At 39.6% G+C, this 248,827-nt stretch overlaps 3 protein-coding genes and 1 long non-coding RNA gene across 14 annotated transcripts; 1 reads left to right on the top strand and 3 right to left on the bottom strand.

Moving 5' to 3' along the window:
- Positions 1-13,149: 13,149 nt before the first annotated feature.
- On the bottom strand, positions 13,150-34,804 carry C31H9orf153 (chromosome 31 C9orf153 homolog). Of its 2 annotated transcripts, XM_020889378.2 has the most exons (5): positions 34,661-34,804; positions 33,481-33,630; positions 18,731-18,822; positions 17,021-17,513; positions 13,150-13,411 (listed from the first exon to the last, which is right to left on the bottom strand). In XM_020889378.2, exons 3-5 carry the CDS (start codon positions 18,794-18,796, stop codon positions 13,188-13,190), a joined length of 783 nt encoding a protein of 260 aa, XP_020745037.2. In that variant the 5' UTR covers positions 18,797-18,822; positions 33,481-33,630; positions 34,661-34,804; the 3' UTR covers positions 13,150-13,187. The 2 variants fall into 2 exon arrangements, with proteins under 2 accessions (XP_020745037.2, XP_070315630.1); XM_070459529.1 differs by lacking the exons at positions 33,481-33,630; positions 34,661-34,804 and adding an exon at positions 21,812-32,232.
- A 9,460-nt stretch (positions 34,805-44,264) lies between these two features.
- ISCA1 (iron-sulfur cluster assembly 1) lies at positions 44,265-57,631 on the bottom strand. Of its 3 annotated transcripts, XM_020915462.2 has the most exons (5): positions 57,431-57,519; positions 53,348-53,453; positions 50,305-50,358; positions 47,222-47,327; positions 44,265-46,117 (listed from the first exon to the last, which is right to left on the bottom strand). In XM_020915462.2, exons 2-5 carry the CDS (start codon positions 53,366-53,368, stop codon positions 45,969-45,971), a joined length of 330 nt encoding a protein of 109 aa, XP_020771121.1. In that variant the 5' UTR covers positions 53,369-53,453; positions 57,431-57,519; the 3' UTR covers positions 44,265-45,968. The 3 variants fall into 3 exon arrangements, with proteins under 3 accessions (XP_020771121.1, XP_020771120.1, XP_070315629.1); XM_020915461.2 differs by lacking the exon at positions 53,348-53,453 and having other exon boundaries at positions 57,431-57,629; XM_070459528.1 differs by lacking the exons at positions 50,305-50,358; positions 53,348-53,453 and having other exon boundaries at positions 57,431-57,631.
- A 112-nt stretch (positions 57,632-57,743) lies between these two features.
- Positions 57,744-60,677, top strand: LOC139032444 (uncharacterized). Its single transcript, XR_011484986.1, has 2 exons — positions 57,744-58,387; positions 58,988-60,677. It is a non-coding gene; the product is annotated as an uncharacterized lncRNA (long non-coding RNA).
- A 2,556-nt stretch (positions 60,678-63,233) lies between these two features.
- On the bottom strand, positions 63,234-121,375 carry TUT7 (terminal uridylyl transferase 7). 8 transcript variants are annotated; one of them, XR_011484985.1, is made up of 30 exons: positions 121,291-121,375; positions 119,289-119,839; positions 115,166-115,347; positions 114,683-114,799; positions 114,010-114,187; positions 112,230-112,318; positions 110,421-110,472; positions 109,366-109,435; positions 108,468-108,594; positions 106,959-107,078; positions 99,770-99,922; positions 96,852-97,032; positions 94,347-95,443; positions 93,845-93,995; positions 92,512-92,598; positions 91,819-91,919; positions 90,009-90,066; positions 85,746-85,849; positions 85,025-85,114; positions 84,119-84,232; positions 83,867-83,944; positions 83,078-83,255; positions 80,490-80,537; positions 80,313-80,404; positions 78,996-79,111; positions 77,359-77,684; positions 74,583-74,659; positions 74,177-74,240; positions 67,145-71,433; positions 63,234-64,232 (listed from the first exon to the last, which is right to left on the bottom strand). XR_011484985.1 is itself a non-coding variant. In XM_020915467.2 (29 exons), the coding sequence occupies exons 2-29, from the start codon at positions 119,806-119,808 to the stop codon at positions 64,165-64,167; spliced, it is 4,638 nt and encodes a 1,545-aa protein (XP_020771126.2). In that variant the 5' UTR covers positions 119,809-119,839; positions 120,883-120,975; the 3' UTR covers positions 63,234-64,164. The 8 variants fall into 8 exon arrangements, 4 of the variants coding, with proteins under 4 accessions (XP_020771126.2, XP_020771129.2, XP_020771128.2 ...); XR_011484983.1 differs by lacking the exon at positions 121,291-121,375 and adding an exon at positions 120,994-121,073; XR_011484982.1 differs by lacking the exon at positions 121,291-121,375 and adding an exon at positions 120,883-120,975.
- Between the last annotated feature and the right edge of the window lie 127,452 nt (positions 121,376-248,827).

The following is a 248,827-nucleotide window of genomic DNA, read 5'->3' as shown; positions in this document are numbered from 1 at the left end:
ATATGTATATATAATAGCTTCAGAATTGTTTCTAACATACCACTGCAAAAACAGATCTACTCAGAAGAACCACTCTGCCAAATCTGTCTTTCTATGTCGGGTTACTTCTTTCTCTTTCTCCCCTTCAGGAGTTATGTCCATTTGATAAACTATTGGGTTTATTTTTTCCCCCCATTTTCCTTTAGTTTATACATTTTCCTCTCTCATCTTTGTTAATTTTGTTTCATGAACACAAGGAACATTAATATGTTTCGGAGAGTCAGAACTATACAAAGAAGGAAAGAGTGCTGTTACTCCCCTTCATATCCCTCAGCTCTTACCACTTAAAGCCAATCAACTTTATTATTAGTGACTGAACAGCAGCAGCAGAATGCCTGGGCGCTATGTTTTTGGCAGGGTGGTAGGAGGCAGCGTCTAAATAAGGTCACCACATCTTAAGTCTAAAGCCTCCTGAAAGACGTTGTTCTAATAGCCCTGAGGCTGTTTAGCACAATAGGTTTTGTTGTCTTCCTTTTCTTCCTTTCTGCTTTCTATTCACGTGTGTTCCAAATGCTTTAATTAATGTCACCAGAAGGCCTGGTTCATTACCATTCTATGCCTCTATGACATGATGAATAGTTCGCTTTTCCAAGATCACAATGTCTATTTCTATTTTCAGAGACAGTAACTTGATTATTTGTTTTGTTTTTTGGACCTGATAAGAGACCCCACTTCCTTTTAAAGTGACCTTTTTTTTCCTTAGTAATTATTTCTTAATAGAAGGCACATGAATTCAAAACTATTATGCTTACTTTCATCATCAGATTGTATCATTTGACAATAATTTTCCCTTGATAGATTTACAGATTATTACATTTTGATTATCTCACAATCCTTATTGTGTTACATATTCTTTTAATGAAACTCCATGTGTATCTGCAGCCCCTAATCTTATTTTGTTATATGATGCAGGCTGATTTTATTACCATTCTAGAAGCAGATACAAATTAGAGGGAAATTAGGAACAAAATTGGTACAACAGGTTCTCAGTTTCATGATGCATTAAATTCAGAGGCAATTGATCGCTAGTGGGAGAAGATCAAGGGAGGGCAATTATAAGTGAGGGCCCTGGAAGAGATAGGATTTTATCATTAATGTCCAGAATAAAGGAAAGCATTTGTTCACTACTCTAAATAAGGATTGACTTCATGGGCCTCATTTTCACTAGTGAAGTTTATTGACTATTTGTGAATTGATTTTAAAGAGTTTACTTTTAAAGTAGTCTGGCACATAGGACCTAGTATTTGACACTACAGAGTTAGTGGTCACATTTGAAACTTCCTAGGGGAGGTCCAGTTCCATACAGATGCTTTCATTTATTCAACAAAATAGCTAGGATTATTTTATTCATCCCACAAATACTGAGTATTTATCATGTGTCAACAAGTGTTCTAGGCACTGGGGACATGAGAGTAAACGGAATGACAAGATTCCTGCTGGGAAATACAGACTAATAAGTATCAAAACGTGAAAAAACATTATATAAAGTTGTAGTAATAATATAATTGCATGGTTATACATTATATACTAAGCAGAGATGGTGTGTGAGAGAGGAATGGGGTGGAGAGTCCTAAGCTGGGGCTTTGGAAACGAAGAGGAAGCAGCCAAGTAAAATTCAGGGGGATGCATTCTGGGTGGATAGGGCTCAGTATCAACATTCGAAGGCAGGAAGGGGCTTAGTGAGTTGAAAGGACTAAAAGAAGGCAGTGTGGCTAGACGGCAGTGGCTGAGGGATGCTGGGCTTGAAATGAGGTCACAGGCTATGGAGGCATCAGAAAACTAGAGCTCTGTGGGCTCTTAGCTGTACCCTCTCACCAACTTGATGGACATGTGTTTGAGTAAATTCGGGAGTTTGTGATGGACAGGAAGGCCTAGCGTGCTGCGATTCATGGGGTCGCAAAGAGTCGGACACAACTGAGTGACTGAACTGAACTGAACTGAACTGAGCTATACCCCTCACTGTTGACGCTGCTGAGCACTTGCCCTGTAACCATCCATCCCCACTTCTTCCTTTTCTAACAGAACCACAATTCTGTTTGGGGCTGCATTGTATTCAGTTAAAAACATTTCATTTCCAAGAATCTCTTGCAGCTAGAGGTGGTCACATTACATGGTTCTGATTAATAGTCTGTATCTAGGATTCTGATAGAAACAGCTTCCCTTCCTGTGCAAAGAAGGAAACTTCTAGAAGATAGCTTTTAATTTTTTCCTGTTCTTCTGCTTGAAACATCGATGCAATGCCCATGGGTATAGCAGCCCTCTTGAAACCACCAGAATGAAAACCACAGTTAAAGACTGAGATAAGGGAAGCACAGGAGTCTAAGAGACTGATGATATCTTAGTTCTTCTGACCTCTGTACATCTTATCAGATGCAATGAACAAAATTTTATTATTTTAGGGTGCTGGCATGTAAGCATTCTCTTACTTGTAGCCAAACACAATCCTCAATCAAACAATACAGCATAGGAAAAAACAATAGTCTAGGGAAATAGAAATTTTGGCAAAAATAAATCCAGTGATGATGGTAACCCCAAAAAGAAGGCAAGCTAGTCTTGCACAATTGCTACATGCCATCCTGAAATTTGCTCCCAAATATGACATAAGCCAAAACCAAGAGGAAATTTCTCAATACGACTGCTATTATTAATACTACTGTTAACACTATTCACAACACAGAGCAAAGGTACACACTCACGGCATAGCTAGCTCACGTTTCCTAAGTGTTGACTGTATTCCAGGCCCTCTTGTAAGCACTTTACGTTGAACTGAACATTTAAGCTTCAGAATGGCCTTTATGATTATTATCTGTATTTCACAAATGAAGACATTAATATCTAGAGATCTTACATGGCTCACCGAAGTTCAAAGAGCCAGTATTTCAACCTGAGCAGTCTTAGCACAGAACTGTGTATTAATTATATTTTACAGAAATCTTACAAGTCTGATTTATTACCTTTTTTTTTTAACTTTGGTAAAGGGTCTGCTAGAATCTTTTCTTATTTCTAAAAATTGGGTTGCTCATCTACTTAATTATTGCCTATGTGCTCTTCAAAGTTAAAGCACTGACAGTTGAATACCCCAGAGAGACAGAGTCAAAGGTAACAATGGATTGGCATCTTCAAAGACCAGAAAGAGAATCACTTCTAACCTAGAAGTCTACATTCAGGGAAAATATCCTTTAAATGTGAAAGGAAAGTAGAGATATTTTTGGACAAACAAAAAAAAAAAAAAAAGAGAGAGAGAGAAAATGCATAGCTAGCATACCCACTTTAAAGAAAATATTAGATTGTCCTCAAGGCACAAGGAAAAAAACAAGATGGAAGGCTGGAGATGCAGAAAGAAATGAAGAACAATATGAAAGGTGAATATGTAGGTAAATCTATATGCATATTAGCTGTATAAAACTTTGTAAAATAATATCTTGTAGAGATGGACACACACACGTGTGTGTGTGTGTTTGTGTTTGTGTGTGTGTGTGTGTGTTTGTGTGTGTGTGTGTGTGTGTGTGTGTATGGTCACTAAGATCTGGGCCAGAGGCACTCTTCCATGGGCCTTGCACTCTGGCCTTCTTCCTGCCATGCCTTAAGGTAAGGAATCCATAGGGTACATGCCCAGAGCTTATGTCTCTCTACTTAGAGCACAGTTTGGGTGCCCGGGACCTCAAAATTGGATCTGATCCTCCTTCCAGGTCTGTGTGGTGTGGGCCCTATTCTCCCTGGCTCCATCCTCCCAGGAACAGACCACATTTTCAGTGCACACCTGAGGACCTAGGAGTGAATACGCAGAGGCTGTTTGTAGCAGGAAGTCACAGAGCTTATAGTCCATACACACACGTGTGAGGCCTCCCAGCGTTGGCGGTAGAAGTGGGAAGAGGAACTGGCGGTGGGAGGAGGAGGAGTGTAACTGAGGACCAGGAATCAGAAGCTAGCTCCTCTGTGCCATAATATTCTAGCAGGGAACGCTGAGGAGTCCTGAATTCAAATTCAGAATTATGAATTCCATTTGGCTTTCTAAATTGGTATTACTGATAAGTGTAGGAAAATAGCATATATTTTGCTCAACAATTTGTTGGCATGATTTATTCTTTAAACAATCTAGATACATAGTGTATGGGTTTCCATGTGTACTCATCCAAATCTTAAAAATGTTATGGAGTGGCATTTCCCTATAGAATTAAAATACATGAAAACAAAAGCACATAAGTTGGGGTGGAGGTAAATGGATTTAGAGGGTCCTAAAGTAATAACACGTGTGAGACATGAAAGAAGTAACGTTCATTAGTTCTAAGTTAAAGATGTTTGCTGTCATATCTAGGATATCCACTGAAAAAAATAGGAAGATACTATACCATAAAAGGAAATAGAGGAAGAGAAACGAGTAATAAAAAATATTTACCCAACCCAAAAGTAGACAAGAAAGTCAAGAAAAAGTCATATAGTTTAGGTGGGAAAAGTGGAGGGCAAATAATAAGATGTAAAACTGTGTATGTTGTTTAGTCGCTAAGTCGTGTCCGACTCCTTGTGACACCATGGACTGCAGCATGCCAGGCTCCTCTGTTATATTGTTCATGGGGTTCTCATGGCAAGAATACTGGAGTGGATTGCATTTTCTCCTCCAGTGGACCACATTTTGTCAGAACTCTTCACTATGATCCGTCTCCTTGGGTGGCCCTGCATAGCATGGCTCATGGCTTGAGTTACTCAAGTTCCTACACCACGACAAAGCTGGAATCCATGAAGCGAAAACTGTGTATATCAACGCTTAAATCGATTTGAATTGAATAACTACCTCAATTAAAAGCCAGAGATTGTCAGTCTGGATAAAAAAACTCCACTGACCTGCTGCTTACAAGAGACATAATCTAATTATGAGAATACACAAAGGTTAACTGTAAAAGGATGGGAAAAGATATACCATTGAAACATTTAGTAATAGAAAGTTGTTATCGCTATCAAAATATAAGACAAAGTCAATTTTATTTATTTTATCATTTCATTTTTTATTTTTAAATTTAAAATTTATTTTTATTGGAGTATAGTTGATATACAGTGTTTTGTTACTTTCAGACAACATAAATTTTAAGGTAAGAAGCATCATTAAAGATAAAGAGTATTATTTATCATTAAAGTTTGGTTTATCAAGAAGATAAAACATTTATAAATTGTATGCCCTGAGTAGCGGAGTCTTACATATGAAGAAAAAATTTAATAGAACTAAAAATAAAAGCAAAATCTTATTTAATCAAAATGGAAAACTTAAATGTATCCCTCCTCTCAGTAACTGATAAACAAAATCAGTAGACCTACTGAATGACATGATTAACACATTTGGCATAACTGATATAGATAAAAACCTATACCCAACAATTATGGGATATACATTCTGCTCAAGTACATATGAAACTTTATCAAAATTAACTATGTGCTAGCCTATAAAGAAAATTTCATAACAAGCAAATCATACAAATCATGTTCTCTGACCACAGTGGAGTTAAGCTAGAAATCAATAACAAAATGATAATGGAAAATATCCATATATTTAAGGACTAGAATTATAATTCTGAGTAGTTATTTAAAAACAGTACACTTTAAAAAAAATAAATGAAAGCCATACACATGAATAACATTAAATAATTCAAAGATATCATATTGGAAATTAGAAACTATTCTTTTTTTTCTAACATGTTTAGTTGATTTTCAGCTTTTCTTCTTTTCTAATATGTGCATTTAGGTCTATAATTTTCCCTCTAAGCATACCTTTCAGATGCTGTACAACTTTTTTGGATATCTTATCAAATGTAAATAGCAATCCTAATGGATTTTAGACTTAAATATGAAAGATAAAAACATAAAGCTTTGACAAGATAACATAGCTGCATGATCTTTGTATAAGCAAAGAATTCTTCAACAGGATTAGCTGCAGAGGAAAAGATTAATCAACTGAATATATTAGAATTAGGAAATCATTTATCAAAAGGTATCAAGAAAATAAAAAAGCAATCCACCTAATTGGTGAAGATATTTGAAATACGTATACCAAAGAACTCATAATCAGAATATATAAAGATTTCCTACAAATCAATTAGGAATAAAGGACAACACAGTCATGAAACAGACATGAAATTTGAACAGCAACTTACGCAAGAACATATCTAACTGGCCAAAAAACATATGAAAAGGTGTTCACCTCACTTGTAAGCAGAGTATAATAATATAATGAAAATACAATAATAAAAATACAAGGTATCATTGTATCTACTTGAATGACTAAGGTTTAAAGGAACAACAATAAAGTTGTATAGAGCAATGAGAATCCTCATAATCTGCTTGTAGAACAGTAAATTGGTACAACTGGTTTGCAGAAATGTTTGGCATTATCTACTGAACTTGAATGTATTCAAGCCCTGTAATTCAGCAATATGCACATAATACGCACCCAAGAGAAATACATGCACATTCATATCAAAAGGTAGAAATATGACTGTTCATAGCAACAGTTTTACATGACAAATTTCCCACATCACAATGACCTCTGATCAAGGCACGAAATCTGTCAATTTATAGTGTTGCTTTGTAGACCTCTGCCTGCAATGTGGGAGACCTGGGTTCAGTCCCTGGGTTGGGAAGATCCCCTGGAGAAGGGAAAGTCTACCCACTCCAGTATTCTGGCCTGGAGAATTCCATGGACTATGGCCGTTCAGTTCAGTTCAGTCGCTCAGTCGTGTCTGGCTCTTTGCAACCCCATGAACCACAGCATGCCAGGCCTCCCTATACATCACCAACTCCCGGAGTTCACCCAAACACAAGTCCATTGAATCGGTGATGCCATCCAACCATCTCATCCTCTGCTGTCCCCTTCTCCTCCTGCCCTCAATCTTTCCCAGCATCAGGGTCTTTTCAAATAAGTCAGTTCTTCGCATCAGGTGGCCAAAGTATTGGAGTTTCAGCTTCAACATCAGTCCTATCAATGAACAGGACTGATCTTTAGGATGGACTGGTTGAATCTCCGTGCAGTCCAAGGGACTCTCAAGAGTCTTCTCCAACACCACAGTTCAAAAGCATCAGTTCTTCGGTGCTCAGTTTTCTTTATAGTCCAACTCTCACATTGGCTGTTCATGGGGGAGCAAAGAGTTGGACAGTACTAAGTGAATTTCACTTTCACTTTTGTACCCATAGTTTCAAGAACTTTCAGGGTAATTTGTACCAGCTTATCAGCATTGTTTTTTGATAAGAGTGTTATTGATGATTGACACCTGTTTTGATGAGACTACCAGAATCTGCTTACAGAAGAGGGATATGTCTACTTGACCAGCAAAATGCAAACAGGAATGTCTGAGACTCCATTTCGCGCTCACTGATTGTAAAGTGTTCCATGCACACATTGCTTCTAGACAGCAGAGAAACAGTGTGCCCAGTATAGTCCTTATAGAGAGAGGCAAAACAAACAAACAAAAAAAAAAAAAAAAAAAGCAAAAAACAGAGAAGATGGCTAGAGCCTGGGTCTGCTCTCTCTGGACCCCTTGCTGTTGTCTGTGATGCTTTTGCTGTGTTGAATCCCTTTCCTGCAATAAACTCTAGACTGGCAAAAATTCTCATTTTGGGTCCTGTGCATTTTCTCTAACAATCAAAACCTGGTTAAATGCCACTATTATTGCAACCCACTCCAGTATTCTTGCCTGGAGAATCCCATGGACAGAGGAGCCTAGAGGGTTACAGTCCATGGGGTCACAAAAAGTTGGACATGACTGAGCAACTAAGCACATTATTGCAATAGCATTTTTGTCAGAGCCCCAAACTGCAAATGACCCAGCATGGATGAAGAAGTTAGGCTATATTCATCCAACTGAGCACTAAACAACAAAAAATATTAATAAATCCTTACATACAAAACATGTAAGAAGCTGTTCCTTTCTCCAGGGGAACCTCCCAACCCAGGGATTGAACCCAGGTCTCCCACATTGCAGGTGGATTCTTTACCAGCTGAGCCACCAGGGAAACCCAAGAATACTGGAGTGGGTAGCCTACCCCTTCTCCAGTGGATCTTCCCAACCCAGGATTTGAACTGGGGTCTTCTGCAGTGCAGGTGGATTCTTTACCTGTTGAGCTACCAGGGAAGCCCATTACATACAAAACATGGGTGAACCTTACAAGCATGATACTGAAAGAAGCCAGATACAAGAAAATCCATACTGTATGTTTACATTTGTATAAAATAGTGCAAAAACAAGCAAAGCTAATCCATGGTAAATATTGGTTGACTTTGGACGGAAGGAGTGGGATAATGATAAGGAGAGGGCAAGAGAGGGCTTACTGACAGTGTTCTATAACCTAGGTGGTGTTTCCATGGGTGTGTTCAGTTTGTTATTATTCATCAAGGTTTGGATTTTCTGTGTGATAGTACGCTTCAGAAAACACGTTTGTTGAAAAACAGAACAAACAGTGATAAGTCTACATTGCTATTTAAAAAGGGAGAGAAAGACGGGGAATTCTCTTGTGGTCAGTGATTGGGACTCTGCACCTTAACTGCCAAGGATGCAGATTCGAGTCCTGGTTGGGGAACTAATATCTCACAAGCCGCGCAGTGTGGCCAAAAAAGAAAAAGGGAGAGAGAGAAACATTTCTTTGGTCAATTTAGGAGGTAACTAGAACATCATCTCTAATCCGGATATTGGCAGCTAAAGGGGAAATCTTAAGCAATGAATCACCTCTCTTGTGCAATTTTTCGGTATAACTAAATAGCCCTAATTGATGGAGGGAAAGTTTTTCTTTCAAATTATTCCCAATGAATAAATTTAGAATAAATGATAGAATTAGAAAATCACCAAATGAGTACATTGTAATGAAATAATCTAGTCAAAGATTTTTGTATTAGTTATCTCTTGTTGTGTAACACATTACCCCCAAAATGTAGCAACTTAATACAACCATTTTTTATGTCACAGTTTCCATGGGTCCGGAATCTGAGTGTGGTTTAACTGGATGCCCCTGACTCAGGCTTTCCCATGAAGTTGCAGTCAAGCATTCAGCTGGGACTGCAGTAGTCTCAACCCTTGGTAAGCGGAGGATGTGCTTCCAAGCTCACGCTTGCAGCTGTTGACACAGCTCAGGTCCCTGCTGGCGGTTGTCCGGAGATGTCAGTTATTTGCCACAGGGACCTCTTCATAAAGCATCTCAGAATATAACAGCTGGTTTTCCCAGGAGCTAGCAAGTGAGTGACAGCAAGAGAGAGAATGCAAGATAATGCGCACAGTTTCTTGAAACAATGTCAAAGTGACATACCATTACCTCTGCTGGGTTCTGTTAATAGAAACAGTCATTAAGTTCAGCCTACACTCAAGGCGAGGGTGTAAATTTACACAAGGATGTAAATACCAAAGAGGTGGGGATCACTGGGAGCCTCATAGAGGATGCCTACCATTGTCATCAGTGGATGGAAACCACTGGATGAGAGGCTGATGGGGAACTTCATCATCAGAGGCACCAGCACCTGAATTCACTCCTCAATCTATTATAAAGGGGACAACCAGCTATTGTTTGCCTTCTGTTGTGAAGCAATATGAAGTACACAGCATCATCTCATGAAGTATCCTTTGCAAAAAGAGTTGAGTCTAAATCTAATCAAGCCTTTAGCAAACATTCAATTTACAAGAAATATGGCTGACAGAAGAAAAAGTAGATAACATCATGAGGATAAAAATCTAGATTAAGGGACCTTCTATAGGAGAATGGATCTATTTATTCAGTAGGTCAACTGCATGGGGGAAAAAATGAAATCCTCTATATTAAAATAATCTTAAGAGAAGTAACGGAGAAGGCAATGGCAACCCACTCCAGTACTCTCGCCTGGAAAATCCCATGGACGAAGGGGCCTGGTAGGCTGCAGTCCATGGGGTCGCTAAGAGTCAGACACGACTGAGCGACTTCACTTTTACTTTTCACTTTCATGCACTGGAGAAGGAAATGGCAACCCACTCCAGTGTTCTTGCCTGGAGAATCCCAGGGACAGGGGAGCCTGGTGGTCTGCCGTCTATGGGTCGCACAGAGTCAGACACAACTGAAGCGACTTAGCAGCAGCAGCAGCAAAAGAAATAAAAACCGGTCTTCTCTTGTGGCTCAGCTGGTAAAGAGAAGTAAAAACCAAATGCAATATTTAACCTTGCTTGGATACTGATCAAAACAAGTCAACTAGAAAGTATTAAGTTTGTGACAATAAGGGGACATTGAACATAGACAGGATCAAGGAATTTTTGTTCATTTTTTGGGAATGATAATGGCATTGTGACTGTGAAAGAAAATGTCTACATTTTTTCTGAGTTGCAAGCCAAAACATATAAGGATGAGGCCATAAAACATGAGGCCTAAGGTTTGCTTCAAAATAGTTCAGTAGACACAGCAAACACAACAACAGAAGGAATAGATGAGACAAGTGTGATAAAATCTTGATGAATATTGAATCTCAATCTAATAATGGGTTTATACAGGCTCATTATATAATTTTATTTATGTTTATGAATGTTTAAACACTTTCATAATAAATATGGGAAGAAAAGATGTCAGGACTAGATGGTTTTATAGCTGAACTCTAGTTAGATTTTAAAGAATAAATTTCTATTATTATTTAGGTATTTATGACCTCAAAAAAAGGATGAAAATTCCCTAATTCATACTGTGAAGGTAGCATAACTTAAAAAATATCTTTGGAACTGTTAGGGGAAGCACACTGACTGAAACTGCCCACCCTGGTCAGGCACCATAGTAACTATTTGCATGAGTTGTTTTAGGACAGGAGGTTCTGGTAAGGAACACGGAACTAATAAGCCTTCACCAACCGGAAGAGTTCGGGAAAGGTCAAAAGGAGACACCACATGTCCGACCACCTCCCAGAATCCTTCTGTCTGGCATCCATCTTGGCTGAACAAGGCGTGCTCCGCTGAGAAGGACTCTGAGTCAGAATGACTGGCTAAGGACAACCCGGAAACTAATCCCATCACCATAAAACCGAGGCTGCAAGCCACGTGACAGAGCAGTTCTCCTGGGTTCCCTTACCCTCCTGATCTCCACCCGAGAGCCCTTTCCCAATAAAATCTCTTGCTTTGTCAGCATGTGTGTCTCCTGGACAATTCATTTCCGAGTGTTAGACAAGAGCCCAGTTTCGGGCCCTGGAAGGGGTCTCCCTTCCTGCAACAGAACTGTCACATGCATGAAGAGAAGTTTACAGTTTTAAGTGTACAGCTTGAGGAATTTTTGCACACTGAACTTAGTCACAAAGAAAAAAACAAAATATTATGTGTAGCCCAGAAACTAGACAGTACTTCTGATGAAGACCCCCCTCTATTTTTGAACTAAAATATGATTTTAAAAAATAGTGTAAAAATGCACTGCTATATATAAAATAGGTTAACTAATAAGAACCTACCGTATAGCACAGGGAACTTTACTCAGTACTCCATAATGGTGTACATGAGAAAAGGACCTTAAAAAAGAGTGAATATATGTATATGTATAAACTGATTCACTTTGCTCTACACCTGAAACTAACACAACATTGTCAATCAACTAAACTCCAACAAATTTTTTTTAAAATAGTGTGAAAATGAAAACTATAGAATAATTTTGGCTTCCCTGATGACTCAGCGGTGAAGAAAATGCCTGCCAATGCAGGAGGTGCAGGTTCAACCCGAGGGTCAGGAAGATCCCCTGAAGAAGGAAATGGCAATCCAGTCCAGTATTCTTGCCTGGGAAATTCCATGGATGGAGGAGCCTGGTGGGCTACAGTCCATGGGGTCACAAAAAAGAGTTGGATTTAGCGACCAAACAACAATACAGACAAATTTCACCTACATACAGGCAAATTTTCTAAGTAATATAATAGGAAATAGAATCCAAAAGTATATTTTAATATCCATATACACATATACAAATATTATTAAAAATTTAATTGCTCACTATTATTTCTTATACTCTGTCTGAGTTCTTGCTAAAGTACATATTCTACTAATAGTTTTTCAGTAAGAGATTGTGGATAGTAAGTGATTTTAGCTCTCATACGTATTAAAATGTATTTATTTTTATCCCTACTCTTTAAAAAGAGTTTAGCTGGTTAGATAATTCCAGATTTACTGTTTTTCCTCAGGATTCTGAGTATATGGCACCATCACCTTCTGACATCTTCTATTAATGAAAGTTCCACTATTGATTTGTCATTTCTTTGTATGTTATCCATCTTCTCTCTTATGCAGATAATCTTTTCCTTTCTGGCTTAATGCTCTAATTTTGCTACAGTGTTTCTATTATAGATTTATTTTTATTTTCTTGCTAATCACTCAGTGAGATTTTTCAATTCAAGATTTCACATGCTTCTTCATTTCTGGAAAATGATGTCATTTATTTTCAAGCATCATTTCTTTTCCAGTCTCCCTATGTTATTCTGCAACTTACATTGGATATATTTCTGAACTTCTAACTCTACACTCTATTACTTTTAACTTCTTTCATAGCCTTCCCCTTTATCTTACTGTGCTATGAAGCTTCTCTCTAGTGCTATCTTCCAACTCATTAATCCTCTCTCTTTAAGTTATCTAGTATGCCACTAAGATAATTTATTGAGGGTTATCACTATTATTATTTTGTTTTCAAAGACAAATATTTTTTCCCAAGATTTCCAATTTGTTCTTTTTCAAATTTTGTTCTTGCTTCATACATGCTAGGTCCTTCCTCATGTTTTCGAGCAGTTAGCGTGTTATTTTTTAAGTCCTCAGAATGATCTTTATAACTTCAGTTGTCAATTCTTCCATTTGTTGAATTTTCTATTTTTATGATAATGGACTTCTTCATATGCCTAAAATATTTTAAGAGCTATTCTTGCTTGAGAGTTTAGCTTCATATGCACTCTTCTTTTCATATGATTTAAATGACCTCAGCCCTGGTTCAGATGGGTTTCACCAGTCCAAACCAGGCATTATATTAGCAGATCAAGTTCGATCTTTTACTCCATAATAATGGTTTAATATTGAACCTTACATGCATATTTTATAGACTCAGCTCCTATTTTCCATGGGGCCGCTGCTTCTTTGCTTTTCATGTATAAATTCACTGCTCTCAAAAGGAAGATCTCTATCCAAGATGTTTTAATGAACTACATATTTCATTTAAGAAGGCGATAGTGTTTTTGGGTAATCAACTTGAGGATAAATGACCAGAGACTTATGAACTAGAGGTGGGGAAAGAGGATGCTGCAACTGCTGGCTCCCCACAAATCTCTTCTCGCTGTCATTCTTAATGTCCACAAGCTCATTCAAAACGCAGCGCTTCCACTTCACAAGCCCCTTGTAAAATTTCCATTCCAGATCCCTTAGATCCATGAATTGTTTTGCTGAAAAGAATCATATTTTCAAAGAATCACACAATGGCCTTATTTAACCCTCAGTTACTTAGAGATGCTTCATGAACAGAATGAACCTTTGATGAATTCAAGTCCCCGTCTCCCTAGTGTTTCTGAACTTTCTGAAGAAAGCTGTTTCTGAAGTTTTGTAAACTAAGGAGGAACCTATATTGTTCATCTCATCTAAAGCCATCCTCCATGTGGGGAATAGAGTGGGCCTGGCTAGGGCTGGAGTGGACCCTGCGGGGCCATCACAGGTAGAAGTGTCTCCTCTGGTGTGAATTGAGAGACCAGAGTACAGAGGTCTACAGGGCATAGAAAAGGACCCTAATGTGTGGTTGAGGTGAGTGGAAAGACTGATTGCAGTACATTTGTTAGTATCATTTCTCCCAAGACACTAGTGTGAGCCCTGAGTATAAAGGGGCAGTGGTTTAGATAGAATCTGGTTGTTTTCCCTTCACTTTCGGGACCTGCCGGCTTAGGGCATCATTAGTTTCAACCTCTTCATGGAGGCAATGAACCATGGAAAACTCAGGCCAACATCTACTATGCAGTCCCCTCCTCATCAGCCATTGCCCTTTCCCTTCCCTTCAGTTCTTTTCATGGCTAGTAAGGATGTGTTCATGGCTAAAAACAAAAAGAACAATAAAAAAGCAAGATCTTAGGCAGGGACTTGGGTGTAAAACCTGAGGCCAAAGAGCAAATAGGTGTAAGGAATATCAGGAGACCAGGAGAAAATGGGTCAAGCAAACAAGCAGGCAGGCTGGTCTGTTTCTCGGGGCTGACTCTAGCATCTTCTCTGTGTGGTGATATTTGAGCAGGTCACCTATGGCCGAGATACTGCCCCTGCCCCAGTCAGGCCCCCATCCCTGGGAAAGGTTTGAGTTTCTCCAGGTCTGCGAGATAGGAAGTCTGTATAAATATTCTACACATGCCTGAAGTAGGAGACAGGGGCCAGGGGCTGTTCTTTAATTCAGATCTGGCCATAGTGTTCAACAGCCTGTCCTAGGGTCCAGCTGCCAAGGTTGAGGGAATTTGACAAGATCTCAGCAGGCCTGTAATAGCAGGAAGGGCAGGGATATTTGGTGAGGTCATTCAGTTCAGTTCAGTCACTCAGTCGTGTCTGATTCTTTGCAACCCCAAGAACTGCAGCACACCAGGCCTCTCTGTCCATCACCAGCTCCTGGAGTCTACCCAAAACTCAGTCCATTGAGTTGGTGATGCCATCCAACCATCTCATCCTCTGTCGACCCCTTCTCCTCCTGCCCTCAATCTTTCTTAGCATCAGGGTCTTTTCAAATGAGTCAGCTCTTCGTATCAGGTGGCCAAAGTATTGGAGTTTTAGCTTCAACATCAGTCCTTCCAATGAACACCCAGGACTTTAGGATGGACTGGTTGGATCTCCTTGCAGTCCAAGGGACTCTCAAGAGGTGAGGTCATAGAATGCATGATATTTATTAGTGAAGAGCTTTATGTCGTGATCTGTGGTGGACACTATGGGTTGTTTCACTCTATATCGAGTATAATCCTTTTCAGCCTTCCTCTCCTCAGAAAATGGGAAGCTAGGATCTCTATTGACCAGCATTGCTTGCAGTAATGGGTGGCTATTGGACACAATTCTGGCCGAGAATATGTGGGGAGAGGTCACCTGAGAAGGGATGTTCTGAGGAAGCATTGCTTTCCTATTAAAAGAGGAAGAAGTAGCCAGTGTGGCTCTTAGCTCTGCTTCCTCCCTGAAATGTATCCATAGCACCTGGAGGTATATACAATTTTAGCCATGAAGACAAAAACCACACACAAAAAGATGGGGAGCACGGATTCTTGACAACACCAGAAAGCATTGCTCTTGCCCTTGTCTGCCTCCAGATGGAAAAATTTTTAAAAACTCATTTGATTTTTTTGTTATTTTTCATAAAACACATGTCTAGTCTACATAGTCCTATAGGATTTATCCAGAGCTAGAGCAAGAGAATCTCATGTGATAAGAGAAGAAGAAAATGTCAGCACCCACACCCTTTTCCTCCCCCGGTTCTTGAAGCTAGTAAGGATGTGTTCTATAATATTCATTGGTATATCAGGAGCCCTAAAGTTCTCCTGGACTGAGAAAGATTTAGGGACTGGCTGACTGATACAATAATAGCAATAGCAAGCAATATAGAACAGCAAAAGATGAACTGTTACAATTAAACCTAAGTAATTACTGGATATTCCTCATATGGATGCCTACTTGGCTTCATGTGTATTCCTTGAATAGACAGGCCATGTCTCAGAGATTCTGCCTCCAAGATCTCAGGAAATGAATTCATGGAGGCAGAAGAGAGATTTTAACACAGAGTCTGAAAGGGCAGATGAGAGAACTCCAGAGAAAAGGACAATTAGGCCCCTATGGGTGGCAAAGCTGTAAATGTTTCAGACCTATCAAACATTCAAAGCCTTCAGCACTTCTTTAGTAGGCATTTTGCAAATTCTTCTTATTGATTCTCAGTACTTTCTATGCTTTTTAGTCTCTGGGCATACCTCACTTATGTACTTTTGTGGACTATCTACTTTCCTACAGTTTTCCTAATTTCTACTCTGCCTGATCTCCATAGCATACTAAGTGTGACTCTGCAAAGGAATTTGAGACCTGAATTAGGCTCTGTCAAGACATCAATGCAGGGAATTACAGCAAAGATTCTTCCAGCATCTTGGACCAAACATGATCAGAGTACTCAATACATTTCTTTAAATATGTTCCTTCAGACACTACTTTTAATAGAACAATGGAGGCGCCAAAATATTTGCTGGTTTTGAGTCAAGAACTTACTTCAGAGGGTCTCAAATATTTTACCATTGATTTAACATATTTTTATAGCTACAGAGAATAACAAGATATTACTTTCCTTGCTTACATAATGAAAATGGAAATCTTAAGAAGACACCCTATCCTTGCTAAAAGTAACCATTGTATGTTTTATAACATTTTAAACTTTCTCTGTGTGGTCTTTGGCTTTATATGGGTACCTCCCTATTCAAAACTCGGATACGGCTCACTTAGAGTTCATTCACTCAGAGCTCCCTCTACTCTCCATTAAAAAAAAAGGAGGAAAGGAAGGAAGGAAGAAAAAGAAGAAGAAAGAAAGAAATAAGAAAGAAGAAAAAAATCAGATATGAAGTTTCTTTCTGTTGTTTGTGTCCTGTTGATAGCCCTGATAGAGATGCAATAATAACGAAAGGATAAACATTGGTGAAAAAAATATTTTTAAAACCCTCCAACTGCAGTTGAGGTAAAATACTTAAGAAACAGAAGCCATTGCTCCATAGATACTTGACTTATTCATCAACCTGGAAATGATAGAGTCCAAGTTTAAGTGGCTCCCTTTACAAACGTTTAAATGCTGTGCCTCCGGAGCACACCCCGTCACGGGTGAATCTGAGACGTGGCCCTCAGAGTTGGATTCTCTGCCCTCTATTTCCCCCATCCCTGTGGGCAGCGGGTGCATCAGCCCTGAAACTCACAACTGCATGTCTCCCTTGAATCAAGCGCTCTGGGAACCAAGGTGCAATTTGCAGTCAGAGTCCACTCATTTTCTTCCACATGGCCTCATCTGTTTAGATTACCTGGATCGATGAGGAAGTATGTAGGGGCTTTCTCTTCAAAGATAAACTTCTCTGGCGAGACACAGGGAATGGCCAGCCTGCACAGTATCTTGGTGCTCTGAATCTTCTTCCGTATGGTGACCACTGACGCGGATTTGGACTGATTGATGAGAATCTCATAAGGAAAAGTGTGCACGGGAGGAGGGATCCCATACTCAGAGATTCTCTGCTGGGATTTGGAGAGTCTCTCCACGGGGGAGAGGGACCTGGGAAGCAAGCTGCGGTGCAGAAGCTCAGTCATAGACTCTGGTCGCTCTTCTCTTCTCACCACCTTGCACATGAAAACAGGTAAGGAGTCATCTGCTCTCCCGTCAGTCCCCCCGGTTCCATTCAGGAAATGCTTTTGACTGAGCATTCTCTGTGCTTCACCAGGTGAAATAGAGTGCATTTTCAGGAGATTCAATTTCTTGTTCTCCTTATTAAAATTCTCAACAAATGCATATAATTCTGGCAGCTGTAGAAAAAAAAGTGGGGAATCAGGAGATTGATCAAAATGTCATTGTCTGGTAGACTCAAAAATCCTAGAACAAATAGGACAACAATCCTACAAACAGAAACATCTATCTTTGAAAGATAACTTTGCCTAACTAACTAAACAAAATCAATCGTGGGTCGAATTTGTTGAATTCAGAAGTTTGACAGAGGGTCAAATCATAGATTGAGTCCCAAAAGGGTATTATTTTAACACATTGTTAAATCCTGTGAACTCAAAGGAGCCCATTAGACTTGGATTCTAATGTCTTTAATATCTTTCCTACTTTAAAATTCTATGAGTGATTAGGGAGAGAGACTGCTGTGGGCGTTGGTGACCTCTGTTTTGAGTAAGGCTATATTCCTTTCTCGCTTTCCTGCCAGCTCAACAGTAAAGAATCTGCCTGTAATGAAGAAGATGGGGTTTGATCCCTGGGTTGGGAAGATCCCCTGGAGAGGCAAATGGCAACCCATTCCAGTTTTCTTGCCTGAGAAATCCCGTGGACAGAGGAGCTTGGCGGGCTACATTCTATGGATTTGCAAAAGAGTCAGACACGACTGAGCAACTCAAGAACAACATATTTCTTTTGAAGGAAGAAAGGGAGCCGAGCTAATCTAAATATCAAAACCTCACCCTGGTGTCCCAAGGACTCGAATGTTCAGGAATGCCAAGCAAAGGAAGCTGTAATTGTCCTTATTCACTGAATATTTTACCAAAGCACATGGGTTTGTGGAGTGTTTGACAATGGTTGTTGGCAGAAAAGACAGTAAGTGTTCTTTCAGAGTACTCTTCTCCATCTAAAATCCTGTACTGAAAAAATAAAAATAAAGTTCCTAGAGTATCCTGCCTACTAATCCTGTTATTCCTAACAGGCTTCTGAGGCCTTTGGAAGGCCAGCAAGGCTGAAGTGAGAGCCTGCTCTTGGGCAGCCGAGTTTCCCTTCAGTCCTGGTCAACTCTCTTGCAGGAGCAGCAGATGGGAAGGAGGCTAAAGTTGGCACAGGGCTCCTTCACAGGCATTGCCATCACCATGAAGACACATGAGCACCCCTGCAGGCAAGTGCCGCATTTTGCTGTGACAATAAAGGGTGAGTCACTGGAGTGAGATTTTTGTGTTCTCCATGGCCTATCGCTGGTAAACAGGAGTTGGGATTTGAACAATTCTTGAATGTCAAGTGTCCTGTACTCTTAAGTACTTACCGAGCATGTCAGAGATTCATCTTCCTCACCATCTTTACTCAGATCCATGTCTCTATTGAAGGACATTGTGCCTTGACTTGAATCTCTGATTCCTAAAAGATCAAAATAAGGGAAGACCAAAAGAAAGATGAAAAATCAGATAAACTACAAAGAGAGAAAGGTAACACTTTTAAGTCTTCAGAAGTTTATAAGACCTTTAAATTTTATACCATTTAAATATTTCTTTTGTTGTCTCCTTACTCTGTCAGTCAAATTAATGATGTTTCAACCAAATCTTTTTTATGAAACACCTCAAATTTTTATGTGACATGTATTTTTAGGCATTTAATACTAGTTCAAAGAATTCTATATGGACTGTTTGATTTTCTTAGGTCTATATTTTTTGATCAACTTCAGTTCCTCTGAATATTAACTCACCTACCTCCTTATCCAGAAAAATATTTTTTATTCAGGAAAAAAAGGCTAACAATAATGAAAACAATAATTAATGTTTTGAAATAATTTGCTTTGGGCCCCATATAGGGGAGACACTTAACAGATGGGATTTTGTTTAACCCCTTCTTGAGAGACTAAAAATGGCCACAGAACATTTACAATTAGCCTCATGGATAAGAGGTGTGGTGCCTAAGTATGCCCCGGGCTTCTCTAGTGGTTCAGACAGTAAAGAATCTGCCTGCAGTGTGGGAGACCTGGGTTCAATCCCTGAGTTGGGAAGGTCCCCTGGAGGAGGGCATGGCAACCCATTCCAGTATTCTTGCCTGTAGTTTCCCCATGAACAAGGAGCCTGGTGGGCTATAGTCCATGGGGTCATGAAGAGCCAGACGTCACTGAGTGACTAAGGACAGCACAGTCTGCTCAACATTTGACTGTGGGCTGGCCTAATGCTTGGCTCTGACTGGCAACATGAGCCAAGGCACTGAAGAGCTTTGCAGTCTCACTGCACACTCTGGGAGGCCTGAGCCACCCCGTCAGGGGATACAGCTACCCTTCTGGAGAAACCATGTGGAGTCAAGACCCAGCACCAGCCTGTGTAAATGGGGCCATCTTGGATTATGATGGCCCCAGATGACCTCAGCTGCACCAGAAACTTGAGATGAATTCAGATGGAGAAGAACCGTCAGCTGAGTCAGCCAACTCCAGAATCATGGCATGTAATGAATTACAGTTGTTTCTAGATGCTGCATTTTGAGTGGATTGTTGCAAAGCAATAAATACGAGATAGACCCCATGGTAGTTAAATTCTTGGTTTAAATTATTCCAGTGAATTATTCAGTTGGTAGGTAGGGTATGTGAGAAAACATCTTCTTGGGCACACTTGTATGCTAAACGGTGGGTACGGTAACTGGGAGGAGTGTCAGAGACGAGTCCAGAATGCTCATTTGGTATTTGGGGATGAAGCAAAAGCAGTTAGGTGCTTCCTTCTTCCCAAGCAAAGTGGGAAAATTCAGGATGAAGGGTATATACTTTAATATACATTTATTTGAATATATACTCATTTTGGGATATTTATTATTTGAAGATATCTACATATATCTATTGGAAAAGACCCTGATGCTGGGAGGGATTGGGGGCAGGAGGAGAAGGGGATGACAGATGATGAGATGGCTGGATGGCATCACCGACTTGATGGACATGTTTGAGTAAACTCAGGGAGTTTGTGATGGACAGGGAGGTCTGGCGTGCTGCGATTCATGGGGTCACAAAGAGTAGGACATGACTGAGCGACTGAACTGAACTGAACTGAATATATATCTAAGATATAGATTTATATCTTAATATATTATTGTCACTACTAAGTCCACTATATTTATAACTATATCTATACCTAAAGATATATATGAAGTGAAGTGAAGTCGCTCAGTCATGTCTGACTCTTTGCAAACCCATGGACTATAGCCTACCAGGATCCTCAGTCCATGGGATTTTTCAGGCAAGAATACTGGAGTGGGTTGCCATTTCCTTCTCCAGGGGATCTTCCCGACCCAGGGATTGAACCCGGGTCTCCAACATTGTAGGCAGATGCTTTACCATCTGAGCTACCAGAGAAGTCCCAGATACACACACACACACACACACACACACACACACACACACACACATATATATAAAACATACGAATCAACAGGGAATCCAATGGCAGTCCAGCAGTCAGGATTCCTTACCTTCACTGCTGACACCCCAGGTTCAGTCCCTGGTCAGGTAACTAAGATCCTGCAAGCAGTACAGCAGGGCCAGAGAGAATGCCTCCCCGCCCCCAAACAAAAAACAAAGCTGATGTAACACAACATGCCAACCCACTTTCCTACCTTTGGGCAGAGGCTTCACATACTTGTCAAACCCCAACCTGCTGAAATAAGACTTGATTGTGCTTTCCTTTTGATAGGGAAAGCTAAGAAAACTATTTCTGGAAAGAAAATTATTTCTCAAACTTGCTTCACCTGAAACCTCTGGAGTTTCGTGGTCAGCCATGACTTGCCTTTCAGGGCAGTCGTCCACCACGGGAGGGCTGCCTTCTCCCATTACCAATAAGCAAAACATTCTCTCTCTTTTTTAATTTTATTTTTAATTGGAAGATAGTTACTTTACAATATTATGATGGCTTCTGCCATATATCAACATGAATCAGCCATAGGTATACATATGCCCCCCTCCCTCTTAAACCTCCCTCCCATCTCATTCTTCATCCCATCCCTCTGGGTTATCGCAGAGTACCAGCTTTGGATTCCCGGCATCACACAGCAAATTCCCACTGGCTATCTATTTTACATATGGTAATATATATGTCTTAATACCACTCTCTCAAGTCATTCCCATCTCAGCCTCCCCCACTGCGGCTGTGTCTGTTCTTTACATCTGTGTCTCTTTTGCTGCCTGCAGATAGGATCGTCAGTACCATCATTCTAGACTCCATATATACGTGTTAGTATTCGACATTTGTCTTTCTCTTTCTGACTTACTTCACTCTGTATAATAGGCTCTAGGTTCATCTGCCTCATTAGAACGAACTCAAATGCATTCTTTTTTTTATAGCTGAGTAATATTTCACTGTGCATATGTACCACAGCTTCTTTACCCACTCACCTGCAGATGGACATCTACATTGCTGCCATGTCCTTGTTGTTTAGTCATCAGTTGTGTCCAGCTCTTTGTGACCCCACGGACTGCAGCACACCAGGCTTTCCTGTCCTCCACCATCTCCTGGAACTTATTCAAACTCATGTCCATTGAGCTGGTGATGCCATCCCACCATCTCACCCTCTGTCTTCCCCTTCTCCTCCTGCCTTCAATCTTTGGGGGTCTTTGCTATGAGTTGGCTTGTCCCATCACGTGGCCAAACTATTGGTGCTTCAGCTTCAGCATCAGTCCTTCCAATGAACATTCAGGGTTGATTTCCTTTAAGATTGACTGGTTTGACCTCCTTGCTGTCTCAGGGACTCTCAAGAGTCTTCTCCAACACCACAGTTCAAAAGCATCAGTTTTTTGGCACTCAGCCTTTTTTATGGCCCAACTCTCACATCTGTACATAACTACTGGAAAAACCAAAAACCAAAAACTACTGGACCTTTGTCAGCAAAGTAATGTCTCTGTTTTTTAATATGCTAAGTTCATCATTGCTTTTCTTCTTCTTTTCTTTTCTTTTATTTCATGGCTGCAGTCATCATCCACAGTGATTTTGGAGCCCCCCAAAATAAAGTCTGTCGTTGTTTCCATTGTTTCCCCATCTATTCCCCAAGAAGTGATGGGACCAGGATCTCAGTTTTTTGAATGTTGAGTTTCAAGCCAGCTTTTTCACTCTCCTGTTTTACCTTCATCAAGAGGCTCTTTAGTTCTTCACTTTCTGCCATTAGGGTGGTGTCACCTACATATCTGAGGCTATTGATATTTCTCCCGGCAATCTTGATTCCAGCCTGAAATTCATCCAGCCCAACTTTTAGCATGTTGTACTCTGCATGTAAGATAAATAAGCAGGATGACAATATACAGCCTTGATGCACTCCTTTTCTGATTTTGAACCATTTTATTGTTTCATATATGGTTCTAACTATTGCTTCTTGATCTGCATACAGCTTTCTCAGAAGACAGGTAAGGTAGTCTGGTATTCCCATCTCTTTAAGGATTTTCCACAGTTTGTTGTGATCCACAGAGTCAGAGGCTTTAGCATAGTCAATGAAGAAAGTAGATGTTTTTCTGGAACTTTGTTGCTTTTTCTATGATCCAGCGAGTGTTGGCAATTTGATCTCTGGCTTCTCTGCCTTTTCTAAATCTGGCTTGTACCTCTGGAAGTTCTTGGTTCACATACTGTTGAAGCCTAGCTTGGAGAATTTTGAGCATTACTTTGCTAGCATGTGAAATAATTGGAATTGTGCTGCAGTTTGAACATTCTTCGGCATTGCCCTTCTTTGGGATTGAAATGAAAACTGACCTTTTCCAGTCCTGTGGCCACTGCTGAGTTTTCCAAATTTGCTGGCATATTGAGTGCAGCACTTTCACAGCATCATCTTGTAGGGTTTGAAATAGCTCGGCTAGAATTTCATCACCTCCACTAGTTTTGCTTATAGTGATGCTTCCTAAGGCCGACTTGACTTCACATTGCAGGATGTCTGGCTCTCGGTGAGTGATCACACCATCGTGGTTATCTGGGTCATTAAGATCTTTTTCGTATAGTTCTTCTGTGTATTCTTGCCCTCTCTTCTTAATATCTTCTGGTTCTGCTAGATCCATACCATTTCTGTCCTTTATTGAGCCCATCTTTGCATGAAATGTTCCCTTGGTATCTCTAATTTTCTTGAAAAGGTATCTAGTCTTTGCCATTCTATTGTTTTCCTCTATTTCTTTGCATTGATTGCTGAGGAAGGCTTTATCTCTCCTTGCTCTTCTTCGAAACTCTGCATTCAAATGGGTATATCTTTCCTTTTCTCCTTTGCCTTTCACTTCTCTTCTTTTCTCAGCTATTTGTAAGGCCTCCTCAGAAAACCATTTTGCTTTTTTGTATTTCTTTTTCTGGGGTGGTCTGGAACACCTCCTCCTGTACGATGTTACAAACCTCCATCCATAGTTCTTCAGGCACTCTGTCAGAACTAAAGCCTTGAATCTATTTGTCACTTCCACTGTATAATCATTAGGGATTTGATTTAGGTCATACTTGAATGGGCTAGTGGTTTTCCCTATGTTCTTCCATTTAAGTCCTAATTTTGCAACAAGGAGTTCATGATCTGAGCTAGTCAGCTCTCGTTCTTATTTTTTCTGACTGTATAGATCTTCTCCATCTTCAGCTACAAAGAATATAATTAATCTGATTTTGGTATTGACCATCTGGTGATGTCCATGAGCAAAGTTGTCTCTTGTGTTGTTGGAAGAGGGTGTTTGCTATGACCAACACAATGTTCTAGCTATTGTAAATAGCTAGCCATGTCCTAGCTATTTTAAATAGTTCTGTGATGAACACTGGGGTACATGTGTCTTTTTCAATTATGATTTCCTCAGGGTATATGCCCAGTAATGGGATTTCTGGATCATATGGTAGTTTATTCCTAGGTTTTTGAGAAATCTCCATAATGGTCTCCATAGTGGCTGTATCAATTTTCATTCCCACCAACAGTGCAAGAGAATTCCCTTTCAATCATACCCTCTCCAGCATTTATTGCTTGTAGAGTTTTTGATGATGGTCATTCTGATGGATATGAGATGATACCTCATTGTGATTTTTTAAAATTATTTCTTTTTTATTGAAGGATAATTGCTTTACAGAATTTTGCTGTTTTCTGTCAAACCTCAACATGAATCAGCAATAGGTATGCATATATCCCCTCCCCTCATTGTGATTTTGATTTCATTTCTCTAATGATGAGCAATATTGAGCATCTTTTCCTGTGTTTATTAGCCATCTGTATGTCTTCTTTGGAGAAATGTCTATTTAGGTCTTCTGCCCACTTTTTGATTGCGTCGTTTGTTTTTCTGGTATTGAGCTGCATAAGCTGTTTGTGTATTTTGTAGATTCATCCTTTGTCTGTGGTTTCATTTGCTATTATTTTCTCCCATTCTGTGGGTTGTCTTTTCACCTTGCTTATAATTTCCTTCATTGTGCAAAAGTTTTTAAGTTTAATTAGGTTTCATTTGTTTATTTTTGCTTTTATTTCTATTACTCTAGGAGGTGGGTCATAGAGGATCTTGCTGTGATTTATGTCAGAGTGTTCTGCCTATGTTTTCCTTTAAGAGTTTTATAGTTTCTGGTCTTACACTTAGGCCTTTAATCCATTTTGAGTTTTTTTGTGTAAGTTGTTAAGAAGTGTTCTAATATCATTCCTTTACACATAGGTGCCCAATTTTCCCAGCACCACTTACTGAAGACTGTCTTTTCTCCATTGTATATTGTTGCCTCCTTTGTCAAAGATAAGGTGCCCATAGGTCCGTGGATTTATCTCCAGGCTTCTTGGATTGGAAGAATCAATGCTGTGAAAATGACTATTTTACCCAAAGCAATCTATATTCACTACAATTCCTATTAAACTATGAATGGTATTTTTCATGGAATTAGAACAAATAGTTTGACAGCTTGTATGGAAACACAAAAGACCCTAAATAGCTAAAGCAATCTTACGAAGACTGGAGAAGGAAAAACCAACCATCCCGGCTTCAGGATACACTACAAAGCTACAGTCCCCAAGACAGTATGGTACTGACACAAAAACAGAAACATAGACCAGTGGAACAAGAAATTCTCTTGCTGAACCTACTTTTGAGGATCTTGCCCTCTCAGGTCAGGACTCAGAACACTAAAACAGAATATTAGCCAATGATGCTTTTATCTAGTTTAATGCTGACTTCATAACATACTTAGACTATGAGCCAAGTCATGCAACTGGAGGGAGTCCTTGTAAGGATTCTCTAGCACTTTTATTTATCATGTTATTCCCAGAAATTCCTACAGTTGATTCTGATTTTACCAAGATTGAGGGCATCTCACAGGAATTCCTCTCCATCTGCCATCAGACCCAGCTTCTCTCTGTTCATCTAACTGTAACCTTATCCATTCCACATTGGTATATTTTATCCTCCCCATAACTCTTGAGCTCTTTCTCCTTTCTCCCTTCCCTTCAAAGGGGAAATAACTTCTCCTTCTTGTTTCTCTACTGTTCTCTTATCTTCAATCTCATGACTCCCAAGGGCTCCTTTCTTTTTTTTTTACAGACATGTAAAATCTCTTCCATTTGGGAAAAAATACAATTTCTCTTGACTCTGATCCTTCCTCCAACCTTCAAATTTTCTCTCTCCTTTGCCTCTCTGTACTTGCTATTTATAATATTCTCATTATCTAATCTTCAGAATTTAGCTTCCACCCTGACTAATGAAACCAAATTGAATTCTTGAAGGCAGTAGTGGCTTCCTCATCATCAGTGTTAATGTTGTTTTTAATGTCCTCATTTCATACATCTCAACTCTTAACTACCCCTTTGCTTTGAAATTGAGTTTTTAAAACTCTCCTGGGGGTCCAGTGGCTAAGACACTATGCTCCCAATGCAGGGAACCCGGGTTTAATCCCTGATCAGGGAAGTAGATCTCACATGCCACAACTAAATATCCTGCATGTTGCAACTAAGAGCCATTACAGCCAAATTAATTAATTAATTAAAATCTTCCTTATTTTTCCTAAACTCATTTTAATGATCTCATAAATTTCTAATGTAAATGTGTAAAATTTACATTAGAAAATTACACATTAAAATAATGTGTAAAATTTCTAATAAGAAACCTGATTGATTTCAGATTTGGACTATTGCAGTCATCTTCTGGTTTCCTTGCCCTTATTTTTTATTTTTACTTTTTATAAAACCTATCCTAAATTTACTATTTGCATGTAATCTCTTTATAACGACCATGTTAATGTGTGTCTTTAACAATATTACTTCACCATATTCACACAATTAAACATTCCTTTTTGCACAGGGATCCTGACTGTACTATTGTGCCACAAGGTGGCGTTTATTGGAAGTTTGCCTCTAATACTCCTTACAACTTTTTCTTTCAATCTCTCTCTCCTCCCCTCTTTTCTTCCTTCCTTCCCTCCTCTCTTGACTGATTTTTTTTGGCTTTAATTTATGGTATGCCTTAATTCACCAAATACTTTACAATGTGTCAGGTACTTGACTATGCCTTAGGAAAGACAAATGAAGGACTGTGTGTGCAAATAATAAGGAAAGATTTCTAAGACATTTACAAATATCTATTAATTACCTGTTACGCCCCAGGCACTGTTTAAGTCCTTGATATACATTGGCAAACAAACAAACAAAAAGTTTCTGCTTTTGTGAGGTTTACATACAGGGGAGACACACAGAAAATCGTATATATAATAAATGAATTAATAAATGGGAAAGCCATAAGTGCTATAAAGAAAACAAAATAGATCAGGGTCAAGGGGATTGGGAGTGCCATGGGCTGGGTGTAACTTTAATAGCGTCATCAAGGGAGATAATTGGGGTACCATTTGAGCAAAGACTTGTAGGGGGTGTGAACCCTTAGGGTAACTGTGGGGGAAACTTCCAGACAGAGCAACCAGGGCAGAGGCCGTATGCTTCTGCCTGGAGAAAGAGCAGGTTGCAAGACAAACAGGAGAGTGAGGAAGTGAGGGGAAGAAGGCAGAGAGGAGACCATGTGTCCTCATGGTCTTGGAAGCTGGCTTTTCTCAGAGGGAAGCCAGGAGCCGTTGCAGGTTCTGTGACAGCTTCTGACTTATATTTTTTAAAGAACACTCTGGCAGTCATGTGGAGAGACAAACTGTTAAAATGTTTTATCCATATAATGCTAATTGTCCAATGTGATTCCACACATTTAAAAAAGCTGTATGTGTGTTTTATGTAGGAGAGAAAATATATTTGTATATTAAGTGAATATATCAACACACACATAGATGTCAGTTCGTAGCAAATCATCTGGAAGGACAAAATTTCAACAGAAGGAAGTGAGTAGGAATGGGATGAAAAGCAAGCTTTTGCTCTTATTATCATCTTGCATTTTGCTTGAATTTCTTTTTTTAATTGTAAGCATGTGTCTCTCTTGTAATGTCAAAATAATACCGTTAGAGATGTGACTGACTTCCTGTTTGAGGAGAAAGTGATATCAAGATCACCCCATGACTGTCTTCTTGTATATAGTTACTTATGTACCCAGTCATGTGACAGGCCATTGAGAGCAATGAAGCACTGATGCAATATCTAACAATTCCTACTCTAAGAATGTTTTTTGAGGAATTTCCCTGGTGGTCCAGTGGCTAAGAATTGCCTTGCAGTGCAGATGACATGGGTTTGATCCTTGGTCGGGGAACTAAGATCCCATATGCCACAGGACAACCAAGTCTGCCTGTGGCAGCTACTGAGTCTGCACAACGAAGATCTTGCTGACACAGCTAAGATCTGACACAGCTAAGACCTCACACAACTAAGACCAGAGGCAAATAACACCTTATGCAATTAAGATGCAACATGGCCCAGTGGCTGTCAAGACTAGCCTCATGGCCTGTGTTTGCAGGAAACTGGACACGGCTGTTGCGATTGCCATCTATTCTCCTAGGTACATGTATTATGAGTAGTACTGGTGAGTTTAGTTGCTTATGAAGTATTTTCTAACTCTGCACCTCTCCAATAGAGTAGCCGACAGCTCTGGGTGTGAGTGCTTGAAATGTAACTAGTCCAAACTGAGATGTTCTCTTGTATGAACAAAAGAACCAAAAAACCTCACTCATGAGTTGTATGTTGGTCACATGCTGAAAGTACATTATTTTAGATGTATTGGGTTAAACAAAATATGCTAAAATTAATTTTGTTTGTATCTTTAGAAAAAAATTTCCCTGGCCACGCCACATAGCATGTGGGTTCTTAGTTCCCCAACCAGGAATTGAATCCATGCACCCTGCATTGGAAGCCTGAAGTCTTAACCATTGGATCATCAGGGATTTCCAATCTTGGCTGCTTCTTTCACTTTTTCTAATGTGGCTACTAGAAAATTTAAGCTCACAAAAGTGACTGTCATTCTTATTCTACTGGCACTGATCTAAAACATGATGCTGATCTGGCAATGAGCACAGGCGGGTGCTGTTAGGGAAACTAAAATGGAGGTAGTCTTGTTCAGGCTTCAGAAGTAGAATAGCTGGCCTCTGACTGACTTCTGACCTTGCCAGGATCCTGCCTGGACTACATGCCTGGCTGCAAGCACACCAATTGTTACCAGCAAGGTAAGTGGCATTTAAGATAAGAAAGGGAGTGGGTCTTGGAGTTTCTTAAGCCACTGGGTACCTGGCCGGTTCCCCAGGGTCTAAGGAATCTTATGATTCACAAGGTGAAACAAATAGCATTGTAAATTTAAAGAAAAACCAGAGTGGCATGTTTGCAGTCTGGGATTATAAATGGGAGCCCCCAAAGCTGCAATTTGAAGTCTTACTCATGGAGTTGACACACAGCCTGGGACCCTTTCCCAGTTGGGACTCCCAGCTGTCCTTCGGGACTTCCCAGCGCTGTGAAATGCGAACACCTGGGTGTCTATTTTAGTCAACAGCCCACTCACTGAAATGGCTTTTCACGGAGTTTTCAGTGACAAAGAGAACAAAGAATTGCTGTAGCCTTATTCTTGGTGTATACATACAACATATATATCAACAGTTCACAGTTGCAGCTGGAAATGCTTTGTCACATGGTATAGTGTTAATATTTGTATAGTAAGATCTTGGATAAAACATTTGTCGATAGTTCATTTTGTTTCTCTCTGAGCATAACATGGGATTAACTTGTAAGTTTATAAATTCTTAACAGAAATGTAAGAAGGTACTCTGTGTTTACCAATGAAATTAATCAATTTTGTCCTGAAAGCACTGTTTGTACTTGTTCTGGGAAAAACTCCATTGGTTGATTAGAATAGTGTCATTGTGTTTGCTTGTTGAATGACTCACAAACTTCAGTGGTATCCTCCAAGTGGGAATTATAACTGCATGGAGGCCTTGTAGAGTCAATTTTGATCTAATCAAATTCAGATTTCAGGTATTTATTGTGGCACCTCTTATTCAGTTTCAGTTTCAACCACTTTGGTAAAATCATCACACCAGCAGATTTGCTTGACCCAGTAATGACACTCCACATTACCTGTGTGTTTGTAAGATTATTCTGATCTATAGGACAGATGCTACTGTTTCCATCACTATTTTATGCTTCAGTGAACACTTTTGAGGCACTGCTCCTTTTTAAAGAATGAATTGGAGTAGAATATAACCCAATAGCAATAGCAAAGGTTGCAAATTTGCTAAAGATAAACAAGCCAATGGTGTGAAACCAGGATGAATCTTGATAACTGAATGTTATGTGACAAGCTGGTTAATGGAGTCCTTGTGAGAAATGCTTCACATTGAAAGAAGCAATGATTACTGAGAACAAAATGGATTTCTGTGAAATCATGGCAATCTTACTTCTCCAGTTCATGAGGTGTGATGATGACTGTTCCACTGCTTTTTCCTCTGAAGCCCCCAAAGGCCCTGTGGTCTGCGGAGAGATCTCTGTGTTCCCTGCTGTGGGGACACTTCAAGCAAGGAAGTCTCCCTGGAGGCAGGCAGGAGCCCACAGAGACCTGAGGATTCCACAGACACATCGGCTCTGACCTGATCTCTCAACAAAATGCCTAACCGACCTTCCTGTGTGCTTTCTTTGGATTCCTCAGCCCTGGAATCTGTCTGTCCGTCCGTCCCCAGGAACGACTTTCCTGGTGTAGTGACTGGCCCAGGGTCAGTGCTCAATAATCATAGGTCTTCTGCTCAGGTTATCTGGAGACTTCATTGATGAGGTAATCAACACACTTGCTTGATGACGGAACACACTTTGCTACTGTGGGTTATGTAACACAATCAGAGTAGGGAGTGTGGCGCAACCAGATTCAGCAGCTCTAAGGAGGAAATGAGTCTGTGGCATCAGTCAAAAGCAGAGCGTGGAGTGAGGACGGTGACCTCATGGAAGGCATCTAGCAGCCCTGGCTGGTGCTGATGCTCAGAGACAGCGCATCAGTCTTGAGAAGATATTAGACACTTTCTGATGGGTAGACTTTATGACTGTAAAATGACCTTATTATTGAAATTCTAGCACTTCCCTCATAGCTCAGTCAGTAAAGAATCTGTCTGCAATGCAGGAGACCCGGGTTCGATTCCTGGGTCGAGAAGATCCCCTGGAGAAAGAAATGGCAATCCACTCCAGTATTCTTGCCTGGAGAATCCCACAGACAGAGGAGCCTGGCAGGCTACAATCCATGGGGTCGCAAGGGTCTGACACGACTTAGCAACTAAATCACCACCACCATTGAAATTCTTGTAGGAAAAAGAAACGTTATAGCAGAGAATGAAAGTCAGTTCCCCCATTGGAATAACAACTAATTAATTTTTAAAAATGAAATGAAAGATTATTTAGATTCTATAATGCTTTACAATTTTCAAAAGTTTCACATAAATGATTTCATGTAATTCCATAATAACCCTTTTATTTTCCTTCTTACCCCACCTTGTCTGTCCGCTCTTGCCTCTCCCCATTGGTAATTACTAGTTCATTCTCTGAATCTGTGAGTCTGTTTCTTGTTTTGTTTACTTTTTATTTACTGTTTTTTTTTTTTGCCACTTGGCATGCGAGATCTTAGTTTCCAGACCAGGGATTGAACCCGTGCTTGCTGCAGTGAAAAAAGCACAGAATCTTAACCCTTGGATCACCAGGGAATTCTCTGCCTGGTTTGTTGTATTTTTTTTAGCGAAATAACTGCTTTTTAAAAACTTGAATTTTTGGGGGGAATGCAATTATATTGCTAATTTAATACAAAGCTTCTTTTTTCCTTTAAGATTTTTTACGAATTTTTACAATATTAATTCTTTTTACTGTTTTGGTTTCTGGCTGTGAGACATGTGGGATCTTAGCTTCCCGACCAGGGATCAAACCCACACCCCCTGCATTGAAAAGCGAAATCTCAACCACTGGACCACCACGGAAGTCCCAGGTCTTCTTTATCTTGTTTATAATCAATAAGCCTGATGTTTTATGAGCAGTTTTAGTTTACAATGGATTGGAAAGTCCAGAGTATTCTCATATGCCTCTCTCCATCATACACAGTTTCTCCTATCATTGACACCTTGAGTTAGTAGGATGCATTCATTGAAACTGATGAACCAATAGTATACATCATTATTACCTAAGTCCATAGTTTCCATCAGCGTTCATTCTGTGCTGACTGTATCCTACGGGTGTTGACAAATGTATGAAGACACATACCCACTATTGTGTATCATACAGAACAGTTTCCCTGCCCTAAAAGCCCCATGCTTCATCTTTTTAACCTTCTAAAAGCCACGCTGGGTTAGCCTTCCTGAAAGAGAACTGTGATGCAGACTTGCTCTTGCTGCAGTCAGCGCTGTCAGCGGCTTCCCTGTGACCCGCGAAGCACAAGCTTGCAGCACTCGGGCTTCTCACCCTCCAGCCTCACTTGTTTCCGCCACCGCCCCTCTCTCAGGGCCTTCGACTCCTGCCGCTGCTCTTTGACCTTCCCCACACGCGCCCCTCACCTCCCCACTCCCTGCCTGTTTATGTCGTTCTTCTCTCCACACGAAGGCCCGGGCCTTTCCCTCAGAGCTGCCTTCTCTCAAAGCCCAGCGCAGGAGCCCTCCCACGATAGACTCTGTTCCCTTGAGAGTCATCTCCTGCTTCTCAGAGCCTCCCTGACGCCATCCCTCTGTCTCCTAAATGGCGTTTACAGGTTGACCTCACGTTACTGCACTTGCCAGATACTGCATTTTTTTACAAATTGAAGGTCTGTGGCAACCTTGCGTTGTCAGATGATGGTTAGTATTAATATTTTAGCAATAAGCTAGTTTTTAATCAAGGTATGTACATTTGTTTACATATAATGCTACTGCACACTTTAAATAGACTACAGGATATTGAAGGCATAACTTTCATAGGCACTAGGAAACCAAAGACTTCATGTGTCTCTCTTCATTGCGAGATTCGATTTCTTGCTGGAATCCAGAACCCAAAACCAGCACATCTCCGAGGTCTGCCTGCATCATTTTCCATCTTGTTTAGTTGTACTTGTTTTATTTCCCCCAGTGCAGCATGGTGGGTAAGAGAATGTGCTCTGGAACTGAGGCCTTTCTTGCTGGCCTCTGACCTCAGTATTGGGTATACACATACATAATGTGGGGACAGTTTGCATGGTGTGAACCACCTGGAGTTATGTGAGGATAGAATGAGTTAATCCTTGCGGCGTTGACGAGACAGCCTGGCCCCCCAGGAAGAGCTCTCAGATCATTAGCTGTTTGTTACTCCTCCGGTCTTCCTCCCACCACCCTCCGCCTGGAGGGCAAGCTCCTGGGGAGTCCAGGGCCCGTCACGTTCATCTCTGTGTCCTCCACACGTCAAGACTCGGGAAAGCCTGAGAGCAAGGGCTCAGTAGATGCTTAACAGTTACACAGCTGGAGCCCTGCCGTCCCACGCCAAAAGCAAGTGTAAAAAACAAACCGACAAGACAGATCTCTGATGCTTAAAGCAATCTCCAGAAGAACCAGCCCTGCCCTGCCCGAGCCCATTAGGGAGAACGTGGCCATGAACATTTTTGCTGTGATGATTACAGTTGAGTTTGTTGCGGCCCTGGGTCTCAGGGGATGGGGTGGGAGGCAGCTTCAGTGCTTTAGGAAAGGGCGATGGATGATGCCAGTGTTTTCAGAAACGGGAAAGAATCAGTACCTGGTGTAGGCTCCAGGGGAAACCTCTGCCTGCTTCTGGTCCCCTTGGTGAAGGCAGCAGCACTTGACCAAAGGCTGGAATCCCAAAGGCAGGAGCTGGGCTCCCAAAGATGGAAATGCAAAGAAGAGAGACACCGTTCTACTCAGCAACCTAGAGGAGGAGGGACAGTTTCTTTGGAGTATCTTGTAACTGCACCTATCACTGCACCTACAAATATTTCTATTCTGCTTCCTCTGATACCAAAGAACAGCCAGGCAGCAATAGTGGGGCTTCCTGCCCCGCCTCTTCTTCAGGGAACTGGCAAAGAGATTAAACAGGATTTGGGGCCAGTCTGGAAAGACTGCCCCGGGGTCAGCACCCTTAAGCTGTGTGCTATTCACAATAGCACGGTACACTTGTGGGTGTTCCGACACCTGAAACATTAAAGCAGCTCATAGGAAGGAAGGAAGGATGCTGGGGTAGGGGAGAGTGGGGTGGATCAGAGGGGACAATTCCATCCGAGGGAATGGCTGAGGAGAGCTGCCTGTGCTGACTGTTCTGAGCGCTGCGGACGGTCCCCAGGGAACTGGGCCTGCTCAGGCCCTTCACTGGCTGGATGAATAGTTGCCTTGAGGACTGACAGGCCTGTTGGGACAGGGGGAGGAGGTGACATCTGGCAGCTTCGGGTGGGAGCCCGCATGACTGGTTCATTTATTCCCATCGTTCAGTTTGGGCCCAAGAGACAGCTTGTCCCTGTGAGCTGGTTTTGGAAAACGGGAGGGAAATTTCCCTGCCTTTTTTTTTTTTTTTTTTTTGATCTCTTCGGTGTTCAGAGTTTCATCTCTACTGAGGCTGTAACGCTCAAGGCTGCATTTGGGGAGAGGGAGGAGAAGGGATGCCAAGCGTGGTCAGAGCAGAGCAGTCTGAGGGCATGGGTGGGGAAGGCAGGGTGTGCAGAGACGAAGAGAGGGCTCCAAGGGAGGAGGGAGACTGTGTGGGCTCAGGCCTCACCCCTGGGGCCAGCTTCCCACGGCCTCCTGGAGGCCTGAAAGTCCTGACCTGACTCGTAGCCATGGACGCAGCTGCCATCTGTCCCCAGTCCTGCTCTTTTCTGACCCTCTCTCCACCTCCCACCTCACCCCCGCCCCTCCTTGCCAAACCCAGACTGGCTTCATTTTCCTTCCTCTGTGTTTTCACTTACCACTGGCTTTACAGTTCTCTGTTTAGGTGGCCAACTCGATCATGAATCTGTGTGCCTGGGGCCAGGGGCAGGGCCTCATTCACCCCGTGACCCCATGCCCAGCCCTGCACCTGGCACATGCCAGAGCCGAGGAAGTGCTGAGCAGATGAGTGTGGCCACCCATTGTGACATATGGACATCCTCAAGGTCACAGAAACAGCTGTGTGACACTGTCAGGGGATCATCTCCTTGCTTGAGGTTAATGGGTCGAGGATGGAAAGTTTGTTTTTTTAAAGTGAGCTTTAAATAACTGAATTGTGAATATAATTTCTAGTCGGTCGAATTTTTCCTTCTGTAGACATACGCAAAGTTCAAAGGAGGTGTCAAAACAGTTAAATAATAGGAGACAGACCCTTGCTCCCCGCATCTGCCTAGAAGGTTGGGTTGGTTGTACTAACTGAAAATGTGAGCCAAGATGCTGTGCCCTGGACTCTGCTCTCGCCCTGACATGGCTCCTTGCTCAGGAGATGGTTACAGTCATCACCGAAAACTCCCCAAAGACCATTTCCTTAGAAAGGAACCTAAAGGAGTATGATCAGTGTTTTCCAGACACACAGAATCAGTAGACTAAGGACTTCCCTGGTGGTCCATTGGTTAAGCATCTGCCTCGCAATGCAGGGGACTCAGGTTCAATTCCTGGTCCGGGAACTAATAGCCCACATGTTGCCGGGTAACTAAGCCTCTGTGCCACGACTAAAGAGAAGACTGCATACTGCAGCAAAATGCTCATGTGCTGCAATGAAAGGCCCCGTGTGCCGCAACTAAGAGCTGACGCAGCCGAGAAAGAAGAACAGAACCAGTAGGAGACACACACATGCAGGGTTGGCTCTTATTATGCTCGGGCTTTGTGTCCACAGATTCAACCAACAGCGGATCAAAAATATTAGAAAAAAATTCTAGAAAGTTTCAAAATGCAAAACTTGAATATGATCTGTTCTGACATCTATTTACACAGTCTCTACATTGTATGTATAACTATTCACATAACATTTATACTGTGTTAGGTATTACAAGAAATCTCTGGATGAATTAAAATATATGGGAGGGTGCAAGTAGGTTTTCTATACGGAACTTGAACATCTGAGGATTTTTGTATACACCGAGGGTCCTGGAATCAACTCCCCACAGATACAGACAGAGGTGTATAGAAAAGATGATTTATTATGCAGAATTGGCTCACATAGTCATGGAGGCCAAGAATCTTTGATCTGCAAGTTAGAGATTCAGGAAACCTAATGGTGTGATTCAGTCTGAGGCCAAGGGTCTGAGAACTAGAGGAGCTGATGGTGTAAATCCCTGTCCCAGAACAGGAGATGAAGTGAGATATCCCAGCTCAACAGTGAGGCAGGAAAAAAGGTGGACAAAATGGTTCTTCTGGTGTCTTTATTTTATTCGGACCCTCACTGGATTGGGCGATGCCCACCCACATTGGGGAGGCAGATCTATTGATTCTGAAACACCCTCCCAGACATGCCCAGAAAAGATGTTTAATCTCGGCACCTCCTGGCCAGTCAATCTGACACAAAGAACTGTCCATCATCATTGGGTAATTAAGTAGTCTGGCTAATTGGGAGTCATCAGCTTTTAAAAATTGTGGTGAAATAAATATAACATAAAATTTACTATTTTAACCATTTTTTAAGTCTAGTGGCATTTAAGTACATTCATATTGTGCAGCCATCATGATTATCCACCTCCAGAACTTTTTCATCTTCCCAAACTGAAACGGACCCCATTAAACAGTAATTCCCTGTTCTTCGCTCCCCTAGCCTCTACTTTCTGCTCTTATGAGTTTTGATTCCTCTAGGTACTTCATACAAGTAAACCATACAATATTTGTCCTTTTGTGACAGGTTTATTTTGCTTAGCATGGGGTCTTCAAGGTTCATCCATGTTGAAGCGTAAGTCAGAGGTTCCTTACTTTTTAAGGCTGAATAATATTCCATTGTTACTGAATTCGGGTTTGGCTAATTCTAGGCACCAGTCAGGGCAATCAGGCTTCAGGTTCATTTTTACCTGTGGGGATGCAGGGGTAGCGTTGGTGGTGGTGCGAATGGTGACCAGGAACGACAGCAGATGAGTTGCAGTGAGACGGGCGTGGCCTTTACAGCGACCCCAGTGGATTTTATGTGCCTAAGCTTATTGACTTTTTCTAATACAGACTTGATATTGTGGAGGCTGTCTTCCCCTAAGAGGAAAAATATCTGAATTTTTGTGGTATTTTTTAAGATACAGAGAAGTTTGCTATATTGAGAGTAAAACATAACTCCCTAAAATAATCTAGGTTTTATCTCCTATAAATTGGCTTAATGCCAAGTTGTGTTGTTCAGTTGCCAAGTCGAGTCTGACTCTTTGTGACCCTGTGGGCCGCAGCACACCAGGCTAGCCTGTCCCTCACCATCTCCTGGAGTTTGCCCGAGTTCATGTCCATTGAGTCAGTGAGTTGTCCTCCAGTCTTCCTCAGTAGCATATTGGACACCTTCTGACCTGGGGCGCTCATATTGGTGTCATATCTTTTTGCCTTTTTATACATTTCATGGGGTTCTCACGGCTAGTACACTGGAGTGGCTTCCATCCCTTCCTCCAGTGGATCACGTTTTGTCAAAACTCTCCGCTGTGACCATTCTGTCTTGGGTGGCCCCACACGGCATGGCTCATAGCTTCTTTGAGTTACACAAGCCCCTTCATGAAAAGGCACTCATCCATGACGGGGAATGCCAAGTTGCTTTGTTTTAAATAAATGCTTGGACGTGGGCTATCTCCTCTCCGCCGCTCGACACTCCAGCACCACACAGCCACCCCTGGTCGCTTTCAGGGTAATCCAAGTCTATGCCCCACCAGTGCTGGAGAAGCTGAAGTTGAACAGTTCTATGAAGACCTACAAGACCTTTTAGAACTAACACCCAAAAAAGATGTCCTTTTCATTATAGGGGACTAGAATGTAAAAGTAGAAAGTCAAGAAAAACCTGGAGTAACAGGCAAATTTAGCCTTGGAGTACAGAATGAAGCAGGGCAAAGGCTAATAGAGTTTTGTGAAGAGAACACCCTGGTCATAGCAAACACCCTCTTCCAACAACACAAGAGAAGACTCTCCACAAGGACATCACCAGATGGTCAATACTGAAATCAGATTGATTATATTCTTTGCAGCCAAAGATGGAGAAGCTCTATACAGTCAGCAAAAACAAGACAGGAGCTGACTGTGGCTCAGATCATGAACTCCTTAACACCAAATTCAGACTTAAATTGAAGAAAGTAGGGAAAACCACTAGACCATTCAGGTTTGACCTAAATCAAATCCCTTATGATTATACAGTGGAAGTGAGAAATAGATTCAAGGGATTAGATCTGATAGAGTGCCTGATGAACTATGGACAGAGGTTCATGACATTGTACAGGAGACAGGGAGCAATACCATCCCCAAGAAGAAAGAAATGCAAAAAAGCAAAATGGCTGTCTGAGGAGGCCTTACAAATAGCTGTGAAAAGAAGAGAAGCAAAAAGCAAAGGAGAAAAGCAAAGATATACCCATTTGAATGCAGAGTTCCAAAGAATAGCAAGGAGAGATAAGAAAGCCTTCCTCAGCAATCAATGCAAAGAAATAGAGAAAACAATAGAATGGCAAAGACTAGAGATCTCTTCAAGAAAATTAGAGATACCAAGGGAACATTTCATGCAAAGATGGGCACAATAAAGGACAGAAATGGTATGGACCTAGCAGAAGCAGAAGATATTAAGAAGAGGTGGCAAGAATACACAAAAGAACTATACAAAAAAAGATCTTCATGACCCAGATAATCACGATGGTGTGATCACTCACCTAGAGCCAGACTTCCTGGAATGTGAAGTCAAGTGGGCCTTAGGAAGCATCACTACGAACAAAGCTAGTGGAGGTGATGGAATTCCAGTTGAGCTATTTCAGATCCTAATATGATGCTGTGAAAGTGCTGCACTCAATATGCCAGCAAATATGGAAAACTCAGCAGTGGCCACAGGACTGGAAAAGGTCAGTGTTCATTCCAATTCCAAAGAAAGACAATGCCAAAGAATGCTCAAACTGCACTCATCTCACACGCTAACAAAGTAATGCTCAAAATTCTCCAAGCCAGGCTTCAACAGTAGGTGAATTGTGAGCTTCCAGATGTTCAAGCTGAATTTAGAAAAGGCAGAGGAACCAAAGATCAGATTGCCAACATCTGTTGGATCATCAAAAAAGTGAGAGATTTCCAGAAAGACATCTACTTCTGCTTTATTGACTATGTCAAAGCCTTTGACTGTGTGGATCACAATAAACTGTGGAAAATTCTGAAAGAGATGGGAATACCAGACCACCTTACCTGTCTCCTGAGAAGTCTGTATGCAGGTCAAGAAGCAACAATTAGAACTGGACATGAACAATGGACTGGTTCCAAATCGCAAAAGGAGTACGACAAGACTGTATGTTGTCATCCTGCTTATTTCACTTATATGCAGAGTACATTATGAGAAATGCTGGACTGGATGAAGCACTAGTTGGAATCAAGATTGCCGGGAGAAACATCAGTAACCTCAGATATGCAGATGATACCACATTTATGGCAGAAAGTGAAGAACTAAAGAGCCTCTTGATGAAAGTGAAAGAGGAGAGTGAAAAAGTTTACTTAAAGCTCAACATTCAGAAAACTGAGATCATGACACCTGGTCCCATCACTTCATGGCAAATAGATGGGAAGACAGTTGAAACAGTGGCTAACTTTATTTGTTTGGGCTCCAAAATCACTGCGGATGGTGACTGCAGCCATGAAATTAAAAGATGCTGACTCCATGGAAGAAAAGCTATGACCAACCTAGATAGCATATTAAAAAAACAGAGACATTACTTTGCCAACAAATATCTGTCTAGTCAAGGCTATGGTTTTTCCAGTAGTCATGTCTGGATGGGAGAGTTGGACTCGAAAAACGCTGAGCACCAAAAAATTGATGAAGTGTGGTATTGGAGAAGACTCTTGAGTCTTGTGGACAGCAAGGAGATCAAACCAGTCCAACCTAAAGGAGATCAGTCCTGAATATTCATTGAAGGACTGATGCTGAAGCTGAAACTCCAATACTTTGGCTACATGATGTAAAGAACTGACTCATTGGAAGAGTCAGTTAGTCTTTCCCTGATGCTGGGAAAGATTGAAGGCAGAGGAGAAGGGGATGAGAGAGGATGAGATGGTTGGATGGCATAATCGACTCAATGGATAGGAGCATGAACAAGCTCTGGGAGTTGGTGAACAGGGTGACCTGGTGTGCTGCAGTCCATGGGGTCGCAGAGTTGGACACTACTGAGTGACTGAACTGAACTGATAACCCCCTAATTAGGGGTTTTAGTTCCATAAACTCTTTCTTTGACTGATAATCCATGGGCTTACCTTGTGGCTCTGTTGGTAAAGAATATACTTGCACAAAAATATACAATGGAAAAAAGACAATTTCTTTAACAAGTGGTGCTGAGAAAACTGGTCAACCACTTGTAAATGAAAGAAACTAGAACACTTTCTAACAGCATACAGAAAAACAAACTCAAAATGGATTAAAGATCTAAATTAAGACCAGAAACTATAAACTCCTAGAGGAAAACATAGGCAAACACTCTGACATAAATCACAGCAAGATCCTCTATGCCTCACCTCCCAGAGTAAAGGAAATAAAAGCAAAAATAAACAAATGGGACTTAATTAAATTTAAAAGCTTTTGCACAATGAAGGAAACTATAAACAAGGTGAAAAGACAGCCTTCAGAATGGGAGAAAATAATAGCAAACGAAGCAAGAGACAAAGAATTAATCTCAAAATATACAAGCAGCTCATACAGCTCAATACCAGAAAAATAAAGGACCCAATCAAAAAATGGGCCAAAGAACTAAACAGACGTTTCTCCAAAGACATACAGATGGCTAATAAACACATGAAAAGATGCTCAACATCACTCATTATCACAGAAATGCAAATCAAAACCACAATGAGGTACCATTACATGCCAGTCAGGATGGCTGCTATCCAAAAGTCTACAAGCAATAAATGCTAGAGAGGGTGTGGAGAAAAGGGAACCCTCTTACACTGTTGGTGGGAATGCAAACTAGTACAGCCACTATGGAGAGTAGTGTGAAGATTCCTTAAAAAACTGGAAATAGAACTTCCATATGACCCAGCAATCCCACTCCTGGGCATACACACCGAGGAAACCAGAATTGAAAGAGACACATGTACCCCCAATGTTCATCGCAGCACTGTTTACAATAGCCAGGACACGGAAGCAACCTAGATGTCCATCAGCAGACGAATGGATAAGCAAATTGTGGTACATATACACAATGGAATATTACTCAGCCATTAAAAAGAACACATTTGGATCAGTTCTAATGAGGTGGATGAAACTGGAGCCCATTATATAGAGTGAAAGTCAGAAAGAAAAACACCAATATAGTATATTAATGTATATATATGAAATTTAGAAAGATGGTAATGATGACTCTACATGTGATGGTAGAGACACAGATAAAAAGAACAGAATTTTGGACTCTGTGGGAGAAGGCGAGGGTAGGATGATTTGAGAGAATAGCATTGAAACATGTATATTACCATATGTGAAATAGATGGTTCGATGCATGTTCAATGTATCGAACAGTACAAGTTCGATGTATGAAACAGGGCACTCAGGGATGGGATGGGAAAGGAGGCGGGAGGGGGGTTTGGGCTGCGGGACACATGTCCACCTATGACTGATTTGTGTCAGTGTATGGCAAAAACCAGTACAATATTGTAAAGTAATTAGCCTCCAATTAAATAAATAAATGAGAAAAAAAAACAAAAAAAGAATCCACCTGCAATACAGAAGACCTGGGTCTGATCCCTGGGTTGGGAAAACCCCCTGGAGAAGGGAAAGGCTACCCACTCCAGTATTCTGGCCTGGAGAATTCCATGGACTGTATAATACATGGGGTCGCAAAGAGTTGGACATGACTGAGCCAATTTCACTTTTTCACTTTTCCGTGGTGAGAGGGGCTAGGACTGTAAGCACTGAGCATGAACTCTTAAGTTGATGCTGCTTGCCTGCAGTTAGCTCAGCAACTCACCCCAATTCTGAGCTTGATCTACAGAAGAGAAACGGCTGAGAGAAGTTCCTTAAGCTGTGCTAGGTCTCAAGGCTACAAAATGACAGACCCCAGGATTCAGTCCAGGTGTATCTCACCCCTGACCTATGTGCACACCAGCCTCCCACAAATAGCACAAACTAAGCGTCAGTATCGTGTTTGTGTTTATTCCACCCAGAAGCCATCTCTCTGGCCCGAGGCGTGTCTGTTTGAGGCACAAATGTGATGCTGGTAGTTAAAGATGATAAAGAGCTTTGCAGGCAGTGAGTCTCCTTACAGCTGTTAGATGGCAGGGGAATTACCAGGCGCTAAACATCATAGGCTTCTGCATTTCTAAATCTCAGCCTCCAAAACAAGAAAGCCTGGTTTTTCAAGATATGTCTTGCTGAGTGAAATCTAGGAAGTCCTGGAAACCCAAGGGACATCTGATCTTGCAGGGATTTTTCCAACCCTATTCTATTCTTTCCTCTTCGAGGGGGGGAAAAAAATAAGCCATTCTTGTGGGTTCAGAGTCAGAAGGCAGGGCCCACCCATCATTTCTTGAATGAAATTCCTCAAGGGGTATTTTAGTCACAGTGGCCTGAGCCCCCGAGTTAACCTCCTGTTATGGAAGACTGACTGGGCTTCTAAACCTGATCTTCTAACCATGATCATCCATCGGCTCTGCCTCCCCGTGAAACTCCCTCCATAGCAGCTGACAGCCCATGTGTCACACAGGGTGCTTCCAAGTGACCACACAGGACGCCCGGGAGCTGAAGCAGAGCTGGGATGAACAGGATGCAGAACAGACTGGACATGACATGGCTTATAGGATTTATTCTGCCAAATAACCATGTGCTTGGTGCTAAGTGAGTACCAAAGAAAATGACAGTGCTCCTGTCTTCAAGAACCTTTCACTATCGTGCAAGCAACAAACCAAAACCCAGACACCAGCACAAACATTGCTAATGTGATTGTCCACAAGTCACAAAACGAATAGCCTGTTGAGGTTGGTGTTAGTGGAGCCCCTCCCACTTCACGCTGGCCCCGCCCTCACATCCCATCTGGGGTTTTGCAGTAGCTTCCTCCTGTCTGCCCTCCTCATATAGCCTTCTCCAGCTCCACGGGGCAGCCAGGGTGACACTTCACAATGTAGTCGTTTTCATGACCCCCTTGGGAAAGCCTTCGCAGCTCCCACCACACGCAGACAACCTAGAGCCAGTCCCAGTTCCTGGGCCCACCTGCCATCTCTGCACCGTGCCTCAGTCTTCTAAGTGCTCAGTTTCCTAGCGTGCTTTTAACCCTCCTTACTTTTGTTCATTCTCTTCCCTCTTTCCCCTCTAAGACTCAGCTCAGGTGTCATAACCCCTTAGATACCTTTTTAGAAGTGCACCCGCAATATCTCGGTTCTTATCACGTGTGAAAAAGTGGAAGTGTTAGCTGCTCAGTCATCTCTTTGCAACCCCATGGACTACAGCCTGCCAGGGTCCTCTGTCCATGGAATTCTACAGCAAGAATACTGGAGTGGGAAAAAAATATTACTGGAGTGGGCAGCTATTCCCTTCTCTAGGGATCTTCCTGACCTCGAACCCAGGTCACCTGCATTGCAGACAGATTCTTTACTGTCTGAGCCATCCTTAGATACCTTTTTAGAAGTGCATCTGCAATCTCAGTTATCATGTGTAGTGTGACCCAGTGGTGGGGGTCATGGGATTGGAGTCAGATGCTGTGGCTTGTTGTCCTGACTCAACTACTTACCATGTGACCTTAGGTCAACTATCAATATTTTATCCATGCTACACTTCAGTTTCTCATTTATGAAAAAGATAGTCATCAGACTTACTTTACTGGGCTGCTGTGAAGAGTATGCTAATCAGAACAGTTCCTGGCATGAAGCAAGTATGGAATAAATACTATCAGCCTTTACCTGCTATTTTACTTACCTATTCATTGGTGTCTGCCCCATTTGTTAGTGCTGAGATCTTTGAGGTCAGAGCCTATCTCTGGTTATCTGTGAAGTTTCAGGGATGGGAGAGACCAGGTGCTTACAAATATGCCTGAAGGTAACTGCTAAGCAGCTTCGAGTAGGAGATGAACATAAAGCTCAAGTGACAAAGTTGGAAAAAGCATTCCATATCAGGATAATACCACTTGAGAAAGTAAAGAACAAATCTGTGTGGGAGGCTGTAGGCCGCAGTTTGGATGAAGCGAATGACCATAACTTATAATGAGAAGGGGAGAAAGGCAATGCAGAAGAGAGAGAATGAGGATGAGGACTCTGGAGCCCAGAGCAATCTGAAATGGTCTGTCAATAGGCTGCACAGGGAACCCAGCTACTGAAAGAGTGGATGCAACAGAATTGGGTGGGGAAAATCCTGGCAGTGGAGAGACTGGCTAGAAAAATATGGCATTACTTACTAGTGGCAACAACGGCTTTACTCCCAAACCCTGCTGTCTTAAAAGAAAAGGCAACTTTATGATCACAAAGAGGCTACTTTTCTTTTATTGGCAATTCAATCTCTACATATATACAGTATTGCATAAATTATAAGTGGGTTGACAATTATAGTAACAATACAAATTCATAAGCATTTACATAAAGCTGCTGCTCTAGGTTTTGGTGCATTCTGTGCCAGGTACCTTAGTAAATATAACAAACATACAGCAACTCAGCTATTTCAGTTCATAAGAACAGGCTTTCAAAAGCAGCAAATATGCCATCTCATAGAACACTTAAGTCAAATCCAGGAAAATCAATAACTAAAGGACAAAAGGAACACTGTTTAAGAAAGGGTGGCGATAAAAATGTTAGGTTAAAATATTAGGCTTAAACTTTTAGCAACTGGACTTAGGATCCAGAAAGTGTACACATGCTGGGAATTACAAGAAAAGATCCCCGTGTTCTGCTTCACAATCACTACCTCATTCCAGAAGAACAACTCTGGGTTGCCACGGTGCCCTCTTCCCTGCTAGTATGAACTCCTGTTGCAAGTCCTAGTGAAGCAAGATGGTAATTCACATACTTGGGTTTTAAAATAAGACTCTTCTCACCCCAAATAAAATAAAGCTAAATATGCTCTCCAAATTACAAGGAAATCTAATCAAAATGCTGACCAGATAAGAAGCCAGATCACCCAGTTACCTCCACTGGCTGCCTCAGAGCACACAGCTGGTGTGGCACCTCCGAGAGAGGAGGTGCGGGTGGCCCCCGCTCTGCCCCAATCCAGCCTGCAGTGTGGGGGGACAAAAGCCCATCAGCATCCCTGGGGTTTTATTCCCCAGGTAAAGAATCGAGTGAGTGGGTTAGACGGCTTTTAAGAGAACTTCCTATTTTTTTTTTTTTGGCCTTGCCATGCAGCGTTTTGGGGTCTTATTTCCCTGATCAGGGGTGGAACCCACGCCCCCTGCAGTGGAAGCGTCTAATCTTAACCACTGGACCACCAGGGAAGTCCCTTAAAGAGACTTTAAGAGAAAGGATCTAAGTCAGCTTGAGGTCTCACCTCTGGGCAGACACTTAAGAGTGGCAAAAGAAATGGACTTTTTAAAAAAACAGGTGGGTGAAGTATTTACCTTCTGATCTCATCACTGGGAACTGTTCGGCACTGTAGTTCAAGGAAAGCTTTGTTTGGTATTTTAATCTAATGGCTGGGGATGCTACAGGATAATAAGCAAATGAGGCATCTGACACTGAAATTCTGGATAAAAAATGTAGGAACACTATGCCAAGTCTGGGCAGGAAAACAGTGCGCCATCACACGACACCAGCAGTCTAGACGTCTTGCCTCAAGTCATCAATCTTGTTGGGAAGAGAAAGATCTACCAAAGCACAGCTGTTAAGAACACGTTTTCTGAAATCTTCCCAGGAAGGCCACTTCCATGGAACCAGTTCTAACAGAAAGGATGCAGGAAGGAGAATTTAACTTTTTCTTTACAGATCAGAAAGATGACCCAAAGAGAGCAATGGATTCTGATTTTCTGTCCCGTATAAAGAACAAAAGTATCAATTCTTCTGGAATCTAACACACTAGCTTCATTTTCAAATGCATCACTTTATTTTCCTTGGCAGGCAGTCATACATGTACACACCTGAAGCATGTGACAGTCACATGGTTTCTTCAATAAGCCCTGGAGCTTCCACAGCTCTCCTGGGGCCTGCAGCCCGAGCAGTCCTGAGGAGTCAAATGTTAAAGCTCTCTCCACAGCCACACGTTCCTTTGATGTTTGGGTTATTGAACACAAACTCACTGGATAATTTGTCTTCAACATAGTCCATTTCTGTTCCTAACAGTGTTAGCTGTGCTTTCTTCTCGATGAACACTCTGACTCCTGAGGGAGAAGAAAACATGAGTCATAGAACATGAGTCATGCCCACCCTGGAACCTACTGATTCAAAGCACAACTGAACTTTAAATAGTAACCACTAAGAGAAGTCAAACAAGACGCTTTTGAATCTGTCATTTCCTTTAAGGAATGCAGTGCTCAGTTTCCTGTCTGTCCCCTTTCCTATACAATAATTTATGTCAAAAACAATTGTATTAGGCTAGACAGCTGTACACAGGCAAATTCCATGACAATTCTATGTAAAACTGGAATTTGCCACATGATGAAAATCTGTATGTTCTCAGTAAGAGTTCTGTAAAGATGCAGTCAATAAAATTAATGAAAATACTGAAATGACATCTGTGCACACAAAAAGCTGCCAAGCCTTGGGAAACACAAAGGACTACGATACAATGGCCTGATTTAACAGGACTAAATCACAGTGATCAGGACAAGTAGTTCTGTTTTTCTGCTTATGGACTGGAAAGCTGTTAATAACATAACTTCCTAGTTACTATGTAGGTGGAGGTGGGTATCCTCATAAATACAAATGGATTAAGAAAGCTTTCTTCCTTACAAGAAACTGAGTCAGATAAAAGATTACAGGATTAAGATACTTTTATGCATTGATTTTAAAAATAATATTTACTTATTTGACATAGATGCTTCGCACCAAAGTGGTTGGTTCATCCAAGTGGTTGAAGTTTTATCATCTTAAAATCTTTAGGCACACAATGATAGCCTTTCATAACTGAAACAAGTAAGTTTATCCAATAATCTATCAACTGGTTACTAAGAGCACAGCTCTGGGGTAAACTTGATTGGGTTCAAATGTTCACAAGGCCATTTCCTAGCTGTGTGACCTTACGCAAACATATTTAACCTTAGTGCCTCAGTTTCTTCATCTGCCAAATGGGGGCAATATAGAACTATTCTCATTTGGTTGCTGTGTATAAAACAGTCAACATATGAAAGCCTGTCAAACCATGTCTCCCTCATAGTGAGGATTAGACACCACTCTTACTATTATCATCATTACTCTTCAGGCTTCAGAAGGCTAAACATTTTAGGTAGAACAAAGTGCCCAGAAAAAGTTTGTTTAAAACTCACCATCTTGAATAACTTCTTCATCAGAGTCTCCTTTTGTCTTTGTATATTCTAAAGTGTAGGAAAGGCCATTACAACCCCTGGTTCGGACACCAACTTTCACACCAACCTGAAAAGGCATTGTAAAAGGAAACTTGGTTTTGAAGTAGCACAGATTAAACAATTATATTAATAAAAGCCCTATCTGACATTCATTTCTTCAAAAGCAAAAGATTAATATTAGATTTCTGTTATGAAATGTCCCTTTAGAGATTTCTTAAAAAGCTGGAAATAGAACTGCCATATGACCCAGCAATCCCACTTCTGGGCATACACACCAAGGAAACCAGATCTGAAAGAGACACGTGCACCCCAATGTTCATCGCAGCACTGTTTATAATAGCCAGGACATGGAAGCAACCCAGATGCCCATCAGCAGACGAATGGATGAGGAAGCTGTGGTACATATACACCATGGAATATTACTCAGCCATTAAAAAGAATTCACTTGAATCAGTTCTAATGAGATGGATGAAACTGGAGCCCATTATAGAGAGTGAAGTAAGCCAGAAAGATAAAGACCATTACAGTATATTAACACATATATATGGAATATAGAAAGATGGTAACGATAACCCTATATGCAAAACAGAAAAAGAGACTCAGATGTATAGAACAGACTTGTGGACTCTGGGAGAAGGCGAGGGTGGGATGTTCAAGAGAACAGCATTGAAACATGTATATTATCTAGGGTGAAACAGATCACCAGCCCAGGTTGGGTGCATGAGACAAGTGCTCAGGCCTGGTGCACTGGGAAGACCCAGAGGGATCGGGTGGAGAGGGAGGTGGGAGGGGGGACCGGGATGGGGAATACATGTAAATCCATGGCTAATTCATTTCAATGTATGACAAAAACTACTGTAATGATGTAAAGTAATTAGCCTCCAACTAATAAAAAAAAAAAAAAGAAAAAAAAATGTCCCTTTAGGAAGCAGAATGAGAAACTAGCATATAAAATCTCAACTATCTACATATATCACTACAATGATGGCAGGGATCTGAAAAAGAATAAAACCAATTATATACAAAGAAAAAATACAAAGGGAAAACTTCCCCCCAAAACTACAGACATCACTACCATAAAAATGAGCTATGTGTTTCTTCCTGTTTTCTTTCAGCCTATTTCATATAAAATCTAAACTTTTCTTTTTGGCTACACCACACAGCTTGTACGATCTTACTTCCTTGACCAGGGAATGAATGTGCACCCTTGGCAGTGAAAGCCCAGGGTCCTAATCTATGCTTAGGGAATTCCCTGTGGTTAGGTTCACCAAGCTTCATAGGCCGTCACCTGGTGATCTCATTTTGCCTCTCCATGACATGGGGCCGTAATTCTGCAAACATTCTCGACTACCAGAAAGCAAAAGATTGCAGTCAACACAGACATAAGAAATTTAAAAAGTGGTCAAAGAGCACTTTTAAAATACTAATATCTTCTTCTATGTAATTTTCTAACATTTCCCCAATTTCTATTCTGGGGTCCCATCTTCTTTTTCATGTGTGTATATAGCATTTTTCTAAGAAGTATCATTTCAGTAAGCTGATCTTGTTTCCATGAAAAGCAGTAACATGTGCTTGCTCCAGTAAGGTAGCTGTAACGTGGGAAGACATCTGGTGGAGAGCGTGACTTAGATGCTAAGCCATCTGGGGGTTCTGATGAACCAAAGCATTCAGAGCACTCTCTTCCGTCCTCAAACAAGGTGACAGTAGTCTTATTCACACCTTCAGAGTGACAGCTTTGAGAATATGCGAGGAAATTTCACATACTCACCAAGGTAAATAGTAAACTGCCTGACTGAAATTCTGGAGCACATGTCATAAATATTTAACTGAGCTTTGATCTTTACAACAGGAAGACTCAAAGTAGCAGGAAGTTCAACTATCAGGAAAAGATTCAGGCACTTGAGGTAACTGGAGTTTGGAAAAGGAGCTGCTTACGCCACAAATAACACCTGATGAAGTGTCTGCTCAACCTTTTTCACATCACGAACAAACTTTCCTCAACACCACAAAGCAAAATTGTGTCAACTGGTCAATTTATGCTCTGGTCTTTAGTCTATCCAAATTGAGTTGGAACACTGATACACTTTAGATTTAATAATTCTTAGGATGAACATGCTAGAACTCCCATTACACTGTAACACAGATTGTGCAAAAGAACCCAGAAATTACTCTGTTGTCTAATCTCCAAATATTAATTGTCTTGGAAGTCATTTACATATCCCTTAGATAATTAACAATGCACTAAGATGATATGCATACCCCTTGTTGAACAATTCTATATCAAAGAGTATAGTCTACATAGATGAACTAAGCTATGCCTACAGGTCTAGAGCAATGGGCATGCTACAGACAGTAAATATATGCTGAATAGTATTTGTGGCAGCACTGAAAAAGGACAACCACAAAGACTTTTTATACGAGAGCCTGGCTAAATAAACTTGTTCAGTGGAATATACTAGTCTATGCAGCCATGAAAAAGAATGAGGACTTTTACATAAGGACAGGGAAGGATCTTCAAGCCGTATTATCAGGGCAAAGCAAAGTGTTACCACAGCCTGCATGGCATGCTTTCACCTAGGTAGGAAAAGAGACACATGCAAACGGAACAAGCAAGGCCTAGGCTGGCGGTGCCCCTCAGGGAATTACCCTGCAGAAGCCAGAGATGCTGCTGAACACCCCGCAATCCACTCTCAACAAAGAACCACCCAGTCCAAAACGTCATCGGTGCCGAGGCTGAGAGACCCTGGTCGAGGTATAAATAAAATACAGATGTCTCTGCAAGGACATGAGGAGACTGCCTCTTAGAGGGGAGAGAACAAGGATGTGGGGTGAGAGAGTGACTTCCTTTTCATAACGACCTGTGTTATTTGCATTTAACAATCATGAGTGTTTTTTACTTTTTATTTTATTTTTTTTTTCGTTTTTTACTTTTTAAAATAAAAACCCCTAATTAATGAAAGTATACTGTTTATCACAAGATAAACGTCTTGTGAAAACACAACTTCAATTTGTTTGTAAATATTTGTCTGATTGGTTTTACTTACATGTTCAGGCTTATCTTTAAGAAGTTGTTTTATCTTGTTTACCGCTGAAGGTGTCTGAAAAAAGAAAAGGTTATTAAGTTGTTAGCTACAAATTTTACGTTCTTCAAAGCCTTGTATTTCCTAGGCTTTAAGAATTCAGGGCTAATCTTTAACAAATTCATGTGGTGAATTTATGTTCCATTCTTACCAAGTACCTTTTGGATTTTATATAGGCATATGAACTCTACTCAATTAAAAGCATTTAAAAAATTAAAAAAAAACATCTACTAGCAACATCCTCCTCATCCCTCCGTCCTCGTCCTCTACTGCAGTCCAGGAGGGCTCCCTGTCATAATTTCTACGGTACCATCTCCTCACGGCACAAGCTTTTCCGGTCAGCATCTCCCTTGTATTCCTACCCTATGCTCAGCAGCAGGCACGCTGCCTGAGACACGGAAGGCGCTCCACACTCAATGAGTGATATCAAGTGCTGTGCTGGGACAGACAGTTTTCAGGCACTTTTCCTGCTGATCATTCTGCTTACCCTATGAGCGACACTGTTGCTCATTCTGCTTACCCTAAACCTCTTCAGAGCCAACAAATGCATATCTAGAGGAAAAAGTAAGATAGAGTAATAACACATCAAATAACACCGAGTGTGCCTCTCATGCCAGTCCCACCAAACGTTTACAGAGATTCTTAAATCAGCATCTCGGGTATCTAAATGAAAGGGCAGAGGAACCAGAGATCAAATTGCCAACATCCGCTGGATCATCGAAAAAGCAACAGAGTTCCAAAAAAACATCTATTTCTCTTTATTGACTATGCCAAAGCCTTCGACTGTGTGGATCACAATAAACTGTGGAAAATTCTTCAAGAGATGGGAATACCAGACCACCTGACCTGCCTCTTGAGAAACCTATATGCAGGTCAGGAAGCAAGTTAGAACGGGACGTGGAACTGAATTGAAGCTAGTCAATGATACAAACAAGGACACACACAAGAGTTTTCATGGGAAATGCTGTTTAACTGAGCCTAGTTGTTCTCAAAATAAGAAAATGTCTTGATATACTACATGTGTATAGATAAACTTCCTTGATGAAAAAGCCTTTTCAGGGAGAGTACGTCTTAGCTGTGTCTTAGCCCAATACTTGGCTTAAACAGGGATAAAGTCCCCTTTCCTCAGGATTCTTGTGAAGAGCAAATGAGCAAATTAATGAAGAGCATCTAGAACAGTACCAGGAACAAAGAGCCCAACATAAGCCAGCTGTTACTCCAATGATGCAAGTATGTCATCATGAAAAGACATGTCTTTCCTACTTTCTGTTTTACTAGCTCCTCTAGCTGGCAATGCTATGTAGCTTCTCTAATTTTCTATACAGGCATTTTCCTGGTTTATGAAGTTGAGTGGACACTGAGACCATCACTGGGGCCAGAGCTCAAGCCTGTGCTGGGAGAGTAGCCTGGATGGGTGGCTCAGGTGTCCGTCTGGTGGGGGCCTGGCCAGACGAAGATGCCGAAGCAGAGTCTGGACCCAAGAAAACTCAGGAAACAAATTTAGAGGGTTGAGACTAGCATTAAAAAAGCAATTCCCTCCCCCAGCCCCCAAATAGAAGATAAACCAATGCCCTGCACTTGATAAACAGTTCGTGAAACTTTGATTTCAGTTATTAATATATGCTGTGGACATATTTCTTACTGTGTGTCACTGAATAAAAAAAAGTTAAATTAATCACAGTGGGTTAAGGTTTAAAAAGGCCATTTCCCACGGTTCTATCAGAACAGGAGGCAACAGAGCAACAACTTGGGATGGGATGGGGATGGGGGAAAGGAGGAAATGCTGAAGAATTATGGATTTTTTTTCTTTTTGAGATTACAGTTATGTCAGCTTCAAATAGTTACAGAAATTTTAGTGAAAAAAAATTTTACGTGCTTATTTACCTTTCAAAATGACTGCCAGTGAAAACTAGCTTTCCAAAATTTCCCGGTCAAATTTCCCATGTGAGAGAGATTAACCTAATTACTATCAAATTATAATCAACAGATTTTTCAGTAGATTAAAAAAAAAATGGCACAGCCATGGGAAAATATTCACCGCAAGTCCAACCTGATGTGGAACCTTGGTTTAGAGCTGGTGGCTTGGAGGTGTGCCGCTGCGTGATGTAAGATCAGGGCAGGCGTGCTACGCTGCCCCTACACCCCCTGGTGTTTCTTTTCACCCCAACCAGAGACTGGACCTGGGTCCATCTTTGGCAGTGAAAGCACCAAACCCTGACCACTAGACAACCAGGGAACTCCTGAGCCCTATGCCTAACTTTCTAACTTGTCTAATCTGGCTTTACAAAAGTAACACGCTTCCTTTTTTCTCAACCCCTGGTAGAAAACACTTAAGCAGCAAACAAAAACAATTCAGAGAGAGTGGTTCACTTATCACAAAGTGGTTGATGTTCAACATCTCATACTGAAAGGAGCTTGAGGGAAAAATAACCTGTGTGTCGGGAAACTGTCGTTACAGGAACCAGAACGTGTCTTAGCTGTCTAGTCAGGCAGAAACCAAACATAACCCATTGGGAGGGGTGTTACTAATGAGGATGGATAACCTTGCTGAGTACTTATTTCAGGGCAAAGAATCTTCCAAGTGATGGATGTTCAGAACAAGTCAGAACGACTGAACAGGAAACATCTGGGACCTAAGATCCTTCCAGGAAATAATATAAAAACTTCAAAACAACATGCTGCATGCCTAGTGTCTCTCCAATTTCAACATACTCCCCAAACACCTAAGAAACCCACATCTGTCCAAGAAATTTATGGATAATTAATGAGTATAATTCACCTGAGATTTGGTCAGTGAATGAAAATTTAAGCGGCCCCTGAAACTCAATGAAATATAATGATGTCTTTCATACATGTATCACAGAACAACATTCTTTCATGAGTATCTTTGAGTGAGATATTTTGGCCTTAAAAAAATAAAAGAGTTCCAGTCTGTCTTTGTTGCCGAAATTACAGGAGAAAGCACTGTAGGTGAAAAAACTTTTTAAACTACTTCATAGCAACATACTTTTACTTTATCCAATGCCATAGGGTTTCTATTCCTTGTAGCAGAAACTTTCCATCCTCAATACTGTATTTCCTTAGTCATTTCCCCAGGCAATTTTCATTTTTTGCTGTTTAAGGAAACAAGATTAAAACCCAAAGTTAACTCCATGATTATGTATACTAAATATGAGCCAACAACTACAACCTATTTTCATAATAAATCTGACATTTTACAGTTTAAAAGATGGCAGATAAGGAGTAGCCAATGAATATATTACAGTATACTGTTTAATTCATTCTTTAACAACTATGGCATTATGGTGCTGTTTCCCTTTTGCCTTTTACTATTCCTGTGTCTGCAGGTAATCATTGTATCTATTCACAATTTTAGCCTACTTTTGAAAGTTTAACATGCTTCTTATTTGACACATAGTATAATAACATACATATATTCACTGTTTGCTGAGTACTTTCCAGGTGCTTAATGGTCTATATGCACCATCGCTTTATTCGATTCTGTGATTTAGGTATTAAAGATTAAATATTCAAAAAGTTGCACAGGACTACCAAGTCAAAGAATGAAGAATTATCACTCCCAAACCTTTAAAAATCATGATTTACAAATCTCACCAACAGGATTTACTCTAATGTAACTGACCTTTCATTGTTAGATATTCAGGCTACTTCCAATTGTTTCCTGTGTAATGCCCCTTAAACTATCTCCATATACAAATCCCACAGCTTGGTCACTGTTCCAAAGGACTTCTGGGCTAGTCCTTCAGTGAACATTTCCTTGAGCCTCAGTGTACTTAACATTATATTGTTTCCATACGCTTCTCAACCAGGTGCAGCTAAAAATTAAGCCTTGAGACACTCACTGTATATAATAAATTAACTTCTCTCTGGTGCATCTAGAATGATGCTGGCTATGTGGCATTAATCTTTACAGCTTTAGCTGAGCTTTAGGCCAGCTGTGGGTGTATCTCAGCAGTAAATTATGGCAGCAATGATTCTAATTTGTATAACAATGGAAATAAAGGGCTCTGCCAGCAGTGGGGGTTTCCCAGGTGGCACTAGTGGTGAAGAACCTGCCTGCCAGCGGAGGAGACGTAAGAGACGTGGGTTCGATCCCTGGGTTGGGAAGATCCCCTGGAGGAGGGCATGGCAACCCGCTCTAGTATTCTTGCCTGGAGAATCCCATGGACAGAGGAGCCGGAAGGGCTACAGTTTATAGGGTCACAAAGAGTCAATCACGACCGAAGCAACTGAGCATGTACGCGTGCCAACAGTGGAATGTTAAATCTTCAAATTCTTTGGTTAGCTAAAGTAAAATTACTCTTGCTCCTGGATGTTCAATACCATTCATCAATTTGTGGGTCTGCCGGAAAGTAGGGGAAGGGGACGTCATCCTCCTGGGATGTTCTCTGCAGGTGTGAAGGGTACTGCCCTAGACGTGGTGAGTTGAAATCTTAAGGTATTCTATCAAGGGCCTATCCTGGGCTGCATAAAAGTGACTGGGACTAATCTTTTAAGTCTTTCTTTCCAGCAAACGGCCAACTTCCCCTGGATTAACATCAGTTACTGCTGATAATTTGGTGCTGAAAACATGGAATCACACTTTTTGCTGACAGGTATAGCACTTCTCCAAGGTTGCAATACATCTAATTCTTGTCAAAATACATCTATGTCAAAACTTACATATTTAGCTAACATTTCTCTCTTCTTACCAGTTTTATTATCTCATTAAATTTGCTCTCATCTCTCTTCACTCATTAGTCCTTTGATGATTTCACCCCTTTTGCACTTAAATGAACATGGTGGTGTTAAATGTTTGCAAAAACACTTGAAAGTTAGGCAGACATCAATACATGTGTTAAGGCCAGTGTGTTAAGACCAGGCAACACATGCCAGGATTAAAATGACTTCAAGCCTGCTACCACAGACCTCTGGTGGAAAGCAACAGGGGTGTGCTTTGGCACCAGCTAAGATCACAGGGAAAGGGACTGAAGTCTGCTAGAGAGTTAAGTCGGATAAATTCACACAACAGACTCCTGCATGTTAACTGGAAATGCTGATATAAGGCAACACAGTGTCCGTGTGAACCGAGCACTGATATGATAGTGTATGTGCTACCGAAGCGAGCACAGAGCACTGAAATGATAAAGCAGTGCTGGTGACAGAACTGGCCTGGTAAGCCAGAACAAGGAATCGGGTATAAAGGAGCAAGCATGGATTGAGAGCTCAGGTCTGAGAAAGGGAGCTAGGTTATCATTCCCAGTCATTTCTAGAGGTGCCAAAGGCCTGGCCCACGACTGTGTTCCAGGAGGGTGGGAAATGTAGGTCTTAGACTTAATGGTGTATCCTTCAGAAATGAAAATGGGCTTGGTGGCACAGGAAAAAGGAATGCAGAATACAGGATCATGTCCTTATGGACCCCAAACAGTGACCCATTATGAAAACAAATTCTCCCACCTGATCGTGACTTTATTCTGTTTCGCTAAATCCTAATTTTCCAGCAGCAATTTGCCATAAGCCTTTTTTTTTAAATTTTGTAATTATTTATTTTGCAGTTTGTTTGAAACAGGCTTTTTTTTTTTCCATTTATTTTTATTAGTTGGAGGCTAATTACTTCACAACATTGCAGTGGGTTTTGTCATACATTGACATGAATCAGCCATGGAGTTACATGTATTCCCCATCCCGATCCCCCCTCCCCCCTCCCTCTCCACCTGATTTCTCTGGGTCTTCCCAGTGCACCAGGCCCAAGCACTTGTCTCATGCATCCCACCTGGGCTGGTGATCTGTTTCACTATAGATAATATACATGCTGTTCTCTCGAAACATCCCACCCTCCCCTTCTCCCACAGAGTCCAAAAGTCTGTTCTGTACATCTGTGTCTCTTTTTCTGTTTTGCATATAGGGTTATCATTACCATCTTTCTAAATTCCATATATATGTGTTAGTATGATGTAATGTTCTTTATCTTTCTGCCATAAGCCTTCTTATGGCATTAGACTGAACGAAATCCATGATTCATTCTCATCATTTTTCCCCGTCTTCAGGAAGTGCTTGCGCAAAGGTTTCTTAATCAAGAGTAGTGTGTGTGTGTGTGTGTGTGTGTGTGTGTGTGTGTGTAGAATGCTGATTATGTTTTCTTATGAAATTAATCTTTTAAAACTGCAAACAGTGACTGCTTAATGGTTAGGGGGTTTTCCTTTGGGGCAAAGGGTGTGTAGGAACTACGGTTCCATAATACTGTGAATGTATTAAACGTCACCGAATCGAACGTTTAAGAATGGTTCATTTTCTGTGAATTCTCCCTCAGTTAAAAACAAAACAAAACTGGGCAGTACGTAGAGGAACCAGCATGCACAGTTAATTCTGTTAAAGAGCTACAGCACGTACTCCGGTCCCCTTTGAGTGTGTTTGACCTTTCACCCTGAGTACGTTGTAAACTCACTCAGGGTAGAAATGTATCCTTCTTCGTTAGAGTCACCACGGCCTAGGCCTACTGGAGGCACAGAGTATCTCAAAGCCTCTTCCACCCCAGACATCAGGAAGCAACCCTTTGTGAGCTGCAGCCTCGATCTCCGCAAGGGGGGTGGGCTTTGTTGTCTGCGCTCTCACCGGCGCTCACGCACACCGCTGAGATCCCCCGGCTGGGCTCGACTCGGCTCCTCCAAAAGGGCCTCAGGCTGGTTCATTCACCCGTTACGCCTGGAACCTGGCACATCAACCTCTAAGCCACCCGCGATCCCCAGCACTGCAGCCCCTGCAAGACCCTGCGCGGCCCCAGGGTCCCGGAAAGCCGCGCTGGACTGCCGGGGGCCACGCTCACACCGCCCCTCCCCCCTCCGCACGCGGCGGCGCGCGGCCTGCTGGGAAACGTAGTTCCCGGGCCTAGGTTCCCGGAGCCGCGCCCGCCCGCGCTTGTTTATCTCAGCAGCAGGGGCGAGTAGGCAGTGAGGGCGATGCGGCGGCTGCGGCCCGGGTCTAGGGCGCAGTCGTCGTGCCGTGCAGTGCCCCGCCACACTGACCTCCCACCTTGCGGGGGGGCAGAGGTGAACCAATGTCACCGGCCCGGCCACGCGCCCCAGCCACTCACCAGGGTGAGGGCGGCCCGGGTGGGCTGCAGCTTCCTCTTGCTCACAGCCCGGACAGTGGCCCGGACTAACGAAGCCGACATCCTCGCCGTCCTGCCGCCCCGGTGTCTAGGGCTGGAGATCGGCCATCTCAACCTCTCTCCATGGACACCGCGGGCACTCTGACGCCACAAGCTCCGGCGCACGGAGCCCTAGGCTCCGCCCCTCGGGGGCCCGCCCTCGCGCCCGCTATTGGGCGGGTCGTGTGAGTGACGGGCGGGGGGCGGGGCGCGGCGCTAGGGCATCGGTCACGTGACGCGGGGCGCAGGGGTCAAAAGAAAGGTCGTCGCTTTGCCGGCTGTCTTGGCCCGCGGTCTCTAGCAGCACTGGGGCACGTGGAAAGAGCTCCGCCTTGTGGACTCTGGAGGCTCGCGGTACCTCTCCCTGCCCTCTGGACAAGGTGCCGCGCCGCCGATTAAGAGCCCAGAGTCCACAGGCCGGGGAGCTGCAGCTTTCAAGGACAGACTGGATCCGAGGCCCGGGCAGCTCCCCACATTCCCGTCTTCCTTTTTGATTCAGCGAGGCAATTTTTAGGAGCGTAGGATTACCGCAGATCAATAAACAACTTGCTCCCTTCCGCCTTCCCCAAGCTGCTCGGGAGGTTGAAAGACGGCACTAATGCACACTTCGCTTTAGGTTGGAATCCAGTCTTACTGTAAGATGTGACTAGGCAGCTCGGGGGGTACTCACTTTTATAGTGAGTATCAGTCGATAACTTTATTGAATACCTGTTGCTTGTCAGATTTTGTGACTCCCTTTTAATCCACAAATATTTCCCGAGCCCCAGGCACTATACCCGGGCAATATTAACAGGAAGCCCGGTAAACAGAAGGAGAGAGATGGTGGTAGGAAGTGCAGCAGCGGTTGCAGATGGGAGGAAGACACCAGGAAAGGAGGCATTTCTCGTGAAAGTGCTAGAGGTAAAGGGGAAAAGGAGGGCTTCTGTGGACTGGTGCTGGGGAGGATGATTCTTGAGCAGTGTTTTGATGTGGAAACAACTATTCAGGTTTTTTTTTTTTTTTTTAATTTTAAAATGCCGGGCCAGGGCTGGAGTGACGAGTTTGGGCTAGGAGAGGGCTCCCGCTCGTGCCTCGCTGTGCGCACCACCGCGAGTGGAGTGTGAAGTGTTTATTAGAGCCCAGTTATATTTTATCCCTAAGATCCTACAGAATTGGCTAGTTAAGAATTCATTAAGTGATTGTCTCTCTGCTATTGAGATGCAGTCGCACTGACAGTAAGAGGATGGTTATTTTTCCAAGCCCCGCTATACACAGAAGAAACTGGGATTAAGCGATGGTAGCGTGGAATTTTGGAGAAGGAAATGGCAGCCCACTCCAGTGTTCTTGCCTGGAGAATCCCAGGGACTGGGGAACCTGGTGGGCTGCCATCTATCTATGGGGTCGCACAGAGTCGGACACGACTCAAGTGACTTAGCAGCAGCAGCGTGGAATTTTGGCTCATGTTTGACTAGGTGGGTGATCTAGGTCAAGGCATGTCCCTTCTCATCCCGCCTCCTACAGGTGTGGTGAAAATAAATGAAAAGCTCTTGGAAGAGCACAGGGCATACGGCAGCACTCCATAAACTGTGCTAATGGGTAATGGATACCAGAAGATGCCATAAATTGTGAAAATATTTTATGTGGTACAATACCATTATACATTTGTCCAAACCCACAGAATGTGCTATGCCAAGAATGAATCTTAAATAATGGACTCTGGGTGATAATGATGTGCCCGTGTGGGTTCGTGGATTGTAACAAATGTCCCACTCTGGTAAGGCATGTGGACAGTGGTGGAGGTTGGGGCACTGCACCACACTTAAGGGAACTCTGCGTTCTGCCCAGTTTTACCTTGAACCTAAGCCTGCTCTAAAAAGTAAAGTTGGTTAATAAAGTTAAAAAAAAGCCTTGCCATGCTCTCTTCCAGGGGATCTTCCTGGAGGGAAGCCCCAGGGATCAAAGCCCCATCTCTTCTGTCTTCTCCTGTATTTGCAAGCGGTTCTTTACCATTAGTGCCAACTGGGAAGCTTTCTTTTAGGTTGGTGCAAAAGTGTTTGTGGTTTTATATTATTGAAATCTGCCACTTGATATTGGGATACATTCTTATATAAATGTGGTTGTTATATACCATTTTAATGTGCATTTCTCACTTTATGTTTTTTGCTAATGACTTAACTACATGCTGATTTTAGACTATGAAAATGATGTTAGCCAAAAAGCAAATTTGAGCGACTTTCTTATTCGAGTTCAAAATGGGTCATAAAGCACCAGAGACAGCTCTCAACACCACCACCTTTTTGGCTCAGGAACTGCTAACGAACATACAGGGCAGTGGTGGGTCAAGAAGTTTTGCAAAGGAGACCAGAGTCTTGAAGATGAGGAATGCAGTGGCCAGCAATCAGAAGCTGACAATGACCAATTGAGAGCATTATCGAAGCTGATCCTCTTAAAATTACGTGAAATGTTGCCCAAGAACTCAGCGTCAATCATTCTATGGTTGTTTTGCATGGAAACAAATTGGAAAGGTGAAAAAGGTCGGTAAGTGGGTGCCACAGGAGCTAACTGCAAATAAAGAAAAATCGTCTTTTTGAAGTGTCGTCCTCTCTTATTCGATGCAACTGTACCAGACCATTTTTGGATCAGATTGTGATGTGCGATGAAAAGTGGATTTTATACAACCAGTGGTGACTGGCTCAGTGGTTTGACCTAGAAGCTCCAAAGCAAACTTGCACCAAAAAAAGGGTCATGGTCAGTTTGGTGGTCTGCTGTTGGTCTAATCCACTACAGCTTTCTGAATCCTGGTGAAACCATTACATCTGAGAAGTATACTCAGCAAATGATGAGAGGCACTGAAAACTGCGACGTCTACAGCCACTTGCAGTCAGCACTGGTCAACAGAAAGCACCCAGTTCTTCCCCATGACAATGCATGTCACACAACCAGTACTTCAAAAGTTGAACAAATTGGGCTATGAAGTTTTGCCTCATCCACCACATTCACCTGACCTCTCAGCAACCAACTACTTCTTGACAACTTTTTGCAGGGAAAACACTTATACAACCTGCAGGATGCAGAAAATGCTTTGCAAGAGTTCATCACATCCCAAAGGATGGATTTTTATGCTACAGGAGTAAACAAACTTATTTCTTGTTGGCAAAACTGCATTGATTTTAATGGTTCCTATTCTGATTAATAAAGATGTTTGAGCCTAGTTATAATAATTTAAAATTCAAGGTCAAAAATCACAAGTACTTTTTCACCAACCTAATATTTAGTACACACTACTCAGTTTTTAGATACTATCACCAACTCAGTGGACATGAATTTATGCAAACTCTGGGAGGCAGTGAAGGACAGGGGAGCCTGGCGTGCGGCTGTTCATGGGGTCAAAAAGTGAGACACGACTTAGCAACTGGACTAAACAACTCAGTTTTTAACTTGTTGGCTGTTTTGCATGTACATGCTCAATCACATAATCTACTTGTCAGTGGATGAGGTATACCTCATGTTATCTGAAACTGGTACAGATCCCTGAAGGAAACTGACACGTTAGTTAGAAGAGTGTCTTCATGACTATGTAAAAACTGCGTGCTTATCTCAGAGCAGCAGCTGTTCTGTGGGGTGGAGATGAGGCATGTGTGGGAACTGCTGGAAGTGGTTGCAAGGTATAACCATGTCTAGATTTCCAGTAATAGGTTAAACACTTAAAATGGGGAAATGTTCAACACTGCACTTGAGGATTTCATTTCAGAGTTCTATACATTAAAGTGTCCTCTGGGTAAGACCGCACTGGATCCTCACTATTGTGGAAGGGCAGGTATGATTTCTTTTGCAGGCAAGGAAAATGAACTGCTTAGAGGTCAGGGGGATTTGCTACACTCTTCAGCTGGAAAAATGGTAGAGCCAGAACCTAATTAAGCCGAGAATTCCAGTCAGTGCAAAGCATGCTCAATTCTTGACTGCAGCTATCCAAATAAGCCATCTTTCGAAGAAAAAATAAGTACTGAGCACATCTTTGTAGTTTTAGAGAGGTTTGTTAAATTCTGTTAGCTTTTTCAACAATTTTCTGCCTATAACATGAACCCTATTGACTTACCTACACAGGATTTTTTCCACTAGGGTTTTCTTTATTTAAAATAAGTTGAAGTATCTCTGAACACTTTAATAGTACCTCTGACTGTGCATCTGTTGTTACTGTAAACACTCAGCAAGAGATCAAGAAGTGTAGACTGGGGGTATGAAAATGGATTTCGATATTTTTGTTTGTTTTGAGAGGAAGAGGAAGGGAGAACCCTGGTAGCAGGGCACTTTTGGAGCTTGAAGAGATAGGCCAGCTGCATTTGCAAGATAGCCACGCCCTGGAAACTGGACTCGGCATGGAACAGATGTACCTGTCCCCTGGCTGGGGTGCTGAGAGGGGGCTGCGACCAGCACCCAAGCAGAGCGAGTGAAGAACCAAGGGCAACACATTGTCCAGGTCTGCAGGCAAGCACTCGTCACTGTCCCACGGAGTCAGTGTGAGGAGTTGAAAAACCGAGCCCGAAGCTATCAGATTCACTGGACAGAATCTACTCTAGGAATCAGAATAAAATGTAGGGAACTTTTTAACATTCTTAAAAGGATATATGAAAATATGGCATCCTGAGAAGGAAGATAATAAGAAAAACTAAAAGACAGGAACAGGAAGGTGATGGGTGGTAGGTTAGGTAAGTTCAAGAAAATTAAAAGTACAGTAACAAACAACTGATGTGAGAAATGAATGGCAGAATGACACTAAAAATCAAGCCAGTCATGTGGAGATCAAGCTTGACAAGTTTTCCCAACAGAAAGGAAAGAGATGATTGGGAGAGGCATTTGAGAAAAAAAATATTTCTGAGAAATAAAATTATGAAAAAGATATATTCTAAAACAAACAAAACTTAGGTGGGAAGAGACACTGGATTCACTTTTGTTTCAGACAAAAGTTAATGTCAAACCTTTGTTTGATACAAAAGGTATAAGGAGAAATAAACACAGAAGCATCCACACAGAAAAATAAAACCTATAAGGGAACAAAAATAAGGTTGGCTGTAGTCTTCTGTGACTATGCCAGAAGACAACAGAATGGTATCAAATCTTTTCAAAGAAAGTGAAGAGAATTTTATGTCCAGTTGACTTTGCAGAGCCTCGCAGCCAAAAAAATAAATGTGCGTGCGTGTGCAGGCTCAGTGGCTTCAATCGTGTCAGACTTTGCGACCCTGTGGACTGTAGCCCACCAGGCTCCTCTGTCCATGGGATTCTCCAGGCAAGAATACTAGAGCGGGTTGCCATGCCCTCCTCCAGGGGATCTTCCTGACCCAGGGATCGAACCCGTGTCTCCTGCACTGCAGGCTGATTCTTTACCCACTGAGTCCTCTGGGAAGACCCCCAACCCAAATAAATAAAGTTAATTTTGATATGATTCTTCTTTAGGTGGAAAATGTCTTCAAGGAATTTGTTTAAAAGAAAAGCATACAGGTGTGCTACTTTCAAGCCCTCTTCTATCTGGGAACGCTTGCCCAGCAAGCACCCCCAGCAGCCCTCCCGATGCATTCCTGCCCTTAAGTCTGTGCGGCTCGTCTGCACACCCCCGGGGCTTGGCAGGCATTGGCTGTCAGTGAACGCCAGAGACACGAGCACATGGAGATGCAGCGTGGGATAAAGGGGCGCAGAGCTGTACCGCCCTTAATCCTTCACCTGGTTTCCTCATGAAACCTAGGACTCTCATTGGAAAGTAAGGTGGATAAAATGACAGGTTGAAATCTTGATTTTATTTCAAAATGATAATCCGAGGCATGGTTCTGACCACTTCTGAAGGGCTCGTGAATTAGAGAAACAGTTCTATGAAGGCTCCAGTCAGATCAAAATGATACCAATCAAACTTGTGATTGGCAGAGACAGCCTCTTTAATCATCAGGGATTTTAAAAGTCATCCACCCTGATTTCGGAGTATCATAAAAAGTAAAAATTACTTTTATTTTGTCATTTTTCCTTTGCAAATGTTTTTAGCAGCAAACAGGACTCTTGTTTTCCTTACTTCATTTTTATGATCATAGTAGTTATATGTCAATTTAAAATTAGAGAGGGAAAAAAACTAAAAGCCCTTCAGTGGCACTGCTCCTCCGTAGGAGGCTCACATAATAGGTGGTAATTCATATTCATGTTAGCAATTCTACAAATATCAATAAAATAAGGTTTGTAAATCGTAAATACAGCAGTAGCAGTTCACACGTTTGACACGCTTTCACACAAGGATTCAGTTGACAACAATAAATATAATTTCCCCTCTTCAAAACAAACAAAAAGGATTTATAAAGGAAAAAAAGGATTTTATCAGCCCACTATTTTTAGTGTGCTTTGAAATAATTAAAAAGCTTGAAATTGTATTCAATGAATACTGGCCCATAGTTACATTTTTTTTTTTTTAAAACCTGTCTTAAATACATACATCATGGCTTTCTATTGAAATCCTTAAATCTATAGGGATCTGTAGTAGGTAAGACTGTATTAAACATTTTTTTCCTCATTAACAATTTCATTAAGTTAAAAAAAATCTGACATTTCCCTTAAATGTTAAGTTGAAGCCTGATCTATGCTGCTGTGTCCTGTAAAATGAACCTAATTTTCAAAGTGAATAGGAACGCCTGAGTGGCCATTTAGAATGCGGCATTTTCCTTCCCTCATGATTCCTGCTGGGTCCTCTTCGCTGAGGCTTTTCCCTGAGTCATATATTTACTGGAAAGGCTACCTAGAGGAGGGGAAAAAACAAAACCCAACATAAATGAAACAGGCCTCACTTCATCGTAAACGCTCTACAACTACTTCTTACGGTTACTATTTACAGAAACTTCATACTCGTCACTTGTTTGAATCAAGTCATCTGGCTAGATATAAAAAGGTATAACAAAAGCCCCGTCATATTCTTTCTAAATGCAGATGAGCTGCTAGAGTGACGTCACGTTGTGACATGCACGCTCACCTCATACTGGTACAGAGACCAGGAGAACTTTTTAAAGCTCTGCTTTGCATCTGCAACCAAACAGAATAAACTCCAAGGAATTCTTTGGTCAGAAATAAATATCTCGTGTCATTACTCTGCAGACATGAAGCTGTGAGTGGTGACATGGTAGCCATAACTTACTGATTTAGAAGAAAAAAAAGGAAATTTATTGTATTTACAGCTGAAGGACAGAAATGAGGACTGCTAATTACATGCACACCACAGAACAGTTAATAAATTTTGTTCTGGAGTCAAAACAAGCAGTTCAATGAAACAAGAAAATTGACATATTCTTAAGTGATCACTTACAAGAAAGTAGTATCTAACAAAGGATATACACACATTGATTATACACATTTCAAACCAATGGTGGAAAGTATAGATTGTTCAATAACTGGTATTGTGTCAAACAAGTAATTTTGGAAGGAAAGGGATAGGTAAGTTTCCTTTCTTACATCATACCTTTCCTCCTTACCTAATTTCAAATGAATTATAGAATTAAATATGAGAGAGTCCAAGTATAAGAAGTAGTGAATATTTTGGAGTGGGGAAAGAGTTTCCTAAGTATACCACATTATGCTTTACTTATTAAAAGGGCTTTCTATTCTTAGCACTAAAGAAATTACAAATCCGTAGAAAAAAGACAAACACTAATAGCTGGTGAAAGAAAAAGCAACATATGAAAGAAAAAAGTATGTAAGTAGATAAAAATTAATCAAAGAAATGCAATGTAAAACAAGGTATCAATTCTTAACCACTAACTGCTGAAGGAAGAGCAGAAGGACAGGTAGGTGTGCAGAAATTTTGCTAAAGGAATATTCATATAAACCATAGAAACCTTGTAAAGTATGCAAATAATGCAAATGTCCAGAACTTGTGATATGCCTAATTATAAACACAATAACATATTAGGTATGCAGATAAGGATAATTAATAACATGAAAAATGAAGGTTATAAATCCTCATGAATAATATTTTCATTAAAACTAAAAATTAATAAAAAAACGCATTTGAAAAACACCACTAACCAGATATGTATTGCCTCATTTTGCTTATCTGTAAAATGAAGACAATAATACCTATCCCCTTGGAGTTACTGTGAAGATTAAATAAATTAATATAGGTAAAACAACTGAACAGTACCTGTCACACAGAAAGTGCTCAATCAATGCTATTATCATTACATTGATGTAAAAAGATGAGAAGATTTTATCTCCAAAACTGAAATAACAGTTAATGCTTTAAAATGGGACAAGTATAAATGGCTTTTACTTTCAATTTGTCTAAACTATACTTTCTAAAATGTCCAAAGTCAACTTATTAAGTATGCAAACAAACTTATGCCCCCTCAAAAGCAAACTTTCCAAAGCAAGATATCCTGAGAGTCAACTCACAGTGAAAAATCAGTGATATGGCAGGAAGAATAGAAGCACTCTATGAGTATAAATACTATATTCATACCACAGAGTGTCTATTGGTCAAAAATACCCGTCTTTGACATTCTAAACTTCATGAAGTACTGAGGAAAGGCTTTTCACTTAAAGGACAAAAATTTATATCAGTACCTCATATTCTACATACAACCAGATAGAATAAAGATCTAAATAAGAAAAATAAAGTTTTAAAGCTATTAGAAAAAAAATATAGATGGATATCTTTACAACTTCAGGTGAGGGAAAAATTTCTGAAAGACAAACCTAGAGTCATGAATCACATATCCATGAAAAGGGAAAACCAATCATCTAATTATCTCAAAATTAAAAAACTGAAGTGGTGCAAGACAAGATATACTGGAGGAAAACATTTAGAATGTATGTAATAATAAATACATGGTATTCATAGCCAGTAAGCATATAAAAAGGTGCTTAGCATCACCAGAGTAAAAAAAAAAAAAAAATCCATTAGAACACCACAGTATTTTTTCATTCATCATATTTGTATGAATAAACACTGTTGATATAAGTGGCAACTGTTTCAGCCAATTAGGGGGTATCTGACAGTATTTAAGTTGAAAAGGCACATATGCACATATGAAAATGCTCTACGACACAACAAATTGATTTCCAGGTACTCAAATCCTATAGAATCTCTCAAATGTGCTCAAGAAGACTCACACAAGAGTGTTCACCACAACACTGCTTATAACAGCAAAACACCAGACATAATCTAAATGCTCATGTACTAGGTGATGTTTACATAAAATATTCTGTATTCATACGATGCAATGCTGTAAAGAGAGACTAAATCCATATACAACATATATAAATTTCAAAATCATTGTTAGATATAAAAGGCAAGTTGTAAAACATTCATATTATACAGTGTGAGTCATTTAAATTTAAAAATTCACCAAGGACATGTATATTAAAGTATATACATGTTAAAGGATACATATTAAGAGTTTAAAAAAGAATGGGTACCTGAATTCTTATTAATAATGACTGAAAAGAAAATATGAAAAAATAAGGCCAATTCTCTAGTAGATGAGTAGTTGTTATATTATTTAGATCTTTAAAAAATTTTTTGCCCAAATGTTGAGAAACCGTTCTAAGAATAATACTTAGTTTTATTACTTATCACTTAAACATGTAGTCCCCTGTATACATACATACATATATATATGGGTGTGTGTATCTATGTATATAAAAATCTCAACATACCTGAAGAAGCTTCATGTAAAAAAATTCACACACAAAAAGATAAAACTATGGGACTTCCCTGGTTCAGTGGTTGGGACTCTGTGCTTCCGCTGCAGGGTCTGATCCCCTGGTTGGGAACTAAGAACTTGCATGCCGCACAGTTCGGTCAAGAAAAAAAGATAAAACTACTATAAATAAAATATGAATTTTTATGTAATCTGGGGGAAGAACATGAAATTCTTAAAAATGTGTAAGCATGACTTGAAACTACCATACAGTTGGCTAGAACAAACTACTAAAACAAATGTATCCATGGCAAAATAAATCATAAATGAGGTTGAAAGAATAATAAACTGGTGATGATGATGGATACTATAACATATTTGACAAAGCATGAATAAATTTCTAAGTAGAAAGAACTAAAGACAAAAATGAATACTTAAAAATACCAAGATGTAACATGAAGAAATACAAATGAAAATGTGGAAAATTGTTAGCATTCAATGGTAAGAACAGAACTTCAAGCAGACTGGCAAAAAAAGACTATCCTAAATGAAGCAAGGGTATGGGAAAATTGTGACTGATTCTTTGAAACTGTCCACAATCACAATGTGGCATTATTGGTATCACTCTCAAAATATGGTTACTTTTAAACCTATTATTCTCCTAAGTGGGAATTTATCCTGAGGAAATAACTAGACAAATATGCAAACTGACATTGCAGTGTTTTATATAGACAGTGGTCTTCAACCTTGGGTACATGGTATTAAGCTATTCCTGAATAGCTTAAGAGGGCAAGTGGGTAGAGTTTTGAGAGAGTTGACCACAGTGCTTCAATTTTTATCTGAGTTCTTTTTGAGAAATGTCTTTGTCGCCCAGGCTTTAGGGTGGTTCTCAGGAATCATACCACTTTCTCTTTACCCTTTCACAAGACAGAAAGAGAGAGAGAGAGACACGTGTGTTATAACCATTCACCTCTTAATGTGGCACATTACCCTAAGTGAAAAAGAAAAAGTCTTGGGAGGCAGAGAAGCACACAAAATGCTGGGATCTATAGCAACATGTGAATACATCTAATAAAAGCCCAAATTTTTAGCTTTCATAAAATTAACTGATAGCTGATAACCATCAGAATAAGTTCTGATGATACGATTTATGTGATTTTTTGGTGATTTGATTAAAAAAGGAATGAAAACAACTGAGTGGCACTGTTGTATATCTTCCCTTCCCCGACTCCAAGACTTACTTCTATTCCTTGTAATTTGCTATTATAAAGACTAGTGAGGTTTCACAATGTTTATTTAGTATAAAACAAAAGATTAGGAAGACAAATGATTCACTGTTTCATTCATGCAGTAAGTAGTACTACTCTGAAGATAAATGAATGCATAGGATAAAAGTCTCATCTAATTAAATGAAAGTCATTTTCAGTAAGTAAACATAGGAAGCAATTTTTAATCAAAATTTGTAACATTGGTTTTGGTCAATTATATTCTTCTAATAACTATAAACATTTTAGAAGACATTTTTACACTTTGAGATTTAACAAAAAGCTGAAAAATTCAATTTTATGAACACTTTTGTGGCCAGTCAATAAAATGCTTGAAATATATATGACAAAAATATATCTTATTAGGATAAAATTCCATGGAAGTGAAACAAAAGAATTCAAGGAGAAAAAAAAAAGATGTAAAATGTCTGCAATAATATTTATATTTCATTTGATACATTTAAAAAGACTGATTTAAAAGTTTTGTTTTTAAAATGCCAATATCTTCCAAAAAACCTCCAGAAATCACATGTTTTGCAACTATGACAAAAAACTAAGATGCCAACTTAAACACATACAAGGAGATATATGGGTGGTTCAACATTTTGGGAGCGAGTATGCAAGCAAAAAAGTTTTGAAGACACTGATATAACAAATATTTGAAAAGAACTAGTTCCATTAATAAAGAATGGTTAAATACATAATTATGTTCATATACTGGAATATCAAGAAGGGTATGAAAAACAATAATCTATATATTCACTGATGATAAGATCTTCCCATATGGTTTTCAAAAAGTGCTTCTATTATTTTAAATTTACTATCATAAAGACCACTGTGCTTTTGTTTTTTAATAAGTAAGCTTTAACATCCTGGTCAAGGAAAAAAGCATACATTACCATAAAGGAGAAAAGATATTCACCACTCTCTTAGAGCATCTCCAATATTTAAGATTTCAAACCCTTGGGTTAAAATGGAATAAACAAAGACACAGAGGTAGTTTCTTTTGAAAAGTAATTTTCTTTCCAAAAAACAGTAGAGGATTAAGAAATAGACAAATGCTAGTTTGAGATTCTCATACTGAACAGTTTGTGACTATGGTTCTTCAATCTCCACATACTCTTGTGTTAGAAATTTCTGTTATATATTTGTCCTAGAAGTTAGACAGTCAGAGCATAGTTGGAGACTTTCTGTTAACTACAGCAATAAGAGGAGTAATAATTTTATCAAGTGATGTGTGCCAGATACGGTGTTAAGGGCTTTACATATATGAAACTAATCCTTACAGTGCCCAATTTATGGACAAGGAAACTGAGGCAGAGAGGCTCACTAACTGGACAGAGGTAATGGAGCTAGTAAACGACTGGGTTGGATGTCAAACCAGAGTAAGTCTGACTTTAAAGCTCATGTTCTTGATCCCTCTCCCACTCTTCTTTACTCTGTCAAAATGAGTCCACCTCTCATCAATAAAACTTACTGAACATCGAAGGCACTGTTAGCTGTGTGTATGTGAGGGAGGGAGGAAACAAGAGCAAGGAAACTCGTGGGATTTTCCATCTACTGCTGTCTCATTTGAGAGTCAAGAACTGTATGTAGCTTAGTGGAATGGAGGAAGTATCAGGAGAGGAAAGAGAACTTGGCTGATTATCGGATGTGGGTGGCTGCTTTACCCTCAGCAGCACAAGACAGATGGTGCTATTGCCAATTTTATAATCGGGACTGGAGCTCAGAGGAGCTCACCTCTTTCTTCTAAGGTCATTTCAGCTATTGCCGAAGAGCAGGGGCTGTACACACTAGCAGGTTCTCCTTAGAAAATCACCCACCCATCACAGATAAAGTCTGTGAAAAGAAACAGCTTCCTGGAAACTTAATCCTACTTAATGTTGAGACATTTCACATAACATACATAACTCGTGTAAATTTTTCATGGATAAATTTGACAGTATTAATAGTTGTCAATAACTTGAAGAGTTTATTAGAAAAGATAAGTTTTAACCTCCTATAAATTTTTTTTTTCTGGTAGAAAGCAAACTTTATTTATTGCAATAACTTTTTTTTTTCTGTAGTAAGCTTAAGTTATGGTTATTCAAAAGATTTATAAATATGTAAATCTTCACTCAGAAGATAATTTACTGAAATCCTAACCTACTGTCAATTGGTATTGCCATTTCTAGGTATATGTCTAACATCTGTACTTTTCCCCCACTTAAGAAGTTATATTAAAATTTTACTTTCAAGATGCATAAAATCTTTAGCAGAAGCAATGCTGACAGATGTCCTGCAGGACACCAAATGCCATCGGCGCCCACCAGTAGAGGCTCTCACAGCATGCAGGTACTGTTCTAAGTTCTATGCAAAACATAGATTTTGCAACAGTCCTACAAAATAAGTATTATTATTATCCCATTTAACAGATGAGGAAACTGAAGCAATGGAGGATAAGATCACAAAGCTACAAATCACACTGTGCAATCTGACGGCAAAGCTGGTATTCATAAACATCTTATCTTTGACAAAACAAATCTCAACTAAGCAAGGACCAGTATTTTCTTAAGTAAAGTTTTCTGGAAATGCCTATTCAAGGCTGAAGCTTGTAAAGACAACAGTCTTTTGCCTTCTTTACATCTGGTAACTATGTGACCTTCAAACTCTCAGAGGATCTACAGGAAACAGCCCCACACACTGCAGTGGAGCCTGTCTCCCATCCACTCTCATTTGCTGAAGGAGCTTTCAGAGCAGCTTGTCAATCTCCTCATCCATGTTTCATGGCCACTCCCACTGTCAATCAAATCCTCTCAGAACAGACCCCATTCTCATTTCAGTCCATTTCATTTTGAGGGTTTTCCCAGTAGAACTTTTCTTATTTTTAAGTCCATGCATTCCACTGAGAACAATTACAAAACCTTCCCAGGAAAGAGCTGCTCCTGCCTGTTCTTACAGAATCTCCTCTGTCTTCACCTTTCATGGATACCATGTTCCCCTTTTGGGTGAGGGCGGCAATTCTTCCAAGATTTCTGTTTCTCTTTGCGACATTCTACCTCTGTGATTGTAGAGAAATTTGATGCCATTTCGAATGGTTTTCCCGATCATTAAAAAAACCCAACTGTAAAGTATTCACATATTATAAAAATAAAGGCCTATTTCTAAGTAAATCATTTTATATACTTGAGATAATTCATCTTGGTACTAACAGAAACAGAAGTATTTAAATAATTTAATGATTCAATTTATTTTCCTTGTTAACATTCGAAGTAGAGACAGCCAAATGCCCTTCACCTGGAGCTTCGTTAGCTTTCCCAGGGTGAGACCACTACGCCCTGGCTTGTTGCAGCCTAGGCTGGTGCCAGCAGGGAAGAGCTCTATCTGCTGTGGGGCTGGGGAGGCTGCCAAGGTTCTGGGAGTGCTGTCTCTCAGAAACTGACACCTGATGGGACAGACGGCTTGGCCTCTTCATTCTCTATAACTAACACAGGCATCGCTGCAATCTACAAGCAAACACTGTTTGCACCTTAGCAATAACATACAACATGTAAAAGCTGACCACAAAATAGGCAGCTTGTTTTACATTATATATGAAACTGTCAGGTTTTATCAATGAAGCTTTAAAATGTCAAAAACTTAACTTTTCTCATCAACTATACAATTAAGTTAAAAAGAGTACACAAGCTCTATTTTTTAAACAATTTCCCTTCTTTAATCCTACTTTATTGAAAATTAGAGTGGAGAAGAGAAAGAGATATTAAACAAAACTAGTTAAGTGTCTAAAGGCCAGCTGTTTGCATCATGTTTTATAGTTTCATCCCCTTAAAAAAAAAAGCTGAAAAAGTGATTCATTATGCTACTTTGATTTTTCTCTTACCCCTCAAATTTCTCCCTTCTATTTCAGGATTAAAACTACTCTTGAAACACCAAGAAAGGCCTTCATAGCATCCTATTTTCCCCTCCCTTTCAGCATCTTTCCTTGGGCCTGGGGGGACTGGGTAGGGATGGGGGCCCTGACACGGAGCCATAGCTGAGGTCAGGTACCCTACAATTCTTCCAGCACTTCTCAGCACAACTCCCTACAAGCAGCTTTTTTGGCCCCCTAGTTCAAAGAAATGACTCTTTTCAAAGTCACAGTGAGGGACTTCTGTGTTGCCAAATAAAATGCTGCATTCTCAGTCCTCATTGAACAGACCTATCAGAAGCAATTTGCACAAAGCCAACTGCCCCTTCTTTGAGGCACTTTCTTCATTAAAGCTCCATTAAAAGATCAAACTCGCTGCTTCTCCATCCCTACTGCTAAACATTTTTTTCTGAGGGTGTGTGTCTGTCTCCTTGGTTTATTTTGCCTAAGCCTCTACATGCTTTTCTCTTTTCTATCTGCATGTATTTCCTAAGTGATTGCAGTCAGATCCAGGGCTTAACTACCATCAATTACATACTGATCATCCTCAAATTTTTATCTGTAGACTGGACTTCTGCTCTAAATGCCAGGCTCCTTCCTATATCTACTTGGCTATTCAACACCTCTACCACAATATCTAGCAGGTCTCTTAAAACTTATACATTTAAAGCTGAACTCTATTTCTCCCCATAATCTGTTCTTTCGATGGTTCCCCAGCACAGGAAATTCAAACTTCACTCTTCTAGCTGCTCAGAACAAAAAAATCACAGTGTCACCTCTGAGTCTCAAAATCTCATCATTTTCTGTCATGCCTTATCATCCAACTCATCAACGATCATGTCAGCACGACCTTTAAAGTCTCCAGAACATGAGCAGGCCTCACTTCCTCCATCCCTTCCACCCATGTCTAAGCTGTCCTCATCTCTTCCCTAACTACAGAAGGAGCCTCCTTGTTGGGTTTTCACCCTTGCCTCCTCAGCAGCCATAGTGAACCTTTTAAGGCAATTCAGATGACACCATTCCTTTGCCTCCAACAGCTGCCCATCTCACATAGAGAAAAAAACCCATCCCTCCCACTGCTGAAGGGGCTGTGTGACCCACAGCCGTGTACCCTGACCTCACCCCCAGTCACCCTCTTCTCCCTCATCCGGCTTAGTGTCGCCACTCGGGACAAAACTATTTTCAGCTCTATTGTAAGAGTCTAAATCCAAGTTCTTCTCAACTTGCTTCTTCCTTTCACTTTGATTCTTTGCTGAAATGTTACTTTATCAGAGGCTGCCTCCTTCCCAACATTCTCTTTTCCTTTTCCTTCTTTATTTTTCTTAACATCTATCGCCGCATGAAATATGTCTGTCTCTTTTCTGACAAGAAGGCAGAGTAAATGAGAGAAGGGGCTTTTATCTTCAGTATTTAGGCCCACACACAGCACTTGGAGGGGGTGGGTGGGTGGGAGGTGTGGCTTAATATTTGTTGAAGGAACCAGTAAGTGACATAGTTGAGAGAGAGAGTGTTCAGGCACACAATTACTTTCTTTCTTTGGTGGCAAATAATCTCCATGAGGAGAATATACTGCTGACAAGACAGTGGCAATTTCAAAGCAGAAACAAAAAGTGTAGAAGAGGAACAAATAACTAGAGACTATGGTTCCTATTCAAGGAACCGTAAGAATCACCTAGAACATTAAAAAAAAAATACAGGCCTAAGCCTAACCCTCGAAGAATCTGATTTAGGAAATGAAGGTAGGGGCAGGGCAAGTCTATTTTTAAAAGCTCCCCAAGTTATTCTGATATCCAATCTCTGTTAAAACCACTTATTTAAAGGAAGTGCCTCAAAAGGCATGTGGTATGCTATGCAGTAAATAAAATAACACACATTTGTTTTTTAAAAACCCACATACCTGACTGGGGACTCAAAAATATAGATGTTTTTTGTTTCTTTTGGTCTTCATGTAAAAGCACTGCCTAAAAAATGAAATAGACTGGTTTACAAAGTCGAAAGGAACAGCATCCGAGACAGTCTGAAAACTGTAACCAAATCCAAGGAGAGCTGAAATTAGGCATGTGGGTGGCAGAACTTTGCAAGTTAATCGACAAGCAAGACACACCTGCAGGACCCCGAAAGGCACGCCCGGCAGCTGGCGCACAGCAAGCTCACCGCACACGGCACCTCGGGCAGGGCAGAGGAGCCGCGGGACCTGCCCGGCCCCTCCCGAGCACCTGGCCCAGAGCTGCTCGCACTCATGGAGTGTTTGAGGGAGAGGCAGAGGCGGGAGGGTTTCCTGCTCCGGTCTGAGCTAGGTTTACCTGAACAAATGTGCCAGCTGGTCTCAAAGGGTTATGTGAAGAAGGGGATCCAAATACACAATCTGATTTAGACAGACCTGAGAAAGAAATGAGCACTTTTTGTTCCTACTTTAAATTGAAAACAGTGGCCCTGTTTCAAATTTTCACAGAAAGATTTTCTGTTGAGGTGACAGAGAAGCTCTACTCAAAATATTATGTGGACAAAATTCTAATGTATTAGAAGAAATGGGAAGGAAGAACATAATCTTTAGACAGAAGCTGATTATTTTTAATTGCTATTGAAGGAAATTCACCATACTTTAGCCCCACTCCTCTTTTACTTCTCTTTAGTGTGTGTGTGTGTGTGTGTGTGTGTGTGTAGTCACTCAGTCGTGTCTGACTCTTTGCAACCCTATGGACTGTAGCCTGCTATGCTGTTCTGGAATTCTCCTGGCAAGAATACTGAAGTGAGATCCCTTCTCCAGGGGATCTTCTTGACCCAGGAATTGAACCAAGGTCTCCTGCATTGTAGGCAGATTCTCTACAGTCTGAGATAGCAGGGAAGCCCCTCCTCTCTTTGTTTTACATTATGACTACTTGATTTAATACAAAAACATGGCAGTCTGGAGGAACCAAGATTCTAGTATTTTCTGTACGCTTGATAATACCTCATCCCTGTCCCAGGACAGCCCCTGTCCCTCTTGATTGGCTGCTACCCTCTAGATGGCCAGGATTATGGCTCTATGTTTTAAAAATTTTGGTAGGATCTTAGTTCCCTGACCAGGGATTGAACCCAGGCCCATGGCAGTAAAAGTGCCAAATTCAAACCACTTGACCGCCAGGGAATTCCCTACTTTCACTATTTTGAGAGCTTCACTTATTTCGTTTACTCCACTTACTACTGGCAACTTAAAACTTGCTACTAGCTAGAGAGGTCCATCCAAGCTGGGGGAGTGCAGGGGCATCCCCGCACCACTTTGTTGTACCAAAGAGGAAGGCAATGCCCATGAACTTCCTGCTCTGAGTAAAAGCAGACAGTGAGCTGTTCTGAAGGGTAGCCTACAGAAGGAATTTTGATGAGACTGTATTACATCTTATCTATATATACTGTTTACAGTTTCCTCATCTGTAACTGAGGATATCAAAATAATACCACAGTTAACGGGGCTCTGGTGAAAATTAGATGAGTTTACCCATGTAAAGTACTTAAATAGTGCCTGACCCACCGAAAGTGCTCAATGCCTGTTAGCTATTGCTTTTATTTTAATTTCTTTTAAACATTTACCCTTATAATTATAAAACATCATTTTATTCTGCTATATGTCCCTTGTGAGGGCAATAAAAGTTTGAATTCCTTAAAAGTAGGACAAGCTGAAGCAGTATAAACATTTCATAAACATTTACATTCTATTTTAAAATTAATAATAAAACAATTTAAGAACTTACTTTTCATATAAAGCTTATTTAAAAAAATAAGGATGGCTGATCTAAAACTTTCCTATCTTAAAAAAAGAGATACTATATTGCTGATATGGTATCATAAAGTGGAAGAGAGGTATCAGTGTTCCAGGAATGACAAGGACTAGAGTGAGTATTTTAAGGAAACTTTCAGTGCTGACGTTTTTTATGCTGTCCATAAACACTTAACAGTTGAGGACATGAACAGGGTCACTACTTTAATCAAAAACATTATTTCTCAGGGTTTAATTTTTATGATAAATTTCATCCACTTTCACAGGTTTGTTCTGAGAAAAAAAGTGAGAGTGTATAAACTGCCTTGTAAACTGTAACTTACCCTCCCCGCTCCAAGGTACCGTTACTTTTAATAGTCTGTTAAAAATATGCCCCAAATGGATGCTTCACCCATTTCATAGAAAAAGCAAATTAAGATCCGACAAATCACAGGGGCAAGATCTATGGATGACATTCAACTATGGATAGAAACTACATTTTCCCTCATTGTAAGAATAAGCATGCTCACTGAAGAAAATGATGAAATGCACAGGTAATTCTCTGCAGGCAGAGGCACCGCTAACTGTCGCCCTTCTTTTACTCCCCCTTTTAGGCCTGTGAGCACATGTGTTTAAACAACAATAGAAGTGGCTCCTGCACACAAAGTATGGTGTCCTGAGATCACTTCAGCTAAGCCTACCCGTGGCTCTTCCATTTCAAAAGTGCACATACTGAGTTGGGAAAGCTCAAGTAAGTGGTAGCTTGTTTTCTGGTCAATTAGGTCAGCGCTAGTCCCTAACCTTTCCGGTACCAGGGACCATTTCATGGAAGACATTTTTTCCATGGACTGGGTGCTGGGGGCAGGTGGAGGGGGGCAGGGCGGTGGTAGTTCAGGAGGTGATGCAAGCCATGGGGAGTGATGGGAGAGCAGCACATGAAGCTTCTCTTGCTCACCCATTGCTCACTTCCCACTGTGCAGCCCGGCTCCTAACAGGTCACAGACCAGGGCTGGTCCATGGCCTGGGGGGTGCTGGGGAATCCTGTCTTAACTTTTTAAGTACTGGGGATTACTAGGCCTTCAATTCATTGATAATCTTATCTGAAAAGTCAACCAAACTTATCAGAGTCAACCAGACTGATAAGCCTCTTAAAAAACCAGGAATAAGTGTTTAAAAACACATAGAGAATTAGAAGTAAAGGTGGGGGAGGTGGGTTTACCTTCTGAAAAACAAAATCTTATCCAGTAAATAGATCTGTACATATAACTAAAATAGTTAAGAACTCTAAAAAAGAGATTTCCCTTGAGACGTGAGTGCAAACATCAAGGCATGATGGGCATCCATACCTGAAGAGCCTTTAAACTGAGGGCATTCCTTTTTAATGTGCCCTTCTCTTCCACAGATAAAACAACGTTTTTCTCTTAAGTCTTTGTCCTCCGGTCTCTTCCACTTCTCCACTGGTGGCCTGAGGATTTTCTCTCTCCCTGGCTCAGCAGCTGCCCTCACTGGCTTGGCTTTCTGAGGTGTGCACTGTATGGGTTTATCTTCTTTTGTTGACACCTCTCTCTCTGTGTACTTGTTTTGAATTTCTTTATCTTCTTTGCTTTTTTTGTCTTTGTTCTCAGGGTATCTTTGGTTCAGGGTATCTTCCTGATCTCGCCGTCGCCTCACTCTGTAGAAGATATAATACTAGCAGGAAAAATCTGAACAGAAACCTAACAAACTATTAAGACCCCTCCAGGTTTAGGAGACAACTAGATACAGAAGGCATCAGAGGGAAAAATAAGAATTTAAGTCCATCTTCTCTATTAACATATTTTTGACTGGGGGACTTCTGCAGAAACTATCATCTGTGGCATTAATACATCTCTGGTCAATAATGTGTTAAGAAACACCCTCAGAGCTTAAGGGTGTAGTTGTTCATTTTCACAATTACTCTAATGCTATGAAACCAGTTTTTGCAATTAGTGGAACTTCTTAATTTAATACCTACTCTGGTACTGATGTAATAAAACTCAAATTACCTTTGGACTGATTTCTTAAAACTTTCTGGCCCACTAGCATTCTTCACTATCACTGGAAACTTGAGACATAACACTTTAGGTTCACAGTGGAACAGTGGTTACAAGGCGCTTTGTGCTCTTAAACTGTCAAAATCATTTCTTCCTTGCCCTACAGGATCAGTGGCTACTATCTGAATAAACAATAAAGTAAGAAATAAGAGCCTTGAATTCCAGATGGTGATTTAAGTACCATGTTTTTATTTTTATTTATTTTTTTGCCTCCTATCCTCAATCACTCTTTCCAGAGTACCATGTTTTTAAATGAGAATATTATCGTCCACTTAAAAATACCACCACCACAAAACAAGAATATGTCCCAAGCAAGCAACCAAAAACATCTCCCTCTGCCCTCCTGAAAACATTATCAGAAGAAAGCATGATGATCAAATCAAGTAGGTCACCACAACACACAATAATTATTAAGAATTAAAATGCATACAAGTGAAGGGTCCTATAGTGCAGTACAGTATCACTGAGTCTCAATTCCCACACAGTATACCCCAGTTATTGTACATCAAAAGTATAACTGAGATCCTTAAAACCCCATTTTACCTTTCAATGACTGAAATGATTCTGGACTTCTCATTGCTGTAAAATGGAGGAATTTCAGTTTACTCTTCTGCTCTTCCAGCCTTGTTGGAAAGCGTAATAACCAAATGATCATGGGGTGATGAGGGACGTGCCCAAAATTAGGAAAAGGGACGAGGCCTGGAAGACTGTCCCCTGTACACTCAAGTTAATCCTAGCCATCTGACTTAAAGGCAGGTTTTAAATCACTTCATTTTCCTTGTAAAAAATCTCAAAGTTACCTGAGAATTTCTGGGTTTAATATGTTTATTTCCTGGTACAAGAGAATCTCATTTGAAAACTGGTGCAGTAAGAAAATAAAAACAAAACCACCCTTTTGAATGTTCACTTACTTTCTCCTCATAGGACAGTCCTTCATGAAGTGTCCAATTTTCCCACAAATGCGGCAACATCTATCATTTGGGGCCAGCTCTCCTTCAGTTAGCACATCTGGATCAAAAAAGTACTCCTAGCAGAATATAAATACATAAAAACCTAAACTACTAATAACAGATCCAAACACAACAACTAAGCAGTATCAATCAGGGATCTTATATCTCAACATTGACAAATCATTATTTTTAATAATTATTATTATATTGTTTAAATAAAAAAATCTAAAACCATTAAGAGGTGTAATTCAGGATAGGTTTACCTGAATTCATTTTGGTTCATTTCTTTTCACCGTGCAGAACACTTTAACCCTACCTTTTCCCCCAGCACAACTCTAAATAAGAGCACTACATATGCCTGTGAGTCAGCTTCCTAGGATCTGGGGAAAACTGAGGCCAGGTACAAAAACTTCATTTTCTCATAAAAACAAAAGGCTAAAACCTAAAAAGAAAGAAGCTATGTGCTGCTGCTTTGCTGTGGCTTCTGAAGGAAGTATCAGAGGAAAGGAAAGACAATGGCCTGGATTCTAGCCTCCTTACCACTGACATGAAGCTGGGTGCCAGCGAGGTGGCATCACCTGGGGCTTTGCATGACATGCAGTCTTGGGCCCCACCCCAGACCTCCTGAGTCAGAATCTGCATTTTAACAAAATCCCCAGGTGATCTGTTAGAACAAGTTTCAGAAGCAGGCTGTAGAAGACTGCCACAGCAATATCTAGCAAAAACTAGATGCAGAGATGTAATCAAATGCTGAACATGCTTACACACCTGATAACTTAAAGTTCATTTAAAAAGCCTTAATTAGGAAAATTAATGCAGGAGAAAAACCCCTTTATTTTTAACATACAACACTCTAGTTCCTAGCCCCTTTCCCTTTTTTCTCACTAAAATGAATTTTTATAATGTAATTTTGTTTTGCTTTTATTGAGTGTGGTTCCATAAAAACCTGAGTATCAGGTTATATGAGGACAGATTTTTAGCACAGGGAGCACTGTGTCTCTCCTAGCTTCATTAAGGTATTTATTATTCTTTGCAAGCAGACTGGAAAATTTAGATTTTCCTAAATCTAGGAAAATCCACCCAAAGTTCACTTCTGGCTATCTCTCCCCGTGCTGCTGACAAATGACTTCAAAATAGCTATGTTTATGAAAAGGCTTTAATTGTGGCTAGACTCACCAAACTTTGGAGTATTTAGGTTATTACTGAAGTAATGTATACAAAGTAGGTGCTTAAAAGGCTTCTGGAACTAGTTTTTTGGTATTTCCAACAGACACTTACCATTTTTGAGGGGTAGTCCTTTGGAAATCCTTTGACTGGAATTCCAAATACTCTTCTCCCATTAATAAATGCTTTCATGATAAAATTTGTCACTTAGAAAAAAAGAGTAAAGTCTCAATTAAATGGATTAACAGGAAAAGAGAAGGCATTATTATTTATAAACAAAGCAAAACTTACTTTTCCTTGATAATCCGGCTCCAAGATTATGATTCAAATCAAATGGATCTAAGTAAAGAAAATTAATGAAAACAAAAAAAATATAAATAGGAAATACCACTATTTATACATTAAGTGAAGTCTATATAACAAAAAGAAAGTGTTACATACTTAAAAGTATTAAAATGAGTGCGTTTTTAATGAGCTTCAAGTCTATAATACAGCTAAGTACTATATATTTCTAAATGTATGAAAAGTTTTTTCCAAGAAGTATCCATCAAAAATGAGGATATTGCTTTATATCTGAATTCTTAAGAGTCCTTCATATTATGAGAAGGTGCTTCATTGTGGACAACAAAATACTATTTGGAAAAGACATGTTAGTCTGATATCACGAAATCATACTAGTTTTAGAGGCATATAGAGGCCACAAATATATTTAAAACATTTTACCACTGAATGTTCCTGCTAATTAACAGCCTTACAAAGAATCATTTTGGAAAATAAATTTATTGGGACCTCCCTGTTGGTCCAGCGGTTATTAAGAATTTGCCTTCCAATGCAGAGGACTGAGATTAGATCCCTGGTTGGGGAAGTAAGATTCCACACGTGCAGGGCAACTACGCCTGTGTGCCCCAACTATTGAGCCCACACGCTGCAACTACTGAAGCCCTGGCGCCTGTGCTCCGCAGTGAGAGAAGCCACCACAATGAGAAGGCCTTGCGCTCTCTGCAACTGGGAAGCGCCCTGCATTCTCCGGAACTAGAAAAAGCCTGTGCATGGCAACAAGACCCATGCAGCCAAAAATACATGAATAAATAAACCTTAAAAGCAAAACAAGCAAACCAAACCAAACCAAAAACAAGCAAAGGGGAAACAAAACAGAACCTTTTTCGAGGCTCATCTAATACTTAGGACAATGGAGGAGGTATACAGTACATGTAAGAGGAGTAAAGAAGTAAAAAGAGGCACTCTTCTGGTTGTCTTGTTACGCTTCTCATGTACAGTAACTGGGGTATACCATTTAGGATTTGGAGCCACTATGAGTTTACTGGAGAGAAGCGCCCTTCACTCAGTTTGACCCTATAGTAACGCTTGCTGTAAGGTTGCCTTTCTAGAAGGTTTGGCCACGCTTTCCCCTGGTGACTTGTGTGTGTGCTGTGTGGAAGTATTTCTGGTGTTTGCTTGCTGTAGCAGAGATACTGCAGTATTAGTTACTGTACAAACACTGCAAACTACCACCACTGAAATTTCTCGATTCTAGAGTAACTAGTCAGAAGTCTTCCTTCTAAGACAGCCTACTACTAATGGCTCATTTATAAATAATGTAGAGTTACAAGCAAAAGATAATGAGATTTCAAAAATTCAAAACCAAATTAATAATTGGCAGACCATAAGAATCGACTGTGATAATGGAAAGGTTTAAGACAAAGTTCTGTTTTTAGCTATGGGATACTAAAAAGTTACAACCATATCCATAATCATCTGAATTTAATTTTGTAAGTGGTCATCATATTTTAATAATGTAAATTAGCAGAAGTAATGACAATAGCAAAACCTAAAGCAACACATTATTTAGGTGATTATAGTTAAAAAAATTATAGAAGACTAAAATCAACAAAATATTTCTTAAGCATTTTCAATTCCATTTTTAAGCATTTAAACTCCATTTTGTCTTTAAAATTAAAATCTCACAAATTGATCATTTACAGGTGGAATCTAAAAAATAAAACAAACAGATGAATATAACAAAACAGAATAGACTCACAGATATAGAGAACAAACTAGTGGCTGCCAGGAGGGAAAGGGAAGTGTGGAGGGGCGAGATGAGCTATGGGATTCAGAGACACAAACTACCATGTATAAAACAAATAAGCAACAAGAATATATTGTACAGCACAAGGGATACAGCCAATATTTTATAATAACTTTAAATGGAATATAATCTATAAAAACACTGAAACACTATTTTGTACACAGGAAACTAATGTAACATTGTAAACCAACTATACAAATCACTACTGAGCAACCACTGAAAATAATTTGGTGTAGAGACAGAATAGAGGATCAAAGTAAAACTATTCAGTGTAAAAAGCAAGTCTCAGAATAATGACCACAAATATCTACAAGAAAAAAGTGTATGTATATATATAAATTTATCTGGGTACATACAAATATATATAAAGTTAATACAAAAAAATCTACAAAGATAAAAATTAAAATCCCCCAAACTGGAAATAAACAATCAAATACAAACACAAATGGCCCATGAATCCTAGCATTCAGCATGGGCGAACTAAATGACAAATTTTTGAAGCTGGCTTATCTCTATAGCAACCTTATTCTCCAGAACTTGTTAAACAAAGATAAAGGACTTATTATGGTGAACAAAGATTTTTGGATTTGTAAGAAACCTCACATGAGGGCATCAGTCATTAAAAAAAAGGAAACAGATCAGTCTGCCTGACATGGACAATAACAGTGCAACTCTAGGCGCATCCTGATCAGTGGCTCAGGGTGACATGGGAAGAGCTCTGCAAGGACCAAGAATACCCTCATCAGTTCAATCTCTATATTCTATTCAGTTTTAAGTTCAATTTTATTAGTACCTTCAATAACAATGTATTTTGATGTCCACTGTTTCTTAAAAGTTGTAAGCAGACTTTTTCTCCTGATGCTAATTACATGTTCTTTAAAATCAAATTCTTCTGTGTAGAAACGAAGAAGTCCCAACCATAGCTGCCCAACAGATTCTGTATTTTTTCCATATTCTGGCCAATAGTTGGGCTAGAAATAGAAGGAACAAGAGGTATCATGCTCTATAGTAAAGTGTTAATATCAATAGTCATTTGTATCTTAGGGAATAAATCTGGATTTATTTTAATTAACTAGAGTTTAAATATATATAAACAATTATAAAACTTTTCTATTTTAAAGTATCATTTACATGAGTTTATTAATCTCTACCCTATGACCCAGAGATAGAAAGTGCTCTGGGTTTTAAATGTCAAACCTCAGAATGCATGTTTGTGGAATAATCTAGAAGTAAATTTTAGAGCCTTGGTGACACCTAGTTATTATACCTCTGTAACTCAAGAGTTTTTCTAAATTCTGTAGGAAATCACAGAGCAAATTATTTGTTCATTTGGAGTAAAGCTACTTAACCATTTTGAATTATTAGTCAGTAAAGAAATCTTGGATACAGTTCCTAGAAACTCACCTGGCTTAAAATATTTTCAACTTCAAAGGAATCATCTGTCTATGCTATTTCTTTTTTACTATCACAATATAAATAAATATAACAACTGATAATATAATCGTTGACCATCTACACTACAGCACAGTATAGCTAACTTTCAGTCAAGGATGTAAAAAATCTTTACTATTAAAATACGTACCAGTTCATCTATTTGATCAAAAAAATAAATATTCCAGCCATCAACAAATATTTCAGGTTTCTTTTCACCTTTGTATATCTGAAATTAATTTTTAAACTATTAGTATGGATTACAAACTTAGTGCATTGATACAAAAACTTGTAGGAAAATAGTAAAAATTTTAACTACAGAACCACAGAATTTTAGAGAAGGAATAGGGCTCAAAAATCATCCAGTTCTACAGATGACAAATACAATTTCCTTTACTAATACCTCTTGAAGGACAGGAATAACTGGTGGATTCCTCTGCTGAAGAAAATATAGCACCATGAGCGTATATGCGTATGACGATAAGCTGCCTCTAGAAGCATCGCCAATATCGCACATCTGGGGGTAAGGAAAAGGAGGAACAAAGGGAAGATCACCAATGTCTTCTGCTACACTTGCAGCTATTCTATTATCACTAAAAGTAAGGTGCTTCTAGACAGCACTAATATAAAAATCACACTTTTCAAATGCTAAAATATGTCAACAAAACCAAATAAGACCAACCAAAAAAAAAAAATCAAAAAGTAAAACAAACCCCAACAAAGTTGTGGAACTATCAGTCACAAGCAGTATTAGGTTATCATGTAAGATTAAGGTAACATTTAGTTTGTTCAGTAGGGCTTCTCAAATAGTTGGCTATGGTTCTTTATAGGCGTATGTTTTCTTTTTTTTAAAAAATTGAAGTATAGTTGGCTTGCAATAGTATATTAGTTTCACATGTATAACACAGTAATACAATTTATTTTTATAGATTATACTCCATTTAAAGTTATTATAAAACAGGGAACTGTCTGGTGGTCCAGTGTTTAGGACTTTCTGCTCTCACTGTGGAGGGCCCAGGTTCTATTCTCAGTCAGTAAGCTAAAATCCCAGAAGCTCTGCAGCGTGGCCGGAAAAAAAAAGTTATTACAAAACAATGGCCACATTCTCTGTGCTGTACAACACGTCCTTGTTGCTAATTTACTTCACATGTAGTACTTTGTGTCTCTTAATCCCGTAACATCCCTGTCTCCCCCCACTGGTAACCACTGGTTTGTTTTCTACATGACTGGGTTTGTTTCTTACTTTTTCAACAAGGTTTAAAGATGTAAAGAAATCTCCTGAGGAAATCTCAGGAGGAAGCATACTTACCTTTGTAAATACTTTCATAGTATAGCACAAATATTTCACTCTGGGATCAATGGCTGAATAAGCAGATAAGAGTCTTGTGTTATGAAGGGCCTATTAAAAGGGAAATTATATAACCTTAAAAAAAAGTTTTAAGGTGAAATATTCTGAATAGGTTTACAGTGTAATTCATTTTTAAGATGAAGACATTTAGACTGAAACTAATATTTTCCCCTACAGAGAAGCTTTACTAACTTACTAGATAAGAATTATAAGAAACATCTAATCTCAGACCTTAGTCTAAACATTTCTAGAAAACATGGGCTATAAAAATAATCAGTTCCCTTTAACTCAACCTAAGATCTGCATCCCTGCCTATTATTCATATTAAACGTCCTTAGGGGCCAGAGAGGTTCCAGAGAGCCTTGAAAACAAACCAGGTCTGAGACCAAAGACACACACACACACACCAAAATTAAACAAAGTTCAAGCCAAAAAAACCTGAAACAAAACAAAAAAACACACTTGCCACTCTGACCTCATTTTTAATGAATACTAATGTTAACTCAATTCTGTGTTATAGCCCCAGTCTCAGAACACTGCCAGACACTTAGTAAGCACTAATAACTACTAAAAGAATGAAGAGGATGAAATGAATGGCTTAATTTTACTTAAAGACTGAATAAATTAAGAGATACTTCTTCCCCTTCATCTCCATGAAGAAAAAGTCTAGGGAAAATCTTACCAATGTGTTATACAAACTGATGTCCACTTCCAGACCGCTTCTCAAATGGAAGAACTTCACGATCGGCACCTTTGCTGTTGTAATAGGCAAGATGTTTCTCAGTCCTAGGTTGGGAAACAAGATAGTGTCATTAAACCCAGCAGCAGAGGGTAAAAGTTGCTCTCACGTTAATGTTCCAACACAGAATGAAGTAAACCTGGCTTTGGCTTGTCTCAGTGAGTCACTAAGACTAGTCAAAGAATCGCTGTTAACAAACATGATTCTTCTGGCAAAGTTTACATTTGTTAAACACATGAATATCTGCAGTACAAGAATCAACAAGGCAGCCACTGCGCTTCAGGAACACACTGGATCCTGTGTATGTGTGCACAGCTGCCAGTCTGATACACTTCAGAACAGGACACTACTCCAGAGTCTGGACTATGTGCGCCCTCCCCGTTCTCTCTGTATGACCACACACATTACATGAAGAAAAGCCGTACATCGTGTGAGCCATTACCTGAACACCCATCATGGAGCTAGAAGCTGTGTCAGTATAAGAAAAGAGTCAGTGCCAACAGGAGAAGAGGATACTGCCTCAGCTGGGTTCTGAAAAGCTACAGGCAGAAAAAGGGCAGGCTGCGGGAACTTAGCAGGCAAGGAGAACTGCACAGGGAAGGGGAGCTGCCTGAAACAGAACGACAAGCTCGGGGAACTTCCATGGAATTGTGCAAGCGAGAGAGTGGACTTGAGGGAAAGAAGTAAAGAGTAACAGGAGAAGTGGCAAAAACTGAGAGCCCAAATATGGAACAAATATATCCTTGGAGGCAAAGATGCCAACGAACTGGCAAAATCTGGGAAAAATCACTGACCATTGGAGGTACCCGGAAGAGAGACAGGATGACCATTATGAAAACTGACCTGGGCCTGAACTATAATGGTGGCATGATAATGCAGAGAAGCAGCAAGACATGTTTGAGAGCACCTCTAACTGGATGGGCTGGGGAAGAAGAAGTAGGGGAAAGGAAGGCTATAACAGAAAGAACACTCCCTTAACACCCAGATTCCTTTACAAACATTACCTCCTAAGACCATTCACCCTTACCCAAAACATGACACAGACCCAGAGAAATGAACTTGCTTAGCAATATGCAGTTGGTGAACTGTGGAGTGGGAGTTCAAATCTAGGTATGTCTGACTCTACTGAACCTAGACTGCTGCTGCTGCTAAGTCGCTTCAGTCGTGTACGACTCTGTGCGATCCCATGGACTGCAGCCTACCAGGCTCCTCCATCCATGGGATTTTCCAGGCAAGAGTACTGGAGTGGGGTGCCATTGCCTTCTCCGTGAACCTAGTCTGGGACAGGCTAATTATCACTTCATTCATTTCGGTGATTCCAAGGATGGCAATGTCAATAACCAAGAGAGAGGATGTAGAAGGAAGAACAGCTAGTGGCGGTTGGAGCAGAAGGGAAGTGGAAGAGAGAAAGATCTGTTTATTCTGGGTGCTGAGGTCCGAGTTCCTTTTGAGAGAGTTAAATGGTGGCATCTAGAAGGACAGATGACTAGTGATCTGGAATTTAGAAAAAAAAGTATGCAGATGAAAGGAATTTCAGTAGAAAAGGTCTGCATGGGAGACAGAAGTTGTCTAACTTACACTGATGGGGAGAAGGGGAAAGGAAGCTCCTACTTACTGAACACTCAGTAAGTCAGGCCTTGTACTGTAATATATTATTTTTCTTAATCTTAAATCCTAGTATTGTTTTTTCTGCTTTACAGATGAGAAACTGAGTGCTTACGATGAAGGTGAGTGACTTTTTGGAATCACACAGCCAGCAAGCAAGGACCCAAGATTTAAAACTAGGGAGTCTGATTTTAGAAGCCACCATTAATTACTTTGCTATGGTGGCTTTAAATTAAGTATCTTTTTTTTCCCCATCTCCTTCCTAGATGGAGAAATTCTAGCATTTGACACTGTTATTACGACATTTATAAACCTGTCCTCTAGGATTTATTCACAGTACATCATTCTGGCTCCTATTTTACCTTTCCAATAGCTCCTTTTTCAGTGCCCTTAATTGCTACACTTATAAATTAAAGCTTGGTCCTCAACCTCTCTCATAATCCACAGAACTGTTTCATTCTTGGCCTCTTCCTTCAAGGTGTTCAATACAAACTGCTTCATTTTGTTCTTCAATCTTAACTGGCAACTCTATGTCCTAACTGCTTGCTGGACTGTTAATTCTTAGAGATTATAGTTTCATGGCAAACTATCACTCCACACTGCAAACATTCCCATTCCCATTTCTTAGTTCAGATATCAGCCTGAACCCATACTTCCTACTTGCAGGTTCTGAATCTAGGAAATCTCCCTTTGGAATCTCTCATATTCTTTTCCTTTTAGGATCACTGGCATCTGGTTAAGATCCTTCTGCCCTGTCCCTTAGACTGTATCTTCCCTAAGAGCATACCAGCTGCCTAAAAAGTTCTGCTTTTATTGGGTTTCTTCTCTCAAACACAGTTCACATTTCCCTACTAGTTCCCACTTGAAGCTCCTCTCAAAATGTATCAATCTTCTCATTGTCCTACAAAATCAATTACAGTGATTCTCATAGTCACATCCATGCATCTTTGGAATGACTTCTCACCTTATCCTTTTCAAATCATGTTCATCAGTATCATGAGATCAGAACAAGCCCATCTCTTCCATAAACCTCTCCTACCCAACTCTTTCCCCAAATCTCTCTCCTCAGAAGGTATTTAACACTTACTGTAGGCTCTACCAGTCATTTTAATAAATGAATGCCACCATACATTTTTCATACCCTGTGAGAGTATCTTACTGTTGAGATTCTGAAAGTTGTCAAAGGAAAGACCTGTAGACTTATTTTTCTATCCTACCTACATGCCCAACACAGGAGCACATAACAAGCACCCAATAAAATATGTGGGAAAACTGCTTTCTTAATCATCACTTTCTAGCTATTACTCAATTTTTGCTCCATGCAATCTGTATTACATTATAATCTGTTTATAAAAGTCACTTTTAGTCTAAAAATGACCTATTTTTAACATGGTTCATTCTTAGAAAGTATAGGTTTTTTAGGAGAAAGTGAAGTGATGCCTGCAGCTTAATCTCAAATGGTCCAGAAAAAAATTACGAGGAAGCAAGAAAGGATGATAAATCAAATGTGGTAAAATGTTAACAACTGGTGGATCCGAATGAACGGCAGACAGAATTCTTTGTACAATTTTTGCTGATTTCCTTTACATTTGAAATTATTTCAAAATCAAAAGTCAAAACCTACCTCACTATGAAATACCTAATAGTCATGGCAATGTAGCAATCTAGTTTCTTTGCATAATCTTCAAAAACAAAAATAAAAGAGCATATCGTTTTGAGAGGTAAAATTCCCAAAATGCTTATTTCAATGACCATAAAAATTATATCAAAGCACATTAAAAAACATACTGATGCTCTAGGTTACTTTTCACTAGGAATAAAACAAAATTAAGATTTTCCCCCTGTTGTTTAAAATCACATGGTATCCTCTTTAAACTCCTGGAAATCAAAAATGCAAATAAAAGGGGTATTCCCGGTGCATACTTTGTGTGTGCATGCCCATGCTGTGGATTTAAATCTGCTCTTGACTAAGCTATAAGAAAGCATTTTATGGATGGTTCATAGATTTTAAGTTTCACAAAGGCAAGGACCACATCTTATTCACTTTCATTTTTAACTCTTAGCACAGACGTTTGATGTACCACATTTTAAAAGACTCTCACTGTTAACAGCATCCACAGCTACCTCTGACAAAGAGAGGCAGAAGAATATGTTCATGGCATTTCAGCTCTGCGTACAATTACAGAACCTGTACATTTTGCAGCTATAAATACTTGTCTAGGGTTATGCACAACTTGCTGAACAGCTCCAGTACAATCCATCACCCCAGTCCACAGCGCTTTCCACTATACTTCACATCATGGCCAGCAACCTTTACCTACACTTTGATTTTACACTCTGTTGATAAGGCAAAATGATTCCCCAAGTTTCCTGTGTGGAAAGTATACATTTGTCATGAAATAAAACCAAGGCAACAATATGTATACAAATTATAACCAATTCCTCAGTTTTTCATACTTAACCACACTGATTTTTTTCAGACACCAATGCTATAAATGTTATATGAGCCACTACACTATTTCAGTCATTTGTAAATTTTAAGTATGCAAAACACTAATAAAAAATATGAGAATATTTTTTAGATAAAGCTTATAGAGGTACCTGAGTGCTTTTTGAGGACTCTTGCCAATTCTTCAATAGTTCTTACACAGTCCAACCCCTGCAGCAAAAATGGCACAGACTGAATCAAAAACAGAAGACAGGTTCCTAACCCTGTTTTGGTTTCATTTCCTCCAGAAATAACAAAATTAAATTCAAATTGTTCTACATTCATTTTCCTTTTTTAGGTGAGCATTAATCCTTACACATAGGAATATCCTAAGGATATGGAAACCCTCATGCACCCTACTTACTAACTGCTATTAGAGGAGCAAGAAAGGCTGAAATCAGTGTCCCTGAAAAAGTCTCTGAACCACCGAGAACCTCCAATTTTTTTTCCTTTATGTGACAGAATTAATAAGAGAGAGCTTCTGTGGCCTGTCTTATTCATTCTGGGTAGGTCTTCAAAAAGAGCTGATGAACTGCTGTGGGGAGTGATTAAGCTCAGGTTATTTCTCCATAGGACTAGTCAAACATATAACACACAAAAAGTTATACAGCAAATATGAGTAACATTTCAAATATTTAAAAACATTTGGGCTGACCTTTTTAACATTAAGTCCTTTTGTTGGTTAGTTGGTTATATACTTCCCAGAATTTGGAATTTAATTTAGAAATGCCCTCACAACTAGTTTATTAATCATGTAAAAATTCAATGTCAATGATGTATAATCAGGTCATTCACATATTGGACCCAATTGTCCTTATCCACCTTATTCACCAAAGTCACGCCAGATAACTTGTGGCTATTTTCTCAAATCAGATGCATCCTCAAGCGATAAAACGCTGAAACTTAGAAAAGGCATAAGAAGATCCAGAGCAACATCAGCACCACTCATTTGGATGTGCAGTATTTGGACTACTGTTGTAAGAAAGAAAGGGGATGGATTCAGTACTTCTGAAACTTTACACCTTTTCACAGTATAATAGCATCAAGGCTGGCAAACCTTTTCTGCTTTGTGGGCCACATGGCCTGTTGCAAGGACTCAATCCTGGAGTTCGAGTGAAACCACATGTAGACCACACATAAACGAAAGGGTGTAGCTGAATGCCAAAAAACTGACATTAAAAAAAAACAAACAGGCAGTAGGCCGTAGTTCACTGACTCCTGACATACATTGATCCAAGCTGAGGTGCACAACAATCTTCTGAGGCAAGGCAAATCTCATTTCTGTATTAGAGATAAGCAACCAAAGACGGGCAAGTCTGTCTTGAATCCAGTTTAGCACCCTTTTATCCCTGTGCCATGGGCTTCCCTGGTGGCTCAGCTGGTAAAGAATCTGCCTGCAATGCAGGAGACCTGGGTTCGATCCCTGGTCGAACTCCAGGGAATATCCCTTGGAGAAGGTAAAGGCTACCCACTCCAGTATTCTGGCCTGGAGAATTTCCTGGAGTGTACAGTCCATGGGGTCGCAAAGAGTCAAGACACAACTGAGTGACTTTCACTGTCATCACTGTATCACACTGGCTGCCTGCTAAAACTTCAGAGAAGACCTTATGTGGGTGTATTTATGCACCTGAGTCAGCCTAGTGCCTATGCCAAAGAGACACTGGAAAGGCTAGTTTGCCTTTCTAGAATTCCCAGATGTCACTCTCATATCCAGTTTGTATTACAGGTTGGAAGCACAAGCCTTTCTACTCCTCACATTCACCTCTAAACTTCTAATGTATTTATTTGACCAGACAGATTGTGCCAAATGGCATACTCCATATGACATACCCTGATAAATTCAGAAAATACCGTGCTGAATTGTGAATCAAGATTGTCAACACACACGCCACAGCAAATGCAAGTTTTACGCGGTCACTGTACCTCAGCAGTTTCAAGTCCGTTAATTGTCATGCAGACATCAAGGTCACTCTGTTTGAACCCAAATCCATTTTTGGAGGAGCCAAACAAGCTCAATTTAGTTCCTGTTAGAGATATATGAAAAGTGACAACCAACCTGAGTACATTAATTTTCTGACCAAAGCAACTCTTTTATGAATAAAAAATACTGTTATTAATTGTTCTAAAATAACCTCATAATAATTATTTTCTTTTATTAACTAGTCTTTTATTATAAATTACTTCCTCTCGAAATTTACTATAAATACAAGCTATAAAAGACACGAAAGATTATCAAATGTACTTTATTCTTAGATGCAAGGACATTTCAAGGAAAATGTGGATCACCTAAGCACACTTAATAATGTAAGCTTACTACTTTCTAAATAAATTCACTTTTTAGAGGTCTGAACCTTGACTCTCAACTGACAAATGAAGTTCACGTGTATCTGCTAAGTGAAATACTACTACACTGCAACTGTCTTCTCTGTTGTCAAAACTAGGACTGGACAGACCTAAAACCATCCTAGGAGTATCATAAAACAAAGAAGGCCTGTCCCCACCATCACTTGCAAGACTGCTTTCTTATGCTCAAAATTAATGTTCTTGTAACACATGCACTCATTCTGAAGCAAAGCAACACTATCTTTCTTTTCTTAAAGCTAAACAATTATTTACCTGGAAACTCCTGCCTTATGAAATTTTCTAGGTTTTGTCGAATATGTTCACGTGCCTGATCTTCTAGAACAGTTGGAGAAAAATCCTCTGTTTAAGATAAACAGATACATTCAGAAACAAAGATTGTTCACATTCTCTGAAAAATATTTCTCAATAAACCTAATTAGCTAAAAAAACCACAAAAACCAACCAAACCCTAAATTTTGTGTCTTCTCAGTAGACAGTATTAAGCAATGTACAATAAAGATGCCTTTTAAAAACAGTCTATCACCAAGAACTGTTCCTGAGATGGAAACCAGTCTGCACAAGGGTTCTGTTCCTGGGTTTCACAGAGGCCCAGAGCCCGATAAAGGCAGAGGGTGAACACAACAGTTTGTGAGTATATATTTATACATATATATAAAACACATTTTATATGTGTGTGTGTATGTGTGTGTGTGTGTATATATATATATATATATATATTTTCACATATTCCCCCCTAAGGAGAATAGTTTTCTTTCATCACTTACACTCTCCAAAGAGATTTAAAGAACAAAACCCTGATTAAGAACAAGTGACTTATGACACAGACAGACATCTTAACATGCAGCAATGTGATGTGTCATAATCCTCTACTCTTAGCAGCTGCATGCCTCTCCATCAAATGGTTTTCCTTGTAGAACTTAAACCTCTGCACACCAACACTTCCCCAAACTGATGTTCCTTAAAGATTATTGAAGTGAAGTGAAGTGACTCAGTCGTGTCCGACTCTTTGTGACCCGTGGACTGTAGCCCACCAGGCTCCTCCGTCCATGGGATTCTCCAGGCAAGAATACTGGAGTGGGTTGCCATTTCCTTCTCCAAAAAGGTTATTAATTAGCATTAATTAAAAAGTATTCTAAGCTCAAATTTTGGAAATGTTAGATAAAAGAGTTAGTAAATAAGCTTTTTACCTAAAGATTTCCAGGAGCCTTTATTGTGCTAATATGCCCTGAAAATCTCTAAGGGAGGGGGCAAGATATACAGTTATTCCCCCTTGACCTTTGGAATACTTCTTGTTACTAAATACTATTAATGGCAGGTACCTAGAAAAGCATTTCAAGGAACACCAGTCGGGAAATGATAGTACTCCAATCATAAGACTTAAAAGATTCTCCTTCCCTGTCTTTCTTTAACAAGTATTTACTGCATGTCCCAAATGGAACACGATACACAGAGTACTATGGATACAATAGACAATGCAAAAGACTTAGCCTGGATAATGTAGCTAATGGGTTAGTGAATCAGATTAACTCTTGAGAAAACATCAATTTAATATTTTGACAAATAAAAAGAAATGTTAATAACTTACTGTAACACTGAATGCAAACTTGATCTAAGATATTTGAAAATTTGGGAGTTAATGGAGGCAAAGGTTCCAGCTGGATTCTTTTGAAGTCTTCAGGACAGTCCTTCTTTAGATGACCCTCTCGTTTGCATAAACTGCAAACTACTGTAGGAGACTGTAGGAAGATGGCAAAGCAAAACAAGACTTAAATAAAGGAGCCTTGAATCTTTTTTCCAAAGTACACATTCTCCACCTCACATTCCAAAGGAATGAAAATACAGTGGCATGGCCACTGCAAACACACTCAGGAGAAAAGGGCAGTTATTTTGACTACCAACAGCATTTCTTTTCTCCTCTGCAAATTCCCAAGAGATTAATGACAGCAGCGGACCTAGTGGCTGCACGGGAGTGACCCACTACTGAGACAGGCGGGAGCCCTGTTTGAGTACATGAAAATCCAAAGTACATGCATTATTAAAGCTCTTTCAAATCTCCTAGTTCCATGTATAGGAGTGGCACTGATTACCTTGCCTTTGGTGAAGGTGAGTTTACTAAATTCATAGAAGAAATCAGACTGGTCCACAGTTGAATTTTCCTCACATACACTTTCTTCTTTAAGGCTGATTTTATTAAGTTCCATTAGAAGATTTCCATCTACATGGTGTTTTCCACATTCTTTCAAGTCATCATACTTAGTAGATCCATCTAATTCCACATCCTCTTCAGACAGGGCATCCTCATCCCCTGACCCAGTGAAGGTGTTGTCTAATTCGTCTCCATTAGCAATGTCATCCTCGTCTTCCCTTCGGGAAATGGAGAGCCTTGGTTCTTCTTCCTCCTCCTCATCCTCCTCTTCCTCATCAGAGTGAAGGATTCCTGATATTTGGCTCTGTCTTGAAGGGGTAAAGTGGCTTACAGCATCTCTGAGTTCACTGGTACCTTCTATACTTTCTTCATCAACATCAGCCTTGGCATATGAAGTAGGAAATTCATCATACTCTTTAGCTATAGGATTTCTGAAGCTTTCTAGATCCAAACTGGAATCTTTCTCCTTATTTCCTGGGCTGCCACAGGTAACAAGCGTGCCACACTTGCTACTACTTAAAGCTTGATCATCAGCAGTCAAAGGATGCTTGCCTTCCTTTCCACTTTTTTCTTTCTTATTTTTACTTCCTGTTTCTTGATGATGTACTTCAATGTCCTTAGGGGCACTAGAACTGACTTTTGCCTTAATACAGTCAGAGTTTTCCAGGTGGACACTGATGTGTGAGTTTTCCATTTTCTCTGCTGATGGGCTTTCAAAGTTTTTAGCAGTCTCTTTAAGAGTAAGTGGCTGTGCCTTGCAGGTGTTTGCAGTTGAACTGGCAGCACCAGAACCTTGAGCCAAAACTGAGTTTTTGAGTTTATCACCTTTCGCTTGTACCTCTGGATCATGTTTTGCTATTTCTTTAGAACGTTCAGAAGTACAGCTGACAGTACTCAGAGGCTTTGGAAGGCTGGATTTCATAACTTTGTGTGGAAGAGCAAAATATTTATATGTTGTCCTTAAACAATGAAGTATATATTCAAACACAGGTTGATTATTTAGGGTCCTTGCCACATTTCTTTTTACAGAGTAGGGATCTGTAATAAAAAAAAAAATCCACTGCTTCACACATTTCTATTTTATGTTTTAAAAACCAGCCTGCTACATAGATAAAGACAACAAATAAGTAACAGTACAACTTATCATTTATCTTATGTGCTTTTTTTAAAAAAAACTGGGGATGGGGAGTAAGAAGATACAGTTTTAAAAACAAAAAGAAATGCTTTCTTAAACATCTGCTCTATGAAGAGAACCCATTCTATTCAGAACCATTACCCCTTCCCTACTCTGTCCTGTGACTGTGGGGGTTAAAAAAAAGTAATCAGTGTGGCTCTCAGGCCCTCGGGAAGCGGGGTCTTCCCTCGGGCTCTGCTGAGTGCTCTGCCTCCCCACTCAGCCAGGCCCTGCCGTTTGTAGAGCTTACCTCCACTCTTCTGCCCTGGGAAGCCCCATCACTGAACTGGCTGGACTGAATTCAGGGGCGAGAGGGAGGCACCAGGAGGAGACACCACTTCTCTCAATCTTTTCTCCTCCCCTAGAACTCCAGCAGGTTAGGCAATTGGCCAGAAGAGCTGAGCCAGAGAAACTGCAGGGGAGGGTTTAAAAATGTGAGATCCCCATGACTGCACACAGAATTTATGCAAAATGCAAAAAAACCCTCTTATGCAATATAAGGCTTGAAAAAAATCAAGCAAAAATAAGAGAATTCCATTTAGGAGGTTCTTTAAATTATTTGAAGGAGGAGAATTAAGATTTCTAGAGGGGTTTCCATCTCCTGACTTTGGAAAGCTGATAGGAGCTCGTCCATTTAGAGGAGTCTACAGGGCACACCGGTATGTCTCTCATATAATGGTTTCAGCTGAATAAGACTTAACTCATTTAAGAGCTAAGTGCTTTTAAAGAGAAAAGGTGTTTTATGAATAAGGTCTAAATATTACTGCAGGTATTCCAAAAATAAACTCTCCATGGAGAGAAATTTAATGAAGAATGCTGTTTTTCATGAGAAAAGGTATTTTCCTCAACCTCTGTAAAACTAAACAACATCGGTAACAATTCATGAAAGGACTGAATCTAAAGATCCAGAAATGAGAAGAGCGAAGAGGAAAGGGGGATTTACATGTCACTTGGAAAAGACTTTTTAAGCATTTAAAGTTATTGAGCAGTTTACAAAGAAAATAAGGACACAGACAGCTATGCCTTTTAGTTGCATAAGTAATTAAAATTTTTTATCACAGCACTTAAAAAACTCAGGATGAACAATTTGCTCCCTTGGAAAGATCTACTGTGACACATGCAAGATTCTCGCTATCTACTTCACCTCTGGGGTCAGGCCTACCTTACATGTTGAAGCTGAAAAAAGACTGAAATAAAAAGCATGCTGTTAGACTGATACCTTAAAAAAAGAGGGGGTAGGGTTGGGACTTAAAGATAAATATTTTGAGATACCTTCAATGGCAATGCGTTTTTTGGGCCAATCCTTCGATTCACGAGATATCGATTCTTTGACACGGATACTAATCACTAAATCAGCCAAATTAAATTCTAAAGCATAGAATCGGAGCAATTCCACCCAGAGCTGCCCAACTGGTACTGAAGGCGGCTGTTTTGAATCAAATATTAATGATACCTATTAACAGCAAAGAGAAAATATACAGGTTATTTCAGATGGCAGTACAACCTGAAAAATTAGAGATCTTCAAGCATCAAATAAATCTGAAAAACCTTAGCAAAGATATGAATCGGCAGTCTATCTTGATAAATCACAGTCTAGGTTCTATTTTGATTGTGAGAAAACAGCATTCCTTCAGTGAATTCCGGGATTAAAGTTATGTGAAAACCTAGTCAGTATCATAGGAATAGACAGGCAGCACACAAGCAAGCGTCATTTCTAAACCTGACGTCTTAAGGGCAGGTGGAGAGGACCGTGATGCCCTGCTACTACTCTCAGCACTGAGTTCTCCCTGCTCCTGCCGCCGGAGGGCACCTTTACACCGTTAGACACAAGTGGACTGCAGCTGTGAGCATAGAAGAAAAGGAAAAATGCTCCTCTCATGTGCTCTGAGAAGTTACATTAAGTTCATTGGTTCTTCCAGCAGCAACTGATTTTAAAGTCGAATAAATAACCCTTGATATCAGAAATACAAGTTTTCCACTCACAGACTCATGATAAGATGTGACATACTGTGATGTAATACAGTGGAAAGTTCAAAGGACTTAGAAAAAAAGAGGGTCCAAATACTGACTTTGTCACTTCACAGGTTTTGACTGCTTCGTGACTTAGCTTCTTCATTCTTGGACTGGCAGTATAGCTCAGAAGCGAAGAAAACTGGCTTTCGAATGGGACATGCTAAGCTTTCAAATCCAGCTCTTCCATTTACTAGCTGTGTCTGATCCTGGTGAAGGTATATAAGCTGTCTAAGCCTCAGTTTCCTCATCTGAACAATGGGGATCATAGTACCCACCTCATAGGGCTGTTGGGAGGACTGAGTGAGAGAGAGTCTGTTAAGAGCTTAGCACAGTGCCTGGCACACATGTTCAAAAAATGGTCGCTATCATTATCTGCAGAGTAGGGATGATACCACCTATAACACAGGATAGTTATGAGGATTAAATCAGAAACAAGGGAAAGCATCTGGCAGACTGGTTACTGTCTGTATTTTTTTCATTTATGTATAGTCTTTTTAAATACAAGAAATCCATATATCATTGAAACCATGTCACAACTGTAAGATGCTCTTAAGAGGTAATTTAGTTCAACTCCCATATGCTATAAGAGAAGGAACTGAAAACCAAAGAGTTTATGTGGCTTGCATGGCAGAAGAACGTCTCCTGATGCCAGGCCAGTGCTCTTTCACCAGACTATGCAATGTCAACACTGTCCAGACCTCAGTTAATTTTAGAAGTGGCAGCATGATTAATCTCTCCAATTAGCATTCAAATGCAAAGATAAAAGTATTTAACTGGTCTTTCAGCAGTAGCCTTTCCTTCTAGGGTATACAAATTTGCTTCCAATTGTACTTTATTATATCAAGCTTCAAAATAAGTGGTGTGGTCACAGATTTATTCAGTAAATCTCAACACAAACATTCTGTGAAATAAGATAAAGTTATCAGGTGGATTTACAAACCAAACCCGATTAAAAATGTAGTTGTTTTGGTCCCACAAACAACAGTTGAGGACACAGAGAAAACTCCAGAAATGGAAGGTTCCATTAGATCTCACTTCTTTATCCATATATTCAACATTTCACTGAAATGACTTCACAATATAACATGGAACTTAAGAGACCTCTGACATACGTAGACTAGCAGTACTTACATTGTTATTATTTTTTTTAAAACATAGAGAACACTGTGTTTTTCAAATAAAGTAAGAGGAGTAGCTAGCATTTACTGAGTGCTTACCATATGCTCGGCACTGAGTTAAGCAGTCTATAAATCAATGACCCTATGAGTAGGTACCAATATCATCTCCGTTTACAGGTGAGGAAACTGGGGCACAGAAAGATTAAGTCACCTGCCCAAAGACACATAGCTAGAAGTGGGTGAGCTGGGATACAAATTCAAATATTCTGGCTCCATAGTCTGTGCTCTTAGCCACCACTGGAACCCCAAACAGACAAATGACACAAGTGGTGTGTTCTGGTGGCAGCTCAGGTAGGGTGCCCCCACCATTCTCTTCCCCTCAACAAAACCAAGAATATGTGATTCACCAATATCTCCCCATTTTAGGCCAGAGTAAACAAGGACTACAGGAGTGACATGACCTGTTTGTGAAGAGCTGGGATTAGAATCCCAGTCTCAGAGGTATTTTGTGGATATTACTGTCATTTTACCCCAAAGGGATATGAGGAAGCTCATGGAGTCAAGGACTGTTTATCAATTTGGGTTAGAATCCTACTGTTATATTGCTTAGATTTTTGTTTGAAATTCTAATGGCAGCTCATTTCTTGTGCATAAATTCTCCTTCTCAATACTAATGGTATGAATAAGGACAAGTATACTACCATAGGCTTATTCAATGTTATTTTAGCAATATGAGGTTAGTTAACTTTTCTTATACTTAAACCTCATAATCCCACTTAAGACCTAAGCTCTTGGAGGATAGATAGGAACTTATTTTTGAATTCTCAGCGTCTTTCACAGCACCTTACACAGAGAAGAAACCATGTAACTGTGGATTCAATGATTTGAATTTTACCTTTTATTCCTTATCTATTCAAAACTGAACAGACTAGAAATTAAACAGTTATGAAATAGTTAAAGACAGTTGAGGAAAGAAGAGAGGAAGACTAACTCATAAACTCCACAATTAACAACTGAATTAAAAATAAATTATAAGACCAGGCATGAAACAGAACAGACCTGTCCCCTTTTAATGGCCATTTCCTTTGGTGCCTCCTCTTTTGTTGAGTCCACATCCCCTGCAACATTATCAGTGTATTCCCAGACCACACAGTCTTTCTCAATTTCTTTAAGGTTGAAGTTTCCTAATTTGTTTAGTGAGAATCCTTCAATCTAGGAAAAATTAGACACACGTTGTAAGGCAGAAATGATTTTAAAACAATCAGAGCTTATTAATCCTGGAAGAAATGAAAAGTAACAAAGTTCACTGAAAATATGAAAGGCATCTTTTATCAAAAGATTATCTTTGAGACATCTGTAAACTTAAAGAGAAAAAAAATCAAGGTTTTGATTTGCAAAAGAAATGGTGATTTTTGGAAATAGTGAAGTGAAAGTCGCTCAATCATGTCCAACACTTTGTGACCCCATGGACTATACAGTCCATGGAATTCTCTAGGCCAGAACACCAGAGTGGGTAGCATTTCCCTTCTCCAGGGGATCTTCCCAACCCAGGTCTCCGGCATTGCAGGCGGATTCTTTACCAGCTGAGCCACAAGGGAAGCCCTTTTGGAAATAATTTTTTCATAGACAGTCTAACAGACCATGGCCTAGGCCTAAGGCCATGGTTCTGGTGCAAAACCACATAGGCCCAAATCTCACTCTTCGGCACTAGCTGTGAGACCTTCAGTAAGATCCTTGTTTTCTTCAGGTCTCAGGTTCTTGTAAAAAGGGGTAACACTAGCATCTCCTTAATGGGATAGTTATGGAAAAAATAATGGACATAAAGCATTCAGATACAGGGCATGGCATATAGTAAGCGCTCAATAAACAAAGTGTTTCTTTGGACATGGTTAAGATGTTAAAGAAAAGCACAGGCTCAAAAGGTCTAAGAAATGTGGAACAAACTTGAACAGATTTCTTTACTGTAGGTATAGTGGGATTTTTCACAGCCTTTAAACATGCTAACATACATAACGAATTGTGGGCTAGGGTATGACTGTGGTAGCCTGATTCTCCAATGTATTTTCACATTAAATGGACAACTTCTGTGGTCTACCTGACAGAGCAATCCTAAACCATAAGACATCATGTTGCCCCCTGCTCAGTTTCCTTCTAACGCAGGATGAAATGTGGTCTTTTCTAGGGCCAAGGTGGGGCTTCCCAGGTGGCTCAGTAGTAAAAAAGAGAGTTCATCTGAAATGTAGATGTGCGTTCAATTCCTGGGCTGGGAAGATCCCTGGGGGGAGGAAATGGCAACCCACTCTAGCATTCTTGCCTAGGAAATCCCAGACTGCAGAGCCTATAACCCTTAGTAATTGTTCTGCAATTCTTAGATATTCTGTTCCATTTCTTATTCATTATTTTCTTCCTCCTTGCTTTTCAACTTAAGAAGTTTCTACTGAGTAAAACTTATTTTTTTCTTTAGAGTCCTAAGCATATTAAGTCATATTGTTAAGATTCCTGGTGAGATAATTCCAATGCACGCTCTGTTTCTTCAAACTATGACTTTGCCTTTTAGTATGCCTTATGATTTTTTTTGTTGAAAGCTAGGTAAAACCCTGTGGTGTGGGATTTTTTCCCTTTATCTGCCTGGAGTCAGGCAATGTACTGTTTGTTGTAGCTGTAGATGTCAGCGGGCTGTAACTTCTGTTGGTATCCTTGTTTTTGTCTCTTCGACTGTTTTTGGGTTTCCCAAGAGACTTCTTAAATGAAATCTTTCTACTGTAACTCCATTATTACACAGGAGGCTGAATGATGCTGTAGTAAGCTGTGGAGAGAAGGGAGACATCCTATAGTCTTATAAGGTCTCAGTCTTTTAGTGAGACTGTGATCCTTGGCTGTAACCTTCGTGTTTCTCAATCCTGCCAATCTAAGGTGAGACAGGGAACAATAGAACGTTGGAGTCGGCTATTTTTCCTTGCTCGAGGTCAGTCAGGCCCTGAAAAAACTCAAGGTGGTTCAGTTCAGTTTAGTTGCTTAGTCGTGTCCAACTCTTTGGGACCCCATGGACTGCAGAACATCAGGCGTCCCTATTCATCACTAACTCCCAGAACTTGCTCAAACGCCATGTTCATTGAGTCGGTAATGCCATCCAACCATCTCATCCTCTGACATCCCCTTCTCCTCCCACCTTCAATCTTTTCCAGCATCAGGGTCTTTTCCAGTGAGTTAGTTCTTCATAGCAGGTGGCCAAAGTATTGGAGTTTCAGTTTCAGCATCAGTCCTTCCACTGAATATTCAGGAGTGATTTCCTTGAGGATCTCCTTGCAGTCCAAGGAACTCTCAAGAGTCTTCTCCAACACCACAGTTCAAAGCATTAATTCGGTGGCGCTCAGCTTTCTTTATAGTCCAACTCTCACATCCATACATGACTAGTGGAAAAACCACAGCTTTGACTAGATGGATCTTCGTCGGCAAAGTAATGTCTCTGCTTTTTAATATGCTATCTAGGTTGGTCATAGCTTTTTTTCCAACGAGCAAGTGTCTTTTAATTTCATGGCTGCGGTCACTATCGGTAGTGATTTTGCAGCCCCAAAAAACAGTCTCTTACTGTTTCGTTTCCCCATCTATTTGCCATGAAGTAATGGGACCGGATGCCATGATCTTAGTTTTCTGAATGTTGAGCTTTAAACCAACTTTTTCACTCTCCTCTTTCACTTTCATCAAGAGGCTCTTTAGTTCTTTGCTTTCTGCCGTAAGCGTGGTGTCATCTGCATATCTGAGGTAATTGATATTTCTCCCAGCAATCTTGATTCCACTTTGTGCTTCATCCAGTCTGGCATTTCACATGATATACTCTGCATCTAAGTTAAATAAGCAGGGTGACAATATACATCCTTGATGTACTCCTTTCCCAATTTGGAACCAGTCCTTTGTTCCGTATCTGGTTCTAACTGTTGTTTCTTGACCTGCAACAGATTTCTCAGGAGGCAGGTAAGGTGGTCTGGTTTTCCCAATCTCTTTAAGAATTTTCCAGTTTGTTGTGATCCACATAAAGGCTCTGGCATAGTCAATAAAGCAGTAGATGTTTTTCTGGAACTCTCATGCTGTTTTGATGATCCAACAGATGTTGGCCAATTTGATCTCTGGTTCCTCTGCCTTTTCTAAATTCAGCTTGAACATATGGACGTTCACAGTTCACATACTGTTTAAGCCTGGCTTAGAGAATTTTGAGCATTACTTTGTTGGCGTGTGAAATGAGTGCAATTGTGGGGTTGTTTGAACATTCTTTGGCATTGTCTTTCTTTGGGACTGGTATAAAAACTGATCTTTTCCAGTCCTGTGACCACTGTTGAATTTTCCAAATTTGCTGGCATATTAAGTTCAGCACTTTAACAAGGAGATTCAGTTCAGCTGCTCAGTCATGTCTGACTCTTTGTGACCCCATGGACCGCAGCATGCCAGGCCTCCCTGTTCATCACCAACTCCCGGAGTTTACCTAAACTCATGTCCATTGAGTTGGTGATGCCATCCAACCATCTCATCCTCTGTCGTCCCCTTCTCCTCCTGCCCTCAATCTTTCCCAGCATCAGAGTCTTTTCAAACGAGTCAGCTCTTTGCAACAGGTGGTCAAAGTACTGGAGCTTCAGCTTCAACATCAGTCCTTCCAATGAACATCCAGGACTGATCTCCTTTAGGATGGACTGTTTTGATCTCCGTGCAGTCCAAGGGACTCTCAAAACAGTCTTCTCTAACACCACAGTTCAAAAGCATCAATTCTTCGGCGATTAGCTTTCTTTATGGTCCAATTTGGCTCTGGTAAAACTGTTTCCCTTGAGGGCAGGTTTTTACTTCAGACAGCAGAATGTTCTACACAATGTCAAACTGACCACTTTTTTCCTGGATAGAGGATTTTTCTTGGATCTTTACCCTGAGGAACCTGGTGGGCATTTCTGGAGATAAAACTCATGAAATGAGCACCCTATGAATAGGCCCCCTGCTGTTTTTCACTTTCATACTTATCCAAACTGAACTTCCAGAATCATGGTTTTCTTAGCCTGGTAGTGGTTCCAGTGGCAGGATTCTCTTCCTGGGTTTTTGCTCTGACAAGTTACATATCTGCCTGTCTCTCCAATTGGGGGCCAGTGGTTTTCTCCATGACCCCACTTCTGAAGGATCTAATGAGAGTTGATGATTTTCAGCATGCTCAGCTTTTTTCTTTTTGTGAGGATGGAGCGATGACTTCCAAGATCCTTATATGGTGCACTGAATTGGTCAACAGTCAGTCAGAGATGTGCTGAGTTGCCAGAAAGAAGGGTTCCACTTCTCTGAATTTCCTTCTTTGTTTTTTTTTCCCCTTATTATTTGGTGGCCCTAGTTCCTCTGCCCAGAAAGAGGAGTGGCTTTTCTACTAGTGAAGCCACTGAAAAACAGGAACTCACTGTGTTGGGTCACTTGCTTAATTTTTGGCTTCTCTCTAAAGTCTGTCTGAGTTTGTTCAGTCCCCAGAGCCTTCAGGTTGTTATTTTATGTGTTTTGTTGAGAATTTACAGCCGTTATTTCCAGAAGGATCACTTGTTTACGAGTTCAAGCTTCCATACCGTAGGTGGAACTTGATTTTCTATTGAAGGGGAAAAGGACTACATCTGTTCTCCTGCCTTGTTCTAGGAGTTATACATTCATGATCTCATTTCAAAATTTCTCAGATGAGTCTTTCCCCAAAGCTCAGAGATTAAACAACTTGCTCAAGGTTACAAGAATTTTTAAGACCTTCCTGCATTCATTACATGTGTGTGACTTGAGTGATATTATCGATGTTTTTGTAAATATTTACTGTTTTTCTATTTAGCTTAATTCCAACTATTTTGTACTTTAATAAAATGTTGTAAACATTGCAAAAAAAAAAAAAAAAAAAAAGAATTTTAGTGGCAAATCCTGGGTGACTCTCAGGGCTGCCAAACTTTAATACTTGACACTACTCTTCTTTATACTGCATTATCTGGCATTCTTAAAGTGAAAATAATTGTTTCCTAAGGGTTAAGTTTATATAATCTAAAATAAAAATGATTCAAGAAAATATTTACTAGGAGACTAGTAAAATATTGTTGTAGGGGATAAAAGAGGCTAAGAAGACAGGATTACATCTATTCATCATTCATAACTCACATATCAGTATCAAATGATAATAAAACAAAAATTTTAATTGGGAGTAAAAGGTCAGAGAGAGTCTCCAACATAAAAGAGATCTAAGTAGGTTGGGAGAGAATGACCAAAAGATTTTTGAAAACACAGATCAGAACACAGAAATATGATAGTCTAAACTTCTTGACAAAGAATCTAATCTTATTCACCCATGTATTACTTTCAGGGCTTAGTATAATGACTAACATACAGAGTGATTTAAAGATTTTGAAGAAGTTAATGGTTTGGACACTTTCATACACATAATTTTGAGGTTTTCAATAATTTTCTACAGAAACAGTGATATAAAATATCTGGCACGAACCAGGCACTGAATTTCTTTTCTGTTACTTGCTGTATATTTTTTATTAATACTCTAGCAGAAACCAGCACACCGATACCTGACTAGTTTAAAAACGTGAAAACGACGATCACTTTGGGTCAGGCAGTAGTCTACCTTATTTGATATATACAGTTCAACCCAGTGTTTGACCACTATATACTTGTTTTTGTCATTAAAATTTTCAATAAATAAAAGGCATAATCAAAACCCAATTCTGTCATCTTAGAGAACTTCTAGTATCACTGCCAAGGAAATAATACACTTGGCTATAGACAAAGGTATTTATGCTTCTCTTAAGCAAATCCCGAGGAGACTCACATCACCAAAAGAGAAGCACTTTTTTCCCTGCATCTTCACATCAGTGACAGATGCCCACTTCAGAGATGATGAAGACACAAGAAAAGGCAGATTTTACTAAGACAGCAGTGATATGGCAACACAGCCAACCTCTTCTCAGACATTTTTTTGGCCCAGGAGTCCAACTGGTTTGGTTGTATCTTACAGTCCTATCTCTCTTGGATCAAAGTGAAAAGAAAACTTCAAAGACTTTTTCAAAGACTTTCACATCGGACTTAGGTCTGATGAAAAGGGTTATTTGTCAACTAAGGGTTGACTTTGTTCTCTCACCCTTTTTTTTCACCAGGAGAACAGACTAGCAAGGATACCCTGAATTTTTTAATTTCAGTACCACAAGCACAAAGAGAACTAACTCCCTTTAGGCAACTGGGTCACAGCACAGCAGACTGCAATTCCTAAAGCCAGGACAGTGTTTCTGCTTCAGCTTTTTTCATCTCAGGGCCTGCCTGATAAAGGTCCTTGCTTAATTCCCAACACATTTAGTATAAAGAAAAAATTCCCTAAAATCTTATTTTATGTATATATATATATATATCTCCATAGTTAAGAACTATGGCTCTGGAACATTTCCTCCTTAAATGATGAGAATCCTGCATATGGTAAGAAGACAAGTAGTTAAAATACTGGATGTATCACAGTAACTTTTACCAAGTGACGCTTTTTATAACATAAGGATACACATAAAACTTCATCAAGGAATTTTACCTAGGGATTAAAAGTGAGGATTTCAAGAGAATGAAAATAACCTCATTTTGACTTTGAGATGGCTCCTTCTTAAATCTTACTATTTGAATAAATCAGCTCAACTTTAATTTATCCAGAAAGAAAGAGTGGTCACCTTACTGAAGTCTTATTCATCTTAAAGATTATAGCAAAATATTATTTAAGAGGCGATGTCTAAGTTCTGCACCTTGTGGTATGAGTAGCGATCTCAGCACTTATATTTTCCTTTGTTTCACGGGGAAAAGGGTAGAAAGAGAACAAAAAGACCAGTGAAAGAAAGTGATAGTGAACTGAACGCTTCCTACGGTCTGTCTGGAGGTGATACATAAATTCAAAGTATCAAATTAAAAAACTGTACCCAAAGAAAGTGTGTAGCAAATGATAATGTAGGTTCATATTCTCTTGTCTTGCAAACCTCAAGATCATGTGCTCCATAAATTATGTTTCTTCGGTTTAGAAAAGTAACAGTCTCCCTAGCAGAGTATATGGCAGCATCTTGTAGCCAAATACATTAATATTTCAGCAGTGAGAAGTATGAATTTTCATAGTAATAGGATAAATTCATGTCAGTTCTGGCTAGGTTTTTAGACTTTGAAATTATGCCCAAGGGATTGTGGCCCCATAATAAAATCAATATCAGATATATAAGCAAAAAATGTTTTATACCCATGATCCTAGATAAACAGGCAGAAGGGGTTCTTTCCTCTGTTGAAGAAAGAAAACGGCCATCAGAGCAAACACATAAGGTGGCAAACCTCCTTCTTCAGGGTGATCTATACTGCAAAGCTATAAATGAGAGAAAAGAGGATAAGCATTCTTTTGTACCAACTGGTCATTTATGCAATTTGGTCTAAAATCTGTTAATTCATTTCCATTTATCACGTGATTTAGTCTTCAAAATGAAACTTCATAACCCAACTTCCTTATACTTATGTTGTAAACACATATTGTGGTTTTCAGTGACAGTTTCCACTTCAAATTTTTCATTTTGAAAAAAAAAAAAAAAAAAATTTTTTTCATTCTGTTAACTAAACTCACTTGTGAAAGGCTCTAAAAATCTATTTTTTGATATCCATGGTAAATCCATTCACTTGGTTCAAAAACTTGTTAATACAGTCAAAATAATGATTCAATCCCAAATGTAAGCCAATTGACTTTGCTCAGTTTAATGGCCCCCTCACGCTTAGCTGCTACCTGGAAAATGCATGCTTTGGTTAGAAACATAATTAGAGGAAAGAAAGCAGGCAAACCAATTAGCACTGGCAGAAAATAACAACTTAGTGATGAAGTAGGAAGCTGCTTTCAAAGCACAGCATATTGTGATTACCAATTCACTCAATTAAGAGTGGGGCATCCTCTGTCTCTGTTGCATCTTCGACTCAAGCAACAGGAATTATGTATTGTGACTGCCATGTCCTAATCCATAAAGCTTTTGGCTTTTTTATATACAGAATTTCAAGTTTATAATCGTCATGAGACCTTACATTTTGGAGAAATGTTAGATGCTCTCGTGTTCATCTGAGCATTTCATTAGGATACCATGTTTAAAATACTGTAGAAATGTAAAGCAAGATCAGATAGTGGCTTTCATTTTCTGGGAGTCTTTGGGTATATTATTGGGGCTTCCCAGGTGGCTCAGTGGTAAAGAATCCACCTGCCAATACAGGAGATGCAGGTTCGATCCCTGGGTTGGGAAGATACCTGGGAGGGGGAAACGGCAACCCACTCCAGTATTCTTATCAAAATTCCATGGACTGAGGAGCCTGGAGGGTTGCAGTCCATGGGGTCGCAAAGAGTCAACATGACTGACTAAGCATGGGTTTATTATTGGATGGTATAAGAGGCTTTATCTCAACTCTCCTATATCTGAGACTCACTTCAGGAAACTAGTTAGAAGTGTAAACTCATAGGCTATAACTCAGGTTTGACCTACAAATCTAATTTTTAATAAGTATCATAAATCAATGATCTTTTGAACAATATGCTATAGTCAAACAGAAACAGTGAGTTTTTCTTTCTACATACATTAGAATTTCTAATACTCAGATGCCAACTCTCTTGATGTCTATAAATAAGCATCCAAACATTTAAGATTACATGAACCATGTAAAAATCAAAGTGTACTGCTTATGCACATGTAGAACGTATTCATTCATTTAAAGAACTCAAACCTACCTTTGCCCAGTATCTAAATGCAATCACCAGAGGAACCAGCTTTGATTCTAGTTTTCCAAGGGCAGTTAAATGATTTGTTGTCAGACAAGCATTTTCATTTCCTGCACTCACTTTACAAAGAAGACCACTGGTCGGGGGTAGAGGGCGACAATGCGAAGGAAAACGAGAAAGAAAGTGTTATACAAATATCAGGTTTCTTTTACACCACCACCAACTAATTTACATTGATAATAAACACCTTAAAAATGAAAATAAAAAACTTATTAAACCTTTATGGGTCATTTAAATAACTGGCTTAAAAAAAAGGGCAGCTATTTTCTGGGTACACTTTAAGAGCTAAAACTGTCACGTTTTCTTATATTAAAACAGTTTTTTAGGGGAAAATGCAAAGAAGAAGTGTAAAATGTTTCAAATGGGAGTATGAATTCATCTTAGTAGGAGCAAAAGTGTTTTCCCTAGCTGGAGGAATCTGCTTGATGGTGAATCATTACAGCCTGCAAACCACCCATCTACAGTGGGAATGGGAGTGTTTCCAGATGGAGAGAGAGAGCTGGGTGAAGTCATACCGACTGTTTTCAGTAGTTTAAATTGCTGCTAAAAAGAATGGCAAATAAAGGTGATCAGAGCAAGTAACTATTTGACAATTTTTTTTTTTTTTTTACTGAAATGGATCAAAATGCTTCCTTTCTATATATTTTCCTTTAATTTTCTTCTTTTTAAAATAAAACACCTTTTCCTCTTGGGTTAAACACCAACAGTAGAGGGAGAGAGCTAATTAGTAAGCTTATGAAATTAGCCACATAGGAGCTTGTAATTCTAGAAACTGGACATTAAGATGTAGTAAAGTACAAATGCTTTTGGCAAGCTGATACTTCATAAACAGCTTAAAACAACAGACCTCTGCTTTTCTCTGCACACCACCACTGGCACTCGAGCATGGAAATCTGCATCAACATCAATAAAAGAGTCTGGAAAAAGAAAAGAATATGACACAGATTAGTTAATTAAGCCTTTGTTCAAAAGCACAATTAGATAAAGTACCAGTACCAGCTGCGCATCATCTGTTGGGTCTTTCAAAAGACCATTATGAAATAAAGCTCTTAAGAAATGATTATGAAATAAAAATGACTTGAGAAAGTATTACATTCAAGAATCAAGTAATCACATTAATTTAAAACCCTTATTTAAAAAAAACCCCTTATTTTACAAAATTAACGTCTGATTAGAAATGGCTACATTATTGAACTAGAACATTTAAATGTTAGGTCAGTAACATAAATATGGATAGGACAATAAAAAACAAAATTGCTGCAAAAGCTACTAAAACATGTGGGGTCAAAATACATACTGACTGAAGTAAAAAGAAGTTTAAACATTTCATTCAGTCAAAACAAAAAGGATGGGAAAGACTAATTCAGAGATGAGACAATTTAACCAGGCCTATGGAAAGCACACAAGCTGTCAAGTCCCAGCTGGACATTATCTGGACATATGATAACATACCTGGGAACATATTATTTGTTGATTCATTAATCTGAATTAATCTCACAATAGTGTGAGTTGAGTCACACTATTATTCATAAAGTATCAATTTGAGCCATGGAATACAGATGAACATCCTTTAGTTTCAACCTCAAGAGTAAATTTTACATATTTTGACTCCTATCAATCTTAGGCTAGGGCCTGTATAATCTTTACAAATTATGACATTATCACAAAGCAGAAAGCTTTACTTACAAAATGGTTATTCTGCATAGTAGAACAACTAACAAGACTCCAATTAACCTACTAATAATTCATGGGCATTTGCTTTAGTTTTTTGTTTGGCTATCACTCATATAAGTAAATCAAAAAACATGACTTCCTATTTTCAAAGCTTGAGAAATAAGATATATTCAAATTATAGACAAAAGAAAAATTTAACAACAAAATGTGGAAAGAATTTGGCCTTACCATTGTTCTTTAAACATTCTTGGACAAGTAAGAGAACATCTGGCTGAGACATCTAGGAAATAAATCAATGAATACATCAAATAATTTATAAGTACTTTGGCTTCACTGAGATAATACACAATCATCTGAAGTTACTCAAATGCCTTTCCAAACTAGAAAGCACTTTACTACCTGAGTAAAGGAACTAATCATTGTGCTACGTGCACACAGTCAGACACAGAGAGAGGAGCACTGAAAGATGACGACTGTGGGCAAAAAGAGACTGACTACTCAGTTAACTCCTGATTCACTAATTCATGAGTTAATTAGCCTCTCAGCAAAATCTCCGAGTTGTGGCTAGAAGCTGTCAAACTGTTAATACTATACTATTACTCTGTGAGACTACTTCAACAGATTGCTTACTGGTGTCCACTTCTGTCTTGCCTTTCTCTAATCCCTGCTACACAGGGAACCAAAACCACTTAAAACCATGCATTAAATCCCGTCCTGACCCTCCTTAAAACTCTCAGTCTGGCTACTTAATGCCCTTAGGTCAAAATGAAATTCCAGCTTCCTGTATTTTGGGATCCAGGCTACATCTCTATCCTAATCTTATGCTCCACTTTCTCTAGGTCCCTTCACAGCCCTAACAATTTTCCCTTTAGCTCCTTGAACAGGCCACGCTCAATGCTTGCAAATGATGTGCCTTCAAGCCAAAACACTCCTTCACTGTCTCCAACCATTTTCATCTTTTAGAGTTCAGCTTAAATGTTATCCATTCAAAGGGGCTTCAGGACTGCTTGTTTTCTGTCACAGAACCTTGTTTTTCTGAATTGCTTATTATAATTAATTATCTATACATAATTACTTATCTCCTTCACTAGGTATGAATTTCATGAAGAAGTAATCATGTATTTTTTGTCCTCTAGAACCCAGTATAGTGCTTGGCATATCACACAGACTCGAAGAATGAATGACATGAAATCAAAATAACTGCCATGCTGGTAAAATATTAGAATTTAAGGTTTAAAGAAAAGTAAAATCTTGGTCAACTGACCAGGTAGCTATAGCAATTGGGGATAGCAAGGAATGAGAGAGTGTGAAACAGAACATCTGGGGGAGGAGGTCAGAAATCTTTACTTCTATTTTTAAGCAGTAACCCAAGTAAATGGGCATAAACCACTTGCAAACTGGCCTGCAGGAACCACCAGTAAGGAAATGAATAACCTACTAAAGTGCCTTCCAGTTTTAAAGTTCTGACTCATCAACATCTTTCTGAACCATGTTTAAGCCAGAAATCGAGGCTAGGTGCAGTTCTTCAAAAGTGTAATTATTTTTACAAGGTGGGTGTATGTAAGAGGAAACTCAGGAACAAATGGAGCTTGCAGGTCTTAAATGTTTATATGTATATATATTTGTGTATATATATACACACACACACACACACACACACACACCCCATTTGAAATCTGAAATCCTTTGCTGCCACTGCAAAGCTGAATTGTCAAGATAATTAAATCTTTTCAAGTTAATAGAGCTAAGTAACGCCATCAGATTCACATGGTTAAAAAAACCAGTGTTTGAAGAAAGCATGAAAGATATGTAGAACAAGAAGAAATACTCTTTAAAATTGAAGGCACACAGAACATTAAAAAAAATTTTCAGGAAAAAATTATACTTTTAAAAACAAAGTAGTTTTAGGGAAAAAAAAATTACACTTAAACTGTCCTTAAACATCTAAAATATAACCACATATAGCTCACATTTAGAGAAAAAAAATAGAACTTCCATACCACTCTGTGAAAATTCTAACATTTATTTTGTACTTACAATGGCTGGAAATTGAATGTCAATGTTTATATCCGAATTTTTGAAACCAAATCTGCTACAGGATGACCCATATAATCTCAGAGAGCAATCTAAAAAAAATTTTTTTAAATAAATAGAAGTCATTTATAAAGTAAAATTTCTCAAAAGTTAATGCAAGACACTGCTATTTCAGAAATGGAACCGTCAATTAAAACTACACACAAAAGAAAAACAGTGTTCAAGTCTGGCACAATGAAAGGACAAGAATGGGTGACTCCTGGCTCTTGCTTTCACTGTATTTTATTTAAAAGGGAAGACTGCATTGAATGTAGTTTACTTTAATAGCCACTCTTTTCATACCAGTTGTAAAATACATTAATACTTCCTTTATTACTTCACATTTTGCAGAGAAAATACTAGCTGAAATGATTTTTAAAATATGGGAGTCAAAGAGATGTCTAACTTTGTTATGTTTATAAACTTTGGAGTACACTGAGGAGTTAATGCAAATACCTCATTCACCTTTTTGAAAGCATACATAGGTGGAATTTACTATAAAGATCATGGTTCAGTAAAACAATAATCATAAAAATCAGCATTACATTACTTTCAATATGAATACTCATTATGAACAAAAAGTTTAATTTAACATAATAGAATCCTTTCAGGAAAACTTTAGAAAGTCATTATAATATCACTGATACAACTTAAAATGTTCGGCAAAATGTGAGTCACTCTTTAGAGGAAGATGTGTGTATGGGAACTACCTATATTTATTTTATGGCATTTCCCCCCCAATGTTTTACTACTGTTGGGCCAAAAAAGGGAACCTTGTATCTTTTTTCTTTCCCAGGTTAAGTCAAGTAATTTCTTTGGGTTTTAACAATTTTTCCAAGACAAAGCACACTCAATTTTACAATGGAAATCTATGACAAAAATCAAAATTACAAATGACATCTCAGGAACTTGTCTACAACATCAAAGATGAGATACCTAATATAAGGAAATGAACAGATTCTTGTCCTTTATTTTTCTGAACACAAATATATGAATATGAATCATATACTATATGAATATTTCAGTAAAATGAATAGTTTGATGGGTAATACAATGATAAATTCAAATAGTGATTTGATTTCAACCCTGGCTGTGGATTAGAATCACCTGTGGAGCTTTCTATAAAAATAGTTTTTCATGGCTCCATAGATATAACTTGGAAACATCAATTCAACAGTGCACAAAATTTATTATAAAATAGTTTTCAAAGCTCATTTTAGATGGTGCAATTCTTTTAAGCATGGTTAAACAGAACCTTTTCTGAACAGAGATAACTTGAAAATGACTCCAGGACACTCAAAATATTCTGTCAATGTACATAGGTAGAAAGGTGTGGTGATCATTTTGTAACGTACAAAAAATATTGTTATCACTATGCTGTACACCTAAAACTGATATACTGTAAGCCAATTATATTTCAACTAAAAAAGGAACTGAACTTAGAGATGGAAAATAAATAGAAAGGTAAACAAAATATATACATAAGAGTCCCACGGTGCTCTAATAATATGGGACATGTAAACGAACACAGTGAAACTCACAATGAAGACAGGTTAATAACAACATATGTAAAAGTCTTTGCTACCCTAGGGTAAGTCAGGAAAAACAAAAACATAAAAAACGAAAAATTGAGAGCTTCAGAACATGGCAAATTGATTTGTATTAGGCAAAAATTAACTAATGGTAAGAAAAATGAATGGGGTAATTTTAGGTAGCTAAAAAGAAAAACAAATCTAGAAAATACCTGGTAACTTGTGTTGGAACACACTTTCCATGATACGTTTAATTTCTAGTCTCTGTTCCAAGTTCTCATTGTGTAAGCCAAACTCCTGTACCACTTTGTCAATGGCAATACCAATTGCATTTATCTGGGAGGGTGTAGGCGGGGGTAACGTGGTGAGCAACTCTTCCTCTTGCTTCTCCTTTTAAGATCAATGTTGAGATTAAAAATGACTCACACCATTTTTACCTTCTACCAGTCACTGAGACAACACCCTGTACAGTACTCTCGAATATTTTTCTCAGCCCTCCTTCTCCCTTTAGCTGTGTTAGTCTTCATCTTATCAAACACGCACACACTTCTTTATGCACATAAAATGATAATAGAGGGAAGGGAGGAATAAGGAAAAAGTGTAAGGAAAGAACATTAGAAACAGCAATGGCAAATTATTTACTTTGTTATTATTGGCATAAGGACACATATCTAGGTCCTAGCATTGGCTTCATTCGTCCTGATACTGTCCTAAGGAAATTCACAAGATTACCCAGCAAAACATATCTGACCAGTATAAAGTATTCTGGTTAACATAAACTCAGCAATATAAATAACCAAATTATTAGTATCACAGTCTTAAGCAAAGTCATAAAGATGACAAGTAATAATTGACAAACATGTGTTTAGGTTACATTACACTTACCTTAATGTTTTTCTTGTGCCTCTTCTCTTTGATATGCTTATGAGCAAATGCAATGGATTCAATTAAAACATCACAAAGTTTGCAGGTGTACTTTGCTGAAGGGTAGTTTCTTGGTCGCTACAATTTGAAGAGATTTACCGACATGTATATATTTGCATATAAATACGTATTTATAGAGACATGTAGAGAACAAGATGTACAGAGACAAAATACAGGTAAACAAAAGCTGGCCAAAAGATATTTCCTATATACTTATTAAATTGTTAATAAATTACTGTCACTATCATTACGCTAGTAATTGTTTTTTACAAGAAATTCTGAAAAAAAAAAAAAGGAAACTTTATTAAATCAAACTGAATATCACTTTTGCTCTATAGTGCTTAAATACCAAAGTAGGATATATAATTGATTAAAGCACATGTTCCAATTACTAACATAGTTTAAACCAAAACAAGGATTTTAACTAACAAATAAAGCGGTTACCCTTTTCAGCCTGTCGATGCAGTCTCTTTTCAGCCGCTCCTCAGCCTGCTGTAAGCCCAGCAGCTCCTTCGTTGAAAGCATAGACTCATCGATCACAGGGCCTTCCAAGTCTCCATCCTGTTCATTTTCGTCATTTCTAGTTCTCCGTGGCTTCCGAGGTCTGGACCTCGGCTTCTTGTTTTCTTAAGTTAGGGGGAAAATATTATTGGCGATACGGAATAACACCACTCCCAAGTCCAAAGCAGAGCTAACATATTTATTCATGAAATCACGTGATAACTGAATGACACCTGAACACAGAGCAAAAGGGACGGTACACCTCTCCCATGGATAAAATGCTTAACTGCTCACTAAACACCTCAACATGTGGATACACTAATCCACAGAAGCCATCTTTTTGGAAAACAAAGACTTCTACTTCAACCATAAAATCTGATTCTATCATTTCTTCCTGGTATACTGCTGAACTTTTTCAAGCAATAGTAAAAATTATCACTTGAAAGCAAATACATCAGTAATTCTAATGTAATTAATACATCATAATATAATGTATGATGCACATATATTTAATAATTTCTAATATACCTGTAAGGATACTTGGTATTCTAAAGAAAACTGTCCACATTTGCTTTTATTTTTTGTAAGTATACAACCCCAATGGAGTAAAGATGGACAGTATATCTCCAAAGAAATCAGAAATCAACTTCATTATCTGTAAATCGGGCAATCATAGAATTGGGCCCTCCCCCACGTTAAACTCAAGAAATTGAAGCCAAAATTTTATTTACTGAAGACAACTATTAACCATTTTATCTTTACTTTCATTTTAGCTTCTTTGATGAGCCTGCACAGAGAACATTTCAAATGAAAAAACAAAAACAAATTAGCAATGGAAATAAAAGCTTTCTGCAAGTACAGACTAATTCATCTGCTTATAAACTCCGCTGTTAGTTCTACAGTCCTTATAACTGATAAATGAATCTGTTCCTTTTTTAAGACTCAGGAGTTTTCAACTTCAGTAAAACTGAAGACGTTTGTGCAATTCATCTACAAAAAAAAAACTGTTCTAAATAGCTTCGGTAATTTCCATCAAGTTCTGAAAATGAAGTTGCTAGTACCATATAAAAGTAAAATGAAATTCATTTCCTTAATTAAAACTATGATTAAGTGGACTGAATAGCTTTTAAATGGCTTACCAAAAATTATTCTCTGAAAATATAAACAAACTGAAATGCTCTGCATGAAGCAGCTGCCATGACAGGTTTTCAGTGGAACTCATTACTTGTAGAGCAGGTACAATGAATCAGTTGATTGAAAAGAAATTATGTCAGGAAAGGGAGGTATAGGATCCTTAATTTAAAAAAAAAAAGCTATCACTAACAGCTCCGAAGGAAAAGCAGCACGCAACGTACTCAAACTACCCTGAGATGAATATAATTAAATTCTGCAAACAGCTTCAATACTATGATAAAGCAGCAATTAAAAAAAATAAAGAACTATTAGTACAAATAGCTTTTTTTTTTAATAGGAATCAAAATGGACCAAACAAAATAGTAAAAGACAAATAGTTAAAATCAGTCTATTGTTTTTTCACACTTCCTCTATTCCCAACTAAATTAGCACAATCTTTTAAAAATCCACTGTTGGTTCACCAAAACAAAATTGATATGGAACCAAATTTCTTTTCTCACTTCTCTCTTGATTACAAAGGCTTCTCGCTCTATTTGCTATATAATTTTTCTAGAAAGAGTGACTTTAATTTCTCCCCAAGAGTACAGTTAACTTTACAAAGAGAAGTGGAGGGCTGCAGAGATTTTGCCTGATGATGACAACTGCAGCTACCAATATTAAGTATTTTTTCATGCAACAGATGCAACATAAGTACCCTAGGTGGCTTCAGATTAATCCCTAAAGTGATCCTATCATGGATGCTAATATTATCCCCAGGATACAGATGCAGAAAATGTGGTCCAAGAAAGTAAGTACCTTGTCCAGGCACACATGACTAAAGTAAATAAAGGGATTTGAAGCAGAGATTAGAGCATGATAGATTTCTGAAATTCATCTAACAATACAAGAAAAATCCTTTCTTGTAGGAAAGCTATTCACATCTAAAACAGACTAGAACTCCCTTTTACTCTGTAAAATAAACAAATAAATTAAATTAACCAGAACTGACAAGGTATACAAAATCCTAAACTGAATTTCATAGGCCTGCATGGTAAAAACAGTCAAATAAAATCTCATTGGAGGGAATCGAGGAAGGCAAAGCTGGGTATTGCTAAAAAAACTTTCCGTAATTACTTAGAGGATGGACTACCTGGCTCCTTCCAGGCTCTAGGTAGTAATATGAATTCTCTACATACAGTATTCCAAGTTTCTCATATTTTATTTGAATATGGTCCATTATTCCATTTACAAAAGATACATGTATTTGAATGGATGTTTCCAGCTAAGATCATTAATGGCACTGTCCCAACTATATTAAATTGGCAATCTAGGATATTTGAGGAATGAAGTAGGTAGGGGCAGTAAAGTGAACTGAAAAATAGAAAGCTAGTATCAAAAAACAAAGCAATGCTATGATAATTTTCATTACATCTTTTCATATCCTTTAATAAGAACCTTTGTTATTAAGGTATGAGTTTGATTTAAGAAAATTTCAGTTCCTTTAATGAGAGCCTTTTAAGGATACTCTGAGTACAGTGCAAAGCTTATACTATAAACTGAACTTCTTGCTACAGTAAGTAATATTATGCCAAAGCTTAATATTTTCTTTGTGAAGATTTTTAAAGGATAAAAACTGAACAGTCCTTCATTTCCAAACTGAAAGCAAACGCCCGTAATTTCATATAGAGAAAACATCAGTGTTTTGGATTGACTTCAACAAAAAGATAGTAAAACTGCAGGTCCCATTCAATATCACTTAAGGTTTCCTTTTAAGACTAGACAGGAATACATAAAAACAGGTTTTCAGCCTCTTGTAATATCTACCTGGTGGCAAACTTTTGAGCTGTAAACCTTTCCTTTTATAATGCTGCTCAAAATCAACCTTTTCTGAAAGACCAACAATTGATAACTAAATTAAAATGTCCATGTCCCACTTGGACACAGTAATAAAGAACTACTTAAATATACACAAACTTCAAAGGCCAGAAATTATGTGTTCATTTCTCTGTCAGATTCCAGGTCAGTGAGGCCAAGTTCATGGCCAGAGCAGCACAGTACATGATTTCAGTCCCACTTCCTCATCTACCACTTTGCGTAAACAAGTAGGAACAAATTTAACCTCTTTGGAGACACAGCTACCTGCTCTGTAAAACTGTGATTCTACCTTTGATACATCATGACAGCGCTGCAATTCCTTCAAGTTCTTTTCAGCTTAAAGATTTACAAGGCTGTTTGATTCTTCTGTTTCTCTGCTACGTGGACAAAATCTATTTGTTTTTTAGAAGAAGGGATAAATAACATTGGGGCAATTATTAAGCACATAGGGTGCTTAGAATTGGGTTTTGGTTTTACTGAAACTAAAAGGCAAAGCTTTTAACTGAATTTCTGACTTTTTAACCAATGTTTTTCAACCTGTTTGCTATGTTCACTTTTGAGAAAAAAAAAATCTTGCACTCTCCTCCTCTAGACATTGATATTTCACACAAAAGATGTGTATCCCTCTGTACCAGAAGATACATGCAATCTATACTATGCTTTTATATCAAATAAGTTTTCTTTAAGCTTTACATTCTGTCATTTATATTATGGAGACATACATTATTTCAAGTACAAAATTACAATATATAATTTAGAAAACACATACATACCACTCAGAAATTATGATATATCCCTAGGGGGATAAGATCACCCTCTTCTGTAAAAAGCACCAATGGGAAACATACTTTTACTAAGGTAAAACGAGCCTTGTGGCAAAGTAAACTTTTAAAGGAATCAATATATGCAGTGTGTTGAAGCTTTCCAAATAACATGATTATCCTTAAAATAATCACATTAAATAAGCCAAAACTATGAAAAATTGGAACTGCATTGCTGAAAATAATAAAGCTCCTCTGAATGAAAAATAAGACATTGCTGACTTCAGGGTTGTAACTTGACAAGTTGGAAACATTACCAGGGCTTCCCGCTTCCATTTCTGACATGGTGTCCAGGTTTGCCAGCTCTTTATGAAATAGTCGTCTTACAGTTCTGCAGCCTCTTCCATCTTGCCACCTATATCCATCTTCACTTTCCTGAAAAGAGTCTCTTCTTGGTCTGTTTATAACAGGGATTCTAGGTCCAGGTTTGTATTCTCTCCAACAGTCTGAATTACTGGCAAGTTCATCAGAGAGCCATCTCTTACTCTGATCTTTGTGGTTGTCATTGAGCCTAGTGGGTTGACTGTAAATTGGGTTCTTAAATGCATATGGATTGCTAGAAACAGCATACGGTCCTTTTCTGGGGGTATTCCCATAGTTCCCTGGTGTTACTTTTTTTTTGGGAAGGCCTTTTTCCATTTTACTGCTATGGCCTTTAGCATAATCATCCATTATTAAATAATCTTGTTGGGGGTGACCCCTTCTGAAATCCTCATCATCTGTAGTCCCTCGCTCTTTAGGACGCCTCACAAAGTAAGGTTTTGTGGCATCTCCCATGGTCTTTGACTTCAGTTTTCTTCCTCTTCACCTGAAAGAAGGTGTTTTGGAGAAACATCAAACTATCACTATAACAAGACATCATATCAAATTCACAAAATATTACACACTTAGATGCATAAAAGCCTGCAAGAAACCCTTTCCCTAATTTCCATCACATTCCAATAATCAGTGCATTATGTTAGAAGTGGGAGGCTTAGTTTTATAATCTCTTCATAGAAATTAGTACTATTTAATATGAAGATGAAAACTAAATCTGTCTTAAAAACTAATATTAAAAAATGTCACTCATACCAAGCTGGTTGGCGTTTACCTATATAACGAAAGCTCTTTTCTTCAGAACCTCGCCCCCCCCCCCCAAAAAAAAACCAATACCTCACCCCGAGCCTATACTACAGAGAACTCCCCAGTCTTTTAAAAAACAAGCTGGCAATTACTTTTAAGTGTTAATAGAGAGTAACCGAAACTTTGTGGAGGCAGTACATCTCTCGACTCCACTTTTCAGTCCCTTCTCGGTATCCTGGGGCCTCGGCTCCGCTCTCCACTATACAGAACGACAGGCTCCGATCCCTTGGGCTACAGAGAGGCTGGGCTTCCGACCAAGGCTCCGCTCGGGTCAGAGGGGCTGGCTTTACGACCAAGGGACAACTCCCGGTATCCACCCCAGTCTTCATTTCCCCACCCCAAACAACTTCGGTTTTGTCATGAAACAGCAATTCTCCCTCCTCGATCCCCAGGTGACCGCCCCACCCCCGATCTGCCTCAGTTTCCATCCTTTGAGTGGGAGACCGAGAAACAGGAGGCGTCTCCGCACTCCTGGCCACGAAGCCACCGCGGGGACCAGGAAGCAGGAAGTGACCTGCCTCCTCGATGGGGTTCCGGGGTCCCTCCCGGCCAGACAGGGGCCTGGGGGCGAGTGCCTCCACCCCGATCCCTTTTTCTCCAGTCTCCGAGGGGTTTGATACAAAGTGAAGGTGCGGACTCAAGCCCGAGAGCTCAGTCCTCGCTGGCCTGGGGGATCCCTGGTCCTCGCAACTGAGGTGAGGAGGCCGGCAGAGGATGGAGTCAACGTACCTCTCGGGCCAGGCCCGCCCTCAACTCTGGAGACCGGAGAACGCACCGGAGAGCCACCCCGGACGCGAGTCTGAAAGGGACACAGCGGGAAAGGCGCCCAGGAACACTCACCACCTCCGCCGCGGCCCCCCGCCTCTTCCTGTCCCGGCCGGGCTCCCTCTCCGTGTTTTCCTTCAGCCCCACTTCCGGCGCTCAGCGCTGTCTCATTGTGCGCGATTGGGAGCCGGCGCTGCCCCCGCCCGAGCGCTCCGTCGCGCACGCCGGAAACGCCCGCCTCACCCGGAGCCCCGCTCCTCCCGCTTCCGCCGTGGCAGTGGCTGTTGCGCCCGCGCGTTTTACGGGTGTCGGGCGTACGGTCGGGTTCGGGGCTTCGGCTATTAGCTCTTGTTCGCTTGGAGGTGTACTTACCTGGCTTTCTCTTTCTCCTGGATCTCGAAAGCACCGGGAAAGCGTGCGGAGGAAGCCTCTGGTTCTCCACGGGGAGACGCGGAGCTCGCTATCTGGGCGCAGCAATACGCCCGGGTCGGCTCGGAGGCTCAGCTTTACCCCTGGATGCTTGGGGTTGCCTGTGGGCAAGTTCAGCCTGGGCCTGAGGCCTCGTAACGCTTGCTGTTTTTCTGATAATTCGAATGATTGACCGCTTCTGTGAGATCTTAGTTACCGACTCTCTAGAAACGCTAACGTTTAAGCGTCCCCTGTTCACCCAGGTCTCCGTTGGGCTCAGGGAAATGCTTTCTCCCCACCCTTCCCCGCCCGCCCCGCCTGCCCCGCCTCTTAGATTGCGTGCGGGTTAGTTTCTCTTAAAAACAAAATCTTGTTTTGAAAAAAATGTATAATCGCACAGAATGACCAAGGAGGGCATTCATACGCGAATTTTTGAACGGAGAATTTTCTAATGCAATTAGCGAACAACCTGTATTCCTTTTTTCCCTCTGTCTCTTTTCTGTTGAGTTTACCTTCCCTGCTATCTGCCGTGTTATAAATACTTTGAAAGCCTCGAGCAACTAATTAGGGAGTGTCTAGAAAATGCGACAGTTTTGATTTATCTGCTTTTTAAGGGCGTTTAAATTTAAACCCATGAGATTCTGTTGGGATTATGGTCTTAATCCCCACAGTATCGTACTGGCTGTTGCCAGGCACTGTTCTGAGTGCTTTACAAATAATTACTCATTTAATCCTCACGACAGCTCCACTGGGAAAATATCATTATCCCCATTTTAAAGGTGGGGAAATCGTGTTTATGGTGAAGTAAATAGAGCCACTGGAATCCAATCACTAATAAGGCAGTGTATTCTTAACCACTGTCTATACTAAAGATGATTTAAAACAGGTAGGTACAACTTTAGTATAATGCTTTTTCTAGATGCTTTGGTTCTGAAAATACCTGACATGCTAAGGATCTGACAGGCAGACAGTGACCTTTTATAAAAAGGTCTTTGGGCTTATAAAAAAGTCCAAAGGGAGTGTGATGATACATGACTGCATTTATTACATGGGTCATCACACCTAGTCGAGTAATTCTGTATGAAAGAACTGGTTTAGGAAAAGTTGGTCTTGACTGTTTAGAGTTCTGGAGTAGTAGAGGATACATCTTTTTAAGGGTCTAAAGTATTTTTTATTTGCATTTTTAAATTTGGTTTGATTACTTTTGGGATGTCTATGGAGGGAATACTGAGTTTCTTTGAATTTTTGAGGGCTTCCCTTGTGGCTCAGTTGGTAAAGAATCCGCCTGCAATGTGGGAGACCTGGGTTCTATCCCTGGGTTGGGAAGATCCCTGGAGAAGGGAAAGGCTACCCACTCTAGTATTCTGGCCTGGAGAATTCCATGGACTGTATAGTCCATGGAGGTCGTAAGGAGTTGCACAGGACTGAGCAACTTTCACTTTCAATCTTTGAGGTGATTGCTTCATGGTCCAGACGTGTTTCCAACAATTTGAATTAGCATTGTGGGGGCTATCTGGTTTAGAGGTCATTAACAAATTGCAAAGATCTAACAAAATCTCCTGCTTCTGCCTGCTGTAAAATCTCTTAGGTAAATTATTCCAGGATTTTATATTTATGATCTAAGAAGTTGTGTAAAGTGAAAGAATTTTATTTCCAGTATGTGTTTTTAAACCTTGGGAAAATTGGTGAGTTGGTATATGCGAATAACTAAAACCTAGACTGTACTGTTCCAGAATCAGCCATTTATTTAGGGTCATTCATCCTTTTCATTTTTTTCAACAAATGTTGAATGCCTGATACGTGCCTGATACGTGAAAATAGTCTCTGTTCTCAAAGTGTTGAAAAATACAGTAAAGGTACAGAATGTCCCGAAATTGAAAATTTAGGACTTTGCTTAGATGAATGTACTCCTCCCACCCCACCCCTCCAAGAACCCCCAAAACTGAGCTAATCTTACCCTGGGCTCTACTTCACTATGGGAGCTATGGGGAAAAAATTTTTAACTTGTCAGTTAACATTATCTCAAGTCTTTGCTAAGTCACATCTTTGATGATTTGGTTTCTTGGATATATGCCCCATATTTCACATTTCTTTCTCCACTCCCTTTGCATGCCATGTGGGTGTGATGATCTGGAGTCATAATGATTGAAAAGAAGTGTCCCTGGCTGCATATCCACAAGCTCTTTCAGGGGTGTTCTTGCTTCTCTGGTCTTTTCAGTCTCTGTTCTTTGCCTTGTTGCTGGGTGTCTGATGCTGAGGTGTGATACTCAGGGACTCGTGGCTAGTTCACCCAGCTTAGTCCATCTCCAGTGGTTTGCCAACTTGGACCCATCCTGCACTTGATGGCATCATGCATCTCTCCTGAGATCTAGCTGCAATTTCCAGGAGATTTTCACTGTGTGTGGTCAACTACTTCTTCCTAATTGGCAGTCTCCTGGTTGCTTTACCATCTGTCTTCCTTGGTATCAAGAAGAATCCAGAAACATATTGACTCTTTTCAGGGATACATGGAATCTCAAGATATGCCTGAAAGTGCCAGTTTCAGCTTCCTCTGCTTGACTTTAGGTTCCCCACAGCCCTGCTCTGCCAGGGCTTTTTTTTGGGTTTAACTTCCTAAGAGGCCTCAGCATTTACTGAATCAGGAACCTGAGAATATCCTTGGCCTCATATACTACTCCCTAGAGCCTGCAGCTCTCCCTTTGCAACTGAAAATTGGGGGCTATCTGAGGCTGCCGAATTTGCCTCTAGGCCATCTTCAGTCTTTACAGACTCAACCCACAAAAGATACTAGGAAGCTGCTGCAGCGCCTTGCCAACCAGCCCAGCACAGGTGAGGTCCTTTGTCCCAGCACTGGACACCAGGCAGTGATGGAGGGAAATTAGCTGTATCTTCGAAAGGAGATAGAGCTGGTTGGTGCGTGGGTCTTTGGCAGTGTTGGTGATAAAAAGATGGGAGAGGAAGAAAGGAAACTGCTACTGACTTACTAACCACTGGGCTAAGCAATCAGTACTGTGTGTCTGATTTCTCACAATTCTACAGTTCCTGAATTATGCTAGGAAACAGGTTCAAAGGGTAAAGTCATAGGTATATAGTAACATGGCTTAACTGGCCTGTTTGCAATGTGACCACAACCTTTTTAGACTTTAGCACTTAACTTTTTTTTTTTTTTTTTTTTTACTGTACCATGCACCAAGCTTCTCTCCCCTGACTGAACGCTGATACCCCCAAGGAGCCAGTGTTTCTGAATTCTCCTTCCTTGAGACCACTCTCTGAAACTGCAGTTCAGTTGTCTTGGGCCATGGCTCCAGCTCTGCCTCTACTTTGATTTTTGGTAAATTATCTTCCCTCATGGTCTTCAGGTTCCTTGACTGTAAGCATGAGAAGAAACGTGATGCCAAACATCCAGTCAGTATTCTTGACTAATTGTGAACAGCTCAGTTCTCATTAGTAACTAACTTTGGGCTGTGCATTTTAGTGTATATATATATAGATAGATAGATAGATAGATAGATAATGACTTGTCTTTATTGATTATTTTAAATCTATGAAGATTGCATTTATGTACTTTGAGGTTTATTTTTAGATTATCTTCTATTTATGATATCAAATTTTTCTCTATAGTTGTGATATAAAATCTTTTTTTCAAATACATGAGTTTAAAAAATCTTATCCATTTAAAGAAAACTAGTAATAATTACTGAGGGATGTCAAAAATCATGAAGACAATATACATATGATTGAACTTTGGGAAGCATTGGACCCAGTGATGGAGAGAGAAAATGCCCAGAATTAAACACTGAGGCTGTCCAGCATTTAGACATTAAGAAAAAGAAGAGAAGCTGATAAGACGGAAGAAGGAAGAGAATCAGTGATAAGAGGGCTTTTAAGAGAGTGTAGTGAGCTGCTCTGGCCTGATGGATGCCGAATGTACCCAAACTGCTACGTCCCCTTGGGAGGGGGTGGATCCCTAACCAGCCTAGGTTGAGACATTTCCTAACGTCGGGTGCTGTGCTGTGCTGTTCTGTGCTTAGTTGCTCAGTCATGTCCGACTCTGCGACCCCATGGACTGTCCAGGCTCCTCTGTCCATGAGGATTCTCCAGGCGGTAATACTGGAGTGGGTTGCCATGCTCTCCTCCAGGGAATCTTCTCATCCCAGGGATTGAACCCAGTTCTCTTGCATTGCAAGCGGATTCGTTACCATCTGAGCCACCAGGGAAGCCCAATATTGGATGGGGTTAACAAAAATTTCCTGAAGCAGTCCCTGCCAAGTAACAGCCATTGCTTTGCAACTATCCTGTCCTGGACCAAACAGGTGGAAACTGAGAAGGGATGGGAATGAAGGGGATGGGAAAAGTAGTATTTAGAAGTCAAAGTTGGTGGAAGTGCGGGCAAGTTTTGCAATGTAATGAGAAAAATGAAGCCTAAATTAGGATTGTAGCAACAATAGGTAAGGATAAAGTACAGCTTGAAGAGTAGTCTTCATTAAAGAAAATGGAGTAGAGTTTGATTAAATAAAAATAGTAAACAAAAAATATTAATGGCTCTAATCTTGAACTGTCTTATTATTCTTTAACTGTTGTACTTTATCCCCTAGGCATGAAGCAGTCTGAAGTGATTCTCAGGGTGGGGCTGCCAGATAAAATACTTGGGACATACTTATATTAAAACAATTGCTTGTTTAGCTGAAATTCAGACTTTACTGGGTGTCCTGTATTAATTAGTTAATTTTTTGTTGCTAACTTTGGCTGTCTCCAATATTTTCAGGAGGCTTTCTGCTAGAGCTTAAGCTCTAGGCAGAGATCTGCCAAACTGGAGTTACTTGTCACATTTTCTTCCTTTCCTGCTGTTCCTCTCTTCTTCCCTTTGTACATGTGTATATTCTTTAGCTGAACCATTTGAGAGTTAGTTGCAGCTATCTGGATGCCTTGGCCCCCAGACTCGGCATGTATCTTTTAAAAGTGAGGAAATTTTCCTATGTAACCACAATGCAATTGTCACTCTCAGTATTATTGATGTAATACTACTTTTTAAATATGCAGTCCACATTTCAGTTTCTGCAATTGTCCCAGTAATGTCCTTCCGTGTTTTTTTCCTTTTATTTTTGTATTAGAGATTTGAGAAAGGATCAGACATTGTATTGGATTTATTTTCATGCCTTTTTAGTATTCTTTATTGTAGTACAGGTTGACAGTATTTTCTTCTTTTTTTAGTATTTCATTTGTAATATTGATACTTTTGAAGAGTCCAGTCCCATTATTTGCAGATGTCTGAAGTGTCTCCCGGTGCTTAGACTTAACGTGAAGCGTTTTTGGCAGCAGTGCTACACAGAGGATGTATTACACGTCTTGAGTGTCACAGCATCTGAGTGATGTATCGCACATCTGAGCGTGTCACAACAGAGGACATAAGACATGAATATGTCCTCTTAATGATGATAAGTTGGATTATTTGATTAAAGTGTTATCTACTGTTTTTCTCCATCATAAAGACTCCTTTTCCCTTTGTCATTAATAAGTTGGAATGTGATGGAATTCTTTGGGCTATGTGAAGATCCTGTTTCACTGTATTTCACCCAATGGTTTTAGAATCCATCATGTATTACTGTGGTGGTTATGAAATAGTGCTTTTCTATTTCTATCATCTCTTTTATGTTTATTGGCATTCTTCTAAAGGAGGGCTTTCTCTTCTAATCACTTTAAAATAAAATTTAAAAAAAAAAACTGTGGACTCATGGATTCTATTTTATTTAGTGTGTTATAACCCATTCCTGTCCTTATTCACCTTAATGCTCATATTGTCCCAAACTTGGCAAGTGGCAGCCCCTTAAATGGGTTCTTACATCTCTGACATATCTTGCTCAGTTTTGGGTACTTCCTTAATTTCTGGCACAAGAAAATGCTCCATGCCCACCTTGAAATTAGGAATTTTTTTTTTTTTTTTAGGAATTTTCTAAAGGGCTTGGAGAATGGTGTTTAGCTTGAAATTGGGAATTTTCCAAAGGGCTTAGAGAATGGTGTTTAGAAAAGACACCCTGGACCCCTTGTGTGCTCATTGCTCTGGAGTGAGACTGCTTTTAGGTCCTTTCCATGGACAGTACTAGAAACTTTTAAAAATCATGAATTCATAATGATGCTGTAATTGGTACCCAATCTGATAGAATTCTACCTCCATTTCATGTTTTTATCTTTGTTCTCCCACAGTGAACTCGCTGCTTCCTCAGAACATCACTGTTTACTCATTTGCTTATTTCTACAGTATACACAAAACAGTTTCAGAACTGCTTCATCAATATCCAAAACAAGCTTACCTAGTAAAGGTCAAGATTTTTTTGTCCTTAGAATATATCCCACTAAAAGTGTTTAGTCAGAATAATTTGTTATGTTCAGATGTTTTTTGGATTCTTTTTTCTTTGTAATTGTCTTATTAACTTGGTTATAATCAAGCTTATTCATTTGTTTCACTTTCAGATCCTCCTACCCACCCATTCTTGTTTATTTTTTTTAATATAGAAAATGTTAACATGGTTCAAAATTTGAAACTGCATAAAAATTATATTCGGACAGGTCCTGTCCCCTTTCCATCTCTTCCATTTCATTTCCCAATCCCCATAGATGATCAAACTTATTTCCTGTTATCTTTTCTGTTTATTTTTTGTAAAAAGTAGTGATACATGTACCCTAACATTCATTGTAGCACTATTTACAATAGCCAAACGTGGGAGCAACCTGAATGTCCATTGACAGATGAATGGATAAAGAATATGTAGCATACACACACACACAAACAGGAATATTACTCAGCCATAAAAAGGAGATAATGCCATTTAGAGTAACATGGATGAGCCTAGAGATTACCATACAAATTAATCAGAAATAGACTTATAGAAAACAAACTTGTGGCTACCAAAGAGGAGAGGGGGAAGTGATAAATCAGGATTTTGGAATTAACATATACAATTGTTTGTTTTGTTCTAATTGCTAAATCATGTCTACCCTGCCAGGCTCCTCTGTCCATGGGATTTTCCAGGTAAGAATACTGGAGTGGGTTGCCATTTCCTTAGGATATCTTCCCAACCCAGGGATGGAACCTGTGTCCTGCATTGGCAGATGAGTTCTTTACCACTGAGCCACCTTGGAAGGCCAACTACATAAAAAATAACCAACAGGGTCCTACTATATATTTGAATAGAACTTTGAACAGAATTATGCTACAATCAAATGAAACAAAATTTTCAGTCTCTGTAGTTTTATGTGGAGAAGGCAATGGCACCCCACTCCAGTACTCTTGCCTGGAAAATCCCATGGACAGAGGAGCCTGGTGGGCTGCAGTCCATGGGGTCACTACAAGTCGGATACAACTAAGCGACTTCACTTTCACTTTTCACTTTCATGCATTGGAGGAGGAAATGGCAACCCACTCCAGTATTCTTGCCTGGAGAATCCCAGGGACAGAGGAGACTAGTGGGCTGCCCTTTATGGGGTTGCACAGAGTCAGACATGACTGTAGCGACTTAGCAGCAGCAGCTGTAGTTTTATGTACAAAAGAATAAGTTTTATAAGGAGCTTGAGGGCAATGACCTTCAAGATGAAGCTTCATTTTGTAACAGTATTGCAAAACAGTTTGATATGTGAGGTTAAAAATAAAACGTTTTCTGATTTGAGTAAGTTGTGTATTTGCTTTGCAGTTTGGTGAAAGGTTAATAATAATCTACTTGGTGTTACAAAAGGTTCTCACTTTAATTCTGTGAGGTACATTGGGCAAGGGTTATTACCCTGTTATATAGATGAGGAAATTGAAACTGAGTGAGTTTTGGGGACTAATCCAAAGCCATGTGACTAATAAGTGCCAGGGTCAAAACTAAAATCTCAGGTTGTTTTGATTTCTAATTCAGTATTATTTCAGTAACTGACGACTAAATACTGAATTACAAATTTACATACTTTGAGTTTATGTTTTGATGGTGATTCAAAATTGGGAGTTTTTCCTTGTATGTTGATGGAAAGTTCATTTAAAAATACCAATGATTTAAATGAAATTACTCAGTTAACAAATGTTTACTTTTCTGATTTGGGGTGTGCTGTTACACATTGGTTGGTAGTCAGTAGGAATGGTGAGAAAACTGGAAATAAAGTGTAAACGTGTTTCATTTGCCATTTTCAGAGTTTCCTGGGGATTCCCGTCGATTTCCCTTTGCCCTTAAGATAAAGACTGATACCATCTCATGATCCACAGGCCCCAAGGAGCCTGGCTGGTCCTTCGCTGCCTTCCAATGCCATGCTGCCCATTTTCCTGGGCTGTCTTTGCCCTGGCCACACTTTGCCTTCTTTCAGTCTTCAAACCTGCCACCCCAGGGCCTGTATACGCACTCATTTTCCCAGGGTGCTTTTCTCTCCTTTCTTCACCCAGTTAATGTCTCATCACTCAATGCTCGCATCAGTAAGATCATTTGTTCAGGGAAGCTTCTCTGACTTCTCTGACTGGGCCAGTCTCTCTGTTATCTTCTCTCCTAGTTTCCTGTGCTCCTTTATAGGTCCCCTCATAGTCACAGTGTTACCAAAGTTTGTGCAATTACTTGATCAATGTCCTTCTTTCCCACTTGTGCACAAACACCAGGAGAGCAAGGACTCTGGTTTTGTCTCCATGGTGTTCCACAGCCTGGTGTGGTGCCCAGCACATAATAAAGAGTTCAGCCGGTACTGATGTATCAGTGATGATGTGCATGGTTGCATGCATGCATGAACCTGGGCACTTCCCTTGGTTGATGCACCACTTTCATACCTTCCCATCTTCCCTGGTGGCTCAGATGGTAAAGCGTCTGCTTGCAATGCAGGAGACCAGAGTTCGATCTCTGGATTGGGAAGATCCCCTGAAGGCAATGGCAACCCACTCCAGTACTCTTGCCTGGAAAAATCCCATGGAGGGAGGAGCCGGGTAGGCTACATTCCATGGGGTCGCAAAGAGTCGGACACGATTGAGCGACTTCACTTTCACTTTTCACTTTCATCTTCTCTAGGTCTTTTTGATTTTTGCATATCTGCTCATGACATTTTGAGTCTTTAGTAGATACATGTATCTGTAATATTGCCTCTCTAGCTCCTGATTCTGCAGGTATATTCTCTTTTGTAACTTCTCAACTCAGACATAAACCCCACACATACCATAACCCACTCATAAGCTTTCATGGATTTAGCAGTTTTGGTGAGAATCTGAGGAGCTGTCTTCCGTTGCTACCCACCTTCGCATCATTTCACTGACTCTTCTTTATTCTCTGTCTATCCCAGTTTCCTCTTCCTTCCTGACTCTTCCTCTTCCTGTCCAGCAGTGTAACAGGCATCTCACCCTATGCAGGGTCATGTAGCAGAAGCCATGATACCAACCCACATCTGTGACCCCCCCAGACCCTTTCTCAACAAAAGTAGACCTTGTGCAAGATGAAGTCTAGTACCAGCTATTAAAAGTAATAACAAAGAAATACAATGTTGCTATGCTATATTAGAATATCATTTCTAGTCAAAGTTTGAAGACTGTCCAGTGCTCTAGCCCATGGCATCTGGGGAGAGATTGGTGGAAGGGAGGATAAGAGGAAGTGAGGGTAGTGAATAACTCTCACACTTCCTAAGACATGTTCTTTCTTGTTGTTCAGTCGCTAAGTCATGTCTGACTCTTTACGACCCCATGTACTGGAATATGCCAGGCTCCTCTGTATTCCACTAACTTCCAGAGTTTGCTGAAATTCATGTCCATTGAGCCAGTGATGGTATCTAACAATCTTATACTCTGCCATTTCCTTCTCCTTTTGCCTTCAATCTTTCCCAGCATCAGGGTCTGTGAGTTGGCTCTTTGCATCAGGTGGCCAAGGTGTTGAGCTTCAGCTTCAGCAATAGCCCTTCCAGTGAATATTCAGGGTTTGTTTATTTTGGGATTGACTGGTTTGTCCAAGGGACTCTCAAGAGTCTTCTCCATCATCACAATTCGAAGCATCAATTCTTTGGAACTCAGCCTTCTTTATGGTCCAACTCACATCTGTACATGACTACTGGAAAAATTATAGCTTTGACTCTACGGACCTTTGTTGGCAAAGTGATGTCTCTCCTTCTTAATATGATGTCTAGGTTTGTCATAGCTTTCTTTCCAGGGAGTGAGCATCTTTTAATTACATGGCTGCAGTCACTGTCTGCAGTGGTTTTAGAGTCCAAGAAAGTAAAATCTACCACTGTTTCCATTTTTTCTGCTTCTCTTTGCCATGAAGTGATAGTTTTTTAAAAAAATTTTTTATTTATTTTATTTATTTTTTTTAGTGATAGTATTTTTAACATTAAATTTCAAGCCAGCTTTTCCATGCTTATCTGTCACCCTCATCAAGAAGCTCTTTAGTTCCTCTTCACTTTCTGTCCTTAGAATGTTGTCATCTACATATCTGAGGTTTTTGATATTTCTCCCAGCAATCTTGATTCAGCTTGTAACTCACCCAGCCTGGCGTTTCTTATGATGTGCTCTGCATGTAAGTTAAATAAGCCGGGTGACAATACATCGCCTTGTCATACTCCTTTCTCGGTTTTGAGCCAATCCATTGTTCCATGTCTAGTTCTAATTGTTCCTTCTTGACCAGCATACAGGTTTCTCAGGAGACAGGTAACATGGTCTGGTATTCCCATCTGTTTAAGAATTTTCCATAGTTGGTTGTGATCCACACAGTCAAAGGCTTTAGGGTAGTCAATGAAGCAGAAGTAGTTGTTTTTCTGGAATTCCCTTGCTTTTGGCATGATCCAATGAATGTCGGCAATATGGTATCTGGTTCTTCTGCCTCTTCAAAACCCAGCTTGTACATCTGGAAATTCTTGGTTCAGGTACTGCTGAGGCAGTAATGTGCCATCTTCCTCTTGCAGTCATTTGAGCCTGCTGGAATTTTCAAAGTGGGTATTTCTACCATCCTCAGTTCTTTCAGGTTTTGTTGCATTTCTTCATCCAAAGCTATCTTGATAAACACGTCTTGTGTTACTGTCACTTTAGGGTCTGAGGTTTTGGTGCCTACCCTGGAGAGCTTTAGTTTTATTCTGTTCCAGGTACTCGTAAGAGTGAGCCTTTATCTAGATAAATCAACAACAAACTGCCATCTCACTCCACTTTCAACCATTATGGAACCCTTTTTGTGTGCCAGGAGCTGAACTGTGGTGGTTACCTGCATTATCTCCTTATATCCTTACAACTGCCCTTCAAGACAGACCCGACCATTATCCCCATCATATAGGGGTGGAAACTGGGACTCAGCGGGGATAGTAAGCATGTCTTAAGACACACAACTATGAATAGCAGAGCCAGGTTATGAACCTCCAACTCACCCCAAAGCCTGTGAGCCTAAATGTCAAGCTATTTACCATGGCTGGGGGAGGAGGAGATGACGAATGAAAACCAGTATTTTGTTAGGTCAACAGCTATGTTTACACTCTCTGTGTAAACAGTGACATTTCCCCATAGGAGTCACATCAGAAGAGGCAGTAAGTCCTGAAAGCACACTGGTGAACTTGGTTGTCTGAATTGCTGTTCGCTTTTTGTTGTGCATCAGTGTCTTTTCTTTGGCTATCATCTTTTCTTGTTAGTCAGAGTGTCTCAACCAAGCTCTCATTTGGAAAAGCTGTTCGCTTTTTGTTGTGCATCAATGTCTTTTCTTTGGCTATCATCTTTTTTTGTTAGTCAGAGTGTCTCAACCAAGCTCTCATTTGGAAAAACTGTCTATAGTTTTCTAGAGAAAAATCTGCTTCCCTTTTCACTTTTGCCTAAGATCTCTTCCCACAAAAGGCAATATCCTTGAATTTGTATCGTCCCTGGCATTAGTGAACCAGGGTTAGAAACCTGTGCAGGTTTTTAAGGTAATTGACTTCTTACTCCCCTACACCCCATACATGTGCGTGTGCACACGCATGCACACACACACACAGACACACACACACTGCCTTTGCATAGTCAGTATTTAAAATATAGGCTTAAAACCTCGGGTTCAGGTAGTCTATTAAAATGACTTCAAAAGCTGTGGTACATATACACTACGGAATATTACTCAGCCATTAAAAATAATTCATTTGAATCAGTTCTAATGAGATGGATGAAACTGGAGCCCATTATACAGAGTGAAGTAAGCCAGAAAGATAAAGACCAATACAGTATACTAATACATATATGTGGAATTTAAAAAGATGGTAATGATAACCCTACATGCAAAACAGAAAAAGAGACACAGATGTACAGAACAGACTTTTGGACTCTGTGGGAGAAGGCGAGGGTGGGATGTTCTGAGAGAACAGCATTGAAACAAGTATACTATCAAGGGTGAAACAGATCACCAGCCCAGGTTGGATGCATGAGACCAGTGCTCGGGCCTGGTGCACTGGGAAGACCCAGAGGGATGGGATGTGGAGGGAGGCGGGAGGGGGGATCGGGATGGGGAACACATGTAAATCCATGGCTGATTCATGTCAATGTATGCCAGAAACCACTACAATACTGTAAAGTAATTAGCCTCCAACTAATAAAAATAAATGGAAAAAAATTAAAAAAACAAAATGACTTCAAAATAATGTTGAGTTTGTGTAAGAGTGGAGTGGGGGGTCAGTTGCAGTGTCAAGATCGAGCACACCGTGAGCCAGCCCTGGAGCCCACTTACAGACCACAACAATTTATGCAACAGGATGGCTAATCACAGGCTCCCTTCTTGAAAAATGGAGTGACTCAGAATACAGATGTTTCGCCTACCCTTGCATTTGAAGTTAGGAGCTGGCTGTGGCAATTCCCAGGGAGTCTTTGCATCATTTGTTCTTATATTTTCTTATGCGATTGCTCTTTTTAGAACAATCTAGTACATGTCAGCTGAAAAAAAAGTTACTTGCAAAGAGAGAATGACTGTTTATGTGGGGATGGGGACACAGAGTTCAGTTTCTTCCTTTCCATGTGGGAACATGGTGAAGAGAATGAGTTAATAATTCTCAGAGAAATAGACGAGTTCTTATGAACCCAGATACCTGGAGAACTTCATGAAACGAAGTCATTGTATTGTAACTTTTAACTTTAGTCCTGGGGTGTATGAAGTGATGAAGACATGGTCATTTCACTTTAGCAGATAAATACTAATAAAGGAGATGAACCAGAGGAACCTGAATTTGCACATAGCCTCATGAAGCAAAAATAAACTGGGTACCTATTGTGAAATCATTTTTGGTGCAGTAATCCCCAGGGCTGTATCACTCCTGGTATTTTTTTTCATCTACATAAGAGTGTTCCAGTCCAAGCAGATCCTGGATTTAGATAAACAGATGGTTACTTTTTAGATAAATCAGTTGAGGTCCTGGATTGTGCTAGCACAGGAGAAAAGATTATTCTTCTATTTGTCAAGTATTTATCTTTACTAAAGCATTCTGTAAGGCACTAAATCCTGGTTCCCACTCCCATCTTTTATTATCCCCTCATTTCCTGGGATTCTGGGAGGAGTGGTGGAAAAGGTGGTGGTGGTTTAGTCGCTAAGTCGTGTCCGACTCTTGCGACCCCGTGGACTGTAGCCTGCCAGGCTCCTCTGTCCATGGGATTCTCCAGGCAAGAATACTGGAGTGGGTTGCCATTTCCTTCTCCAGGGGATCTTCCCAACCCAGGAGTTGAACCTGGGTCTCCTGTGTTGCAGGCAGATTCTTTACCATCTGAACTACAAGGGAAGCCCCGGTGGAAGAGGCAACAGTATTAGTATCACAGAATTTTAGATCCAAATGTGCTTCAGAGGAAATACTCCTCAAACGTGTGTTCATGAACTGATGATAATTAGGAGAGTTTCAACATTTGAACAAAATGAAAAGCAAATAAAGTATATTTTGTGTAACGTAACATGTATTCAATTTAAAAGGAGATTAAAAAAAGAATATCTGTCCTACTTCTCTAATTTAGGAGGAATGAAATCTTCATCTTCTACCTTTTCTTTGCTGCCCCCTTTTCTGTTAATGAAACCAGAATATGTCACCCCAAAATATGTCTCTTTGACAGGAAAAATTAAGCTGAAAGCAATTAAGAAGCAGCAAATGTAGGAAAAGTTCTGCCTTTTGTGTCTAAACTCAGGGTATAAATTCTCCTTTTACTGGAGATGGGCTCTTTACCAGCCCAGAGATATCAGAGAAATGTAGGAAAAAATCTTATTCCACTAGTGTCTTCCTGTATAGTTACCTCCCCACAGCTTGCCACTTTTGAAGCCTAAAATTACTTTCTTTTGTCCCATCATTTCTCTTAAGACTTACTGTTCTTGGTTGAAGTTGCTATATAATCTGGAGTTCTGAGCCATTGCTTTGAGTTACTCTTCTTTTAGGTTTCTCCTGACTGATGTGAGCTGCAGACTTTGTTTTTCTCTTGTTGATTTGTTGTTGTTGTTGTTAAGAGCCCCAGCTGAAAGCCTAAGATGGGTAGAGGTAAAGTTTTATTTCTCTTGTGCCTGTCAGAGGAGAAGAGGCTCAAGAAACTGAGGCCCAGGTGGGTCAGACCCAAAGTATCACTTTGGTCCTGGGCCGGGCAAGGGTTCAGTAACACTAAATCCTGTCAGTCCGGAGGGCAGTCTCTTCCTCCCTCCTTTGCAACGAGATTCAACCAGATCCTCTCCACAAGGCTAATCTGACTCATAATCCAGTCACAAGCAGAGGAGGTGGAGCAGAGACAGAATTATGGCTTGCTAGAGTGGGCCAGGCTTCCCAGGGGGCTCAGTGGTAAAGAATCTGCCTGCAACGTGGGAGATGTGGGTTCAGCCCCTGGGTTGGGAAGATCCCCTGGAGAAGGAAATGCAACCCACTCCAGTGTTCTTGCCTGGGAAATCCCATGGACAGAAGAGCCTGATGGGCTACAGTCCATGGGGTCACAAGAGTTGGACGCGACTTAGCTGCTAAACAACGACAACATGTGGGCCGGGCTCAGCCTGCTTCACCGCAGAAAGAGACAAAGGTTCAGTGAACTCTTACCAGTGAGTGAGCCATGCCCAGTGAATGTCAGCTCTTCTGTCACATTAGGTGCTTCTCTTCCTTTTGGATGGCATGAGTGTGGAGTGGAAACTCTCTTTCCAGCATTGGCCTAGATGTGGAAATGTTGGAGGAAGATCCTCCATTAACCGAAATGGAGAGTTCAATAGGGTGGGGCTGGCTATAGACTTTACTGAAAGAGCCTCAGTGCTTTGATAGTTTCATCGTGTCTGGCATTACTGCAAAGCTGAGAATTGGAGAGAATCATAGAAGAGAATCACAGAATGGAGTTTGTAGTTCCATAATCAGATTAAGAGATTTTTCATAATTAAAAATTTAAAAATTGTAAAATATATATGAAATTTACAGACTTAACCATTTTTAAGTGCACAGTTCAGTGATATTAAGTATATTCACATTGCTGGGTAACCATAACCATCATCTATCTCTAGAACTTTTTTTCATCTTCTCAAATTGAAACTCTGTACCAATGAAACAATAACTCCCTCCTTCCTCCAGCTCATGACAACCACTGTTCTACTTCCTGCCTCTATTAATTTGCTTATTCTAAGTACCACATGTAAGAGGAATCATTTATATTCCTTCTCAGTTCAGTTCAGTTCAGTCGCTCAGTCGTGTCCGACTCTTTGCGACTCCATGAACCACAGCATGCCAGGCCTCCCTGTCCATCACCAACTGCCGGAGTCTACCCAAACCTGTGTCCATTGAGTTGGTGATGCCATCCCACCATCTCATCCTCTGTCATCCCCTTCTCCTCCTGCACTCAATCTTTCCTAGCATCAGGATCTTTTCTAATGAGTCAGCTCTTCGCATCAGGTGGCCAAATGCCCTATATACAAATATAAATACCTTGTATTTCCTCTTGTGAGTAGCTTCTCACTTAGCATAATGTCTTCAAGGCTGGTTTCTACTGTAGCAGGTGTTGGAATTTCCTTCCTTTTTAAGCCTAGCTAATAATTCCATTGTATGTATTTAACTGACTGTTCTCTGTGGAAACTTGAGCCAGATCCCCAACCTGACAGCTGGTACCTGTTGAACCAATAGTTCTAGGAATGGCTTAAAAATGCTAGAGTCCTAGCATATTCCTGAGCATAGAGCTGGGGACTGGGAGTTGTAGGATAGATTTTTTTTTTGGAGAGTATACTATATGGTTTAATTTCTGTGAAAATTAAGAACAGAAAATAATATACAGTGGTAGAATTTAGAATAGTGGCTACTCTGGGGGGATATATTGAGTGGGAAGGGGCAGAAAGAGCTTTCTAGATTGGTGAAAATGTTCTGTGTCTTGATCTGAATTGTGGTTACACAGATATATTCATGTATAAAAGCATAAATGACAATACTTGTTGGGGTCTGCGGCTTCTACCCTGCAGTCAGGTGAAGATCTCAGTCTTGTGATCTGGCTCCTGTTTGGATGGATGGTGTTGCATGGACCTGTGGCTCAGAGGGAAGTGGAAGAAGACCCTGCATACTGACGTGGTCTCTGAATCACAGCACCCACATTTCCACTGTCCACCATCAACACCTGCTGTCTTGAAACACTCTTCAGGGCCAGGGACACCACCTGTGACAGTTCATACCCAACACACTCATATATTATGATATCACTCATATATCACACATCGTATATCACGATGCTTAGGTCATGAGAAAGGTGCCTCATGTGACCTAAAAAACCCAATGTAAGATACATTCTTCACCTCAACTGAGAAGCACAGAGCGATCAAGGAAATACAGGGGTGCCACCGTTTCTATGGTTTCTCTCAGGATCCATCCCTTGGGAAGCTAGCATGTGGACAGTACCTCTAACCTCTGACTTGGCCCTAAAAGTGCCTTTTGTGCCATTGGGATCCAGAACCTTCTGTCTGTAACACTCATGAAGGAGACAGTTCTGCTGTCAGGATTGTGTTCTTGAGAAGAAGATTCCTACCATAGAGCAGTTCAGCCTCTCTGGATGTGTAATCATTAATGTAGGCTTATGTTAATATCTGAGTGTTTTTGTGTCACAGGCTTTGTGTATTTAGAGTATCTTAGACTTTTGTCTGATGTTCATTGCAGGATGTCTGGTGAGTGATGTTGACCATTAAATGGAATATCATGTGTAATCGAAAACAGAAAAGGCAATGAATTTTGGCTTACAGTGTGTGTGGCCTTGAAACTATCTTAACATTCTGTTCTGACCTGTTTTGGGGTCTTCTGGGGCAGTAGCTGAGCTGCCCACTTCACAGCCCCCAGGGCAGGTGTGGAGAGCAAAGCCCAGCTTGTCTGGGCAAAGGAGGCACTTATCTGATAGGCTGCACTGCATCTGATTTGGCATCAGGTGTGGTTGCTAAGCCCAGCTCCTCCAGAGATGCCAGCTGGTGTCCCCTTATTCAGTTTTGTGAGGCTCCCTGTTACTCTGTGGGGCATTGGTACTTAACCAACCCCCTAATAAAATTACTTTTGGGTCCTCATTTGGATCTCTGTCAGTTCTTCACTGGTTGTAGTGAGAGTGAGAGGAAGTGTGATAGATGATTGTAGTTGTTGTCATCATTAATCTATTTTGAACATAAAGGGTTGGCAAGCGCATGTGAATCCTTAAAAAATTTTTTTTTCCTAACTTACCAATGGACTCATTGTCTGGAATCCACTATCTTGAAAAACCACACAGAACTACATGATTGCTTTACAAATGAGGAATCAGAAGCCTAAAGAGTTTACTTAACTTGCCCATGGTCATAGACGGTGGCCAAACTACGCTGGCAGTTTCATCCAAACTGTTTACAAGTCCCATTTGAGGTGTAGAACTCTACTAGTTTCACCCATTAGGATTGGAAACACCATGATAGTTGCTCCAGGACCCACGGTGGTCTGGTGGAAGGTGGGAGAGACCCCTGGCCCTGGGCTGTCGTGACTATCATGTCCAAGACATGGGAGGCCAAGATGGAAAGGGAGAAATAGGGTAAATCCAGTTTCCCCTCCTTTAAAGTCACAAAACAGTGCAGTTGAAAATTATGATGTGTGACCTGAAAGTCATGTTAGCATCTGGCTGGCAAGACTTTCTCGTGTGAGCACTTGTTGAATCAGCATCGTTTTACAAGCATGCCTCAAGGGCCACATTTCCAGATCAGCCTTTGTATGTCTATCTAGTGAATATTCACCCATGAGATACTTGAAAACATTGTCTCATTGATTTTTGAGTTGTGAATTCAGCTGCTCCTAATGTTTCCAATTGGACTTCCCAGTGGCTCAGTGGTAAAGAATTCACCTGTTATGCAGAAGAGGTGGGTTTGATCCCTGGGTCAGGAAGATCCCCTGGAGGAGGAAATGGCAACCCACCCCAGTATTCTTGCCTGGAAAATCTTATGGACAAGAGAAGCCTAGTGGGCTATAGTTCATGGGGTTGCAAAAGAGTCGGACACAACTTAGCGACTAAAAACAATGTTCCAAAGATAATTTCTAGGAAGGGCTTATCTCCTCAGAAGGGAAATGTCCTAGTCCATTTGGACTACTATAGTGAAATACTGTGTGACTTATGAAAAATAGTTTATTTCTTACAGTTCTGGAGTTGAAAGTCCAAGATCAGAGTGCCAGCGTGGTTGGGCAGACTTTCCCTGTGTCCTCACATGGTGGAATGGCTGAGGGAGCTCTGTGGGGTCTCTCATATGGGCACTAATCCCATTCTTGAGGATTCCACCCTCATGAGCTAAGCACCTCCCATAGGCCCCACCTCCTAATGCCATCCATCACATTGGGAGTTAAGTTTCATTATATAAATGCGGGGGGCAGGGGGCAAAAATATTCAATCTGTAGCAGGATGTGTTAAAAACTAGGTGGTAAGCTGTGATGGAAAATGTGGTCTACCCAGGAGAATAGGTATCACTGTCATAAAGCGAAACAAATGTTATAAATACATCTTGTCCATTTCTAGAGTGCTCCCCATGTCTTCATTTATTCAATAAATGTTTATGAAGCCATGTCATAATATAGCATCCATTGCTGTACACACTTGGGATACATTAAAGAACAAAACAGGAAGAAACAAAGGCCAAGATCTCTGCTCTCCTGGAACTTACATTTCAGTGCAGGAGGACAGCGTGTGCAACAGATAACACCATTGTCCTGTGGGAAAGGAGGTGGGCAGGGAAAGGATGGAGCAGGGTTGAGGGGGAGCAGGAACCAGTGTGCGCTGGGGGGGGATATGGGGCCTCAGCGAGGCCTGAGCTCTCTAAACAGTCCAATGTGTGCAGGCCTGGCCCTGTGGTCCTTCCCAAGGCTGATCACTGGATGATCACCTGATCTTGGCCGCCCTCGCCCTCTCCATTTCTTTCCTTTCCTCTTCATGCCCTGGTTCTTTGGCATTTCCCCCTGTGCTTTCCCTCTCCCATTTTCTTTCCTGAGTCTATACCCCATCTTTAGTGTTGTTATTGTTTTTCCCTGTCATCTATGTCCCTGTCTCATTCTTCTCTTTCCTTTGAATTTCTCCTTTCCCTCTTTTCTCCACTCTCCTTCCAACTTGTCACACTGGAAAGAAGGAAAATACCATCTGAAAGGCACACGTACATGATGGGAGTGAAGGGGCCAAACAGGCCACATGACGTTATCACCTAACTTGTTTCAACATAATGTGCTGCTGCTGCTGCTGAGTCACTTCAGTCGTGTCCGACTCTGTGCGACCCCATAGACGGCAGCCCACCGGGCTCCCCAGTCCCTGGGATTCTCCAGGCCAGAACACTGGAGTGGGTTGCCATTTCCTTCTCCAATGCTTGAAAGTGGAAAGTGAAAGTGAAGTCGCTCAGTCGTGTCTGACTCTTCGCGACCCCATGGACTGCAGCCCACCAGGCTCCTCCGTCCATGGGATTTTCCAGGCAAGAGTACTGGAGTGGGGTGCCATTGCCTTCTCTGCACCATAATGTGAAATATACTCTAATTTTTGAAGTATGACTTTTTTCTTAGAAATGTTACATGATGCAAAGCAACAAGACCATGGTGAATTTAACTCCTAAGAGTTTATTCTGCAATAAAACAGGCTTTGAATACTGACAAGCAAACAGCACACATTCAATTTCTCTTTTTTACAGAGCCCAGAATTCTTTTTTCTCCACGCTAGGTGGCAGTCGAGTCAAAGAGAAACATTCAAAGCACTTTAGGTGAGTTTTTCCACAAGGCTGGGATGAAGTTGGGGACCAAGACAAATAGTATAAAGAGAAAGTTAAATTACTACAGAGGTGTGATATGACACTCTGACATGTCACATGCTCATTTTGGAAAAATATGTTTGGGGCCATGTCTCTTTACAGAGTAAGTAAAGCATTAGAGACCTGTTAAATCTAACTCCTAATTCATAATGTAACTTTTGGTTGGCAAGGTGAAGATTTTGAGTTTGCCTTTAAAAATAGTTCCTGGGTTTGTTAATATATATGGGTATTTTTGAATCTTCTTCCCGCGAGATCTAAGTTATCTGAGACCTAACTCAGAGGACATTTAATGTGAACATTGGAAACCCTGAGGAAATCAGCTCTTCAGTAGTTTTCAAATATTTTAGTAAGAGATTTAAGAGTAATGTACTGAAGACTCTCAAAATAGCAATAAAAATAATTATACAGAGTGGAGATAATGCAAATTTGTTAAACTGTTAGTAGTTGGTGAACCCAGATGGAAGGTATATGATGTTCGTTGTTATATTGCTCTTGTAACTTTTCCAGAGCTTTAAAATTTTTCAAAGTAAAGAATAGAAAGTAGGAAAAAAAAAACAAACCTAAGTGTAGATGGAATGTTCAATAATTGGGAGATAGTTAAAACATCTCAGAACATTTGTTCAATAGAATATACGTCTGTTACATGATAATATGTGAAAACGCTTATGACTAAATGGTGAATGAAAATGGCAGGCTATAAAACTTTATATGGAGTAGGATCTCATTATACTTGGAAGAAAAAACACACATTCCAGGAACTAAAAATAAAAGCTACTTTACCACGACGTTAATCTCTGGGTGCTTATATTGTGGAAGAGATTTATTTTCATTGTGTTTTTATGTATTTACATTTTCCCAACTTATTATTATGGAATTCTTCAAACAGTCAGAAAATTTGAAAGACTAATACAATGAACACCCATGTATTCTCTACTTAGTTTTAACAATTATTAGCTCTCTCATATTTGCCCTAACTATATCTATCTGTATCTATGTGTCACAGTTGGCGAACTAAAGTCAAGGCCAGTTCTGACCCATCACCTGTTTTTGTACAACCCTGAATTAATGAAGGTTTTTTACATTTTTAAGCAGCAACATTTTATCTAGTTACACAGTTGCCTCCAAAACATCCTTGATTTTGTCTTTTGATCTACAAAGCCTAAAACTGTTACTATCTGGTCCTTTACAGAAAAATTTTGCCAGCCCTGGATCTACAAACACATGTACACACACACACACACACACACACACACACACACACACACACAAGCAGAGTTTTGCTGAATCATTTGAAAAGCAAGTTGCAGACATTATAACATTTCTCCCTCAGTTACTTTATTAATGCATCTCCTAAGAACAAAATAGTACTCACTTAAACGTAATATTGTTATTGTACCAAGAAATGAACAATTATTTTATAATACCATGGAATACCCATCCATATGCAAATTTGTGTAATTGTATTTGCAAACTTCACAGAATGAAAATGCATAACTTTATAAGACTAAAAAATTTCTTTAAAAAATCAGATGTTGTTAGAGTCAACATGAATTTTTAGCATTAATTTTATACAAAGGATTTAGGCAATTTAATATAAAGGATTTAGAAAAATTGCTCTATGCAGCTATTCCCCTGGGCATTTCAGGTCAAAATTTAATGTGTTTGCAGGTCAAACAGCTCATATTCTGCAAAGCATTCAGTGTTGGTGGTCATGTTATTGTTTCTACACTTGTAGGCAGGAAAAGGTATGATGCTGTGAGATTTTCTTCTTTGCATTTAAAAATATAATCTCTAATATCTAATAATTTTTGAAGCTGGGTGATTGGTGTATGGAAATTTGCTATCCTATTCCCTCTTCCACTTTTGTGTATGTGTGAAAGTTTCCATGATAAAAAATGTATGTGTGTACACATCACTATAGTAATAGGCTTGACTTGAGACCTACATCTGCAAATTTGCTTTTAAACTATGTCAGAATGCTAAAACTTAGATGTGAAAATTTTGTGTGTGTGTGTGTGTGTGTTTGAATGAACCTTTTATTTTAGAATAGGAAACATGGTAGTTATGGCAAACAAAATATAGAAAGATTGGCTTAAAAATTTGAATGGATTTTGAAAAAAGGCTACTTTGGGAGCCTTTTTGGGTAAACATTTCATTTTTTGTGGGTTGTGAATCATGTGTTGGAATCACCTGATTTAGCTGTGGTATAACTAAGTCTGGAGGTTTTGGGGGACACTCTGTTTTTAAACTTCCCCACCACCAATCATGATTATGGTTACATGAGATTCGTGTCTTAAAAAAAGAGATCTGTGTCCCAAAGCTCTGGAATTATTTAAACCATGTACTTTGGAAGCTCATCTTTGTTCTGTTTGAGCCATAATGTTATGTCTGCTTTTACCACAATCATATGGATAAGGAACTGTCAGGTCAGGCCCTCTCCCATCATGCAACAATGTAGAATCTGCTTTACAAAATCAATGGAAAACTCTCTTCTTGCTTTATGAAGAGGTCAGAGATAAATATTCCAGTGTATTTTTTAAAATGATGGAGATAATCATGTGTTTTTTCGTAAGATAAAAGTATTCATAAAAATTTGGGAGAGAGTTATAGTGGGCCCTTGGAAATACTTGTAATTAAAAGTGTGGTGCAATTATATTTTTGCAAATGTGAAACGTTCAGATTTCTAATGTGCTCAATGAGATACAAAGAGAAAAGTTAATTATGGAGTGTTAAATTCAGGGCAGCCAGATATATTTCAATTTGCATAATAAATATTCACTCTTTTGGAAAGAAATTGTCACTGAATATTTTCTTCCCATTGAGTAGGAAATGTACTCCTTCCCCTTTGTATGTTTTCCTTATTATATGATAATCCACTTTCTGGCACTTCTTCATCATATCAATAATAAAATCTATATATGTTGGGCTTTGTGTGGATTCATGAAGCAACTTTTCATCTGTTAATGTCATTTCTCCAAAAAATGGCTTCTTTTCTTCATGTTTTCATCTTTTATTTTTATTACAGTATTGTTATTTCTACAGTCACCAGGAACACTGAATTAGCAATACCAAAGCATCACTCTTAGGGAAAATACAGGGTGCTAACAATCTCTGGTCATAATATTTACACAACTAGGTAAATTGGTCAATACATAAACTTGTTTTATGTATGTTTTTGTTTAAGGAGATTTTATTTAATGTATATTGTTGATTTATTAAAATTGAATTCACATTGACAGCACTAAAACTCAGGCCTGAAGGAAGCTTATCTGACACATATTCTTTCTCTGTAAGGTACATCACAGCCTTCTTGCACCTTGGAATACTGGACAGCACTTCTGCACAATGCTTCGGGGTCATTGTAAACAGTGAAAGCATCAACAAAAAGCTAAAAGTTGTGAAAAACATGGCCCTACATAGACCAAGGAAAGGACACAGTTTGTATTATGAAAGCTGAGCCCTCTCAAACTGTTGTGAGGAAAGCATACACTGGAATACTATGCTTGGCAAGTAGTAGGTTCTCAGCTAAGTACGTAGGATTGGTGCAGGGATGGGTAGCTTCATGGAGAAAGTGACTTTTGAGCTGTGCCTTGACGTGTGAGAAGGGTGTTCGGGGTGCACTGCTGGTGGGGGGAGGGACACAGCGCATTGGGCTTCTGAGCGCTTTGTGCTCTGTACCTTATATGCCCCTCGTAGTCAAGCATGGTGCTGGGAATATAATAGTTACTCAGTTTATAAATGTTGACCGGTTGGAAGGGCCCCTTTTGATCTCTTTGGCATCTGTTGCTTTGCCAAGCCACCTGTTTTCATAACAGCACGTATCTTTGGCATGTTATACACTGATCTTTGGAGATTTAGTCTGTAGTAATTGAATAACAGAAGGTACATACTTCCACTAAGAGTTGTATACTTCCAAACTGATTTTGAGTAAGAATGTGGCTGGAAAATGAAAGACAGGGAGAAAGAAGATAAGAAAATATGTGTGTGGGAGAAAGAAAGAGAAAAGTGACATGTATCAGTGTGGGTGAATCTTAGCAGTATAATATTAAGTGCAATAGTAATTTCCCAATGAATGTATGCTAGCATATCATCTGGAGAAACAGGGCAGCTAATGTCACCAGCGAGGGGCCTCTGAATGTGATTTACTGAGAAAAAGACAGCACACAGCATCACTTCTGTGATATTCCTGTCAAAATAAATCCTGAATGCAACAGAAAGGAAACGTCAGGAGAACCCAAATTGAGTGATATTAATAAAAAACCAGACATATATTCAATGTTGTGAAGAGCAAAGAATGGTGAAGGAAATGTTTGAGATTAAAGAGTACTAGAGACACACAACTGAATGCTGTTTGAATCTGGATCAGATTTTTGTACTTAAAAAAATTGCTGTAAACACTATTATTGGGACAGTTGAAAAAACTTAAAAATAGACTGTTGCTAAAATATAAGTATAGAATCAAGGTTACATGTTCTCATTTGTAGTTATGTAAGAGATTTTCCTTGTTCTTAGGAAATACACACTGGTGTGTTAGGGGGTGAAGAGGCAAGATATATGCAACTTATTTTCAAATGACTTGGAGAATAGTAACTCTATAAACAAATATATAAATCAAATATAAATAAAGTATATCAGGGCTATATGGGGGGTTCTTTGTGCTGTCCTTGAAATGTTTTTGTAATTTTGAACTTATTTCAAAATAAAAAGTAAAAACCTATAAAATAAAGCTAAAACAAAGAAAAAAGTAGGCATAGCACTATACCTTTCATAGACTTAAGATACTAGAGTAAGATGTTCTAAAAAAGAACTACATGTAGAAACAATAAAACTGTATTAAAGAAGGGGATGATGGCCAGGATTTGGTATGGTGGCCATTCTGGATTGGGGAACCAGGAGGTAGGATAGAAGGCTACCAAATGTTGTGTTGTAGAATATTGTGAGATTCCCCCCTTTTTCTTTCACCAGTTGTTAGATTTACTGGTGCTTATTACATTATTAAAAAGAAGAAATTAGGAAAAGCACGAACCAAATAAAAGAGGACCATACATAGAATGTACTGAGAGTGTCATAAAACATATAACATGATTCATCTGTTTTCATCTGAGGTCAATTTAGGAAAAAAACCAGAAAAATGGTAAGTTAGAGAGAGGGCAGAGGGAAAGAGAGAGAAATGGAAAAATCAAGGAGTCAGAAAAGAATGGGACATCAGGTCTTTTGAGGGAAAAGAAAAAAAATAATACAAGGCTGAAGAAATAAACTGAAGAAATGAGTGAGAAAATATTGAGCTTATTTCTGAGAGAAGAATGGGTTGGAAGAAATCGAAAGAATGAGAACTGGGAATGCTGAGGCAGAAGAAAAACCTAAATGGCATTTCTGAACCACAAGAGGGACACTGTGTCTCCACAGAGGAGTGTCAGCCAAAGGGCCAGATTCCAGGAAAGGGTGATGCGGTTAAACAACACAGTAAGGCTTGGTCTAACAGGAGGCTGACACTCAGCCAGCTAGGCTTTTCCAAAAACTTGGAGAGTTGTGGTCAGTTCTGGCTTCTTCAATACTCCAAGCTATTAATTAGGAGAAACCGCTAGGTTAACCTGTGGCCATAATCACCTATGATGAGGGCTTATGCCCAGACACTTGTTGTAGGTAACTGTAGGCACTCCGCTGGGGGCTGCCATCTTGGGTCAACCTCTGGTGTCCAGTGGAAGTCACAAGGGGAAACTGGGAATTGTGCAAAGTGCAGATGCATTTATCAAGGAAATTTGTCACTCCTAATCTTTGTCCTGAGGCCTCTGAATGCTCAGTGATGACAGGTCAACAAATGACTTTCCTTGTCAGCATTGACATGACCAGAACACTCTGGAAATACACAAGCTGTCTCCAGGTTTAGTCCTTCCTCTGTTTTGCTCTATGATCTTTGGAAAGAAAACCAACCAAAGAAAATGCCTCTGTTGGAGTGGGAAAGGGGTGATTCATTCTGCCCTCGTGATGGGGAAAAAAAGGACTTTAGCTCCTGCTTACCTAGCCTTTGGGGCTTTCCTGGTGGTTCAGACAGTAGAGAATCTGTCTGCAAACAGATGTCCCGGGTTCGATCCCTTAGATCCCCTGGAGAAGGAAATGGCAACCCACTCCAGTATTGTTGCCTGAAGAATCCCGTGGACAAGGGAACCTGGCAGGCTACAATCCATGGGGTCTCAAAGAGTGACTGTTCTTCACCTTGGATCTGTTTTTGTGCTGAGCTAATCACAGCCCCCTGGACAAATGGTGATTTCCTCTTATCACTCCCTCCATTCACTTGAAATGTCCTATCTCCCTATTTCTCTCAACCTGGGGAATGAATAATTTTCTTTGAAGTTAAATAAATGTCCTGTTCGAGTGGTACTTCTTCCATTAAACTTTCATATATCCTGTGTCCCTGACCATCCCACTTACACACAGGGTCTCTCACCCCTTGGGAACCCCTTCTGTGTTGTTTGGATGTCTTTTAGAGTTAGAGTGCTTCACTGCATTGATTTATCTACATATCTTCTACTTCTGTCCTTTGAGGACAGAGCATTAAATTCAGTACTCAATGAATGTTGAGTAGCTCTATGATGAATAAGGCCATGTTAGTGCTTTACACACCTTGCCTCATTTAAAGCCTCACACAGCCCTAGAAGGTGGTTACTATTATCATTAATCCTGTCCTTAGAGAAAACAAGTCTCACAGAGGATAAGCTATTCATCTAAGACCGTAGTATTATTAAGCCATAGAAATTGGATTTCAACATAGATAGTCTGACTTTAGAGTCCTCCATTGATAGTTCAGTTCAGTCGCTCAGTCATGTCCAACTCTTTGCAACCCCATGGACTGCAGCACACCAGGCCTCCCTGTCCATCACCAACTCCCAGAGCCTGCTCAAACTCATGTCCTTTGAGTCAGTGATGCCATCCAACCATCTCATCCTCTGTCATCCCCTTCTTCTCCCACCTTCAATCTTTCCCAGCATCAGGGGCTTTTCCAATGAGTCAGTTCTTTGCATCAGGTGGCCAAAATATTGGAGTTTCAGCTTCAACATCAGTCCTTCCAATGCACATTCAGGACTGATTTCCTTTAGGATGGACTGTTTTGATCTCCTTGCAGTCCAAGGGACTTTCAAGAGTCTTCTCCAACACCACAGTTCAAAAGCATCAATTCTTCGGCCCTCAGCTTTCTTCACAGTCCAACTCTCACATCCATGCATGACTACTGGAAAAAGCATAGCCTTGACTAGATGGACCTTTGTTGGCAAAGTAATGTCTCTGCTTTTTAATAGGCTGTCTAGGTTGGTCATAACTTTTCTTCCAAGGAGTAAGTGTCTTTTAGTTTCATGGCTGCAGTCACCATCTGCAGTGATTTTGGAACCCCCCAAAATAAAGTCAGCCACTGTTTCACTGTTTCCCCATCTATTTGCCATGAAGTGATAGGACCAGATGCCATGATCTTAGTTTTCTGAATGTTGAGCTTTAGACCAACTTTTTCACTCTCCTCTTTCACTTTCATCAAAGGGCTCTTTAGTTCTTCTTCACTTTCTACCATAAGGGTGGTGTCATCTTCATATCTGAGGTTATTGATATTTTTCCCAGCAATCTTGATTCTAACTTGTGCTTCTTCCAGCCCAGCATTTCTCATGATGCACTCTGCATATAAGTTAAATAAGCAGGGTGACAATATACAGCCTTGATGTACTCTCTTCCCAATTTGTAACCAGTCTGTTGTTCCATATCCAGTTCTAACTGTTGCTTCCTGGCCTGCATACAGATTTCTCAAGAGTCAGGTCAGGTGGTATGGTATTCCCATATCTTTCAGAATTTTCCACAGTTTGTGATGATCCACACAGTCAAAGGCTTTGGCGTAGTTGATAAAGCAGAAATAGATGTTTTTCTGGAACTCTCTTGATTTTTTGATGATCCAACGGATGTTGGCAATTTGATCTCTGGCTCCTCTGTCTTTTCTAAAACCAGCTTGAACATCTGGAATTTCATGGTTCATGTACTGTTGAAGCCTGGCTTGGAGAATTTTGAGCATTACTTTACTAGCGTGTGAGATGAGTGTAATTGTGTGGTAGTTTGAGCATTCTTTGGCATTGCCTTTCTTTGGGATTGGTACATCCCATGATAGTACAGCCTCCTGAACAATCATGAGTTACAGGTGAGTCAAGATGTTGAGCATTTCTACCTACTCTAAGTATTTCCAGGCTCAATGTAATCATTGGTTGTTGTTTAGTCACTAAGTTGCATCTGACTCTTTTGTGACCTCATAGATGTAGCCCTGGAGAAGGCAATGGCACCCCACTCCAGTACTCTTGCCTGGAAAATCCCATGGATAGAGGAGCCTGTTAGGCTGCAGTCCATGGAGTCGCTACGAGTCGGACACGACTGAGCGACTTCACTTTCACGCATTGAAGAAGGAAATGGCAACCCTCTCCAGTATTCTTGCCTGGAGAATCCCAGGGATGGGGGAGCCTAGTGGGCTGCCATCTATGGGGTCGCAGGGAGTCGGACACGACTGACGTGACTTAGCAGCAGCAGCAGCAGATGTAGCCCATCAGGCTGCTCTGTCCATGGTATTTCCCAGGTAAGAATACTGGAGTGGGTTGCCATTTCCTTCTCCAGGAGATCTTCCTAACTCAGGGACTGAACCCACGTCTTCTGTGTAGCGGGTGGAACCTTTACCACTGAGCAACCTGGGAAGCCCCCAATGTAATCATTATGTCTAATGATTAAGGTGAATGTTCCTGAAATCTAAGACACGAACTTTGCCTCAAGTAGCTTGAACCACTTGAGAAGCTCCAACAAATATATGGAACATTTCATGAACAATGCAAAATAATAGACACTCATAAATGTATGTATTTTTGGCACTTCTATACACAAGGCATCTTGTGTAAATTCCAAAGGCTAGAAGGAAAAATGAAGCAACTATGATATCCCAATTTTCCGGGATGGATTGGATTTTTAAAAATGACAGCTCTATTAAAATACACAGTATACTCATATACCATAAAATTCACATACGCCATAAAAATCACTCTTTGAAAGTCTGCAATTCAGTGGTTTTAAGCACATTTACAGAGTTCTGCAACCATTACCACTAGATAATTTAAGAACATTTTCATCACCCCAAAAGGAAATCCTACACCCATCAGTGGCTATTTTTCCTTCCCCCTGACAATTCATTGAGCCCCTGACAACCACTAATCTACTTTCTATCCCTATAGGTTTGCCTATTTGATAAATGGGTTTCATGTTTATGAAATCTATTCCATTTGCAGAAATGACCAAGCTGATGATCTTAAGAGTCATGGAAAATCAAGAGACCCAGAACAGCCAAAATATCTTTAAAAAGTACAATATGTGACATTTCATACCTGGTTTCCTTCACTTAGCATAATGTTTTCATCTATATGTCAATATTTTTGTTATTGTTGTTGTTTAGTCATTAAGTCATGTCTGACTCTTTGTAACCTCCTGGACTATAGCCTGCCAGTCTCCTCTGTGCAGTATTCCAGGCAAGAATACTGGAGTTGGTTGTCATTTCCTGACTCAGGGATCAAACCCATATCTCCTGAAGGGGCAGGTGGATTCTTTATCACTGAGACACCAGGGAAGCCCATATATGTCAATACTACATTCCTTTAATGACCGAAAAATATTCCGTTATATGAATACACACATTTTGTTGACTCAGTTATCTGTTGAAGGACAACTGGATTGCTTCTACTTTTTGGTTATTTTGAATAGTGCTGCTATGTACATCTGTGTACAAGTTTCCTTTGCTGTGAAAAGCTTTTAAGTTTAATCAGGTCCCCCTTGTTCACTTTTTTTTTTCCATTTATTTTTATTAGTTGGAGGCTAATTACTTTACATCATTGCAGTGGTTTTTGTCATACATTGAAATGAATTAGCCATGGATTTACATGTATTCCCCATCCCGGTCCCCCCTCCCACCTCCCTCTCCACCCCATCCCTCTGGGTCTTCCCAGTGCACCAGGCCCGAGCACTTGTCTCATGCATCCAACCTGGGTTGGTGATCTGTTTCACCCTAGATAATATACATGTTTTGATGCTGTTCTCTTGAAACATCCCACCCTCGCCTTCTCCCAGAGTCCACAAGTCTGTTCTATACATCTGAGTCTCTTTTTCTGTTTTGCATATAGGGTTATCATTACCATCTTTCTAAATTCCATATATATGTGTTAGTATACTGTAATGGTCTTTATCTTTCTGGCTTACTTCACTCTGCATAATGGGCTCCAGTTTCATCCATCTCATTAGAACTGATTCAAATGAATTCTTTTTAACGGCTGAGTAATATTCCATGGTGTATATGTACCACAGCTTCCTCATCCATTCGTCTGCTGATGGGCATCTAGGTTACTTCCATGTCCTGGCTATTATAAACAGTGCTGCGATGAACATTGGGGTGCACGTGTCTCTTTCAGATCTGGTTTCCTCGGTGTGTATGCCCAGAAGTGGGATTGCTAGGTCATATGGCAGTTCTATTTCCAGCTTTTTAAGAAATCTCCACACTGTTTTCCATAGTGGCTGTACTAATTTGCATTCCCACCAACAGTGTAAGAGGGTTTAGAAACAAAAGCAAAAATAAACAAATGGGACCTAATGAAACTTAAAAGCTTTTGCACAACAAAGGAAACTACAAGCAAGGTGAAAAGACAGCCCTCAGAATGGGAGAAAATAATAGCAAACGAAGCAACAGACAATATCAAAAATATACAAGCAACTCCTCCAGCTCAACTCCAGAAAAATAAATGACCCAATCAAAAAATGGGCCAAAGAACTAAACAGACATTTCTCCAAGGAAGACATACAGATGGCAAAAAAACACATGAAAAGATGCTCAACATCACTCATTATCAGAGAAATGCAAATCAAAACCACAATGAGGTACCATTATACGCCAGTCAGGATGGCTGCTATCCAAAAGTCTACAAGCAATAAATGCTGGAGAGGGTGTGGATACCGTGTTCATGGATTGGAAGAATCAATATTGTCAAAATGGCTATACTACCCAAAGCAATCTATAGATTCAATGCAATCCCTATCAAACTACCAACAGTATTTTTCACAGAACTAGAACAAATAATTTCACAATTTGTATGGAAATACAAAAAACCTCGAATAGCCAAAGTAATCTTGAGAAAGAAGAATGGAACTGGAGGAATCAATCTGCCTGACTTCAGACTATACTACAAAGCCACAGTCATCAAGACAGTATGGTACTGGCACAAAGACAGAAATATAGATCAATGGAACAGAATAGAAAGCCCAGAGATAAATCCATGAACCTATGGTCACCTTATCTTCGACAAAGGAGGCAAGGATATACAGTGGAAAAAAGACAACCTCTTTAACAAGTGGTGCTGGGAAAACTGGTCAATCACCTGTAAAAGAATGAAACTAGAACACTTTCTAACACCATACACAAAAATAAACTCAAAATGGATTAAAGATCTAAATGTAAGACCAGAAACTATCAAACTCCTAGAGGAGAACATAGGCAAAACACTCTCCGACATAAATCACAGCAGGATCCTCTATGACCCACATCCCAGAATTTTAGAAACACTTTTGTTTTTATTTCCAGTACTTTAGGAGGTGGGCCACAGAGGATCTTTCTTTGATTTATATCATCAAGTGTTCTGCCTGTGGTTTCCTCTAAAAGTTATACAGTTTCTAGTCTTATATTTAGATGTTTAATCCATTTTGAGTTTATCTTTGTGTATGGTGTTAAGAAGTGTTCTAATTTCATTCTTTTACATGTAGCTGTCCAGTTTTCCCAGCACTATTTATTGAAGGGACTGTCTTTGCCCCGTTGTATATTATTGTCTCACTTGTAAAAGATAAGTTACCCATAGGTGCTGGGTTTATTTCTGGACTTTCTATCTTGTTCCATGGGTCTATATTTCTGTTTTTGTGCCAGTACCATACTGTCTTGATGACTTGTAGTGTAATCTGAAGTCAGGAAGGTTGATTTCTCCAGCTCTTAAAGTCAATTTTATGTAATATTAATATAGGATTCCAGCTCTTTTTTTGTTACTGGTTGCATACTATATCATTTTTCCATTTTTAAACTTTTAATATATTTGTGTCTTTGAATAAAATGTCTCTTGTAGGCACAATATAATTGAATCATTAAAAAAATCCAGTGAGTTTGATTGGAATGTTTAGTGCATTTGCATTTAATATAATTACTGCTAAGTTAGGATTTATGCCTGTCATTTGCCATTTGTTTTCTATACATCTTAAATCCTTTCTGTTCCTCTAATTTCTCTATTGCCTTTTTTGTATTAAGTAGATAGATTCTAGTATGCTATTTAAATTCTCTTGCTGTTTTTTCTTTTACTATGTTTTATGCATTATTTTATTAGAAGTTGCCTTGAGGATTACAGTGAACATCTTAGCATAAAACAGTCTGATTTTCATTGATAACCAGTTTACTTTTCACAGTATATAAAACTCTGCTGATGGATTGTATTTAATGTAATATTATTCTTTTCAAAACACATGTGTTGTTAAATATGATTTATTTTTATGTTCTTTTAACATTTCTTATATAATTCCATGTCAAGTCATGTATGTCTTGCTTCAGAGAATTTTTAATTTAGTTGAGGAAAAAGCACAGATATATGTCAAGTCCAGTGACAATGAAATATTTAAATATTAGTTCAAGACAATAACAGACATGAGAAACAGCTAATTGGTTGACCTGCAGTTGTACCCTACACATGTTTAGATAGGAAATGTGTAGTGGCTTAATAACAGGGCATTTCAGGAAAATCAGAGTTGGTGTGAGACTCATGGACCAGGTTGATCAAAAAAGACTTTAAGGAGTTGGAATTTGATCTAGTAGGTGTGGAGGTGTACAAACTCACTGAAATGTAAGGGGAATGAATGGGAACTCTCTGAGCTGTCTTCTGTCTTTTCAGTAAAACAGGGGATGAGGCTATCTGTTTACTGTTTGTCTGTAGCACCCAGAACATTGCCTGACACATTACAGGTGCTCTGTAAATATTTACCAGACGACAAAATGAGTGAATCTGTTTGAATATATCAGTTAGGGGTGTAACAGCAACCTTGGAAGAGAGATGATACATTCTGAAATATCACCTTTGGACTATTTACTAGGTAGTTGATAAGAGGGAAATAGCCTATTCATTTTCAATTATTAGGGACACTGCAAAATTTTCACTTTTACTGCAAATCTGTACTCTAAACTCTTTTCTGGGAGTTCAGAGAAATTGAAGGTAGACACCTTTGTGTCTGTACATTTTCGATAGAACAATGGGGTGACAAAAGTTCTGCAAATATTGAGAAGAGAGATAATAGGAAATACGTAGGAAAATTGCTTTGAAACATCTGAAATGGCTCTATTATTACTTTCCTTTCTTTGATTCACTTTCTAGTCCTTGACTCTCCAGGGTCATCAGCATCAGAAAACTTCAATAATTCCAGTAAATATCAGCAAAAATACATGAATAGAGTTTATTTTTAAGGGTTTGAACATTTTTATCTTAACTCTTTAATGAGATAAATCTTGTATAAATCTTTTATATTTATAGATTTTATGTTGTATAAAACTTTGGTTAAGTTTAACTTAAAGTTAACCTTAAAGAAACTTGCTTTATCCTTCTATTTCTTGGCCACTGGAGAAAGGAATCTAGCTAAAGGCTGAGACTTGAGGTTAAATTTCTCTTAAAATGCAATTGCTTTGCCGACTTTTCTGACAAAGGTCTGTCTAGTCAAAGTTATGGTTTATCCAGTAGTCATGTATGGATGTGAGAGTTGGACTATAAAGAAAGATGAGCACCATAGAATTGATGTTTTTGAACTGTGGTGTTGGAGAAGACTCTTCAGAGTCCCTTGAACTGTAAGGAGATCAAACCAGTCAATCCTAAAGAAAGTCAATCCTGAATATTCACTAGAAGGACTGATGTTGAAGCTGAAACTCCAATACTTTGACCACCTGATGCGAAAAACTGACTCGTTAGAAAAGACCCTGATGCTGGGAAAGATTGAAGGCAGGAGGAGAAGGGGATGACAGAGGATGAGATGGTTGGATGGCATCACTGACTGGATGGACATGAGTTTGAGCAGGCTCTGGGAGTTGGTGATGGATAGGGAGGCCTGGTGTGCTGCAGTCCATGGGTTGTCAAAGACTGGGAGCGACTGAGTGACTGAACTGGACTGAACTGCAGTTGCAAAGCCAGTAGAGGGTGCAGTGTACCTATCCTTTGATTTCTGGGATTGCAAATAAGTGCATAGGTTGGATACTCCTCAAATAGCCTAGAAAAACAAGACTTCATTTCATCTAGACAGAAAGGAGTCTGGGACTATGATTTGATCTTTGATGATCTTGATTTTATGTTCAGGAATTAGCATATATATAGACTTGTTTTATTACCATTGCAGAATGCTGAGGAGGGTGCTTTATGAAGACTGTTTTTCTGTTTTGCTTCCCTGGTGAAAAGTCATTTGAGCATTTTGTACCAAGTCCACAAAAAACTGGCCTGATTAAACTCATCAACCAGATTAGATGCTGGGTATCCAGGATTGCTTGCGTAATGGGTTGGGCATTTTTGCTAATCCTTGAAATCTTTGATGTGGCTGCTGACTGGGAGCTAGGGTGCATTCTTCCCCTCTGGCTCATCAGCTCCCATTCCGTGAGTCTCCAGTGTCTGTGCTACTTTATCTCCACAGCTGACTTAGCAGAGATAGGATGCCTCCTGTTCTCTCCTTTCTCGCCTGACTCACTCCCACAGGGTTATTCTCCCCTAGCAACAGGGCACTGGGCTGAGCAAATGAGGCAGCACCCTCTGCTTGCCAGCTCACCCCCTTCTGAAGCTGTTTATGCAACATTTTGCTCATTCTTTCTCCATCAGATTCTCTCAGTTTCCAGGTACTTATTCAGAGGGGTTCATGTGAGGTCTTGTCTTTTCCTTTGCTTATCTTTCAGCATGGAAATGAGTGCAGTAATAGTATTATCAGTCCATCTTTTCAGCATTTCTTGGGGATATTATGGTTTTGACATTCACTTTTTGTATTGTGATATCTCTTGTATTTCTTGAGCAGGTGTTTAAATCTCTTCTTTTAATTTAGCATTTTTTTCCCCTTCTGGTTTATGCTGTCTCTCTGCATCTAGCTAGAAGGTGAATTACTACTTGTGGTTGAAAAGAAGCTTTTTTGACCTAAGATCCTGGTCTTCTACATGAGAGTTAAGGCTTTTCTCATTTGGCTAAAAGTATTTCAGAGAAAAAAATATAGAGATTCAATACTAATCAGTAATTCTGTCCTCTAACATTTAGAAAAAAAGGATTTGTATTTTTGGGAATCAACTTATTTTCTCCTTCCCTTTTGACAGGTTTTGATAAATGTTCAACTCTGATAATATGTTCACATTTTCAGAGTTGATCCAGGTTAAAAAGTAAGTAGACTCTGTTTTGTTCTCATTCTCCTTGGCTCTTTCTCACCATCACCGTTAGCCACTGCCCCTCTCCCATTTCTTTCTCCTATCAGGTCAGGATCTGCCCTCTGCTTGTTTCAGGTCAGTATGCTTGCAAGAATTCCAGTTTACTGCTTGGGTAATCACTAATCACTCTCATGTGACATGCTTTGTGAGATAGACTAACTGTTGGCTATTCTCAAAGGATAGTTGCAGTGACAAAATCATCACAAATGTCTTTGGCTACTGTATTCAGAAAATATCTTAAATATATAAGAATTTGGAAAGCAGCTTTATCCTTTAAAGCAGTTTTACTCAATATTTCAATTGGCTCAGAGATCAAGAAGGGATCTGAGTCTGTCTAATCTGTCTAATCCCCAGCACCAGGATTGTGATGGAAAAGTTAAGGTGTTTGTTTGCTTGTTTTTTCTTTTTTTGGCCATGCTGCATGACTTGTGGGATTTAGTTCTCTGATCAGGGATTGAACCGAGGCCCTGGCAGTGAAAGCACTGCCTTAACCACTGGACCACCAAAAAAATTCCTGGAAAAGTTCAGTTTTGAGGGTTGCTGAAGTGGAATAGGTTTGGAGAAGGGCAGAAAATTAGAAGGTAAGTTTATTATAATAGAGGTGGAAGAATTGGGACAGAGAACTCAGAATGAGGGACCATATTTTGTGAGGACTCCAGGTATGTCTTGTATCAAAGGGAAATAAAGGCAGAGGGTTGTAGAGAATGAGGATTAAAAACAAAGTTACCATGTCTAAAGAGTCATTACTGTCGACTTGGGAGTTTCAGTTTGGAGAAGGAAATTCATCATTCTACTCTGAGGCATAGAATTCTTACTGCCTTAGTTATTATTTTGTCTGATGTTTATATAGCTACTTTAGCTTTTGCTTGTTGTATGTATACTTAGTATATATATATTTTCAACCTTCAGGTTTATCAACCTTTCATTTTAGGTGCATCACTTACAAACTATATAACATGGCTTCTGATTTTTTTTTTTTTAAACTCAGTTTTGTTTTCATTTAGTCCATTAACTTTACTATTTTGTCTCCTTTCCCCCTAACTCTCCCTCCTTTCCTTTTTTTCAAAAATTCTTTCTTGACATCCTTTCAATTTAGTTGTTTTATTTTTATTTTTTAATTTTTAAATTGAAGTTTAGTTGATTTACAAGTTGCGTTAGTTTCGGGTGTACAACAAAGTGGTTCAGTTATACATGTACATATATAAATATACATATATAGTTTCTTTTTCAGTTTCTTTTCTCTTATCAGTTCAGTTCAGTCGCTCAGTCATGTCTGACTCTTTGCAACCCCATGAATTGCAGCACGCCAGGCCTCCCTGTCCATCACCAACTCCCGGAGTTTACTCAAACCCATGTCCATCGAGTCGGTGATGCCATCCAGCCATCTCATCTTCTGTCGTCCCCTTCTCCTCCTGCCCCCAAGCCCTCCCAGCATCAGGGTCTTTTCCAATGAGTCAACTCTTGCATGAGGTGGCCAAAGTACTGGAGTTTCAGCTTCAGCATCAGTCCTCCCAATAAACACCCAGGACCGATCTCTTTTAGGATGGACTGGTTGGATCTCCTTGCAGTCCAAGGGACTCTCAAAAGTCTTCTCCAACACCACAGTTCAAAAGCATCAATTCTTCGGTGTTCAGCTTTCTTCACAGTCCAACTCTCACATCCATACATGACCACTGGAAAAACCATAGCCTTGACTAGATGGACTTTTGTTGGCAAAGTAATGTCTCTGCTTTTTAATATGCTATCCAGGTTGGACATAGCTTTCTTTCCAAGGAGTAAGCGGCTTTTAATTTCATGGCTGCAATCACCATCTGCAGTGATTTTGGACTCCAAAAAAATAAAGTCTGACACTGTTTCCACTGTTTCCCCATCTATTTCCCATGAAGTGATGGGACTGGATGCCATGATCTTAGTTTTCTGAATGCTGAGCTTTAAGCCAACTTTTTCACTCTCCTCTTTCACTTTCATCAAGAGACTTTTTAGTTCCTCTTCACTTTCTGCCATAAGGTGGTGTCATCTGCATATCTGAGGTTATTGATATTTCTCCTGGCAATCTTGATTCCAGCCTGTGCTTCTTCCAGTCCAGCATTCTCATGGTGTACTCTTATAGGTAACTATAAAATATTGAGTATAGTTCTCTGTTCTATATAGTAAGTCCTTATTGGTTATCTATTTTACATATAGTAGTGTGTATAAGTTAATCCCAAACTCCTAATTTATTCCTCCTCCTTTTCCCTTTAGTATTCCACATATAAACAATATCATATGATATTCGTCTTTCTCTGTTCAGGTTACTTCACTTTGTTTGATAATCTCTAGATCTGAAAAACAAAAAATCCAATCAGAAAATGGGCAAAAGATCTAAATAGATGTTTCTCCAAAGAAGACATACAGATGGCCAAAGGACACATGAAAAGATGTTCAACATCACTAATTATTAGAGAAATGCAAATCAAAACTACAATCAGTTATCACCTCACACTGGTCAGAATGGCCATCACCAAAAGTCTACTAATAGTAAATCCTAGAGAGGGTGTGGAGAAAAAGAAACTCTTCTACACTGTGGGTGGAAAAGTAAATTGGCATACTGACTATGGAGAACAGTAGGCAGGTTCCTTGAAAAAGTAAAAATAGAGCCACCATGTGATCCTGCAATCCCACTCTTGGCATATATCTGGAGAAAAACATAATTTGTAAAGTTATAGATATGTGCGTCCTAATGTTCATTGCAGCACTGTTTACAATAGCCAAGACATGGATGCAACCTAAATGTCCATCATCTGGTTATTTACATTAATGGATAAAGAAGATATGGTATATGTATATTGGAATGGAATACAATGGACTATTATTCATAAGAAAGAATGAAATAATTGCTTCTGCAATGACATGGATGTTTATTTTTGAAATTTTTTCTAATTCTGTTTTTGTTTGCAAGTTATGCCTTCTCTATTTTTATGTCACTATCAAAGCTGCTTTAATGTATATGCTTATCAAAGTTTAAGTTAGTCAGTATCCTTATTGTTCTCTGATAAGAGAGACCTCAGAATGCTTAAACTCCATTCTCCTTCCCCTTTATATACTACTGCAGTTGAATTATTTCTCTAGAATGTTTTCTGCCACAAACTAGAGTATTATCATTGATTTAGACAAAGAATTTTTAAAAATTTACTTGCCTATTTACCACTACAATATTTCTGCCCACCATTTGTTTTTACATTAAATCCTTTTGATGTTAGACAATCCTATTGTCTGAGGTACAGTCCTTATAATGTTTCAGTTATCTGAAAATGTCTTTATTATACCTCATTCTTGAAAAGTATTTTTCTAGCATTTTATTATGAAGATTTGCAAACATATAGCAAAGTTGAAAGAGTGTTGTAGTGAATACCTGTATACTTACTTAGATTCTACCATTATTATTTGAAAAGGATATTTACTGGAAATAGAGTTCCAGATTGCTGATTATTTTCTTTCTTTCAGTGGCTTTAAAAAAAAAAACCAATTAATTAATTTATTTATTTTACTTTACAACATTGTATTGGTTTTGCCATACATTGACTTGAATCCACCATTGGTGTACATGTGTTCCCCATCCTGAACCCCCCTCCCACCTCTCTCCCCATCCCTTCCCTCTGGGTCATCCCAGTGCACCAACCCCAAGCATCCTGTATCATGCATCGAATCTGAGCTGGCAATTCGTTTCTTTCAGTGGTTGGATATCAAGAAGTCAGTCATCAGCCTTAATGCCAATTGTCTGTAGATCTATCTACTTTCTGTGGCTGTTTTTAAAAATTCTTTTCATCTCTGACACTGTTCAGTGATGCATCTAGTGTGTGTTTGCTTGGGTTTCACTGAGCACCATGATCCGAAGACTGATATCTTTTAGCAATTCTGAAAAATCTTATCTCTTTATAATTTCTTCTTTATTCTCACTAGTAATTTCTTCTGCAGCTACTTTAAGTTGACTCCTCCACTTAAGATTCTTTGGACTGTCTAAAACACTAAGAATTAGCAGCAAACCCCACTGAGGACCACATAGTGAGTCTAACTGCCAGAAGAGTTTCCCCTTCTCTCCCTTTCCTTAGCTTCAAAGATGGGGTGGGCAGGTTTATATGCTATCCTCTGCCTCTGTCGTGGAGTTTAGCTCTTTTTCAGTCTCACTAGGTAGGTGATACCCTGTGGGGCCTCAACTTTATGCAGGGATCTTCTGTCACATTCTTCACCTTGGCAGAACCTGGGCTTCACCACCTCTCTCTCTGCACCACCTTCCTCCTAGAAGACACAAAAAGGGAAACTCGGTGGCTCTAGGAATGCACAGGAAACTTCAGGTAATGGCAGATCTGGCATTTCCCTCTTCCTCAGAATTGGTACAAGTTAAGTAACTCACACATAGAGATTCTGGATGGACATGGCTAGATAAAATGGGCAAAATCATCATGACTCATTTCAATGCATGATGATCAGAAAATTAAATCCAAGGAAAGCTTCTTCCAATCAAATATGGGACCATCTGTGGACATAGATTCTCGGATTTAACTCTCAATTATTTGAGCCCATCAATGGTGATGAGGAAAACATAACTTTTAGAAATGATCACTAATGCAGAGATTACAAATAATCATTCATACAGCAAAATAGAGGCTTCCCAGGTGGTAAAGAATCAGCTTGCCATTGCAAGAGATGTAAGAGACGTGGGTTTGATCCCTGGGTCGGGAAGATCCCCTGGAGGAAGGCACAGCAACCCACTACAGTATTCTTGCCTGGAAAATCCCGTGGACAGAGGAGCCTGGTGGGCTACCGTCCATAGGACAGCAAAGAGTCAAACACAACTGAAGCGACTTAGCATGCGTGTACAGAGAAACGGGGCTCCATAAATACCAGGTTAATTTGAAATGTTCATTTCTATTCTAGGTAAGCTTTCTAAGCATATGGAAACTTCTTTTTTTCATATCATGTTGTTTTTTTTTGGGAACCAGATATAATCTCAGGGCTTTTTTGCATTCTAATTGTTACAATTGTGTTTATACTAGCTAAAACTATGCATGTTATTTATAGCAGAGGTTATTTGTGTCATCTTATCAATCATCATCAATACTTGATAGTTTCTGTAAATATTTCAGGATGTAAATTAAATATCCCTTGCCACTTGACTACATTTCTTTTGGTAACTTGTGCCAACTATGTTTTGACCATATCTAAAAAACTTATGCTGTAATTTGTTCTTTTAGAATATATTAGGTATACTTTGGCAGTTAATGAAAAGAGATATGCTTCATGAAGATTTAAGTATTTACATTCTTATATCATCTTAATATATGATTCAGTGGAAACACACACGTATGTACAAAGAACTGTAAATGGATCTATGCTTTTTACGTTAGGAGAGTAAAGCAAATGATGAAAGTGTCCTACAGTGCTGTGTTACTATTTATACTTCCTAAATCATGTAACTGCAGTGGATTTTAGCTACATTTCTCATGTAACAAGTTGGTAATTATGAAAACAACGGAAACAGTGACAGACTTTAATTTTTTGGCCTCCAACATCGCTGCAGATGGTGACTGCAGTCATGAGATTAAAATACACTGGCCCCTTGGTAGAAAAGCTATGACAAACCTAGACAGTATATTAAAAAGCAGAGATATTTTTTTTTACCGACAAAGGTCCATAAAGTCAAAGCTATGATTTTTCTAGTGGTCGTGTATGGATTGAAAGGTGGACCATAAAGAAGGCTGAGAGCCAAAAAATTGATGCTTTTGAACTGTGGTGTTGGAGAAGACTCTTGAGAGTCCCTTGGACTGCAAGGAAATCAAACCAGTCCATCCTAAAGGAAATCTACCCTGAATATTCATTGGAAGGACTGATGTTGAAGCTCCAATACTTTGGCCACCTGATGCAAAGAGCTGACTCATTGGAAAAGACCCTAATGCTGGGAAAGGTTGAAGGCAGGAGGAGAAGGGGATGACAGAGGATGAGATGGTTGGATGGCATCACTGACTCCATGGACATGAGTTTGAGCAAGCTTAGGGAGAGGTGAAGGACAGGGAAGCCTGGCGTGTTGCAGTCCATGGGGTCACAAAGAGTTGGACATGACTGAATGACTGAACAAAAACAACAATTATTTTTATGACAATTATTGTTTGGCTACAAACACAGTTTGGCAGTAATACCTTATTTTTTAAAATGGTTTGTTTATTTAACATTAGGTAATTCTTACTGTCTTTTACTGTTTTATCTTGTGGGGTATCATCCTTGTAAACATGTTCAATAAATGTGAGAAGCAAATATGTGAACAAACATATGAAACTCATTGAACAAAGTGAAGCTCTTAAAACATTAACAAATCTCTTAATGATATCCAATTTATTGTCAGAGAACCATTTAGACATTGGGCAATATGACTGAATAAGTAATTTGAGCACTATGTATTATTTTAGATAAAATTTCTCACATGTGAGCCATGTGTTTTCAAATTTTACTTTTTAAAAAATGTTTCTGCTAACTGGAATTTAAGCTCCATGAGGACAGGGACTTTGTTTTGTTCACCATTAATTTCTAGTTGAGGACATAATTGTCACCAACATTTTTTTTCAATGAACAAGCTAATACATAATTAAAATTAATTGATAGTGGAAAATATTTTTGTAAACAGAAGAAATCAAATGTGGTCTTAATTTCAGTCAGTATTTCTTCAAGACTATTAATATTTATTTAACATGTTTTGTGACTACTGGGTTCAGTTCAGTTCAGTTCAGTCACTCAGTCGTGTCCGACTCTTTGCGACCTCGTGAGTCACAGCGCCAGGCCTCCCTGTCCATCACCAACTCCCGGAGTTTACTCAAACCCATGTCCATCGAGTCGGTGATGTCATCCAGCCATCTCATCTCCTGTCGTCCCCTTCTCCTCCTGCCCCCAAGCCCTCCCAGCATCAGGGGCTTTTCCAATGAGTCAACTCTTTGCATGAGGTGGCTAAAGTATTGGAGTTTCAGCTTTAGCATCAGTCCTCCCAATGAATACCCAGGACTGATGTCCTTGAGGATGGACTGGTTGGATCTCCTTGCAGTCCAAGGGACTCTAAGAGTCTTCTCCAACACCACAGTTCAAAAGCATCAATTCTTCGGTGTTCAGCTTTCTTCACAGTCCAACTCTCACATCCATACATGACCACTGGAAAAACCATAGCCTTGACTAGACAGACTTTTGTTGACAAAGTAATGTCTGCTTTTTAATATGCTGTCTAGGTTGGTCATAACTTTCCTTCCAAGGAGTAAACATCTTTTCATTTCATGGCTGCAATCACCATCTGCAGTGATTTTGGAGCTCCCAAAAATAAAGTCTGACACTGTTTCCACTGTTTCCCCATCTATTTCCCATGAAGTGATGGGACCAGATGCCATGATCTTAGTTTTCTGAATGTTGAGCTTTAAGCCAATTTTTTCACTCTCCTCTTTCACTTTCATCAAGAGGCTATTTAGTTCCTCTTCACTTTTTGCCATAAGGGTGGTGTCATCTTCATATCTGAGGTTATTGATATTTCTCCTGGCAATCTTGATTCCAGCTTGTGCTTCATCCAGCCCAGCATTTCTCATGATGTACTCTGCATATAAGTTAAATAAGCAGGGTGACAATATACAACCTTGACGTACTCCTTTTCCTATTTGGAACCAGACTATTGGTTGCATACAACCAAATTTAGGTTGTATGCACCAAATTTAGGTGCATACAAATTTAAAGCAAGTGTATTTTCTTGGTGTATTGCTCTTTTTGTTGTTACATAAAGACTTTTTTTGGAGAAAGGAAAGGCAACCCACTCCCGTATTCTTGCCTGGAGAGTTCCATGGACAGAGGAGCCTGGTGAGCTGCAAGGAGTCGCGACTGAGAGACGAACACTTTTACTTTCAAAGACCATGAAATAATGTCTTTTTGATGTTCGTCTCTGTCTAATGTTGCTGCACTGGTTTCTTCCTGCCCTCGTCCCCTCTCCTTTCCGCCTCCCCTCCTTTCCTTCCCTTCACCTCTTCTTCCTTCTCTTTCCTTCGCCTCTCCTCCTCTTCTTCCTCATCCTCATCCTCCTCTTCTTTCTAAGTATTTGCCTGGTGTATCTTCTTTTATCCTTTTATTAGTTTATTCTTGACATTTTTGTGCCATTGTAGATATGTTTATATAAAGCACGTAGCGGGGTTTTGCTGGTCTGTTCTTTAAAATCTTGTCTGGGAATCTTCTCCTTTATAGGGTTATTTGTTTCATACACAGTTGCTTTGATCACTAGAACATTGGGCTTATGTGTCTATATCTCATGGCTTTTATTTTTGCTTTCACTTTCTGCTTTCCTAACTTGGGGCTTCCCTGGTGGCTCAGAGGGTAAAGAGTCTGCCTGCATTGTGGGGGACCAGATTCGATCCCTGAGTTGGGAAGATTCTCTGGAGAAGGAAATGGCAACCCAATCCAGTATTCTTGCCTGGAGAATCCCCATGGACAGAGAAGCCTGGTGGGCTATAGTCCATAGGGTCACAAAAAGTTGGACACGACTGAGCGACTTCACTTCTTTTCCTAACTTATCTTGAAAAGACTGAGTTTTCTTTATTCCTATCCCCCATTCCAACTACCAATTTGGAAGTTCTATATTTAATTTCTGACCTTAAAGAGTCAGTCTTAAAATGTTAACATCAATACATGACTTAATATGATTTAATATTAACTAGTAGCTTTATGCTCATACCCTTAGATACATATAAGCTTTCTCCTCTCATTCCAACTTCCGTGGTTATTTTATTATTTTTTAAATAATGTTTTTATTTATTGTTGCTTAGTAACTAAGTCCTGTGCAACTCTTATACGAACCCATGGACTGTAGCCCACCAGGTTCCTCTGTCCTTGGGGTTTCCCAGGCAAGAATAGTGGAGTGGGTTGCCATTTCCTTCTCCAGGGGATCTTCCCGACCCAGGGATGGTACTTGAGTCTCTTGCATTGCAGATATATTTTTTGCACTGAGCCACCCTTATTAAATAGTCAATGTTTGTTTAGATTTACAAATAACTGCTCATCAATGCTTCACTTTTCTTCTCCTTGAAGCACGTGTCTTTTAGTTTGAATTATAGGAAATTGTCATTTTTGTGCATCAAAAATAGCTGAATATCAGACATTTCATGTGGTTCAATCTAATAGCCATTTCTTGGAAAAATTGTGAGCAGTAAACTTTTTCAGTTTAAAAATCTAAAAATATTTTCATTTCACCATCACTTCTATATAGTTTAGCCATGTGCATCCTCTGCTGTTGCTTCTTAGTCGGTTCAGTTGTGTTCGACTCTGTGTGGCCCTATGGAGTGTAGCCCGCCAGGCTCCTCTGTCCATGGGGATTCTCCAGGCAAGAAAGCTGGGGTGGGTAGCCATGCCCTCCTCCAGGGGATCTTCCCACCCAGGGATCGAACCTGCATCTCCTGCATTGCAGGCAGATTCTTTACCACTGAGCCACCAGGGAAGCCATGTGTATCCTCTGCTTGGGTTATTTTCCCTCATTGCTTCAAGATGTCTCATTGCCTTCTGGAATCATCATTGCTAATGAGTCTACTGTCTTTCTAATCATTTATTTATCGATAATTTGCCTTTACTTTCTTATTCTTTTGTAACTGAAATTTGGAAAGTTTTCTATAACATATCTGGGTGTGGATATTTTTATTTGTTTTTAACTTCAAAGAGTTTTCCCTTTTAGATGTTTTAAGTCAGATTTTTTTTTTTAAGTTGGTCTGTTCATTTTCTGTTTCTAATCTTTTCCTTATGGTTTATGTTCCTTCATTATCTCCTTTCAGTATCTTATTATACTTCTTTGTAGTCCCTTTCATATTGTATATAATCTATATTTTGGGAGTGCTAATTTTCCTATTGACTGCATTTTCTTAATCTTTTCCATTGTGTCTTGATTTCTCACTGAACGTATAAATGATTCTCAGCTATGGTAACTTCCCCACCTCCATTCCACTCCCACTTTCCTGGAATTTTCTTAAATCCTTATTTTTAAGGTATTCCCAAAGAATGGTTTCACATTTTCTAGGATGCAAAAAGTGCTTTTTATGCAACAATTTTTATGTCAGTATCAATTGCATGGTTTGTGGTGCTTTAATCATGTGGGTGTTATACACCTAAACCCTACATCTGTGTTAATGGGTACCTTGCGTTTTGATTTCTCACAGTTGATTTGTTTTTCATTCAAGGCCCTGAAGAGGTGGCAATCTTCTGAACTGCTTTTACAGTTAGGTGGAAGGAGTTACTTTAGTCTCTTCATGGAGGAGGTAGTTCTTCAAGGCTCCATGCTTTACCTGGGAAGTCCAACTATAGGTCTTGCCCAAGCGTAGACATTCTATCTCTGGTTCCCAGAGAAGCATTAATCCTGAGCCTCTATGGTCTGTGATTGAAGTTGAAGCTGATGTTGGGTCCTCTCTCTCCTCTGGCCTTGATTTCTCTGTTTATCTGGAACAATGGGGATTTTCTATTTTTTTCTAGAGTGGTTATGTCTTATTTTTTTGTTTGGTTTTGCTACATTTTATTCATTTAGTTATGGCCTGTTTCTTGGTTTATGCATATATTTCTTTGTTGCCTTTTAATTTTGACCTTTTTTTGTTGCTTCTAACTGAAACTAGCATTCTTTGTTTGATATATTTTAAAATAAGCTGTATTATCTTATAGATTTGGTATAAATTTAATTCACAATACATGTAGAACAACTTCTCTTTTATCCAGATGCCTTTTGTCTTGTATTTACATTAAGTGCATGTATTCTTCCACTCCAGTTCTCTTGCCTGAAAAATCCCATGGATGGAGGAGCCTGTGAGGCTGTAGTCCATGGGGTCGCTAAGAGTCGGACACGACTGAGCGACTTCACTTTCACTTTTCACTTTCTCGCATTGGAGAAGGAAATGGCAACCCACTCCAGTGTTCTTGCCTGGAGAATCCCAGGGACGGAGAAGCCTGGTGGGCTGCCATCTATGGGGTTGCACAGAGTCGGACACGACTGATGCGACTTAGCAGCAGCATGTATTCTTACAGTTGTGAAAATCCAGTTTGTTGAAAATTGCCCAACACGAGATGGAGAACTTTCTCTAAGAAAGTAGACACAGTTTATTAAATGATAAATTTTCTTGTCTCATTCTTATTAGTTTAGAATGCTAAAATTAAGAATTATGAGGATATCAGTGTCCAAAGATTAATGTAGGATTTTCAAAGCAAGACATTCTAGAAGAATCAACCATTTTTCACTCTTTTTTACCTTTTATTCTCCTCTTATATATTTCAAACAACAAAAAGTAAATCACCCTCTCATCTTGCAAGATTATTAGGTCTAAAAGGTGCTATTTTCTTGGATAAATATTTGTTATTTAATTATATATTATTTTTCAGTGGAGATAGCTCATTTTAAAAGAAATGATAAATTGGGGTTAACTAATCCTACTGTTTGTACTAAGTATATTTTATTTGTTGAGTCTTTTGAGAATTGACAATTTGTTCTATTTTTAAAAATTTTTTCTATTTTTATGAAAATAGAACATCTTTATATAAATTAGAAGAAATAGGTAAGAAGAGTAACTTTTATAGCATAGCAGAACATTTACTGTAGATGCACACAGACAGACAGACAGACAGACACACATACAGCCATGCCATGCCTTCGACGTCATTTTCATTTACTTTTTGTTTTTTCTGGCAACAGTGGAACGTGCCCTGACAATCCACCTTCCATTATAAATATTTTAAAAACTAGGCAGGAGAGAGTCATCCCTTAACCACAGTCGTATAATGTAATGAAGGATACACACAGCTGCAGCCACACTCTGTAATTACTTAATTTGTTTTTGACAGCCCCCATTTGCAGAGGTGGAGAAAGTATGAACCACACATGAGTAAGGATTTTACGTACACCCGAATTTGTTTGTCAGTTGTGAATGTTCACACATTTTCTTGGAAAATGACACAAATTATGGGGCAGGAAATCAAAACCAACGTCACCCTTTTCCCAGCAGAGAAAGAGCTCAAAATGATGCTTGCTGTCAATGAAAAGTTGAAGCAAAAACTCAAGCCAGCTTCTCCTCACCAAGAAGAAGTGTAAATTAGCCAGCACTTTCCAGCTTGTGGCATTAGAATGGGAGTATGAGTTAAGAATGTAGGTCTTGCTCATCAGATGGAAGAGCTTATTTTAATGACTAAATGGAGCCTAGAACAGGCCACCATATTTATCCCAAGTAACTTTCATAATAGTTATGTGTTGAGTGGTATAATGGCTCTTTCTGTGGTTTTTGTAACTCAACCATGGGCGTTCAGAGTGATCCCCATTATGCACTGCTTAGGTAAATAGTGTTGACTTACATAGGAGGGAGGTTGAAGGGGCTGTGGGATGTTTCCTGGATCCCCTGAGACATGTCCCGAGTTGTCTGGAACTGAACACTTTACAGGGACTGGTCTTGAAGTGGAATTAAGGCAAGATGAAAACCAATGATATGAGATAAGTGACTGAGATCTGATCTCTTTTGAGGAGTATGAGAAGTCTCCTCCTACCCCAGCTGGGAATTGGAGCGGTGATCCAAAACAACAAAATCAGACAATTCTGTAAAGGAATGATGGAAACCTTACAAAGCGCGGAACACAGAACAGTGAAATAATTTGAGTTATCTCAGTTATCAGTAGTCAAAACTATGCTTTTCAACGCAGTAATTGGGCCTGATTAAGAGGATGTCTGTCACCTTATGAGGATGGATAATTAACATCTTCTATAAATCAGAGTGAGGGACTGTAATAAAGGGTATATTATTAACATCATATTGAGAAACTAGGCAGAGCTCTGGATTCATTTACCTGGTAGAAATCTGACCCAGTGGAGTTAAAAATCTGTCTGTGCTTTCCTTGTCTCCAATTTTCTTGGTAATAGGATTCCAATACATAAAACTATATGCAAATATCATAAGCAGTAATTGAAGGCAGAGTTACATGTGATCTGGGCTTCTCAGGTGGCGAGTGGTAAAGAGTATAGGAGATGCAAGAGATGAAGTTTCAATCCCTGAGTCGGGAAGATCCCCTGGGGGAGGAAATGGCAACTCACTCTAGTATTCTTGTCAGAAAAATATCATGGACGGGGAGCCTGGCGGGCTATAGTCCATGGGGTTGCAAAGAGTTGGACATGACTGAGTGACAGCATGCACACGTGTCATCTAGTTAGCACACCATGAAGAAAGTTCTTGGGATGAGTTTGGGAAGATTTGTTCCCTGCAGAAGGAGGTCATGAGGGGAGGAATTTGAATTATAAAAAGAGTCAACTTGAGGTTGTAGAGAGTTCCTGGAGATGCTGTAATTGCTCCTGTGCCTTTGATCAAAATCATGAAGTTACATATTCACATTATCTTGTATATTCTACTCAACAGGGAAGAATTAAGCCAGGGAAGAAGCAGATATTTCCTCTCAGGTGTCCTGAGTACTTTGGCCCTAAGTCACTGTCATCGGACAGCCTGTGGCTAAGGTTGCTTTTTCTGCCCTTCCCAGCACCTCATAACCTCAGGATTCCAGAGCAGACCGTGGAGTTGGAATTATGCTTGATCCTGGCTAACGACAAAGGGGGTGTTTAACAGTAGGGTACTGAAGGTTGTGGGATCTTTGTCCTTTCTTATATCATTTTATTCCAGTTCTCAAGGTCAGTCTCCCAAAGAACACCCTTTTGAGCTATGGTACTTAAGGCAGTACTCATCTTTCTTTATAGTCCTATCCAATGTTTTGATGTTTTCACTAGTGGTCACATTTATACATATTTACTTGACCTTTGGAGAGTGATTTTACTTGATAAATCTCAGCACATCATCTGTCCTTGGAATTTTCCAGGCAAGAATACTGGAGTGGGTTGCCATCTCCTGCTCCAGGGATCTCCCCATCCCAGGGATCAAACATCCCTCCCTTGCATCTCCTGCATTGGCAGGCAGATTCTTTACCACCAGCACCACCTGGGAAGCCCTGATAAATCTCAGCAGCTTAATATACACCTATAAGGATTGATCTGAAGGCACTGGCAAATTACAGATGAATGTGTTGAAATCAAAGTCCTATGGTCCCTGAATCATTTTTCAAGTTTTTTTTCTCTCTCTCTCACATTAGAAACATGTAAACTGATTGCTTACAACTTCAGTTCAGCTCAGTCGCTCAGTCGTGCCCGACTCTTTGCGACCCCATGAACTGCAGCGCGCCAGGCCTCCCTGTCCATCACCAACTCCCAGAGTTCACCCAAACTCATGTCCATTGAGTCAGTGATGCCATCCAACCATCTCATCCTCTGTCGTCCCTTCTCCTCCTGCCCTCAATCTTTCCCAGCATCGGGGTCTTTTCCAATGAGTTAGCTCTTCGCATCAGGTGGCCAAAGTATTGGAGTTTCAGCTTCAGCAACAGTCCTTCCAATGAACACCCAGGACTGATCTCCTTTAGGATGGTCTGGACTGATTGGATCTCCTTGCAGTCCAAGGGACTCTCAAGAGTCTTCTCCAACACCACAGTTCAAAAGCATCAATTCTTTGGCCCTCAGCTTTCTTCACAGTCCAACTCTCACATCCATACATGACTACTGGAAAAACCAAAGCTTTGACTAGATGGACCTTTGTTGGCAAAGTAATGTCTCTGCTTTTTAGTATGCTGTCTAGATTGGGAATAACTTTCCTTCCAAGGAGTAAGCATCTTTTAATTTCATGGCTGCAATCACCATCTGCAGTGATTTTGGAGCCCAAAAAAATAAAGTCAGCCACTGTTTCCACTGTTTCCCCATCCACTTGCCATGAAGTGATGGGACTGGATGCCATGATCTTAGTTTTCTGAATGTTGAGCTTTAAGCCAACTTTTTCACTCTCCTCTTTCACTTTAATCAAGAGGCTCTTTAGTTCTTCTTCACTTTCTGCCATAAGGGTGGTGTCATCTGCATATCTGAGGTTATTGATATTTCTCCCAGCAATCTTGATTCCAGCTTGTGCTTCTTCCTGCCCAGCATTTCTCATGATGCACTCTGCATATAAGTTAAATAAGCAGGACGACAATATATAGCCTTGACACTCCTTTTCGTATTTGGAACCAGTCTGTTGTTTCATGTCCAGTTCTAACTGTTGCTTCCTGACCTGCATACAGGTTTCTCAAGAGCCAGGTCAGATGGTCTGGTATTTCCATCTCTTGAAGAATTTTCCACAGTTTATTGTGATCCATGCAGTCAAAGGCTTTGGTATAGTCAATAAAGCAGAAATAGATGTTTTACTGGAACTCTCTTGCTTTTTCAATGATCCAGCGGATGTTGGCAATTTGATCTCTGGTGTTCTTCCTTTTTACACAGCATTATTTAATGCTAGATTATTCCTGAATATGTATAAATCCTTTTTATAAAACTGAGAAGTGCTAGTTAAATTAGATAAATCTAATTTATATAAAATAATCCTGGATGAATTAAAGGTGGAAAGAATTAACTAAAGGAAGAAAATACTAAAATAAGGAAAAATATACGCTACTGGAAATAAATTATTTGCATTTGAAACTTCAAAAAAAATCTTTTGGCACCATTTATGCTCCCTTTCCCCTTCATTTTCCTTTTTTACTTTTATTTCTTCCATTGTCATTTGTAAGGGTAATTTATGATCATGGTAACTAAATAGTATAAAGATGTATAAAGAAAACTTTTATGATATCCCCTCCCTCCAACTGTTAATAGGCTTCCCTTGTGGCTCAGCTGGTAAAGAGTCTGCCTGCAATGTGGGAGACCTGGGTTCAGTCCCTGGGTTGGGAAGATCTCCTGGAGAAGGGAAAGGCTACCCACTCTAGTATTCTGGCCCAGAGAATTCCATGGACTGCATAGTCCATGGGATCTCAAAGAGTTGGACACGACTGAGTGACTTTGACTTTCAATAGCCTAGAATAAATGTTTTTTTCATTCCTTTTTGTGATCCATATTAAGATATATATGCATACATGTATCTTTATAGACATATATATGCATATATATCTTTATATATATATTTTATGTATGTATATAAAACACATATATTCTTATATCAACATGGAGGTAATTTTTGGTTATTTTTTTAAAATTAGGATTACAATATTATAGATTGTATATATATTATACTGGATTCTTTTTTGGCCTATGCTCTCATTTTTCTTTGCTGTTCCAAAATTTTCTTTCCTGAAGAAATTCAACAAATTTCTTTTTTCACTTTACATCACATAGGAGTCTCTGTGGGGTGCTGAATATAAATCCAAGCTCACTTTAAAAAATAAAACTATGTAATATTTTATATTACTCAGCTATCACAATTTATTCAGCCAATGGCTAGATGTTACATAAGAAATGCGTCCCCACTTCTTAGAGGAGAAAAGTGCATTTAAGCCTTGTTCTCAAGGTCCTAACATGTAAGAGGAAAAAGACAAGAACTTTCCTCTAAACTTTATTTTGTACATATGTATACATTCTTTATGCTGCTTCTGCTGCTGCTAAGTCGCTTCAGTCATGTCTGACTCTGTTCGACCCCATAGAGGGCAGCCCACTAGGCTCCTCTGTCCCTGGGATTTTCCAGGCAAGAGTACTGGAGTGGGGTGCCACTGCCTTTTCCGATACACTCTTTATAGAGGTTTCTTATTTCAAACATTTTAGGAACATTGTTAGATAATTACATGAAACAGTGGTTATTGTGAAAATTGATAATGATTTAAAAATGTAACAGCTAATGTAAATGGTTCGTCAGGAAGCTTATTAAATCTTTCATAAAGGTCCATTATACTTAAAATCTAGTGAAACTCATTTTGTCTTGGGGCTGTTAGATGAGCAATACACTTGGATATCTCTTACTGTAGTAGATTTAAAAAAGGCAATTTTTGTCAGTAAACCCAAACATAATGCACTGTGTTTTGGGTTAGCATTTTCTTTCACAATATTTAAATCACTACAAATAACCAGCAATCAAAGGACTACTACATAAATCTTTATGTACTGCCACATTACTCAAATGGGGTTCCTGAGTTAGAGGGTATGCTTTTTTTACTTTTTAATAGAGAGTGGCAGATTACCTTCCCTAAGAGGTAAAGCAATTCATATTACCTTGTTTGCTCAAGTTGTTAATATTATTTTAGAAAGGGACATTAGGGAATATACTGACTTCAAGCTGCCACCTTTCTAGCTAGCTCCTTATTTTAAAATATGATGTAAATAAATAGCTTAAATTATTCCCATCTGATCTTAATTTGTTCTTGAGATGAGAACTTAGAAATTGTATACAGTCCAAACACAAGTCCCCTTTAGCTCCTGCTCGGATTTTTTTACCCATTTTCTCCAAATTGCTCTAAGAGATGAATGGGACTTCTGGGTTTAGAAGACGGACAAACAGATGAACACAATTGCAAGAGTAGATGTTTCTCTATTTGGGTCACAAGGAGGAAAACACACATTAACTTGATGTTAGGTAGCTTTTTGATTAGGTAGCTTTTTCAGTTAGGTTTTCTATCTCTGGTGATTTACCTATTGATGAAGAATAAGTAGAACAATATTACGGGGCTAGAGCGAGATGGGAGGGGAAGAAAATGAAAAGGCAGCAAAGTAAAGAAGGTTAGTTTGAATTCCAACTTGTAATCTATGTGCCCGATGCACTGTGGGATCTAAATGAGTACTTACTGACATTTAGAGGTAGTATAAGACCTCCTTTGCTCCTACATTGAATAGAAGACCCATTTTTAACTGAAAGATGAAACACTTTCTGTGCTGACTCTGGAAAGAAGTTTTTTTGTTGTGATTCTTCAGAGGATGGGTTGAAAAAAAAACCCCTAAGTGCTCGGGGGTTTTTTCAGTCGTGTCTGATTCTTTGTGACCCCATCGACTGTACCCCACCAGACTCCTCTGTCCAGGGGATTTTTCCAGGCAAGAATACTGGAGTCAGTTGCCATGCCCTCCTTCACGGGATCTTCCTGACCCAGGGAAAGAACCTGTGTCTCCTGTTTGGCAGATGGATTCTTTACCACTGAGCTACCTGCGAAGCTGCAACTAATAAAATGAGACTTGGTTAAAACATTGGTTTTCATTTAAAAAATGATGGCCTGTTAAATATCAAATGTTTGTGCTTCCTCACATTCATATGTTGAAGCTCTAATCTCCAATATGATGTGTATTTGGAAATTGGGCCTTAATTGGGAAGTAATTAGGATCAGATGAGATCACGAAGGTGGGTTCTTGGTTCAATGAGATTAGTGCTCTTTTAAATAGATACCACAGACTGCCCTCTCTCTCTCACTTCATGCACTTGTAGTGAGCAAAGGCCACATGGAAAAGCAGCAAGGAAGAAGCTGGCTATGAGTGAGGAAGAGTGCTCCTATCTGTAACTAGGACTTACCATTGTCTGGGCGTGTGTGCATGCTGTTGCTTCAGTCGTGTCCATCTCTTTGCAACCCTATGGATTGTAGCCTACCGGGGTCCTCTGTCAATGGGATTCTCCAGGCAAGAATAGTGGAGTGGGTTGCCATGACCTCCTCCAGAGGATCTTCCTGACCCAGGGATTCAACCCAGGTCTGCCTTCTGCACTGGCAGATGGGTTGTTTACCATTCGTGCCACCTGGAAAGCCCATCACTGTCTGAAATAATATTCATGGATTGATTGTTTAGAAGTCTAGAATGTAAACTCCATTGAAGATTTGCTTTTTCTCTTCAGTGTTGTATCCCTGAAACTCACAAATAGTGCCTGGCACATAATAAGTGCTCAATAAATATTTCTTGAACAAGAGATTGAACTAACTGGAAACCAGACTTTTCCCCCAAGTTTGAGTCCTTCTCTTGGACCCCAGTCTGGTATTCTAGCAGTTCTGAGTAAGATCATTCCCCTATTCTGGCCAGTGTCCATACAGAGATTATAAATAGCCCATAAACCCTGGGGCTAAATCAAGGAACACTTGCCTGGGATTCCAGGGCTCAATCCTTCATGAGTCCTCTGTTCCCACTGCCCACCTACCTGATCATGGTAGACTCCTTTGTCTGTATGGTAGACTCCATCTCACCTCTGTTTCTAGCAGCTGATGCTTGCCTGTGTTTTTCACATCCACCTGATGGTCTCATCCTAGTTCACACTGACTCCCAGCCTGGCCCAGTTGAATCCACTTGATGTTTTTCAAATAATGGTAGAAGATATGGTATAGATGGTATATTTTAATTTTTATAATGTGTTTGAGCTTTGATATGTGTTATAGTAGGATTCACATATCAAATAAATTTAAGTAAAGAAGATCACATACTGCGTTATTTATTTGGTGATGTTGACTTTATTCTACTTATTTATTTAATCCTATTTAAAAATTATAGAGCTATTTATTTTTGGCTGTGCTGGGTTTTTGCTGCTTTGCACGGGCTTTCTCTAGTTGCTATGAGCAGGGGCTACTCTTTATTGAAGTGTGTGGTTTCTCACTGTGGGGTCTTCTTTTGTTGTGGAGCACAGGCTCTAGGTGTGTGGGCTTCAGTAATTGCAGCAAGCAGACTCAGTAGTTAGAGCACACAGGCTTAGTTGTTCCACAGCGTATGGAATCTTCCCAGACTAGGGACAATCCTGTGTCCCTTGCATTGGCAAGCAGATTCTTATCCACTGCACTACCAGGGAAGTCCTATTTAAGCAACTATTAAAGTATAGTTGATTTACAGTGTTGTGTTAGTTTCAGATATACAGCAGAGTGATTCACTTATATTCAGAATATAGATATTCAGATTCTTTTCCCTTATAGATTATTACATAGTATCAAGTAGAGTTCCCTGTGTTATACAGTAGGTCCTTATTGGTTATCTACTTTACATACAGTAATGTGTTTGTATTAATTCTAAACTCCTAATGTATTCCCACACTTTGGTAACCATGAGTTTATTATGTCTGTGGGACTATTTCTGTTTTGCATATTAGGTCATTTGTATAATTTTTCTTAGAGTCCACATAAAAGTGATAAGTCTTTAGGTCCATACATGCTGCAAATGGCATTATTTCATTTTTTCATGGCTGGAGTAATATTCCACTTTATAAATAGCATACTGTATGATTCTTAGAAAAAAAACAAAAAACAGGCTGGAAGAGGCAGATTTATAGGGACAGGAATCAGATTTCTGATTGCCAAAACCTGGGGAAAAGGGTGGATATGGACAGTAAAAAATAGGCCCAAGGGAAATTCTGGGATTATAGAAATATGTATCTTGATTGTGATGATGGTTACACAACTCTGTTTATTAAAATTTATCAAACTCAGCACGTTAAAAGAGTGAATTTTACTCTATGTAGACTATATCTCAATAACCTGCCAAAAATCAAATCAAAAGAATTAGTTTGAAGACAATATCCAATGTTTAAGTGTAAAGGTGGTATGCAGCAATGATAAAAGATGGCAAGCCAATAATCAGAAATTATAAAACAGTGTATTTAATGATATTTCAAAACTGGAGCATTGCTTAATATTGCATTAGATCATTACTTAGAGTATTATTGTCTCCCTCTGTTTCTATATTAATCTGTGGATTGAACATCATTTCAGGTCCCTATGGCCTCCTCTAGCCCCCTACTGCTATAGGACCCTGACCAGTTAAACACGTGTGCCCCTCAGCTGTGTCTTGCTTCGGACAATCAAACCACTTGATTCCTACTGATGTGTACCAACTCATCGGAAAAGACCCTGATGCTGGAAAAGATCGAGGGGAGGAGAGGAGGTTGACAGAGGATGAGACGGTTAGATAGCATCGCTGATTCAATGGACATGAGCTTGAGCAAACTCCAGGAGATAGTGAGGGGCAGGGAGGCCTAGCATGATTGCAGCCATGGTGTCACAAAGAGTCAGACAAGACTTCATGACTGAACACAGCAACAATACATAATGTAGGGCTTCCTAAGTGGCACTAACGGGAAAGAACCTGCCTGCCAATGCAGGAGACATAAGAGATGTGGGTTCAATCCCTGGTCAGGAAGATCCCCTGGAGGAGGGCATGGCAACCCACTCTAGTATTCCTGCCTGGAAAATTCCATGGACAGAAGAACCTGGCAGGATACTGTCCATAGGGTCACACAGAGTTGGACATGACTTTGCAACTTAGCATGCGTGCATATAAATATAAAATTTACCTTATTAATTGAGATATAATTGACATATAACTTCATATTAGTTTCAGGTGTACAACATGATAATTTGATAATTGTATATATTACAAAATGATCACAACCGTAAGTCAGTATCCATCAGCTCACACAATTACTTTTTTCCTTATAATGAAAACTTTTAAGATCTGCTCTCTTAGTAACTTTCAAACATATAATACAGTATTAACTATGGTCACCACATTGTACATGTGGAAGTTTGTACCTTTTGATCACCTTTATGCATTTTGCTCACCTCCCACCTTGCAACCACCAATTTTTCTCTGTATTTATGAGTTCAGTTTTTTTTTTATTTCATATTAACAAGATCACACAGTATTTGTCTTCCTATGTCTGATGTACTACTTAGCATAATGCCCTCAACATCCATCCATATTATTATAAATGGCAGGATTTTCTTCTTTGTTATGGCTGAATAATATTCCTATGTATGTGTGTGTATATCACATTTTAAACCATTTTAAAGTATACAGTTCAGTTGTATTAAATACATTTTATTGTTATGCAGATATCACCACCATCCATCTCCAGAACTTTTCATTTTATACAGCTGAATCCCCATTTCCATTAAATAATGACTCTTTATCTTAATTCCCATCCCACACCCCAGTAATCTTTTGTTCATTAATTTTGCCTTGATTACTGCTTTCTGGGTAACCAACACCCAAACTCTGTTCTGTAACCAGTCTGCCTTTGTCCTTTACTAAAATGGAGAATCTACGAAAAATAGCTTTACTAAGTTAGGACGTGAATTATAGTTTTTGTTCCTTTAGTCTTCTCTCTTGGACTGATTTCTTCTCCTTTAAAAAATTCATTTAGCACAAGGGTGGGTGTTCTCCTTTTGCATATGGTGTGTTCTCTTGAGCACTCTGTTTTGCTCAGTGGGATAAACTGACCTTATATTATCTTTATATTGAAAAGAACAAGGTTGCTGTATGGGGAAAATGCAAATTTTTCATTAATTTTTAAGTATATGATATTTACAAATGCTGGCTAACTGCTTCGGGATTTCTAGGGGATATGAATCTACTCTCCTCTATCATTAGGGTTTCTTTGGAAAAGTCTGAAAAGGCCAGTGGTAAAGTCACCCCTTGGCCTCTCTGGCTTTGGCCTCTTTTAGTAAGTGAACTTGAACATGGTGGTCTTCTGTCCCTTTCCTATGACTTTTGAGTGTTCCTGACCTTGCCTTGGACACTTGGTTCTCACTTCTTGCGTTCTTGACCTTCCTTCTTCTTTTCTGATTCAGATTTTTTTTTTTTTGCCTGCACCTCACAACTTATTGAGATTTTAGTTCCCTGACACAGGATTGAACCCTGGGCCCTCAGTAGCGAGAGCTCGGAATCCTAACCATTGGATCGCCAGGGAATCCCTTGGTTTAGATTTTTTATCTCTAAGTTTTTACCTCTGATCTAAACTGCGTTTAAAATCTCAGCCTAAGGCACCTGGGTCCTCCTGACATTTGGACAAAATGAAAACAAAGGCTGAAAACCATACAAGACTTTCAGGTCCTTGGACATCATTTCCTCATTCTTGCTTTCACTCCTGTGCTTCTTTCTCTCCATGTTTTGGATTATCTCCATGTAGTTATTTTAAATGGCTGTTTCATAGGCAGCCTTTGCATTTCAAAATGTCTCCATACTTTCCTGATTTGCAGGAGAGCTTTTCTTACTAGCGTTGCTGCCTTATGCTAATTTACTGTCCTTTAACAATAAGATTTCTTGTTTTCCCCAGATTTTTCAAAACCTGAGAATTAAATTTCCAGAAAGGCCAAACCACTGCATTTCATCTTGCCTAATTTGTCATTTGGGCAGGCTTCCCGCTGCAAAATCAGCATGAGGGTTTTTTTTTTGTGTGTATATTTTTTTTTAAAGAAAAAGAAAGCAATATGATTCTTTGGCCCACTTACCATGACTTTCCCACCAATCTGATAAAATTCCATCCCTTCACTCCCCAAAAGCAAATTTTGAGCTAAACTTTAAATTTTTTTTTTTTTTTTTTGGAAACGAGCTTAAACAAATGCACTCAATTTTGGGAAACATCTTTAAGCAAGGCAGGCTGAGCTACATTCCTGCATATCTCATGCTAGTAGTGGGAAAAGCTCATGAATGTAAGCGAATGCTTTTCTAAAGTTATCTGTGAAGGGAAAGGAATAATCACTTCTGTGTGGTTCAAACCTGGGCACCATCCAGGTTCCCCCAATTAGCTGTGAGAACAGTGCCTGCTATTGTGTCTCAGGTTTACCTTGAATTCTCTAAGGATTTGAGCTTTTCTGATCACTATGAATATCAGAAAGCAGGATCCTACAAGATTCTTCTTTCTTGTCTCGAAGCAAAAGGGACCCATATGACTACAAGAGAGCTTTTGAGACAAACAACTGCTGTAAGCATTTAATTCCCAGGGGGTGGAAAGGAAGGGTTATGTCATTTTTAATAGAAAAAATCAGAAACTTATGCATTATGAGAAGTGGCTGGATATAGATACTTTTTCACACATGGGGAAATGGTGGCAGTTTTAAAATTCATTTTTTCTTTACTTGGGTAGCCCTGTTTTTCAGTTTTGTCCTGAAGTCACACTGGCTTAGGGGTTATATGGAGATGAAAATAAGTAACAAATAGGCTCTACCTCTACAAAGTCCGAAAATTCCAGATTCTCAAATTCTTCTTAAATAGTGTTGGAAGAAATCTACAAGGACTCATGTGCTTCCTGGATGCTATATGGAACCCGCCATTTCCCTCCTTTTCAGGTGTGGTTCATACTGGAAGGAAAAGACTGTCACTTTTCTTTTTTTCCTTTTCTGATGACCCTGATACCTAGTATTAAGGCTCTGGTGTCTGTGGTGGGCGCATCACTGTTAATCCTGACCTGTCATGACACCACTGCCAACTGGGATGCCTGCTGCAGTGGTGGGGCTTGGCAAATCTCATCCGGGGCTGCCGGTGGCTCGTGCTCGTGGTGCTCACCTCTGCACAGAGGTTGTTCTGGGAAAGCCACTGACTCCTCTGTGCTCTCAAAGCCCCATGGAGTGTCCGTGGGTGTTCTTTCCTTTCGATAAACCTATCTCAACTTAGGACATGAGGCACGTATCCTTAAGACTGGAAGGATAATCTGTGCAACAGGCACATATGTTACTCAGAAATCATCTTCCCCTCTTACCTGGCTCCTTATTGTGAAATGGACCTAGCATCATTAACCTTGATAATTCCCCCTGTGACTCCTTTGACCCTGGTTCACATAGCCTCTATTCTCAGTTATGCCTGGGTATGCCTTAGTCTTAGGGTGAGAACAATTGAACTGGCATAACTGCACGTACTTGACTCCATTCCATGTAGGAGCAATTAGATGAGCTAAGAATCAGAATTAGCATTCTGCAAGACCTGTCCAACACACGGGTCAGAATGAGGTCTTTTCTTCACCTACCTAGGCAAGGACAGGCCTATGTTTTGTGCATATGTGGGTGCGGTGAGGTAGAGTCCACTTCAGCATATGATTTGTACAATAACTCTCAAATATATGGTTCCAGTCTAGACCTTTCTCTGTGTCTGATTCTCATCTTCCCTACAAAATGATTCTCCTCGTATGAGCCCTGTTTCCATCAATGGACCAACAAGTTTCTGTGCTAGAATCACCCTTACATCCTCCAACCCCCATAACCAAAAACAGTTACCAAATTAAACACTAAACCTCTGATAATTCTAATATTAGTGGAGAGGAATAAAAGGTAAGGACTATGAGACCTCTCGGGAAAAAAGTACTGGAACATAATAATCTAATAATTGAAACATTGAAGTAATACTCCTGTCTGAGTAGGAGGAAAACATTTCCCTTGTGAATATCATGGAATGAAACCAGTCAAAATTCTTTTCCTTTCACTTATTAATATCTTCAATAGCCAAAACAATGTAGGCTTTAACTTGACTGTATTTAGGACATGGAAAAGAATATATTGTCCTAAAAGTAAGCATGCTTGATGAGTACACATTTAGTGAAATTGCTGCAAGTGTGCATGTTTTCCCTTTTAGCACAAGGTAAGGAAATTACTGGGTATAATTGTTCAGAAAACAGTGACTGTTTCCTGCATTGTATACTTAAAAACATTTTGTAGGATTTAAAAAGAATTGATGACCCATCTGTAAATGCCCCTTAAGAAATTACTCAAGATAGAAGGTAAATCTATTTGCTGATGGCTGGCTAGGTCTGTTGAAGGCAGGAAGGTCTCTGAGCCATCCAGGATGCCCTGGGGTCCTGGGCAGGGGAAAGGAAGCCTTCCATTCACATAGACTTCTTGTTTTCTGCACCTAGAGACCAGGGGTGATATGGGCTTCATCCTGTCTGTAAGTTCGGTTGAGTGTGGAATTGAGTGATGAGTGAACCCACTGAGGAAAGCCTTGCCTCATCAGAACCTGTGAATTAACAGTTTAACCAACTGAACATCGAATTTAACTAGTTAAACATCTAACCAAACTACTTCTAAACTTCCGCTGCAAACTCCGATGGTTCTCTGCAGGTTAGTTTTATATGAGCGCAAATAGCTGCAGAAGATTTCAGGTATCTTGGGATATCTTATCTACTGTTACCTTGGGATATCTATTCTAGAACAAGGTAAAAAAGACCCTTTAAGATGTTTAGAAGTTCTTTACTTCTATCTCTCACATTAAAATGGAGTCTTAGGTCCTAAAACTATGTAATATATTATAATTCATGCTCTGGTTGAGGTGAGAGTTATAATTTTCCAAAAGCAAACTATCTTGAGAGTTCAGTAAGGGGTTTCCTTACTGAAACAATATTTTGCAGTTTTCAGTCCTGCAACCAAAGGACTACTGAACATTGCTTTATTTACAATGAGGCATTAGTACAAAGCTTAGTTATGTCAGCACAAATAAATGTTGAGCCAGAGGAGGTTTTGGGTATTGGCTTTCCAGCCTAATAGTTAACATGGCTTTAGACAACTGATTTAAATGTGCTCTTTTTTTTTCTTTTAAAGAGTATTTCTCCATTTACTTAGATTTTATTTGATTTTTTCCCACACTGTTTCATAGTCTTCTGGATATAGATATGTACATATTTTGTTAGGTTTATAATTAGGTATTTCATTTTTTGGTGCTATTGTAAATGGTATTTTTAAAAATTTCAGTTCTAAATACCTGGAACCAACATAATATTGTATATCAAATATATTTCAATAAAAATTCATTAGTCAAAAATGTCAATTATGATTGTTCATTATTAGTGTAGAGAAAATACACTGACTTTGTGTATTGACACTGTACTTTGCTATTTGTTTTCTCTGTTCACTGTCATCAAGACATGAGATGTTGAATTCATTTCCATTTCCCTCCACCCTCCATCATACTGCAGATCTCTTTTTATCCTTTTTCCTTAAAAGGATTTTATCATTGTAAGAATGCTAAAATTTTAATGGAAAATACTGTATAGTTATCTATATGAACAATGTTGAACAGCAGATCTTTTGAATTTATTTGTCTTGCATAACTGAAACTATATCCATTGAACATCAAAGACCTAAACATTCTGAACGTCAGTGTTTGTTTTTCTTAGTGTCAATAGGTTTTATTGGAAGACAGCTACTCACAATAACTTATACATCATGTATGGCTGCTTTTGCATTGGAATGCAAGCTTTTTCACCCATCTTTATTGAGACATAATTTACATATAACAGTGTAATTTTAAAGCATACAACATGATGATTTGATATATGTATATAGTTGTGAAATGATTACCTCAATAGGGTTAGTTAGCACTTCCATCTTAGATCTCAGAAACATATTCATCTTAGAACTGAAAGTTTGCACTTTCTGTTAATATCACCTCTTTGCCCCACCTCTAAACCTCTGACAACCATCATTCTGCTCTCTGCTCTGGTGAGTTTCACTTTTTAAAATTCCACATATGAGTGAAACCAAACAGTATTTGTCTTTCTCTGAGACTTACTCTACTTAGCATATTGCCCTCAAGGTCCATCCTTGTTGTCGCAAAAGGCAGGCTTTCCTTTTTTTTTCTAACTGAAAAATATTTCATTGTGTTTATAAACCACATCACTTTACCCCTTCATCTGTTGGTGAACACTTGGGTTGTTTTCATGTTTTGGCTATTGTGAATTATGCTGCAGTGAACATGGAGTGCAGATATTGCTTCAAGAGAGTTATTTCATTTCCTTTGGATATCTACCCAGAACGGGGATTGCTGGATCAGAGGGTAGTGCTCTTTTAGTTTTTCGAAGATCCTCCATACTCTTCTCCATATGGGCTGCACCAATTTATATTCTTACCAACAGAGTATAAGATCAAGCTGTGTTTCTCATCTGTGAAAAGGAGCGAATAATACCTACCTAAATTGTCAAGGCTAGGTTTAACATAATGCTTGTAAAGTACTTATGGTAGAGTGCTGTGCTTCCTGTAAACAGAGAAGCTATTATTAACTATCTTAATTCTGGAGGTGATGAGAACAGCCCTGAATGGAGTTGTTGTCGGTGGAGTGTTTGATTCTGGAGCTAGTACTGACATGTGCGTGCGCGTGCATGCTCAGTTGTGTCCGGCTCTTAGCAACCCCATGGACTGTAGCCTGCCAGGCTCCCTGTCCATCGAATTTTTCAGGCAAGAATGCTGCAGTGGGTTGCCATTTCCTACTCCAGAGGATCTTCCTGATCCAAAGATTGAATCCCCGTCTCTTGAGTCTCTTGCATTGGCAGGCAGATTCTTTGCCACTCTGCCACCTGGGTAGCCCATAGCACTCACATGTTATATTCTAAGTTTTATATGCCATTTTTCCCACTAGATTGTGAATTCCTTAAAGGCAGGTAGGGCCTTATTGGTCTCTGACACCTACTAGGATTCAGATGCTTGTTTCTAAATAAGTAAATAATGAGCTCAGATCCTTAACTCAGAGCTGCTTAAATTTTTTTAGCAAATAATTTGAAGAAGTCTAGATGTCAGGTTTTTTTCCCCCTCTTTCTCTCTTCTTTGACTAAAAAGAAGGAATCTGGACATTTGGCCCGAGGGAGATTTTGGTAAAGCAATTAACTAGAAATGTACTATTAAATATCAAACCCACTACAAATTAGCGTGAATCTAAGAATTGTGTTTTATGAGAGAATTCTTATGTTGTTTTTTCATGTTTTTTCTTTGAAACTATTTTAACAATTTGCCATAAGTATATTCTGGGTTTAGTCAATTTGTTGTACTGGATTTTTCCCCTAGAGGTGAATGGTTTTGTTGAATAAAACTCACTCGTTCCACATCAAATCTACAATATAAGATTATTGAATGTAATTTTTTTTTTTTTACTTTCTAGGGTGAATTGGAACCTTATGGACATTGAATCTAGAAACATGCTGATGTGATTTATATGTAGAAAATAAAATCTCTGTTCATATTATTAACAAAATCACTATTGTGCGCCAATCTTTGTTCTCTGGGGATGAATCTTAGTAAATCACTTCCTGCCATTCGGATACCTCAGATCTCAAACTGCCTGAAGCTTTAACAGATTCACCAGAATAGACAATTCAAAACTCCAAGAAGGTTCTGATGACAGGAAAAGCATTCCCCATTTCTCCTGCAAGGCTGGGGAGGGGACAGGAAGGAAAGGAGAGAATTTTAGAATCTGGTTCTTCTATGTCTGAAAGACAGTTCAGATTAATTACTAGTGCCTTAAATAAGAAACAGGAAAACATCCTCCACAGAGACAGTCACTTAGCCAGCCATAAACATGTGGTACTCATTCACAAGCTCCAAGAGCAGAGAAGTTTAGACAGGTCTGAAAAAAGTCAGGCAAGCTTGTCTTTAAAAATGAAAACTGGAAGTAAAATGCATTGTGCTCAGACTTATCCATTCTCTCTGTCTTGAGTCTATCACTTTAACAACTCTGGGAAGTTCGAGGTTTCCTGACTATGTGTGTATGTATATATGTTATTTCACCTCCCCCCCCCCCCCCACACACACACAAACTTCTGATAGAACATATTTTACCAGTTTAGTTTACAAAGAGAATTCAGTTCTTCCCTGTTGTGCTTAACTCACCTATGACATGGGGATTTTACATATGTTTCCATCTTTGAAGGAACTTTCTCTCACATTGCATTTCCTAGATGTGCTAACCCAATGTGAAAGGTTAAGTCACTTTCAAAATTTCTTCAAAGCAAGAACGTCTTAGTGGAAGATAGTGTGTTATTTATACAGTGACAGGTTATGAAAGCATACCTTTTGTTTGAATAGACAAGATGCATCTGAACTTACGTTTCTTATGGGGACTATGATAGAGAAGGGGCTGAGAGTTTGGAGAAGGTTTGAGGCTTCATATCTATTATTTTCCAATTCCTGAACACTCAGATTTTATGTACTTGTTGCTACCTGTGAGTCTGAATTCTTGGGAGATAGCCTAAAAATGCTGGCGGGTCTGCCTTCCAGGTTATGGAGGCTGATTCTACTTAGTAACCCTTGCTGTGTTGATAGAAGCAGTGACTTGTGTGAGTTAAGATCATTCAAAAGATGAATTTGATGATGCTGGCTTTTTTTCTATGAAGAACTGATCCTCACATTACATTAGTTAGAAAAAAATCCATCTTTGAAAAAGGGAATCAACAAAAGAAAAGTGGATGGTCTGAGAGGCCATGTACTTTTATGTATTGATTCTACCCATAAAGTGGGCAAGGAGGTGGTGGGGCAAGGAGCTTGATCAGTTGCAGCTGATCAAGAGTACAATAGGATTCTGTATTCCTTCTGCTTCTCTTTCTGCGTCCTTATAATTTGCTTTCCAAAACTTAAATAAAGGTAATCTCAGTGGTTCTCGCGCTAGTTTAGACTGTGAATATTCTGCACAGACACTTTGAAAGCCCTGAGTTACGTATCACAGCATAACAGGATAACATACTGTATCCATCATAATAGGAACATATGTATCACATCATATGTATCATATGTATCACATCATAATAGGAAAAAAAATTTAGCATTAGAAGATTTGGGACCTAAACATTGGGGTTGGACTTTATTGGATTGCTTTGTGTCGATTTCTTAACCTTTCTAAATTGAATATTATTTTTCTCACACAGTGGTTGTAAGGATCCAGTAAGACCTTATCGAACCATTGAAAATTAACTTTTTTTGACCTTCATAAACTGCTATTTTAAATGGGCAAACTCATATAAGCAGTGTTTTGTAAATTGCAAAATACCATTTAAATTGTAGTTAAAATAATATATTAAGTTGCTTTTCTTCTCATTTGTGAGGGAGAAGTGAAAATTTCCTAATAGCTGGAGAATAATCATTACAGGAAGGTATGTACAGCTTTTAAAAAGAAAGACTGAGGAAGATAATAATAAGTATGAAAATAAATTTTTATTTTTTTGGCGACCTTTTGTTATTTTAATATGAAATGGTGATTACATTGATCCATTTAATGGGCTGTATGTATGTAAAAGAGATCAAATTGCCAACATCCACTGGATCATTGAAAAAGCAAGAGAGTTCCAGTAAAACATCTATTTCTGCTTTATTAACTATGCCAAAGCATTTGACTGTGTGGATCACAATAAACTGCGGAAAATTCTTAAAGAGATGGGAATACCAGACCATCTGACCTGGCTCTTGAGAAACCTGTATGCAGGTCAGGAAGCAACAGTTAGAACTGGACATGGAACAACAGACTGGTTCCAAATACGAAAAGGAGTGTCAAAGCTGTATATTGTCACCCTGCTTATTTAATTTATATGCAGAGTACCTCATGAGAAACTCTGGGCTGGAAGAAGCACAAGCTAGAATCAAGATTGCTGGGAGAAATATCAATAACCTCACATATGCAGACAATACCACCCTTATGGCAGAAAGTGAAGAGGAACTAAATAGCCTCTTGATGAAAGTGAAGGAGGAGAGTGAAAAAGTTGGCTTAAAGCTCAACAGTCAGAAAACTATGATCATGGCATCCAGTCCCATCACTTCATGGCAAGTGGATGGGGAAACAGTGGAAACTGTCAGACTTTATTTTTTTGGGCTCCAAAATCACTGCAGATGGTGATTACAGCCATGAAATGAAAAGATGCTTACTCCTTGGAAGGAAAGTTATTCCCAATCTAGACAGCATACTAAAAAGCAGAGACATTACTTTGCCAACAAAGGTCCATCTAGTCAAGGCTATGTTTTTTCCAGTAGTCATGCATGGATGTGAGAGTTGGACTGTGAAGAAAGCTGAGGGCCGAAGAATTGATGCTTTTGAACTGTGGTGTTGGAGAAGACTCTTGAAAGTCCCTTGGACTGTAAGAAGATCCAACCAGTCCATCCTAAAGGAGATCAGTCCTGGATGTTCATTGGAGGGACTGATGCTGAAGCTGAAACTCCAATACTTTGGCTACCTCATGCAAAGAATTGACTCATTGGAAAAGACCCTGATGCTGGGAAGGATAGGGGGCAGAAGGAGAAGGGGACAACAGAGGATGAGATGGCTGGATGGCATCACCGACTTGATGGACGTGGGTTTGGGTAGACTCCAGGAGTTGGTGGTGGACCGGGAGGCCTGGCGTGCTGTGATTCATGGGGTCGCAAAGAGTCAGACATGACTGAGCAACTGAACTGAACTGATATATGTGAAATATTCACACCATTCCATGCTAGCAGTTCAGAAACTTAGCCATTCATGTTAATAAACCATTATATTTTCAAAATGCAAAACATTCCCTATTCAAGCTTTTCAATCAAAGCCCTCTAATTTAATAGGACTAATGCGGTCATTTGGATGATATTCACACATTGTATGAAGGAAAAGTAACTTGATGTTAGAGGTCATCTGAAATAAATGATCTGTATACTATTTAAGAAAATAGCAAAGAGAAATATAACACTGGCTTTTTTTTAGGTGATTATATTTCAAGGTTCAATAAAGTTTAGGAAATAAACTGGGTAACAGTGGTGGGTGATAACATTTCTTTTCTTATGTAGTTGATATATGTTATACATAAAGCGTATTTCTGCTTCCTTTCTTTCAGACTGATGTTCTGAAGCCAGAGTTAATAGCTTAGGCTTAAACCCTTTAAAAATGATTGTAACAATCAAAAGTGGAAGATTTAAAAGTGCAAAACCTCTACATTAACAGAAAAAGATCAACTAGGAAGAGCTAATATTTTCCAAAGATGCAGGAATTCTGTAATTATATGATTTCATGTAAAAATCAAATGAGGGTATTCACACTGAAATTCTCAGACGTGAGTTTTTTGCCTTTGGGTTTGCAGTGAGTTATGCAGACTGTCAGCCTGTTTGCAGTTGTACTTTCACTGATAAAGATGCATCATTAAGGACTTGACTTTTTAAAAAAAAAATTTATTGGCATATAGTTGACTTACAATGTTATGTTAGTTTCTGCTAGGTAGCAAAGTGAATCGATTATACATACATACATATGTACTGGGGGTTCCCTGGTGTCTCAGACAGTAAAAATCTGCCTGCAGTGCAGGAGACCCAGGTTCGATTCCTGGGTTGTGAAGATCCCCTGGAGAAGGGAATGGCGACCCATTCTAGTATTCTTGCTGGAGGATTCCATGATGAGAGGAGCCTGGTGCACTACGGTCCATGGAGTTGCAGAGTCAGACATGACTAACTAAATACACACACACACACACACACACATATACATATATATTTTAAAAATATTTTTTATATCTTTTCCCTTTTAGGTCATTATAGACTATTGAGTAGAGTTCCCTGTGCTGTGCAGTAGGTCCTTATTATGTATCTATTTTATAAATAGTAGTATGCATATGTCAATTCCAATCTCCCAGTTTATCCCTCCCCGGAATTTCCGCCTGGTAACCAAGTTTGATTTTTTACATCTATAACTATTTCTGTTTTGTAAATAAGCTCACTTGTATTATTGTTTTTTAGATTCCACATATAAGTGATATCATATAATATTTGTCTTTGATTTACTTCATTCAGTATGACAATTTCTAGGTCTATCTATGTTGCTGCAAATGGCATTATTTCATTCATTTCCACGGCTGAGTAATATTTCATTGTATATATGTACCACATCTTATTTACCCATCCTTCTGTGGAAGTACATTTAGGTTGCTTCCATGTCCTGGCTATTGTAAATGAAGAACAGTGTGGAGGTTCCTTAAAAAATTGAAAATAGAGCTACCATATGATCCAACAACTTCGATCCTGGACATACAGCCAAAGGAAACCATCATTTGAAAAGATACAAGCCCCCAATGTTCATTGTGGCACTATTTACAAAGACTTGACCTTTTTTTCCTCTCTTTTTCACTGAGTAGAGCGTTTCCATATGTGCAGAATGTGCGTACGTGATGAAAATCCAGATGTTTTTGAGACTCTATAAAATGAGTTATAAACACTGGTAAGTTTCATTATTTGGAATATACTGCTGCTGCTGCTGCTGCTGTTAAGTCGCTTCAGTCGTGTCCGACTCTGGGCGACCCCATGGACAGCAGCCCACCAGGCTCCTCTGTCCACAGGATTCTCCAGGCAAGAACACCGGAGTGAGTTGCCATTTCCTTCTCCACTGGAATATACTACATACATACTAAGGGCTTCCCCGGTGGCTCAGATAGTAAAGAATCTGCCTGCCATGCAGGAGATACAGGTTTGATTCCTGGGTTGGGAAGATCTTCTGCAGAAGGAAATGGCAACCCACTCCAGCATTCTTGCCTAGAAAATCTCACGGACAGAGGAGCCTGGAGGGCTGTGGTCTGTGGGGTTTCAAGAGTCAGACGTGAGACTTCCCTGGTAGCTCAGGCGGTAAAGGTTTCCCCCTACAGCGCGGGAGGTCTGGGTTCAAGCCCTGTCTCAGGAAGAGTCAGACCTGGCTTAGTGACTAAACCACCACAATATACTCAGAAACCCAGGAAAGATCTTTCTGAAGGAAACCTGACCCGTGAAGTTGTTCTAAGTGATCCATCTCACTGTGGGGCAAAACCCTAGTGGAAATAAAACTGGTTAGCCAAGACAAGTGTGAATCATGCAGACTTGGTTGGAGCTAGGAGAAAAGAAAGAGGTGGTGTTTATGTCTCCCTCCCAGCATAAGGATTATTAGCATCTCTTTTTATGTTCAGAACTGCCTCAATACAGATGATAAATTATATGGCCACCAAAGGTTCAGAGAGTGTTTCGCTCTGGAATATAATGTGGGGGCTAGAATATACCAGAATTTCCTTTGCCCCCTCAGGTGGGTACCAGGGCTGTAAGAATGTTCACCGTGCCCCCGTTGTGGTTGATCCTGATGTTATCGTTATGTATTCCCAAGGTGTTCAGTAGCCTGATCTTGTCTTCACCTTGTGAACTTGTCTTCAGAGTCAGCAAAGAAAGGGTGGGAAACATACCAAGGAAACTGTCGGTGTCAGGGAGAGGAGCAGTGAAGATGGAGTTGGTGGTGGTCTTGGCATGGACCTGGGGTTGAGTTATGGAAAAGCCTGTGGGCTCTTCCAATGGTGTCCTGTTGAATTACCTTGTCATGATCATAGCACTGGAACTGGGAGTGGTCTAAGAAGTTAATCTAATTTCTCCTTTGGCCTCCAGTAGACCTCAGTTCAGTTCAGTTCAGTCACTCAGTTGTGTCCGACTCTGCGGCCCCATGGACTGCAGCACACCAGGCTTCACTGTCCATCAGCCACTCCCAAAGCTTACTCAAACTCATGTCCATTGAGTTGGTGATGCCATCCAACCATCTTGTCCTCTGTCATCCCCTTCTCCTCCTGCCCTCAATCTTTCCCAGCGTCAGGGTCTTTTCCAATGAGTCAGTTCTTCACATCAGGTGGCCAAGGTTTTGTAGTTTCAGTTTCAGCATCAGTCCTTCCAATGAATATTCAGGAGCAATTTCTTTTAGGAGGGACTGATTGGATCTCCTTTCTGTTCAAGGGACTCTCAAGAGTCTTCTCCAACACTACAGTTCAAAAGCATTAATTCTTTGGCACTCAGCTTTCTTTATAGCCCAACTCTCACATCCATACCTGACTACTGGAAAAACCATAGATTTGATTAGATGGACTTTGGTTGGCAAAGTAATGTCTCTGTTTTTTAATATGCTGTCTAGGAGACCTATGCTGACATTTTAATGGCCTGTGGAATCTTGTTGTAGTATGTTATGGCACCAAGTTACCCCCAGGCATATTCAACAACTGATTTACTTGGAGAGCCAAACCAGCCTAGGAAATGAATGTTTCAAGGAAATCAGTGGAGCAGGTTATTAAAATGGAAGTACTGGCTAACATTCACTGCTCATAATTAATATACACTAAGCACTCTGTATTTGCATGCCTTCAATCCATTTGTTGTGGTTCAGTCACTCAGTTGTGTCCAACGCTTTGTGACTCTGTGGGCTGCAGCATGCCAGGCTTCCCTGTCCTTCACCATCTCCAAGAGCTTGCTCAAACTCATGTCCACTCATGAGTCAGTGATGCCATCAAACCATCTCATACTCTGTCGTCCCCTTCCCCTCCTGCCTTCAATCTTTCCCCGCATCAGGGTCTTCTCCAGTGAGTTGGCTCTTTGAATCAGTTGGCCCAAGTATTAAAGCTTCAGCTTCAGCATCAGTCCTTCCAATTAATATTTAGGATTGATTTCCTCCAGGATTGACTGGTTTGATCTCCTTGCAGTCCAAGGGACTCTCAAGAGTCTTCTCCAACACCACAGTTTAAAAGCATCAATTCTTCAGCATTCAGCCTTTCTTATGGTCCAACTTTCACATCCATACATGACTACTTCCACCCATGGATTCAACCAATTGTGGATCAAAAATATTTGGAAAAAGTTCCAGGAAGTCCCTCAAAGTAAAACCCGAATTTGCCACACTCAGCAACTAATTACACAGTATTTATTTACAACTATATGCATAGCATTTACATTGTATTTAGGTATTAAAAGTAATCTACATTAAGAAAAAGTAATCATGAGATGATTTAAGGAAGTTTTTGATATGCAAATGTGATCCCATTTCACATTAGGGACTTGAGCATCAGTGGATTATGTTATCCAGGGGAGGTTCTGAAATCAATATACCTCAAATGCCAAGGTAGGAGGGAGGACTGTGCATGTGTGTGTGTGTATGTACATACACATATATGTATTTCCATATATATAATTCCAAAGTTAGGGTGAAGAACAGGTTGGATATGGATAAAACCCAGTCTCATTAATCCTGTATAACCTTGCCACATTAAGGTTTTGGAGATTAGATGAGAGGATTTTTAATACTGTCTGTCTATGTGGTGCAAATCATCCCCAATATTGGGGGAGAGCTATGGTTGTCTCTTAGCTAATGTCCAGGGAGCTTGACTTTAATGGGACAATTTGGACAGTTTAATATATGGCCCCTGAGATTTGGTAGGTAGCATGAACTGATGTTGGACTCAAATTTAGAAATCTACAGGATGAGTGACCGACTGCTCAGCTGCTATGATGATGGGCCACAGGCAAATTTCCTGCACCTCTGGGATCATCCTGCACTCAGAGTTTGTAGGAACACAGGATTCATGAGCATTTCTTATGGAACAGACTTTCTCAAGAGAGAAAAATCAGAGTAGGGTTGTCTCAGTTCCTCCCAGGATTCCATCTAGAGGAGCACAACTTATTCAACCACAAAAGTGTGAGAGGCATGCCGCTCAAAAACTATCGCCTGCAGGAAAAGGTTCCAGCAACCAGTTGGAGTGGAGACTCATTTGCCCAGGTTGAAGAAACTGCAGGTTCAAAATTCCTGTTGAGAGAGGGAAATGGTGTCTGAAAAACCCTCAAAAATACTCAAAAGGAAGAAAGTCGACCCTAAACAAATGTCAAGTCCAGAGGGTCTGGTGATCCTGTTCTAGTATAATAGCATCCAGGAAGAAAGTCAACCTTAAACAAATGTCAAGTCCAGAGGGCCCCGTGGTCCTGTTGTAGGATAGTAGCACCCAAGAAGAACTCCCCAGCTCCTTTTCTCTTCTCTCTTTGCTCCAACCCTGGAAGGCTACCAGATGGGGTAGAGGAATGGAAGGTCTAGATGGGGAAAGAGAACATGTTCCCGCTGCATCTCCTCCTCTAACTGCAGCCTTCCTCTCTGCAGTGGACCACATTTGGGGGTCATAAAACATTCTTCAAAATTTGAAGTAAGATGAAAGCTTTACCTATTACATATCATTAGGCATTTAAAATCTGAAATTGACTTTGTGCTATGTGACTTGAAACACACACTGTTCATGTTATGTAAAAGGGGCTAGAAAAATAAAGGAGCTAATCAAGTTTTCTTCTAGGGTTGCGGGAGGAAATAGATCCATAGTGCACATTTAAAAGGACAGTAAAGAATAAAAATGAAGTTCTTTTCTGATGACACCCTACGATTTCTTCTATTTCCATATAATGTTTACACTGTTTTCACAAGTTGCAACCTTTGATTTTAAATAAATATATTTAGATTGTCTTTTTGTTTTTCTAACAGAACTTAAAATATATCTGGTCAGCTCATGATTTATTCGTGTCACCTTTAAATTTGTTTACCTTGTGTTGTTTTTCTTATGAAACAGTTCAAGAATTGAAAACACATTTTCAACTGACACTGTTATTAGTCATTCCTGTGTTGCTTTCTGTAATTTTACATTAGTTCTAATGATCTACTATTGTTTTTTTAAGCTGAAATAGGCCTTCCCATAGTTGTCAACAAATAAATCATATAATTGTCACACACGCCTGCACAAATTTTATTTGTTAGTCCTAACATCTTTATATCAAGTTTCTGCTTCTTGGATGGATGGCATTAAAAAGGCACAGACATTCCGATAGGAATAAATCTTGTCAGAGCAGCATTTTGTAAGGGTTATTGTTGACCTGATGACTGAATTTAATAAAATTTAACTGAAATTTGTGTTTTCCCAATTCAGATATCCAACATATTTGCAGGAATATATTTGTGACATATTTGCAGGAATTCCCTAATTGAAGTTTTACAACGGCAAGCAAAAGAGTAATTGAGAATAACTGAACATACAGATAGGAATGAGGAGTGTATTATAAATAACAGACAGCAAACAGATGACATGGGTTTGGGGTTATTGCCTAATCTAATCTCAATTTGAATTAGTGAAGGTAAAAGAGTGAAAAGATTTCTCCATAATCTCTGGAATTTTTCTTTTTTCCCCCCTAAAAGCATAGCAAGATTATATTTTAATACACAATCAAAATACAAAACACCACAGTAAATTAGCAGCAATAAAATGTGGTATTTCATTTGCACTACACTAAGACATTGATATACCAAGGAAAATGAAGGGAAAAAAAAAAAAACACCCAGAGCAAAATGAAATAACACAAGAAACTGGTAAGGACTAAGCATGTATAAAGATGACAGAACTGAACAGTAACAGAAGAAAAGGCAATTTCTTTGCAACATATTGCCAAAGAATAAAAACTTAACATTTCTACAGTTTGAGGAAATACATCCACATCAGCACTCATAGGTAAGATTGATGAAATCCTATCTATATAATAGAGAAAAATCTATTTTGTTTGGATGCAAAACTATAAATTTTTGGTATTCTTATCTTCACAGTTTCATTGGAATTATTTCAACAAATTCAGTTCAGTTCAGTTCAGTCTCTCAGTCCTGTCCGACTCTTTGCAACCCCATGGACTGCAGCACACCAGGCCTCCCTGTCTATCACCAACTCCAGGAGTTTGCTCAAACTCATGTCCATTGAATCAGTGATGCCATCCAATCATCTCATCCTCTGTCATCCCCTTTTCCTCCTGTCCTCAATCTTTCCCAGCATCGGGGTCTTTTCAAATGAGTCACCTCTTTGCATCAGGTGGCCAAAGTATTGGAGCTCCAGCTTCAACATCAATCCTTCCAATGAACACTTAGGACTGATCTTCTTTAGGATGGACTGGTTGGATCTCTTTGCAATCCAAGGGACTCTCAAGAGTCTTTTCCAACACCAGAGTTCAAAAGCATCAGTTCTTTGGCACTCAGCTTTGTTTATAGTCCAGCTCTCACATCCATACATGACTACTGGAAAAACCAAAGATTTGGATGGACCTTTGTTGGCAAAGTAATGTCTCTGCTTTTTAATATGCTGTTTAAGCTGGTCATAACTTTCCTGCCAAGGAGTAAGTGTCTTTTAATTTCATGGCTGCAGTCACCATATGCAGTGATTTTGGAACCCCCCAAAATAAAGTCCTTAGGAATAGTAACACCTAATATTTCAAATAGAAAAAACAGAGGCATATGGATACACCTCAGCATACACATTTAGTTGTTATCTGTTCAAAAATGACAATTAAAAGAATCAACTTAAAACACTCTTCAATATCAGAATATTTTTTCAGTGTTTGAATGACAGTCATACAAATTAGCTATCATTACAATTCTTCTTCTAATGATGTATATTTCAGGCATTCAAATTATGTTATAATCTCTAACATTTTCTTCTTTATGAATTTGAGAATAATAGGTAAAATTCCATCAGCAAGTTTTATCATTTCAAAAGTTTTACATATTCAGATTTTGATTGTCATTGCCAAACTGCTACACAAAATAACATACACTAATTATACTTCTAAGAAATTTTCATTATTTACATTATAGGCAACTGAGAATACTCTCAACACTGGTTACTGATTATAATATACAAATTTAACTATTCACCAGAAAATTTTCAAAAGCTCTCAGAAAAATAAAATACTCATAATCATAGAAATTCTGTTCTCAAACAGAGGTATATATGGAAACATTAAAAAAAATACATAGCCACTTAAACATTTAATATAAAAATTAACATTCATTTAGATATAAATGATGCAGACTTCTACATATTTAAGCTTACAACTGAAATTCCATTTCTATTTTTTAAAAAAAAGTATAGCAATGAACTAATAGGTGATTGAAAAGAAAATTATCATACCTATAACCATAAAACTAATTTTACATATGTATATGTATATACATTTACAATATGTGTATATATGCATATAAATTTGCAAGCAGTAGCTTTATATAGTATAGCAAAATAACCATTGCTTTATGTTAACTATGAAAATAGCTGTGATTTAAATGGTAATTTCCTTTAATGTGTTCCTGTCTTCCTAAAGATAAAAATAAAATTCTTTGGGCATTTTTCTTTGTTAAAAGTATACGGTCTAAACTTTTCTTATGAGAATCTAACAATCTGAAGACATGGAGACAATCTGTGTATCCCTATGCCCCAAAACGCACTGCATAAACACCAATTGTAATGATAGACCCAAGATGGTGGAGTAGAAGGTCGTGAGCTCATCTTCTCCTGTGAGAACTCCAAAATTACAACTTGCTGCTGAACAAACATTGACAGGAGAATGTTGGATCCCACCAAAAAAAGATACGCTATGTCCAAGGGCAAAGGAGAAGCCCCAGCAAGACTGTAGGAGGGGCAGAATCACTTTTAGAATCAAACCCCATACCTGCCAGAGATGCTCAGAGGGCTTAAACAAAACTTTGTGCTCACCAGGACCCAGGAGAAAGGAGCAGTGACCCCACAAGAGACTGACCCAGACTTGCCCGTAAGTGTCCAGGGGTCTCCGGCAGAGGCGTGAGTCGGTGGTGGCCTGCTGCAGGGTCGGGGTCACTGACTGCAGCAGTAGATTTTTTTTTTTTTCATTGTGATTCTTCTATGACTCTTCTTTATGGTTGTTTTGTTATTCTTATTTTTTCTTTTTGCTTTTTCTTTTTAAAATTTTAAATAATTCAATTTTTATTTTATATTGGAGCATAGTTGATTTACAATGTTGTGTTAGTTTCAGGTATGCAGCAAAGTGATTCAGATATACATATACATATATCCAATCTTCTTCAGATTCTTTTTCCATCTAGTTTGGGATTAACATATACATACTGTCATATATAAACTAGATAATCAACAAAGACCTTCTGTCTAGCACAGGGAACTCTAGTCAATGTTCTGTTATTCTTGAGATCTGCTTGTCTTGTGTCAGCCACTTGCAGCCTTGTGAAGGATCATGCCATCACCAGGGTCTAGGAAGCTGGCCCAACCCAGCAGTCACCTTCCCCGCCAGACCAAGGAACCACCAGGCTGAATGCCAACCAGCAGGGAGAGACCCTGGCATCCAGGGAACTAACTGGCTGATAAGACTCAGCAAGACTCTGGCTTCCTCAGTCACTGCCTTGAAATAATGGAACCAGAGTGTGGAGGATGGAAGTGGGATGGGAGGGCAAGTGGATGATGCTGCGTCTGCAGACAGAAGAGTTTCAGGGGCTTCTCTGGCAGTTGATCGACAAGGCCAAGTAATGAACTGCCTAGAACATACCCGTTTATGGATCACTTTTCCTTTTCTATTACTTTCCTGGACTTTCTTCTTCCCTTGGGAGTCTCCCTTAAAAATCCTTCTTTATTGTATGTATTATTTATTCAGCAAATATATCTTGATGGTGCTAGTACAGTTCCTTGTGGGCTGTACTAAGAAGTACTTAGTGACTAAGCAACAACAGCAATAACCTGGGTGTGTGACATGAGGAAATGAATGGGTCATGTATGGAAATGAGGAAGTTGGAGGGGTGAGGGGTCATGGGAGGATAACCAGTTTTGTGGGATAAATAGGAACATTTCAAAAATTTCATGGACTCAAAGGCACATCACTAATTCACCTCGTGAAAATCCGCTTTTCAGGAATTTCCCTGGTGGTTCAGCGGTGATCCTGTTTCAGCTAAACAAACTGTCTTAATAATATAGATATATTTTTCTCTGTACATACTGGATCATAGTCAACTGGGTAAAGATAGTGATTTAAAAAAACTCTCTGTTTTTAATTTTGTGACTCTTTGCCAGCTTCTCTTCCTTACCCATTAAGGAATTCTGCTCTCAGTATCATTGGCTCATTCAATATAAACAATATATTTTGGTTAACTTTCTGCACTTGTGAACAAAACTTTATCTTTGGTCACCCCAGTTATATGTCCTCTAGAACCCACACTTATTTTTCAGTACATAGCCACAAATCATACTTAGACTTACATTTCACATTTTAAATGGCCATTTTCCTTCATTCAACAGAAAATAAGTGCAAAGAAAGGGACATATTTCTTTAGTGTAAGCAATTTGATGATGTTTCCAGAGGAACTAAGGGGATAATTCAGGGTGAAAATTCTTCTGGAAGATACGTAGTTTCTATTTTTTAAAATATTAATTGTCAAAGAAATTTCATAAACCATTGGTTAATATTTGCAGACAAATATGGAATTAGACAGGCTTTCCTGATAGCTCAGGCAGTAAAGACTCTGCCTGCAATGCAAGAGACCTGGGTTTGATCCCTGGGCTGGAAAAGTCCTCTGGAGAAGGGCATGGGAACCCACTCCCATATTCTTGCCTGAAGAATTCATTGGACAGAGGAGCCTGGTGGGCTGGAGTCCATAGTGTTGCAAAGAGTCGGACACAACTGAAGTGACTTAGCATGAACATGGACACGTGGAATTACACAGAAATACTTTCCCCAGAAATATTCCAGCTGTTCCCAACACAACCTCAGAGTCGCACTTTCATTCAGGATCTGGATTGAACCACAGTCATTTTAGGATGATGTTCCCCCATGCCAAGATATTTGTGGCTGGGAAAGTCAAGAGAGAAATTTAGACCAGTTTTATTGTACTAGTTCAGTAATTTTCAGTACTGGTTTAGTAATCACACTGGAAGATAACAGCAAAATATTTCTAATTCAGAATTCCTCAGTAAATGATCATTTGGAATTTAATATAAGAATTTCCTCTGGACCCCACTAAATTTTTACGAATCTGTATTTTTCTGGTTTTCTGTGGCTATCCCTTGTCTGAACCTGATGGTCTTGATGAATACACATTTTAGAATCGAAAAATGCATCAGAAATTTACTGAGGTTGATGAAGCTTATATCTAAGAAGGAAGATAAGCACTTTGTTGAACACTCACCATTCCCTGACCCTCATTTTTCCCATTTTTATATGGAAAAGCAGAATGGCAATAGCTTTTGGTAGGTGGAATATTAATGCTCCCCATCAATGTAAGCTTGGTGTTTGGAACAAGGAAGCGAGATCTTTGGTTTCAGGTTGGTTCATATCTTGAGTTTGAGACAGATTCCCTGTTTCCCTGGGGGCTGTTGTGGAGCTTAATTAATCAGTAATTTGTAATATGCTTTGAAGAATAAAAGGACTTCATAGAAATAATACTGTTTTAACTACAACTTCTGTGTTTGTAAGCAAACTATTAACACTATTGAGGCTGTTTACACATCAAAAATGAAATGAAAACTTGGCCATGTTCCATTTGATTTAATAAATGTAGATAGCTAAAAGATATATACTTCATTACAGAAAATGGACTTTTTTTTTCTGGAGAAAGAGGTAGTCTTTTTTATTTTTTAAATTTTTTTTGAGGTATTCTTTTTTAAAGTAAAATATTTGCTTTTAGCTGCATCAGGTCTCAGTTGTAGCATGCAGGCTCTTTGCTGTACACACACTCCAGAGCAGGCTCAGTAGTTGCATCTCCTGGGCTTAGTTGCCCTGAGGCATGTGGGATATTAGTTTCCCAACCAGTGATAGAACCCGTGTCCCCTGCATTGGAAGTCAGATTCTTAACCACTGGACCACTTGGGAAGTCCTAAAGAGGTACTCTTGAACAAACTACTTTCCCTGTCTATTCAAATAAACTGAACAACTGTTAAATGTTCACTTTTATTTGGTAGATGCAGTTCTACAAGAATTGTGAGTGGTTTTAGTCATTTGTTTTTAAAAGAAAGTAGCTACTTCTACTGATGATGCTAAGTGTTGGCAAGGATAAGGGTTACCTGGCAACAAGTAGGAGGCTCTGTTAAATTTGAAATTTAGATAGACAGGCATAATGTTTTGGTGTATGCACATGCCATGCAGCAGTGTAATGGAGAAATAAATTGCAGCATATATAGGATAAATAGAATAAATTGTAGCATTTATTCTACAACAAATTGTAGAAATAAATTGTAGCGTGTCCGACAAAAAGAGTCAGACATGACTTAGTAATTAAACAACAACAAATATTCCTATAATACAGTACTATACAGCGATGTAGATAAACAAACTGCTACTATATGCAACCATGGGGATGAATTTCAGAAACATAATATTGAAGCAAGGCAAAAAGTGCATACTGGATTATCCCGCTTATATGAAATTTAAACAGAGACAAAACGAAACTCTGGGGTTAGGCCAGCCTAGTGGTTACTCTCAGAAGGTTGTGATTGGGAAGAGGCAGGAGGAGGCAGGAGGAGACCATGGGGTGCTGGTCAAGTTCTGTTTCATGATCTGGGTGCCAGTTACATACAATTTGTGAAAATTATTGAAGTGTTATAATTATGGCCCCTGAACTTTTCTATATGTATGTTATGAAAGAGTCAGTAGCTCAGTCATGCCTGACTCTTTGCAACCCCATGGAATTTAGGTCACCAGGCTCCTCTGTCCATGGAATTCTCCAGGCAAGAATACTGGAGTGGGTTGCCATTTCCCTTTCCAATGCATGAGAATGAAAAGTGAGAGTGAAGTCTCTCAGTCGTGTCCGACTCTTTGTGAACCCATGGACTGTAGCCTACCAGGCTCCTCTGTCCATGGAATTTTCCAGGCAAGAGTATTGGAGTGGATTGCCATTTCCTTCTCCAAATATTCATATAGTTATGTATTCATTGCTATATATCAATATTCTATGAAATTAAGATATATATTTAAACTTAAAGTTATGTTTGATATCATTATTTGTTCTTAAATATACTTTGAATGCATAAAAACTAATAATTAGCTTTATTTGTTCATATACTAAGTCATTTTTCATGGGGACTGCATGAAGCAATAATCAGATTTGATCACAAATATTAAGTGAATTCTGTTTTTAAAAAATTACTTGGGTAAGAGTAATATAAGTGGATTAAGGATGAATTCAAAGCAAATAATTATTTAAAAAGAGGGAGAAAATATCAACATTCATTTAAAATGGGAAATCTTCCATATAACTTAATGACTTCTACTGATGAGAAGGTGCAGCCTGTATCATAAACACAGGGAACTGACTAGTGATTTTTAAAATTGAGTTTGCCAGAAAAATACATCTATACACACACACAAAATCTACACAAAATAAATATATGTGTGTGTGTGTGTGTGTGTGTATGTATAGGTCCACAATGAAAGACAATGTTTTACTCTTTGAAAAATTAATTATGATTAAGATGGGAGGGTTTTTGATTTGCATTAAGAACTCAGAGCTTCTTGATGAAAGTAAAAGAAGAAAGTGAAAAAGTTGGCTTAAGGCTCAACATTCAGAAAACTAAGATCATGGCATCTGGTCCCATCACTTCATGGCAAATAGATGGGAAACAGTGGAAACAGTGTCAGACTTCAGGATCACTGCAGATGGTGATTGCAGCCATGAAATTAAAAGACACTTACTCCTTGGAAGGAAAGTTATGACCAACCTAGACAGCATATTAAAAAGCAGAGACATTACTTTGTCAACAAAGGTCCGTCTAGTCAAGGCTATGGTTTTTCCAGTAGTCATGCATGGATGTGAGAGTTGGACTGTAAAGAAAGCTGAGTGCCGAAGTATTGACGCCTTTGAACTGTAGTGTTGGAGAAGACTCTTGAGAGTCCCTTGGACTGCAAGGAGATCCAACCAGTCTATCCTAAAGGAGATCAGTCCTGAATATTCATTGGAAAGACTGATGTTGAAGCTGAAACTCCAATACTTTGGCCACCTGATGCGAAGAGCTGACTCTTTTGAAAAGACCCTGATGCTGGGAAAGATTGAGGGCAGGTGGAGAAGGGGATGACAGAGGATGAGATGGTTGGATGGCATCACCCACTCAATGGACATGGGTTTGGGTAAACTCTGGGAGTTGGGGAGGCCTGGCGTGCTGCGGTCCATGGGGTCGCAAAGAGTTGGACATGATTGAGTGACTAAACTGAATTGAACCAAAAGGCACGCTTTGGTGCTTTTCTGAAAATAAGGTAACAATTGTCTTCCACTCTTCAGCTTGGCAAACACAAGTCTGTTCTCTGTGTCTGAGTCTCTTTCTGTTTTCTAAGTAGGTTCATTTGTGCCATATTTAATGTCCCCCACACAAATGATATCATATGATATTTGTCTTTCTCTTTCTGACTTACTTCACTTATATGATAATATCTGGTTGCATCCATGTTGCTACAATTGGCATTATTTTGTTCTCCTGATGGCTGAGTAGTATTCCACTGTATATATGTACCTCCTTTATCCGTTTCTCTGTGGATGGACATTTAGGTTGCTTCCATGTTTTGGCTATTGTGAGCAGTGGTGCTATATACATAGGGGTGCATGTATCTCAGAAACCTGCTTTTCAATGTAAGATTTTCTCACATTAGCCAATGCCGTTCCTACTCTCCACTATAAGCTTCAGGTACTCATTGCCTGTACATAAGGACTGTGTCAGATACTGCTGGCTACGTCAATTAGACAAGAATGTTGCTTCTACTGGAGGTATGTACCAGTCAGGATTAGCTTCATAATGCTGCAACAACAAACATCTCCCAAAAGTCAATGGCCTAAACCATGAAGGTTTGCTTCTCATTTACATTATATGTTCAGTGTAGATAGGCAAGGGGGCTGTGGTCATTCTCTCAGAGCCCCAGGGTGTCTAAGCAGTTACCACCCTGAATCACAGACCTCTGTGGCGGAGGGAAGAGACAACTTGAGTCTTGTACCAACAAGTCAGCGTGTCCCGAAAGCAGCCCATGTCATTTCTGCTCTCTACTCATTGACCAAAACCACACGTCCTCATCCAATGACCTGGAAGCCAGAAAGTACAATTCTCCCCTGAGCCTGGGAGATTAATCAATTTGATGAACAGCACCAATAGCCACCACAACATTCTGAATAAATATTTGGAGACAGATTCACTTTCTTTCCTCAGAAAGAGCTCATGGATTTTTCTCACTTTCTTTTGGATTCTCTTTTATTTTTCTTCTTGAGGACCTAGAGATAAAATGGGCCTATCACATAGAATCAAGAATGCATTTTACTTTTCAATCTGTTCAGCTTTATTTTCCTTGCATTATTCATTCCACTCTGGGGACTTGTGACTTGTTAGTTCCCACCTAGCTTTGACGGTACTCTGAAAACCTGAGGCTGAACCTTGTTGGGCTCCTGACCAACATGGGAAAAAGCATTTTCTTGGCTTTCTTTCTGGGGCCTGTCTTGTGTCACATTTTTTCCCTTGCAGATATTCTTACATTAGTATTACAAGATTCCTGAGCTTTCCTGCGAGAGCCCCACATTCTTCCCCAACTCCTCTCCTGAACTTTCAACTCCAGAATCTCTTAGGCCTTGTAAAGGGATTTGTGTTGAGAAAAGTCACAGAGTCTGTTCAGAGTCAGTTCTCTCTCCCAGTAAAAAAAAATAGGTTTCATAAAAGAAGGAGATATGCTAGAAGATAATTCTAGCTGCTTCCTACATTGTATCTGGATTCAGATTTAATGGCCATGTTGTATAGTTTTAGTAACCACTCTGGTTGTTCAGGCCAAAGCTGCAGTCATATGAGTTATCTACTTAGATTTTAAAAATAGTGGCTGTTAAGAACTGTACAAAACTAGCTTCTTCTGAGTGAAAAAGCTTTGTATTTTTAAAGAACAGACACATTGCTTATAATCAAACCCTTTAAAAACTTTGGTATGTATTTAACAGGCTTAAACTTTCCCATGATGAGATAGTTCAGGCTGAGGTAAAACAGACATATGTTTATCCAAACATGGGTATAGTCTTACTTGTAAGTCCTTCTCTTAAAGCCATCTATAGAGATACACACAGCTATAGAAATGTCTTTGTGATAGGGAAACACAATGGAAAATAAACCAGATCATGCCTTGCATTGGAAGCAAGTGATGTGATATATTGTAGGGCAGGCAATTTAAACACTTCTGTTAGGTCAAGCTCATTTTCTAGCCTAAGATCAGAATTCAAACATGGCTAAGCTAATATATGTGGATCTCCGTATGAAACACATGTGAATAACATTATTTTTTTGGAGAGATTATGGGCAGGCCCTTTCTTGTAAATATAATTATCAGGGATTATGGTTCAATTCCTGGCACTGTCAGTGAGGCTTAGGAGCTTCCCAGGGAATGGCAGTTTTACTCTGTGTATGTCACAGCTCCATTTTGACCAAGAATGACAGAGCATGAAGCAAGAAAGATTGTTTTTTTTTTTTTTCCCCTGCCAGGTGTGAGATGCTCCTGTAATAAGAGCGGCACAGAGGCTCCTTTCAGGAGAAGAAAAGGTGATAAAAAATTGGAAAAAATTCGAGTGACAAAAAAGTGGAGTAGAACGGGCTTTTTATAAGGGTGTTGGCTTTGGTTCCACAAGGTGGCAGTAAATAAGTTCTTAAGTAGCCATGTGCTTGTGGGAAGAACGGAATCAGTCAGTGGCTGAGGAGTTGCTGTGTATGCTGCGGGAATTGATGCCACTGAAACCAGAGGAAGCACGTTTAAAGCCTGGCTGAGTGTTGTTCTCGAGAACCCCCCTCTGCAAACTGATTCCTTATGTCTCAGGAGGTTCACGAGGCAGAGGAAGAAAAGAGAAGCTTGACTGGAGATAGTGAGGTTCTGCCAGCCGCCAAGCTGGGGAACCCAGGACTGACTTTCTTTTTACTACCGAGTTGATGTTTTCTTTAAGTTAGATAATAAACAACCCATCTGTTGGCTTCAAGGCTGAAAATACAGTCCATAACTGAATGATGAATTGGGCGAAAAGAAATTCAGAAGCACTGTACTTAGAGCAAGTGGTCATAGAATGACCAAGTGATACTAACGTCAGTTCATTTAGATTGTTACTTAGAAAGAAATTCATCTAGAAGTTTCACATAGTTAAATTCAGACTTTTAAAGATGTCAACGTTTTAGTCTGGATCAGTAGAATGAGAGTGATTGCTTTAAAGCCATGCTTTCTGATGCTATTAATACTGGAATAAGAAACTGTAAGATTTGGATCAGATATAGGAAGTTTCTAAACTTGGAAATTGAAGTCCCTTTCCTGTAGATTTAGCCAAAATAGATGATTCTGTATGAATTATTTAGGACCCTCCTGATCCTGTGTCTGAATCAACATCTCTCCTTTAAGGGGAGCATCAGTCATTTGGCAGCATGTATTGGATTACTTAGCACAAATGTCAACAAGCATTTGATTGAACAACCACTATCCAATTCAGCTCCAGAAACTCAAGGAAGGGAGAGGCACACTGTCTGCTCTCAAGGAAAGAAAGTCCCTTCCTCTTCATCTCTTTGTGAAAATTGGTTAGTAGCTTTGTTTATGACCTTTGTTTGCATATAAAACTTGAGAGCACAGATGATGAAGAATTAATCTGAAGACTCTATTGGGTCCCTGAATAGGCATTTAGCTGTGAAGCTACTCCTAGGAGGGTCTTTCTCATGACTTTTACATAGGTAGTGGAATAAGAGTTTCCATTAACTTTCCTTAGCAAGGGATACAGAATAGTTTTATTTTCCTCTCTGATCATGGGATAACCCATAACTAGTAAGTAGCACTTTCTTGGGACAAAGTGAGAAAATAATGTCTAAAATTTAATATGAACTTTATTTTCCTTGAAGAGCTTGTTTCTAGTGAGTGCTCCTTACAATGACTATCTCAAGGCATAAAACACAGAGAAGAGCATTGTCCCCATTTGACAGATGTGGACACTGAGGCAATAGCAAATATATCATCTGTTGGGGGTAAAGTTCATAATGAGGTACTATAGTATGTTGTATAGCATAAGGCCTCTGTTTGACTAGAAAAAAAATTTTTTCTGTACATTAGGGAAAGGTGTATCCTTGGGCAGATGTAGTCCCCATGGGTACCTGGCTTGGTAAAAGGAGCACGGGCTGGATTTCAACTCCTACTCACCTCCTTGGTGGAGTAGCTTTGTGCAGTACAGAATTTGTACAACTCCGTGTCATCCCTGTTTGCTTCATGAAGCAACTTCATGAAGTTGCGCCACTTCATTCGTGGGAATTAGACTCAAATAATTTAGGGAGAATATTGAGCATTAACATCCAGAGACACGGCAGATGTGTAAGTGAGTGTTCAATGGATGGATTAAGTCAGGCATTTCATCACATGGGCCTGGTCACCCTAACTCCTTGTATCACTATGGCCATGGATCTCACTATGAGGGCATGTTTGGGGCAGAGGCAGAGGTTGGGGTTAGGCATGATTCTCAACTGAGTGCCTCCTAAAAATGTTATACTCCTTTGGAAGCACTTGCTCCTAATCCTTGTGCAAAACAGATCAGAGGAATAAAACCACCCAGACCACTTGTCATTTCCTTGGAGCTGATCATACACCTGTAAGTAGGTGGGGGCACCCTGAATTGGGGGCCTGGGAAGAGGAGACCACTGAGAGGTCTCCTCCTTTCATGCCCACAGGAGTTTTGGGCAAGAGAAGGTGTGGCAGAGGACCATTTTAGAGATTAGACAGACTGAGACTTACTGATATGTATATTTATACCACATCTTCTTTCTCCGTTCATCTGCTGATAGACATTTATGTTGCTTCCATGTATTAGCTATAGTAAACTGTGCTGCTGTGAATCTGGATATATGCCCAGGAGTGGGATTGCTAGATCATATGGTAATTGTATTTTTAGTTTTTTGAGGAACCTCCATACTGTTTTCCATAGGGTTACACCAATTTACATTCACACCAATAGTGTAGGAGGGCTACCTTTTATGAGAAGTTTTTAATGCAAAAAAATTTTTTTTAATGTCAGGCACAATTTTAAATGCTTTACCTCCATCAGCACATTTAATCCTCATAATAGTCCCAGAGGAGCTCTTCATTGTCATCCCCACGTTATAGATGAACATGCAGGGAAAGTGGACTTGCATGAAGGTGGAGGAGGTTGTCGAGTTCAGTGAGTGGCAGGGCTGAGGTTTCAGCCCAGGCATCCTATGCCCAATGACTGTGTCTGAAGCCACGATCCCATCATGCTTCTCAAGCTGCCAATGTTTCAGGGTGCCCAGGAGGAACATGATATAAAGTGAAATTCATTAAAAAATAAAAAAGATATGCTTTTTCCTTTAAGTCTATCTGAGATGTTTGGGATTTGGTTCAGCAGTTAGGGAGGGAAAGTGGAATCCATCAAGGTACACATCAATGTATTGAAATCTTATCTCTGCTGATTTCCTATCTCATATTTCATGTTGCACATAAAATACCTCTGACTTCTTTGTCCTCAGAAATTCTCACAAAGAGCACTTGATTTGAGGACGTCTAGTGATCAATCTTTGTACTGTAGTCTTATCACAAATGTTACAAAACTATTTTTATTGTGTTTCCTTTTGAGTAGCTATCGAGACAGTCCAGATCCACAACTAATTCCCATTTTTATGAAACTTCCTCAGCATATGATGGGTGTTTATGTCTAGACAGTCTGGCCATAAAACTAAACTTGAAGCTAAAGGGCTGTGAATCTGGATCATGGATTCAGTTCCATAAGCACCTCTTGTATTCTTTTTCTTATTTGTAAATGTCAATTATGCTTAGGAATTATGAAAATAATACATAATTGTCATAAATGAAACAATGTGAAGATATATAAAGAAAAAGTTAATACTTCCCTAACACACACACACATGCACACAAACACACAACTTTCTCTCTCTTCTAGCATACAAAATAGTAACAGGCAAGTATTTATCTTTCACATCTTTCCTTATCCTCATGAAATTATATACAACTATAGATATATATTATTAAACACATTTCTGTGCATTTTCTTTTCTTTTTTTTTTTATTAGTTGGAGGCTAATTACTTTACAATATTGTAGTGGTTTTTGTCATACATTGACAAGAATCAGCCTTGGTTTTACATGTATTCCCCATCCCGATCCCCCCTCCCACCTCCCTCTCCGCCCGATCCCTCTGGGTCTTTCCAGTGCACCAGGTCCGAGCACTTGTCTCATGCATCCAACCTGGGCTGGTGATCTGCTTCACCATAGATAATATACATGTTTCGATGCTATTCTCTTGAAACATCCCACCCTCGACCTCTCCCACAGAGTCCAAAAGTCTGTTCTATACATCTGAGTCTCTTTTTCTGTTTTGCATATAGGGTTATTGTTACCACCTTTCTAAATTCCATATATATGTGTTAGTATACTGTAATGGTCTTTATCTTTCTGGCTTACTTCACTCTGTATAATGGGCTCCAGTTTCATCCATCTCATTAGAACTGATTCAAATGAATTCTTTTTAATGGCTGAGTAATATTCCATGGTGTATATGTACCACAGCTTCCTCATCCATTCGTCTGCTGATGGGCATCTAGGTTGCTTCCATGTCCTAGCTATTATAAACAGTGCTGCGATGAACATTGGGGTGCACGTGTCTCTTTCAGATCTGGTTTCCTCGGTGTGTATGCCCAGAAGTGGGATTGCTGGGTCATATGGCAGTTCTATTTCCAGTTTTTTAAGAAATCTCCACACTGTTTTCCATAGTGGCTGTACTAGTTTGCATTCCCACCAACAGTGTAAGAGGGTTCCCTTTTCTCCACACCCTCTCCAGCATTTATTGCTTGTAGACTTTTGGATAGCAGCCATCTCTGTACATTTTAAAACAATTTAATAGACCTCCTTTTTTAGAGCAGTTTTAGGTTCACAGCAAAATTGATTAGAAGGTACGGAAATTTCCCAAAAACCCCGTGCCTCCACATATACATAGCTTCCCCCATTATCAACATCCCCAGCTAGAGTGGTACCTTTGTTACAATTGATGAGCCTACATGCATGTATTTTTAAATACATAGTTGCCAATATGAAGTTGCCAGTATTTGACCATTTTGATCTATAAAATTGGTAATTTCATATGGTTCAACTTAATTTGTTTTTGTTCAGTTGCTCAGTCATGTCTGATTCTTTGTGACCCCATGGACTGCAGCACACCAGGCTTCCCTGTCCTTCACCACCATCCCGGAGCAATAAGGATGATGATGGCTGTTGATGCCATCCAACCATCTCATCCTCTGTGGTCCCCTTCTCCTCCTACCTTCAATCCTTCTCAGCATCAAGGTCTTTTCTAAAGAGTCACATCTTTGTATCAGGTGGCCAAAGTATTGGAGCTTCAACTTCAGCATCCGTCCTTCCAATGAATATTCAGGATTGATTTCCTTTAGGACTGACTGGTTTGATCTCCTTGCAGTCCAAGGGACTCTCAAGAGTCTCCTCCAACATCACAGTTCAAAAGCATCAATTATTCAGTGCTCAGCCTTCTTTATGGTCCATCTCTTACATTCATACATGACTACTGGAAAAACCTATGCATTTATTTTAAATAATTTAATAATTTAAATTATTATTGCAATTTATATCAGTGGACCTGCTATTATGTTGAACTCTTTTTCCAGTATTCATATACGGATGTGAAAGTTCAACATCATAGCAAGTCCATTTATATAGATTGCAATAATAATTTAAAATAAATGCTTAGATGCACAAAATTCCATCATGGTTATTTAACTGTTCTTTATAGAGAGTCAGTTGTTTCCAGTTAGCACACTTAGCACAATTATAGAACATTTTTATCACCTCAAAAATAAATTTCATGGCTTTCATTTGTCACCATCCTATTGCTCCTCCCCCTCCATCCACCCTCACCCAGCTCTAATAAACCACTAGGCTCAGTTCAGTTCAGTTCAATCATTCAGTTGTGTCCAGCTCTTTGTGACCCCATGGACTGCAGCACGCCAGGCCACCCTGTCCACCACCAACTCCTGGAGTTTACTCAAACTCATGTTCATTGAGTCAGTGATGCCATCCAACCATCTCATCCTCTGTTGTCCCCTTCTCCTCCCACCTTCAATATTTCCCAGCGTCAGGGTCTTTTCAAATGAGTCAGTTCTTGGCATCAGGTGGCCAGAGTGTTGGAGTTTCAGCTTTAGCATCAGTCCTTCCAATGAATATTCAGGACTGATTTCCTTTTGAATTGACTGGTTGGCTCTCCTTGCAGTCCAAGGGACTCCCAAGAGTCTTCTCCAACACCACAGTTCAAAAGCATCAATACTTTGATACTTAGCTGTCTTTATAGTCCAACTCTCATATCCGTACATGATTACTGGAAAAACCACAGCTTTGATTAGACGGACCTTTGTACTCTCTCTCTATAGTTGTCTCTACAGATTCCCCCATTCTGGACATTTATATTAATGAAATCATATAATACGTGGTCTTTTGAGAGCATAACAATGTTGTAGTAAACATCCTTTAACATTTCTCTCTCTTTTTCAAACAGCTGTTCACAGATTTATCCCACCTTCTTAGCATGTAACCTGGCACATGGAAGGTGTTCAGTAAACATTTGTTGAATGACTAAATGAATGAAGGGGCTCTGATGCTGTCATACCAGCTGTGTGACTCTTAGGCTGCTCATTTGATTTACTAACTTGCCATTGGATGGGATCATGGGTTCTGCATGGCCCTTCCTATGTCCTCCTGCCATTCACTTCTACCTGGGGAAGCCAGTGAGTGTTTCTTATACTCACAGCTTCCTTTACATTTCCTTTAAAAAAAAGGTTTGTTGATATATAGTTCACTTACCATACAATTCACACATTTGAAGTAAACAATTCTGGGTTTTTTTTTTTTTTAGCATATTCACAGATATGTGCAACAGTTAGCACAATTTTAGAACATTTTTATCACCTCAAAAATAAATTTCATGGCTTTTGTCTATCACCATCCTATCCCTCCTCCCCCTCCATCCACCCTCATCCAGCTCTAATAAACCACTAGTCCACTCTCTGTCAAGGCTATGGTTTTTCCAGTAGTCACGTATGGATGTGAGAGTTGGACTATAAAGAAAGCTGAGCAGCGAAGAATTGATGCTTTTGAACTGTGGTGTTGGAGAAGACTCTTGAGAGTCCCTGGGACTGCAAGGAGATCCAACCAGTGCATCCTAAGGGAGATCAGTCCTGGATGTTCACTGTAAAGACTGATGTTGAAACTGTAACTCCAATACTTTGGCCAGCTGATGTGAAGAGCTGACTCACTGGAAAAGACCCTGATGCTGGGAAAGACTGAAGGCAGGAGGAGAAGGGGATGACAGAGGATGAGATGGTTGGATTGCATTACCGACTCAATGGACATGAGTTTGAATAAACTCCGGGAGTTGGTGATGGACAGGGAGGCCTGGCCTGCTGCAGTCCATGGGGGTGCAAAGAGTTGGACATGACTGAGCGACTGAACTGAGCTGAACTACTCTCTGTCTACAGCTTGTTTCTACAGATTCCCCTATTCTGGACATTTATATTAATGAAATCATATAATATGTGGTCTTCTGTGATTGGTTTCTTCCACTTAGCATAATGTTTTCAAGGTTTATCTATGTTGCAATGTATAGCAGTTCTTTATTCCTTTAGGTACTGAATAATATTCCATCTAAGTCTGTACCTCATTTTGTTTATCCATTTATCAGTCAATGAACCTTTGAGTTGTTCCCACCTTTGGCCATTATAAATAATGTTGCTATAAACATTTGTGTGCATATTTTTGTGTGAATGTTTGTTTTCTTCTTTGAGTATATATCTGGGAATGAAATTGCAGGGTTATATGGTAATTCTACTTTTAAGTTTTAAAGAATTGCTAGACTATTTTCTAAAATACCATTTTATATTATCACCATCAGTGTATGAAGTTTCCAGTTCCTCCACATCTTTGCCAACATTAGTTGTTATCTGACCTTTTTATTCTAACCATCCAGCAGTGTGAAGTGATATCTAATTATGATTTTGATTTGCATTTCCTTAATGACTAATAAAGTCAAGCATCTTTTTATGTGCTTCTTGATCATTCATATCTCTTTCTCGGAAGGACATGGATTAACCCTATCTTAATTGGGTTGTTAGTCTTCTTATTATTGAGTTGTAAGAGTTCTTTATGTATTCTGGATGCTGGTTCCTTATCAGTTACTTACAAGTTCCTTTTTACTGAAGTTCTCTATGTGGCATCCCCACTTTCTTCACCTCACTCTGCTTGCCCTTGGATGGTGTGGCCACAAGGCATAGAGAGAACCAGGAAGAAAGTACTCTCTGTGTAAAAGTGTGAAGTCTAGTGTCTTCAGCTGACATCCAGGAACCTGCGTACATATCTCCTCAGCCTAATAGATCCTAGACCAGTAAAGCCAGAACTGGTCTTTTTCAAAAACCACCTCCTTGCAGAGTGCTGCTTATTGAGTAGCAGATTAATGTCCAAACCTCTTAGCTAATTAGTGTGGAAACAAATCACCATTACGTAATAGGGCTTGACAATCAAATGAGAAGTCAAGGCAAATGTTTCAACCGAGTGTCTGCCTCTTAGAACTTTTGAGACAGCTGGATGGGCTGTTTTATGTCTTCTCTAGTATAGGGCTGATAACTTCATATTATGACGAATACTTTCTATTTTGTACAATCAATTACTTCATGGAAAAATTCAAGAATGCTTTATGTATTAAGTTTATTTTCTCAAGTTCTAAACAGAGAATTAATCTTGAATGATTGGATTTCATTCCAGTATGAGATATTTGTGGATTTCTTTGAAAGGAAAAATCAGAATTAGTTAAAAGGAAGAGGACTAAACAGTCCAAGAGGACTGATTAGTGAGGTAACTGTTAAGTTGCAAATGGAGAGAATAACAATCTCTACCCCCAAACCCCTCCCAGTATTCCTTTGAAGTCTTCTTAATAGATGGGCTATATCTAAATTGGCATCTGAAGCTGTTACTCCAAGACATTCCTTTGGATAGACGCCTAACATTTGTCCTTTTATGTAACAGTCTTTTTATTACAAGAACATATTGTGTAATGGTAATTGGTAAATGATAAATTTGGTTGTAATCACCAGCTGTCCAGAAACTGAGATATTCAGTCTGTGGCAATATGAATATTTGTTTTTAATTTGTTTATCTTTGTGATTTTTTAAAAATTGTAAGTTCTCTTTATTATTTTCAAACTATTTCATCTTCTCCTTAAGGCAAAAAAAAAAAAAAGGAAAATAGTTCTTCAGGGCAAGTGTTTAAATACACAGGTTTTTAATCTAATTCAAAAAGTTCTAAGTCAATTTTTTAATGGATTAACTGATTATGGGGCTCCATACATAGAGTAATTCAGTTTATTTTATGCACACTGAGTTTTTTACTGGGAATGTCTAAAATAATGACAATATGCATGTATCATGTTTTTTATTGACTATGCCAAAGCCTTCGACTGTGTGGATCACAATAAACTGTGGAAAATTCTGAAAGAGATAGGACTACCAGACCACCTGACCCACCTCTTGAGAAACCTGTATGCAGGTCAGGAAGCAACAGTTAGAACTGGACATGGACCAACAGACTGGTTCCAGATAGGAAAAGGAGTACGTCAAGGCTGTATATTGTCATCCTGCTTATTTAACTTATATTCAGAGTACATCATGAGAAACGCTGGGCTGGAAGAAGCACAAGCTGGACTCAAGATTGCCGGGAGAAATATCAATAACCTCAAATATGCAGATGACACCATCCTTATGGCAGAAAGTGAAGATGAACTAAAAAGCCTCTTGATGAAAGTGAAGGAGGAGAGTGAAGAGTTGGCTTAAAGCTCAACATTCAGAAAACTAAGATCATGGCATCTTCATGGGAAATAGATGGGGAAACAGTGGAAGCAGTGTCAGACTTTATTTTTTTGGGCTCCAAAATCACTGCAGATGGTGATTGCAGCCATGAAATGAAAAGATGCTTACTCCTTGGAAGGAAAGTTATGACCAACTAGACAGCATATTAAAAAGTAGAGACATTACTTTGCCAACAAAGGTCTATCTAGTCAAGGCTATGGTTTTTCCAGTAGTCATGTATGGATGTGAGAGTTGGACTGTGAAGAAAACTGAGCGCCGAAAAATTGATGAACTGTGGTGTTGGAGAAGACTCTTGAGAGTCCCTTGGACTGCAAGGAGATCCAACCAGTCCATCCTAAAGGAGATCAGTCCTGGGTGTTCATTGGAAGGACTAATGCTGAAGCTGAAACTCCAATACTTTAGCCACCTCATGCGAAGAGTTGAGTCACTGGAAAAGACCCTGATGCTGGGAGGGATTGGGGGCAGGAGGAGAAGGGGACGACAGAGGATGAGATGGCTGGATGGCATCACCGACTCGATGGACATGGGTTTGAGTAAACTCCTGGAGTTGGTGATGGACAAGGGAGGCCTGGAGTGCTGTGATTCATGGGGTCTCAAAGAGTCAGACACGACTGAGCAACCGAACTAACTAACTAACTAACTAACTAACTAAAAGTTACTAAGGGAATATAAAAGTTCTTAAAAAGGAGAAGTATATTTTGTATTATTTAAGCACAAATTTGGACTCTTAAACATATTCTATTGATTATTCAAATGATCAGATATGAATGTTGAAGTAAATTATTCAAATACATCTCTGTGATTTTAAAACCACCCACTCTAAAGAAGATTGACACACAAGAGAGTCTTTTTAAAAACTGAAATATAAGTGAATTGTAACATTGTGTAAGTTTAAGGTATACAATGTAATGATTTGATGCATTTATATATTTTGCAGTATGAGGACCACTCTGGTGATAGCTAATACCTCTGTTATGACATATAGTTTTCATTTTCTTTCATGGTAAGAACAGTTAAGACTAGTCCCTTAGTAACTGTGAAGTTTATAATACAGGATTATTTTCTATAATCACCTTGCTGCATATTAGGTCTCTAGAAGTTGTTTATCTATTAGTTGCCAGTTTGTACCCTTAAACAACATCTCCCTAATTCTCCCATTCCCAGCCCCTACTAAACACAGTTCTCTGTTTTTATGAGTTTGGCTTCTTTAGATTCCATATCTAAGTGAAATCACAGAGTATTTGTCTTCCTCAGTCTCCCTTATCTACTTAGTGTAAGGCCCACAAGAGAGTCTTAAGCATTGAAGATCAAAAACACTACGTGAAACTGAATTGCCAATTCGAATTGGCTGGCCATATGAAGGTGGTATTGACTATGGGAATGGAGATGTTAGGGAAGCAGAACCCAAAGCTACAAAGAAGAATCCTCTGGATGGTGGGCACGGAAACTTGCATCTACCTGACTTTTCTGTGCAGGCCATAGACTCACATTTCCACTGATATTTCCACTTTGGTGAGGAAAGGGCTTACATGTGGGAAGGAGACAGACCTGGGATATCTTCCTAGGTTCATCCCTCACCAGCTGAATGATGCAGGACCAAGTTATCTGGTATCTCTGAGACTCTATAGAGGTGAAAATCTAACTTCTCTAGAAGGAATAAGTAGGAATACATCTATAAGGTGCCTACTCCAGTCCCTGGCTCAAGGTGAGTATTCTCCACATGCTATTTTCCTTTCCCTTCCCTTCCTTCTTCATTTTCTGTTCTCTTTCCTTCCATCAAACTTGCTCCTCCACAATTTAGGCCAGTTCAGTTCAGCACTTGAACTCTCAGGAGTTCACAGCCAAGAAAGAGGAGGATGTCCTAATGTAGATACTCAGATCAACGTGAAAAGTAGAACTCCCTTCCAGTTATCACCAGTCTTTTAGCAAAATTAACTACAATTCCCATCCCCCAACCCTTTTCTGTGCATTTGTTCTTACTAGTTGTTCTTCTTTTTAAAAAATAGTCATGCAACTGACATATAGCATTATATTAGTTTCAGGTATGCAACATAATGATTTGATACACATGTAGACTGCATAATGATCACCACTGTAAGTTTAGCCAATGTTGATCACCATGGTTACAATTTTTTCTGTGATGAAAAGATCTACTCTTCAGTCAGTTCAGTTACTGACTCATGTTGAACTCTTTGCAACTACATGGACTGCAGGACACCAGGTCTCCCTGTCCATTACCAACTCCCAGAGCTTACTCAAACTCATTTCCATTGAGTTGGTGATGCCATCCAACCATCTCCTCCTCTGTGGTCCCCTTTTCCTCCTACCTTCAATCTTTCCCAGCATCAGGGTCTTTTCAAATGAGTCAGTTCTTCTCATCAGGTGGTCAAAGTATTGGAGATTCAGCTTCAGCATCAGTCCTTCCAATGAATACCCAGAACTGATTTCCTTTATTTATTTATTTTTTTTTCTGATTTCCTTTAAAATGGACTTGTTGGATCTCCTTGCAGTCCAACAGACTCTCAAGAGTCTTCTCCAACACCACAGTTCAAAAGCGTCCATACTTTGGCACTCAGCTTTCTTTATAGTCCAACTCTCACATCCATACATGGCTACTGGAAAAACCACAGCTTTGACTAGACAGACCTTTGTTGGAAAGCTAATGTCTCTGCTTTTTAATATGCTGTCTAGATTAATCATAACTTTTCTTCCAAAGAGTAAGCATCTTTTAATTTCATGGCTGCCATCACCAACTGCAGTGATTTTGGAGCCCCCCAAAATAAAGTCTGTCACTGTTTCCATTGTTTCCACATCTATTTGCCATGAAGTGATTGGACCAGATGCCATGATCTTAGCTTTCTGAATGTTGAGTTTTAAGCCAACTTTGTCACTCTCCTCTTTCACTTTCATCAAGAGGCTCCTTAGTTCTTCTTCACTTTCTGCTGTAAGGGTGGTGTCATCTGCATATCTGATTTGTTGATATTTCTCCCAGCAATCTTGATTCCAGCATGTGTTTCACCCAGCCCAGTGTTTCTCATGATATACTCTGCATATAAGTTAAATAAACAGGGTGACAATATACGGCCTTGATGTACTCCTTTCCTGATTTGGAACCAGTCTGTTGTTCCATGTTCAGTTCTAACTGTTGCTTTTGACCTGCATATAGATTTCTCAGGAGGCAGGTCAGGTGGTCTGATATTCCCGTCTCTTGAAGAATTTCCCACAGTTTGTTGTGAGCCACACAGTCAAAGGCTTTGTTATAGTCAATAAAGCAGAAGTAGATATTTTCCTGGAACTCTCTTGCTTTTTTGATGATCTGATGGATGTTGGCAATTTGATCTCTGATTCCTCTGCCTTTTCTAAATCCAGCTTGAACATCTGTAAGTTCACAGTTCACATACTGTTGAAGCCTGGCTTGGAGAATTTTGAGCAATACTTTGCTAGTGTGTGAGATGAGTGCAATAATGCAGTAGTTTGAACATTCTTTGCCAATGTCTCTCTTTGGGATTGGAATGAAAACTGACTTTTTCCAGTCCTGTGGCCACTGCTGAGTTTTTCAAATTTGCTGGCATATTGAGCGCAGCACTTTCACAACATCTTCTTTTAGGATTTGAAATAGCTCAACTGGAATTCCATCACCTCCACTAGCTTTGTTCGTAGTGATGCTTCCTAAGGCCCACTTGACTTCACTTTCCAGGATGTCTGACTGTAGGTGAGTGATCACACCATTGTAATTATCTGGGTCGTGAAGATCTTTTTTGTACAGTTCTTCTATGTATTCTTGCCACTTCTTCTTAATATCTTCTGCTTCTGTTAGGTCCATACCATTTCTGTCCTTTATTGTGCCCATCTTTGCATGAAATGTTCCCTTTTATCTCTAATTTTCTTGAAGAGATCTCTAGTCTTTCCCATTCTATTGTTTTCCTCTATTTCTTTGCACTGATCACTGAGGAAGGCTTTCTTACCTGTCGTTGCTATTCTTTGGAACTCTGTATTCAAATGGATATATCTTTCCTTTTCTCCTTTGCCTTTTTCTTCTTTTCTTTTTAAAGCTATTTGTAAAGCCTCCTCAGACAACCGTTTTGCCTTTTTGGATTTCTTTTTCTTGGGGATGGTTTTGATCACTGCTTCCTGTACAATGTCATGAACTTCCATCCATAGATCTTGAGGCACTCTGTCTATCAGATCTAATCCCTTGAATCTATTTGTCACTTCCACTGTGTAATCCTAAGGGATTTGATTTACATCATACCTGAATGATCATGAAAGCATACCTGAAAACCAAAGTAGTGGTTTTCCTTACTTTCTTCAATTTAACTCTGAATTTTGCCATAAGGAGTTCATGATGTGAGCCACAGTCAGCTCCCATTCTCGTTTTTGCTGACTGTATAGAGCTTCTCCATCTTTGACAGCCAAGAATGTAATCAATCTGATTTTGGTATTACCATCTGGTGATGTCCATGTGTAGAGTCTTCTCTTGTGTTGTTGGAAGAGGGTGTTTGCTATGACCAGTGCATTTCTTGGCAAAACTCTATTAGCCTTTGCCCTACTTCATTCTGTATGCCAAGGCCAAATTTGCCTGTTACTCCAGGTGTTTCTTGACTTCCTACTTTTGCATTCCAGTCCCCTATAATGAAAAGGACATCTTTTTTTGGGTGTTAGTTCTAGAAGGTCTTGTAGGTCTTCATAGAATCATCCAACTTCAGCTTCTTTAGCATTACTGGTCGGGGCATAGACTTAGATTAATGAATGATATTGAATTACTTGGATTACATAGACTTGGATTACTGAATTATTGATGTTGAATGATTTGCCTGGAAACAAACAGAGATTATTCTGTAGTTTTTGAGATTGCATCCAAGTACTGAATTTTGGACTCTTATTGACTATGATGGGTACTCCATTTCTTCTAAAGGATTCTTGCCCACAGTAGTAGATGTAATGGTCATCTGAGTTAAATTAAGATCTACTCTTAGCAACTTTAAAATTTTCAATATAGTTTTATTAACTGTAGTCCCATCCCAGTTATTTTTGACCCTGACTCTACATTCCATGTGTTTTCTGTTTACCTTGTGGGTATGTCACTTAAGAGAAAACTTAGAAAAAGACAATAAAAATAAATTACTGAATAAAAATATTGGTTATTTATAGATGAGTGAATCAAAACAACTGAAAGAGTTATGAGAGATGCTCAAATACACTGGCAATTAAGAAAATACAGATTAAAGTGACAATAAAAATAAGCTATAAGGATATATTGTATAGCATAGGGAATATAGCCAATATTTTATAACTTTAGATAAAGTATAATTAATAAAAAAGTGGAACCACTCTGTTGTATGTCTAAAGCCAATATAATATTGTAAATCAACTACATTTGAATAACAAACTTAGAAGTCACATACACACAAATAAAGTAATAAATGCCACTGGCAAAAATTTAAAAGACTCTAATCTTGGACTGCAAGGAGATCCAACCAGTCCATCCTGAAGGAGATAAGTCCTGGGTGTTCATTGGAAGGACTGATGCTGAAGCTGAAACTCCAATACTTTGGCCACCTCATGTGAAGGGTTGACTCATTGAAAAAGACTCTGATGCTGGGAGGGATTGGGGGCAGGAGGAGAAGGGGATGACAGAGGATGAGATGGCTGGATGGCATCACTGACTCGATGGACATGAGTTTGAGTAAACTCCTGGAGTTGGTGATGGACAGGGAGGCCTTGCATGCTGTGATTCATGGGGTCGCAAAGAGTCAGACACGACTGAGCGACTGAACTGAACTGAACTGAATATTTATGCATGGCTAGTAGCAAGGTGAATTAACATCTTCTTTATGGAAATAACCAGGCAACCACTAATTAATTTATCCATTAAAATGATCTATTAAAATTAAAAAATTAGCGTGGTTTCCAACCTAGCAGTCTACTGCTATGACTGTAGTCCTTAGAAATTAAATCATTAATATGGAAAGTTACATTTACAAGCAAATTTACTGAAGCTTTGTTAGTTAAGGGAAAAAACACACACACACAAATGCAAGCTAAAAACAAAAAGCGGTAGGGGAAAATCTGGTGAAATTGTTGGTATCACCTTACCAAGGTATATTTTTAGATATCAAAAATAATGAATTTAGAGATATAGTTGAGAAAGCATTATAGAATGAGAAAGTAAAAGGTGCAGAAGAATCTGTGTAAAATGATCCAATTTGTAAAATAAACATGGATCAACAAAACTCCAGGTGTGTGTTTATAATGATATGAACATAGAGAAAAATACAGGCAATAATTCTAGTCTACTAATATGGGAGACTGAGGAATTGTGAGGATAGGAAAAACGAGGGCAAGAGAAAAAGAAAGAAAAAGATGACCTTAAGCAGGTCTTTGTCAAAGATGATGTGATTCCATTTATGTAAAATTAACTTGTGTATGCATGTGTGTATAAAGAAGTAGGGAAAAAGAAACCAACGTAGACACAATTGAATAGACCAACCTAGACACAACTTGAGAAATTTGAGAAACCAACCTAGACACAACTGAATAGATTGAAAAAGAAAATATCAAAGTAATGGAGATAGTATTATTTTAGATTATACAACAGAAGTCATCCTATCAATTGTTAGTGAACCCATCTATGTGTATATGTATGCTTTTGTATTTGCAGGTACTTATGTAATAGGGAAGAACAAATCTGACCCCATATTAATCTGATTCCATATTAGATCTGTTTTTCTTTTTTCACTTTAACCTTTGTATTCTATTGCTTTTGCTTCCAGTTAAGACTGTTGCCTATTAGTCTAAAATATACAGGATAGTTCATTCTTAAGGCTCTGACTTTTAAAGGTATAACCCTTTCCTGTTCATATAGAGATAAAGAGTTGCAGAGCAGAGGATAACATTTGTCTTGTTGGAGGTTTGCTGGAGCATTGTGATCTGACCTCTGTGGACAGTTGCAAGAATAAAGGATTCTGACACCAAGAAGTTTGCAATGACCAGCTACACCTTCTCCCTTTTTTAGTATAAAAAGAAGTCTAAATTCTAACTCAGGTAAGATGGTTCTCGAAGACATTAGCCTGCTATCTTCTCGGACCTCTGGTTTTCCAAAGAAAGTGTTGTACAATGACTTCCCTATTTCCTCATCTCCCTATTTATTGACCTGTCATGTGGTGAGCAGAACAAGCTTGGGCTTGGTAAACATGTATGTATATATATGTGCCTAGTCAGAGTTATGAAAGACACACATGGACATGTTGGACAGCTTTTTATTCACACGTCTTGTGGAAATTTGAAAAAATATTTACTTTAAAAAATTTCATTATTTTTATAGTTTAAAAATGTGTAATAAAGAAAAATATTATTTTAAGATAATAAAATATTTTTCAAAGGAAAAAAAAAACCCAAAGCAAGCTAATGGTTATCAAGGGCTCAGAAGCACTTTACAGTTCTATTCAGACAATCTGGTTAGCTACCTCAGTGGGTATTAACTCAATGTTAAATAAATTATTAGTGAGTTAAAATGAAAATGGTAATAAGACTGAATGTGATGTGTGCATCCAAAGTTCGCTTTGAGCCAGATCCATCCTAGTTCTTGAGAGTTTTGGCCAGAAGTCTAAACTACAACCACTTGTTCTAACCCTGACCTCTGCCTAGGAGGGGCTTATCTTTTAAAGGCAGGGCCTGGCTGATAAAATGCCTAGACAGGGTTTGTGGTTTTCTTGCCCAGCACAGCAGATTTCAACTTGGACTGTCATTACAGCTTCCATGAAGAGTCCCAGGAGTTCTATAAACTTGAGGTTAAACCCTGGCCAGTACACAGAGACCTGGGAACAACCTTTCCAAAACAATCCTCTACAAATGCTTTTTGCCTCAGTGGGAGGAAGGGAGGAACAGGCAGCATTATGCGACTGTGGATGTTCCATCACACAATGTCATGAAGCTGATTAGAGCCTCGGAGAGAAAATTAATGATAGATTGTTTTCCCATGACTTGGGGTTTGTCTCATAGCCTGTCTTGAAATTCCAGACTGTTCTGGATCACTGTGATTATTAAATTCCTGCTGGCCTTCAAGAAGAGATGCTTGAGATTCAAGAGAGGTGGACACTGAGTACCTCCGATTATCTGGACTTTTCACCACTCAGAAGGGTGAACAGGGAATTAAAAGGCCTCCTCTGCATTCTGCCTCCACGTCCCCTCCCAATTTTCTTCCTCTTCAATTCACTATCATATATTAATAACAAGGCAGTTATAGATGTTGAATCAAAGTACCTAAGTGCAACGGAATTTTATCTCATCTGAATATTTCTTTCATTGGAGATTATGAATCTCTTAAGAGCTCTAATTTATTTATTTATTATTATTCAAATATTTTATTTATTTATTTGGCTGTGTTGGGTAGTCTTAATAGTTCCAGCAGGCGGAATATTTAGTGTTGGCATGTGAACTCTTACTTGCGATATACAACTCTAGTTCCCTGACCCGGGTTCAAACCTGAGCCCCTTGCATTGACAGTGTGAGTCTTAACCATGGGATCACCAGGGAAGTACCCAAGCCCTGCTTTATTAACTAACCCTAATCCAGAACATTCATAGACACATTGGCTAATTATGACAAAGGCACATTGACTGATGAGGACTGGTGATTTCTGATATGTTGGGCCATTTGCAGGTTTCCCTTCCATTCTGCAATTTTTTTAGAGCTAAGAATTCTATATAGATACGACAGGAGAGCAGCAATATTTCTGAACATACTACTTTCCCAGTCTTACTATGGCAATACCTAGTCTTTAAGAAAGTATAGAGTAATTCAGAGAAGATAGAACCTTAGCTGATTTGGGTGAGTTTGTATTCTTTGCATTTAAGCTTACTTTTGGACAATCCTTTATCAAAAAATCACCCAGCTTCAGTACTTTTCCTTCAAATAACTGTGGCTGTTCATCCCTTAGTCTATATATTTTTATTCTGTAATTTCTCCTTTGGAAGTCATGTGATACACTTATTTATTATAAGATGCCTCAAATATCATGCCTGACACATAGGAGGTATTCAGTATGTACTTTTTATATGAAGGAATGCCATGATCTTTAATACATTTAGTCAGGACAGGCTAGGCTATGCTGTAGTAACAAATAACTCTGAAATCTCAGTGGCTTAGCACAACAAGAGTACATTCCTTGCTCACCACAAGCTCTGATGTAAGTTGGCAGGGGCAGGTCTTCTACATCTGGTGAGTTAAAGATTCCCTTTAATTTGTGAGGTTGTCTTCTCAGCAACTGACTTTCAGACTAGTCCCAGTAAAGGAAGGGAAAGATCAAAGACCCATCGACTCTCAAGCGCGTTGGGATAGAAATGGGAAATAGAAATGGGAAATCACTTGCTCTTACATTTCTGTATGCCAGATGCAATCATGTGCCCCTGACCCAGCAACAGGGGAGTGTGGGAGATGCAAGGATTTCATGAATATTCAGTGAGGACTGCAGGCCTCTGCTGACCTTGAATTTTAGGAAACAATGGGGTACAAATTTAAAGTCAATGCAATCTCGTCCATACTTAGTTGTCTAGACTTCATTGCCTCTGAAAACTGCAGAGAATTTTGTGGGGAAAATTTTCATGGTAAAACAAGTTTGGGAAAGGCTGTGTACTACATTTAACTCTTTGAATTTACAATGTGTAATTGTTTATTAAAAATTTTGAGAAGTTCCACATTAAAGAAACCTGTTAAATGAGAATAGACAAGATATCACAGAGAGAGGTCAATTTATTATTATTTTTATTTGATAAATATTTTTTGAATATCATTCTTTGCCAGGTGTTGAGCTAGACTTTTGGGGAAATTATATGAAAAAGATCCTTTCCTTGTTTACAAGGAGATTAATTCTGAGGGAGGAGTATAAAGCAATTCCATATGAGTGATCACATTACAATAGTGGATAAATATTTTATGTATTCACCAATGGGTATCTATATCTTTTTATATCAAAGAAAATGGTCTTGTGGTTCATTTGTACTTAGTTGGGGTGTTATTTTACAGCATTTTTATCCTACTGTAGGCAGGAAATTTTTAAAAATATGTTATTTTTTAGAGCAGTTTTATGTTCACAGTAAAATTGAGCAGAAGGAACAGAGACTTCCCATATACGCCTGTCAGACAGTTTAAAATATTATGACACCAGTTTACTTTCTGCACAGTTGACAGTTTTCCTTAGTAGCATATACTATAAACAATTGTGTTATCAAGATAATATATCATAGATGCCAAATTAATAACAAAATATTCTAATGTGACTCTTACATTTTTAACTAGAAATGGTGCATTCTTATGTTATAAATATTAAACAAGTCAAATGGAGTATATAAAAATGTTAAAACTTTTGCCTACAGCCTTTAAGTCCTCTAATCTCTTTTTCCAGAAGTAGCTACTGTTGCCTTTTTTTCTTTCTGTATTCACATATGTACATGCCTACACACATGTAGCCATGGCCCTGTGTATGTGAAGATTCTATATTTGACTGTTCCGCATCTGTGAATTCAACCAACTGTGGATGGAAAATATTCAGAAAAATATTCCAGAAGTTTCCAATAAGCAAAACTTCAACTTGCCATACACTGGCAACTATTTACATACGCTGACAATGTGTTTACAACTATTTACATCGTGTTAGATATTACAAGGAATCTAGAGATGATTCATAGTATGTAGGTGGATGTGCCTTGGTTATATTCAAATACTATTCCATTGGGTATGTATCCTTTAGGACTTCCCCGGGGGTCCCAGTGGTAGTGAACCTGCCTGACATGCAGGAAATGTAAGAGATGCGGGTTCAATTCCTGGGTCGGGAAGATCTCCTGGAGGAGGGCATGGCAACCCACTCCAGTATTCTTGTCTGGAGAATTCCATAGACAGGGTAGCCTGGTGGGGCACAGTCCACGGGGTTGCAAAGAGTCGGACATGACGAAAGCAACTTAGCACGCACGGACATGTACCCTTACACATCCAAGTATGTATCCTTCAGTGAGTCCCTTGACTTGAACATTTGTAGATTTTGATATTCAAGGGAGTCTGGAACCAGACCCGTCAGATAGAAAAGGATGATTGCACATACCCCTTTTAAAAACATAAATGATAAACTGTGCTAAGTATTGCTCTGTATTTTTTAAAATAAAAAATGTATGTAGAATTCTATTCCATATACACACAAATTGCTTGGATGTACCATGTAGCTAGCACCCTAATGATGATCATTTAAGTCAAAATGGTCTTCAAAGTTTATTTTTCAAAATGTTATACTTTTGAAATTAAAGAAAAGCAGCCAAAGTAAACTAATGCATCCTTAAAATTTGGTTCTTGTGAGATTTTAATACCCAAGTGGCTTTTTTTTTAAGTACACTGTTTTTTACTTTTAACATATACTTATGTTCACTCCACACAGTTACATGTGTCTTTGTGTATGTATGTTTTATGTGCAGTTTAAAACATGGGTTTTTTTTTTTTTTAAAGAACATTGATTGATTTAGGTGTTAGACTCACTAGGAGATAACATTCAAGAGTTAAATATTTTAAACTCGTAGAAATATACCCTTGAACATAACATGGGTATAATAGAAAATGTTACTGATGATAATTCCATAAACTTTGCAGAGCTTCTCAAAGATATTAATTTTACGTTAGCACATCTAAAAATATAATAGATTTTTTATACTGTGATGAAAATGTAGAACTGAGAACAGAAATTTAGGAAAAAAGGTTAACAAGTTTCCCTTTGACTATTTAATGTAAATAGGAAAATGGACTGGCAAGAGTAATTAGTTACTTTTTCCTCCCTCATCTAAGAGAGCTGCCAGGCAACAGGCAGGAAGGACAGGGGCCAGAGATCTTCCACCTGCCACAGCAATAAGCAATCACTCCCATCTTCAAAGTGATTTACAAACATTAATGTAGCTTCCCAACAGCCATATAAGGCAGGGAGGTTATAATTACCCTGTTTTACAAATGGGCAATGGAGACACAAAGACGTTAAGGGTTTGCCGTAGGCACACCGTGATTTCTCTGGTTGAAGAACAGGTGAGCTTGGCTTCCCTGGCTCCCCTCACACCCCAGCCCAGTGTGGCTTCTTCTTCCAGTAGAAGGTCCTGACCCTCAGACACCAGCACTCTCCTAGGAAAAACACAGCCAGGTCTCCACTAGGACAAAGAGGTAGAGAATTAGGGCCATGTGCCTAATTCAATGACTCTGTGTAGATAATCTCATTAGCTGTCAAAGGGCAAGGATGTGCACCCAGAGGGTGTTTGTCAAGAACCTGCTGGTAATCATGGGCGAATCACTCGGGTCATAGAGGCAACCGCTCTACCCCAACTCTGTAGATAATGGTCTGACTTGACTTTTCCGAAGACGGGTAGGATCTAGGTTTCAAGCTAAAACAAAAGTCTCTCTCATCAACTGATGTTGAACTCTTTCCCAAAGAGTTTCCCTGCTGTTTTCAGGTGGAAGGCAGACAGTTGAGAGAAATGCATGACAAATATTAAATGATGTGTAGACTGGCCATCTGGGAATGAGTCAGTGGGCTTATATATCTGTCCTAATCCTATTACTTTCAAATGTAATAGTGGTTAATATTGCTGGACTTCTAAAGGTGGAAAGTTGTGTAAGGGAAAGTGTAAAGAGAAACTTCTTTTTGGCTGCACTGCATAGCATGTGGGATCTTACTTCTCTGACCAGGGATTGAACCTGAGAGCCCTGCAGAAGTGCAGAGGCCTAACCCCTGAACCGCCAGGGAAATCTCAAAGAGAAACTTTTAAAATAAATATCATTTGTCCATTCATTTGCTATTGGCTAGGCATAGAGTGCATTTTAGGAGGGAGGACAATCAGAGTTATAAAGATTTTTAGAAACAGAGCTTTATTATAGCTCAAGAATTGATGAACAACCTCAAACCACCTTCCTATTATCTATATCCCTGGGGATGGCAAGTGGGCAAGCTGATTGATAGGACACACATGCTGATTATGGAGAAGGCCTAGAACAGGCTCCTAGACAATCTATATATGTCTTGGACAATATATGCATTTGCATGCCTATATACATATAGACACAGATACACAAGCACATATATATGAGAGATACATTTCCCATCTGCAAGTGTGCATCAGGAATAAATACATACAGCATATATTTACTTAATTATACATATATATACACACACATATATATATATACATATGTATTTCAGTTATTTGTGCAAATGTCTTATCTCCTAACTGGAGGGTAAACTTCTTGAAACTGCGGGGAACATGCTCTTTTCATTTTTTTCACCCTACCCAAGACCTAGCAGTTTTTTGCTTATCACATATCAAATAATATCCCAATATGTGTGAATAAAGATGTAGTCTCAACTCTCAAGACACTTAAAGCTCTGAAATACCTTCCAGGATTGGCTTGATCTTTCAGAGCCTGCTACCCAGAAAAATAAATCTAAAGTCTCTCTTTGAAAGGGTGTTCTAAAAGACCCTGGTACAATTATTCTTGTTCTGGAGACAGGACCCGAAGGTAAAGGCCAAAGTTTATAATTTAAATGTCTTCATCATTTTCACATTGCATTTTCCTTATAGCAATGAACTACAAATTAACTATTATTAAGAAATATTAGGAACTACTCCTGCAAAAGATGATAATAGAATACTAAAGTGATTATTTCTTTATACCATCTATATTTTGGGGGAGTTTAGAATTTCAATGAACTCTGCGTTTTCTTTTTCCTTTTTTCTCTCTTTTCCCAAACTCCTAACCCAGTGAGTAACCTTCAGTGTTTACCCAAATTTTCATTTTTCTCTTGAAGGGTTCTGGTTAAGTCTGAAGATGTTGAAACTGCATTTCAAAAAGTCACAAAACCCTGCTTTTTAAAAATTAAAAAATCAAAACCAAACCAAACCACAATGTTGAAAATGCATTCCTTTTATATTTGTTTATATAGATAACTCGGAAAGTTCCTGTAAGAAGAAATTCCATTGACATGTTTTCATCTTATGCATTTCAGTTGCAATAAAACAATCTTGCTGCCTTTTTTTTTGTTGGTTGTGATACTGCCCCAGCCTTTGGTGGCCTTTTCTCTCCTGGGCTAGCTTCTTTTGGCTGTGGGCCTTGGTTGGTTGCTGACGGCCTGTGCTGATACCCAGTTGATTATTTTGCCTTCTGCCCCTGGTCCTGGGTGTTCTTTCAGGCAGCCCAGGCCCCTTCTGCAGCAGTGGCGCTCCTCCACCTGTGAGTAGATCAGTTCCATCTGTCCTCAGCCCTCTTTGAACAGTGGCTGAGTTCAGAGCCATAAATGCCTAGATCCATGAGCTAACCCAGTCTCCTTGGTTGATAGGATCCATGACAGGATCACAAGCCCCAGGGTCATAAACATCATTTGGGCACTAATAAATTTCAAGCTTTGAAAGGAGGTGTTTATGTCTAGTAAGAGATACTGTTTGCAGAAGGAACTTTCTTGGGGCATCTGTAATTTGTTTGGTAGCGGTGACACGCTGGGGGCCGGCAAGAGAACTTCTTTCAGGTGTCAGGTAAAGGGAGAGAGCGCCACGTGGTGCCAAGAGCCCTGGAACCGCCTGGCGTACCCTCCTGTCCCAGCCTGCCCCGCCTCTGACAGCGCGTTCTCAGCGCAGTTACTTTCACCACCCGTTTTTTGTAGCTGTCTCTCTTCATCTGCAAAAGAATAGCGATGCACACTTTAATATTCCGGGAAAAGGGATGTTAATATTTATTACACTGCTTCCCTGATAGCTCAGTTGGTAAAGGAATCCGCTGGCAATGCAGGAGACCTTGGTCCGATTCCTGGGTGGGGAAGATCCGCTGTTGAGGGGATAGGCTACCCATTCCAGTAGTCTTGGGCTTCCCATGAGGCTCAGCTGGTAAAGAATCTGCCTGCAATGTGGGAGACCTGGGTTTGATCCCTGGGTTGGGAAGATCCCCTGGAGAAGGGTAAGGCCACCCACTCCAGTATTCTGGCCTGGAGAAATCCATGGACTGTATAGTCCATGGGGTTGCAAAGAGTTGGACAGGACTGAGCAACTTTCACTTTTTCAGCCCCCTTTGGTCTCACCGTTTGCATCCTTTGTAATAGAATTTTGGAACTTTGATATTGCAGTTCAAGGTCTTGGGTGGGATTATAGAATAAAATGTATGGAAGTTTGTTCTTTGGATGTCTTTAAAAATAGGATAAATTCCTATTTCAGTTGGTCTGTGTGCTGTGGTCGCCATGTGTTCCACTAGATGTTCGCACAGAATTGTATTGATCAATCAGCATCGACGAATGATCTCTCAGGACTCTTCAGTGATGCTGGAGATACAAAAGGGAAGATAAACCGTGGGTATGCTATCTCGCTGGGAAGGAAAGAAGTAGGAAAATGAGAAAAAGGAGTAAGCGAGCCTGTGGTTAGTGGATGCGTGGTCCACCCCCTTTCCTCAGCAGCGTCAGGAGCCTGGCTGGTCATTGGTGTGGCTGTTTCTTACAGGCTGAGGGGAAATGTGAGGACACTCGGCTTGGCTTCAACTGGCCATCAGGATTTCAATTTTTGCTCTACTTTGGCTGACTGCTTTACAAGGACGAGACTATACTGACAGAGGGCGCTTTAGTGCTTTGATGGCTCCCAGAGATGGTGGTACGGTTTAGTTAGCAGGTTCGATCCCTGGGTTGGGAAGATCCGCTGGAGAAGAATATGGCAACCCACTCCAGTATTCTTGCCTGGAGAATCCCTATGGACAGAGGAGCCTGGTGGGTTACGTTCCATAGGGTTGCACAGAGTCGGATACGACTGAAGTGACTTAGCACACAGGAGGGGTTAGGTGGTTTATTGAGGTGCCTCCGGGTTTTCTCTCTCTCTTGCTGACTTCCTCATTCTGGTGCAGCTGCCCTGCCTCAGAGATGTCTATTTGGGATGTGTTCCACTTTGGAAGGGCTGCTAGGTCAATATACGAGTGCAAAATAAGATCTTTAGAGGGTAAACATGTGACAGTCATAATGAGTTTTATGGCCAGAAATTGAAAGGTTAGCCTGTGTCAACTCTTTGTGGGGGTTTCACCAAAGGGCATGGTGAATTTACTTCTTTATTTTAAAAGATGAGATGCCATGTAGCTGCCACCAGCATAAAGTTGCCTAACACGGAGAAGTACTTTGGTGAAATGCAGCTCCCGCCTTCAACTTCTGCCCTAACTCCTAAATCTCCCCGCCCCCCTCCGCCTTATGAAATATGTAGCTGACACCCTGATGAATGGATGCATCTCTGTGTAGGTCCTGTGGTGAGCAAGTCTGCAGCTGATTAAATCACACATTTCCCATATCATTCTAATGAGTTCTGTGGCATAGTTCCTTGAGCTGACAGCAGTACAATAGCACCTTTTGAACTGTTCCTGGTTTCATGCCAGCAAACTTATCTTTTAATGGTTTTGCACCCACCTTCCAACTCCTAGGGCAGGAGGAGAAAGGAAGGAGTATGTTTTGAAAGAAATTCCAAGCTTCTATTGTGTGTTTTCCCACTTACAGTCCAGTTTGTCATTGATAAAAAGCATCGCGGAAAACAGAAGATTGTTTTAGACTTGCTTTAAAATCTAAGTTCATCAGGTTTGAACACTTTCACTGAATGTTTACATACACCAGGCACCCTGCTAAGTGCTGGAGATAGCAGGTAGGCAAACTGTTTTGTCATTAGCATTTTTTGTGTGTGTGCAATTTTAGTTATTTAAATTGCACATCCTGATTACAAAGTGGGTGAGGAAATGTCTTTTTCTGCTTTGTTTTCTTTTGAAGAAGATCCCACACTAAAAAGAGCAATAATATATTTTTTTGCTCTTTTGTTCTGCTTTCCATAACTCAAATAGATACTGCCCCATGAAAACTCATCTCTGTAGGATTTTCTTGAGAATTCTGTTAACGTAGCAATATTTTTTCTTATAATCATGAGAGAAATGTCTCTCAGGATTCACCACCCTGAATAACTGGACTCTTCACAAGTGGTTGGTTTGCTTTGATCTTGTGAGCACAGTGAAACTGTTGCTTTTCTCTTTGTGCAAACATTGGACCCCTGAAGCTAGGAAGACACTGGGATGTTGCAGTGTAGTTTCCCCCGACTTCTTCTATTTCTAACTTCATTTATTTATCCTCCCCCTACTGGCATTCTATTAGATTTTCTCGCTTATTTTAATCTTCTAGAACCATTTACACATATTTTAATAGATCATATTTTTAATAAATCTCAGATTCTTTTTGGAATGAGGCACAGTATTGATAAATACATCCATAAAAAAGAAAATAATTATACCTAAGACAAACTGCATGCCAGATACCTTTATGGTTAAAATTTTTTGGAGGTTTTGAGTTTATGTAGACAGTTTTCATGTTCTTCAAGCCCCCAAGTAAAGAATTTGTGTATTTCCAGAGAGTTTAATAGGCAAGAGGGACTGTAGTTCTATCTAGTTTATTTTTTAGAAAGTTTTCATTTACTCTTGTTTGGGTATGTGCATATAGAATAAGAACAGTTTTTCCCATTTTATATTATGAAAATAATACAAGTTCATGTTAAAACATTTCACATAGCATATAAGTTGGAATTAAGTATGAAATTAAAAGTCTTTTTCCCTCATTAGTTCTCTAAATTTTACTCCCTTTTATGTAACATTATAGACTTTTCTATGTACTGATAAGAATATGTATGTGTATATATACTTTGATGTTACCTGAATGGATTATACTCTTCTGTGAAGTAGGCTTTGTCAGTTGACAAAATAAGGAAATTCTTTTTCAGGTCCGTATAAACAAATCTCTTTTATTCTTATTTCTGGTTTATTGCTCCATACTTCATAGCTTATGTGACTAGTCTCCTAATAGTGGGCACTTAGGACTCCCTCCCTTTTATGAAAGCAAACATCGCTGCCAAAAATATCCTTGTTCATATAATTTTAACACACCTGCTGGAAAAGTATATTTCTGGAAATATAATTGCAGAATATGTGCATTAAGATTTGTGATAGTGATTGTCAAATGACTCTCTGAAATGACATTCTCGAGAAAAGGTGATTGTTATTCCCTTATCTTAGACAAGACTTGATATAATCAAACTTTTATATGCAAAAAGCAACTTTTACATTTATTTTAATATGAATCTTATTATGAATGAGTTTGAACCCCTTCATTTATTAATTGCCTCTTTGGGTTTCTTTTTCTGGACTACATCTTTAGGATCTTTGCACATATTCCCCTCACTGGATTGTTTAGATTTATCTTGTTCTAAAGAGTACTTAAAAAAAAAGTACTCTATATAAATTTTCTGTCACAGTATAATTTTAAAAAATCATAATTGATCACCTACTTTTTTCCTTGCGCTGTATATAGATACATGTATATATCCTTCCATACTGATTTCCTTTTTTTATTTTAATTAATTAATTTTTATAGTTACATAATATATTACAATTATTTTTTAAGTAGATAAATTAAGATTTTTAGTTGGAGTTTCAACATCAAACTTAAAAATTAATAGAATGAATAGACAGAAAAGTAGAAGAATATAGTGTACCTGAAAAGCACTATAACCCAATTCAACATAAATTGTCAACATCCATTGGATCATAGAAAAAGCAAGAGAATTCCAGAAAAACCTCTACTTCTGCTTCATTGACTACAGTCGTTCAGTTGTGTCCGACTCTTTGCAACCCCATGGATTATACAGTCCATGGAATTCTCCAGGCCAGAATACTGCAATTGGTAGCCTTTCCCTTCTCCAGGGCATCTTCCCAACCCAGGGATCGAACCCAGGTCTCCCGCATTACAGGCAGATTCTTTACCCGCTGAGCCACCAGGGGAGACTGCTCACTGACTACACTTAAGCCTTTGACTATGTGGATCACAACAAACTGTGGAAAATTCTTAAAGGGATGGGATACCAGACCACCCTACCTGCCTCCTAAGAAACCTGTATGCAGGCATGAAGCAACAGTTTGAACCGGACATGGAACAACGAACTGGTTCAAAATTGGGAAAGGAGTACCTCAAGGCTATATATTGTCACCCTGCTTATTTAACTTATAGGTAGTGTACATCATGAGAAATGCTGGGCTGGATGAAGCACAAACTGGAATCAAATTGCCAGGACAAATATCCATAACCTTAGATAGGCAGATGATAAAACCCTTATGGCAGAAGTGAAGAGGAACTAAAGAGTCTCTTGGTGAAGATGAAAGAGTAGAGTGAAAAAGCTGGGCTAAAACTCAACATTCAAAAAACTAAGATCATGGCATCTGGTCCCATCACTTGATGGCACATCAGCTCAGTTCAGTTCAGTTCAGTTGCTCAGTTGTGTCCGACTCTTTGCGACCCCATGAACTGCAGCACACCAGGTCTCTCTGTCCATCACCAACTCCCGGAGTCCACCCAAACCCATGTCCATTGTGTCGGTAATGCCATCCAACCATCTCATCCTCTGTTGTCCCCTTCCCCTCCTGCCTTCAATCTTTCACAGCATCAGGGGCTTTTCAAATGAGTCAGCTCTCCGCATCAGGTGGCCAAAGTCAATTTCAGCTGCAACATCAGTCCCTCCAATGAACATCCAGGACTGATATCCTTTAGGATGGACTGGTTGGATCTCCTTGCAGTCCAAGGGACTCTCAAGAGTCTTCTCCAACACCACAGTTCAAAAGCATCAATTCTTCTGCACTCAGCTTTCTTTATAGTCCAACTCTCACATCCACACATGACTACTGGAAAAACCATAGCCTTGACTCGACAGACCTTTGTTGGCAAAGTAATGTCTCTGCTTTTTAATATGCTGTCTAGGTTGGTTATAACTTTCCCTCCAAGGAGCAAGTGACTTTTAATTTCATGGCTGCAATCACCATCTGCAGTGATTTTGGAGCCCCCCCAAAATAAAGCCAGCCACGGTTTCCACTGTTTCCCCATGTATTTGCCAAGAAGTGATGGGACCGGATACCATGATCTTAGTTTTCTGAATGTTGAGCTTAAAGCCAACTTTTTCACTCTCCTCTTTCACTTTCATCAAGAGGCTCTTTAGTTCTTCTTCACTTTCTGCCATAACGGTGGTGTCATCTGCATATCTGCAGTTATTGATATTCCTCCCAGCAATCTTGATTCCAGCTTGTGCTTCTAGCAGCCCAGTGTTTCTTATGATGTTCTCTGCATATAAGTTAAATAAGTAGGGTGACAATATACAGCCTTGATGTACTTCTTTTCCTATTTGGAACCAGTCTGTTGTTCTATGTCCAGTTCTAACTGTGGCTTCCTGATCTGTACACAGGTTTCTCAAGAGGCAGGTCAGCTGGTCTGGTATTCCCATCTCTTGAAGAATTTCCCACAGTTTATTGTGATCCACACAAAGGCTTTGGCATAGTCAATAAAGCAGAAATAGATGTTTTTTCTGGAACTCTCTTGCTTTTTCGATGATCCAGCAGATGTTGGCAATTTGATCTCTGGTTCCTCTGCCTTTTCTAAATCCAGCTTGAACATCTGGAAGTTCACAGTTCACATATTGCTGAAGCCTGGCTTGTAGAAATTTGAGCATTACTTTACTAGCGTGTGAAATGAATGCAATTGTGTAGTAGTTTGAGTATTCTTTGGCATTACCTTTCTTTGGGATTGGAATGAAAACTGACCTTTTCAAGTACTGTGGCCACTGCTGAGTTTTTCAAATTTGCTACATACTGAGTGAAGCACTTTCACAGCATCATCTTTTAGAATTTGAGATAGCTCAGCTGGAATTCCATCACCTCCACCAGCTTTGTTCATAGTGATGCTTCCCAAGGCCAACTTAACTTCACATTCCAGGATGTCTGGCTCTAGGTGAGTGATCACACCATCGTGATTATCTGGGTTGTGAAGATCTTTTTTGTACAGTTCTCCTATGTGTTCTTGCCACCTCTTCTTAATATCTTCTGCTTCTGTTAGGTCCATATCATTTCTGTCCATTTGATAAAACCCATCTTTGCAGGAAATGTTTCCTTGGTATCTCTAATTTTCTTAAAGAGATCTCTAGTCTTTCCCATTCTATTGTTTTCCTTTATTTCTTTGCATTGATCACTGAGGAAGGCTTTCTTATCTCTCCTGGCTATTCTTTGGAACTCTGCATTCAAATAGGTATATCTTTCTTTTTCTCCTTTGCTTTTCGCTTCTCTTCTTTTCACAGCTCTTTATAAGGCCTCCTCAGATAGCCATTTTGCTTTTTTGCATTTCTTTTTCATGGGGATGGTCTCAATCCCTGTCTCGTGTACAGAGTCCCAAACCTCTGTCCATAGTTCATCAGGCACTCTGTCTATCAGATCTAGTCCCTTAAATCTATTTCTCACTTCCACTGTATAGTCATAAGGGATTTAACTTAGGTCATACCTGAATGGTCTAGTGGTTTTCCCCACTTTCTTCAATTTAAGTCTGAATTTGGTAATAAGGAGTTCATGATCTGAGCCACAGTCCACTCCCGGTCTTGTTTTTGCTGATTGTATAGAACTTCTACATCTTTGGCTGCAAAGAATATAATCAATCTGATTTTGGTATTGACCATCTGGTGATGTCCATGTGTAGAGTCTTCTCTTGTGTTGTTGGAAGAGGGTGTTTGTTCTCTTGACAGAACTCTGTTAGCCTTTGTGCTGCTTCATTCTGTACTCCAAGGCCAAATTTGGCTGTTACTCCAGGTTTTTCTTGACTTTCTACTTTTCCATTCTAGTCCCCTATAATGAAAAGGACATCTTTTTTGGATGTTAGTTCTAGCAGGTCTTGTAGTTCTTCATAGAATCATTCAAATTCAGCTTCTTCAGCATTACTTGTTGGGGCACAGACTTGGATTATCGTGATATTGAATGGTTTGCCTCGGAAACGAACAGAGATCATTCTGTCGTTTTTGAGATTGCATCCAAGTACTGAATTTTGGACTCTTTTGTTGACTATGAGGGCTACTCAATTTCTTCTAAGGGATTCCTGCCCACAGTAATAGATATATTGGTCATCTAAGTTAAATTCATGCATTCCAGTCCATCTTAGTTTGCTGATTCGTAGAATGTCGATGTTCACTCTTGCCATCTCCAATGGGGAGAAAATGGAAACAGTGACAGACTTTATTTTCCTGGGCTTCAAAATCACTGTGGATGGTGACTATAGCCATGAAATTAAAAGACACTTGCTCCTCAGAAGAAAAGCAATGACAAACCTAGGTAGCATATTAAAAAGCAGACACATCAGTTTACAGACAAAGGTCCGCATAGTCAAAGCTATGGTTTTTTCAGTAGTCATGTATGGATGTGAGAGTTGGACCATAAAGAAGGCTGAGCACTGAAGAATTGATGCTTTTGAACTGTGGTGTTGGAGAAGACTCTTGAGAGTCCCTTGGACTGTAAGGAGATCAAACCAGTCAATCCTAAAGGAAATTAGTCCTGAATATTCATTGGAAGAACTGATGCTGAAACTGAAGCTCCAATACTTTGGTCACCTGATGCGAAGAGCCAAGTCATTAGAAATGACCCTGATGCTGTGAAAGGAGGAGAAGGGGATGACAGAGGATGAGATGGTTGGATGGCATCACCGACTCAATGGACATGAGTTTGAGCAAACTCCTGGAGATGTGAAGGACGGGGAAGCCTGGCATGCTGCAGTCTGTGGGGTCACAAAGAGTCAAACACAACTTAGTGACTAAACAATAACAACAATGATCCTATTACCATTTTCTAAATTGTTTGGGGTTTATTTTTTGTAGGTCTTCTCCTTCTCTGTGTTTCCTGCCTAGTGAAGATCCTTCAGCATTTGTTGCAAAGGAGGTTTGGTGGGGCTGAATACTCTTAACTTTTGCTTTTTCTGGAAAGCTTTTGATTTTTCCATCAAATCTGAAGGAGAGTCTTGCTCAGTAGAGTATTCTTGGTTGCATTTTCTTCCCTTCCACCAGTAAATATATTATGCCATTTCCTTTTGGTTTATAGAGTTTTTGTTGAGAAATCAGCTCATAACATTAAGGGAGTTCCCTTGTATATTATTTGTCATTTTTTCCTTGTTGCTTTTAATATTTTATCTTTAACACTATATCTTTTCCCATGTTTGGGAAGTTTCAACTATTATCTCTTTAAATATTTTCTCAAGTTCTTCTCTCTTCTCCTTCTGTGACCCCTATAATGGTGTGTTTAATGTTATCTTAGAGGTCTGCCTGCATTTTTTTTTCATCCTTTTTTCTATATTCTGTTTTTCAACAGTGATTCCCACCATTCTGTCTTTTAGGTCACTTAACTTGAAGTTTTTCTGCCTCAGTTATTCTGCTATTGATTCCATCTAGTGTATTGTTAACCATAATTTCTTTGTTCTTTAGTTCTTCTTGGTCTTTGGTAAACATTTCTTGTATCTTCTCCATTCTGTTTCCAAGATCCTGGATCATCTTTACTATCACTATTCTGCATTCATTTCTGGAAAGTTTCCTATCTCCTCTTCATTTAGCTATTTTTCTGGAGTTTTATCCTATCCCTTCATCTGGGACATAATCTTCTGCATTTTCATTTCGATTACTTTCTGTGATGCGGTTTTCATTCTGGCAGCTGCAGTATTGTAGTTCTTCTTGCTTCTTCTGTCTGCCCTCTGGTGGGTGAGGTTAAGAGACTTGTGTAAGTTTCCTGATGGGAAGGACTGATAGTGGGAAAAACTGTGTCTTGCTCAGTAAAACTTTTATCTGATTGTCTACTGATGGATAGAGCTGTGTTCTACGTTAGCTGTTTGGCCTGAGGTGACCCAATCCCAGAGTCTACAGGCTCTATGGTAGGATTAATGGCAACCTCCAAGAGGGCTCACAAGGGGGCCCTCCCAGGATTGCTGCTGTCAGCGGCCCTGTTTCCATGGCCAGCCTCTGCTGAACCGCACCTCACAGGAAGCAGTCCAACACTAGCAGCTAGGTCTGCTTCAGTCTCCTCTGGGGTCACTGCTCCTTCCCCCTGGGTCCTGGTGCACACACGATTTTGTTTGTGCCCTCCAAGAATGGAGTCTCTGTTTCTTCCAACCCTGTGGAAGTTCTGTAATCAAACCCCTTCACTGGCCCTCAAAGTCAGATTCCCCGGGGATTCATAGCCCTTTCGCCTGATCCCCTGGCTGGGAAGTCTGATGTGGGGCTCAGAACTTTCACAACCTTCTTTGGTATTATTTTTCTCCAGTTTGTGAGTTGCACATCCAACAGGAATGGGATTTGATTTTATCATGATTGCACCCCTCCTACTGTCTTGTTGCAGCTTCTCCTTTGTCTTTGGACATGAGTATCTTTTTTTTGGTGAGTTCCAGAGTTCTCCTGTCAGTGGTTTTTCTATAGCAAGTTGTGATTTTGGTGCTTTCGCAGGAGGAAGTGTGTGCATTGCCTTCTACTCCACCATCTTGAACCAATCTCCCATACTGATATTCTTTTTTATAGTTGAATTTATCAATATTTCTGTTGTGCAGTTTTTTATTATTCTTTAGTATCCTCAAAATTGTAAGCATATCTAATTATGCTTTTCTGATACTTTTTATGATTTAATTTTTTGAACTGAAGCCTTTGACCTATTTAAAATGAATTTGGTTCAAGAAGTAATGTTTGAATTGAGTATTTTTTTTTTTTTTTGTCTAACCAGTTTCTCCAATACCAGGTTTTACTCATTGTTTTGAAATGCCACCTTCATCTTTTTTCCTGGACTCTTTAGCTTATCTCATTGATCTATTTCTGTCTTATCAGCTCTAGTACTAGAAATGTTTACTCTTTTGTAGTCTCTTTTTAGTCTTAAAATGTATTCAACTTTGAGTCGAATTATTTGCCTCTGCTTGGAGTCCCTGTGGGACTTAGGGGAACCTGCTAGTGTGGGAAATGTGCTAGACCTGTTCCCTTGGGATCTGTGTACCTCTAAACACAGCCCACTGGGGCAATCAGCTGATATTCCACTACCATCATATGTTTATTTTACATTTCAGATAGTGCTTTAGTGTGATTGTCTCGTTAATCCTAACAACAGTCTTATAATGTGGAGGTTTTGCTATCTGGCAAGTGACTTTCATAGAGGTTCTGGGGCTTGACCAGCATTGCATAGCTCTCACGTGCCACAGCCAGGACTCCTGCCCATTTCTCTGTGTGCTGTCCCCAAAGCACAGCGGCTCCATTTCCAGGGTAACACTGGATCTTTTGCTCAAGGTTATCTCCACCCAAAGGTGTTCCTTCTTCAGGCTTTTGAGCAGGTGATGCCTCAACAGGATCTGATATTTTATTTCGTGGATCTTTTCAGTTAAATCCTCAAACACCCTATGGAAATACACCCAAGTAGCTGACAGCAGGCTGGCCAGCACTGAGAGCCTGCTCCCCTGGCTTTTATCTGCAGCTCCACCAGCAAGAGGCTGGCAAGATGGGGGTGGCCATTGCTGATTGTTTTCAACTCTCTGCTTTCTTTTTTTTTAAAGAAGAAATCTTTTAGATAACACTCTAAATTCTTGGAGCTGATATTTATCAGCACCCTCTGTGATTGCAAAGTACTTTTCAGCAGAAAGTAGGTTTGACAGATAAGCTGCATAATTAAAGGATTAACATCATTTCTCCTGAAATTAAATTAGGAACAGACGACTTTTGTGCTGACTTGTTTATGATAAAATTATTTGATGTCATTTTGCAGGGAATAACCCTCAAACCATGAGATAGTGTCAGTTTTAATATTTTAGCCTCAGAGGTAAGTGGGAAATGACATTTACACGATGTGACAGGTGGCACATACCTGAATTGTCTCCAACTTGTCAAATCTAGGTGTTTCTCTTTTCATGAGTATAGATAAATATTTCCTTTCCTCCTCTTTTTTATCTGTGGAGAGAAAATTTTTTCTTCTAGTTGTATTCTGGAAGCAATCTAAATTTTATGTGGATTGGGTGATGCTCTAATTGGGTGATTCAATCTCTTCCTCTGACCCAGGCCCCAGTGGTGGAAAGCATGTTTGGAGAAAACGGATTGGAGGGATTTGGGGTGGGGGTGTAAGACTTGGATAAAAAAGTTGTGCAGAAGACTAGTTTTTTTCCCCCTTGAATCAAATTTTTATTTTTTTAAATCAGGTCTGAACAAGCATCTACTACTGTAACTAACTTTTATTTTCACATATTTTCTTATTTGTCCATTTAAAAAAAGTCCTCAAGGTAATTTTAACCTCTCTGGAACCCAGGGATATGAAAGCAGAGAGAGAGAAAAATAGAACACCATGTTTAGAAATAAAAAAAAATTTTAAACAGAAAAAATAGTTCTTCTTTGATATATCCAGAGAAAGCGGACTCTCCCTATCCTTTGACTAATCCTTTTCAGGAAGTTTTAGAAACATAACGAGGAGAGGGAAAAGGCATTGGTAAGAGAAGACTGGTTTCAAATAGTTATCACAGTCTGTTCCTTCTGACCCTCTGCTGCTTTCTTTTCTTGCAGGTGTTTTCTCTTTCCCAGGGAAGCTGAGCTCATTTGGCTGCAACATTCTGGAATTTGCTTTGAGACCTTCATTGCAGGAGGATGTCATCTTCAGCAGAGGCTCTGGCTGAGCCAGATGCCCTATGACTGTGCTTGGTGAGGTCACATGCACCGAAACCTTTAAGTCTTAGGTGCCTCGGGAAGAGCTGAGCTAGGACTTGTTACCAGTGTTGGCCCCCAAAGCCCAAAGATGCTGCCTCTCAAAGGTGGTACTCAGAGTGGGATTTTGAGAGACAATAGGATTATTTTAAGCTCAGAGGTGTAGGGATCATTGCATGGGGAAGAAAAAGCATAAACTAGATAGTGAAGGCAGAAAAGTTAGAGCCGCTTTTGGGAAGGAGGGGGAGATGCTGCAGGAGCCAAGTTGGGGCTGGTTTGGGAGGGGCAGTAGCAGGCATGCTCTCCGACTGGTGTCACTTCCCTGTGACCCCCTGGTGACTTGGGTGTCCCTGTGGTGCATAGTCACCTGCCTGCTGGCAGCACCCCATCACACGCATGCCTCAGGGTCTCTCTTGCTTTGTCCCAGGGCTTCCTCCGGGGTCCAGAAGAGCATTCGCCTGACTGCAGGAGCTTCTCAGGCTGACAGCGACCCCCAGCTGAGTGGGATGAGAGTTGGTGGACAAGTGCCCTGGCAGCTGGGACACATGGTCCATGCAGTTTCTCTGAGGGTTGAGTCTGGTTCCCAAGGAGGGAACCACTGCAGTAATACTACTAAGCTCTTCCTGTTTCTCGTTTCTGCTTCTTGAGCCCATCTCAAGAAATCACCTGCACATGAATCAGGAAAAGGCTGAAGGGTACACAGTTGGTTGTTAGCATGATTGCTTGGTGCAGAGCAGGGAAAAGAAGATGTGGAATATGGGTGAGGGAGGAGAGCAGGAAAGGGAATGGGCATAAAATATGCTGGGAAAAAACACCCAATGTCCTTGGACACAGTATGCCAGATCCTGCTAGTGTGGGAAGTGGGCTAAACCTGTTCCCTTGGGCTCTGTGTACCTCTAAACACAACCCACTGGGGCAACCAGCTACTATTTCACTACCATCATATGTTCATTTTAAACTTTGCAAAGTGTTTTTAGTGTGATTACCTCATTAATCCTAACAATGGTTTTAGAAGGTGGAGGTTGCTATTCTTGTTTTTGGAAAGTGACTTTTAAGGAAAAGAGAGGGTAATTGTATGATAGGAAGAAATAAAGACTTAAAAAAAAATGGACAAGACTAAGCTGTCCTGCCTAGGATTTCACAGTTGGGTGATAAGACCATAAAGAAACACAAAGAAGAGATTGTTACCGAAGTCCAGAAAGTGGTTTTTTTTTTAAAGGGGCCAGGGAGTGGTTATGATGTAGTGCTTGACAGAGATTTCCATGGTGGCAGCAAAGTTCTATTTTTTGACCTGAGTGATACTTATAATAATTCTTTGAAATGTACATTGGTTTTGAATAGCTTCCTGCATATGTATCATATTTTATCAATAGTTCGCAATGAAAAGGTTAAAATCCCTAGTATGTATGGTACTATCAATCTGTGCATTTATGCAAAATTATGTGTGTGTGTGTGTGTGCATTTATGCAAAATTATTAGCAACTGCTAATTTGTCCCTCCCCCCAATTAAGGAGGTTGAGATTAACCTATGCACACTATTATATATAAAATAGATAACCAACATGGACCTACTATATAGCATAGGAAACTATGTTCAATATTTTGTAGTAACCTATCGGAGAAGGAAATGGCAACCCACTCCAGTACTCTTGCCTAGAAAATTCCATGGATGGAGGAGCCTGGTGGGCTACAGTCCATGGGGTTGCAAAGAGTTGGACACGACTGAGCGACTTCACTTTCACTTAACCTATACGGGAAAAAAGTCTGAAAAAAAGACATCTACATATGTATGTATATAACTGAATCACTGCACTGTACACCTGAAACTGACATGATATTGTAAATCAACTATACTTCAATTAACAAAAAAGCCAGCTACTGACCTGTGGGTATATAAAATTACCCCTGACAGTTAAAGAGAATGTTCCAGAATTAGGTTGAGAACTCTCCCTTTCCAAATCCTTGATGCCTTGAAGTGTCAGGCTGGGCAGCTTTCCTACCTAACTTTGTTCAGACAGATGAAGGCAGGAAGGATTAGTTTTGATCATGCCGGCTAGATGTGTGAGTAACATTCTGCCTGGTAATTATTTTTGACATTTGACAGTCCTAGGCACAACCTTTCACAGTTCTGAAATGTTGGCAGTACATTTATTTTTTAAGGGTTCATATTTTCCTATGAGTAACCAAGTGTTTGCAGGATACTTCTTAAGGTGCCTTGTTTCAAATTAAGCTAGAAGGTTTTGGAGAGTCACAAATCCAGAGGGCAGTTTGAAGTTTCAGGGAAGAACTCATCACTTAGCAACCACCACCACCACAACAAAAGTGTGTCTTTTAAATTGTTTCTAAAAGCTGGTCTCAGTGTATAGAACTAGACTTACAATCTTGCAACATAGAGACAAGGTGAATCTTTGTTCCCAGATATCTCCTCTGCTTGTCTGCCACACTGCTGAAATTCTAATTCTCTTAGATTATTCCTTTGGCTACTTTCCTAGAGGAAGTAGCCAGGTTAAGGATTTTATGAGAACTTAATGCTATGGTGGGGCTTCCAGGTGGTATTAGTGGTAAAGAACCCGCCTGCCAATGTGGGAGACATAAGAGATGAGGATTCGATCCCTGAGTCGGGAAGACCCCCTGGGAGAAGTTATGGCAACCCACTCCAGTATTCCTGCCTGGAGAATCCCATGAACAGAGGATCCGGGCAGGCTACCATCCACAGGGTCACAGAGAGAAAGAGTTGGTCACGACTAAAGAGAGTGAGCATGCGCTTGCAATGCTATGATGAAAAGAATGCATGGAGAAAGGGCTTCTGAATTGGAGAGGAGGGAAAGGCCATTGTAAAGGACAGGGAACTGCTTAGAAGAAAAATGTCTGGAGCTTTTCAAAAACAAGCAATGAAAAGCCACTGAGTATCTCTAGTGACACTTATGGATATTTGTGGATAAATATTCACTTATGGATATTTAGTTAATCAAATTATTTTGGTTTCAAGTGATTAAAAAACCCAACATAATTGGGCTTAAAGAAAGAAAAGGAATCCATTGGCTCATATGGTATAAAAAATCTCATGGTAGACTTTTGGGTGGGGCTTCATGCTTGGCTTGATCCAGGGGTACAAACAACGCTTTGAAAACTTGATCTTCTCTGCTCCTGAATCTGCTTTCCTGTCTTTTGAATTTCCTCCCAGCCTTGTGCTCCTTTCATCTCCCAACTGTAGTATAAAAGGTTCTTCCTTCTGATCACTAAGCAAAAGTTGTGGGTTTAGCTCTCACTGGCTCTGATTACCTCTGAATCAGTCATGGTAACCAGCAAATCCAACTCTCTGGTGGGTCATCCTGGAGTTATATGTTTCCTTCTGGAGCCAGGGTGAGTAAATTTCACTGGTTCACCTGCACTGTGGAAAAGCAAATGTGAACAGAAGAGGGAAGTGGGTCTGAAGATACAGAGAGTGTCTGTCCCCTTCATCAGTCTCTGCGAGTCCCCATCCAGAGTGGCTATGAAATCATGTTGGTGGATCACACCAGCATCAAAAAATTCTAATAGAAGACAATCTAAAAGACCAGGAGATAGCTGAGTATGTCATATGTAGTAGGTCACACCCAGGAGTATGTGTACATATATACATATGTGTGTGTATGTAGCTGTATCTATAATGTGTGTATCTGTATGTATCAGTGTGTAGGTACATATGTGTGAAACATCTCTCTCTCCATGGGGCATGGTAAGAAGGTGTAAAAACACTGTTCCCTAAGATCCTATGTGCCAGCCACATGGACTGATGCCCTTTCACGCTATTCCTCCAGCTGGAAATGACCTCTCCCCTGCCCTCACTCATTCGGTCCTCATCTTCAAGGTCTGACTCAAATGGCATTTTCTCCACTGAAGCCTTCGCTTCCTGACCTCCCACCCATACAGGAGTACAGAGCCCTTCTCTGTGCCCCCAGGGAGGCTGAGCTGTGCCTCGTCTTGCCATGGACGGCTGCCTGGAGAAGGGTACAGCGGGGCTGCTCACACAGGCACCATTAATCTTAGGCGGCCACTGAACCCTTGAAGTGTAATCAGTCCAAATTGGGATGTCCTGTAAATGTAAAATGTGTATTAGGCTTCGAAGAAGAAAAAAATTGCACAGGATCTCAATAACTAAAAAAAATATTTTTTGATCTGTGCCATGAAGCTCGCAGGATCTTAGTTCCCCAACCAGGAATTGAAAACAAGGCCCTTGCAGTGGATATGCCAAGTCCTAACCACTGGACCACCAGGGAAGTCCATCTCAATAGTTTTTGTGCTTATTTCATGTGGATGGGGGCTTCCTTGGTGGCTCAGATGGTAAAGAATATGCCTGCAATGCAGCAGATCCTGGTTCTATCCCTGGATCAGGAAGATTCCCTGGAGCAAGGGAATGGTAACTCACACCAGTATTCTTGCCTGGAGAATCTCATGGACAGAGGAGCCTGGCGGATACAGTCCATGGGGTCACAAAGAGTCGGACACGACTGAGCAGCTAACACATGTGGATAGGATAGTATTGGGGAATGTACTGGGTTAAATAAATTATATAATTAAAATTAGTTTCACCTGTTTCTTCTTACTTCTTTTTCAAATGTGGGTACTAGAAACTGAAAATTATATGCATGGCTTGCATCTTATTTATACAAAGCAGTACTGGGGTAGAGAGCACAGTAGATGAAGGCTGAGCCCTGGAGGTTGAGAGAGTGTTGAGCAGGGGGCAGGTGAAGTCCTGAACATCCTCATTTCCCATGTAGACAGAAGAGGAACCAGACTTGTGGGGTTATTTGTGCCTATTAATGGAGTAACTAATAGCACATGGGGCATACTTACCAAACGGTTGCTGTGGCTTCTATTAACCCCAGTGAGGTTCAATCTCCCTGCTGGACCAGCTGCCAGTTTTACCTTTAGAGCACCTAACAGACTGCTGGCTCACAGAGGAAAGTCAAGAAATATTTCTTAAAGGGAGAAAGGAAGGAAACAATATCAGTCATGATTTGAGCAGATTTCTTCAAAGATAAAATGTACTCACTTGATAATTTTGATGAAAGACAAGTATGTCAGAGATTGTAGACAGCATTGTGATTGCTGAAGGAAAGTTCTTAGCTGTAAACTGGCCATTCCAGGCCATTCATAATAACCCACCTCACCCCAAGCCTGTCTCACTTTTTGTTGGTGGGCCTGGAGTTTGACCTAACTTCTAATCTGAATGAGCGTTTCAATCATTTCAATTCCTACCTCATTCTTGTTCACTTTCTTCTTTTTATTTAAAATTTGTTTTTTCAATAGCCACATCTTTTTCTGTTTTACACTTGATATGTAAAATTAAAACCATGTGAAAATTACATGCACTTTGCAGTGTAACTTCATGTGGTTTTCCCATGAGCTATTACATATGTATGTGTGTAAATGCATATGTGCGTGCACACACACTTTTTTACCCTAAGGGTGTTTGATGCAGCAGATTCAGAAAAGAAATATTCATATTACAAGTCCCTACAGGATATAGGGTGTAGCAAAGGCAAATCTGCCAGGATAGAAGATAGTGAAATATTAGGGTAGAAAGGCTGAGCCTCATAGAAATGGGCAAGAGGGTGCTGGGAGAAACAATTTCAGATACTTCTTGTCCTTACTCCCTGCCTTCCTCCTTCTCTCCTGAGATTTTGGCTACAGCATTTACTTAAAATGCACTGAAGGCAATTCCTCTGAATATGGGGGGCTGGGAGTCTGGAGCTGCTGGTTATTGTCCCCAAGGGGCACTTGGGGGCAAACTTCAAGCTCAGCAAGTTACACCGGCAAGTTCTTTATTCTTACCATACTCAGTTTATTCATTTGTAAAGTGAGGCTACACCACTTATCTCACGAGGTTTTTGTAAAGATTAAATGTGATAATATGTTTGAAAACAGTGTATCAAGTATGAGATACCTTAAAAATGTAGATAGCATGATGCAAGCGAGTCTTGGGAGTTAGCAAGAGAATCGAAGACATGAGACAGGGACTGAGAAGGGAGTGTCAGAGTTGGCCAAACTCAGTTTTCCATCTTGCAAGACCAGGCTTGAGTGATGAATAATTGGAAAGTCTATTTAATGAATCTCTAGCTAAAGCAAAATTATGCCCTTGAGACACGCAGTAGATCATCAAATAAAACAAAAATGAGGTCCTAGAGACGCTGAGCATGCAAGAAAGCTCGAAGGTCCCACTCGGGGACAGGAGCCAACAACAGACATATCTAAGCCCAGACAAGGCCACATTGAAGAAGGAGACCTTCAAAGGGAGTGGGTCATGTCTAAGCCACACTCTATAAACATCTGGCCCCCAAGTTTTAACTCCCAGAAAGAGGTTCAAGCAACAGGCTATAGCTATGCTAATAGAAGCATCACCAAATCCTGATTGGAGGGAAAAGGTCCATGGCTGGCTTCATGAAGGAGGCTGGGCTAAGCCTGTGAGAAGGCAGAAGGTGGGTAAGTAGAGAAGGGACATGGGAAGGGAGAATGGTCTTGGAGGAAAAAATGGTGGTGGCCAAAGGACCATGCCACCTGATGGGAGAATGAATAGGATAATTCAATAGGACTAAAAGATTGGGAAAATATAGGGGCATGGGAATAAATCTAACTGGTTAAGTTGGGGTTACACCAAGAGCTAAATGGAAGTGCCTTTACTGTTTTGGGTAAATAATGGAGAGCCACTGTGAGCAGGAGAATGTCACAATCAAACTGATGTTTTAGGAAGATTAAATGGAGAGAATATTTAGGATGTATTGGAAGTACACAGAGGAAGAGCTGCTGTTGTCAGATTCTAGTGCAAAGAAAAAATGAGAGAGATTTGGAATTAGATAGACTTACTTTGATTCTTGACACTGTGACTTATTAGCAGTGGGGATTTGGGAATGTTACTTAACTTCCTTAAGCCTCAGTTTTCCCATGGATAAAAAGAGGGTGATAATAGTACTTATCTCAAAGGACTGGTCGATGAGGTTCTGCAATGAATTTAAAGTATCAGATACAAGGTCCGACACACACCAAGGAATGGGTAAGTGATATTATTAGGGAGAGGGCAGATAATAAGGCTTAGACAAGAAGCCATGAAGGAAGCCATTAGAAGTGTGGGTAGGTTACATCCTTTCTGCCCTCCCGTCTCCTAAATCAGAGGTTGGCAAACTATGGCAGACAAAGAGAGTCTGGTTCACACTATCTTCAAACTAGAAATAATTTTCATATTTTTAAAGGTTTGTAGAAAACAAAGAAGATTCATCAGAGAAAATACATGGCTGGCAAAGCCTAAAGTGTTTACGATTTGGCCTTTTTCAGAAAGTTTGCTGTCTCCTCTTCTAGAGCAAATCCTTGAGCATCTGAGCAAAGAACACATCCATGGAAAGCACACATTCATATAATGAGGACCTTTCTCTTGGCTAGGGGACCAGCAAAGCCTTTTGCATGTCAGGAGCAACTGCTTTCTTAGATGCTTCACCCTCTT

The sequence above is a fragment of the Odocoileus virginianus genome, chromosome 31 (genome assembly GCF_023699985.2).
Source record: "Odocoileus virginianus isolate 20LAN1187 ecotype Illinois chromosome 31, Ovbor_1.2, whole genome shotgun sequence".
Lineage (NCBI taxonomy): Eukaryota > Metazoa > Chordata > Mammalia > Artiodactyla > Cervidae > Odocoileus > Odocoileus virginianus.
Note: the sequence above shows the minus strand (reverse complement) of the source record. Positions and strands in the feature narration are given on the sequence as shown.

Bases quoted from the DNA above. Each gene is read 5' to 3' on its own strand.
- ISCA1 (XM_020915461.2), bottom strand. From the start codon at position 57,511: ATGTCGGCTTCGTTAGTCCGGGCCACTGTCCGGGCTGTGAGCAAGAGG. The intron at 50,359-57,430 runs GTGAGTGGCTGG...TTCTTTTTTCAG, and splicing joins CCCGGGCCGCCCTCACCCTG to ACACCTTCAGCGGTAAACAA. The intron at 46,118-47,221 runs GTGAGTTTTAAA...CTTCTCCCTCAG, and splicing joins TGAAGAAGTTATTCAAGATG to GAGTCAGAGTGTTCATCGAG.
- C31H9orf153 (XM_020889378.2), bottom strand. From the start codon at position 18,796: ATGTCCTTCAATAGAGACATGGATCTGAGTAAAGATGGTGAGGAAGAT. The intron at 17,514-18,730 runs GTAAGTACTTAA...TTTTTTCTACAG, and splicing joins ATGAATCTCTGACATGCTCG to CTGCCAGAATTATATGCATT. The intron at 13,412-17,020 runs GTAATCTAAACA...GATTCTTTTCAG, and splicing joins ATACTTCCTCATCGATCCAG to CAAAACAATTCATGGATCTA.
- TUT7 (XM_020915467.2), bottom strand. From the start codon at position 119,808: ATGGGAGATGCCACAAAACCTTACTTTGTGAGGCGTCCTAAAGAGCGA. The intron at 112,319-114,009 runs GTATTTTCTAGA...AATTTTTTTTAG, and splicing joins GTTCCAACACAAGTTACCAG to ATTGCTCTCTGAGATTATAT. The intron at 83,256-83,866 runs GTACGTATTTTA...TTCTATTTCTAG, and splicing joins TTGATCAAATAGATGAACTG to CCCAACTATTGGCCAGAATA.